We start from the raw sequence: 280,979 nt of genomic DNA on the forward strand, positions 1-280,979 counted from the left end.
GAGATGCTACTTAGATGCATTGGCCGGAACTGCAGTCCTAGAGGACATGGACATTCGGGGCATGTCCAGACCTCTTCATCCGGCCCCCGGGATGAGGATGTTGATGGAAACAAGTGTAGGGTATGTAAGTACAGTATGTCAGGAAAGCCTGCTGGATCAGGCCAATGGCCCATCTAGGCCAGCCTCCTGTTCTCACAGTGGCCAGCCACTGTGCAAGCACTATCCGAACACAAGAGCCCTCTCCCCTCCTGTGGTTTTCCAGCAGCACTTGGATTCGGAAGCATGGCTGCCTCCTCCTTCCTCTTTTAACGCATCCAAGCTGGTGGCCATCCCTGCCTCCTGTGGGAGGGAGTTCCGCAGTTTAATTCTGCGCAGAATGAAGAAGGGCTTCCTTTCATCTGTCCTAAATCTCCCAGCATTCAGCTTCAGTGGATTCTAGCATGTTTTATAAACTTCTATCATGTTGCCTCTTCCTCAACTTTTCTCCAAACTTAAAAGTCCCAAATTCTGCATTGTTTCCTCATAGGAGTGTCAATCCAACCCCTTGATCAGTCTGGTGACCCTTTTCTGAACTTTTCCCAATTCCATTTTTTTGGGGGGTTGAAGCGACCAGAACTATAGACACACAAAGTACGCGATATTCCAAATGTGGTTGCACCATAGATTTGCATAAAAGCATTGATGACCATGAGAGGCAGAGAGAGAGAAAGAGAGAGAACCCTCCCCCCCACAAAAAAAAGGTTTTGAAATTTGGGTGATATTGGACCAAGTTTTTGGGAGGGGTGTTATTTATTTATTTATTTTCCTTTACATCCCACCTTTCCCCTCCCACACGGAGTTCCAGGTGGTATACATTGTTCTCCCTGCCTCCTAATTTAACCCCCACAACAACCCTGCGAGGTAGGTTAGGTTGAGAGAAACAGCGATTGGGCCCTGAGGTCACACCCCATGAGCTTCATGACCGAGTAGGGGGATTCGAACCCTGGTCTCTCCCAGGTCCAGTACTCTAACCACTACACTGCCTCTCATGGCATCCATAGCTAAAGGTGCTGTTTTTGTTCTTCGGACCCTCCAGAAAATCCAAGTTCTGCCAGAGCTGGCATCCAGACCTTCCAGCTGTAGTGCTAGCCAAGGTCTCTGGTGGTCCCAGGCTCATTATAATATTTTATAGACCCTCGTATATCCTTCCCAGAGTGTGCTGTGTGTTTTATCGGGCCTGTAACGACACCCAGCAAATAAGCCTCTCTCTGCCTTGCCCTCTGCGGGAGACTATATCTTCGCCATCAAAGGTCTTTTGCATTCATTGTTCCCCATCACACAGGGATAAATATTATTTTTTCACCGCAGTTAATTAGAGACGTAGCTGGGCAGTAAATAATGCTGCTGCTGTGATGACGGCAAAGTTGCACTCTCGACGTGCTCTGGGGTCATAAAAGCCAGCATGCTGTCCTTGGAGAAAGCTAGTTTGGGGAGGTTTTATGCCCCCTTGTATTTCACCAGCAAATTGGAGGTTTGGAAGAAGAAGAAGAAGTTAGTGGGAAGACAAGCAGAGGAGAAACAGGGTAAGGGGTCCACATGAGAGATTCCTGCATCGAAGAGGGTTGCACTAGATGACCCTTGGGGGTCTCTTCCAACCCTACAAATCTAGGATGCTATGAGGTTAATCATTGCGTGCAGCATTACAAACGCAGAGCAGGCAGGCCCAGGATCACACCCAGCTGAGTTCTACTCCAAAATATGAATAGGTCCATTGAAATGCATGGGGGCAGGGGTCTACTTCCAATGGGTCTACTCTGAGTAGGACAAACATTTGGCACAACCCATGGCTTTGTGAAAGAACTTACCGTTTACTCGTTTTTTAATAGGGATTTGAGAAGGCCAAGATTTCTGCCTTGAGCCATCTTCGTCGCCAGCAGCGCTGCTTCCACTCTGCTGCAGCTTGCTTTCCACCAGAGACAATGTGACCTGCCTTGCTGCCCACTGATTGACCTAACTTACATTCATTTCAATGCAATGCAAAAAACGGAAAACCGAGGATGCTTCCGAATCCCAGTTGCTGGCAACCTCTGGAGGGGAGAGGGCTCTTGCACTTGGATCCTGCTCTGAGGGTTTCCCTTGGGGGCATCTGGTCAGCCACTGTGAAAACAGCCGGGCTCTTACGTCCAGGCACATCTCCATCCTTTGCACAAATCCATTACTACATTTATATCTCCTCCTCACTCCAGGTCCCTGGCTCTCCTCATCCCTATCTCATCTTCACAACAGCCCTGAAAGGCGGTAACCAGCTGACCTGAGTGGGTTTTGAACTCTGATCTCCCAGGCAACCTAGTCCAAAGATCTGAGGTCATGCCAAAACATGCAGGGTTTGTGCGCTTGGGAGTTACTTTGGTGAGAAGTTTGGAGTGGGGTGGGGTGTTTTTAAAGGGGTTCCTATTAGGTCTCCTTTCTCTTCCTCCTCCTCCGCTCCCCAGATTACATTCCTTGCCTTTATTCTTGGTCTACGTGGAACCAGAGATAACTCCATTGAGCATCAGCTTAAGACCTTCTGAGCTGTTCCGATTAAGCCTGCCGCTCCTCTCCTTTAAGCCTCCCTTTCAAGTCCCGTCTCCTTCCCCCCCCCCATCTCTTTTCAGGCCTTCCTCCTCCTCCTCCTCCAAGATTGATTTAATTGCCTCCCCATCCGCAGGCCTCTCATCACCCAGCTGCACTTTTTAATCATGATATTATTGCACAAGTTTGAGGCCCGACTAATGTATTATTTTAATCAGATCCTCTCCTTGAAGAGAGCTTTCGTTTAGAGGAGAGGGCGGGGAGGAGGGAGGAGGTCTCTGCTGTGATTTGTCAAAAACCCACAAATTTCCCTATTGCAGAATAATTCAATGGCTCTGGGGTTGTGGGGTGGAGAGAGGAAGGAAGACTTTGGAAGGAATTTGCTCATGATGGAAGAAAAGATGGACGGGTTGGGGGTTGAGCAGCTGCAGCTTGTGGAAATGTTCGGGGCTGCAGAAGAGGATTTATTGTTTGATTATATCCTATTCCAACTTGTGTTAACAAGTTCCACAATTTAGCAGAGTAACATTCCTGTCACAGTGGCTGTCCCTCACATCCCCCTTTTAAACTCACACAGCGGATGCTTGCTCAGGTTCACTAAAACCTCTATAATAATATTGTCCTGGTATTTTCCCATTTATTCCCTCCTAAAAGATAAGACACAACACAGTCTTCTATAAAAGTATAAAAAAGAGTTTCCTTACATTACACATCTGTTCACAAAAGGATCCCAGAAGGCAGACTTAGCTTGGAAAAAGTTACATACACTTGGAGACTATTCCATAGGGCAGTGATGGGCAACCTTTTGAGCTTGGTGTGTCAAAATTTGCCAAAAAAAAAAAACCGAGCATAACTCAGATGGTGTGTCACTTCGAGAAAAAACCCATAATTTCGCGATATTTGTAGTTTAAATAACAAAAATGTATAATTGTTTCCCCTTTTTAAAAAATGAAAAAGGGGAGGGCCACGTGTCCCCGGAAATGGCTATGCGTGTCAGTGCATGTCATATGTTCGCCATCACTGCCATAGGGAATAAGTTCCAGATGTTGCTTGCTTGAAGAACAAAGTCAAAAGTGGGGAGAGATGGTGGCCAGCCTATGCTTTTGTTATCTGCACAGGTGAGGCCACGCCCACCTCTAGTCACATGTAGAGGAAGTCTGTCCCAGCCCAGGAGAAACAGGAAGTTCCCACTGGCTGGTCCAGACATCCCCTTCTATGTCCACTCTAGGGATGTTGCACTTGACTGCTCTTGTGTTTCACATCCCACACAGCTAGGGTTGCCACCCATCCCTAGAAAAATGTGATTGTCCTTTTCAGAGAGAAAAGTGTCCGCTGTCCTGTTGGGACTTCAAACAAGACGTCTTTTTTCACGTATTCAAGCTCATCCTGACCTGTCCTTTATTTTGCCCAACCAAAGGTGGCAATCTTAGCTACAGTGTTATGCAAATGGAGGTGGAGTTTTTCCTTGGACACAACCATATTCGGGTAAAAATGGGGCAGCACCCATTCAACTAGCAAGCACAGATCAAGGCGCAAGGGCCAGGACCCGTATAAGAACATAAGAACAAAAGAAAAGCCTGCTGGATCAGGACAGAAGCCCATCATAGCCCAGCACCCTGTTCCCACAGTGGTCAAGTGCCCCCAAGAACCTAGGAATCTAGATAGACTACCTCTGGACCTGGAGGTTCCATAAAGACCTAAGAAGACCCTGTAGATCAGGCCATTGACCCATCATAGTCCAGCATCCTATTCCCACGGTGGTCAACTAGAGGCTTCCTTGGGAAAGCAGCAAGCAGGATCCGAGCACCAGAGCCCTCTCCCCCCCCCATGGCCTCCAGCAACTGGGATTTAGAATTGTCCAAATGTTCAAAAGCGAATTGTTAACACAGGATCAACACAGGATTCACCTGGATCATCTTCTTCCTCCCCCCAGGTAGACCCTCCCTCCAACACTACATCCAGTGCTGGATTTACGTATAAGCTAAACAAGCTATAGCTTAGGGCCCCACTCTCTTGGGGGCCCCAAAAAATGTTAAGGAAAAAACCTGGATGTATATTTCCACAATATAAAATAAAAAAACAACTAAAATAAAACCTACATACAGCAACAGTGTTTTGTATTGTGTAGGCTCCTATTTGTTATGTGCAAATGGCTTTAGATACCTATTAGGTCCATAAATTACCACATAGCATATATTCAACACAAAAAACAGCAACAATTTGTTGTTGACAAAGGACAGCTGGACATATAAAGGGCCCCATTACCTTCAGTAGGGACACAGGTGGTGCTGTGGGTTAAACCACAGAGCCTAGGGTTTGCTGATAAACGGCGTTTCTGTGCGCTGCTCTGGTTCACCAGAAGTGGCTTTGTCATGCTGGCCACATGACCTGGAAGCTGTACGCTGGCTCCCTCGGCCAATAACGCGTGATGAGCGCCGCAACCCCGGACCTAATGGTCAGGGGTCCCCTTACCTTTACCTGTACCTTCAGTAGCTTAGGGCCTCATCAAACCGAAATCCAGCCTTACAGCTTTCAACTATCGGTGATCGCCAAAGAAGAGAAAAAGAAGAATTCATTCTCTTTTTCTCACACATCTCCCAAACCCATCCCTCCATCTTCAATCTCTCCCCCCTCCTGCACACATGCACACTCACCAATGCACCCATCCTCCCCCCATTTTCTCTCTCTTTCTTGCCCCCCATCTCATCTACCTGCATGTAGACACACATCCACTTTCTCCCCCCTCCTCATCCTGTGGGTGCTAGACCCCTGCTGGCTCCCTGCCACCTCACCCACTTTCAAGGGCAGCCCCCAAAAAGCCTGCAAGTGAGAAGAAGAAGGCAGCCAGGGACTCCCACCCACCCACCCACCCACTCTGCACACACTGCTTCATCTCTGGAACAGCCAAATTATGCCTGTGTTTTGTTTAATAATTGAACACAAGTTTAGGGACAAATTACTTATTTAGAGGAAACAGCGTGTTAACAACGATGAGCACCTAATCCTTTGCGATGGCGTGACGGGCTTGTTAGCGCCCCTGTCCAAGAGCCCAACAGCCCACCGGGCAGAGAAAGACATACTTCGCAGAGAATTGGCTGCCTGCTCCGAAGATGGCAGAGTGTTTCAGGAATTGGTGAATGGGACGGTGTGTGTGTTTGTGTGTGGATGGCACCTCCGTCAAAGCAGCTCTGGCCCACAGGGCAGACAGCTTAGCTGGCGTTGGCACTTGGCAGGCCCTGGCACTCGGTCTCCCCTGTGAGTTTTGGGAGCAGGGCCAAGCAGAAGAATCTGGGAGGGGGCATTGGATGGAGAGCGCAGGAGGCAAGGCTAGGCCTACCTTGAGGCTGGTGGAGGGGGGGGGCAGATTTGGGAGGGGTGGCAAAGCAGGGTCCCAGCTCTGCTGCTCCCTCCCGCCCTGACTAGCCTTCTTTTCACTCTCCCCCACCGCAGAGGATCTCTAAAGCAGCAGCAGACTTCAGAAGCCACCCAGTCCGACCCGCTGCTCAGCGTCTGCTCGACAACCCTGAATACAGCATGATTGCCTCTGACACACGTTTAACCAGATGGCCTCCACAGATTGGAGAACTGGGCCCGCGACCTCACAAAGTGAATTTCAAGAGGGACAAATGTCAGGTTCTGCACTTAGGCAGGAAGAACCAGGTGCACAAACAAAAGATTTGAGGGGTCTTGGTGGACCATAAGCTTAACATGAGTCAATAGTGTGATGCAGCAGCAAAAAAACACTAAGGCTATTCTTGGCTGCATCAACAGAAGCCTAGTGTCCAGATCAAGGGAAGTCATAGTCCCACTCTATTCTGCCTTAGTCAGAACACACCCGGAATACTGTGTCCAGTTCTGGGCACCACAAGGATACTAACAGGCTGGAAGGTGTACAGAGGAGGGGGACCAAGATGATCAAGGGTCTCAAAACCAAGCCTTATGAGGAACAGTTGAAGGAGATGGGTATGTTTAGCCTTGGGAAAGGGGGTGAATCACCCTGCCCCCAGCTGCAGGCCACGCCCCCGCACCAGGCACCCAAGCAGGTAGCTACGCCGCTGAAAGAGCTTCTAAGGTCTTTGTCATCCTTACCAGGCAAGGCCCTCTCAGCATGGTGACTCTGGAAGCCTGGGGATGGTCACACGAAATCTTGTGGGAGCTTGGACGTCCCCGTGAGATCTTGTACATGATTTTGCGTACATGTGCCATCCCTGGAGCAAAACCCTCACGTAAGATCCGGTTGTAGTGCACATAGCAAAAGGATAAAGAGGGTGTGTGTATGGTTATATAGGGTGGCTGTTCAATGTCCTGGGCAGCAAAAGGTCTAGTGGGGCCAGCCCTGGCTGGAGCTTCCACCTTCACAGACCTCCTTGGGCTGAGCCTGCCTACCAGTCCGGGATGGGGGGAAATCCAGTTCGATCGGCATAATGAACGGACCTAACTTGCCTGTCCCAAAACAATATTTGACCCAAAACACAGCGATCCCTTGACCTCTGCCCTCGCTGAGCCCCTGCTCAGAAATGGGTCTCTCTTGCTCCCACTGCTGGCTTGAGACGGAAGTGCCTCCATGAGGGTCACATGGTTTATACAGGCACACACTTCCTGTAGTAGTAGTAGTAGTAGTAGTAGTAGTAGTAGTAGTAGTAGTACAGTAGTAATAAATAAAAATAAAAAGAGTACCCCCTCCCAGATCTCCCTAGAAGGCTAAATAGGAATTGTTTTTACACCATAGATTTTAAAAATGGGCCTTTTTCTCCTGGGTCAACGGGGGCAGTTTCTGAGTGTGCTGTTTTGCCTCTTGACCTGGTTTACTACAGTCAACTGGGGATGGAGGCTGGTCCATGAGTTTGGAAATGGACCACACTCTCCTATTCTTCTGGAAGGGACAAGTCAGTTCCACTTCCTTCCAGCAGGGAGAGAGAGAGAGAGAGAGAGAGAGAGAGAGAGAGAGAGAGAGAGAGAGAGAGAGAGAGAGAGAGAGAGAGAGAGAGAGAGAGAGAGAGAGAGAGAGAGAGAGAGAGAGTTGCTCTGCCTCCCTCCGCTGGCATAAAAATCTCACACTTGTATTGACCTCACAAATGACACTTGCTAGCCAAAGGGGCCAAACCATACTAGCCTAGTTCCCATCTTGGCTAGTTCCTCCTATAAGGTTCATGGCTTGGATTCTCCTTTGAACCCCAAGAGAAATTCTTCCCTCTTCTTTCTCCAGGTACGGGTACAGCCCTCCGTCTCCACACCCTCCTGGGGTGCCAATTCCTTCATTAGAGGGGGAGGGGGTGGGAATCTCATAAGGGGCAGAGGATCTTCTTGAGACTTCCCTCAGTTCTGCCTGAGGGGGTTCCAAGTTCCTCTCCCTGGATGGCCAGGCTGTCCCTGCGGCAGAGGGAGAGATGTTTGCCTTTAGCAAATGGTTATGGCAATGCATTTTTCAAAAATATCCTTTTATGGGGATGGCAGTTCCAGGTTGAGCCTCTAGTCAAGGGTGTACCCAGCATGGGGCAGGGGGGTGCAGCTGCCCCCTCTAGAAGGCCAAACCGCGGGCCCGACTAGGGAAGCAAATACCCTGCGCAGGCGCCCCGCTTGTTGACACGGGGGGGGGGGGGATGAAACGCTGCTGGTGCCACGGCTCCTCGCCAGCGGCTCCTCCTCTCAGCCCGCCCTGCCTACATTTGCACCAATTCCCACCCACTAAAGCCTTCACGCCTCCCAATGGAAAGCCCTGCCGGGCGGCAACCTCTCCTGCCTAAGAGTTCTGCTGGGCTGGCAAGCGAAGGAGACACAGCTCCCTGCATTGGTTGCAGCTGCTGCCGCGCTCTGTCTCCCGGTAGGCTGCACTGCGATCGTCAGTGCCACGGGCTGGGAATTGCCCCCTTCCCCCCTCTGCACCCCCCTACCCCCCCTGAGTTAGGAGTTGCTACTGAGACTCCTCCTGGGCCGGGAGAGGAAGTGCACCGACAGGAGCCAGTTCAGCCTCGGCGGGCAGAAGCCCTCAAAGGAGGAGTGGGGGGCGGCGCCCGAAGGTGTTGGTCGTGGCTGCTGCAAGGAAGCTGCGTGGGGGTGTTTGCGCCGGATTGCCGGTGGCAGGAGTAGCCCAGCAGCAGTGACCCTTCCTCGCTGCCCCCCACCCCCGGCAATAGGAAAGGAGCTGCCTTGGGGGGGGGGGCGGCATAGCTCTCCGCTCCCCCTGTGTGCATTGCCCTCTCCGGGCATTGGCTGCTGTTTCCTTCTTTGCATTGCGCCCACCCCCAGCCGCTCTCCCTTGCTGCCCCTGCCGAGAGAAGGGCGTTGAGGGCGGGGAGCCGCTGCCGCCGTCGTAGGGTCGCAGCTGGGGGGGGGCTCGCTCGCCTGTGCTGCGCCACCCCACCTTTCCCATCTTTTGCTCCCTTGCGATGGGGAGGCGGCGGTGGCAGCTTCTCCTTCTTGGCGGGGGGGGGGGTCCCCAGTATCCTCCCAGGCCATGGGGGAATGGCCCCCCAGGACTAGCAGACCTCTGAGCTCCTTCCCCATCCCAGATATATAGGGTGGGAATTGGCAAGGCTTCGGGGGGACCTGGAGGAGGGAAAGCGGGGCCCAAAGGGTTTTTTCAGGGAGGTGGCTAGCCGTAAATGGATGGGAGCGGTGTTTTCAGAGCAGGGCCGTCTTAAGCATACCTGGCGCCCTGGCATCGTGGTGTGACGGATCCCTCTGGCGCCCCCACCCCGCCCCATTTCCCGTCGCGGTGGGCGCAGCTCACTGCGCAGCTGCTGCCTGGAGGGCCGGAGCCCTGTGCAACCCAGCCTGGCCGTAGGGCCAGCCCTGGGCCAGGGGGTGCTGTCCGCCCCCTGTTGTGACGCCCCTGCGCGTGGCAGCCCTAGGCCCGCGCGCCTCCGGAAAGCAGCCTGAAGCCGTTGAACAGCTGAGAGGCGCACCTGGGGTGGCCTCCGCCGCGCCTCTCAGCAGGCGCAGCGGCGTCCCTGGTGGCCTGGCGCCCTGGCGCCCCGCGCCACCGGACCCGGGCCTAGAGACGGCCCTGCTTCAGAGCAGGGGAATTTTGTGTGAGAGAGTTTAGGGGGTTCATTTAGCGGCTGCAGCCGCCGCCGCAGAGTCGTCAGGCCCGCTGGCCCTGTAGCCCCGCCCACATTCCCACTTTGTGGCCCCGCCCCTCCCGTGCCTTGGCCCCGCCCCTGAATGACCATGGCTTTACCCCCCCCCCTAGTTTTGATCCTGGGTACGCCCCTGCCTCTAGTGGCAATTGCTTGCAGCAATGGGCTCGGTCTTCCCCCCTCCCCCAGTACCAAATGATGATGGGAGAGAAAGCAAAGAGTCGGCCCAGGAAGGCCTGCTGCTGTCATTGCAGGAAGGTTTGGATTCCATTTGGGGGCAGTGGGTGGAGAAAAGGCAATTCACAAGAAAGTTGGGGGTTCAGAGAGAAGAGGTGGGCTACTGGCTGCAAGTTCAAATCCCTCCTGGCTGACCCACACAGCTCTTTTATAGCTCCTGCCCTTAAAACCCGGACATCGCTGCCAATCAGTGTGGACAATATGAAGCCAGGTGGACCAAGCCCCCTATCTTAGAATAGCTGCTCAGTTTTGAATCATGAGGACTGGAATCTTCCTTTAAATTTAAGGGGGGTGGGGCTGCAGGTCGGTGGGTGAGCATCTGCAAAAGCCCCCTGGCTCAAGCCTCCTCAGCATCCTTTGCCCTTAAAACATGGGGTGCAGCTGCCAGTCAGAGTAGGGAACACTGGGCCTGATGGACCAGCAGCCTGGCTCTTCCGAAAGCAGCTTCCTGCGTTCCTGTTTGTGTGTGTTCGGGGCTTGCCTTTTGGGTAGGGGCTCCCGCCCGAGGCGCGCTTTCCAATGCTCCCCCATCTCCGTTCCCTCCCTTCCAGCCTTGGGGTGCCCCCAGGCCCCAACCTCATTCCCCCCCTCCTTCCATCTGCTCCTATTACCTGCCGCTCTCCTAATAAGTCTCTCCCTCCGCCGGGAAGAGCTCTACCTGGCAGCCTCCCTCTTGGCGAGCCGTTAATTGCCAGAGAATAGAGGTCACCCCGGCAGGAACGGCGAACGGGCGCCGAGGAGGGAGAGAGAGCCGGTAATTGCCTGCGAAGAAGAGAGCGCGAAAGGGGCGGGCGGGGAGCCCGAGGCCTCCAGCCCTGCCAATTATTGGTCGGGGAGCCCCGCTTCCTGCGCCACAGTCCCCAAAGCCATCGGAGGAGCTTGCAAATTATTTCCTTGCTCCCTGTTGCTCCGCGTCAGAAGCCTTTCATTTTGTTCCCTGCTTGCCTTAACGTCCCCGGGAAAAAAGGGCGGAGGGAACCCCACAAGGTGTTTGTGACGGCAGTGACGCATCTTAAACATTAAGAGGAGCCCGGATCAGGCCAAAGGGGGCCCGTCTCGTCCAGCATCCTCTGCTCACAGGGACCAAAGAGCCCCATAGAACCTGGGAATCAAGATAGACTGCCTCTGCACCTGGAGGCTCCATAAGAACACGACAAGAGCCAGGCTACTGGATCCAACCAAGGACCGATCATAGTGCAGCATCCTGTTCTCACAGTTCTATGGCCCTTCAGCCAAAAGCAAAACAAGGTTCTAGTCCTCACCATTCTGAATACAGGACCAGTTTGAATAGAAGCGCCAGAAACTGCCTGGCATTGACAGGCTTGACGGCCAAGTCGGGGGGGGGGCACATGCCACTGGTGGACAGGACCAGAAGCAAAGTGGGCGGGGCAACATATGTTAATTTACACACCCACCTCTCTATCCTCCAGCCAAGCGGGCAAGATGCATTGAGTCTGCATTCAAGGACAGATTCCAACCAGGTAAAAACACACTCAAAGAAGGGGCGGAGCAAGAGCGGTAAGGGGCGCGACCTGGATATGGGCGTGGCCTAAAGATGAGGGCCTGGTCTGGGAGAGGGGCGTGGCTTGGGGGTAAGCGCTGTGGCTAAGGGGGGCGGTGGCTTGGAGAGCATCCCGGGCACCAGACAGAGAGAGTTCTGCTTCGCATTTGTTGCACCCGCTTTGGGGCCTAAGGCTTCCCACCCGTTATTTGGATAGAAAATCCCACTTCCTGCTGAACCCTGTTTCCCCTTGTTCAGGGAGCCGGAAGGCTGTGAAAAGCACCGGTCGACCAGCGCCTGCGACGCCACTGATCCCACGAAGCTTGTCTGCCGGTGCATCGAGCCCGTGGGCCAGATTCCTCCGCGCTTTTTCTCCACCGGGGCACAAAACCTGCCGCCACTCCTCCTCCTCCAGGTTAGCTGCGTTGCAGGAGGGGGTTGGACTAGATGCCCCTTGGGGGTCCCTTCCAACTCTACCATTCTACGATCCTGTCCCCTCGGGGCAACAGTACAGAGGCCCCGGCTGCCAAGTGCAGTGTGGGGAGGGGTGGTGGGATAAGCTCTCTCTCTCCCCCGCTCCCCGCTCCGCTTGGCGAGGCAAGGAGAAGGAAGAGCTGTAATGAGCGCCTTCCTTCCTTCGCTCGCCCCCTCCTCTTCTCGGGCGCCCGGAGCGGCGAAGCGCTGCTCGTAATGAGCCGCGGGCGCCGCGCCTGCCTCGGCATGGCTTCCTCGAGGATGCTCGGAGACATTAGGCTCCGTATAAATATCGTCATGATTGTTATGATGATTGTCACAGATGGGCTTTCATCGGGCTCGGCGCGCGGCGGGGGGAGCCTGTTGTGCCCGAGGCGCTCGGGGAAGGGAGGGGAGGGGAGGGAAGGGAAGGGAAGGCAGGCAGGCAGGCAGGCGGCGAGAAGAGAGCCCAGACTGGCTTCCCGGCTTCTGGTTTGTAAGAAGAACCTGCTGGATCAGGACCCATCTAGCACAGCCTCCTGTTCTCCCGGTGGCCAACCAGGTGCGCCAAAAGGAAGACCCCGAACAGGACCTGAGCGCAACAACAGCTCTCCAGTTGTGTGGCCCCCATTCTCTGGCATCAGGGGTAGACTGCCGCTGGGCATGGAGGTTCTGCTAGCGGAGTAGATCTCCCTGTGACGAGTCTGGCTGCTGGATCAGGCCAAAGGGGAAGAAGCATAGAGCCCAGCCTCTTGTCCTCACCGTGGTCAAATGACCCTAAGAAGCCAGGAATCGGGATAGACTGTCTCTAGACCTGGAGGTTCCATCGGAACAGCATCCTGCTCTGGCAGTGGTCACCCAGGGGCCCCGAAGGGAAGCCCGAGAGCCTGAGCACAAGAGCTCTCCTCTCCTGCGGCTTCCAGCGACTGGGACGGCCTGATTTAGAGCTGCTCTTACGTTCTTGAGCCCTGGACGGTGCTCCGTTGGGGAGGGTGGCATATCAGCCGAGAGGGTAGCAAGCACTACATTCACATTATGGCCACCTCAATGCACCGGGGTGGGTGTCCTTAAAGCCCCAGAGCTGTCCAAGGTCCTAAAACATTGCACAACGGCGTTTATGCGGAGGCTGTGCTGTTAAGTGGGGTGGGGCCCGATAAAGAATTGTATGCGCAATAAATTCAAATGCGCTGTCTTTTGACCTACTGTATTTCTATCCTTCCTGGCACCCGCATCCCTGCTTTTCTTGCCCGTGTCCCAAGGTGATTCCTGCATTGCAGGGGGTTGGACTAGATGGCCCTTGGGTCCCCTTCCGGCCCTGCAATTTTATGGCTCTGTATGTGTTTTATTGTGAGGAAGCGAGAGAGCCACACTGCACAAAGCCAGGCTGCCAGTCCCAAACGAGGCCCAGTGCCGGCAAGTGGCGAGAAAGAGAATTATGGGAGCGGGGGGCCGGAGGGCCTTCTTGGCACTGCTGATGAACTCACTTCTCTCCCCCCCCCCGGTTTCCTCCGCCACCTGATGCAGTCAGCTCTGCGCAAGTGGCAGCAGGCTCCTGGCTCCCTGCACGGCGGGTTTTAATTTTGGCGCATTTCACACCGCGGGCTCCCCCGTAATTGTGCCTGGCGAGCCGGTTAATTTGATTCGCCAGCCTTCCCAAAAGAGACCCTCTTCAGAAAGCCACCTGACTGGCAACGCGATTCAGAGTTGCCTTCTGGAGGGCAACACACGCGCGCGCGCGCGGTTTCTCTCTTTGCCCATGGAATGGCAGTGTGTGCCATTGGTTAGGGAAATGCGTGTCGCTACTGCCCTCTGCAGGGTGGCTATGGAACCGCTCAGCTCTGGACCGTGAGACCGGCTCCCGGCTTCTGTCCAATCCTTTTAAAAATCTATCTAGGTTTGTGACCCCCACTGCCTCCTGCGGAAGTGAGTTCCACAGTTTAACTCTGTGCCGCTTGAAGTATTTTCTGTTATGTCTCCTGAATCTCCCAATGTTCAGCTTTCTTGGATGTCCACGAGTTCCAGTGTTAATGCCAGATGGAGGAAAACCTCTCTCTAGCCTAGAAAATCTATTTCTATCATTTTAGAATTATTTTTGGATCAGGCCAAGGGGGACCCATCCAGTCCAGCACCCCGTTCTCACAGTAGCAGCAGCCAAACAGACCCCCCCACACACACACCAGGAGCCCAAGAGGAGGGCCTGAACACAAAAGTAGCCACTCTCCCCCACTTGCAATTCTCAGCAACTGGTATTATTCAGAGTATTTGCTGAAATACAGTAGTACACACCTTTTGTGTCTAGTAGCCACTAGGGGTGCCAACTTGATTAAAATATTGGGGGCCCCAGGCAAGCCCCGCCCTGCATAATTGATGATATGATGTGGTATATGCCCACCATTTGAATGGCAATGCCCATCAACTGAGGGGCAGCCCCCTCAAATATTTTCTTGAGGGGGGGGTGAAGACCTCTCAGCTCCTAGGAGTTGGCTCTCATGGCAGCTACTGTCGCCCTTTGACCTCCAGGAATCCGCCCAATCCTCTTTTAATGCTACCCAACTTGGGGCCTTGATATAAAAGATGGAAGGAGTAAGCCCCTCCATTTCCCCAATAAATTCTGCAGATGGGGCCAAGCTCAGTGGTCAAGCACCTGGCTTGTATGCAGAAGGTCATCCCCGGTTCAATCCATCTCCAGGCTGGGCTGGGAGAGGCTCCCTGCCTGAATCCCTGAAATGCTGCTGCCAGCCCATGTTGGCAACACTGAGCTAGATGGGTGAGATGGTAGAAGGCAACCCTAACCCACACCACCTCAGAAATGTACTACACCATCAAAGCAAGGCAGTGTTGGAAAATTCAGGGCAGGCAGGAGAGAGTTAATCTATGGAACTCGCTGCCACTGGAGGCAGGGATGGCTTTAAAAGAGGATCGGACAAATTCAAAGGCAGTCCTGCTCCTGAATCCTAGTGCAATAAGACATGCACCAGCAGCTGGACTTCCAGGAGGGTGGAGAAGAGGCTGACCATCACTGCCCTCCTGCTGCCACCAGTCTCCTCTGGAGTAAGGATGAGGGAGGCAAGCTGCCTGTCATCTTTCTCTCCTCTCTCCTTTATTTAGGCCAAGCTCCTTGCAGCGCAACAAGACCAGGGCCAGAAAATGGTTAGCTCTTGTTTTGCTTTGTATTTATGTAATTAAGCTAGATTATTTCGTTACATTTAATTTATTCTCTGTGTTCACCAAATTGTTGCTTTTTGTCATTTCTGAATTTACAGAACTGCTCTGTATTTTGAATATTTTGCCATTCCAATGCTCTGCATTTCAGTGTTTTGAATGTTTGCCGCAAGCCACTTGGGGCGCAGCTCGTTTCGCAAAAGCAGCATGTAAGAAAACTCGATCCATCAATCAGTTGCTGGAAATCCCAGAAGGGGAGAGTTGCTCTTGCACTCAGTTCCTGCATGGGGGCTTCCCCTATGGCTGGCCACTGTGAGAACAAAGGCTGGGCTAGATGAGACATTGCCCGATTCAGCAGGTCCTTCTTATGCTCTTATATTCAGTCGTGGGGTGGAAGCCAGCCAATTTCTTGTCCACAGATATCTCCGAAGGGCAGAGTGGTCTCGGGACTGTCGATTTGTCATTCTCAGTCCGGCAGCAAGCCGCATGGCACGTCCCCGACACGAGGAGCCATTATTGCTTTTAATAAAACATACTTTATTTTAAGTGGCTGTTATTGCATTCATTAGTCTTGCTCGTTTCTTACCTCACTGCTCCATGACAGCTGGACCTAGCAGCTGGAGGGGAGTGGGAGGCTTCTGTGAAATGGCCAGGGGGCAAAAGCCAAAGGGCAGCTCACACAAGGACACGGGGGGAAGTGCGGACAGATGACCTCAGGGGGGCTCGGTTGTGAGCTGTTGCGGGAAAGTGTTTGTCGACTCTGAAGTGGAGCGCAAATAGGGTGTAGAATTAGGGCTTAAAACACCCAAACACTCTGCTGAGGTGGTTGGAAGATTCAGGACAGATGGAAGCATAGTCAAACTGTGGAACTCCCTGCCACTGGAGGCTGCAGTGGCCAGCGACCTGGATGGCTTTCAAAGGGGATTAGACACATTCATGGAGGAGAGGGTTATCAATGCCTACTAGCCAGGATGGCTTTGCTCTGCCTTCATGGTCAGAGGCAGCAATGTTTCTCAAATACCAGTTGCTGGAAGCCAAAGAATGCAGAAGTGCTGCTGCACTTGGGTCTAGATTCCAAGTTCCTCACCAGCATCTGGTTTGCCACCGTGAGAACTGGATGCTCCATTAAATGGGTTGCTGCTAGGACCCAGCAGGCTTGTGCTGGTCCCGGGGGTGCCCAGCCAAGTGGGGAGTCCAGGTACTCACCCGGGACCAAGCGGGGCCACAGACGGCAGTCCCTGACTACAGGGACAGGACCAGCGAGGAACAACGTCCAGTGGCAGGGTGGCAGCAGGGTCAGTAAACAGTCCGTGGGACTATCCAGGTAGCCAAAGGTCAGTAATCCGTGAGGCAGGGTCAAAGTCCAGTCCAAGGTCCAGGAGTCCTACAGGGGGTCTGTCTGTCAGGGAGCCAGGCAGGAAGCAGGGCAAGGTCCAGGTCAGGAGCAGGCATGTGGTCATGGGCAAGCACATGCTAGCAACTTGGGGCTGGGGCTGGCCGGCTTCCGGTGACCCGCCTCTCCTTCTGGCCTGGAGGCAAGCACTCCTCCTGCAGGAACTTAGTTCCCTTCACCTCTCTGCTCTGAGCCTCTGCAGCTCAGGAGAGGCTGGTGGGTTACCGGACCCAGGGGTGGCTAGTCTCAGCTTCCTGTGACGGGGTTGAGAGTGGGACACCTGCAGGCAATGGGTCCTCCATCACATCCGGGACCAGAGCAGACTCAGCTGATGCCTGCACCTGAGGATCCAGCACAGGTGAGGGCCCTTCAGGCTCCTGCCCTAGCCCTCGCTCAGCTGGATCTGGAGGCGGGGAATCCTGTGCAGGCTGGGATCCCTCAGGTTCAGCATCTGAGTCAGAATCCCAGGCCTTCACAAGGCTCCTCTTATGAGGCAATGATGTGCTCTTATCTGCTGCAGCTTGCAGAAACACCCCACATTTCCTCTACAGGTGGGCAAAGTGCCCACCACTGTCCTTGGCCTGGGAGGTTCTATAAGTACCCAAGGTGGGACTGCTGAATCTTCCCAACTGCCTGTCTAGTCCAGCCTCCTGTCCTCACAGGGGTCAAAGGCCCCTAAGGTAGACTGCCTCTGGACCTGGAGGCCCTATAAATACAGCCCAGCTGCTGAAACAGGCCAAAGGGGGTCCATCTAGTTCAGTGTCTGGTTCTTACAGTGGCCAACCAGAAGCCTCTGTTTGGGAGCCAGCATGTAAGAGCCCTTTCCCCTCTGGCCATTTCAAGCAAATGTTGCTGCCTCCGAGCGTGGTCCCGTGAGATGGTCAGCCTACCACAAACGTGGTTGTTGCCCACCCGTCTCCCATGTGGCTGTGTGAACAGGCCCTCATCTGCTGGCTCATCTTCTGTAGAGCGAACCTTTCCGTCATCTTTCCTTCCCCCCCCCATCCTTCCCTCGAGCAAATTATTCCTGCCTCACCTGTTAACTTAGTTCAACTGACACAGCTAATTGTCTAAAAATAACCCTCTGCTGGTCCAAGATCCATGTGAAGGAGGCGAGACAGGAAAGGCGAGGGAGCCTAGGATGTCCACGTTCCCCAGCGCAAGGTGCGAGAATGCGAGGATGGCATTCTGGAGCAGCTTTGCTCAAGGAGAAAACCAACAAAAAGGGTTGAGGGGTTTATGTTGCTTTTTCGGACAGCTCCTTTGCCAGGAGACAGCGTGGACCATCTGCTGCCTGCGCGAGAAGCCAGTTTCTCTGTGAAAGGGGGTGTGGGGTCTCATGAGTGTTCCTTTCTAAACTATATCAAAGGGCGACCGCCTATAACACAGGCCTTTTTTCTTTGTCATGCTTTTTAAAGTCTAGCTTATTTCATTTAATCCCAAAATTGCAGAGTTGGAAGGGATCCTCAAGGGTCATCTGGCCCAGCCATCTGCACAGCTACAGAATCCCAGCCAGGTGACCTTTCAACCTCTGTTTAAACACCTCCAACAAAGGAGGGTCCGCCACCTTCCTCACGTTTAGTTGGAATCTCCTTCCTTGCATTTTGAATCCACTTGCTTGGCTCCTACTCCCTGGAGCAGCAGAAAACAAGCTGGCTCCATCTTCTGTGATTTAGTCTGAAAGAGAAAGCTCATTTCTGGTGAGAAGGCAGCCCCCCTACTTGGCTGTTAATTGATTTACCAATGAATTAAAAAGTTAATTACATGTGCTGGGCAGTGGGAGAATGCAAGGGCCATGGCTGAACAATCTCCTCTTCCCTTCTACCTGCACTACAAAAGCCAGGAGGATAATAGGAAGGGGCCTTAAAAATATCCCAAGCCACTGGTCCCACCTAGCTCAATTTTGTCAGCACTGCCGGCAGTAGCTCTTCGGGATTTGGAGCTCAGGGGTCTCTCCCAGTCCTACTTGGAGATGTTGCCTACGATCAAACCTGTGACCTTCTGCATGCCAAGCAGATGCTCTGACCGCCAAGCTGCAGCCCTTCCCTTTATGCTGAAGTAAGATTCCAGTCCTCATGGTGAAAAGGAAAGGCTGCTTTAAACAGAAATGCAGGAAGGTGTCATCTAGTGATTTTGGCCATCCCTGGTTGGCAGAGGCTCTTCAGGATTTCAGACATTTAAAGAATCCCAAGAGTTTATCCCTTGCAGAGCTGTGGTTCCCAACATCCCGAAAAACTACACTTCTCAAGATCCTTTGCGGGGGGTGGGGAATAAGAGGAGGCAAATAACAGGAGACATGATAAAAGTTCATAGAATTGTGCCTGGCATGGAGAAAGTGGATAGAGAAAAGTTTCCCCCCCCCCTCTCTCCTAACACTTGAACTGGTGGACATCCATCGAAGCTGGATGTTGGCAGATTCAGGGTGGAGAAAAGAAAGCCCTTCTTCACGCCACACAGAGTGAAACTGTGGAACTCCCTCCCACTGGAGGCAGCGATGGCCACCAACCTGGATGGCTTTAACAAAGGATATTAGGCAAATTAATGGAGGAGGAGAGGGCTGCCACATACACAACGGCTCTCTGGTTCCCTCCAAAGAATCCCAGGAACTGTAGTCCCCGCCTCAGAGAGCCGCGACCCCCAGCATCCCTGACAAACTACACTTCCCAGGATCCTTCGGGGTGGTGGAGAGAGGGGAGCCGCCCGCGCGATCTCGGGGTGGGGCGTGTGGACACGAGCGAAGCGGTCCTTGGGTGCTGCTTCCCGCCAGAGGCCGCCATGCCCCTCTCTGGCCACCAGAGAGCAGCAGTGAGCTTCCAGAGACCCCCTGCGCTTTCCTAACTTCCAGTTCAAAGGGAAGGTCAAAGTTTCTGCCCCCTCCAGGGTGGCTTATTATCCCAATAGGCAGGCGGGGGGGTATTAATCTCCGCTCTGCTCCCCATGCCTGCCTGCCTTTTCCAAGCACCCTTCGTGGGGATTGCGGGGGGGGGGAGATGCAGCCGCGTTGCCATGGAGACCACCGCCTGGGGCAAAGCAGACTAGAGGAGAAATCCAGAATTCTCCCCGCCACCCGCCAGCCAATAGCCAGGGAAGCGAGACGAGGCGGCGAGACGGGGCAGGAGGGGGTCAGCCGCTTCAGAGAAGACGTCCCTTTGATGCTTCCTCTTGGAGGGGTGGGGTGGGGAGAGTAGCGGGTGGGAGCCCGGAGGAACGTGGCGCAGTGTTGCCTAGTGGTTAGAGGATGAAATGGGGAGAACCTTGGCTGGCACACTGACCTTCTTGGAGAAAAGGTGGGACATATGCCAAGCAGCCAGGCGGGTGGCAGGCAGAACTTTGGGATGGGTCCAAAGGGAAACATGGGGAAGGTCCAGCAGCACATGGGAGGGCAGATGCTGGAATCTAGTGGTGTGGTGAGGGTTTTTTGTGGGGAGGGGTCCTCCACTGGTGGGCAGATTCCCTGTGGGAACAGTGCTGACTGGCATGCTGGCCCTCTGCCAACATCAGGGCCTTGTTAGCATGGCTCAGATTTGTGGTAGCTTGTCGTACTGAACACCACAACATGTGTGTGGGTGTGTGCAAGGGGGCGGGTGTCTTTCAACTCGAGGCCTGACTTGGGGGCAGCACCCAACAAAAATTACTAAAAGCACACTAAAAGCTTCCCTGAACAGGGCTGCCTTCGGGTGTCTTTTAAAAATCATGTAACTCTTTATCTCCTCGACATCTGGCTGCCAAGAAGGCCCTCTGCCTGGTCCCCTGTAACTTCACTTCTTGCAGGGAAGGAACCAGTAGAAGACCCTCAAAGGAGGACCTCAGTGTCCGAGCTGGATGATGGGGGTGGAGGTGCTCCTTCAGGGACACCCACCTTTGGATGAGATTGCCCAGGTAAGGAGGTGGCCACAGGCTCTCTCGCTCTGCTGTTGCCTGTGGTGAGATGCCTTCAACGCTGCAAGGAGAGAAGGGGTGGGCCTTAAAATCTGGCCCTTTCCTCTCCCAGATGTGAGATACTCTGCACAGGCTCAATGATGCTCTCTCCATGCGCACCTCAGTCATCCTCCAGGTGCAAAGGAGAAAGTGGGCCTCCAGGAGCTGCCCAGTTCAGAGGGCATCTGGTCCCAGAACCAGGGAAGCCCCTTGGAGGTGAAAAGCCAGCAGCAAAGTACCAGGAAGGCTGTGCAGAAACTCCCCTGGAAGGAGAGAGAGAGAGAGAGAGAGAGAGAGAACTGCCTTTGCAAGGAAAGACATAAACTTTGAATTGCCTTCAGCTGGGGTGGCTTGAGGAAACCTTTGTCTTAATTCTCTGCCTCCTTGGCCTCTGGAGGTGATTCAGAGATGCCTGGAGAGTCGTCAAGAGACGCCCGTCATCACTAAACTTCTCAGATTTCGACAACCCAGATGGCGCCTGGACACCCGTCCCCGAATGATCCGGGGAACTCCTGTCTGAAAGCGACACAGGGCTCGAGAGCCAGATCCCAGGCGTCTTTTAAGCATGTAGGGGGGCGACGACTTACTCCCAGGAAGCTCAGGAATGTAACCATGGTTTCTCCTTCCCCAAAAAGCTAACGAACCTTCTGATCAAGCCACATCAAGGAGCTTTACTCTCAAGTAAATGGGCCTAGGAACCTGGACTTGAACCCCTATGTCTGGTTGCCACCCACTCCAAGCAAGACAGTGTAGTGTAGTGGTTAGGGTGTTGAGCTAAGATCTGGGAGAAACCCAGGTCCAAACGGCCATGAAGCTCACTGTGGTGACTTTGGGCCAGTCTCACCAACCTCAGAGGACTGTTGAGAGGATAAAATGGGTGAGGGGAGAAGTTTGTAGGCCGCCTTGAGCTGCTTGGAGAAACAAGGTGGAGCAGTCATGTAATAAACATCGAGAAGGTACTTTGCTCTCAAGTTCTTCTTTGGCGATCCCTCGTAGCCAAGTAAGATTGTCTTCCATAAACATGGTTTTAACAGTGAGTCCGTAAGTGACTGTGGAGGCCAATTCTGGATCCAAATGGGCGAGGAAGGCAAACCTTGACCCTTGAAATGTAGGCCTGGCTTTCCTGCTTTGCCAGGATTCCTTCCTGCCGGTCATCAGACTGGCCCTCAGCTGATCTGCACAGGGAGCGCTTTGTGCGAGAATGTGCACAGAGAATTGGACATGCCCCACACTCCCCGCTGGTGAACTTTCAGGCTTACTCAGGAGTAGCTGCCATGAGATCCATGGGATTTCCTCCCACCCAGGAAGGCAGCTTCCTAGGCTCCTGTTCAAACCAGCCCTTTACTTAGACCCATGAGGACTAGAGTTTTACTTTATTTCTTTGGAAGAAAGGGGCAACTCAGCAGGTAGAGCATCTGCTTCCCATGCAGATAAACCCCAGCTTCCAGGAAGGGAAGGACCACCAGCGCCCCCTGAAACCCAGGCCAGCGGCTGCCAGCCCAGAGGCTGAATTCATCATCCCTCAGCTCCTGACGTTCTTGCCTTTGCCATCCAACCCCATGGCATCTCCGTGAGGCTGGCCTGGATGACCCTTAGAGTCGCTTTACTTCGGTCATCCTCACATCTGGAGGGCGCCGGGTTTGAGAACGCCGCCATCCCCAACAGCCTCATCTGTAAGGCCTCCGCCTGAGGAGCCTTTGCACGGGAGCAAACCCGGATCGGAGCCCCGACGGGGGTGGGCCTCCCCGCCCTAGCCGCATCCACACGTGCCAGAACTTTGCCCAAGTTGGCTGGAGAAGCGCGTTGAGCCTCGCCGCCGCCTCCGCCTGCTCCTCCCCCAGAGGCCAATCCGGAGCGCCTCTCTCCCTTCCCCCGGCGCTGCCTGCTTCCCTCTCTCCTCCTCCTCCTCCTCCCCCCTCCATCCCAAAGTGGTTCCCGGCGCGCTCCTTCTTCCCCTCCCTCTCTCCCTTTCTGTCTCCCTCCCTCCCTCTCTCCTCCTTCCTCCGCCTCCCTCCGCCTTTTGTGTTACAAGGAGAGGCGCCGGAGCCGGAGCGGAGCGGGTCCCCCGCCGGACTTGCTGGTGGCGGCGGTGCTGCTGGGCGGACGACGGAGCCCCGAGCGAGCGAGCGACGGACCCCGGCCGGCCCTCCGGGAGCGATGCTGGTCCTGGCCGTGCTCTGGGTCTTCACGGGAGCCGACGCCGCTTTCGCCCAAGGTAAATCCGGAGCCGAATTCGGAGCGGAGAGAGACTTTTCTCTCGCTTGTTTTGCGCCTCGACGGCAGCGCCGAGAAACGCAGAACCGAGACTGGGTTGTTTCGTTCATTGCGCGAGATTTTTCGCTCCCCTCCTGGAGAAAAAAACTTGGAGGTGGGGAGAGCTTTAGGAAAAGTGTGGAGCGGATCCCAGGACACCCCCAGAAAGGAGAGAGTCGTTCCCACGGGTTGTTGTTTTTTTGGGGGGGTGTCTGGATTTGCAATGCTAATCGTTGAAAGGGGGTGCAGTCGGATTGAAAGGGGGATGAGCTTCGTTGCTTCCGAGGAGGGTAGTTTGGTGGGGGGACGGGCGGAAGGAATGAGAGTCGCTCCTGGCCCCGCTTCGGGTTTGCAACGGGTGTAAACAGGAGGGGAAACTCCGCTGAAGCTGATGGTTTTTTGGGCGGAGAGGTATTTTAAAAACGGGGGTCCCGATTTTGCGGCCGGGGCGGGAGCCAAACGAGCGTTTAAAGGATCGGGGGAAAGAGGATCGGGCCTGTTTGGAGCCCTCCGCGAGGGCGAGGTTAACTGGATGAAGCCCCCCCACTCCCCCCCCAAAGTAGGATCGGGATCAGAGCGGTGGCTCGGTCCTCTAGGCTCGTACATCGTGGCTGAGGAAGGCGGCGGATCCAGCCACGTTTTCTTCCGATTCTCCTCGCTCCCTGGCAATCTGCAGCCTTAGAAAGACCGCGTTACTCGCGAGGAAGGAGCCTTGAACTCTGTGTGATTGCGGGGTGGTGGTGGAGGAGATACTGACTCGCGAGTAACCTCCATCCAGAAAGAGAGACGAGCCAGCAGCCCTCCCAACCCACCCCCAAAACAAAGCCCACCTCCCTTCTTCCATTTAACACCCGCCCCACATTTGGTTTTGTTTGGAAGCCAAACTCCGGGTTTTTTTGGCTGATGTGGGGAAAAAGTTAAGGCCGAAAGGGTTTTAAAGGGTTTCATTTGCGGGTAGGTGGGGGGTGGCAGAGAGAGATGGAAAAAGTGAAAGTGATTCGATCAGGGCGCGCGCGTGGGGGGAGATGTTTGAGGGATCCCAGTGGGAGGAGGGAACTGTGTTTTTTTCCTCCCCTTTTCATTTTTGGAGCCTGCAGGAAAGTTAAAAACATGTAAAGGGGAGGAGAAGATGTTAAGTGGGGGGAGGAGGAGGGTGGGAGGGCGGAATAGGTTGGGATGGGGGGATTTCCCAGGCACCCAAGCCCCCCCCCGCCCCCGTCTCCGTCTCCCAATCCAGCCTGAGGGGGAGAATTCTTTCCAAGGCGCACGCCGGAAAAGATTTGGGCCTGGGGGGCGCTGTTGGTGTGGGATGGAGTGTGGCTCGTTGCAAAGGAGGATGAACCAAAACTTGGGGGCGGGTGGGGGGCCGGAGAAGAGAGCAAATGAGGGAGGGGGGATGGTGAGAGCGCCTGGTGCCGGTTTGGGGGTCGGGGTGGGGAGGGGGGCGCTGCTGGGCAGTTGAATCAGCGGCGATGGCAGTACCTCTGTCGTCGCCTCTGCAGATTCGGGGTGGGGGGGCGTAGCTGGATTCCTGAGCGCCTCCCCGCCCCCGGCCTGGTGGGATGCGGTTGCCAAGGGCTTGTGGGGGAAGCTTTGGCACTCTGTACAGCTCCTGGGGGTGGAAGGGGGGGAGTTGTAGTTCCGCAGCATTTGGGGGGCACAGGTTCCCCGCACCTTTACCAGCCTCGTCTATTGCGCTGATATCCCTCCTTTTGTTCTCTGAGGAGCTGAAGGTGGAGCATGGCTGGTTCTTGCCCCCTCCTCATTTCACCCCCACAACAACCTTGCAAGGTAGGTCAGGCTGAGAAGGATAGTGACTGGGCCCCAAGTCGCACCCAGCGAACTTCATGGCCAAGTGGGAGGATGTCTTAGAATTGTAAGGTTGGAAGGGACCCCGAGGATCATCTAGAGTTCTAGACCAACCTTGTTGGTGCAGGAATCTTTCACCCAACATGGGGCTCGAACCCAGAACACTGAGATTAAGAGTCTCATGCTCTACCAGCTGAGCTGTTATTCCTGATTCAAACCCTGTTGAGTCTCGGGCCCTAGTCTGATGCTCTAACCACTACACCACACTGCCTCTCTAGCGTGTGTGTGTGTGTGTGTGTGTGTGTTTATACCTGTGTGGTCCTCTCAGCCGCAATCAAGCCCTTTCTATGTGCTGCATGTACAAAAGCTCTGGGGCCCTGTTCTGGAGTCTGTTGTGCTTGAACTCCTGTAGGTGGACATCGGTGGGTGAAACCTTGAACAGAAAGAGGGAAGGTGCTTGGCTTGCAGAATGCCAGCAGAATAGAGCTGAGTGGGGCAGGGGATGTCTGCCTTGTGCCACATCTGCAGTGGAATGGAGGAAGATGAAGGTTCCTTGTGCCACTGCAACATGCTAATAGAGCCTCCCCTGTCAGTGGTAGTCTACCCCGGGATGCCACAAAGGCTGGCAGGATCGTGGGCAAGGTGGCTTTTGGCCTGGTGCAGATTTTTGCTTTTGGGGGGAATATGTGGTGATATCCTTGGCTGTAGGATAATGAGGACTCTCTCTGGTCCCCAGCAGCCATCTATGAGAGGATCCCATGGTGCAGGGTTAAGCTGTGGAACTCCCTGCTGCAGGAGGCAGTGATGGGCATCGGCTGGGATGGCTTTGAAAGAGGACTGGATGAATTAATGGAGGAGGAGGAGGAGGAGGCCATCTGGGGCTCCTGTTTGCCACAGTGGCTCTTGTCTGCCTAAACAACTGAATGTGCAGCAGCAGTAGTGGAAAGGAGTCATGAGTTCAGATTCTGCCTGCAGGTTTGCCAAAAGGGGCGTCTGGTTGGCCTCGAGGACTAGAGGCTGATGGGTCATTGCCCTGACCCAGCAGGCTTTCTTTATGGTCTTACCGGTATATCCTTTTACTCTGAGTAGACCCATTAGAATTAATGGACCTGATACAGCCATTTCATTGGGTGGGATTCAATGCTAGTCTTATTCCTGAGTAAAGACCATTGAATTGGAATACACAAATCACCAACTTGGATCCACTTTTTTCAGTGAGTCTACTCTTGAGTAGAACTGAGCTGTTTGGCTGTGAAAGAGACTCCCAGGGAAGGCGGTGGACTCTCCTTCACTGGAGGTTTTTAAAGAGGCTGGATGATCATCCACCCGGGATTCTTCAACTGGGATTCCTGCATTGCAGAGGGTTGTACTAGAAGACCCTTAGAGGTCCCTTCCAACTCCACAATTCTCTGAGTTGGAATACAACCTGGTAGGATAGCATTGGAGGCAGCCCAATTATTGCAATATTTCAAGCCCCTAGCTAAAGGGAAAAAAGGTGTCCTCTGATGGGGTGGGGGTCCCAAACTGTGTTTCTCTTTAAAATGCTATAATCTCTCTCTCCCCCCCATCCTCTTTTGAAGAAAGCTCTGTGTGTATGTGTTGGCGAGAGACTGTGTGTGTGTGTGTGTGTGTGTGTGTGTGTGTGTGTAGAAATCTGGGCCTTTTATTGGCTGAGATCCCACTCATTTTTTGCATGGGGGGGGAGCTGAGTTTTCAAGCTCCTCCCCTCTGTGACCACATTCCTTATAATTAAAAAGGAGGGGGAGGGGGAGGAGCAGCCTCTTTGCATAGCCTGGAGGGAAAAAGGAGAGAAATTGGGATTTTCAAAGGCGGGAGGGGGCAGGGGTGGGAATCTTGGCCCCTTAGAGTTGGAAGGGACCCCCAGGGGCCATCTAGCCCAACCTTCTGCAATGCAGGGAGAGAGGGGAACCTCTCAAAGCAGTAGATGCTCTCGCAGAGAGCCAAAATGGATTTCTGCTTCTCTCTCCCCACTCACCAACCCACTTCCCTAAGGCCTCCTCCCTTGGGTGGTTTTTCTGAGTTATTCTCTAGGGCTGAGCAGCACAGGAAAGAGAACTTTCTACAGTATTTAAGCCAACTGAAGGAGAGAAGAGGGGGGTGGAGACCAACTGGGGAGAAATTGCTCTGAAATAAAGGCACGTAGAATAAATTGTGTTAATCGTGGAGGTTCCAGAGGGATTGATGTCATTTTGTGGGTAATTCTTTTTTTGCTTCCTTGGGGTGGTCGGCCCCACCGAGGCTGATGAATCCTGGTCCTTGTTTAGGCACAGGGCATGAACCACTCTTGACCGTGCGGAAGGAGCTATGGTTTACGCCAGATATAATCCAGGGGGGAGTTCTTCCCCCTTGGCTCCCCAGATGCTGTGAGACTACAATTCCCACCTTCCTGTGTCAGTTCAGTTGTCGTGGGTGATGGGAGTTGTAGTCCAATGACGTCTGGGAACGCAAAGTTAGAAGAACTCAATCTACATTATGAGCTTAAAACACACACCCCACTCTGTTGCAGGAGGGAAGGATGTGGGGGGAGATATATGTGGGTGTGATGCAGGGCTGGGGTCTAACTCTGCGGCCGATCACCTGCCTGGCATGCAGAAGGGCAGTCCTTTCCTCCTGATCCCAAGGATTTGAGGGAAGGCCCATGGCACCTGCGCTGCATGCAGAAGGTCCCAGGTTCCACCCCAGCCCTATCTCTAGGATAGCAAAGGAGCTGTGCATGTATTGAAATTATCCTGAAGAATGAGAGAGTGTTTACTGGGGAGGGGGGCAGATACTGATGAGGGCTGAGAAAGGAGGAGGCAGGGGGTGGCTGTGTGCTCACTTGTGTGGCGAGGCTGGATGAGGCTCATCGCTCTTCATTTCTCGCTAAATAATTTTCTGTATTTTATCTAAATGAAAGTCATTCTTCTTCTCCCTCCCCCCCCCCCCGTCCCCCCACCCCACCCTCTTTCAATCTCCTGCAGGGCTTCTCCCCACAATGGTGTGTCACAAATTGAAATATTCATTCATTTTCTGAGGCCTTTTCTCTCTCTCTCTCTCTCTCTCTCTCTCTCTCTCTCTCTCTCTCTCTCTCTCTCTCTCTGTCCGCATGGATTATTTTTCATTTTCTCCTCTCTTTTTTCAGGGGGAAGGATGGGGGAAATTTAAAACGGAAAAGATTAAAGATAATTTTGTGTGTGTACCGTATGTGTGGAGAGGAGGGAGACCCTTGAAAATAGAGCAAAACTCCCTCTCTTTTTACGGGGGTTCAGTAAACACCCCCAGCTCTATCCCATGTTGCAATCAGGGGATATCAGTGGGGTTCGCTCTTCTCTTTTGGCGCTCTGCTCCTCTGCCTTTTCACAGCAGCCAGGAGCTTGGAAATTTAGGAGGCGGAAGCTTCCACCTCCTCCCCCAACATCCCTTTATCTCCTTGGCAAAGCACAGTTAGGGTGTTAACTGCAGAGGAGCAAGGGCAGAAAAAATGTTGGCAACCCTGCTATAGAGGCAAACCCTTTCCAGAATTAACAGGGTGGAGGGTTTTGGACGGAGAGGAGAAGGTTGGTTTTGATATCATGCTCTTTCTCCATAGCGTATGGAAATGTTTGCTTCTTGTCTGGTCACCTGCAATGAATTGGAATAGTTTCTAGGTGACCAAGAAGTAGTGATCACAGAAACATAGAATTCTATGATAGAATTCCGCTGCTAAGAAGGAATCTTTCACTCAAAGTGGGGCTCAACCCCACAACCCTGGCGACAAGAGTCTCGTGCTCCACCCACTGAGCTACCCCACTTGCTATAACTGCACAGAAATGGCTCGGGGGGCATTGATCTACCGTGTATATCATTTCATTCATTTATTCTGTAAAATTTAATTAATACTTGATTGTAAAACACACACACACACACACACACACAAAACCTCTGGGCAGATTTAGGTGCTTCTCAGAATTCCCAACCAGAGGATTAGGACAAATTCAAGGAGAACACGGCTATTGATGGCTCTGCTCTGCCTCCATAGTGAAGAGGAAGCCATGCTTCTGAATGCCAGTTGCTGGAAGCCACAGGAGACAAGAGGGTTGCTCTTGTGCTCGGATCCTGCTTGCAGGTTTCCCCAAAGAGGCATCTGTGGTCAGCCACTGTGAGGACAGGAGGCTGGACTAGACAGGCCCCCTTTGGCCTGACCCAGCAGCCAGGATCCTCTGTGGTTCTTATGGAACCTCCAGCTCCAGAGACAGTCTATCTGCATTCCCAAGCTCTTTGGGACATTTGGCCCCTGTGAGGACAGGAGGCTGGACCCTTTGGCCTGATCCGGCCGGCTCTTCTCATATTGGCAAGGAAGCCTCTCTCCCTGCCCGCCCCCCTGCCGCCGCTCTGAGGTTTTCCTCCCCCCCCCCCGCTGTAAGAAGCGGCGTAAATATTGTGAGTGGCACTCGTAAATATTGTGAGTGGCACTCGGGAGATAATAGCAGTCTGACTGCAAATTGATTAGTGTTGTGTGGAAACTGCCAGCCTGGGCTGCCCACGCAGACCGTGTGCCACTTACCTGCCGGGTTCGCTCAGAGGGAACAGATGGAGGTGGGGGGCTGGCATGCAGAACGCTGGGGGAATGGGTGCGGCGGAGCAGCGAAGGACTTTGGTAACATGGCGCCCGGAGCGAGGACCAAATTTTGAGCTCCTCCTCCCCAACTATTTCTTATTTTCACAATGATTGGTACAGTTGCTTTTTATGCATCTTCTCAGTAGGTATCCATATAAAACAGGTATTATTATTATTATTATTATTATTATTATTATTATTATTATTTTGCACCCAGTGGGGGGGGACCACCTGCACCGCCCTAAATCTGGAGCTGGGGGAGTCCGATTAAAACCCTCCTCCAATGGGGAGAGGGAGCAGCTCAGCTCCCTAGAGACCAGGGAATTGAGTGGAAAGACAGACATTTGTGGCTGTACTTTGTATGTTGCTGGAACCCCATTGCCGCCTCTAACCATTGGCCCTGCTGGCTAGGGCTGGCTGAAGGAACATCCCCACAGCCTCTGGAGGGTGTCATTTTTGCTGCGCCTGCTTTAGGATCCTGGTCAGGGGTGGGGAGCCCTCCCCACTCGTCCCCTCATCATCCCCGACCACCGGTCATGCTGGCTTATTTATTTATTGCAGTGATAGCCCAGCTTTTTCTCCCTGGTGGTTAAGAGGTGTCATTCATGGTTCTTCCTCCCCTTGTTTAATCCCCACAACAACAACCCTGTGAGGTAGGCTAAGAGGCAGCAACTTCCAGGGAGCTTCATGGCAGATTTGGGGGGGGGGTTCCGAAGGCTCATCTCTTCTGGGCCCTAGTCTGACGCTCTAACTGCTGCAGCACACGGTTCAAGTCTTACTTGAGATTAGTTTAGGAACATAGGGACCTGCCAAAGTTCTTTCTTTCTTCACGATCATGAGGACTTGAAACTTGCATCCTTTTAATAAAGGGATTAAAATTAATAGAAGGATGAGAAGGTGATTAAAGAAGAAGAATGAAGTGGTGACATCAGGAAGCAATGGGCATATGTTTGTAACAGGAGCTGGACAGCTAATTATTATTTTTAAATTGTATTAAATTTAAATAATTTGGATCAATTTGTTAAAATTTGGAAAACTAATAGAAAAGCAACCCCGGAGAGCTGTGGCTGCCAGTCAGTGTAGGCAACATTGCAGTTAACCCTGCACCAGCCCACCTGTTCCTGAGCTCCCTTTCTAGAGACTGCACTCTGCTCCGCAATCACACTGACATGAGGGTGGGTGGTGCCCCTGAGCTCGTGCAGAGCGCCGTTGCCTCTTCACCTTCGAGCGAGAGGAGCCCAGGGTTGGCGGTGCCTCCCCTCTGCCTGCTGACGGGAGAGGAAAGGGCAGGTGGGCAGCCTCCCCAGCCGCCCGTCTCAGCTTGTCTCGCGAATCTCCCTTTCTGCCCATCTCCGGCTGCCATGGCTGTCTATCAATCAGCCCTCGCACTCGCCTCCCACTCTTCTTCCAAGTCATAACGGATCCTGCGGAGGATGGCTCCCCCCCCGGACTCTTCTTGCACTCGTCTTCACGGCGTTTGGGCAGGCCTGCATTGGAGGGGGCAGCCCAGACTTTGGGGTGGGTGGGGGAGGCTCTCCTTCACCGGGCGGGGGAAGGGGGGAAGTGTGCAGAAACTTCCTAGAATGTGTGGAATCCCAGAACGGTCCAACTGGAAGGGACCCCAAAGGTCATCCAGCCCAACCACCTACAATGCAGCCTCGCTGGAGTTTACCAGCAGAAGCTGGTGGACAAGAGCGCCTCTGAATTAAGTGCAGAGTGCCGAGCTGGTTCCGGTCCTAGCCCCGCCCCTCTGCTGTGGGTACTGGAGGCCAGAAGCTCCGGGGCGCCTCTGCTCTGAATCCAAGTGTTGCTGCACCCTTTTCCGTCTCTGCAGGGGGTTGGGCTAGATGACCCTTGGGGGTCTCTTTCACCTCTACAGTTCCACGATTCAACATTAGGGGAAATGGCTTTGCAAACAATGTTCATGTTAGGCATAGTTACATTATTTGGGGTGGAAGAGCGGCTAATTTGATGGTGATGGTGATGATGCAATAAGCATATACTAGGATAAATTTGCAATGAGACACTGGTGCATTTTCACAGGGACAATGCTTTAGAACTCTCAAATGATGTCCAGAACTTAAGAGTGTCGAGACCAGACCCTCAAATGTCCAGATCCGCCCACCCCATCTGCAAACCAGGGCTGCTGGGTGGCTGCAGGGGTCTCCCCCCCCCCCCCGGGGCTCCAAACTGGGACACCTGAGACCCAGACGGGCTGGTGAGAAGGGCTGGTGGGTGGTGGCCAGGTGAGCGGATTCCTCTCCAAGGCACCCGGATCCTGCAGCGTTTCCTCTGATTAATCCAGCTGTGTCAACAGGTCCCCGAGGCTAGGTGACGTGTGTGGCCCCTTTGGGCGCTGGCTGCCTCGTGAGTCACTGCGCCTCTCGTCTGGCAAGCCGTCTGAGGGCGGAACGCCACCGGTGAGACTTAGCAAGCCTTGGGCCAGGCATTGTTTCTCAGTCTAACCTACTTTGCAGGGTTGTTGTGGGGAGGGGGGGAAAGCACACCCGCCACCCTGAGCTCCCTGGAGAAAAAGGTGGGATATAAATGCAACAAATAAATAAGATTGCAATAAATGAGCAGATTACTAGATGGGGGCACCAAAGCACTCTGGTGAGAGGCTGGCACCTCTGCACATGTGCAGAGGCACTATTGCTATGTGTGCCGGGCGGGAGCAGGGAGGGGTCTAGGTTCAGGGGGAATCCTGAACTGGGCTTGTGTGATGGTTGGAGCACCTCCTGCCCGATCACCGGAGGAATTCTCTGTGTGGCCATGAAAAATTTGGGGGCCATATCCCAATGGGGAGGTGAGATGGGGAGCAGAGGCTGAAGTGAGTGGAGCAACAGGGCTGGTTCTTGCCTTTGCACAACAAAGTGAGATTCCACCAGAGGTTCCTACAATCCACCCAGGCAAGCAGCAGGTTTCAGCTGTGATTGCTGCATTGCAGGCGGTTGGACTAGATGGCTCTGGGGATCCCTTCCAACTCTACAATTCTGGGCATGATTGCAGTTCAAGAATGTGAAGGGCGTGTGGGAAAGGGCCTGTGTCCCTAGGGAGGGTGTGTGGCCTGGGACTGGGCTAAGGGCCAAGGGTCAGATAGTTTGTACTGAGATAGCTCTGTGTTCTAGATTTGCTCTTGCCATACCCCTGCGAGGTAGGCCACAGGGGGGCCCTGTTTTGCAGGCAGAAGACTTGGCAAAGGCTACACTACTGTAGGGCCTCAACAGTGGAGCGTGATGGGAGTGCTCTGACTCTCTCCCAAATGGAAGCCTGGGTGTCCCTCCCCCTGCCCGTCCAATGGTGTGTTGATGGCCACCCCGGGGCTGCATCCTGTCTGTCCCCCTCCATCTCAGCGCCAGGCTGAGTGGAGCCATTGTCAGAGCTCAGCCACCCGTGGCAGCCAGCATCAAGGGGTGAGCTGGGGCTACAGGAAGAGGCAGCCTTGTGGGATGGAGGGGGCTTGCTCAGGGGGGTGAGGAAAGGGAGCCTCCTTGCATTCCATTGAGGGTGCCTTGCAAACAGTGGGGGGAGGCGGCAAAGAGCAGGAGTGTTTGTAGGATAATGGGGGGAATGGACTGCGATCGCAAGCAACAATAAAAGCATCTCCCCCTGCCAGGCCCAAGTTGAAGGCCAGCTTGGGTCTATTCATTTCAGTGGGTCTACTCTAAGTAGTTGGATATGCCTTGGAGTCATAGGGTTGCAGTGTTGGAGACGGCCCCAAGGGGCATCTCGTCAATACACCTGAGAAAGGATATTGTAGAGCTTGAAAAGTTTAAGGGCGAAGTCATCAAAGGGACAGAGCGACTCCCCAGTGACTTTTTAGTTTAGAGAAAAAAGGCAAGTAAGAAGCGACATGATAGAAGTTTATAAAACAATGCATAGCACAGTGAAGACGGGCAGAGAAAAGCTTTTCCTGCTGTCTCCTAATGCTAGAATCCATTGAAGCTGAATGCTGGGAGATTTAGGACAGATGAAAGGAAGCCCTTCATCCTGCGCAGAATTAAACTGCGGAACTCCCTCCCACAGGAGGCAGGGATGGCCACCAGCTTGGATGTGTTAAAAGAGGATAAGGCAAATTCATGGAGCAGGAGGGGGCCATCCATGGCTACCAGCCGTGATGGATCTGCTCTGCTCTCATGGAAGGAGGAGGCAGCCATGCTTCCGAATCCCAGCTGCTGGAAAACCACAGGAGGGGAGAGTTGCTCCCCTCGGGGGTCCTGCGCATAGGTTTCCCTTTGGGGCACCTGCTGTCCACTGTGAGAACAGGAGGCTGGACTGGATGAGTCCACTTTGGCCCGATCATCAGCAGACTCTAGAGTCCGCCACCTTCCGAAGGAGTCTGCTCAGGGGGCATGTCCAGGGCAGCTTGGACGTGGGTGTTTGGATGAGAAGTCTGGGCAGGTTTTGTAGATTAAGACTCATGAATTCGCCAACCTGATTCCCTTCTTTGCACTCCAATTCCCATCGACTGCAGTCAAACCCAACCCCAGTTGCAAATTCTCTTGCCTTTCATTTATGAAACGCTCTTCCACACCCCTCTCCTCCTGGCCAAGCCCAGAGCGGTTAACCAAGGAACTTCATCCTCTGTGTAACGTGGAATGAGCTGATGCAACTTGCTGGCCCCCCAACATTGGGCACCAGCCAGTGGCTTAGACAGGCTTTTGGATTCAGGCAAGAGGGGAGGCCCATTAGCTTTGATAGCTAAGCAGAGCTTCTATGTCCAGAGGCAGTCTACCTTGGAACGCCAGTCTCTGGGAAGGGGCTGTTCCCATAACCCTCCTGCCCTGTATTTTCACTTCCCAGAGGCTCCTGGTTGGTCCCCTCAGGGGTCTTCTGGGGGTGGGTCTCTGACGGAGCATGACTGTTTCTTTGGGAACCCCAAAATCCTTGCTTATGTGACTATGTAAGTGAGAGAGAAGAGGGTGCTGTTCTTTGTCAGGCTGTGTCCTGGCTGGGGGTTCATTCCAGTCACCAGCCACTGCATGACGGAGCGGGGCTCTGTGAATCCCAGCCGGCCTTTGCTCCCGGTGAGGAGGAGGCTCCTCCCCGGGAGACTTGAGCTGCCTCCTCCTCCCCATCCCTAAACCCTCCTTTAAAAGCCACTTAAGGAAATTGGGGTTGAAGCTGCCAGCAGGGCCTGCCAGGCTGCCTCGGGATTAAGGGGTTTAACTCTGGGCCTTCTGGCCACAAAGCCAGCATATGCTCCCTGCCCCGTAAGCCCAGGCAATTTCACCGCCCTCCTGAGCTGCCTGAGAGAGCATCTCTGTGGGTCTTTTCCTTGCACCCTGGGGTGGGTGGGGGTGCCTGTAGTGGAAGAGAGAACTTCTGCAGAGGGAGCTCTCGAAATCTGAACCCTGATCCACATTGTGCATCTATTATTATTGTGGTTAATAATACATAATAATACAGTAAATCATAAATAAATAATTATAATAAATTATAATATTTGTATTAAATAAAAATTAAGCCTCTGCCATGCTTTAGTTGTTTTCCTTTCCAGCTCCAGAATCCTATTATGATATCATCATCATCATCATCGTTTTCATTTTATTCCATTTTTTTGCATTTGTATGCTGGCTTTTCCTCCAAGTGATTGCCACCAACTCTCATAGCAATAGAACTCAAGGGCACCCATTGAAACTGAAGGTTGGAAGTTTCAGGACATGTAAAAGAAATTCCTTATTCATGCAGTGCAGAGTTCAACTGTGGAACTCCCTCCCACAGGAAACAGTGATGGCCATCAACCTGGGTGCCTTTGAAAGAGTATTGGACAAGTTCATGGAGGAGGACAGGGCTATCGAGGGCTAGTAGCCACAGTGGCTGCGCTCTGCCTCCATCGTGAAGAGGCAGCCATGCTTCTGAATCCCAGTTTCTGGAAACCACCGGGGAGGGGCAGGGCTCTTGTGTTCAAATCCTGATTTGTTGGTTGGTTTCCCATTGAGGCATTGCTTGGCCACTGTGAGAACAGGAGGCCGGGCTAAGCTCTTCTCCTGTTCTTATGAGCTCAAGGTGACTCTCCCCCCCTCGCCATTGATTCCTCACAACAGCCCTGTGGGGTAGGTTCGGCAGAGACTGTACTGGTGTCACCCAGTGAGAACTTCATGGCTGAGTGGAGGATTCGAATCCTAGACACTCCCAGGCCTGAGTCCAAGACTCTAACCCCTGCACGGACTCTCCGCCCCCCCACCCCCACCCCCAGATTCTTTGCCGGGGTGGAGGGTGCTACATGCATTAACTGGGCTTTCAGGGTATGCTATGGCTGTGTAGGGAAGCAGGTCCTTTTGGGGAGGGGAGGGAATTCTGGGATCTGCTCTCCCCTGCCCTCCCCGGGTCACAAATTCTCCATCCCGGAGCACACACCTACCTGAATGGATCTCCCAGCTTATTTGCATTGATCGTTTCATGTTCAATTGCATCTTGCCTTGTATTGATTCAGAAAATAAATAAATCACGAGCCTCCCTGGTTAATTGGGCTCTTTGGAAAGGCCTACGTAAATCAATTAAATGATAAACCAAATTTGATCCTCCCACCTGCCGTGGAAGGAAGGAACCTGGGATGGGTCTTGTCAGACAGACAGGGCAGAGTTGAAAGACATCGCTGGGGAAAGAAAGGGAAGAGGTTGTAGGTAAATCATTAGAGAGGGGCTGGGAATCGGCTTAATTTTCTGCTGCAGGAAGGAAAAGCCAGGCATTTGGATGTGAAGAAGCCCAAAGTGGGAGGCAGTATGGTGTAGTGGTTAGAGTGTTGGGCCAGGACCTGAGAGAGACCAGAGTTCAAATCTCCACTCAGCCATGAAGCTCAGTGGGTGACATTGCAGGCCAGTCACTGCCTCTGCCCCTAACCTACCTTGCTGGGTTGTTCTGCAGATGAGAGCATCAAACCAGAGTTTGAACCCCCACCTGACCATGAAGCTCCCTGGGTGACTCTGGGCCAGTCACTCAATCTCTGCCTAACCGACCTCGCAGGGTCGTTGGTGGGCTTGAGCCTCACTAGCTTTTTCGTGGAAGCTTTCAGGAGCGACTGTGACGCTTGCACACGCACACACGCCTACAGCTTCTTCTTCCTCATCCCTCCCATGCTGCTCTCCTCTCCTCTCCCCCCCAAACTTGGTTTTTCCTTTGGCAATAGTTACTGGGGGATTATAGCTAACTCTTCATAAAGATTCCCCTAATTGCTTGGCTTACTTCAGGTTTTATCATCAAAGCAGCTGTTATTCCCTCTCTAGCCTCCTTTTTCTTTTTATTATCTCTTAATTAATCACTCTGGCTTTCACACTTAGCAGATAATTAGAGTCCCCAGAGCCTGACTGCTCATTTTCATAACCTCTTGCTCTGGGAGGCAAGAGGAAGGAAGGAAGGAAGGAAGGAAGGAAGGAAGGAAGGAAGGAAGGAAGGAAGGAAGGAAGGAAGGAGGGAGGGAGGGAGGGAGAGAGAGAGAGAGAGAGAGAGAGAGAGAGAGAGAGAGAGAGAGAGAGAGAGAGAGAGAGAGAGAGAGAAGGTAGCAGCACTCGGACCCCCCCCCCCAATCAAAGTAGCACCTTTATTACTGTTTGTTTATTGTGATATTTGCACCCTGCCTTTTCTCCAAGGCTCTCAAGGCGGCACACATGCTCCCCCCATTGTATCCTCTCAACAACCCTGTGAGGTAGGCTGAGAGATAGTGATTGGCTTCCAAGATCCCTCAGTGAGAGCTCCACTGCCGAGCGGGAATTTGAACCCTGGCCCCTCCCAGGTCCTGCTCCAGGACTTTAACCACTATTCTGCCCTGCCTCTGTGTTGTAGGGACAAATCAGGTGGCCTGCGGGTGTCCCTTCATCTTATGCAAAGCCCCCTTGAAATTGTATGTATGTACGTAATTCATATTAAATTAAATTCATATTAAATTAAATGTAATTAAATTCATATACTGTACCGCCCTTCGTCGCAAGATCTCATGGTGGTTCACAGAACAGAATAAAAGATAAAAACACAAGTTTTAAAACAAAAGCAACAAAGCAATAACCTGCACCTTCCCACAGACACATTTAAAAGGCTGTGAAATATATTAATCAGACCAAGGCCTGGTTGGAGAGTTGGAGGAATTGCAGAGAAGGAAGGGACCCTGAGTCTCTTGTCCAACGAATGCAGGAACCTCTGTTTTAAAAACCTTCAATGAAGGAGGATCCACCACAACAAATCTATTAGTTCATTGTTTCAAACTTTTTTGGGCAGACGCAGGGAATTTATGGTTCTTTGGAAGTTTTGTTTTGGTGGGCTCTCCTTCCCTGGAGGTTTTTAAGCAGAGGCTGGATGGCATCTGGCATGGAAGCTTGAGCTGAGATTCCACCATTGCAGGGGGTGGACTAGATGTCTCTTGGGGTCCCTTCCAACTCTTAAGATTCTATGGTTCTTTTTAATGGGATTTCTTCTGGCTAGGTCTCAAAGTGGGTTCCAACAATAAAATATGCATTTATAAAACAAAATTATTTTAAAAAGCGAGAATGAATAAGTAAGCAATTAAAATGTTATAGCTACAGTATATGGAACCTACATATAATATATATCTATAAAGTGCTTGCATCTGGTTGGCCACTGTGAGAACAGGATACTGGACTAAATGGGCCATTAGCCTGATCCAACAGCCAGACTCTTCTGCTGGTCTTATAGAGCCTCCAGCGCCAGAGGCAGTCTATCTAGTCTCCTAGGTTCTTAGGGGTACTGTACTGTACTTGGCCACTGTGAGAAGAGGGTGCTGGACTGGATGGGCCCCGTTTGGCTGGATCCAGTGGCAGGGCTCTTCTGATCTCCCCTCAGCAGTCTACCGTGATCTAGGGCAGGACCCTGTTTCCCCCAGCTGGCTAGTCCAGAGGTTTTCTGGTTGCCAAAGGACAGGCCACCAAGGCTGCAACAACCGCCTCGCCTGTTGTCTTCCTGCCTTGGAGAGAGAAACGCAGAGCTGACGTCCAGAATGGCTTTCGAAAGGCCCCTGTGGGCATGCCCAAAGGTAGCAAATATTGGGGAGCGGGTGTTCAACGAGATAAGTAGAATTGCTCATCAGGAAGTCTTCCCAGCCTGCCTTGCTGAATCCCTACCATAATGAGAATCGGGACTCGGTGGATAAACCACGAATTGGATTTCTCTTAGTGGCTGCACATAGGGAGGAACTGGAGCGCTTGGTTGGAGTGTCAGCCTGACAGAAAAACCGACCCACAAATTTAGGTTGGCAAGAGGAACAAAGCACACAAACAACTTTGCGGGAGAAGGGGGGGGGAGCTTCATTTTGCCCACAAATTCTCCCGAGAACCATCAACCAGTTCCAATGGTTTATACTAATTTGTGGAGCCCTCAATGAGAAGATGTCTTACAAGTTTATGCTGGTCTAAGTGGCTGGTCATGTACAGCAACACAGGTTTTCATGATGTATTTGGGGGGGGGGATGTCTCTGGGCAAATTTAAAGAACCAAAGGGGTATGTCATCCACATTTTAAGGCAAAGTGTTTTAGCTGTGATTCCTGCATTGCAGGGGGCTAGACTAGATGGCCCTGGGAGATCCCTCCCAACCCTACAATTATATGGTTAATGGAAGTTTCTAAGCAGAGGTTGAGTGGCCGTCCTCCAGGGATTCTTAAGTTGTGATCCCTGTGTTTCAGCAGGGTTGGGCTAGATGACCCAGGGGGTTCCCTTCCAACACAGAATTATGTGATTCTAAGAAATAAAGATATTTAAAAGAGGGGAAAGGAATCTACCAGGAGACACAATGCAAGAGATGGATCCTCCCTTCTAGAGCGTCTGCGCTGGCTTTTTTAAAAAGGCAAATTCCATGCAGTCGCTTTCCGACTTTGTTATTTGGGGGAAGGAGGGCGGGCAGATAATAGACTGGAGTAGGCAAGAACTTCGGAGCTGCTCTCTTGATAATGGCAGCCAGAGACCATCCAAGCCGCTGCTGTCTGTTACTTAATTATCTCTGAATGGGTTTTTTGTTCGAGCCTTTAAACATTTACTCTGATTGGGTTGTTGCCTCCAAAACGTCACACACACAGACACACACACACACAATCCTCATCTTCCTTTCTTTGGTGTTTCTATGGAAACACCTCCAGGCATACAATTGTTCTCCTATTTTGTAATAAAAGTTGGATAGGGATAGTTCACCCCCTCTGCGCCTCCAACACACACACACACACACACACACACACACACACACACACACACACACCAAACCACAACCCTGCGCTTGCTCACAAACTCAAATTTTTGCACATGGAAACACACACAGATTGATAGTTGGGCTCCATGACCGCCCCCCCTCTTGAAAGATCAGCCACCCCATCTCTCTTAAAAGTGGGGGAGCGAGGGGTGTAAAAATGAAGTTATTAATGCAGCACACAGATAAACTGTGGAACTCCCTCCCACTGGAGGCAGGGATGGCCAGCAACTTGGATGGCTTCGAAAGAGGACTGGACAAATTCATGGAGGAGGAGAGGGCTGTCGAGAGCTACCAGTAGTAGCCCCGTGGCTATGCTCTGCCTCCATGGTCGGAAAGCGTATGGTAATGCTTCAGAGTAATACCAGTTGCTGGAAACTGCAGGGGGGAAGAGGGCTGCTGTGCTCAGGTCTTGGCACTGGCCACTGTGAGAACAGGAGGCCGGGCTAGATGGGCCACCTTTGGTCTGATCCAGCAAACTCTTCTTCTGTTCTCATGGAACCTCCAGGTCCAGAGGCAGTCTATCTCATTCCAATGTTCTTTGGGGTATTTGGCCACAGTGAAAAGAGGATGCTGCACCAGGTGGGCCATTGGCCTGATTCAGTGGCCAGGCTACAATGTACAACAGGTTACATTCCAGGCAGGCAAAAGATAGATTCCTACATGCAAACATGAGCACACATCTCTCTCTCTCTCTCTCTCTCTCTCTCTCTCTCTCTCTCTCTCTCTCTCTCTCTCTCCCTCCCTCCCTCCCTCCCTCCCTCCCTCCCTCCCTCCCTCCCTCCCTCTCTCAAGAGGCATCATCACAGCTCCATGAGGCATCCCAGCCAAACAAAGGCACTCTGGGAGGATGTGGGAACACTGGCAGAGAGGGGGGTGGCCTGTGAATAGGGGGCGTGGCCAGGGGAGTCTCCAAGGCCAGGTAAAGGAGTCCTGGAGGACTTTGTCCCGTCTGAGACCTGGAGATTCTGCTGATGCTTCAAATCTGTCTTGAGAGCCCTTTTCACAGGGTTGCTTTTGTTTATCGTCCTCTCTACCTTTTCTCATTGTTCCTTTTGACATCCACAATCCCCCCCTCCAATGAGCCTAATTTAACTCAGCTGAGTCTTGATGGCTCTGTCGGATCTGGGTTTTCCTTCCTCCATTCCTTCGCTCCTTCCTCAGTCCTAAAAGTTGGCATCTTGTCTCCTGCCTTTGCTAATGAGGGTTCTGCGAAGCAGAGGAAGAAGAGTGGTGTGTGTGTGTGTGTGTGTGTGTGTGTGTTTGCACTGGCTCCATCTCTCTCTCTCAGACTGGGGAAAGATGTTTTCCAGGTTGTCTGGGGCTGATTAGTTTGGCCGCATTTGGAATATGCTGGGTGACCAATTCCGTTCGTCTCACCACGGAAAGGAAATTGCAGAGATGGGAAAGGTTCAGAAAAGGGCAAATGATCAAGGGAACAGAGGGACTCCCCTATGTAGCATTTGGGGTGTTTGAGCTCAGAGAAAGAAGGCAGGTGAGAGGCAACATGGTAGAAATTATGCATGCTGGCATGGAGAAAAGTGTTTCTCCCTCTCTCCTGACCCTAGAATTCATTGACCTCCAATGTTGGAAGATCCAGGACAGACAAAATAAAATTCTTCTTTACACTATGCAGAGTTAAACAGTGGAACTCCCTGCCACAGGAGACTGTGATGGCCACCAGCTTGGATGGCTTTAAAAGAGGATGAGACAAATTCATGGAGGAAGAAAGGGCTCTCAATGGCTTCTGAATAGCAGTTTTTGGAAGCCGCAAGAGGTGGGGCTTGGATCTTGCTTGTGGGTTTGCTAAAAGAGGCATCTGGTTGGTCACTGTGAGGACAGGATGCTGGGTTAGATGGGCCGCCTTGGGCCTGATTCAGGAGGCTCTGCTGATGTTCTTATGCAAGAGATCAATCCTTCGGCTTGGTGGTGACTACCTGTTGGAACTCCCTGCCCACTGATATTAGGCAAGTGCCTTGGCTACACTGCTTTCGGGGCCTGGCTTTTTAATATGCAATTTCTTGTTGCTGTGTATATCTTTATAACCCCACTTGATTTGGGGGGGGGGAGGGGGAAAAATGAGGCTAACTTCGCTCCTGACGTCCAATTTTATTTTAACGCATATTTTCGGTTTCCGTGATTTCAGCAGTGTACACATATATTTATATAAACCCTTTAAAATGAAAATTAAAAAATAACTCTCTGCAGAACCCAAACACATGCTGCCTAATTTATATGAAGATTTATCTTCCAGCATTCTAGTACTTACGCGTCACTCAGGGCGACAAAACAATTAAAAAATATGAATGGGGAAATACAATTTATTCTACAAAAACTGCAGGCTCAAGAGAGGGAGGCAGGTGCAGGCAGCACACACAAAACAGAGGCATTTGATTTAAATATATATTTCCAAGGATTTTGGAGGGGATTGCCCCCCCCCAGCGCACGGACCACATTCCCTTCTCTGGGGGGGCCAAACAGCCTCGGGGGGGGGGGCAAATACCTGGCAAATATATGTCACGCAAGGAATCTCTTCGCTTTGTATGTTTCAACCACCAGAGGACTTTCCATGCATGTAATCTATCTCAATCTTCCCATCCAGGGAAGCAAGAGGCATCATGGCAGGTCAGGGCCAGGAGAAAGCACCCAGCGAAAGGCAAGACTGGGGAGAGTGCTGGGGGGCAGGTAGAATAGCCTGGAGGGCCCCCCTGGGCCTGAAATGCCAAATTTCTGTCTGTCCAAAACGCTTAGGTCAGCCTCCACCAACCCAGCCCTCTTCAGATATTTGTGAGTACAAATACCATCCTAAGAACGTAGGAAGAGCCTGGCTGCTGGATCAGGCCTAAGGGGGCCCATTCAGTCCAGAACCCTCTTCTCACAGTGGCCACCCTGGTGCCTCTTCTGGGAAACACACAAGCAGGGCCTGACCATAAGAACAGGGCTCTCCCCTCGCAGGGTTGTTGTGTGGATGATGCAGAGAGGAGGACAGCCACATTTGCCACCTTGAGATCCTTGGAGGAAAGATGAGATGTCAGTGTAATAAGGAATAAAGGGGAGGCTGCCTCAAGCCAGTCTCGCCACTGGGCCAGCTAGCAGAGCATCTCTTCGGCTTGAAAAAGGGCTGGGTTCTTCCTTTGGGATGGATGTGGCCACATATGGCTTTTTTGTTGTTGGGACGCTGGTGGCGCTGTGGTCTAAACCACTGAGCCTCTTGGGCTTGCTGATCAGAAGGTCGGTGGTTCGAATACCCACGGCGGAGTGAGCTCCCATTGCTCTGTCCCAGCTCCTACTAGCCTAGCAGTTCAAAAGCACACCAGTGCAAGTAGATAAATAGGTACCACTGCAGCGGGAAGGTAAATGGCGTTTCCGTGCGCTCTGGTCTCTCTCATGCACCAGAAGCGGTTTAGTCCTGCTGGCCACATGACCCGGAAAGCTGTCTGTGGACAAATGCCGTCTCCCTCAGCCTGAAAGCGAGATGAGTGCCATAACCCCATAGTCGCCTTTGACTGGACTTAACCGTCCGGGGGTCCTTTACCTTGACCTTACCTATATGGCTTTTTGCAGAAATTTAGGGGCTGGGTTTGCAGACCCCGCAAGAAGCGTGACATGTGAATCAGGCTGTTGGTTCCTGAGCGTCTCTTTGTGCAAGTAGTGGCTTGGCGTCTTGGCGGGGGCAGCCTGTTGTGCAAGCCAGCCTGGGATTGCAAGGCCCGGGGACCAATTGCACAACACACAAGGAACGTCGTCAGCAGATTATTTTTGCTGCAATTCGTCTGCCTGAAGGGATCCGCCCTAATCTCTCGCCCCACAGACAAATGCTGTTGAAAGCCCCAACCCCTCTGCCTGACTCTGCCCCTCTGGGGTTTCCCCTGCTGACGTCTCCTGACTCAGAAAACCTTCACCTGGAGGCACAGAGGTGAGCCAGTGCTGGCTTGCTGGCTTGCGTCCGTTGGCCGCCTGCATTGCACACAGACAGATGGGCTGGGCTTTTTTGTTGTTGTTCCTGAGCCCCAAGATTTAGAAACGAAGGAACCTAAGAAGAGCCTGCTGGATCAGGCCAATGGCCCATCTAGCCCAGCATCCTCTTCTCACAGTGACCAACCAGATGCCTAAAAGGGAAACCAGTGTTACTGGAAAATCCTTGGGCTCCCTTGGATGGCCAAACAAGGCAGGAATATAGAAGCAAAAGAGCAGCCAGTAGGCCTGGTCTTTATTCCAGAGACTGTTGCAACAGGACTTCCACCCAGCACATGGGAGAAGCAGGAGGAAGCCCAGAACAAAGGATGGCTCCCACTTTTATCAGTTTTACAAAGATACTCACAACACCCCTAAAATTACATCATGGATATATCACATGTTGGGAGGGTCTGGCAAACCGGAGCATCAGGGCTTGCCCCCCCCTCCTTTGACCTCCACCATATACCCATCAAGTGATGCAAAAGAGATATTTACATTTCCCTGTTTCCCAGCCAAGTTAATCACACTCTTTTGTCTTGATCTGGGTTTGTTACTGTTTCTGGAATGGCTACCTGTCTGGCACTCAGGTATCAGGATGCCAGAGATGATGACTCAGGCAAAGGGGCTGCTGAGTACCTTAGCTCCTGCTTTAGGGGTTATGGCTGCCGTCACTCATGTCCCTTCTTCTTTGGCGATCCCTCGTAGCTGAGTAAGATTGTCTTCAATAAACACGGTTTTAACAGTGAGTCCATAAGTGACTCTGGAGGCCAATTCTGGACCCACACGTCCTTCCACAGTGGGGACATTGGTTTCCGGGCAGGAGTTGATCACGATGTGGATTTGCCAAGCTTGCCTTCCTCTTAGCATGTTTCTCCCTTGCGTCCCTTGAGTTTGAGTGTCTTCAAAGCCTTTGGTGAAGGATGTTCTCCAACTGGAGCGCTTGCAGGCCAGTGTTTCCCAGTTGTCAGTGTTTATACTACATTTTTTTAGATCTGCCTTGAGACAGTATTTAAACCTTTTTTGTTGACCACCAGCAACTGGTATTCAGAAGCATTACTCCCTCCCACCGTAGAGGCAGAGCTGAGCCATTGATGGCCTTCTGTTGCATAACTTTGTCCTCTTTTAAAGGCATCCAAGTTGGTGGGCATCACTGCCTCCTGTGGGAGGGAGTTCCACCGTTCAGCTCTGTGCTCCAACATTCAGCTTCAGGGATATCCATGAGTTTCGGTGTTAGGAGAGAGGGAGGAAAGCTCTTCTCTGTCCTCTTTCTCCATGCCAGGAATCGTTTTATAAACTTCTATCATGCGGCCTCTTAGGGCTTATCCACAACACTGTTTGCCCTGCTGCGATCGCCCTGGAAAACCTGAGGTTTAGTGCTGAATCAGAACAAATGGCAATCAGGTTCCCAGCAGATTGCCAATTCTTTTGATTTAGCGCTAAAGAGTGGATTTTCCGAGGGAGAACGGAGGGGCAAAGGACCATTCCTAGGAAGCGTGGGAGAAGCAGAAGGCTGAAACGCTTGCGTTCTAGGCATGGAGCAACCCGCAGTGTGGCTGAGCCCTCCCTCGTCTTTTCTCCAAACTAAAAAGTACCAAGCACTGCCGTCTGTTGCTCCACCCCTTGATGATGATGATGATGATGATGATGATTTATTTATTATTTATACCCCACCCATCTGGCTGAGTTTCCCCAGCCACTCTGGGCGGCTCCCAATCGAGTGTTAAAAACAATAAAGCATTAAATATTAAAAACTTCCCTAAACAGGGCTGCCTTCAGATGTCTTTTAAAAATAGGATAGCTGCTTATTTCCTTGACATCTGATGGGAGGGCGTTCCACAGGGCGGGTGCCACTACCGAGAAGGCCCTCTGCCTGGTTGATCATTCTGGTTGCCCTTTCCTGAACCTTTTCCAACCACAATATCCTTTTTGAGACGAGGACTCCGAATGCAGCTGCATCATAGATCTGTGTGTGAGGATCTTGGCAGCTTCCTCCTGCCCAGCCTCCTGTCGTCACAGGGGCCAAGCAGATGCCCCCAAGGGAAACCCTCAAGCAGGACCTGGGCACAAGGGCACTCTGGTGGCTTCCAGCACCTGGGATTCAGAAGCATGGCTGCCTCCAACCATGGAGCCACAGCAGAACCTCAGTTGGGGCCAGTCGCTTCTGATGCTCCTATGGAACTTCCAGGTCCAGAGGCAGTCTAAAACAGTGCCTGAAACATATCTGAATTGTGGTCTTTTGCGGCCATGTTTGTAGGGACAGAGTTTTATTATGGTATGTAAACAAAAAAAGCAGGTTTGGCATCCAGCTCCTTCCATTCCCACTTCTTTCCTTTCTTTTCCTCCAGGCTTCCTTTTTAAATATGGCTTTCCCCTTTGTCAGCAAAACACCAACCCTGCGGGCTTTCTCAGCCCTCCCAAACTCCACCCTTTTCGACTTTGGTTTGGCCTCCCTGGCAAATCTGGCTCTGAACTTTTTTGTTTTTGTTTTTTCCAGGATGGAGAAAATGCAAAAAAGTGGCATGGGCTGGCATCTCCAGAGGAGAAGGAGCGCTTCCTCTCTTCTCTCTGCCTTGCTTGATTTTTCTCTCTCGGAGGCCTCTCCTCTCATCACTGGCAAAGTTAAAACGGAGTTTGCAAATGCAGACAAAGGAAGGGAGGATTTGGAAAGGCTGCTTTTTCTCTCCTCCTCCTCTCCTTTCTCCTCCTTTTCTCTTTCTGGTCTTCCAGTGACTCTGGACAGGAAATTCTTCAAATTCCTGGGCTGTGGAATCACTGCAGAGTTTGCAACCACAAGAGCTGGGAAAGGAGGGAGGGCAGGCAAGACGCAGAGGGCTGCTTCTCGTCTCCAGGCTTTTTCCTGATGGGATTTGCAAATAATATTTGGGAAATACTGAGCCTGCCCACCAGAACAAGGCAGGGATGCCTGCAGAGGACAGTGGCCTTTGCTGCCCCTCAATTAACCCCACAAAGAGACAGATCCTGGTCCGAGTGAGGGCTGGGAATGGCTTGGGGTGAGGAGGGGAGGCAGAGCTCCATATATCAAGTTCAGTTTTGCTCCCCCAAGTCTCCAAAGACCCTGGTGGACCTTCTGAATCCAGCCTCCTCTTCTCCCAGTGTGCAACGAGATCCCTCAATGGATACCGCTGGTCCATCTTGTATTGCCTTTACTGACTGGCAGCAGCCCTCCAGGATTTCAGGCAAAGGGTCCCCAGGGGTCATCTAGCCCAACCCCCTGCAATGCAGGAATCTCAGCTAAAGCATCCTTGGCAGGCTGCCACCTGAGCTCCCTTTGAAAGCCTCCCACGAAGGAGAGGCCACGCCTCCGAGGAAATCCAGGCTCTTGCCATCGGAAAGTTCTTCCTTAGCAGGCTGGAGCTGGCTAGACGAGTCTCTGGTGGGTGGTGGTAGTGGGGGACAGCGGTTAGAGCTCAGTGCTTCTCCCCCTTGATGGCAAGATAGATCATGAGCAACATACATGAAAATGCTTTCCATGGGCAGGATGTGCCCAGGTTGCAGAATGCAGCTGTTCCTGGCACACAGATGATTCTCTGAATTTAAAAATAACCAAAGAGGTGGAATTACGCATATGGGGTTACATTAAGGAGAGCCCTGCTGGATGAAGCCAGTGGCCCACGCAGCTTCCTCTTCTCACAGGGGCCAACTAGGTGAGAAACCCACAAGCAGAATTCAAGCGCAAGAGCCCTCTCCCTTGCTGTGGCTTCCAGCACCTGGCATTCAGAAGCATGGCTGCCTCCGACCGTGGAGACAGAGCGGCTAGTAGCCCTTGATAGCCCTCAATAGCCCTCTCCTCCTCTGTGAATTTGTCCAATCCTCTTTTAAAGCCATCCAGGTTGGTGGCCCTCACTGCCTCTTGTGGCAGGGAGTTCCACAGTTTAATGAGGTGCTGTGTGAAGGAGGCCTTCCCTTTATCTGCCCCGAACCTTCCAATGTTCAGTTTCATGGGATTTCCACTCATTTTAGTGCTAAAGGTTTGCATTTGGGGTGGAGACAGGACTTCTTGGCCACGCCAACACTATCTTCCATATGCTCAGCTGCCCAGAGAAAGAGTTAAAAAGAAGAAGAAAAACCATGACAGATCTCAGCTCACATCTGTTTGCCCTGATTTAGATTTGAAAGATAACTCCATTATTAAAAGACATCTCATTAAGACTTCTGTGTTTAAAAGAGAAAAAGAGGAATCAGCTTGATGGACTCGTGCCAGACTCTTTGGGAAAGATTTCTCTTGCATTAATGATTACAGATTTTTTTCCTTCTTCTATTTTCCAAAAGAGAGAGGGAGTGTGTGTGTGTGTGTGTGTGTGTGTGTGTGTGTGTCAGTGTGTGTGTCAGTGTCAGTGTCAGTTAGTGGGGGCTTGCAGAGTCTTAATTAGCCATTGTTCCTAACAGGGACATTACACAAATTAATTAAACCAAGCCAATAAAATAGTGTTGCTTGGTGTTCTTTGACAGCCTCCGAAATTTAGATTCCTGTGAACAAGACCAAAGCCGGGTTGGGGGGAGAATGAGGATGGGCAAATAGAGAAAAATAATAATATTGGTGCTGTTTGTCTCTACCCATTGAGAAATGGCATTATGAGTGAATGGTTACAGGGGGGGGGACCCCTTGGCGTAGGGTTGGGTGTGTGTATGTTTTCTGATTTACAGTGAGCTCACCTGCATGGAAGATGTGGGACCATTTTTGTCTTCCTTCTGCCTGACTCCCGATTTGAGTGCAAATTTCACCCTTGAACATGGAGCAGAGCTGAACTGTAGAATGTAGAGTCGGAAGGGACCCTGAGGGTCATCTAGTCCAACCCACCTGCAATGCAGAAATCTCAACTAGATCATACGTGACAGATGGCCATCCAGCCTCTGCTTAAAAACATCTCCAGGGAAGGAGAGTCTGCCACCTTCCAAGGGAGTCTGTTCCACTGTGGAACAGCTCTTACTGTCTGAAAGTTCTTCCTGATGTTTAGTCGGAAAGGACTTTCTCGCAACTTGAAGCCACTAGTTCAAGGAGAAAACACAATTGCTCCATCCTCCATGTGACAGCCCATGAGATATTTGAAGATGCCTATCATATCTCCTTTTTTCCAGGCAAAGTATCGCCAACTCCCTCAACCGTTCCTGATAAGGTTTGGTTCCTAGTTGCTTTCTGTTGCACTGGGGAAAAAAGCTGAGAACCGACTGGTGGGTTTTGCAGGGACAACAGGAGAGGTTTCCAAATGGTCAGGGAGGTGGGATAGACTTAAGCCAACATGAGACAGGCATCTGTTAGAGGTGTTGCAGTTTTTGAGAAGCCAGGGACAGACAGTATTCTCTCCATTCCCAGGATCGATGGGGAATTTGGCCACTGAGAACAGATTGCTGGACTGGGTGGGTCAAGGGCCTGATCCTGCAGGACTTACGGTATCTTGTGCCCTTGTGTAGCAACTTGGCTTCTTTGCCTGCAACTGCCCACTTGCTCTGCCTCTGAAGACGGAGACTCTCCATGGAGTCACCAGGAATGTCTGTTGGTCACTGATGGGAGTCTGTTCCCTCCGTGGCAGAGAGAGAGAGAGAGAGAGAGGGAGAGGGCAAGAATGGACAACTAGATTAGAATTCAAGAATTTCAGACAGTTCAAATGGCAATAACAGTGGGTGCTGCCACACTTTGAGGTTTCTCTCTCTAATCAAGTGGTGTACAAATGTTATGAATGAACCATAGAATTCTAGAGTGGGAAGGGACCCCCAAGGGTCATCTAGTCCAACCCCCTGCAATGCAGGAATCTCAACGAAAGCATCTGTGACAGATGGCCATTCAACCTCTGCTCAAACACCTCCAATGAATTAATTAAAATAAAGGATGGGTTTCTTACAAATGGAGAGCGGGGATTATTGGGCCCCCATAATGAGATTGGAGTATTTGAGTTGGGCGTATTTAGGGTGGGTCCATTCTGCTTCCCAAACTCTCTCTTGCGTTCCTGCACCCCCCTCTCCCCCCCCCACAACATCTTTGCAGCCCTGACTGCAGCTTCCAACCCCAGGATGTGCTCTGACTCTCAACGTCTCTCTGGCCTGCCGATCAAAAGGGGCTCCTGAACTTCTGAGCGCCACCAGCCCCGCCTGCCTGGCTCCGCATCTTCTTTTAGGCCTTTGATGTGAAGGAGGCAGGAGGCTGTCTCAGCCGCCCCCTCTCTTCTCCCTCCCTCCCATGCACCTTGCCACAGACGCTTCCTCTCTGAACACTTCTGGTGTTGAGACCTCAAAAGGCTGCTATGACTTCTCAAACTAGCCTACAATGCTTTGTTGACTAGGGGATTAAATCAGTCTGAGAGCTGTGATAGAATCATAGAACTGTAAAGTTGAGAGGGACCCCCAAGGTCATCCAGTCCAACCCCCTACAATGCAGATCTGAACCTCTCAGCCCCAGTGAAGGGGGACGTCTCACAGCAGTCTGCCCAAGCTGTCCCTGGCCGATGGGAGAGGGCTGTTCACAACTTAGGATACATCGCTGAAAAGGCAAGTCTTTTTTTTCAAATTTCAACTGAGGCTTGCCTCTTCAGCATATATTTTTATTCTAGAAAATATTTATATTTCACTAATTTGTTAAAGAAAAATACCCAGAGTGTTTCACTTCAATAACAGTGGGAACTTCCAATAAACCTGTTATTTTGCCTTGCAGTCTTTGGAAACTTCTGTGCTGTTTAAGTTTTGGAATTCATTGACGTAAGATAAGGCTGTGCGCACTGGCTTCGGTTGCTTGAAATTGTGTGTCTGGAGACTTCCCCTCCTGAAAATGTAGCTGTGATGCCCACATGTGTCTTCTACCCTCAGAGGGAGTCTCTGAATGCCGAGGGAAAGGGTTCTTGGCAGCAGAGCCGAGAGGTTTGGGCACGGATCTCAAGCCTTGCTTCTCGCCTGCCAACTTTTGAAATCCTGAAAGCTTTTTGAGTTAACTTCAGGAATGAGAGATGCCATGACAATGGGAAAGGCAGGTATTTAAACATTTAAGTGGAGCAGCGTGTGTGTGCACAGTGGGATAATGAAATATTAACTTTGGGGGAAATGTACTTTTATTAATAATTCTGCTGGTTTTGTCGAAACAGAAGATCTAGGCTGCTTTGTGGTGGAGTGCCTGTGGGACGCTTTTGGGGTGACTTCCTACTTGGCTGATTTTATATTTGCAAATGTTGTTGTTTAGTCATTAGTCGTGTCCGACTCTTCGTGACCCCATGGACCATAGCACGCCAGGCACTCCTGTCTTGCACTGCCTCCCGCAGTTTGGTCAAACTCATGTTCGTAGCTTCGAGAACACTGTCCAACCATCTTGTCCTCTGTCGTCCCCTTCTCCTTGTGCCCTCCATCTTTCCCAACATCAGGGTCTTTTCCAAGGATTCTTCTCTTCTCATGAGGTGGCCAAAGTATTGGAGCCTTAGCTTCATGATCTGTCCTTCCAGGGAAAGTATTTGCAAATACTTTTTTAAAAAAATTGCATTTTGACCCCACCCTTCCCTCCTGGGAGCTCAAGACAGCTGACATGGTTTACCCCACAGAACAACCCAGTGATTTAGATTAGGCTGAGTAAAAAAAAAGGATAAAGGTAAAGGACCCTCGGATGGTTAAGTCCAGTCAAAGGCGACCATGGGGTTGCAGCGCTCATTTTGCTTTCAGGCCTTTGTCCACAGACAGCTTTCCGGGTCATGTGGCTAAGCAGGACTAAACTGCTTCTGACGCAATGGAACACCGTGATGGAAGCCAGAGCACATGGAAACACCATTTACCTTCCTGCCACTGCAGTACCTATTTATCTACTTGCACTGGTGTGCTTTCGATTAGTTGGCAGGAGCTGAGACAGAGCAAAGGGAGCTCACCCCATTGCAGAGATTTGAACCACTGACATTCCGATTGGCAAGCCCAAGAGGCTCAGTGGTTTAGACCACAGCGCCACATGCGTTCCTTATTAGGCTGAGTGGCAGTGACTGTCCTCTGATAACAACACCTGGTGAGCTTCATGGCCAAGTACGGGATTTGAACCCTGGCCTCTCCCAGGTCCTAGACCTCATTTAATCCCCACAACAACCCTGTGAAGTAGGTTCAGCCAAGATGCAGTGACTGGCCAAAGTTGAGCCTCACAGCCAAGTGGGAGGATTTGAAGCCTGATCTCTCCCATGTCCTAGTCTGATACTCTAACCACTACACCACACTGGTTCTCACACCCATCTCTGTAGAGCAATCCCGCCCCCAAGTTGGCAATGTCTAGAAGTTCTGGACTACAATTCCCATCAGCCCCAGCTGTCATATGGGGATGGGGAAGAGGGGAGCAGAGCTGTTTGGGATGGAAGAAACCTCTTTCTGTAGGATTTCTCCTTGCCCTGAAGCAGCTCCACCAAACCAGCCCTCTCTCTAAGTTGGTATCTAGTGACCCTTATCTGGCTGTCTTTGAAGAAGAGGAAGACTCATCAAAGGACGGGTATCTGAGCAGACTCAGGCTTGTCCAGACCCCCTCTGGCCCAGTGACCCGTCTTGTGTGGGCGGCAAAGGGAAGGGGGAAGGCGCCTTTGAGGTGTGCCGCCCCGTCCGCCTCTCCAAGCTCTTGAAGGTCCACACAGTGTTGGAACAGAGATCTTCTTCTGCTGTTGATCTGGGCCAATGCCTCCTCTCCTGCTTGTTCGCTGCCCCCAGACTCAGGTTCAAAGTCCTGGAATCTGAGCACCTGGTTTTCACCAACTTGCCTTGAGGCAGATGAAATCATGTCAGAGAATTGCAATTCACAGGTCCTTTAGCTGCGGTTCCTGCATTGCAGGGGGTTGGACTAGGACTAGATGAGCCTTGGGGGTCCCTCCCAGCTCAACAATTCTATGCCCATACACAATTTGGCTTTGGGAAATCGTTGCCGGGTTCAGTCCTTGACAGCATCACCAGGTAGTAGTAGTAGTAGTAGTAATAATAATAATAATAATAATAATAATAATAATAATTTATTATTTATACCCCGCCCATCTGGCTGGGTTTCCCCAGCCACTCTGGGCGGCTTCCAACAAAATATTAAAATACAGTAATCTATTAAACATTTAAAAGCCTCCCTAAACTTCAGATGTCTTCTAAAAGTCTGGTAGTTGTTTTTCTCTTTGACATCAGCTGGGAGAGCTTTCCACAGGGCAGGTGCCACCACCGAGAAGGCCCTCTGCCTGGTTCCCTGCAACTTGGCTTCTCGCAATGAGGGAACCACCAGAAGGCCCTTGGGGGTGGAGACGCTCCTTCAGGTATACTGGACCGAGGCCATTTAGGGCTTTAAAGGTCAGCACCAACACTTTGAATTGTGCTCGGAAACGAACTGGGAGCCAATGGAGATCTTTCAAGACCGGTGTTATGTGGTCTCGGCGGCCGCTCCCAGTCTCCAGTCTAGCTGCTGCATTCTGGATTAGTTGTAGTTTCCGGGTCACCTTCAAACATAGCCCCACGTAGAGCGCATTGCAGTAGTCCAAGCGGGAGATAACTAGAGCATGCACCACTCTGGCGAGACAGTCTGCAGGCAGGTAGGGTACCAGATGGAGCTGATAGACAGCTGCCCTGGACACAGAATTGACCTGCGCCTCCATGGACAGCTGTGAGTCCAAAGTGACTCCCAGGCTGCGCACCTGGTCCTTCAGGGGCACAGTTACCCCATTCAGAACCTAGGAGTCCTCCACAACTGCCCGCCTCCTGTCCCCCACAAACAGTACTTCTGTCTTGTCAGGATTCAGCCTCAATCTGTTAGCCGCCACCCATCCTCCAACCGCCTCCAGCATGGGCGTACCCAGGATCAAAACTAGGGGGGGGGGCAAGGGGAGGAGCCAAGGCACGGAAGGGGAGGGGCCACAAAGTGGGCGGGAACAGCGAACTCGCACTCCGCCGGGCTGTGCCCCTCCCTAGAAGCAGGGCTGGTGGGCGGAGGCGGAGCCCAGCCCAACGGAGCGCGAGTTCAGCGTTCCCGCCCGCCGCGCCGCGCTCTCTGGTTCCCCGCCACGCTTGGCCTTGCCAGAGGGCGCGACGGGGAGCTGGAGGGAGGGTGCGGCGCGGCGGGAATGGCGAACTCGCGCTCCGCCGGGCTGTGCTCCGCCTCTGCCCACCAGCCCTGCTTCTAGAGTAGGGCAGCTGCCCTAACTTGCCCCGTGGTGGGTACGCCCTTGGCCTCCAGGCACTCACACAGGGCTTGTAATGCCCCCTAACCAAAATCCTGGAGAGCCACTGCTGCCAGTCAGCACAGACAGTACTGACCTAGATGGAGCAAAGGGCAGACTCAGTAGAAGGAAGCTTCCTATGTTCCTAGTTAGATCAGCTCTATATTCAGAACCACAAGGACTGGATTCTTACTTTTTAGCTTCTTTTGTTAAAATGTCCCATTGATTTCAGTGGGCTCACTCTAAGTCCGGCCGTTGTGTTTATTTATAGACCACTTTTCCGCCGGACCAGGACTTAAAGCGGCTTACCCTAACTGAAACAATATGGTTAAAATTGAAAAAGCAAAGAGCATATAAAAGACAATTGTTAAAATGTAATTAAACTCTAATAGAATTGAAACAATATATTAAAAAGCAAAATTCATTAAAATACAGATACAGTAATCAAAAGAGCACAGCACTATTTAAAAGCTTTTCCTTAGAAAACAGTCAGTTTCCAAAGGACTGTCAGGATAGAACAGTCTTTAGCTACTGTCTGAAGGACAGCATGGAGGGAGCCAGCCTGGCCTCTCTAGGGAGGGAGGTCCAAAGTTGTCTGGCAGAACCCACCACCGAGAAGGCCCTCTCCCTTGTCCCCACTAAGTATGGTGGGACTGAGAAAGGGGCCTCCCCCAAAGAAGGATATTGACCACCTGAAACGTGTGCAGAGGAGGGCAACCAAGAGGATCAAGGGTCTGCAAACTAGGCCTTAAGAGGAACGGTTGAAGGAGCTGGGGATGTTTAGCCTGGGAAAGAGGAGATAGGATCACCATCTTCCAATATCTCAAGGAAGAGAGGGAATGTGCTTGTTTTCTGCTGCTCTGGAGGGGAGGAACCGAACCCGTGGCTTCAAATTGCAAAAAGGAGATTCTGGCTAAACCTTACGAAGAGCTATTTCATGGTTGGTCACTTGACGGTGGAACGGCCTCCCTTAGAAGGTGGTGTCCTCTCCTTCGTTGGAGGTTTCCAAGCCGAGATTGGCTGGTCTCCCACCAGGGATTCTTGAGCTGTGGTTCCTGCATTGCAGGAGGTTGGGCTAGATGACTCCTGGAGGTCCCTTCCAGCTCTACGATTCTGTGATTCAGATCTCAGAGCCAGTGCAGCTTTGTCTGAGGGAATGGGGTCCTTCCGATCGCCTGGGCCTCTGCTAATCTAGGGCTCTCTGGGTCATAACCAGCACTCTGCATTGTGCCCAGAAACAAGCCGGCAGCTGGTGGAGCTCTTGCAACAAGGGAGTCATCTGCTCCCTCTGAGCCGCCCCTGGCTGTTGTGCAGCCAAGTTCTCCTTCCTCCCCTGCTGGGTGCTGAGCGGAGGCAGCTGGCTCCAAGGGATACCAGCTTTGCCTCTCTCTGCTGGGCTGGCTTTCAACCCCCCACCCCAAAGACGCTTCTTCCCTCCCGAGAAGACTCCTCCATCTCCCGCAAGCTCAAATCAAGGCTGTCAGCAGCACCAGAGAGGCAGGCCGGGTGAAGCCTCCCTTGTCATCCCAGATCCTCCTCAAGAGGACGGCTGTCCTCCTTTCCCCCAAAGTCAACTCTGGTTTTCCTTGGGTCTGTAGCAAAGAGCTCCCTGTTGCAAAGAGAAGCATAGAATCGTATTGGAAAGGGACCCCAAGGGTCATCTAGCCCAACCCCCCGCGTGAAAAAACAAATCTGTTACTTGTTTGCATTGAACTTTTTTTGGGGGGGTGAAGGAGTAGGGAATTGAGGCTTTGAAAGTTTAGCTTATTTATTTAATTGGTTTCCTTGCAGCTAGGTCCCAGGGTGGGTTCCTACAATAAAATATGCAGTCATAAAACAAATTATGAGAATGATTAAACAAGCAATTAAAAACTGTTCCTTATATTGAAAATCTCTCTCTCTCCCCCATATATATATTCATCACAGAATCATAGAATCTTAGAGTCAGAAGGGACCCAAAGGTCATCTAGTCCAACCCCCTACGATGCAGGAATCTAAACTAAAGCATCCATGGCAGATGACCATCCAACCTCTGCTTAAAAACGTCCAAGGAAGGAGAGTCCGCAACCTCCCGAGGGAGACCGTTCCACTGTCAAACGGCTCTTATTCTCAGAAAGTTCTTCCTGATGTTTAGTCTGAATCTCCTTTCTTGGCACTTGGATCCACAATCCATTGGCTCAGGTGTTTTCCCCAAGAGCAGCAGAAAACAAGCTGACTTGTGATGGCCCTTCAGAGAGCTGAAGATGGCTATTATGTCACCTTGTGGAGGAGAGGGCTCTCCATGGCTGCCAGCCATGATGGATCTGCCTCCACAACTGGGGGCTATCAGGGACTACTAGCCACAATGGCTAAGCTCTACAGTTGGAGGCAGCGATGCTTCTGGATACCAGTTGCTGGAAACCGCAGGAGGGGAGAGTGTTGCTCTTGTGCTTGAATCCTGCTTGCAGGTTTCTCACAAGCATTCGGTCTGCCAATGTGAAAACAGGATGCTGGAATAGAGGGGCCCCCTTTGGCCTAATCCAGGAGACTACTCTTTTATTCAATCTTCTCCTCTAGCCTCCCCCAGCTCCTTCAACTGTTCCTCATCAGGCTTGGTTTCCAGACCCTTGATCATCTTGGTCACCTTCCTCTGCATGCCTTGGTCCAGCCTGTCAGTGTCCTTGTGGCGCCCAGAACTGGACACAGTATTCCAGGTGTGGTCTGACCAAGGCAGAATAGAGTGGGACTATTATTTCCCTTGATCCGGACACTAGACGTCGGTTGATGCAGCCTAGAATAGCGTTCCCTTTTTTTTTTGCTGCTGCTGCTGCTGCTGCTGCTGCATCACACTGTTGAGTCCTGCTAAGCTTGGGGGTCTACTGAGACCCCTAGAACCTTTTCACAGAAACTGCTGGCAAGCCGGGCCCACAGAAATGCTGAGCTGTGGGGCTCTTTGCTCCTCCAACTCTCTTGCCCTCCCTTTTCTCTTGCGAAAGGCATTAGGCAGTTCCAAACAATTAGCACCTATGATGCTTTGTGCCGAGAGGCAAGTTATGAGGAAATGATAGCCTACCTTTTTATATATAAAAAAGCACAAGGAATAGGAGATGCTTTGCATTTATATAGCCTCTTCCGCCTGGAACAAAAAGCAAGGCTCTTAAAAAGAAAACAAGTGTGTGATATTATGCATGGGCAACGAGGGAAGCTTCTTGCTGGGAAAGGTGGGTGGGAGAGAGTTTTGGTGCTCATTGGAAAATGCCTTGCAGGGAGCCCGGATTCTCCCACCCACCCACCCAGATCAGGAGCTAAAATGCAAATTGTTTCAGGATCGCTTTCTTTTTAGGATCTTTAGAGGAACCAAACAAATGCCCCAGTGGACCCTCTCTATTCCTGAGGCTTCTAGCAACTGGCATTCAGAAGCACTGAAGTCTCCATTTGTGGAGGCAAAGTAGAGCCATCATAGCTCCTAACCATCAATAGTCCTCTCCTCCTCCATGAATTTTTCCAATCTTCTTTTAAAGCCATCCAGGTTGGTGGCTGTCACTGCCTCCTGTGGCAGGGAGTTCCACAGTTTAATGAGGTGCTGTGTGATGAAGGCCTTCCCTTTATCTGTCCTGAATCTTCAAACACTCAGCTTCCTTGGATGTCCACAGGACAAAATAAACTCTCTTGGAGTGGAGAAGGAAGACCCAGGGGTCCTGGCCCTCTCATCTCCTTCTAAACTTCTGACCATCATCTGCCCTCAGAAGCAAGGAAGTGAGGAAGGGTCTCTTGTGACATCCCAGCAGATGGGATGGCAACGGACTGGGTCACAGGGAGTCCCGCAGGTGCAGAGATCAGGTGGTGGCAAGGGAGGGGGCAGCTGGCATCAGGAGGCTACGGTACGTTACCAAACAAAAGGGGGGGCAGGCAAGAGAGCCAGCCGAGATCCTGGCCAATGTCCGGGGCAGCTGGGCGAGTCACCAGCACAGGAAGACGGGGGCCCTGTCAGCAGCCTATTCATGGGGAACAAAAACCGAGCCCTCCAAACCGTCATGCCCCTTAAAGAATAGGGCTTCAGCGGAGCTGGAGGAGTCAAAGCAGGCAAGGGGAGGCTGAAATAACCAGGTCCTTTCGCGATCCTTGGATTCCAAGAGTCTATGCCGCTTAAACTGTGGAACTCCATCCTGCAAGTTGATGATATTCATTTCAGAGATCCATCAGAACAGCCCATGGCAGAGATGCTAAGAGGAAGGAAGGGTCTCTCACATCAAGGGTCTGGGGAGGATTCCACACAGCAGCACCGTCCCCATTAGTTATTGTTGTTGTTTAGTCATCTTAGTCGTGTTCGACTCTCCGTGACCCCATGAACCAGAGCATGCCTTGGAAACTCTCACTTCCTTCTCAAAGCTTCTCCTTTTTTATGTCCATGGAGTTTTCTTGGCAAAATACTGGAGTGGTTTGCCAGTTCCTTCTCCAGGTGGATCACATTTAGTCTAAACTTTCAGCTATGACCTGTTCGTCTTGGGTGGCCCTGCACGGCATAGCTCATAGCTTCTTGGAGTTATTCAAGCCCCTTCGCCACTTCAAGGCATTGATCCACACAGGGGGTTGCCATTAGTAGCCCACCCCAAAACAAAAGATGGGTCCAAATGGTGCAACATTTCATCATTTTTCCTGGTAGCAAAACAACCACCTTCTGTTAGAGCTGGAGGGTCCTGGGTCCTCAGAAGCTTTTGCTCTGCTCTTCATCCATAAACTCGGGAAGTCTACAACCAGGCAAAGGATTGAACAAGGTTGTGGAGGAGGAGAGGTCTCTCAATGGCTACCGGCCATGTTGGCTCTGCTCTGCCTCTGCAATTGGAGGCAGCAATGGTTCCAAATCCCAGTTGCTGGAAATAACAGGAGAGGAGAGTTGCTCTTGTGTTCGAATCCTGCTTCGGTTGGTTTCCCATTGAGGCATCTGGTCGGCCAGGAGGCTGGACTAGGTGGGCCCCTTTGGCCTGATCCAGCAGCTCTTCTCTAGTCCTTATGAATGCTTACTGTTACTATGATGGGGGGTGGGGAGAAAATGGTTGATTTGGTTGTGACCTACTTTTCAAACAGGCCACATGGAAATGACCACATGGGATCTGTCGCCTGCCGAATAGCTGGACAAGGAGAGAAATGGGGGACACTTTGGTTGGGAAGAAGTCCAATTTTTTAAAAGGCTGACACCCTCCTGTGAGGAGAGACTGGGGGCACCATGGCAAATTGACATGTCTTATTTGCAGTTTGCACGTGCTGGGCATGGCTCTTTTACTGCAGAGTTGGGCCGCAAGTTTGGCACCCTCGTTTCTGCATGTGATTTCCATATTTTTCGGTGGCATGAGAAGAGCCTGATTAGGATCAGGCCAACGAGGGGTCTCCCTAATCCAGCCTCCTGTTCTCACAGTGGCCAAATGCCCATAAGAACCTGGAGATCCAGATAGACTGCCTCTGGACCTGGAGGCTCCACAAGGGCACAAACAGAGCCATGATGCTGGACTGAGTCAATTTAGTCCATCCTGTTCTCAGAGTGGCCATCCACAAGGAGGACCAGCGGCCTCATCCAGGAGGCACGTCTCATGTTCTCTGCATGCATGAATGTGCTGCGTTCAAGTGCAAAGAATTTTTATATCGGGCAAACTTGCCTTTTGTACACAGCGGTGAGTGTCGGTGTGTAGACATCCCCGGCTCCCCAGCCTCACTTTCTTCCCAAGACTTCCCAGCAGGCTGGGCTCCAAAATCCCTTTTACTCTTTCTGCCTGGCTGCGTCCTTTCAGGAGAATTAAACTGCCAAAAATAAGGGGAGTGGGCAAAGAAAGAGAGAAAGTGTGTGTGTGTGTGTGTGTGTGTGTGTGTGTGTGTGTGTGTGTGTGTGTGTCCGTCCTCTTTCTCACCCTGCATCCAGGGGGGCTCCTCCCCCAAAGTGACGTAGGCAGGCAGGTGGAAAGATAGTCACAATAACCTTCATAAGAAGAAGGGGGGTCCCATCCCTCTCCCTGTCCCTGACTTTTTGGGGATGGGGAAATACCCCCTCCCCTGAATTGGTGCCACATTTGAGGGGGTGTTTATGTGTCTTCTTTGCTGGCACGGTAAATGGGCAGGCCCTGCCAGGCTGGGGGGTGCTGCTGCTGCTGCCTTGGCGGAGAGGCTGCCCCCCCCCTAGGCTTGTGAGATAATTGGATTCCCCTGGCCTCCCATTTATAAAAGGAGAGAGGAGGAGGGGGTGGGGTGGAAGGAATCTCTCTGGAGCGAAAGAATGGGGTGGCAGAGAATAAGGATTCCAGCACCAGAGCAGCGCTTGGAGACAGCGGTTAACCCCCTCGTGGCTGCCCAGGCTGATCAAGAAATTGTCGAGCTGGAAGGTGCTCCCAAGGGTCATCTAGTCTAACCCCCTGCAATGCATGGATCCCAGCTAGTGAGTCCCAACCTCAAATGTCCCATCTTCCGAGGTCATCCATTCCGCTGCTAAACTGACTTTACCATCATAAAGTCCTGAATACTTAGTCGGAATCTCCTTTCTTGTAATTCTCCCTCCCCTTTTATCCTGAGGAAGGGTATCTCCTTTTCCTTTTCTGTTACTCTGCCCCAGAATATACAGCCCCTGGACATCTCCCTGGATCTTAACCATAAAGAAGAGTGCCTCTAAGCATATACAGAGTGCCTTCCCTTCTTCACTCCGTATGTGCAGCCAGCTCACATACACCTACAAGTTTTATTTGGCAGGGCAGCAGGCGGATGCACTGGCGGAGGAAGAGGAGTGGGGGGGGGAGCGCACCACTCCTGGCAGCGCGATCCCGGTGGGGTGCCATCGTGGCTGCCCCCCCGCCCACGCTGGGCACCACGCCCTCAGGCGCGCCAGCCCCACCCCCACCTGCTCTCCACCCTGCCCCGCCCCCCCCCCCCCCCGTGCCAGAGCATGAAGCTCCGCCACTTGGTGGACCAAAAGATCTGGTGCAAATTATGTGTGAGCATGTGTATGTGCTTGTAATTTAAACCTACAACAAAGGCAAGGCAGAAAACTACCAACAAGAGAGATAAGCAACAATTGTGGAACCATAGAACGGAAGATTCCCTGTGATGCCCTGGGTCAGTGCGCCTGGCTGTAATCCAGAAGGCTGGTGGTTTGAGTCCACCCAGGGACAGCTGTGGGCAGCAACCCTGCATTGCAGAGGGTTGGACTAGATGACCCTCGGCTCCCTTCCATCTCTACGATTCTGCATAGAGTTGGAAGGGACCCAAAGGGTCATGCTGTGCAACCCCTGTAATGCTCACTTTTGAAACAGACTGAAAGCAGGTTAAAACTCACACCGACTTTCTAAATTTCCGGGCAGGCTCATCTGAAGAAGGATGTTTTTTGCAGGTGCCCAAAAGAGAGTGGTGAATGTCAATAGGCAGGGAGTTCCAAAGGTGCTGGGAAGTTTCCACATTCCCATGAGCAGCAGCTGTGCTTGGGAAAGGGGATGAGCAGCGTGACCCCCCTCCCCGTGGGTCTGGGTCTGTAACTTGCCATATCTCATCATGGCCTTGGGAGAGATTCCTCCTCCTCCAGCTTATCAGCCAGCCAGCAGGAAGTCAGATAACAGGGAATCTGCTGCTGGGGTGGGGGCTGGAGGGGTTTCTTCAAACAGACAGGGGGTCAGCCACTCGACCTCTGCTCTCAGGCCCCAGACATTCTTTGCAAGCCTTGCAGAAAAAGAGAGGTGTCTATACTTTGCAACACGCCCCCCCCCAATCCTCCTTAAAATGGTGAAAGCACCAGACAAGGAAAACTGATTCCTCCCCCTAAAAAAAATGTTGAGAAGCAGAGGGGAGGCAATCTCAAGAGGGTTTTGCTGGAGAAATGTGCCCCCCCACCCAGTTTGGCCTAAAATTAAATTTCTGACAGTGGATTTGGCAGATGAAAGAGGGGCCCAGTCTTACTGGATCAAACCAGCGAGCAGTCGACAAGCATGGGATAAATGGGTCAGTTTTGGCTTCCTCTTCTCCCACCCCCATATTAAGTTCACTTTGCCGCATTTCCACATTAATAATAATAATAATAATTTATTTATGCCCCGCCCACCTCACTGCAATTATTATTATTTTCCCAGTCTGCATGACCCTGGGACCTTCTCCTTGCAAAGATGCATCGGATGATCTACGATGCTAGTCCTCATGGTTCTGAAGAGAAATGACACAAGGAAGAGCAGAGCCCATCTTTGGGGCACCTGGGGACAGGATCCCTGACCAGGGAGGCATGGATCCACATCCTCAATTTATAGCTCATGGCTTCTTCTCCCAAATAACCCGGGGGGGGGGAACGTAATTTACCCCTGACAGCTCTATAGTTCCCGAACTATGGTTCCTAGGGTTCTTTGTAGGAAGCCACATGCATTAAATGCCTGGTGCAGGGGGGAGCTTAGGTGGTCATTTGGCCTAATCCAGCCACCTGGCTCTTTGGTGCGCAGACAGCCCCATGGGGCAGGCCAGATGCAACCCACGGCTGCTCACAAGGTCCATAGGGAAGGCTCCATCCTCCGACCCCTGCCAGAAAGCAAGCGAGTCTCGTGAGGCCGCTGTGACCACCGACGTCTTCCCCATGGCGTCAGGCAAACCAGGTCCATATCCTTTGCTCATTCCTTCGCTCATTGCATTTTATTCCACCTTGTTCTCCAAGGAGCTAAGCGTGGCACTCATGGCTCTCTCTCCCCCATTTAACTCCCCAACAACAACAACCCTGCAGGGTAGTGAGGCTGGGAGGGAGGGACTGGCCCCCACAGTCACCCAGTAGAGCTTCATGGCCAAGTGGGAGATTCGAACCCACGTCTCTGCCAGGTCTAAACATTGGCCCAGTCCAGTTGAAGACCTGAGTCACAGCTGATCTCTGGGGCAGTCTTTCCCCAACCACCTCCTGAAAGTCTACCCCCCCCAACTCCTGCCCCCCCTCTCTTTCTCTCTCTCTCTCCCCCTTCGCTCTCTCTCTCCAGACAAATTGAGCTGTTTGCTATAATGCAGTAAAGCTATTTATTTATTTGAGGGCCTCTCCTCTCCCCCTCCCCTTCTCTCGCTTTCTTTTGGGCACCTTCGTGGCACTGAAAATAATGTAATTTTGGTGGCGACTGTGGTGGGATTTATATATTGCTTTCTGAGCTGGGGAGGTGTAAGAGGGGAGACTTTTAAAAATAATAATCCTAATGATAATGTTATTTATTAGGGGGGTGGAGGAGATATTTAGGACATTCTGAGCGGGAAAAACAACAGCCAATTCCACCACGTCAGCCCGTTCCTGGATTTATGCTTCCTCTTGACACAATTTTAATTGAAAAATTTTTCATATGTTTTTCCTGGGCTAATTGCAGTTTCCTCCCACACATGTTTGGACTGGGAAATCTGTCTCTCTCCCTACTCACCCCCACCCCCACCCCCATTTTATTCCCTCTTAGGATATTGCGGCAGAGAAAGACTGGGAACAGAAGGGAAATTGGGTGGTTTTTTTCTTTAAAAGAAATTGATTTGGATGATGAATACGGCAGGAGTTTTGACGTAATGCCTGCTTTGCCATCCGGGTCTCTGAATCTCTCCACGGATAATCAGATAGCTAGGGGCTCTCTGGGGATCTCTGTGAAGGGCGCCAGAGTCCCAGTTGCAATCGGTTGGGGTTGCAGAGAGAGCAGGCGTGAGTTTTGAGAACTCAGAGGGAGACCAGGGCTGGATCTGGCCCAAGGATCTAGCACAGAGCCCTGTTCTCACAGCGCTCAACCAGGTCCCTCATCTGGGAAACCCGCAAGCAGGATTTGAACACAGAACCCTCTGCCCTCCTGGGGTTTCCAGCGACTGATGTTCAGAAGCATTGCTGCCTCCGACTGGGGAGGGCAGAGTATAGCCATTGTGGCTAGTAGCCATCAATAGCCCTCCCCTCCCTGAGTTTATTCGATCCTCTTTTAGAGCCGCCCGAGTTGGTGGCCTCGCCTGCCTCCTGTGGCAGGGAGTTCCACAGTTTAAGGATGTGCTGCTTAGACAACTTCCCCGCTTAGACAAGTGGGAGAGATGCCCTCTCATATTACAAGGCAGCTAGAAAAATCGGGATCTTTGTACTTTCTATGGTTAATTTCTGCATTTTTCCCATGCCACACACTCCTCCCCAGCTGTGTGTTCTCCTCCCCCCCCAAAAAAAAACCTGGCAAAGAAGTGCAGTTTTAAACTTGTTCAGTGTAAAAGTGAGAAAACCTGACACCCCCGAGCAGGTGAGGCTCCAAAGTGCAGGTGTGCTGGGAGAAAAGTAATCCAAGCCGCCAGGTCCTCCCCCCTTGGCTCATAAGGCCTGCTGTGGTTTGAGGTGGTTCTCACGCCCTTTGCTGTCGGACTGCCCCACAGGGTTTGTGCCAGAGTAAGAGGCGGGGGGGGGGGAGCCCCTTTCCTTTACAAACTTTTTCAGGCTTCCACCCCCTTGGTTCCTTAAACTCATCCCCAGGGCCCCTGACCCTATGGAAAGCACTACTCAAAATAATAGTAGTAGTAGTAATAATATGTTGTTGTTGTTTAGTCATTTAGTCATGTCCGACTCTTCGTGACCCCATGGACCAGAGCACGCCAAGCACTCCTGTCTTGCACTGCCTCCCACAGTTTGGTCAGACTCATGTTCGTAGCTTTGAGAACACTGTCCAACCATCTCGTCCTCTGTCATCCCCTTCTCCTTGTGCCCTCCATCTTTCCCAACATCAGGGTCTTTTCCAGGGAGTCTTCTCTTGTCATGAGGTGGCCAAAGTATTGGAGCCTCAGCTTCAGGATCTGTCCTTCCAGGGAGCACTCAGGGCTGATTTCCTTCAGAATGGATAGGTTTGATCTTCCTGCAGTCCATGGGACGCTCAAGAGTCTCCTCCAGCACCATATAATATTATAATAATATCCTCCAGTAGTAATATAATATTATTATTATTATTATTATTATTTACACCCTGCCCATCGGGCTGGGTTTCCCCAGCCACTCTTGGCGGCTCCCAACAGAATATAAAAAACACGATGAAACATCAAACATTAAAAGCTTCCCTAAACCTGCCTTCAGATGTCTTCTAGAGGCCTGATAGTTGTTTATTTCCTCGACATCTGATGGGGAGGGTGTTCCCCAGGATGGGCACCACTACCGAGAAGGCCCTCTGCCTGGTTCCCTGTAATCTCACTTCTTGCAGGGAGGGAACCACCAGAAAGCCCTCGGCACTGGACTTCAGTGTCCGGGCAGAACGATGGGGGTGGAGACGCTCCTTCAGGTATATTGGGCTGAGGCCGTTTACAGCTTTAAAGGTCAGCACTAACACTTTGAATTGTGCTCCGAAAGTACTGGGAGCCAATGTAGGTCTAGCTGCTGCATTCTGGATTACAGTAATTGTAGTTTACAGGTCACCTTGAAAGGTGTCCAACCCACTAAGGAGGATAATAACACAATACAATTCAAAACAGTGGCAATTAATTGCACGTTTTTCCCAAAAGCCAATTAATTCAGCAAAATGGATGAATTTGATCCAGTGACACAGGTGTTTCCAAGTCTGATACTCATTTGCACCTCCACCTGCTCCTACCCCCAGAGGGCGCCACCACCCACTTTGGGAGCCCCTGCTTTATACGGAGAAAAATACAGTACAGTATGTAACTCAGCTTCACAAAACTTCTGGGTGAGGGGCACTGGTGAAAAGCAGGTGTGAGCATGTTTTGGGTCAAAAGGGAAGAGAAACAGAGCACACACACCCTTTTAATCATCCTGTTGTTGTTGTTGTCATTATTATTGCTGTTATTATTTATTTTTAATTTAATTTAGATCCTGCGCTCTGAAACAATTTAAACACCTGAAAACGGTCTGAGCACAGATCCAGACTAGGAAAGGTTTCTACTTAAAAGGATCGTGGGAAGAGGAAAATGCTAGGTTTGTGCAGAGGAGGGCGACCAAGAGGATCAAGGGTTTAGAAGCCAAGCCTTAAGAGGAACAGTTGAGGGAGTTGGGGATGTTTAGCTTGGAAAAGAGAGAACAGAGAGCAGGTGACAGCCATCTTCAACAACAGCCGTCACATAGAAGAGGGAGCAAGCTTGTTTTCTCCTGCTGTGGAGGGTAGGACAAGTTGCAAGAAAGGAGATTCCGACTAAACATCAGGAAGAACTTTCCCAGGGTAAGAGCTGCTCCGACAGTGGATCAGACGCCCTTGGAAGGTGGCAGACTCTCCTTCCTTTGAGGTTTTTAAGCTGTCAGGGATGATGTAGCCATGATTTCTGCACTGCAGGGGGCTGGACTAGATGAGCCTTGAGGGTGCCTTCAGACTCTGCCGTTCTCTGCTTCCTCCTGTGCCCGTCTGTGCCACCTTCCTTGCCTCCTCTCCCCTTCAGATCTCTCGCTTCCTCTCACCTCTCTGCTCTCTTCTCTTCTTCCGCCTCCCTCTTTTCCCAGGCTTGGCAGAGGAGATCCGAGAGTGAGCTAGATTGAGTCTGACATCCAGCGAAGGTGTTTTCCGCTCGTTTGGATGCGCAGGGCCCCTTCTTGGTGGCTGGGAGATAATCGAGGTGGAATATGTGATAGGGCCCGGGAAATGAGGTGCTAAATTTGTTGTGAGATTGGTGTCAAAACCAATCAAGGGGCTTTTGCTCCTGTCTGAGATGGGCAGCTAAATGAGAAATCATTTAGGTTACGTTGTCAGGAGGGGAAGGAGGTTGGCGTGAATCCGAGGGCCGCACAAGAGATCTGAAGGTGCAACAGACACCCTCAAGGAGCGCAGGTATCGCCCTCTGCAAAACGGGAAAAGAAGGGCTCTGCCCTTTCCATTCAATTCAGAACGTAAGAAGGGCCTGCCGGATCAGGCCAACGGGCCACGTCACCCAACATCTTCACTGGGGGGGGGAACCAGGTGCCAAAACAGGAAAGCCACAGGCAGCACCCGAGAGCAAATCCCAAACGCAAGCAGAAGCCATTGCTCTCTCCTCTTGTGGCTTCCAGCACCTGCTATTCAGAGCATCATTGCTGCCTGCAGCCATGGAGGACAAAGCTAGTAGCCCTCAATAGCCCTCTCCTCTTCCCCCTCCTCGATGAATGTGTCTAGCGCTCTTTCAAAGCCATCTAGGATGGCGGCCGCCACTGCCTCCTGTGGCAGGGAGTTCCGCAGTTTAACTCTGCCCTGCATGAACAAGCCCTTTCTTTTAGTTGTCCCAAATCTCCCAACATTCAGCTTCATAGGATGCTCTTCTGGTGTGTGTCTTTGTATATATTAATTAATCTTGAATACAGAAACAAGCATACAGTCAATTACAGTCATTCCCCCCCCCCATAATGACCCCATTATGTCCAGCTGCATTAGTTATTATTATTATTATTATTATTATTATTATTATTATTATTATTCATCATCATCATCATCAATAGCTGCCAATTTTAAAAAGTGTTGTTCCAAAGGTTTCCATGTGTCCTGGGTGGTTTAGAATCTTGGAACAGTAGAGTCGGAAGGGATCCCGAGTATCATCTAGTCCAACCCCCTGCAAGGCAGGAATCCCTTGACCCTGAGATTCAGAGTCTGAGCTGTCTCCCTGCTTTCTAGGCATGCTCTTCATCTGTTGCAAATGAAATAGAAGTGAGCCACCTGTTGTAGCCGTTCTAGTCTTATGCGGGTCTCTTCATGCCCTGCATCGTTTTAGAGACTTTGGTCTGTCGCCTCTTCCTGCTTCTCTAAACTGAAAACGTCCCGAGCGCTGCAACCTTTCGTCCTCGGGGAGCCACTGCCTCCCCTCTGGATCATTGCGCTTGCTCTTTTCTGAACCTTTTCCAACTCTCCCAATTCCCTTTGGGAGGTGAGGCAGGGTGTCCCACCTTGGCCCAAGCCATTAATGGGGAGTGCGGGCTCCTCTTAGGGCCCAAGAGTGCACCAGCTTTTAAGCTTACACCACACTCTTCAACAGGCACAGTTAGGGAGCAATCTATTTTTCATGGCCCTCAAGCCATCTCCCCGGACTGTTTCTCTCCTTCTTCTCCATCTTGGCAGGCAGTTGGGGGGGGTGTTGGGGGGCCAGCGGTTCCTGCATATTTAATTGCGGCACGTTTACAAGCCTGATCCCAGCGCCCTTTAATTATTTACTCTTAATATCCATACGGCCTTGCTGCTTTGCCTTTAAATTAACATTTCCTGCCCTTCGTCTCCCAGGCAAGAAGCAGCACACTTAAAATGCAGCGCTGGGGAGATCCTGGCGGCCTTTTCCCGAAGATGGGGAGAGCTGGGGATTTTTTTGGCTGGGCCTTGCCCCCACCCTTACGCAAAGGGTCATAGAACGGTAGCCCTCAAAGGGACCCAAAGGGCTCATCTAGTCCAACCCCATGCAGTGCCTTCCCTTTTGCCGCTCTCTGACCCGCAGAGGAACAGGGTGGCTAACGGAGCCTCCATGCCCAGCTGTGAATGGACCATTCCTGAAGGAGAACAAGGACAGAGGGAGAGGCCAGCTGTTGCCAAGATTTGAGAGGTGTTCCAGAGGAAAAACAGCGTAAAAGGACAAATCTTGTTCTGTGTTACTTGGGACCTTGAAAGTCATCTCCTCCCAGTGCACACACAGGCACACGCCCCACCCAGCTTGATGCAGAATCTCTAAAAAAGACACGACCCTCACATTATATGCAGTTTTTGTTCAGTTTCTCTCTGTAAGGTATTAATCAAGACTGATAAAATAAAGGACTTATTCATGCAGTGCGTAGTTAAGCTACGGAACTCCCTCCCACAAGAAACTGTGTAGGCTTTAAAAGAGGATTGGGTAAATTCATGGAGGAGGAGAGGGCTAACAAGAGATGATTATGCTATGCTTCCACTTTCAGAAATGGCAATGTTTCTGAATGCTGATTGCTGGAAACCGCAGGTGGGGAGAAGGTTCTTGTGCTCAAATTCTGATTGCTGGTTTCCTATTGGGGCACCTGGCTGTCCACTGTGAGGACAGGAAGCCGGGCCAGATGGGCCATCAGCCTGATCCAGCAGCCAGGCTCTTCTGATGTTCTGGTGGAACCTCCAGGTGCAGAGGCAGTCTATCTTGATCCCCACATTCTATGGGGCATGGAGTCACTGTGGGCTAGGAGAAGCCCTGAGCTGACCCAGCAGGCTCTTCTGATGTTCCTGTTTGGAGATGGCCAACTCTCCAAGGGCGGAGGCATGCTTGACCAAAAAAGAAGACGGGGAGGCACTTTCTTCCTTGCCTGAGACATCTTTACGTTTCCGTGGTTGGAAACCACCTGCCAGTGCTGCATAGAAATGCTTGTGAGGTGCTGTGGCTGCTCCCTTCCTGCCAAGCCACCGCAGATGCTGACTGAGGAGGTTGGGGGAAAGCCGTGCTTCTCCTGCCACAATTGCTCCCTTGAAGTTTATCTTGATTTATCTGTATATGGTTATTTATTGTTGATGGGCAGGCTTCTTTCTAGGAGGAGTTAAGCTTATAGGGAGGGAGGGAGAGGCAGAATCATAGGGTTGGAAGGGACCCCCAATGGTCATCCAGTCCAACCCCCTGCAATGTGGGAACCGCAGTGAATGCACCACTTGCCTGAGGCAGGCTGCAGCATGTTGTGTTAGCACGGAGGATGCCCCAATGAGAGTGCCGGAAGCCCCTGGTTTGAATCCTGAACACTTTGGGTGGGTTTAGACAAAACAACTCGCCTCTCTCTCCCAAACTGACCCCCACAATCCCTTTGTTCAGGAAATAATAATACTGCCCTACATTGCAGGGTTTCTTGTAAGGGTTGTTGAGGTAGTTGGAATGCTTTAAAGCACAGATTGCTGTGTACTACCTTTCCAGGTAGGGCTGCAATGCCTCTTGCCTCTTCCCCAGGAGAGAGTCATTGCTGCCAGTCAGTGTAGACCAGGCATCCCCAAACTTCGGCCCTCCAGATGTTTTGGACTACAATTCTCATCATCCCTGACCACTGGTCCTGTTAGCTAGGGATCATGGGAGTTGTAGGCCAAAACATCGGGAGGGCTGCAGTTTGGGGGTGCCTGGTGTAGACAATATTGAGCTTGAGTCAGCATAATGCACCTTCCTCTGTTGTTGTTTTAATTGGAGCCTGGCATTAATGCCCTTCTAAATGAGCAACAGACATAATTAGTTATAGTTGCCAGGTTTGCAATATCCCGCAAGAGGACAGACAGTGTGGTGTAGTGGTTAGAGTGCCAGACTAGGATCTGAGGGACCAGGCTTTGAGTCCCCGCTCAGCCATAAAGCTCACTGGGTGTGATGTTTGCGCCAGTCACTGCCTCTCAGCCTAGCCTCACTCGCAGGGTTGTTGTGGGGAATAAATGGGCGGGGGAGGAAGAGACCCACCTTGAGCTCCCTCAAGAAGAAGGTGGGAAATCAGTGCAAGAGATGGAAAAGGCTTTTGAGTTGCACAGAATTCTTTGAATCTGGCCCAATAACTCCTGAATATCTCCTCCTCCTCCTCTTTGCTCTGCAAAAGCAAAAAAAAAACTGAAGGGGATACAAAACCACTGAGATGAAAATTAACTGGGAGGGGGCAGGTTCAATGCTTCAGACCCTCCCCCCTTTTCCCAACTGAATGAATGTGTCCCCTTAACAGCAACGCACCCTCCATCCCCCCCAAAAGAGACACACACACCAATTACACTCTGGCTGAGAGGGGAGAGAATCTCACAGCCTCAGAGTTAATCCGCCTAGAAATATCTTCCATTTCCTGGGGATTTTCCTACTTTCCCTTTTGGCCTAAAGTACTCAAGTCCTTAAAATGGTCATCAATAATCCTCTCTCCTCTCAACCTCCCCCTCTCCACAGTGTCGTCCCCCCCATCCTGTCCCAGTTGCTGCCTGCCTGCTTTTTGGTGGTGGGCAATAGAGAGAGAGAGAGAGAGAGAGAGAGAGAGAGAGCGAGAGAGAGCTCTGCCTTTGGACCATTTGCCTGTCGATGCCACAGGGGCCACGCTTCAACACGCGATGCCTTAGCGTGATGCGGGCACATGTTGCTCTGTGTGTCCTAGAATCATAGAACCGTGGAGGTGGAAGGGACTCCCAGGGTCATCTAGCCCAACCCCCTGCAATGGAGGGATCTCTGCCAGATCATCCCCGACAGATGACCATCCAACCTCTGCTTAAAATTCTCCAAGGAAGGGAAGTCCGCAACCTCCCAAGGGAGTCCATTTGAAAACCTCCAACGAAATCATAGGATCATAAAATTGCAGAGTTGGCAGGGGTCCCAGTGGTCATCTAGTCCAACCCCCGTCTGAAAATTCACACACTGCATTGGAAGATTGACTTCTTACACATGCAGAGGAGGAATTATGTGGCACCCATCAGAGTGCAAGGGGACCGGAGTCCTGGCCCGGCCAAACCCCCACAGCCAGACCTTCCCGTGATTATCTCTTGTTTTATTTTTATTTAAATTTTAGTTCCAGTTGAATATGTTGCTATTTACGAAAGGCCACAGTGGGAGGCGAAGAGAGATTCATTTCTTAGTATAACCACGAGATATTTGCATCCGCATGTCATTCCTGATATTGCTCACGAGCCCTTTTTTCTTAAAGCTCGCTCTAATTTCTGTCTCTCCCCCTTGTTTGTTTTGTTTTTTGAATGCAAGGATAATTATGTGCGGACGGGGCTGCCTGTAATAACTTTGCATTAGAGGACACACACACACACACACACACACACACACACCTCTCAGCAAAGCACAGCGGATCTCAGGGCGGAGGGGATTCCAGTCCTTGAGGCTGCCTTCGAGAATCTCTCTCTGCAGTGGTCACAAGTCACTTGCTGGCTCTTGTCCTCGGCTGCCCCTAGATATGGGGGTCCCAGCTAAGATGTGGGTGCAAATATCCCTGCTGACAAGGAGAGGAAGGATCATTGGGGCTGGGGCAACAGTTGCGAGGTTAGGGGGGCCGCTTGAGTTTTTGGAAGAAGGGCAGGGGCCACCTCCCCTCCGCGTGCAAGGGGCCGCGTGCAAAATGTGGTGGGGCCTCCGTGGTTCAGAAGAAGGACCAGGTGATTCTAGGATCAATGATCAATGATCTATGAAAGCCTGTGAATGCCATTTGCTGGGAACCACAGGATGGTTGGAGGGAGAGCTGCTCTCGTGCTCAGATCCTGCCCATGGGCTTCCCAAAGGAGGCATCTGGGTGAACGGAAGAGGCTGAACTAGACAGGCCCCCCTTTGGCCTGATCCAGCAGCCCGGCTCTTCTTGTTTCCTTATGGAACCTCCACCTCCAGAGGCAGTCTATCTTGATTCCTAGGTTTTTGGGGGTATCCGGCCACTGTGAGAGCAGGAGGCTGGCTGAGATAGGAGTCATTTGGCCTGATCCAGCAGCCAGGCTCTTCTTAGATACATCAGTTCCCTCTGCTCTTTCCTACACCTGCTCACACTCCCTTCGCTATCCTCCGTTCAGACAGGCAAGAGGCACCAATTCGCTTTTCATGTTCTAGGACACATTCCAAACGGGCGAAAAAGAAAAAAACCTCTGGGTAACTGTTCCCTCATACCCTCTATTTATAACAAACACCCATTTAGATATTTGAGCTGCTAGAATTTTTATGGTTCGGCATCTGTGGAACTCCTAGCCACAATAATTCTGTCAAGGAATCTTTAGCTGTGGTTCCTGCATGGCAGGGGGTTGGACTAGATGACCCTTGGGGTCCCTTCCGACTCTACCATTCTCTGATTCTGTAACTCAGAATTCCTCAGTGAGACCCTTTCTTTCTGCTACTCGGTCCCTTAGAAGACCTTCAAAACTTTCCAGAAACCTGGGGGGGAATGAGCACAGGCCTAAGGTTGATTCCGACCCTTTAAGTATTAAACTCTTCATTTTATCCCTTCACAACAACCCTGTGAGGTAGGTCACGGTGAGAGGCAGTGACTGGCCCAAGGTCACCCAAATGAACTTCATGGTCGAGTAGGGAGACTTGAACCCTATTCTCTCAACCTGGATCCAGCCCAGTACTCTAACCACCAAGCCACTACTGGCTCTCCACAAGAGGGAGGAGCGGATCCTCCAGTTTCTGGGGCAGTCTATCTGTGTATACCAGGCTCCGCAGAGGAGAGCTGCTGTTGTTGTTTTAGGCTATTATTAAATTTACAGTACTTCCCACTCTCCACCACCAGCAGGTCCCAGGGCAGGATGCAACCCTTTTAAAAGCTGCCTCGGTTCATTTTTTAAAATGGCATTCTCACTTTCCAGCTCTGCAAAGGAGGAGTGTGAAAGGGAACGGGGACCAGCAGCGACCCGGCCATTAAAACACAAATGATCCGAGCTAAAAGCGGCTTCGGGGACAGAAAGAGCAGCTGGAGAGATCGATAGATTAAGCAGCAACAGAATCGAAAGCTTCTGCTTTCTCTCCAGGGGAATCTGGATTTCCGTTATTGGGGAAAGTCTGCTGCTGTGCTAGTTAGATCTTTGGAGCATTGAAACAGAGCTCCTGCTACTGCACTAAGCTATGCTCCATCTAGCTCCGTATCGGAGAAATGTAGAGTTGGAAGGTACCCCAAGGGTCATCTAGTCCAACCCCCTGCAATGGAGGAAGCGCAGCTAGATCGCCGACACTGACTGGTAGCAGAAGGCTCCAGTCCTCATGGTTCTGAAGCCCTGGTTGAAACAGGAAACGCAGGAAGCTGCCTCCTACTGAGTCAGACCCTTCGTCCACCTAGCTCAGTATTGTCTACACGGACTGGCAACTTCTGTCCTAGGTTTCAGGTAAGGGACAGACCGTGCTTGGAGATGCAGGTTGAACCCAGGACATTCTGCATGCAAGGCAGGTGATGTGCCGCTGAGCTAAGGCCCTTCCCTTAAAAATAAAGCAAGGTCCGTTATAAAATCCAGTAAATCAGGATAATAAAAACAGGAATATGGCCCTAAAAGGCCCCAGTCTTGTGGATCAGAGAAAACCTGTCCCCAAATATATGTCTTTGCAGGGCATTTGAAGCAACACACATGCCAGGCCCAGCAGAGGAAAAGGCCTTCCCAGGGGATCAGAGTGATCTTCCGGGTCTACACCAGGGTAGTTGTTCAAGCAGCTAGTGGGGCTCAGTGCTCAGAGCATCTCACTAAGTCCTGGGAGACCAGGGTTCAAATCCCCACTCAGCCACAAAGCTCCCTGGGCCAGTTCCTGCTTCTCAGCCCAACCTACCTCACAGGGCTGTTGTGAGAATGAAATGAGATGTGAGGAGAAGCCCATGTGCTGCCTCAAATTCCTCAAAGGAAAATATGGGACGTAAAGAAACTGTGTGCCTTCCAGAGAAACCCACATGCAGAAAGGTGGCAGTGATTTGAGGTCATGCAGAGGGTGGCTTCCTGAACAGAATTTGAGGGTCCAGGTCAAGGGAAGAACGGCCTCCCTCTATTCTGCCTTGGCCAGACCACACCTGGAAGGCTGTGTCCACAATTGAAGAAGAGAATTGGCAAGCTGGAAGGTGTGCAGAGAGACAGACCAAGAGGACCGGGGAAACCAAGCCTGAAATAGTTTGAGGGAGCTAGGTATGTTTAGAGGAGACCGAGAGGAGTTACGAGAGGCATCTTCAAATATCTTGAGGGCTGTCACATAGAAGATGGAGCAAGCTTGTTTTCTCCAGCTCCAGAGGGTAGGACTCGAACCCATGGCTTCAGGTTGCAGAATAACTTTCTGACTGTAAGAGCTGCCTCAAAAGGTGGTGGGCACTCCTTCACGGGAGGTTTTTAAAGAGAGCTTGGATGGACACCTGACAGGGATTCTTTAGTATTGTGACCCTTGCCTTGCAGGGGGTTGGACTAGATGTCCTCAGGCGTCCCTCCGCAATTCCGTGGCTCTATCTATGAACTCTCCCCAGGCAGCCAATTAGCGGTTATTTACAAGCGCTTGTGTGTGTGTGTGTGTGCTCTAGCTCTGAGGCGTCCATTTGTCAAAAGCAGCACGGGAAGCCCCTCCGGCCTCCGCCAGTCTTTCCGGGGAATTTAAACACCCCTCTCAGCTTCCTGACACGCAGAGGCTGGCAGTAACTCAGGTTTACGGTGGACCACGAGTGCCTGACCTCTTTGTCAGATTTAAGAGCCGGGCAGCAGGAGAGAGAGAGACAGCGCCAGAGCCTGACCTCCTTGCTCCAGCAGATCTTGCCCATATGAATTGGTATTTGCCCGCGAAGATCCCATGAGCCATAAACAATGGATGAGCCCGTCTTAGAAATCGTTACCCTCAGGCAGCGCTGGAGAAGCCAGGGGCGGTTTGTCCTCAGGAAAGGCACTCCATGGCCATCTTCCTTTTGAGAGAATTACAGAATCGGAGGAGTGGAAGGGTACCCCAGGGGTCATCTAGCCCAACCCCCAGCAATGCAGAAATCCCAGCATCTGGGTCCTGAGTTCAATCCCCAGCTATTTGTTTCTCTTTTTATTTACTCCTCAAATTTACATCTCACCCTTCCACTCAATGGAGTCCAGGGCTGCTTGAAACCCTAGAGAGCTGCTGCCAGTCAGTGCCCAGTTAGGATAGCCTCCATGGAAGACAGGGCTACAGCTAGCCACCTGCCACACGATGGCGATGTTCTTCCTCCACAGTCAGAGGCAGTAAATGGCTCAGTACCAGTTTCTGGAAATGGCAGCAGTAGAGAGGGCTTTTGGGTTCAAATCCTGCTTGCTGCTTTCCCCTGTGTGAGAAGAGGGTGCTGGGCTGGATGGACTGGAGAGAGTCCACAGCCTCCTTTTGATCTGCTCAAGAAATGCAACATGGGCCAAATCTGTAGGGCAGGTTTCGTATGCAGTCTGCCGGGTTGCCCACCATTTTCCAAGGAGGTCCGCTGGAACATTTCGTGAAAATTGGTGACCTGCTTAGACACCCCTCCCCCAGATACATGTTACTTGTATGTTGGGTGGGGCACATTGGGGTAAATACTCCCCATCGCAAGGATCTCTCCTGGGCGTTCCCTGGAGCTCAGCTGGACTGAAGATTTTGGAGCTTGGGAAGGTGGTGGACTCTCCTTCATTGCAAGTTTTTGTTTAAAAAATATCATTACATTTCATATGACATGCAAGAGTTACATAAAATGAGAATTAAAATAAAACAGCAGTATATGCTCCAACAAACATTTCTGACGACATTAACAAAGTTGTGTTAAAGGATGTATCTCATAATTCTTACAGATATGAAATGATGTGTAATAACGCATATGCTTAGATTGTTGACTATTAGGAAAAGGTATTTTGTGTCTGTAACCATCTTAATTATAAGGATTTCACTGGAGGTTTTTAAAGAGAGGGTGATGGATGGCCAACTGTCCTGGAGGCTTGAGCTGAGATTCCTGCATTGCAGGGGGTTGGGCTAGATGACTCTTAGGGGTCTCTTCCAACTCCACAGTCCTATGACCCTATGCCCTGCCTTCCCATGGCCTTCCAGCTCTGCCTTCCTGTGTCTCCCCCTGCCCTCCGGCCTCCTTTGGGTATTATTTTCAGCCTTTTAAAAATGCCTGCTTCCCCCCCCCCCATTCTTTTTAGAAACTGAGCTGCTTTCGCAACAAACTGCTTTCAGCAGCCTGCGCTGCCTCCTTTGGAGAGGTTGGGTGCTCTTCATAGCCCCAAGGAAGAGTTTCTTCTTCCTCTTCTTCTATTTTGTGTCTGAGTCAACGCAGCGCTCCAGGGCTCATGGCATGTTTTTAAGCTGTCACAACCAAGCAGGAAGGTGTAAAGGGCCTTGTGGATTTGGTGTGTGTGTGTGTGTGTGTGTGTGTGTGTGTATGTGTGCAGTAGCAGGTTGATAAGAACACAGGAAGTTGCCTTCCACTGAGCCCAGCTACTCCAGTTTTTCTTGCACTGACTGGCAGCAGCAGCTCTCCAAGCTTTCAGGCAAGGATCTTCTCCCATCCCTACCTGGGGATTGGGGCCTTCGGTGTACAAAGCAGGTGCTCCGCCACTGAGCAGCTGTGTCCTTTCCCCCTAAACAATAAAACAAGATGCTAGTTCTCATGGATCCGAATGCAGAACCAATGTTAGCGGAAGGTGGCTTCCTATGTCCCCCAAGCCCAGCGACTTCTACTGAATCAGGCCATGGGGGCACCTCACGCAGTCTTATGGACCCTGACCAGCAGCAACTGTGCAGAGTGTCTGACATGGGGGCTTTCTCAGCCCTGCCTGGAGATTGATTCTGCATGCAAAGGAGGTGCTCGGCCAACAGAGCTACACAGCTTTTCCTCTCAAAGCTTAAAGTAAGGTTCTAGTCCTCATGATTCTGATTCATGGGCTGATTTAAATAGGAACGCCGGAAGCTGCCTTCTCATCTCGGTCCATCTCAGGCAGCACTGACCTCTCCCAGTCTCAGACCGAGAGGCTTTCCGAACCCTACCTGGGCGTTCTGCATGCCAAGCAGGTGTTCTTCAGCTAAACCATGGCCCTCAACACTTAGCAGCCCCCACCCAGCCCCCAAAGGGTGGCAATTTGGAAATGGCAAGAACCTGGAGAGCTTCTGGACTCTTTTGCAGCAAGGCTGTTCCTGGTATATCTCAAAAACTGGGGGGGGGAACGGAACCCAGCCTACCCCACCCCCACTCCGTTGAACCACATTTAAATTCATTAATAGCCTCTTATGAAGCGCAGGCATTTTATTCTCTCCCCCCCCCCAACCTCCTTGGTTGTCTTTGAGCAAAGTGAATATTCTTCTTCTTCTTTTTCTTCTTCCCCTCTGTTCACCCTCCTCCACATCTCCCTGCCAGAGAAATAGTGTTTGCTGCTGACAGAGGCAGAGGAAGAATGGCGAGAGATAAGAAGCGAGAGGAGGATGGAGAGAGAGAGAGAGAGAGAGATGGGACATCGGAGGAGGGATGGCGAGAGCGCAGAGCTGGCGGAGAAGAGAGAGCGAGAGGGAGCAAGGAAGCTGCAGAATCTTAATAGGGTTTCAAAGGCCGGCCGGCTGCCTTGCCGCTGGCAGTGCCCCCCCATCCCCATTCCTGTTTGGGGGGGCTGGGAGGAAAAAGTGGGGCACGTCGAGGGTCAAAACGCTGGATCCCTAGCTGTCAGGGGTGGGAGGCAGCAGGGGACGCGGGGCAATTCTTTCCGCTTACTCACAGCACAGCAGATCTCCTTTCCGCTTGTCAGTGCAGTGGGGAGAGGGACACGGGGCAATTCTGTGTCCCACTTTGGCATTGCAGTGGTGAGGGGGTCGCGGGGCAATTCTTTCCTGTTAGAGCAGGGAGAGATGTGGGACAATTCTCGTTTCTTCTCTCCCCATGCTTTGTTCCTTTATTTATTTCCTTTTCCCTGAGCAGCCCAAGGTGGCATATGTGGGTCTTCCCCCTCCTCATTTAATCCCCACAACAGCCCTGCGAGGCTGAGAGGCAGTGACTGAGCCCAAGATCATGCCCAATGAGCTTCATGGCAGAGTGGGAAGATTCACACCCTGGTCTCTCTCAGGTTCTAGCCCAGCACTCTAACCACTACACCACACTGCCCCTGGTTTGTAGGTATTAAGTTGTTCCCAAAGTTTCTTCTGTGCAGAGCCGAGCCACTGACTCGGGCTTATTCATTCCAAAGGGTCTACTCTGAGTATAACTTAGTAGGATATTAGTATTTTTATTCAGAGCCGACCCCCCCCCCCCCCCGTCCACCACACCCACCCACACATCCATCGGGAGCAGCGAACGGCTTGCGGGAAAAGGCTTAAATTTAAAAGCAGCGAGAGAGGCAGGGAGGGAGTCTAGTGCAGGGAGATTTAGTTCCATCTGAAAGCTGTCTGTGTGAATAAAAGGCTTTTTTTTGAATCCTGAGTTTAATAGCGAGAAGAGAGAGAGGGAGAGAGAAGCCGGGAGCCCCGGGGTTTAATCAGACCTTCATTTGATAAATAGAGGGAGACAAGGCCTCGAGTGAGCGCCCCCCCCTCTTTCTCTTGCCATCTCCCTTTCCTCACCACCCTCCACTCACCCAGCTGGGCTCTCTCTCTCTCTCTCTCTCTCTCTCTCTCTCTCTCTCTCTCTCTCTCTCTCTCTCTCTCTCTCTCTCTCTCTCTCTCTCTCTCTCTCTCTCCACTCTCTTCCTGGTATTTTGGCCAAGGGGTAGTGATGGGTGCTCCCCCCCCCGCACCCCTCTCTGCTCAGCTCCCCCCTCTCTTGATCAGCCTCCCCTTGCACTTGTGGGCAAGGGAGCAGTCGAGGAGGAGGTCCTGGCCCAACGCAGCTGGGCATATGGCAGGGGCTGCCACCCCCAGAAGGTGGATCTTCGGAGTTCTGCAAAAGAGAGGGAAGAGAGAGAGAGAGAGAGAGAGAGAGAGAGAGAGAGAGAGAGAGAGAGAGAGAGAGAGAGAGAGAGAGAGAGAGAGAGAAAGGCATCTCCATGCACATGGGCTCAATAAGTCTTGGTTTTATTTGAGGAGCCTGGCAGGAGGAATGTTTTTTTCACAACCAGAGAGAGAGGCCTGAAAATAAGGAGGTCTTGCCAACCTAGTGTTCTGCAGCCCCTCTCCCCTCTGAATGAGGATTTCGAGAGTGAACTCCGCAAATTGCGTGGAAGGGGATTTTCCTCACTCTGCTGCGGCAACAAAACTCCCTTGGCCTTGTCAACCTATTGGACCAAAGGAGAGACCCATCTCACTCCAGTATCTTGTTCTCACAGCAGCCAACCTGATGCAACAGCAGTGACTCTCCTGACGTTGCTCCCCAGCAAATGCTGCCCAAAGGTAGACTGCCTTAGAGCCAGGAGGCTCCATTAATCTGGCACAGGCTTCAATGCCTGTGGCAATGAGCCCCACCAACACTTGTGGAGAATGAGGCTTTTTCTTTCTGCCTCCTGAAAACTGCTGCCTACCACTTCTGCTAGGTAAACCCTGTTTCCAGTAGGATGATTCATGGAATCATAGAGTTGCAAGGGACCCCAAGGGTCATCTAGTCCAACCCCCTACAATGCAGGAGTCACATGAGACAGAAGAGGAAATTTCCCCCTCCAAACTTCTCAACAAGGGTCACCCTTAGGTAGGCAGACCAGCAGAGGTCTCCTTGTAGCCTGTGACTTCACAAAAGTCCAGAAATCTGCATCTTGGGAACCTAGAATCGTAGAGTTGGAAGAGACCACAAGGGCCATGCAGTCCAACCCCCTGCTGAGCAGGAAACACCATCAAAGCATTCTTGACATATGCCTGTCAAGCCTCTGCTTAGTTCTCATTTCACCCGCCGACCCCCCACATCCTTGTGTTTGTAGTCCTTATGTTTGGAAAGTTAGGTTTGTTTGTGTGTTTGTTGGCATGCCCATCGCCAAGGCTTGGGTTTCTCCTTGACCCACAAATCGTGCTGCATGGGGGGGGGCTCCATTTGCCCTCAGAAGCCAAACCCTGCTCTGAAAGAGGGGTGGGGCACGGAAAGGGCTGGCAGAGCAAGTCTGGCACAGAAGGCTTGAATAATTTAACTCGCTGCCACTTTGCGACGTTCGGCGCTGGGCTGAGGTGAGGCCAAACACAGCATGCCTTTTAAGCAGACACACTTTTCTGGAAGGAGCACCCCCCCCGCCACCCCTTCGCTCTTTTAACATAATGCCTTCGTTCAGCGATTCAGCGACAAGGAAACACTTTTAACACACTCCACGGCCTCTGCCAAAACAGAGGACTCCCTCTCTCCCCAAAAGGTGCTGCTTGCTGGTGCTGACATCACTCTGGCTTCCTCTTGAGTCACAGGGGTAGGAAGAGGGGCAAGGGTTGGGGGGTGGCCACAGCGGCTGCACTGTGACTTCATGCAACTCCAGGATGGTGATGCAGAGCCTCCCATGGGGGGCTGCATGATGACAGCCTTCCGTTTGTATTCATATAGGAAGATAGATAGAATAGCATCAGCCCCGCCCACCCTTGGGACTGTGAGGGGGAGGGGCTTGTAGAGATGGGCAGAGCAATGGATTCTGCTCGTTTCAGTCTTACAGCAATAGGTATTTTTCTGTTCATGTGGATTCTGTCTTTGGAAATATCACATTAAAAGTCATTTATTGAGCAGGACGCATTTTGGGGTTGCACGCACTGTCCTGCTCAGAGCAGAGACAGCAAACTTTTAAAAAAATAATCAACGCAACTCCTCTTGCTTAAGATTGCTTAAGTAAGTAAAGTTGCTTAAGATTGTTTTTAATTGGGTGCTTTCATGTTGTGAATTGCCCTGGGACCTTAAGGTGAAGGGCAGGTAATCAGTCAATAATAATCTTAGATCATTGAATTTCAGTGGGTCTGCTGTTTAAGAAGGACTTAGTCGGGTGCCACCCTTTGTATGTATGTTTTATGTAAACAACGCATTTTTAAAACATAAAATTACACTTTTTGGTGCTTTTAAATGCCACCACCCGGAAAGCGCCTATTATTCCTATGCATCTCTCATGTAAAATAAGTACATTTCTGCATAGTTGCAGGATCCCAAAAAGTGTGCAAAGCATTGGGGAGTTGTGTAGTGGACCACCTGCCTTGCCAGCGGAAGGTCCTGGGTTCAATTCCTGCCTGAAATCCGGGGGAGCTGCTGCCAGCCAGTGTAGACAGTACTGAACCTGATGGGCCAATGGTCTGTCTCAGTATCTGGCAGCTTCCTGGGTGTTCCTGTGTTCCCAGTGGTGAGCAAGTCGAAGGGCTTTGGGTTGGGTTGGTCTGCTGGGGAGAGCCAATGCCGTGAATCTTCCCTCGCCCCCCCCCATTCCCTTGGGGTTGAGGATGGAGCAGCTCCTTCATTAGGTCTTCGTGAGTCTCCCTCCCTCCCTCGCTTCGCCCTTTGGGGAAGACGGAGCATTCCCAGTCCCCCCCCTTCCTCCTCCTCTTTGCTGGCCTCTGAGGCTTTGTTCAGCCTACTTCGAAATGTCTTGAGCCGCGGCAGGGCTTCCCTGCGGATCGTACGGCGTGGCCTGTCACCGTGGCACAGCTGCCAAGGCCCGGTGGTGTTTGCACAGCCGCGAGGCGCCCTGGGCGAGGCGCCAGGCTCTTTCCAGTAACCTTCAAAAGGGGGCCACTGTGGCAGGGGCTGACCCGACCCAGAATCCCATCTGCATAGCATTTGCATACATTCGGGATAACTTGCCTTCCAAAGATTGTTCTTTTAGTCCTTTGGGCCTCTTGGTGACGCCGACTAGCAGGAGGTAAGAGGGAACCAAGTTTAGCACCAAAGGAGAGTCTGCCTAGCTCAGTACTGTCAACCAGCATCAGCTCTCTGGGGCTTTTGGAAGAAGTGTTTTCCTAGCCCTGCCTGGAGGTGTCAGAGATTGAACAGGGGCTCTGTGCACTTATCTAAAGCAAGGGTAGCGTCATGGACTGGTTGGATGCAAAGGAATGGTGTGAGGCAGTAGCTGCGGAGCCCCCTAGGGAAGAAGGCTCAGAGCCCGAGGGAGAAGACAGGGAGAAGGCAGTGTCAGAAGCTGAAGGGGTGACCCGGTTTAGTGAGCAGGGAGAGTCTGTGGCAGAGAGAAGTTCAGAATCAGAAGCTGAAGCAGGAGAGAGGAGGAGGGCCAAGAGGCAGAGGGGAGTCCTTCTGGGGAAGAGGCCGGGGGTCTGCTGTAACTAACTCCCCTCCCTGCTGGTCTCCCAGGACCAGAAGAGATGTGAAGAGGGAGGAGCAAAGGCAGCCCCTGGAAGGAGTCTCAGATTCCTTGGGAAGAAGGACCAGGGTGGAAGCCATGGAGGCAGCTGTGGGAATGAGAGGACCTTAAGCCTCCCCAACTGCCTTCTAAGGGCATGACCATCCGAGAAGAGTTGCTGAGCCCATTCGTCTTGGCACTGCTGGGCAGACCTCGTTTCCTCTAATAAAGAATGAACTTCACTTATTCCATTTGATTTTCCCCCCTGACATGGTCTTAAAGTATGTTTTCAAGCAGAAGAGCAGGGTGAACCCACTGCACTTTTGGCGTAAGACGAAAGCTTTGCAGAGACAGCTGCTGCAGTCCAGCCACATCTCGAAAGCCCCACATTGGCTACGGCCTTTCTCAAGTCAGGTTCTAGTCCTCATGGTTCTGAGAAGAGCACTCATTTAGACAGGAACGTGACAAGAAGCCTTATACCAAGTCACACCCTTGGGCACAAGGCATCGGCAGGGGTATTCTGACACTGCAGACAGGATCCTATCCCCAGCTCTGCCTGAAGACACCATTGAAACCGGGACCTTCTGGATGCAAAGCAGGTGCACGCTCACACTTTCAGCCCTTCCCACATCTGAAATGTCAGGAGGTCTTAGATGAGAGTGTTCTTCCCACATAGTTGATAGGTCAGCTGGCTGCATGACTTAGGTCAGATTTTGGCCCAGAGGCTGCCCAGTTGCCGACTCCACAGCTGCCTGGGGCTCTCTTCTCTCCCCGCTCCCATGTGTGTCTCTGAGTGCCTAGTTTCTGGAGCAAGAATCGGAGTCTTTGTACATAAATGATTTCTTGCGATCTGCCTTAGCCATTATTTTCTTCTTTGGCTCGATAATCGATACGGCTGCGGTGTTTGCTCTTATCTGGGAAGAAGCGACAACAGGGCTAAATGAACTCCCTCTGCAGTGTGTTACTCATCATGTATATAACTGTTCTGTTTGCAGAGGGACCCTGATTTGTGGGCTGTTGGAAAACCAGGAGTGTTTTTCTACTTGTGTGTGTGCAAGAAGCAGGGCATGCGAAGGGAGAGGAGGCTTGGCATTTGCCATGCAGAATGCATCAAACACACTCCCTCTTGACAGTTTTGCAGGGTCCTGTGCAGTTTTTTTTTTAAAAAAAAATTCTCCTGCCTCTCACAATAGCCCTGCAAGGTAGGTCATGGCAATCATTCTATTCTGTCCAGTTTTAAAAGGACCATCACATAGTGAAGGGTAATAAAAAAATTCCTTCAGTAGCACCTTAAAGACCAACTAAGTTTATATTTTGGTATGAGCTTTCGTGTGCGTGCACACTTCTTCAGATACAGTGAAGGGTGTTGGGGGAAAGCTCTGTGAGTAAGTGCTGAAGGACCCACCTTCTGTGTGACCATGGGTGTAGCCAGGGGGGCAGGGAGGGGCAGCTGCCCCCCCAAATCAGTAAAAATTCATGACTGATTGAGGTTCTGCCCCCCCCTAACAAAAATCCTGGCTACGCCCATGTGTCTGACCCAATGGGGCTTTTCTGATGTTTGCAAGGGGGAACCAGAAGCCTTCCGAAGTTGTTTGACTCCATCTCCCATCATCACACCTGGAGCTGCTGGGAGTTGTGATCCAGCTATCTGGCAACGTCCCCCCATTTCTGCTTTAAAAACCTTGCCGGTGAGCAGCATTGGATGCCTACAGACCAGGGTTTCTCCTGGAATCAGGGGGTGGGGAGCCTTATGCCTTTCAGGCTTCAGGACTTGCAGCACCCGCCGCCCCCTGGCTGGAGTGGGGAGGTCCAGCAACATCTGCTGGGCCTGTGAGGTCCTTCACATGCTAGTTTCCTTCCTGCATATTCCTTCCGCTGGCAGGCAGGAGGAGTGTGCGCTCAGAGAGAGCGAGAGAGCGATGGCAATGTACCTAATACACACACAAACACGCTCCATATCTTTCGCCACCAGATATTAACAGGAGTTTTCCTCCTCATTGCGTTCCCATTCCGGGGACATGCTTCACCTGTTCATTTCCGCCTGCCGAAGGCCCTGCGTTTTCGCCCCATTAAAAATGGCGGCTGCTCCCCGCCTGCCTCTTCCAATGGGTTGAATCTTGATTGCCGTCCTGCTGTTCCGGGTACCAGCTTGGAAAGGCTGATATCTTTGTTCTGCAGAGTTTGGAAATTCTGGAGAATTAACAGTGTTTGAGCAGTTGAACGTGTGCTTTCCACGCTGGAAGGAAATGTGCCTTTTTTGTATTCTTATTTTATTTTATATGTTTGGAGGTTTTTAGGCGGCAGGAGATATGCGAGGGGGGAAATGCCCTCTGGCAAGCACCTTTTGAAAAAGGTTCCTCGTACCTCTTACTCTCTCTGTGCTGAGCAGATGAAGAAGCCCGCACATCTTTTCATCTGACAATTTTTTCGTTGGATGCGTATGCATTATTAAGCCCAGGAGAGGGAAGGGAGGAATAAATGGCTATTCTCTCTGCCTCCCTCTCCTCAGAAACCTTATTTCTGCCTGCTTTTTAGCTATGATTACAGTGCGGTTTATCATTTTAATCTGCTTGAAATGTCATCGGTACGAGGTGTAATTACGGCAAACCAACAATGGCTCCTCTCCCTCTCAATACACACTTGGGTACTGTACACACACACACACACACACACACACACACACACACATTCTGCAATGGAATTGAAGTCTCAAAAATGGGGGACGGGAAAGAACCCAGTTTTCCCTGTCCACATCCAAACCTAATAAGAACCTGGCTGTTGGATCGGGCCAATGGCAGCTTATCTAGTCTGACCTTCTGTTCTCACAGGGGCCAAATACCACTAAGATCTTAGGAATCCAGATAGACAGCCTCAGCACCTAGAGGTTCCATAAGGACAGAGGAAGAGCCTGGCCAAAGGGGGCCCATCTGGTCCAGCATCCTCTTCGCACCATAGCTGATCAGTTCCTCCAAAGTGGCAGACCCGCGGGCACCCTGCCTGCCCTGCCACCTCCACCACTGGCACACGAGCGGCACCCAGGATTGGCCACAGCGCAGTCTTTAGCATATGCACCACCGGGGTGCAAAGATCCGCCCAGCACCCCCAAATTTAGTTTAGCCCTCAAATTGGTAGTATATTATATTATATTATATTATATTATATTATATTATATTATATTATATTATATTATATTATATTATATTATATTACATTAATTTCATGTGCACAGTGCTGTTGAGAATGACAAGCGCCGTCATTGAGTCAAACACCGCCAGTTGTGAATGACAAGCGCAGCCACTGGCGTGGCACGTCTTTGGTAAATGAGCACACAAAGTCAAAAGTCTTTTAGTGAAACGACAGGTATACAGTTCAGCATTACCTAGGTATACAACGTATGTATTTTTCGCTCCATAAGACGCACCTGACCAAAAGCCGCACCTAATTTTTGGAGGAGGAAAGGGGAAAAGCCCTGTTTTTGGGGGGATCAGCTCAAAGTAGTGCAGCTTCTTTTGCAAAGGGGGGAAGGTCCATTTTTTTGAGGATCAGCTCAAAGTTGTTGAGCTTACCTTACAAAGGGGGAAAATCCTGTTTTCATGGGGTTCAACTCACAGTTCTGCAGCTTCTTTAGGAAAGGAAAGGGAGCCATTTCTACAGTTTCCAGACATATAATTTAATCAGCCAGTTGCATGTCGCTGGGGAAACATTCAACAATGGAGGCCTGGGCAAGGGGGTGGGGCCGGGAAGGGAGCTAGCATCCCTTATCTCCCTCCCCGATCTCTTGCAATCAGCTGCTGTGCAGCTTCCTTTCAACATCCTCTTTCCCTCTTGTTAGCCTTTAGCTCTTTCATATATATATATATATATATATATATATATATATATATATATATATAATGATCTGCCTCCTTTCGCCCCTGGGCAATTTGGCTCCAGGGACCACGCATTCACTCCATAAGACGCACAGACATTTCCTCTTACTTTTTAGGAGGGAAAAAGTGTGTCTTATGGAGCGAAAAATACGGCATGTATTTTGTTTTTCTAGCTTGATCAAAATTCTTTATTATTTCATAACAGGTAGATAGTTAAGAGCTTAGGCAGCTTCAGCGGCGGGCGCCTGGTTTCCCCCCCCCAAAAAAATGGCGCCCGGGTACCCCGCACCCCTTGCACCCCTGGTAAAGACAGCCCTGATCGTCCCGAATCATGCCCGAAATCTGGCAAGATCTGGCCTGAAATGGGTGCCGGTGCCACTTCAGCAGAGACAGAAGGGTGGATGGAGAAGCAGGACAGGGCAAGGTGGTATTCTGCCCCGGAAAACTCGCATGCAGGATCCAGGCACCAGAGCCCTCTCGCTTCCTGTTGGGTCCAGCGACTGGTATAATGTATTTGGCCAACCCCACACAGTGAGACAGAAGGCCATTGGGACTAGCCCAGTCTGAGAATGGCCAAAATGGTGGTGACACATTCACTTATAAGAAGCCCCGTTAAGGTCCATTAATTTCACTTGGTCTACTTTGAGTAGACAGCTAGCTGCTTCCTAGCCAAGGATCTGCTTCTCCTGTGATCTCCTCTCCTCGCTCTTCCTCCCTCTCTGCTCCTCCCTCCCTTGCTCTGATCTTTTCCCCTCATTGCAGCCTCCCCACCTGCTCTCTTGACGTGCCTGTCGTCACTTTGATCTCCCCTGCTCCTGTCACCTTCCTCCCTCTGAGCTCCTTCATGTCTTTCTTTCATTCTGCTTTCTCTCTCCTTTCTGTTCCTCATAGGCCTGCCTCCCCCCTTCCCCGAATGTCACTGAAGGGTCTGTCCAAGTAGAGTTGGTGAAGACACACTTGCACAAACACACACACACACACAGGATCAAAGGACTGCATAAAGTTTGTGTGAAATCCTATTGAATTCCCCTGGTTTGGAAGGCTCCTCCCAACCTCTGACTCTGTGGGAAACTAGGATGAGATTAAGGAGGCGGAGCGGTGGGAAGGGGGGAAGGAGAGGTCTTTGGGGGCCTCCTCCAGCCTCAAAGAACAACCTCCCTGCGGGGCGGAGATTGCCCAGCTGCAAAACTCCAAAAACCCAGCAATGCTCAGAGATAGAAAGGGGAAGCTCCTTCCTCCAAGGACAACTGGGCTGTGGGTGGCGGTGGCTGGAGAAGTTCATGGTTCTAACTCTGGAATATGCATCCCAGAATGAACCGTGATCAAACGTTCCAAAAAGACTGGAGTAAATTTATAGAATACTTGAAGGACAATTGCAGGCAATTAACAACAATGGCAGGACTTAATGAAGAAGACTTGTAATGATGATGATATACCTTTTTACATACTGTATTGGTTACAATTTTTGATAAATGAAGGGACATAATGTAAAGAGGAAGAAGTACAAATGCTATGATATAAAAAAGAATTAAGGTAACCATGAGATGGGAGGGAGGGAGGTCAACAGTTTATTTGAACAAATATTATGGAAAATATGAATGTGTTTTAATAGTATAAAATGGAAACTTAATAAATATTATATTTAAAAAACACAGAATGAACATAAGAACAGCCTGCTGGACCCATCTAGTCCAGCCTCCTGTTCTCACCGTGGCCAGCCAGGTGCCCCAAAGGGAGACGTGTAAGCAGGACCCGAGGGCAAGAACAACTCTCCCCTCCTGTGGTTTCAGGAGCACGGCTGCCTCTGACTGGGGAGGCAGAGCAGAGCCATCCTGGCTAGGAGCCATCGACAGCCCTCTTCTCCCCCATGAATTTGTCTTTTAAAGCCATCTAGGTTGGTGGCCGTCACTGCCTCCTGCAGAAGAGAGTTCATAGAACCGTAGAGCTGGAAGAGACCCTAAGGATCATCTAGTCCAACCCCCTGCAAAGCAGGAATGGGCAGCCGTCCCATATGAACCTGCAACCTTGGTGTTCTCAGGAACATCTCTAACCCACGGAGCCAACATCCCTGGTTTATGTGTTGGTGTGAAGAACGACTTTCTTGTATCTCTCCTGAACTTCCCCACACACATCTTCCTTGGATGCCCACCAGTTTGAGCGTTATGAGAGGGGGAAGAAAACTTTTCTCCACCTGCTTTCTCCAGGCCACATATAATTTTATCTTGCCTCACTTCTCACTTTCCTGTTTCTCGCTGGAAAACCTTGCTGTTCTAGCCCTTGAATCGGCATCCCAGGCTGGTCTCGCTGTCTCGGGCTTGCTATAGCTGGTCATTTTTTGACTTAGCAAACTGAGTGGGAGGTTTTGAGCTCTGGTCCTAACCTGACACTAACCAGTGCACCGCACTGCCCGCTTTCTTTTTTATTTTAGCTCTCTGCTTTCAGCTCAGAGGACAACACCCCACCCCACCCCTCACCCTCCCTGGGCCTTGAGGAGCTTGAGAGGCAGAGCAGAAGGAAAGTTCCTGGGCTGTTTATCACCAAGGACATTTGCATGGCAGGGGAATCTTTGTCTGCTCCTCCTCCTGCTCCCCCCTTCCCCCCTTTACATAAGAGAGAGAGAGAGAGAGAGAGAGAGAGAGAGAGAGAGAGAGAGAGAGAGAGAGAGAGAGAGAGACCCTGCTTTCTGGTTTCCCACAGGCAATGCTTGGCCACTGTGAGAACAGCATGCCAGACTAAGTAGATCCTAAGCAGAGCCAGGATCTACTTAGCCCCAAAGGCTGCCTCTGCCCTTCGCAGCTGGACAGCCGTGCTTCTGAATCCCAGTTGCTGGAAGCCGCAAGAGGGGAGAGTTGCTCTTGTGCTCGGATCCTGCCTGTGGGTTTCCCTTTTAGGCATCTGGTTGGCCTCCACGAGAGGAGGACGCTGGACTAGATGGGCCCCCTTTGGCCTGATCCAGCAGGCTCTTCTTACAGTCTTATGGCCTTCACAGCAGGAGGAGGACCAAGCCTCAGTCCCCCTTGTGGTCCCCTCGCTCAAAACTTGTCTGCATTTGCTGGTGCTGTAGCCTTTAATCGAGTTTAACTGACTAGATTAATTGATTTTTTATATAAAAAAACTTCGTCAACTCAAAAAGCATCTCCAATGAGTTGGGTGACGTGTTGGTGTGTTGTGGTTTTGTTTCTTTTTAAACCCACTGCAAATTATTTTTGATACAAGTGCTTGCTTAAAAAAAGCCAATGCCTTCTGGGCTGGGAGCCTGCAGGTGGGATGGATGAGTTGTTTGAAAGCCAGTGTGGTGTCCTGGCAAGAGTGTCAGGGTAGGCCCCGGGAGAGATCAGGGTTCAAGACCCCCACTCAGTTGTTATGGATTTAAATAGGAACATTGGCAAGATGCTGGCACTAGCAGTGATTGCAGATAATAGCTTTCCCCCAGCCCTGCCTTGAGATTCTGCCTGGGAATTGAGCTACCCAGATGGGCAGGGTATTCTCCTCCTTCTCCTTCTCCTTCTCCTTCTCCTTCTCCTTCTCCTTCTCCTTCTCCTTCTCCTTCTCCTTCTCCTTCTCCTTCTCCTTCTCCTTCTCCTTCTCCTCCTCTTCCTCATGCTGAGCAGGCGCTCTTCCCACTAAGCTACAGACCTTCCCAAACAGCAGGGTAAGAAGCTGCCATCTACTGAATTGGTCCCATGAGCTCAGTCTTGCCTGCACTGACTGGCAGCAGTGGCTCTCCAGGATTTCAGGCCGGGGGGGGGCATTCCCAGCCCAACCTGGTGATGCCTTTGGCTGATTGATTTGGGGTCTTTCTGCATGCCAAGCAAGTGATCTACAGAGGAGAGCCTTCAACAGCTGGGCCAAACCATGTTGGGAAAAGAGGGGTTTAAAACAAACAAGTGTGGGTCACTAGTTTGATGTTGGGAGGGATGGTGGCTTTGGGGTTTAATTTATTGCATTGATTCCAAAACATTTCTCCAAACCTCCAAGTACAGGCTGCCAGCCTGGGCTGCAAAGAAAAACTGCTCCTCTCCTCTCTCCAAGAATCTGCCTATTGTATTCCTATTTTCTTTCCCCTTTTTGTGACTTCGTTTGAAGTCGGTGGGCAAATGCAGCTGGTTCTCTGTCCCCGGAGCCCAGGCAGCCTCCCTCTGCCCGCCGAGAGAGGCTGACGTTGGGGAGGGGGGCCTGCTCCCCGCTGCCGATCAATCTCCCTGTAACCCCAGGGCTGGCGGTTCATTTGGGTGCCATGTGACGACCGCTGCTGCTCTAGATAAAAAGAAAGGGAAAAATCTACCGCTATCGACCTGATCTTTCTCTCTCCTCCCGGGCAGAGAGAGAGAGAGGCGGGGAGAGCGAGTTGCACTTTGCACCCACAAGCCTTCGGAGAGAGGGCGACACGGGTGCTGTCAGGCACAGGGAGGTGAGGGGGGAAGCGCCCGTGCATGCATCGACTTCTGCTGGTGTCGGGTCCCCATTAGCGCCTGCGTCTTCTGGTGGTGGAAGTAGAACAGCAAAGTGTGAAGAAGTAAAAAAAACCAAAGTGTTTAGCTCTCTGGTGCTTCCCTGTCTGCAAGCCGCAATGCCTTTACACCACTTTGTTAACAGCACACTTAAGGGATAGCGCCGCCTGATGGCGATTAGAGGAAATAACACGCACAAGGCGCTTCAGTGCACTTCGATGCTGCCCAAGTACCCCCACTTCTCCTCCAGCAAAGGCAGGAAAGCTGCTGACAATAGGTCAACTTATTTCTTATGTTTATTTATTGGTCGCCCTCCTGCCCCATCTTTTCTACTCCCAGGAGCTCCAGGTGCCAGACGTGGTTCTTCCCCATCTCTTTTAATCCCTGCAACAACAACCCTGTGAGGTAGGGCTGGGCTGAGAGGCAGTGACTGGTCCAGGGTCACACCCAGTGAGCTTCACTGCCCAATTGGGGATTTGAACCCTGGTCCCCCCCCCAGGTCCTAATCCAACTCTCTAACCATAATGCCACCACTGGATTAATAATAATTATGCTTTAATTAAAACAGTCAAACACATATTGATAGAACAATAACAGCAATGACTTCATAGGGCATAATTTGGCCTATTTGGGTTGCGTTCTCAAACTCTTGTGCCTCTTTCTCTCTCCAGTTCTGCAGACCCGCTTTGTCGAAGAGCCTGAGGACCAGACGGTGGTGGCCGGGCAGAGGATTGTGCTCTCTTGCGTGGTGCTGAACTATTCCGGGATCGTGCAGTGGACGAAGGATGGCCTCGCCCTGGGGATGGGGCAAGGCCTCAAAGGTAGGAGGCTGGCTGGGCGCATACAGAACCAGAGAATTGTGCCATCGGAAGGGACTCCTAAGGGTCACCTAGCCTGTATGTGCGTGGTGGCGCTCCTGGAGGTGGCCTGCACTGTTATTTTTGTCCTGCAAAAGAGCTTTGCTTTGCACCCTGAATTTTTCTTCTCTGGGGTTGCGAAATTGCCTTTTGGGGGGTCTTGGCTGCCAACGTTGTGCTTTCAGCTGGCTTCCCAAAGCAACGCTCGCCCCAGGACCTGAGCCTCTTTCCCTTTCAGTCTCTTCGCCTCCAGCCTGGCTGCTCCTGGCTGTAACATGGAGGACGGCTGTAGCTCAGTGGGGAGAGCATTGGCCTGGCATGCAGAAGGCAGCAGGCTCAATCCCCACTGGCAGCATCTCCAGGCAAGGCTGGGACTGTCGCCTGCCTGAAACCCGGGAGAGCGGCTGCCAGCCAGTGCAGTCAATCCTGAGCTAGAGGGACCCATGGCCTGACATACTAGAAGAAATATGATGTTCACCTTACAATCAGTCTTTTTTTTATTTTTCCAGTTCATCAATACCTGTCTTTTTTTCTGTACTTACCTTGGGCGCAGGGAGTCCATTCCTATTGTCCCTTTGTTAGCATTTCTTGGGCATATAATTCAAAAGGATATTTTCCTCTGCAAACTTTAGATTCTTCCATACAGCAGAGGAATACCAATAGAGAGCCTTGTAAGAACAGAGGTTATAAAGAAGCATTGTCTCCCGCCCCCTTTATGTGTCTCGATGTGGAACTCTGGAAGCTGTGTGGTGCCCAGGCAGGCCATTGATATCCATCTAGCTTGATATTGTCTACACGGACTGGCAGTGCCTCTCCCTGCTTGCAATGGGACCTTTATTACGCAAAGCAGACATTCTGCCACGGAGCCACACCAATTATTATTTATTTATTTATTTATTTATTTATTTATTTATACCCTGCCCATCTGGCTGGGTTTCCTCAGCCATTCTGGGCTGCTCCCAATCGAATATTAAAAACACAATACAGCATTAACATTAAAAACATCCCTAAACAGGGCTGCCTTCAAATGTCTTGTAAACGACAGATAGTTGTTTATTTCCTTGACATCTGATGGGAGGGTGTTCCACAGGGCAGGTGCCACTACCAAAAAGGCCCTCTGCCTGGTTCCCTGTAATCTCACTTCTCGCAGGGAGGGAACTGCCAGAAGGCCCTCGGCGCTGGACCTCAGTGTCCGGGCTGAGCGATGGGGGTGGAGAGGAGGCAGTTTAGAGCTTTAAAGGTCAGCACCAACACTTTGAATTGTACTCAGAAACGTACTGGGAGCCAATGCAGGTCTCTCAGGACGGGTGTTTTATGGTCCTCATTGTTCTGAAGAAAGGGCAGAGAGAGCTGCCTCAGGCAGAGTCAGGCCCTTGAGCCAGCCAGCTCAATATTGTCAGGCAGGTGGCATGGCCAGCCCTAGATTATGATGCCAAGCGGTGGAACTTGGGACCAGGGCCGTCTTAAGCATATCAGGCGCCCGAGTGCCGTGGTGCGAAGATTGCTCCAGCGCTCTCCCCGCCCCGTTTCCCACCGCGGCTGTCTGGCCACCCAGCCTTGCCACCCAGCCTTGCTTTAGAGCCGGCCCTGATTGGGACCTTCTGCATGCTGAGCAGGTGTCCACCGAGCCCTGTGGCTCATCTCCTCCCAGTACTGGGGCAGGGGTTTGTCACCTGCAGGAGGGTGGGGACCCATCTTCCCCCTGTGCATAGGAATTTTATGGTTTCAAGAAGCCTCCTTTGGTCTCTGCCTGGCAGAAGCCCCCTCTCTCCTCTTTCTGCTCTGGCTGCCCCCAATGAGTGTGCCAACAGCGCCACCTACTGGAAGAGGGGGGTGGGCATCCCACACCCTTCTGTCGGGTTTCATTATTGATTTCTTTTTCTTTTTTAATGCTCTAGCTTTAATTTTTGGACAGTTATTGTCTGGCAAAATGGATACCACAACTTTATTTTATTTCACAAAATGATCGATTAGAATTAATAACAATTTTAAGAAGACTCATAAAGTTAAAAGAGCGGCAGATCCACAAGTGGATATAGTCTACGGTAGCCTAAGCAGAAATGCTCTTCGCAGGTGCCAAAAAGGGCACAGTGCCTAATGCCAAAAGGCAGGGAGTTCCGGGGTGTAGATGCTTCCACACTGAAATATTGAGTTCTTACAGGTATTATGTAGCACCTGTAACAGGGCCGGTTCTGCAGATCGAAGGGTGTAAGGCAATCTGGCAGCAAAACGGGGGCAGGGAGGCTTGCGAAATAAAAAGACACATCACAAGAGGAAAGCAGGGAGGGAGGGAAAAGGCAGAGGTAGGAGATCAGCCCTTTGAGTCCAGAGCAAAGGGCTGGGCTGCAATGACATCCAATCCAAGGCAGGCCAGTCTTCCCTTTCTGGTGGCAGCAGTGGGGCACTGGGCGCTGAGCTGCGGGGGGCACCCAGTAAGAGAGGTGCTGTAAGAGAGGCACCCAGTAAGAGCAGGAAGGAGGAGTGAGGCTCTAACAGGGTCCTAGAGTCCTCCCGCCTCCTCCCCAAAGCCCAGTTAGCACTTTCCCAGCTTTAAGCTGGGCACCATTGGGAAGGCAGCTTGAGGGCCAGGGGGGGGGCACCAAATTTTGGCCTCACACAGAGCACGGTTGTAGCCGAGTCTGCCACAGACATGAGAAGATCCTGCCAGATCAGGCCAGTGGCCCACCTAGTCCAGCCTCCTGTTCTCACAGTGGCCAACCAAGTGCCCACTACAGGAAACCCACAAGCAGGATCCGAGCAAGAGAGCAACACTGTCTTGCGGTTTCCGGCATTGCTGCTTCCAGCCATGGAGGCAGAGCAAAGCCATCCTGGCTCATAGTCCTCTCCTCCTCCATGAATTTGTCCAGACTTCTCGTAAAGCCCTCCCTGCCTCCAGTGGCAGGGAGTTCCACGGTTCAAGCCTGCACTGTGTGGAGAAGGACTGAAGAGTGGCTGCCAGTCAGTGTAGACAATGCTGAGCTAGAGGGATCCCAAGGTATCTTCCTGTGTTCTTCATTCTGCCCAGGAGAGGGGAATGCAGGCTCCTTTTGTGGCCGGTGGGGATGGCGTGGGGGTTCAGGCTGATCCTCTTTCTAGGGGGCAGGAGGGGACAGCCACCCCTTGGACTCCACCGGCCAGAGCGGAATGCCCTTCGGTTCCCCCCCCCCGGCCTTTGTTAATTAACTCCGTGGACGGTTAGTTTGCAGACGGCTGCCTGACCTTTTCCTGTTCGTCCTGACCAAGCCATCGCCCACCTCCACAGACTAGCGTCCTGGGAGTAAAACAAATAAATGAAAATAATTAAAACCTGACGCCGAGGTCATTACGGTGGTACTCCAGAAGAAAGCTGCACTCTGCCACTTTTAACGAGGAAATTATGCGTACTGAGCTCATTTGCATATGTTGACATTCTTTCTCTTGGCACCTGCTCTTCCTGGAGGGGGGGGTGAGTTGGACTGAGCAGGGAGCCCCCTTGGCGCTTCCTCTCCAGCCCTTGCAGAGGTTGCACGGGTACAGATTTCGTAGGGGGGTTCAAGTGCACTTCTGCAGCCTTCCTAAGGGCAGAAAACGGGCTCCTTGGGAATACAAGCCGCGGTCCCCACCGCCACACAGATCTGTCACTCTGTCCCAAATTTGGCGGCTGTCTCCCATAGTGGCGAGGAAGGGAGCTCCCCGAGAACCTGCTTGCTGAATCGAAGCAAACAGCAATCGGGTTTGTCACAGGTCGCCATTTCTTCTGATTCAGCGGTAAACAACGTGTTTTCCCCGGAGAAAGAGGTGGGACCAAAAAATCTGTATAAACCACTGTCCGGATCCGTGACTCCAAAGCACGGCACAAAAGGAAGTGTGGGTGAGGCCAGGCCAGTCCCGAAATTTGAGGATGGGAGAGGAGGATCATCGTGAAGCGTGTGCAAAATGGTGCCTATGCAGACACACAAGTGCTGTTCCTACGATGAAGAAGGAACTCGGCACATGCACAGAGTTTCTCTCATCATGGCTTGTGTGACAAAGGAAGAACGCCTGTGCCTTTGCTGCTCAGCTGCAGCACAACAGCCCTGCAGTGTCGCTAGGAGGTCTTCCTCTCTGCCAGTTGCTGCCCCCCTCCGCCCAGCTTCTGCTTCAGCCCCACAGGGGAGGGAGCCTGAGACACACCCAAGCAGCTGCTCTGGAAAGGCCCCGATCCAGGGCCCCAGCACTCCGCTGCGCAATGGGGCTTTACTTGAGTGTAAAGGCAGACTGACCTGAGAGGAATGCACTGGTCGCTTGCAGCTCCCAGTAGCCTGAAGGCCAACTGGGATTCAGAAACCCCGAGGTTGGCAGACAGACATACTTGGGCAGTCAAATTAAGGAACTTTATTAGGAATAAGGGGAGGGGGAAGCAGGCAGAAGGGCCAAACAGAACCCAAAAGGCACTCAGCCCTGTGGCTCTGCCCGGGAACTCCTCCTTGTCTATTTGCTGCACTCTCAGGTTTGGTCCCAAGGGATCAGCAAGGCTGGCCGGCTCCATGGAGGATCCCACTGTGGATCCCTGGCACTGGGAAAGGGAACTGGATCCCTGGCAGTGGGAGAGGAAGGAGCTGAAAGAAGCGGCTCAGCTCCTCAAAGGCTCACTCCCCTCTCGGGGGGGGGGGGGCAGAGGAGATCTTTGCTCTTTCTCCTCAACTAGACATTTGAGGTGCCCATTTTGCATACAAAGAGGACTGGCAGGACACACCGGACAGCCTCCCTTAGAGAAATGGTGGCCAGCTCAGGGCCCAGGAGGGCAAGCCTGGCATTCTGGCTGGGCTACTGCAGTCCTCTCCCCCCGGGGCTGCCTTTGAAGACTGTTTGTCCCTGACTTCCCAATTGGTTTATTCTCCGTCTGGTTCCTTTCTTGGGAACGCTAAATGTTCAAGTGGGAGATAATTGCCCTAAATAGGGGAAGCCTGTTTTCCCTTGATAGGCCTTTGGGAACTGGCTGCTTTTCAATAAAGGGGCCTTTAAATAATGCTGCACTGTTTTAATTATTATGTTTATCACCTCTCTTTTAGTAGATGTGCTTTTTAATTTGACGGCAGCTTAATTATCTTTTCTATGTTTTTAGTTTTTCATACCCCCCCCCCAAAAAAAATTTCTTCCAGTAGCACCTTAGAGACCAACTAAGTTTGTCATAGGTATGAGCTTTCATGTGCATGCACACTTCTTCAGATACATGAAAACTCATACCTATGACAAACGTAGTTGATCTCTAAGGTGCTACTGGAAGGAATTTTTTTGTTGTTGTTTCGACTACGTCAGACCAACACGGCTACCTACCTGTATTTAGTTTTTCATGTTTTATCTGCTTTATCTGTTTCTGCATAAGCCCCCTTGTGTCGCAGTCCTGGGAAAAAGCAGGCTAATAATAATAATAATAATAATAATAATAATAATAATAGAAATTTATTGTGGCTGTTTGTTCGCCATGGCCTGACCATTGCATCTCCTTTGTTTTAAAAAAATCAATCACAGCCTGGCCCCGGTACAGGATCATTGGAGCCTCCGATTCTGGACAATACAACCTGGAGATCACAGATGCCGAACTCTCGGACGATGCCTTGTACGAGTGCCAGGCCACAGAAGCAGCGCTTCGTTCCCGGCGCGCCAAGCTGACAGTCCTCAGTAAGTGGTGTTCTGGTATTTCTCCTCGTCCATTTGGGGAATAACTGAAGGCTAGAACTCGGGGCGCCTCTTAGAGAAGTTCTACCGTAAACTGTGTTCTAAACGTGCGTATCTCTAGCTGTCCCTGCAACAACCTGGATCCTGTCCTGACTCCTCCAACATCCCACTTCTTTGGAACCCCTGTTGGGTTCTAGTATTATGAGAGAGGGAGGGGAAAAACCTCTGTCCACTTTCACACCAGACAATCTTGGACCCCTCTATCATGGCCCCTCTTATTCTCTCTCTTTTTTAAAAATAATAATTGAATTTTACATTATTATTATTATTATTATTATTATTATTATTATTTCACAATTACATCACAGAAAATAATAACAAATTGAATTCCCCGCTCCCCCCCACCCCGGCCCATGACTTCCTTCAACTCCCCCTTCTGATTTTTTACTTATAAAATTGTCCTGCTTATAATACTATATTTAAATATTATATCCTTAAATTAAATGTTGTTATATTCGTATCATTTTGACCTCATTTTTATAGCTTCTATATTTGTATTGTTAATTGTGTTTACTCAAACCCTGATAGTGAGTCCATTTCTTTACATTGATTCCGTAGATACAGCATAAATGGTTCCCAATTTTCTTCTGTTGTCTTTGTCTCTAAGTCTTTCAGTTTGCTTCGCCATTTCAGCATATTCCATCAGTTTTTCTTGCCATTGTTCTTTGGTTGGTATTTCATGACTTTTCCATCTTTGGGCTAGTAAAATCCATGAAAGAATGAATAGTTTTTTCTTCTCTTTGGACCTGAAATGCTTAGTAAAAAAGCTTCTGGTCTTTTAACAAAAGTTATCTTAAACATTCTTTTCAATTCATTGTAAATCATTTCCTTTTTTTTTTTTTACAATTCCACTACCTAAGAAAGAACGTACCTTCTTTTTCTTTGGCCCCTCTTATTCTCAAAGCTCCTCCACACTACACCACTCTTCTGGGAACCTCATTTCTTCTGGTGCTACAGATAACAATGGCAACTTAGCTAGAAGGCCCTTGGGATCCCTTCCACTTCCACGATCCTGTGATTCCCTGAGAAAACCTCCCAAGGGGCCACTTGTCCCTCCTTCTGGGAGCTCACGAAGACAAAGTGGGGCCACCAAGATGCCCCTGACTCTCCTGGGGTTTTTATGGGGGGGAAGGCGCAGATTAAGGTCAGACTGACCCCAGCTTTGGTGGCAATCTACGGTAGCTCACTTGTGGGGCGGGGGCAGAAATAACCTTCCAACAAAGATTTCCTCTCTCCATTTTTGCTTTTTCTTTATAATGCAGTTGCTGGGTGGGGGAGAATAGGGAGCAGGCAGACAGAAGGAGCACAGATTCCACCCCCCACCCCCACCCCCACCCCAGAAGTTTTACACAGGGTCTAACATTCCTCTGCAGCTTTTATGAAGCAAGTGGGGAAAAACACAAATTTACAGCCCCCCACGGCAAGTGTAACTCAAGCTGGCCATGAATATATATTAACGCATTAAGAGTGGAGGGGGAATGGGGGGGGTAGAGGTGCGATCAATGGGACGAAACGGCCTGATCCTGCGGGTGGCAGTGGGGAGGGGGAGGGGTAAGTCATAGTTAGAGCAGCTTGGGGGATCCAGGTCCCTGGACCGAGAGGAAGGGAGCGTTGTCAAAGACTGAGAGGGGGTTTGGTGGCCATTTTCAAATATCTAGGGGGCTGCTCCATAGAAACTGCACCAATCTTGTTTCCTGCTGCTCCAGAGGGCAAGATCGAAACCGACTGATTCCAATTTCAAGGACGGAGATCGCAACCAAATATTAAGAAGGGGAAAGGAGACTGGCTTTTGCCAGCACCCAATCCACATCAGGGAGCTGTGGTTGTTTGGGGAGGGGGGCAGACTCTCCCTCTCCCTCCCCACCCCAGCACCCATTGCATCCTTTCCTGCCCAAACCCCACTTGTGGCCATGAGAATGGATGGCTGGGTATCTCTCGCGGCTTGGCCCAGCTGCTGACCCCAAACAGCCAGCTGTCAGCTGCATGGAGGAGACGCGCCAATAGGAATACCAATGGCCAAGGCATGATTCTCTCCCCACCCCAGTGGCCTGGCCTGAGTCAGTCAAGGGAAGGTCAGCGAGAACAGTATCGTAGAGCTGGGAGGGACCCCAAGGGTCATCTAGCCCAACCCCCTGCAATGCAGGAATCTCAGCTAAAGAATCCCTGGCCTCTGCTTAAAAACCTTAAGTAAAGGAGAGTCGGCCACCTTCCTAGGGTGTCTGTCCTCCTGTCAAATGGCCCTTGGGTCACCATCTCCTTCCTTGTCATTCCATCAGTCTGGTCATTCCACTGGTTCAGGTCCTGCTCTTTCTGTCCGGAGCAGCAAGAAACAAACTTGTTCCATCTTCCCTGTGACAGCCCTTCCTTCAGATATTTGAAGATGACTCTCATATCTCCTCTCAGTCTCCTCTTTTCCAGGCTCAACACCCCCAACTCTCTCAGCCATTCCTCATAGGGCTCAGCTTCCAGACCCTTGGCCATCTCAGTCTCCCTCCTCTGCCCATCTTCCAGCTTGTCAATCTCCTCCTTAAATTGTGGTGCCCAGAACTAGACACAGTACACTGCTACCTCGGTTTACAAACAGTCCAGTTTACGAATTTTTCGGTTTAGAAACTCCGCAAACCCGGAAATAGTGTCCCGGTTTGCAAACTTTACCTCGGTCTGCGACCAGAATCCGAATGGTGGAAGGGCACCGGCCACAGCAAGCCTCAATGGGGAAAGCGCACCTCGGTTTACAACTGGTTTCAGTTTGACCAGACTTCTGGAACGGATTAAGTTTGTAAACTGAGGTACCATTGTATTGCAGGTGGGGTCTGACTAAGGCAGCATAGAGTGGTATTATTACTTCCCTTGATCAGGACACTAGACTTTTGTTCATGCAACCTAGAATAGCATTCACTTTTTTGCTGCTGCATCACACGGTTGGCTCATGTTGAGCTTGTGTTCTGCTCAGACCCCTCAATCCTTTTCACCTGTACATTTTGCATGCAATTGCTTTGTGATTAGTTGCAAGCAAAGAGGTGGAATGAAGCCTCCACAAATCTCTTTCCCAATAAAACGCCCCTCTGCCTCCCTCTCCGGCTGACTCCCCCCCCCAATTGCTTCATAATTAACAAGCGCCAACGAGATGCCCCATTTTCACCCCTCCTTCATCTTCATTTCTTCCTCTGAACAAGGCCTTTTTTATCAGGTTGCTGCTCCTATTATTATTTTAAATTAAAAGGGTGATCATAAATCAATAATGGACCCCTGTCTATATCTAAGGAAAATGAATCCATAAAAAAAAAAGGAGGGGGAGAGCATTTCTCTTTATCTTCCTGGGTGACAGTCAGGTTGTCAACTCTGTCTTGATTTTTCTTTCCCCAAAAAGAGAGAGAAACCGTGAGGGACCCTCTGTTTCCTTGTCACTGAAGTAGCATCAATATTTCAGAATTACGCAGTCTGGATTCTTTTATTATTTTGGGGAGGTGGAATCCTGCGAAGTTGTGCCGTGTTTTGAAGAGCTCCTGCTTTCCACCCAGCTAGCTTGCGTGGAGCAATTTTAAAACAAGACCACTCCGGAGAGAACAAGGAGGGAGAGGCCAGCCTTCAGAAATCTCCGCAGGTAGCAGGCAGAGAACTCTGCCTTGCAGAAAGAGCCTAATCACAAAGAGGGAGAGATATATATTTCATCAGAGAGGAACGGAGCGGAGGCAGCTGCTTCTTAAATCCCCCCTGTGGAACTGAACATGAGAAGAGTAGAATCGTAGAATCATAGAGTTGGAAGGGATCCCAGGGGCCATCTAGTCCAACCCCCCACATCTTTTACCCCATAGAAAACAGAGGGGTCTCAGGGAACCCCTGTGACTCCCAACTCCTGACCTCCCTGACCATTGGCCAGGCTGGCTTCTGTGGCGTCTGGGAGTTGTACTTCAGCCAGATCTGAAGGACCCTTAATGGCTTCCTGGCCGAGGGAGCAAAGTATATTCTAAGGCAGCAGCAGCATGTCGGTATTCAAAGGGATGACTGGCCCCTCTCCCTCCCTCCACAGTTCCTCCCGAAGACCCCGTGATCGATGGAGCCCCTGAGATCCTGCTGCGGGCTGGGACCCCGCACAACCTCACGTGCTGGGCACGCAACGCCAAGCCAGCCGCCACCATCGTCTGGTTCCGCGATGGGGTGCAACAGTCAGAAGCGGCCACGACCACGGTAGGGGCAGACGGGGCCTGCTTCGGATCCGGTTGGCAGGGGGCAGGGTGACAAAGGAGGCGTCTCCTTAGTTGCAGCCAAGCAGCTTTTGCACATATGCCACTCCCCTGGAGATGATGCTCTATTGCAAGCAGAGACCATTCTGCATGCATTCAGTTGCTGCATAGCTGTGGATTTGCAGGTCGTTTTGGACCCAGAAGAGGGAGTCTTGGAAGTTATATTATGAAGCCTCCTGTATTTGCTGGATCTGGGAATGGATAAAATTTAAAAAGCTGTGGGAAATCCTTGCAGGAGTTCCAGGGGAGCATAAACCCCCAGGACAGGGTGTTGCAGGTTTTCTGGCTTTGTGGAGAGTTTAGTGATGTCATTTAGTTTTGTCTCAGTTTGCACATAAGAAGAACCTGCTGGATCAGGCACATAGCCCTTCTCACGCTGGCTAACCAGATGTTCCCCATGGGAAACCCACAAGCAGGATTTGAGCGCAAGAGCCCTGTCCATTCCTGTGGTTCCAGTATTGTTGCCTCTGACAGTGGAGGGCAGAGCAAAGCCACAGTGGCTAGGAGCCCTCCATAGCCCTCTCCTCCTCCATGAATTTGTCCAATCCTCTTTTAAAGCCATCTAGGTAGGGGGCCATCACTGTCTCCTGTGGCAGGGAGTTCCACAGCTTAACGATGAGCTGCGTGGACTTTCTTGTGCCTGCCCTGAATCTCCCAACTGTCAGCTTCATTGGATGCCCACGAGTTCTAGCATTACGGAAGAGGGAGAAAAACATTTCTCCGTCTGCTTTCTCCAGGACAAGCGGAATTTTGCAAACTTGTCTCTTCTTCCTCGCCTTTTCTCTAAATTGAAAAGTGCCGCATGCTGCATTTGAGCAGGGAGTTCTGGCTGCCTTCTCAACCCCGCTGTCTCCTTTATCCAAACCTGGAGCAGAAGCTGGGACTCTGCGCCTTCAGGTTCACCAGAGGCAACACGGCCCCCCACCCACATCAGGAGGGGGCCTGGCTCTGGCTTGGTGCTGTGCTCTTGGAATGGAGAACGGAAGGAAAGGACCCAGGAGTTCCAGCTCCCCAGGATGCTCTTCCTTCCAAGGAGCTTCAGAAGCAAGCTTTTCTCCCCCCCCCCCCCGCCCCCCCCAATTTTCTTTCTTTTGTGAGTGGAGGAGAAAGAGGAATTAATGGAAGATAAGTAGCTATCTATGGCTGCCAGCCACGTTGGCTGTGCTCTGCCTCCACCATCAAAGGCAGCAATGCTTCTGAGTAAAGGATTCTGAACTAGACTGGCCTCCTTTGGCTCTTCTTCCGTTTCTATGGAACCTCCAGCTCCAGAGGCACTCTATCGAGAGTCTTAGAGGCATGTAGCCATTGTGAGAACAGGAGGCTGAGCTAGATGGGCCATGGGCCTGATCCAGCGGGGCTCTTCTTGCATCCTTACGACTAGAAGGAGCCTGGCTGCATTTTGCACGGATCGTTGCTTCCAAATTAAGGCTGGAGCCGAACCAAGTTCCTGCGTCGTTCTGCCTGTGCCCATTAAATGCCCAACGAGGTTGTAGGAATTAATGTTATCGCCCCATAAATGTCTGGGGGGATTAATGAACGGGAACGGCTTGGCTCAGGAGCGAGCGCAGGGAGGGGGCCGTCAGCGAGGAAGTTCCAGTAGTGGCGACTGTTTTGGGGGGGGGGAATCGGATTCATAATTGAGAAGGGAGAGGAAAACTCCACAGAGCAGAGAGAGGATTTTCCTGGCGAGGAAAAGCGGGAAGGAAGAGAACGCCACAATTATATATGAGGAAGGGCTGTAACCCAGTGGCAGAGCACCTGTCTGGCATGCAGAAGGTCCCAGAATCAATCCCCACTGGCAGCATCTCCAGGTTGGACTGGACAAAGACACACACCCCGAGCTGCTGCCAGTCAGTGTGGGCAATACTGAGCTGGATGGACAGAAGAATCTGACTCTGTCTATGGCAACTTCCTTTATTCTCATTTAGATCAGCCCTTGATTTGGAACCACAAAGTTTATTTTTAGAGGACTGGAATCATTATTGTTCCTGTTTTTATTATGCATTTGTTTTTATGCTGTGAACTGCCCTGAGATCTTCAGATGAAGGGCAGCATGCAAATGTAATAGATAATGGTAATAATATTATGTTATCATAGAATTGTAGAGTTGGAAAGGGATCCCAAGAGTAATCTAGTCCAACCCCTGCGATGCAGGAATCGCAGCTAAGGAATTCTTGCCAAAGAGCTCTCGCCATCAGAAAGTTCTTCCGGATGTTCAGTCAGAATCTCCTTCCCCGTCATCTGGATCCTGCCCTTCTGAGCAGGAGAAAACAATCTGCCTTCTTCTCCAGCCCCCAGTTGGCCCTTCCCCACATGGCCGCCTCCTTCTCTCGCCCCTCCAGGAAGTCTTGCCGGACGGGAAGCGAGAATCCACGCTCAGCCAGCTCCTCATCAACCCCACCGACCAGGACATTGGCCGTGTGTACGTCTGCCGCTGCACCAACGACGCCATCCCGGCGGGAAAGGAGACCTCCATCAAGCTCAACGTTCACCGTGAGTGGAGGGCGGCCTCGTTCTCAGTGCTCCCAGATATCCCAAGAGGGTACCTGAGGATGCCCAGGGGCGTGGGCACCATCTTGGAGGGCTGATCAGAGAAAAGCAAAGTCTGTGGCCCTGCTGGAAGCAGACCCAAAGAAATTAATAGCCCCCCTTTGGCCATTAATGTCGGTGGGTCTCCTTGGAGCAGAAAGCGGTTGGATGGAACTCAAAAGTTGGTTGTGCTGGCGGCAGAGGCTGGCAAAAGGGGGGAGAAGGTCTTGATGGGAGTTATCTGTATGTTGTGGATGTTTTGTGATGTGTGTGTTTAAAATCAATTAATGTTTTTTAATTATTGCTCTTCACACACACACACCTCGCTCAATGTTTTTAGCTGTTTCGATCTTATATGTGAGCCGCCTTGAGTACCTGCCAAGGAAAAAGGCAGGATATAAATCAATATTATAATACAGTTAAACCTCAGGTCCCAAATGCCTCCGTTTTGGCTCCCAAACGCTGAAAACCCAGAAGTAAATGCTATGGTTTTCAATCGTTTTTCGGAAGCTGAACGTCCAACGCGGCTTCCGCTTGAGTGCAAGAGGCTCTTGCAACCAATCGGAAGCCGTGCCTTGGTTGTTGAACATTTTGGAAGCCGAACGGGCTTCCAGAGTGGATTATGTTCGACAACTGAGGATTGACTGTAGTAATAATAATAATAAATTATTAATAATAATAATATTCTGTAGACACATGGGACTTGTTTTGTTTTCCCATCCTGAAGAGAGGTTGTTTTTCATATTACATGGTCAGCCAGGTAGAGGAATCTCAGAAACAGATTTACGGGACTGACTTTTACTTATGGCAATTGGCCAGGGAAGGGTCTCTCCTGCTTTGCACACAAATGGTGTTGCTCCCCCATCCCCAAATGCCCTTCCCGGACAGTGACCATTCCTTCTGCCTGGCAGACCCCCCCACCGTGACCCTGTCCATTCAGCCCCAGACGGTGCAGGAAGGAGAGCGAGTCACCTTCACCTGCGTGGCCACCGCCAACCCAGAGATCAAAGGCTACAGGTGAGTTGGGAGGAAGGTGGGGGAGACTGTGGGAATTAAGGGCGTCAGAAGAGCCTGCTGGATCAGGCCAAAGGGGGCCCTTCCTGTAGCTTCTGGCAACTGTTCTTCAGAAGCATCGCTGTCCCCAACTGTGCAGGTCAGAGCACAGCCACTGTGGCTCCTAGCCATCAATTTCCCTCTCCTCCTCCAGGAGTTCTCTTTTTAAAGCCAGCCAGTTTAGTGCTCCTGCAGGAGGGAGTTCCACCATTTAACTATGCCCTGTGTGAAGAAAGACTTACCTCTCCCGAATCTTCCAACACTCAGCTTCATTGGATGCCCACAGTGTCCCTTTTATCCACTCCCCCTTGTGGCAGGGAGTTCCACAGTCTAACCCTGGCAGACAGGTCCTAGGATGGGGGTGGGTGGAGGAGAGGGTTTCAGAAGCCTCCCTGCTTCTTCTGATGCCACTTCCTCTGCACCCGCCCACAGGTGGGCCAAAGGCGGCATCATCATCGAAGACGCCAAGGAGAGCAGATACGAGACGCAGGTGGACTACACCTTTTTCACGGAGCCCGTCTCGTGCGAGGTGCACAACGATGTGGGGAGCACCAATGTCAGCACCCTGGTGGATGTGCATTGTGAGTGGGGCTGGGGGCGAGGGGTGGGCGAGGAGGTGACCTGGCCGGGCTCACCTGGAGATCCTAGCTGGTCTCTTTAAGGCAGGGGGCGGGGCCAGAGGCAAAATGGGGAGAAGGGAGGGGTGCAAATGTCACCTTGATACAGACTCACAGGCAAGCGAGAGGCAGGATCAGAGTTCAAGGGCACATCTCCCGCCAGGGAGGGGTGAAGCAGCCAGGGAGGAGTGTGGCCTGGGAGAGGGGCATGGCTAAGGAGGGCATGACTTCAGAAAGGGTTCCTAATGCAGGAGAGAGAGGCCAACCCATCTTGAGCCCTGTGACCAGGTAGGTCACTGTTTGACTTCCTGGAGGAGCGGTGTTCGGTCAGATCCTAGCCGGATCCATTTACCAGCCAGCCAGCCCTTCTGTGTTCCCCTGCCCCTGGTGTCTGCCTTAAGACACGTGCATTTTTTATATAAGTTTGGCTGTCCCAGGTTTAATCAAGCACAGGAGAGAGAGAAAACTGTGGCCACAGGATCAGGCCCAAAGGGGGTCCCAGCTGAACCAGCATCCTGTTCTCACAGGGGCCAGCCAGGTGCCCCAAGAGGAGGCCCAGAAGCAGAACAGGTGTGCAAAAGCCCTCTGCAGTTGCCTTGCCTGCCGCCTGGTATTCAGAGATAGCAGAACCTCCATGGCCAGGGGCAGTCTATCACAACAGACTTCCTTATGGAGAGCCCAGCTGGGTAGACAGGGCCCAAGGCCCACCTGGTCCAGTCTCCTGAGAGGGGGGGTAGATCTCCTGACGCTTTCCTTCCCTCCCCAGTCGCCCCTCGCATCGTGGTGGAGCCCAAGCCCACGACCACCAACATCAGCCTGGACGTGACGCTTACCTGCGTGTGGGCAGGGAATCCGCCCCTCACCCTCACCTGGACCAAGAAGGAATCCAACATGGTCAGTACCATTCTCTCCCCTCTCCTCTCCTCCTGACTCCAACCCACTCTATTTGGGGCGCCTTGGTGTTGAGGGGGGTCCTGGCCTCGACAGGGGAGCAAATTAGGCCGGCCGTTGCCATTCCCAGATTGCTTGGAGAAAAACAGGCTTGTGCCTCCAGGGCTAGAATGTTTATTTGCTGGGTTATAAATGAGGGAACTGCCTGCGTTTCATCTGCTGTTTCTATCGATCCGTTTGCATGTGTGTGTGTGTGTGTGTGTGTGTGCTTTTGCAGTGAGTGCATTTGCTTTTGCAGTGTTTCTGCGGTGGTGATTTGTTGGGTATTTTAAACAAATCTCTTCTACCTACTTCTTTTCTTTTTCTTTTTCTAAAAAAGGTGTATTACATACACACTTTTGGAGTTGTTCTCAAATAGAAGTATTCTGGAAATCCGTTCAGGCTAAAATCTGTGATATGTTAGGCTATCGTATACCATTGGGACCGAAAACATTTCTGCTTAGTTATCGAGCAGACGTTATTCCAAAAAATGGTCAAGAAATAGTGTTTCACCTTATAACAACTGCTAAGTTTATAAGAACTAAACATTGTTTAGGGGAAGCATATCTCTTACAAGATCTCAGTGGATTGAAAACATTTGGCCCATAGTAACTATGATTAAGCTTATTACAAAAGAACACATACTGTATAAACCAGCCTAGCAGATTGATGGGGGGAAATGTATTTTTGCTAATGCTTTGGAACAAGTTAAATGATAATAATATTCAACCTTATGCTGCTTTCAACCTGCTAAACAGTATTTCTTTATGATCTTTTATCTTGGGTTTCTTTTGTTTATTAACAAAATGGTTTTTCTAAAATCAAATCAAATGCTGTTGACGTAACTACAAGAAAGCCCACCATCTCACAGGCCCTCACTACAATTCCCAGCATCCCTGGCCCTTGGCTAAGCTGGTTGGGGATGGGGAATGTTGTGGTTCAACATGATCTGGTGCCCCAAAGTCGAAACACTCTGAGTTTAGGCTGCGTTATCTTCCCCAACCTTGCGCCCTCTGTTTGGGGGTGCAACAGCCAACCGCCCTGGCATTCATGGGCATTGGAGTCCAGAGCACCAGGCAGGGGGAGGGCCCCTTAATCCATGCAAGGGTGCCAACAGTATAGACCAGTAAATAGAGAAAACTGATAGGGTGAGATCCAAGTAATGAGTCCTATCTGGGACCATTTCTGCTTGTTTTGTGGAACATCCCTCCTCCTGTGCCCCCAAAAGTGTTTCAATTCTACGTGCAGAAGTTGCTCTGGGTCATTTAACCCTTTTTAATAGTCCTCCTTTTCTCTCCTAGAAAAGATTGCGCAATATACGCTGTTTAAAGTTTTAAAATCACACATGACTTTTGCTTGGTATACAGAAGCATATTTACATGGATTTATACAGGAGACTGACTAATATTTACAGACTGATTCTGAGGCACACGCAGAATAAGAACAGCCCCTGCTGCTCTCACAGTTAAAGCTCCCTCTCTCGACAGTGGATCACGGACCTCACTCAAAACACTGCTGCATCCAGGGGTTCTGGGCTACAACCTGAACCCTTTGCATCATATTTGGGAGGCACCATCTGCACAGGGGTCAGCAAAGTTTTTGTGGCTTGCTCCAGTTCACGGTCTCACAGATGCCGCGGTGGACTGGAGTGTGCACCTGCGTGAGCGAATGCTATTTCCAGCGCTCCTTCCGGCGTGGAGGAGGCATGTGCAGCTTCCCACTGGCTGCAGGCCAGTGTTGCAGAAGGTAGTCCCCGCTCTGCTGCATGCCGGTTTAGCGCAGTGCACAGGAGCCGACCGAGCAGGCGGTGTGGGTCCAAGGGCCGGTTAAACAACCCCCATGGGCGGTTGCCGACCCCTGGCCTAAATCAACATGATGGGCGAGGAGGAGGAAGACTGTTCCATCTGCCAAGCTAGAATGCTTTCGCTGACTAAATGTTTCGCCGTAGCACAACGCCAAATTCCTTCCATGGTTTAATATACTGTATATGCAAGTACAGATAACTTTAATCACCCATAGCAGGCCAATGTCATTATTATTTTAAAGCTGTTTTAGCATCCCTGTGTAGGTTATAGGGATCAAATGGACATCCCAGCGGCTGTGGAGTCTCCAGATGTTTTTGGGGTCCAGGTCCCCTCAGCCCCGGCCTTCAGGGCTATCTGTCCGGGATGGTGGGGGTTGAAGTCTGGCCACCTCTGGAGGGCATCAAAGGTCCTGGGATGTTATGTTGCTGACGTCCGTGGAGCTTCACACAATCGAGAATGAGAGAGGAAGACAAAGACAGAGACAACAGAAGGAAGGTTGTGGGGAAGACCAATACGTTCAGAGAACTTTATGCTAGCTTGCGTTTAGGGGATGGGCTAGAGGTCTGCTGGGAAAGGGGAGAGGGAGAAGGTCGCCTCTTCCTCTCTCCCTCACGCTTGCATCCCGCTTGCATCCTCAGGTGCTGAGCAACAGCAACCAGCTGTACCTCAAGTCCGTCACGCAGGCGGACGCCGGGCTGTACGTCTGCAAGGCCATTGTGCCACGGATCGGAGTGGGTGAGAGAGAAGTCGCCCTCATCGTCAACGGTGAGTGAGGCCATGAAGCGCAGAGGCAGCTGCTCCACCTGTTGGACTAAAAGCCTGATGTCTGCTGAGTTGGAGGGTGGGTGGGCGAGGACTGTCTACCGGGCTCTGGCTTGAGCCCTCTCCCCTCCTGCGATTTCCAGAAACCGGCATTCAGGAACACTGCTGCCTTCGACCACAGAGGCAGAGCAGAGCCACGGGTGCCTTGGGGTCCCTTCCAACTCTACAATTCTATGGTCCTATCTGCTGGCGGTCCTGAGTATCACCCGTCCTGGGGGGGAGGGGCATTGGATTTTGCCCTGCACCACCCTACACACTTTTCAGTCTCAGAAGTTGCTGATACAGCCTGCCCTGACAGTTCCCCCTGCAAATAAGAGAGAGAGAGAGAGAGAGAGAGAGAGAGAGAGAGAGAGAGAGAGAGAGAGAGAGAGAGAGAGAGAGAGCTTGTGTTAGTCGGAGAGAGTGAGAGGAAAACCCAGGTTAACAGCAAAAAGTACTAAAGAGATGATGAATAAGAATCTGGGTTCCCTGCAGGGTCTGTTAGCAGTGGGAGCCGATCTAAGGATTTTGAATCGTAATCTCTTCCTAATGTCACCGAGCAAAATTTCCTAATCCTTCTCATTAGTGGAGCCTGTTGTTTGAGCTGATTGGTGTCTCCTGCTTTCCTTGGAAAGACGTGTCAGAGCAGAGTGCCGTTGGGGAAACTGAGGCTGGAGAAAGGAGTGCCGCCGGTGGAGCCCTGCGGGGAAGCTGTTTCCTTACGCAGTGCATGATCTATGGGACTCCCTCCCGCAGGAGGCAGGGATGGCCACCAGCTTAGATGGCTTTAAAAGAGGATTAGACAAATTCATGGAGGAGGAGGGGGCTATCAGTGACTGCTAGCCGCAATGGCTTGGCTCAGCCTCCACAGTCAGAGGCAGCAATCCTTCTGAATGCTCATTCCTGGAAACCACAGAAGGGGAGGGGGCTCTTGTGTTCGAATCCTGCCTTTGGGTTTCCCACTGAGGCATCTGGTTGGCCACTGTAGGAACAAGATGGGGGACTAGGAGGACCTGAACCAACAGCAGCAACTCTTCCCACTTGTGATTCTCAGCAACTGCTGTTATTCAGAGGCCTCCCAGCAGTGAAAGGAGCACACAGCCACTCTGGCCAGTAAGCCTCCATAGCCCTCTCCTCCATGAATTTATCTTATCCTCCTTTAAAGCCATCCAGGTTGGTGGCCATGGCTGCCTCCTGTGGCAGGGAGTTCCACAGTTTAACTCTTCTCTCTAGATGAAAAAGTTTGATTGGTCTTCTGCAACAGAAACTTTGGGGACTAACTTCTCCCATCAGCCTCTGCCAGCTTGGACCTTCATGGGAGCTGGGGGCCAAAACAGCTGGGGGTGCACCAGCTCAAAAGGAGTGGGGGGAAGTGGGGCAGAGTAAGTCTTGCTTTTCTTCAGCCGCTTGCTGACTTTCTCTCCCCCACCCCCCAACAAAAGGCAAAACCTTTTCTAACCTCAAAATCTTCTTCCTCCTATTTTTCTCTAGGTCCCCCCATCATCTCCAGCGAGTCGGTCCAATACGCCGTGCGGGGGGACCAAGGCAAGGTGGAATGCTTCATTGGAAGCACCCCTCTCCCTGACCGGATGGTGAGTCCCTCCTTTGCAGTTTGGCAGATCAGGACAATAGGCAAAATCGAGAGCTCAGTCGGTAGAGCTGGAGACTCTGGATCTCTGGGTTGTGGGTTTGAGCCCCACGTTGGGCAAAAGATCCCTGCCTTGTGAGGGGTTGGGCTAGATGACCCCTGGGGAACCCTTCCAACCCTGCCATCCTATGATTCTATAAGGCTTGGAGCTGGAAGGAGAAGTTTTTGGAGGCGGGCACCCTGGAGCGCTACACTGTGGAGAGGAGCAACACCGGGAATGGCGTCCTCTCCACCTTGACCATCAACAACGTGATGGAGAGCGACTTCCAGACCCACTACAACTGCACGGCCTGGAACGGCTTCGGGTCTCGGACGGCCATCATTCAGCTGGAGGAGAAAGGTCAGGGGGGTGGAAAGCAAGCGGGCGGGCAGGGGCAGAATCGGCAGTAAACTCAAAACAGATGGAAACTCGCATCCACAATTCTACGTGTCTGGATATAGGGTGGCCTAAGCAGAAATGCTTTCAAAAGTTGCCAAAATGAGCGCTGTTGAAGGCAGCTGCTTGCTGTCAATAGGCAGGGAGTTCCAAAGGGTGGGTGCTGCCCCACAGAAAGAGTGAGTCCTTGCCAAGGCAGGACAGGTATTATGTGACCCCCATAACGAGCCAGTGAAAGGCAGGTAAATGACAACAGCAGCAACACATGGACAGGCTGGATCTTGAGCTTGAATTCCCACAGGCATCTAGTTGGCCACCGTGAGAACAGGAGGCTGGACGAGATGGACCCCCTTTGGCCTGATCCAGCAGACTCTCCTTATGTTCTTAAAGTTAAATTAAAATGAAGGAGGAGTTGGGGGGGCAGATCTTAAGGACCCTGTGCTTGAAGACTGGGGAGAAAGAGAGAGACCTTTCCCCACCCTCCTGCCTCTGTCCCTTTGCAGAGGTTTTGCCCGTGGGAATCATCGCCGGAGCCACCATCGGAGCTGGCATCCTGGTCATCTTCTGCTTCGTGGCCCTGGCCTGCTTCCTGTACCGACGGCGCAAAGGAAGTGAGTTGGACGCACTGGCAGGTGGAGAGACGGCAGCAGGGAACCAGGAGTGCCGGGGCAAATGCACTGGGGGAGGGAGATCCAAAGGTGTCTGGGAGAAGCCACCACCAAGAAGGCCCTTTCCCACGTCCCCACCAAGCAGGCCTGGGAAGGTGGCCAGACTGAGAGAAGAGCCTCCCCTGAAGATCTCAGAGCCTGGGCAGGTTTATATGGGAGGATACGGTCTGAATGCAGGCTGGGCCGCCTAAACTGTATGGGGCTTTATAGGTCACAACCAGCAGCTGTGATTCCTGCATTGCAGGGGCTTACAGTTCTACAATTCTATGATCTGGGGGTGGGCACAGATATGCCCCACCTTTACCCTGAAAAGAATTGCGATGGATGTTAAAATTACGGCAGCTATAATTATTTATGTATGCCACTACTGCAGCCTGTGTTTTGCTAGCCCCCAAATGGAAAACGAGCGAGGTCCCAACCAAAGAAGAATGGCAACTTAAACTGATGGAATACACGCAGCTTGCAGATTTAACATATAGAATAAGAGAACAAGAAGAACGTATGTTTGAAGAAGATTGGAAAATGTTTACTGATTATTTGGGTGAAAATTGTGTACATTTAAAAACCCTGGTATCATTAAGATAAATTCAACAATGTAAATAAGTTTTGATGGTTTAACAATGGATTACGGAATGGTTTAGTTTATGTAAAATATGCAGGGATGTATGGTATGCAAAATGAACCATGGAAAGAGAAGAAGGGGCGTCATTGATTTAAGGTTGTCTAAATGAATATCTTGAAATGTAAATTAGAAAAAATTAATACAAACTATATATATATTTAAAAAATCACAGCAGCTAATTGAGATCTCCCCCATCCAGGCCGCAAGGACGTGACATTGCGCAAGCTGGACATCAAGGTGGAGACGGTCAACCGGGAGCCTCTGACACTGCACACGGACCGTGAGGGGGACACGGCCAGCGTCTCGACGGCAACACGCATCATGAAAGCCATCTACTCGGTGAGGTGCCGTTTCCTGTCTTGTGGAAGGATGTATTCTTAACTGCCTCCATAGGCCTGGCAGAATAGAACAGTTCTCAGCAGGCATTTGAAAGTTGGTACGGAAGCTGCCTGCTGGATCTCCAGTGGCAGGGAGTTCCACAGAACTGGGCTGATGACACTAAAGGCTCGGTTTCCAGTTTTTGTCAAATGAGCTTCACCAGCTCGAGGAAAGACCAGCGATGATCTTGCAGGTGCTCTCAGCAATTGAGCTGGGATAGAAGTGTCCCCAGGACTGAACATCATAATTGTAAATGAGCCATGGGTCTCGGTGTGTCCTGGGGACATGACTCTTCATCCTATCAGGTTGTGTGGCTCAGAAGTCATGCAATGCAAAAGACACCATTGTTCAAACAGCTGCCCATCTACCACTGAGCCAAGTTCAAGCTTCCTGGATCAATATACAGGGACCCCCTGAAAAGGCATTTGAGCGGCTAGAAAGGGCTGTTGGTTGTGAGTGGTGAAGTCTTCTCTCGCATTCCCCACCAAGCAGCCTCAAATTCCTTGAACCAACATTGTTCTGCCATCCTAAACCATCATTCTAGGTCAGCATCTGCCAACCTGGTGCCCTCTGGATGGTTTCAGATGATAACAAAACCCGTCAACTCCAACAATCGCAGTGGGGAAAGGGAGGAGGAAGATCTCTTAGCCTCAACTTATCTTTCTGTAAATTGCAAAACTTAGCAACTTTCTGCACGGGGTCTTGTAAAGATAACACATAACAGAGATGCAGCCGCTAGCAGTAGATGTGAAGTTGCAAGGAGCTGGTCCCTGACGTTCTTTTTCCATTACTCCAGCCGTTCAAAGATGACGTGGATCTCAAGCAAGACCTGCGCTGTGACACCATCGATACTCGGGAAGAATATGAGCTGAAGGTAGGATGAGCCTGGGAGACAGAGAATGGAGAAGCAGTTGCATAGGAACAGACTGTAACAAGGGCCTGGCTGCTGGATCAGGCCAATGGGGGCCCATCTAGTCCTGCATCCTATTCTCACACTGACCAAATAACCCCAAAAACCTAGGAATCTGGATAGACTGCCCCTGGACCTGGAGGCTCCATAGGGAAATAAGAAGAGCCTGGCTACTGGGAGAGACCAAAGTGAGCCCATCTAGTCCAGCCTTCTGCCCTCACAGTGACCAACCAGATGCCCCCAATGGGAAACCAAGCACGAGAGCCCTCTCCGCTCCTGCGGTTTCCACCAAGTGGTGTCATTCAGGTGGCTAGCAGCCATGAATAACCCTCTCCTCCTCCATGAATTTCTCTCATCAGCTGGATAGCTCAGTTGGTCAGAGTCTGGTGCTGACAATGCCAAGGTTGCAGGTCCAATCCCTGCATGGGACAGCTGCCTATTCCTCCCCTGCAGGGGGTTGGACTAGTTGATCCTCGGGGTCCCTTCCAGCTCTGCAATTCTATGATCTGAAGCCATCCAGGTCGGTGACCATCCCTGCGCAGGAGAGGTTAAAAGAGGGAACAGAATTGAGATTTGAGGTCATAGTATGAGGCACCCTGCCTCTGCTGGCTTCAGAAATGGATAACATTAGAAAATATTGGTATTTTAGATTTGGCGGTCATGATAACTGATTCAGTATGAAAAGGTAAAAGTGCATAAAGGATTTTTAACCTACTTGGTAAGGAAATCAATCTATGGTGTATGGGAGAAATATAAATATTTTATAGATAAGTAGAGAACGTTAAGCTATGCAGTGAAAAAGGACTATTAGTGGACTCCACAGAGGGGAGGAAGAAAGTCAGAAAATTCGTAGAATTCTTTATGTTTTGATTGTATTTTTTGTGTGAATGTAAAACTAAATTGTAAAATCAATAAAATAAAATAAAGAGGGAGCAGGGAGGTGGGTGCCCAACTAGAGGTTTCAGTCGAGTACCAGCCTCGACGCTCTCCAACCACTGCACGGCACTGCCTCCCAGTCGGTTCCTTGGTTTGACTCTCCCTGCTCCCCTCTCTTTCTTTTCCAGGACCCGACCAATGGCTACTACAATGTCCGTGCCCACGAGGACCGTCCGTCTTCGCGCACGGTGCTCTACGGCGACTACCGCAACCCCGGCCCTTCCCGCTACGAGACGCGGCCCTCATCCTGCCTCTCCCACTCCAGCGGCTACGCCCAGCTCAGCACCTACAGCCGGGGACCTGCCTCGGAGTACAGCGCTGAGCCCGTCCCGGGCCCCGCTGCGGGCGCCTCCACGGCCGAGACAGCCAGCCAGCTCTCCTATGAGAACTACGGGGGGCACGGGGCCTTCCCCCCCAACGCTGGCTACGCCACCTACCGCCTGGGCTACACCCAGCCCCCTCCGCCCGCCCTGGACCGAGCCCCCTATGACACCTATGACCCACTGGGCAAATACACCACGGCCACCCGCTTCTCCTACACGTCCCCGGACTACGGGCATCGCTTCCAGCAGCGGATGCAGACTCACGTCTGAAAGCGGCCGGGACTGGGGAGGGCAGGCGGAAGGTACCTCACGACTCCCCCTGATATTCAGGGGCTCTTCCCCGCCCCCGAAACCCGGTCCACTTCAGCCCCCCCCCTGCAGGCTGGACTCACAGACCTCCACCCAACCTAGGACGAGGGCGACACCCAGGGGTCCCGGCGGGGTTCGTCTTTCGAAATCTCCGAGCTTCCTTCCACCGTTTCTCGGAAATATTTTTCTTCCTCCTCGCATGGAACACTGCTGTGATGGGGAAAGGGGGGCCCCTTTCCGAGTCATGGGGGGCTGCAAGGGTGTCAAGCGAAAAAAGGGGGCGTCTTGTGAGACTGGACCCTCCTCTCTGCCTGAGGCAGCGCCTTAGTCTTGCAGTGGACACCTGCAAGGAGGTAGAAGGTTGGAAATGACCAAACCAGCGGGGGGAGCAGTGTGGCTGTGCTGGTGTTTGGCTTGGCCCCAAACAAGGATCTGGGGGTGCTTGGGGAGCCATGTGTTGCAGTCAGAGGGTGGTTCTCATCATAATGAGTGCAAGACAGAGAGTGGCTGATTTCTACATCATGTGGACTAGCGGCTTGATTACCAAATGGGGTCCCCACCCCTTCTTCTGTTCTGCACTTGATGCAACGACACCTCCTCTGTAAGAGCAGGTGGAAACACCCTTCTTTGTCACAGGGAGGTGTGCGAACGGGCCTCTCTGGCGGCACATGCTTTCACATCTCCCCACACCAGTGCAATGGAGCCCCACGTCCCTTGGGGTGCAAGCTGATCAAAGTCAGGGGCTAACCCTAACCCTAACCTGCCCGATAACATCGAGAGAGCGTCATCCTGCCCGCCTTGAGGCCATGACTGAGCTCCTTGCAGAATTTCATAGACTTGCAGAATTGTAGGGTTGAAAGGGTCCCCCAAGGATCATCTAGTCCACCCTGCTGCCATGTGGGAGTCGATTTCGTACACAAAAGGATCCTGCCTGGGGTCCTCTGCGTCTTCACCCTTGCCACCAAATTCAGAGGGCCTGGAGGAGAGAATGGGCTGAACTCCATTGCGATGCCTTGTCTGACCTGCTTCCAAGACCTCATCCCTCCCCGCCCCACCGTTGAAGGGGATGGGAGCTTGGGGAGGGGGTTCTTAAGGGAGAAACCACCGGAGGGAAAAGGCCAAGGAGCTCTCCTAGGTCCCGTCCCTGTGACCTCTGGGTGTCTTGCTCAAACACCCCCTCCCATCTGGCTTCCATTCTCTCCAGGCTCATTTCCTAGCCATGAGGACTAGCAGCTTAAGAGGTTTAGGTAGAAAAATCAAAACACCAGCCAAGACTCTCAGGAAGCTGAAGTCCACAGAGGGTGGCGACCCAATGCTGGAAGTCTGTCTTCCCACCCTCGCCCCTACGAGTGCAGGACACATCCCTGGAGGAGGGCGTTCTTTTAAGGGCTGCCCACCCTGACCACCCCCTGCTCCTGCTTCCTGCCAGTCTCCCCTCCTTGCCAGCCACACTCTTTCTCCCTTGCACTTTTAAGGGGGCAAACTGATTCGCTGGCTGTGGATGGTTGGAGGGTTTTTAAACTGTGGGGTGGAGGGAGAGTCGCGCTGAGAGTTGGGCAGCTCAAGTGTCCCAGCTGGAACTCGCCAGTCTGGAAGGGACCGCGAGGATTATCTAGTCCAACCCCATGCATTCCAGGAATCACACTCCCATCGCCGCTTCAGCAGAGGGTTTGGCCCTCTCCCTACTTTGTGCATTCCAAAAAAGGGGCTCTGCCTCCTCTTTCTTTGCCAGTCCTTGCCACCCAAAGGACCCACCTGCCTTTCACCCTTTGCTACTTCCTCCCATCCCTTGAATGCCAATCTCCTGCACTTTCAACGCAGACGGTTGGGTTAAACTTATTTCTCTCAATGTGTGTGTATGCCGTTTATTTCTGATGTTTGTGTGTATCCCCTCCCCCTTCTCTTTCATCATCATCTCCTCTTCAAGGAAACCCACTCCCCACCCCCACTTTTTAAATTTTTGTGCCTTAAAAACTCTTAGCTTGATTTGGCCACTAAGAACAGCCTTGGGCATCCTTTAGGACGACACCCCTGTCAGCCCCGAGATGGTACGGCCGTGTGGTGCTGGGGCTGATGGGAGTTGGAGTCCCATGGCACCCATTGGGGAGGCTGACCTAAAGCATTGAGCAGAGTCTCCACCAGTGGAGTCTGGGGTGGGGGAAGCAGGGGGTGGTAGGCGCAAAGGTCCAGGTGGGGGGCTTCTCCATCCAGCAGTTTTGCAGGAAGGGAAAAGCTTTGGCTTCTTGCGTGTTCCAAACACCCTACAATTTTATCCTCCCTTGTTGCTCTCCCCTCCCCCCTTCTTGGCATGCTTCATCTCTCAGGTGAGCAAACAGGGCTAAGAGATGCACAATGAGACTCCCTGCAGACCTACAAAGTGAGATTCTCACTTGCCCCCACCTTTGCATGCTACATTTCTGGTTGCAAGCTGAAAACAGGTTTTTTGACAGCGGGTGCCCCCTGCACATGACCTTGAAGCCCCTGGGCATAAGAATGTGCCCACACAGAGCGCCATCTTGTGGTTGCCTCCGGCAACTGTGGCTCTGCCTGGTCAGAGAGCAGGAGGAGGCAGTGAGCGTTCTGGCACTCTTCACCTGCCAAGGTTCGATTCCTGCTCTTGGATTTGCCTTTACAGTATTGCTTTTTCCTCCTCAGCAGAGGGGCTGAGAATATATGCTGGGGGTCTCTCATCAGGCAATGTCTGATGATGAATATTTGATTTACAAGGTCCCTCAGGCTGCTTTTTGAAGTGGTATTTTCAGTGTATTTTCTCCTTTTTTTGTAAGGAAAAGGAGCTGCCTGACCCATCAGCCATGAGCTCCCTTCCCTTTGAGGAAGCAGCTCGGGTGGTGCAATACTGCATGTGGCCACAGTGAGGTGCTCACCCACCCCTTTGAATGAAGTCTATTTGTGACGGGTATTTACACACATTCACATCCTTTTTTGCTCCAGGAGCTTAGATGAATTGCAAAAGAGAGAGAGAGAGAACGAAATGGAGAGATCTTTTGAGGAGAGAAGGGAAATGTCTCCTTCCAAAGCCTCTTCCTCTCTCACTTCCTCATCTTAGACTCACATAATTGTAGAGTTGCAATGCCGGAATCACAGCTTAGGGCCACCCAACCTCTGCTTAAAATCTCCAACAAAGGACAGGTCACCACTTTCCAAGGTGACAAATGGCTCTTACTGTCAAAAACTTATTCCTAATCTTTAGTCAAAATCATCTTTCTTCTCATTGGAATCCATTGGTTGTGGTCCTGCCCTCTGGAGTACCAGAAAACAAGCTTGCTCCGTCTTCCATGGAACAGCCCTTCAGACATTGGAAGAGGGCTCTCATATCACCTCTCAATCTTATCTTCTCCAGGCTAAGCATACCCAACTCCATCAACCATTCCTCGCAAGGCTGTTTCCAGAGCCTGATCCTCTCGGTCTCCCTCCTGTGCCCATCTTCCAGCTTGTCCATATCCTCCTTAAACTGAGGTGCCCAGAACTGGGCACAGGACTCCAGGTGGGGTCTGACCAAGGCAGAACAGAATGGGACTATGACTTCCCTAGATCTGGACACTAGACTTACTGTGGATGCAGCCTCAAATTGCATTAGCCTTTTTTGCTGCTGCATCACACAGTTGACTCGTGTTGAGCTGGTGATCTGCTAAGACCCCTAGATCCTTTTCACACAGGCATCAGATCTATCCACTGAGTAGGCAGAACCGCAAAATGTGGGGAGCCCTATCCATAGCGCATGAGGTTTCGGGGCTCAGCGTCATTTGCTGCCCAAGAGCACAAGACCCCCCTCCCTTGAGACAGTCGGGAAATTCAGCAATAATCACTCCAAAGCCTTTGAGCGGGGATGCACTCTGAGGTCAGAGCTGATAGCACTGGTTGTTCCTTCTGGGATTCCCCCGGCCAGGCTGCGTTTGGGTACTCGGGGAGTGTGTGTGTGTGTGTCTGGGAGGGAGTTACTAAGTCTCCCCACCCAGCTCATTTCTGTGTTAATTCCACCCCCCTTCTGGAGACATATATCTGTGATTTTTTTTCACTCGTCCCTCTCCCTCTACACCGACCTTCCTTTTTTTAAAAAATGGTTTTTTTCTCATTCTTAAAAAAATATTATGTACTATATTTTTAGTCTTAAACACAATATTATATATATATATTTAATTTTTTATATATATAAAGTTAAATGTTAAAAAAAGTTCAACTGGAGACCTCTGTGATCATTTCAGGGAGGGAAGAGGGCAGCATGTTGTCTTTCTCTATTTGTTGCTTTTCAAGCCCACCTTTCCTTCTCACCCTCCTCACAGCAACCCTGTGAGTTAGGTTAGGCTGATAGGCAGTGACTGGCCTCCAAGGTTGCACCCAGTGAGCTTCATGGCCGAGTGAGGATTCGAACTCAGATCTCTAACAAGTCCTAGTCCGACAAGCAAACCCCAATGCTATGAGTTGCAGGGGGAGGGTTTTTTCTTCGGGAATCCAGTTTCAGGCCAGGATCTGGAATGGATTCTTCAGCCTGGGCGAAGTGCTTTTCCAACCTGTTGCAAGGCTGAACCCCAGCACTCTGGATCCAAAGAGCAAGGCAAGGAGTGGATCCACTGTAATCTTGCAGCTGCTGAGTCTAGGGTGGTGGTGGTGGAGGAGAAGGCGGCTCCCAGATGCTCTCCGCAGGTCCTGGCATTGTGGACCCCTGATGCATCTCCTAGCAGCGGCCATGGAAGAGAAGTTCTTTGCTAACCAACTTGATTCACCAGATCTTACAGGGAGGATTGGTTTGTGCAGGTAACTGAGAATGCGCCTGTCCAAATCTTGCAGTGTAGTTTCAGTGAAACACATGCATATTTTTAATTGCTTTTTTTACAAAATAGCACTACATTACACCACCCTCTTTCCTTTCTTCGGGCATCAACAAGGAACAAAAACGTCCAAATTCAGAGAGGAGAGACCTATCAATGGCTCCTAGCCAGGCTGGCTCTGCTCTGCCTTGTCAGCGGGAGGCAGCAATGCTTCTAGATGCCAGTTGCTGGAAACCGCAGGAGGGGAGAGTAATTGTTGAGCTCCGATCCTGTTTGCAAGTTTCCCATAACGGGCCTCTGGTTGGCCTGATCCAGCAACAAGGCTCTCCATCTGTTCCAATGGAGCCTCCTGGTCCAGAAGCAGTCTATCTTGATTTCTAGGTTCTTCGGGGCATTTGGCCACCGTGAGAGCAGCAGCAGCCAGGCTCCTCTGTTCCACTCCGAGGTGTCCGCAGAGCACCGTCAGATCTTACAAGCTGGCGAGGCTTAATGATTTCATCTTCCTCTCCGTACAGAGGCAACTTTGCCTGCCTGGCTTTTATTACCCAAGAGCTGAGTAATTTGCTTCCCTGCTCTCGGGACCCTTGCGGGGAGCGGGGAGCCTTTAATAGGCTCCGTGGATGGGCAGGAGCGAGGGAGAGGGAGGTGGGAAGGTGCGCCGAGGAGAGGCCGAAGGGTGGCAGAGCTGATCCGAAGGAGGTAGATAAATAGATGTGAGCGGCTGAAAGATGAATACCGGTAGATGCTGATGGAGAAGGGGGGGTGATGGGATGCTTCAGAAAGGAGCCTTAAAATGCAAAGGAGGGAAGGAGCGAAAAGGGGGCTGCCGGCAAGGGATGGAGAGAGAGGACCCCTGAAGGATAAAAGGGAAAGCAGGAGAGAGAGGGAGAGAACGGAGCTTATTGGGGAACAAGGAGGAGATAGAAGGATGAGCAGAGGCTCCGACGGATGGATCGTGGAGCTGAGGATATTGGATTTATATCAGGCCTTTGGAAGACAAATGGACCAAATGACTTTTTATTTCATCGCAAAGGATGGCGACGAGAAGAGAATTAATTGAGGGAGGGAAAGAGGCAGCGGAGGCCTCGTGACCAGGGGAAACAGAGGCGGAAAAGCCAGAGAGGCAATGGCGCCCAGGCAAGCTCCTGTCCAAGTCACGGGTGGAAAGGCCTGGGGTCCCCCGGGTGTGGCTGGACTCTCAACTCCCAACCGCATCGTCCCTGACCGCTCGTCATGGGGGCTGCTGGGAGCTGGAGTCCAACAGCTTCTCAAGGGCGCCCCGTTGGCAACCTCTGGTCTTAATCAGCCCCGAAGTTTGTAGGCAAAAGCCAGGCTTTGTTGGGGGGGGGGCTCAATGGATAGGCCATGGGGCTTTGTGGAAATGGAGGGGTTGCTGCCTCAGAGGCACTTCCAAGAGGACTAGAAGAATGAAAGGGAGACCTCCAAGAGGACTGGAAGCATGGAAGTGGCTCTTTCTGTGTGTGTTTTGCTTGAGTATAAAGTTGCAAAATTCATGGGCGGCAGGCTGGGATGTTAAGAAGGGGGCTTCTCCCTTCATTGCCTCCCCAGGAAGGGCTTTTTTCTTGGGGGGGGGGAGTCCCTTCTACAATCCATAACATGTTGTTGTTTAGTCGCTTAGTCGTGTGTCCGACTCTTCGTGACCTCTTCCACTGCCTCCCGCAGTTTGGTCAAACTCATGTTGGTAGCATAACACACATCAACGAAAATCCACAAGACAAACCACAGGCTCTTCCATTCTCCCCCCCCCCATTCTAAGCCTTTATAATAAATGAGTTGATCCATCAGTGAGTACGCAAAGGAATCATTGACAGTTCTGTCACGGTGTGTCGGACTAGGTCGCCGGTGAGAGGCCAGGGTTCAAATCCCCCCCACTCGGCCCTGAAGCTCTCATGGGTGACCTTAAGGGCCTCTCAGCCTAATCTACCTCACAGGGTTGTTGTGAAGATTAAATGAAGGAGAGGAAGCGCCGTGATGCACGTCCCTTTGAGCTCCTTGAAGGAAAGGTGAGATAGAAATGCAATAAAATGAAGTAAATATTTGGGAGGGGAGGTCTTTTTGGATCCACGACTCTGCCAAAATCGGGGCAGCTTGCCGACTCCCCTACCCCGTCGGCCTACCTCGCAGGGCAGTGGGGATGACCACTTTGCGTCTCTTTTTGCGTCCGGGGACGAGGGGCGAGAGGGAGGGAGGCATTTTTTTTGCCTCTCCGGCCCCCGAGACAAGCGATGCCCACTTCCACCGGCAGAGACCATCCCCCTCTTTTCCGCGCCAGGTGGCGAACGTATTCCGGGAGGCAACGATGTATTCAAATTTATTCCAGGATGAAACGGGAAGGAGGGGAGCGGAGAGCCGCTCGCGGCTGTTCAGGAATCGCTCGGCGCGCTGCTCTCGCCTCCTCACTGATGTTCCCCCGCAGACTTCGACAGGGCTACAAGCCATTAGAAGCAGGGGAGGGGGCTCTCTTTTGATTCCCTACTTTTTAATACATTTTTTTAAAGAAGAGCTTCGCTTTCAACGTATTTTTGTCCTGCCTTGATTTGACAGGCCGCCTGGGGAGCGTGTAGGATGAAACGGGGAACATCTGTGAGGTCTGGTTCAGAGGCGGGAGGAAGACAAGGAGCTGCTTGGCGAGGAGCCTGACTCCGGGGTAAAGCAGTGCTGTCTTCACCGGCTGGCAGCAGCAGCAGCAGCTCTCCGGGGATCCAGGTGCTGGGAAGGGCGGGGAAGTTCCTTCGTGGCCCTACCTGGAGAGGGCGCTGGCGATCAACCTATGGAACTCCTTCCCGCAGGAGGCAGCAAGGGCCACCAGCCTGGGTGGCTTTAAGAGAGGATCGCGCAGATTCAGGGAGCGGGAGAGGGCTGGCTATTGATGCCTACTAGCCACGATGTACTTCCATGGTCGGAGGCAGGAATGCTTGCAAAGGCGCAAGAGGAGAGGGGGCCCATGGTGAGAACAGGAAGCTGCACTAGATGGGCCCCTATTGGACTCATCCACCTGGTTCTTCATTTGTTCTTATGACTGAACCCGGGAACTTCTGCATGGAAAGTGGCTGCATTGCCACGACAGCCAGCCTAGTCCCATTAAAATGAAGTAAGATTCCAGTCCTCATGATTTCTGAATGAAGTGCTGGTTTAGCCAGGAACCGATGAAACCGCCTTCAGCAGAGTCAAACCATTTGCCCATCTAGCTCCGCGCTGTCTACAGCAGACATCCCCAAACTGCCCATGATCCCTAGCTAACAGGACCAGTGGTCAGGGATGATGGGAATTGTAGTTCAAAACATCTGGAGGGCCGAAGTTTGGAGATGCCTGGTCTAGAGACTCTAGATGACCATCAACTGTTCTCTAGGTTTTCATGCAGGAGGGAGCTGTGGTTCCTAGTCGTCCCTGGAGAAGCTGTCAGGGAATGAAGCTGGGAGATACTGCATACGGGGCAGAAGAGTGAGGACCCATCTACCCCAGCTTCCTGTTCTCACCGTGGCCAAAAAGCCCCTAGGAATCGAGATCTGGACCTGGGGGCTCTTTAAGAACATAAGAAGAACCTAATGGATCAGGCCAATGGCCCACCTAGACCTAGTGCAGCCTCCTCTTCTCACAGTGGCCAACCAGATGCCGGGCGGGCTCTATGGGAAACCCACAAGCAGGAGCTGCGCGGCTCTCCCCACTTGAAATGCCCAGCAACTGGTATCATTCAGAAGCACATTGCCTCCCACCCTGGAGGCATCACTCAGCCGCAATGGCTCCTAGCCTTTGAAATAACCATCGAGGGTGTTGCAGGGCTGGTGTTACACCTTTGGAAAATCTGCAAGACTTAATCCCAGACCAAGCATGTAATCCTGCCTACTCAGAAACTAGCCTGCCTTGAGTTCAACGAGGTTTACACCCAGGTAAATCACGGGTAGAGCAGTGGCTGCCCTCTTGACTGCTGAATCAGGCCCAGGGGGGGGCCTCTCTAGTCTAGGAGCCAACCAGATGCCCATTATAGGAAGCCCAGAAGAAGAATTAATGGAGGTGGTTGCTTATTTTGGGGGGAAAGATTTCCTTCCTACGGGTAAGCATCTCAAACCACCACCACCCCATAATTCTCGCTCAAGTCCCAAAATACGACCCCATTTGCCAGCCGCTCCCAATTCCACAGAAATTGCCTTTAAACAAATTGTCTATATTAAGTTCGAGTTTATCCAGCCTGTGATAAAACGGGAGCTTGTGACTCAACGCGCCGGCGAGGGCGAGAGAGGGGTGGGAGGAAGCCCTCGGATAAATGACGAGGTGTTCTGAAAATGATTCACCGGGAGGCTGAATAATTTCGGGTGGTTATTTGTTTCACCGCGAAGACTATTGTAGGTAAGGACAGCGTCTCTCCTGGCGCTCTGCCGAACCTCGCACATCGTATGCCAGAAGAGTCCTCTGGTGATCTCTCCAGACTCCCCCCCCCCCCGTTTTTTGGAGGAAAGAAAACCTGTAACAGTACATTTTATGCTGAAGCGATACGGGCCATAAACATCTGCATTCCTGCATCACATCATTTTTATGGGAGGAGTAAAATCTATTTAGCAAACAACACAGATTAAGCCTCACTTCACGCTCCCGCTCTCTCGCCCTCCCTCCCACCTCAATGGTGATTTTTATTATTTTTTTGCTCTACATCCCTAGTGTCATAATTATGCGTGCCGGGAAGAGGAGAGGATCTGTAATTACAGAGGGAGAGAGAAATCGCTGCTCAGCTGTGGGGTCCTTGCACTTTTAGAAAGAAAGAAAGAAACAGTGCGACAAATAGGCGAGTGAGTCAAATAGCATTTGCATAAATCTGCATCTTGCCTCGTTCTACCTGCAAGGAGAGGAAAAGGACGAATCGTGTTCCTTAAGCTGTAAACTCAGGGGTGGGGAAGGGTCGCATGTGGCCCTCCAGCCCTCTCTGTCAGGCCCTTTGAACCCTCCTCAGGCCACGCCCCCTCAGGCCACGCCCCTCGTCAGCCCTGCTTCCCAGCTGCCTTGAGCGCTTTGGCTTAAGCGGGATGTGTGTCCTTGAGCTCTGATATCGCCCCCTGGTGGCCTGCTTGGAAGACATACTGCTGTGGGGGCGGGGATTGGCCTCGCATGCAGCTAAAATATGCATTCCTTGCTCCACCCACTTTTGCCTCTGGCCCCGCCCATCGCTGCCATGCAGCTCCCAGAAGATTCGGGGTGGATTTCAGCCCCCAAACCGAAAAACATCCATCACCCTTGATGTAAGCTGTTGGTATGCACGGCTTCGCCAAGGCTTGGACTGAAGTGGGGAAGCTCAGGCTCGGTTCACAAGGCAGTTTATCTCTGACGTTCTCCTGTTAATTTACGCATTGTATCTGGGCTTCTGCACGACGTTAAAACCTTCTGGAAATGCAGCGGAATCTAGAGCAAGTTTAGCTCTCGTTTCCCTGTTATTTGCAAACACGTATTCTTCTTCCTGAAAGCAAATTACATGAACTTGAACTAGGATCAGCTATATTTCCAGAAGTGGCTTTTATGAAAGCTCAAATATAATGTGGAAGTTAGCACTTAGGGAAAATAGAACAAGGTGCCGCGTGAGTGCAGCCTAACAACGGGGGTGGCACAGTTCCCAGAATCATGTGGCCGAGACCTGGAAAGGATTATACCAAAATCATGTGGCATGGACCTCCTTGGCCTGTTTCACTACAGATGATGGCAGGCGCATGTGGCAGTGGGAAGGTCAAATTTTGGACTGCCTCTCATTTTGTTTGTTCGTTTTTAAAAAGCAAAACCCTACTCTCCCCGCATGTAGACACCTAGTGCATTCGTGGGAAAGCCCCCACTGGCATGGCTTGCTTTCTCCCTGCAAGGAGCCTGCTCCAGTTTGCATTCTGGAGCAGAGTCTCGTCCCCCGGAGGCCTCTGATATACAGCGCTCATTCTTTCCACTGCCAGCGCTTTTATCGCCTGCTCACTTGAGCGAGCGGATGCTTTATTTTCCGAGCGGAGCCCTCGCTGATCGGTAACAAAATAAAACACGCAGAGAGAGGGGGGGGGAGAGAGAGAGAAGTGGGCTTTCTTGCAAAATCTCACAGTCACCTTTGCGGGGAGGGGGCGTAAAATGCAGGCATCAGGAAGCTAAAGCTTGATTAAGTCGCACGACCGGCCGAGTAATAGATCTAATGCAGGTCGAAGGCGGCTTAGTGCTCACCATTGCAAAAGAAACGTAGATAAATGCCACCATTCCAAGCAGTGTTTGGTGAGTTCAGTGCATCAGATGCTCTGCAGGGTCTGTGGCGTCATGGGCTGTGGGAGCTGGTTTGTTAGGGCAGATGGGATGTGGCTCCGCCAGCCAGTGGCAACTGGCATGTCTGACTGGGGCATTGGAGAGAGCAGGGTTCGAATCCTCCACTCAGCCATGAAGCCCACTGGGTGACCTTGGGCTGGTCATACTGGCATAAAAACACAAGGAGAGTCTGCTGGATCAGGCCAATGAGCCATCTCTTCCTGCATCCTTTTCTCACAGTGGCCAACCAGATCCCTGTGTGAAACCTGCAAGCAGGACCAGGAGCAAGAGGAATTCTCCCCTCCTGCAGTTTCCAGAAACAGGGATTCAGAAGCCTTGCAGCCTCCAACCAACTTGGATGGCTTTAGGATAAAAAGGTCCCTAGAGTTAAGGCTATGGTTTTCCCAGTAGTGATGTATGGAAGTGAGAGCTGGACCATAAAGAAGGCTGATCGCCGAAGAATTGATGCTTTTGAATTATGGTGCTGGAGGAGACTCTTGAGAGTCCCATGGACTGCTAGAACAGTGTTTTTCAACCTTTTTTGGGCAAAGGCACACTTGTTTCATGAAAAAAATCACGAGGCACACCACCATTAGAAAATGTTAAAAAATTTTTTAACTCTGTGCCTATATTGACTATATATAAAGTAATTCTCCCACGGCACACCAGGCAACATCTAGCGGCACACTAGTGTGCCGCGGAACAGTGGTTGAAAAACACTGTGCTAGAAGATCAAACCTATCCATTCTGATGGGAATCAGCCCTGAGTGCTCACTGGAAGGACAGATCGTGAAGCTGAGGCTCCAATACTTTGGCCACCTCATGAGAAGAGAAGACTCCCTGGAAAAGACCCTGATGTTGGGAAAGATGGAGGGCACAAGGAGAAGGGGACGACAGAGGACGAGATGGTTGGACAGTGTTCTCGAAGCTACGAACATGAGTTTGACCAAACTGCGGGAGGCAGTGGAAGGCAGGAGTGCCTGGCGTGCTCTGGTCCATGGGGTCACGAAGAGTCGGACACAACTAAACGACTAAACAACAACAACAAGATTTTAGAAATGGTTCTGAATGGCCACAGGAGGAGACAGGGCTCTTGGGCTCAGGTCCTGCTCATGGGTTTCTTTTTAGGCTTGGGCATGGGGGACGACGACAGGATGCTGGGCTAGTTGGTCCCCTCTTGGTCTGATCCAGCAGCCAGGCTCTCCTTAGGCTCTTAGCTGCCCCGCCAACCTCAGCCAGCACCCATCTGCTTGAATAAAATATTGGAGGAGGGAGGTAAGCCCTGCAGCACACAATCGATCACATGACACGGTGCACACACAACATTTGAATGGCAATGCCTGTAGCAAAATTAGTGTTTAGAATTAAGGGAAAAGTCACAGCTACTTGAGGAAAACAAAATATGTTTTATTGCAAGCAATAAAAGACTCAGTGGGATTTCTTTCCCAAAAGCTGAACCCCGCCTTGAGGCAAGAGGGGCTCCTGATATACAATTCTAAGGCAATGCATATGCAAAAGTTAAGCTAACATCCCTCCAATAAAAGGTTGCTGCACCCTGCTAATTAAACCATTTAATTTTTTTAAAAAAATCATTCCAGTAGCACCTTAGAGACGAACTAAGTTTGTCATTGGTATGAGCTTTCATGTGCATGCACACTGTATCTGAAGAAGTGTGCATGCACACGAAAGCTCATATCAATGACAAACTTAGTTCGTCTCTAAGGTGCTACTGGAAGGAATTTTGTTTGTTTGTTTGTTTGTTTCGACAATGTCAGACCAACACGGCTACCTACCTTGTAACTTATACTGTTTAAGGTCCTTCCTTAATTGCTATTCATGAGGTAAGCAGAGAAAGAGTTCTCTCTCTCAAGGCAGTATCAGGCAGGGGCCCCCTTAAAAACCTTGGGAGTTTACCTTGGAGAGAGTTAGAACATGAAAGGCATTTCTCACAACATAGAGCCAGGCACATCCCTCCCTTATGTTATGCAGGAGCCCTGGAATGTCTATTTGCAAGATAGAGCTACCAGTAGGTCAAGAACAAAGACTACTCTTAGAGTGTGTGCAGACCTTCTGGAATCTGTTCCATTGGAGATTAGGTGCTCCGGCTGGGGGGGGGGCAGGGGTGTCAGGACGATCTGACTTTAAGGATTCTGTGCATCATGTCCATCCATGCCCAGCCCCCTCAAATATTTCATTGGTGGGGCCGAAGTCCAGGGGGTGATATGGCTGTCTCAGGGTTGCCCCTTTTAGAACTTAGCAGGGAGGAGAATGCAGATGAAACTGGAATTACAGTATTTGTCTCCACCTGTCCTTAGCTCCAGCTGCAACTACTATTGCCCTCTTTGCAGTTACTGGGCCCAGATCAGCTCTGCTGCAAGGCAGGGTCAGCTCTCCTGGGCCAGCCGTCTGGAGTCTTGAAATCAGCTCTCCAGGAAGCATTGTAGCTGGCACCCATTGAGGCTGGTAAGGAGGAAAGGGAAGTTAATGGAGGCCGCCAGCGCCAGGCTATCTCTGGCAGGCAGAGAAAAGAAAGGGTTTGTTCACACAGAGCAGAGTTATGTGGAACTCCCTGCCACAGGAGGCAGCAATGGCCACCCACCTAGATAGATTTAAAGGAGGAGGGGACAAATTCACGGAGGGGGAGAGGGTCACTGAAGGATGCTCGCTATGGTGGCTATATTCTTTCTGCAGTTTGAGGCAGTGATGCTTCTGAATAATACCAGTTGCTGGGAACCACAGGAGGGGAGAGGGCTCATGTGCTGAGTTTCTGCTTGTGGGCTTCCCTGTTGGTGCATCTGAGGGTCCACTATGAAAACTGGAGGCTGGACTAGATGGGCCATTTGTCTAACCCTGCAGACCTCTTCTGATAGTCACATGTTCTTAAGTGTGCTGTCATGGAACAGAATCAAACCTCCCCCCACTTGTTTCTTCTGTGGTCCACGCATTTATCCCACTGAGGCTCCCTTTTCAGACTTTCCCCATTTTTGCTGATGTCTTGTTTAGTGTTGAGTGTGAATTGTTGCCTCAATATTCCTGGGCCCGCAGGGGCCCTCAAAAATTCTCTGAAATGGCAAAAATGCCAAGCACAAGGAAGACTGACGGCCACTTTGCTGGCCCCCGGGGGTTGGCTGCAAGAATTCATCACAGCAGAGCTTAGATCTTGCCCGGTTCACACAGATGAAGTCCTGACCTTTCTGCGCTCTTTGCCCATCGAGGGAGCAGCAACAGGTCTGCCTCGCTCGTAGTGTGTGGAAGAGATGCATTGATTGCAGTTCATCTATAAAATGCAAGGGCGGGGGAAGAAAATTGATCCCTTTTGCACTGGAAGATGAACCTGCCTAATCTGCACTTTCCCAAACATTATGGGAACTGAAAATGCGGCCATTGTTCATTGAGTCATAGAATCGTAGAGTCAGAAGGGACATCAAGGGTCATCTAGTCCAACCCCCTGCAATGCAGGAACCACAGCTCAGAATGCCTGGCAGGTGGCCATCTGGTTTATGCTTTAAAATGTCCACCACCTTCTGATGTAGTCTGTTCCACTGTCAAACAGCTTGTAGTGTCAGAAAATTCCCAGATGGGTGGGGTATAAATAATAAAATTATTATTATTATTATTATTATTATTATTATTATTATTATTATTATTATTCCTAATGTTTAGATGGAATCTCCTTTCTTGTAATTTGAAATAATTTTCACTTCCCCAAATTTTGCAGTGTAGTTCTCCAGGCAAGCAATGTCTATATTAATAAACAGATTAGGGCAAATTGTGGATTTAAAATTCACCCATATTAGTGAAAATAACATACGAAAAGAATGTATTGCATTCGGGGGAATTGCTTTGCAAAAAATGTGTCTATTAGGCAAAATTGTACAAGTGCATATTAGGAGAAATTTACACTAAGACATTGGTGACTTTTCATGGGGACTATAATTTAGAAAGGAAAACGATCTGTGTCACCCTATTGAGGAAGAGGAGGGTGTTCCTGCTCAGTTTGCTGTTGGAGCAGCCAGCGAACTTCAAGGTCCCTCTTCTCATCTCCCTTACATTTTTAAAAATCTGGGCTTGGGAGCTCTGCTTGGCCTCTGTGAGAAGAAGATACTGAACTGGGGGGGGGGGGGGCTTTGGCTAGAGATCAAGTACCGGTAACAGAGGTCTTGCGCTCTCAAGTGTTTTCACTTTGCACCAGGCCTGAGCTGGTTGTAAATGCACTATTGATGGGCATAGGCTGCCACCTTGTGGCTAAATGGCACATTGTGCAACAAATCATATCCAGTACCCTACGTAATAGAGAACATGGATCCCCAAAAAGGGATCCTTCCCAATTTGGGAATAGAATAATAGAATTGTAGAGTTGGAAGGGAGCCCTGCCAGCTGCAAGCCAGGAATCACAACTAAAAAATCCCCGGCAGGCATTAAACTTCTGCTTCAATACGTCCAATAAGGGAAAGCCAGATGATGATGATGCTTTTATTTGTACCCCACCCATCTGACTGGATTTCCCCAGCCACTCTGGGGAAGGAGAGATGCTTTATGATGATGATGAAGGAGAGATGCCTTATTTTTCTGAAATGAATATGTACCTTCACATCTACTGAATCCGAGACTTTGAGAAATTTGTCTTAGATTAAAAGCATAGCTGTCAACCCTCCCTTTTTTGCTGTAAATGCCCTTATTCCAGTGCCGTTTCCCGCTGCTAACCTGGATTGTTAGATATACCATAGACTGTCCCCAGGACAGGTGATGCTGCTGCTGATCCCTTATTTTCAAACCCGAAAGTTGACAGCTATGATTAAAAGTGATTGAAATATTGTAGATTTATTAGCATGTAACTGAGCTGTGTTGCAAAGGCCATTTGCAGAAGGGATCCTATTGCATTACCTGTAGTTACAATGAAAGGGATTTGGTGTTTGTGGACACATGTGTCTGTAACCACACATTTATAATGGCATTACAGCAGACTTTAGAGATGCCAAAATTATCATTCTCTTTAAAAAAGGTGACAGAACTGATTGTGGAAACTATCGAGGCATCTCTCTATTAGCTGCGGCCGGCAAAATTCTTGCAAGGATCTTAGCAAACCATCTGGTAACAATATCCGAGGTGACCCTTCCTGAATCCCAAAACGGTTTTCGGCCTTCTAGGGGGACAGTGGACATGATTTTCACTGCTCGACAGCTTCAAGAATAATGCAGAGAGCAAAACCAACCCCTGGTTTATTGACCTGACTAATGCTTTCGACACTGTAAATCGTAATGCCCTGTGGACTGTCCTTCTGAAAGTTGGCTACCCAGATAAATTTGTAAACATCATTCGCCTCCTCCATGATAATATGACAGCAACAATCGCAGATAACAATGGCTCTCAAAGTGAACCATTCACAGTGGAATCAGGTGTTAAACAGGGTTGTGTTATTGTCCCAACTCTATTCATTATTTTCATTGCCATGATCCTACACTTACTGTATGCTTGTGAAACATGGACCACTTATAAACGCCATCTCCAACTCCTCGAAAGATTCCATCAATGGTGTCTCTGAAAAAATTTACACATCTCTTGGGAAGACAGGCGAACTAATATCAGTGTACTGGAAGAAGCAAAGATCACCAGTGTTGAAGCAATGATTCTTCTACATCAGCTTCATTGGACTGGTCATTGTTGTGTATTAAAGTAATAGCACAGCCAAGTATGTATTGTAACTGTTAACGGAAAATCTGATGGCTCCCTTGGACAAAAATGAAGACTCTAGCCAATAATATCAGAGCAAAACAGCAGCCAGTAGGCTTGGTCTTTATTAAAGAAAAATACTGTTGCGACAGGGCCCCACCTGCAACAAGGTGAAGCAAGATGGAGACCCAGAACAAAAGAGAAGCTCCACTTTTATCAGTTTTCCCATCACCAAGAAACACCCCTGAAATTCATCATTCCTACATCACAGCTACGTAATCAATACCTCACAAAAAGGGAGGGTTCAAGGTAGAAATCTGAGCACCTTTGACACCTCTCCTAGTCCTCCTCTCAACCCTCCCAGGTGTGAATTGCTAAACACAAAGAGAAATTAGCAGTTTCCTAAGAGTTGATCACTGTCTTTTGTTCAGAGGAGTCTTCCATTGTGAATGACATGGCTAGCAGTGGCACCATTGATGGGGAAATGTCCAGTTGGCAGAGCCTCCTGCCTAGTGTAGTAAGGCTTAGAGGATTATGGCTCCCAAGCCCCCCTTTTGATAGTCATGTGGAAATGTGTATGTGTGATTCAGTGGGATGGGGGTGAATTCCTACAACATACTATAGAGTTTATTGTATTGTATTACAGAGTTTATTTGAATGTACAAGTTCCAGCGGGAATGTCTATCATTTGCTGGTTCAGGGTGCAGGATTTGGATCCTCTGCCGGATTGGTTTCCACGGGAGGGAATCCATGCCATTGGTTCCTAGCAAAATGTATCTTTTCCCTGCTTTGTTGTTGTTTAGTCGTTTAGTCGTGTCCGACTCTTCGTGACCCCATGGACCATAGCACGCCAGGCACTCCTGTCTTGCACTGCCTCCCGCAGTTTGGTCAAACACATGTTCGTAGCTTCGAGAACACTGTCCAACCATCTCGTCCTCTATCGCCCCCTTCTCCTAGTGCCCTCAATCTTTCCCAACACCAGGGTCTTTTCCAAGGATTCTTCTCTTCTCATGAGGTGGCCAAAGTATTGGAGCCTCAGCTTCACAATCTGTCCTTCCAGTGAGCACTCAGGGCTGATTTCCTTCAGAATGGATAGGTTTCATCTTCTTGCAGTCCATGGGACTCTCAAGAGTCCTCTGCTAGTCCTCTGTTATTATATAAGTCCCAGTTTTCCCCATTCCTGTGTTCTGGCTCTTACCTGTTCTTTGAAGTAAAGAGATGTTGTACCAGATCCTCGCCTCCAGCTTCTTATCTGCACCAGGCTGAAATCACTGAATACCCACTGGTGAACTAATATCAGTGTACTGGAAGAAGCAAAGATCACCAGTGTTGAAGCAATGATTCTTCAACATCAACTTCGTTGGACTGGTCATGTTGTGCGGATGCCTGATGACCGTCTTCCAAAGCAACTACTCTATTCCGAACTTAAAAATGGAAAGCGTGATGCTGGTGGTCAACAAAAGAGGTTTAAAGACTGTCTCAAGGCAAAACTTAAAAAATGTAGTATACCGGTAAACACTGACAACTGGAAAATACTGGCCTTCCAGCGCTCCAGTGGGAGAACAGCCTTTACCAAAGGTGTCATGGGCTTTGAAGACACTCGAACTCAGGACGCAAGGGAGAAACGTACTAAGAAGCCGCCCAGAGTGGCTGGGGGAACCCGGCCAGATGGGCGGGGTATAAATAATAAATTATTATTAAATTATTATTATTATTAAGAAGAAGGCACGCTTGGCAAATCCACACCGTGGTCAACTCCCGCCTGGAAACCAATGATCCCACTGTGGAAGGACGTGCGGATCCAGAATTGGCCTCCACAGTCACTTACGGACCCTTTGTTAAAACCGTGTTTATGGAAGACAATCTTGCTCGGCTACGAGTGATTGCCAAAGAAGAAAGAAGATAATGGTATTTCATTCCCACCCCCATAACACCATCCACAGCGCTCTTGCCCTCCATGAATCTGTCCTCTTTTAAAGCCATCCAGACTCTTGTGGGAGGGAGTTCCACAGTTTAACAATGCGTCTCCAAATAGGGACTGTCCTTTGTTTACAATGATGCTTTTGGAACGTTGTGAGCCGCCTTGAACACCGACAACATTTGGCAACAAGAAGCGGAAATTCTGGGGCCGCGTTCCCCAAACTAGGGTCTCCAGCTGCTGTTGGACTACAACTCCCATCAACCCTAGCTAGCAGGGTAAGTGGTCAGGGATGATGGGAATTGTAGTCCCCCCCCAAAAAAACCAGCTAGCGACCCAGGTTTGGGGAACGCTCCTGAGCCTCTAGCCCCGCCACGTGCAGCGCCAGCCTGCCTCCCCCTGGCGGTCAAATGGGACGACCCGACGCGTAGGAGGCTGGTTTGTGGACACGTCGTCATAGCAACTCCTGTCGTTCGCCCCGGTGTTGGGCGGGGCGAGCACCCAACCAATGGGGATTCGGTACGCCGCGCCTGCGCAGAAGCGATTGGCTATGCCAATGCGGGGGGAGCGCATGCGCTTTTTGCTTTGCCAGCCCCCCCTGTGCTAAGATTGGCCCCTTTCGGTTTCCCTTCTTCCTTCCCTTCAGGGAGAAGCGCCCCGAGAGAGACGGGAAGGCTCGCGAGAGGAGGAGGAGAGACGGAGAGGGAGGAAAGAAAGGAGCGTCGCGTGGGAGAGGAGGAGGAGGAACCCAGCCGCTGGACCGGAAGTGGAGTGGGGCTGCCCCGCCCCTGGCGGGCCTTTCCGGTTCCGGGTGAGCGGCGCTGCCCCGGTGAGCGGCGACGGAGCCCCCGGCGGCAGGTGAGGCGGGCCGGACGGGGACTTGGCGGAAGGTCCGGCGGGCCGGGAGGGAGGCGGGCGCCTGGCCTGCGGGACTTTCGCGGCCGCCGAGCTCGCTGTGGCCGCCACATTTCCGCTCCAGAGCGGAGGCCGAGCCCCCGGGGACGGAAGTCCCTCTTCTCCCAGCCCCGCTTTGGAAGCCTCCCCTCCGCCGGAGCCGCCGGCTTTAGGCGAGGAAGGCTGGGAAACAGCCGTGGAGCGTGGCGGCGGGTTGCGCTGGATGATCTTTGGGGACCCGAAATCCCCGCAGTACGGGCCTCCTTCGCGCACGTGGCCCCGAGGCTGGGGTTTGTGTTTTTTGGGGGGGCTGCCCTTCCGTTCCCCCTCCCTCGTCCAGGTGACACGGAGCCCCTCCCTGCCGAGGAGCCTGGTGAGCTCAGCCTATGTCACAAACCCCCCTCTCAAGGCCCGCGAGGCCAATCCCGGGGGCACAGTGGGGCTGAGCCTAGGGTAGGTGGGGGGAAGGGGGCGGGGAGTAGGCTGTCTCCTTGCTCCCACAGCAGGACCACCTCTTGGCCAGGCCGCCCCCTGGGGAGGCTTGGAGGGGAGAGGTTCTGCCCCAGGACCCCTGCCATCCTGCTCCCTCATGCCATCTGCCTGGAACCCGGAAGGGACCCCCAAAGGTCATTGAGTACAATCTCCTGCAGCGCAGTAGCAGCAGTGCCACACCCCTTCTCCCTTCACAGCACCCCAAGAGTGTGAGCGGGGAAGCCTTGCCCAGTGGATTTGGGAATACATTTTGTCTTCAGTTGCTGCCTGGCCACTTAGATTGTTGCAGTTGTGGGAGGAGGAGCCTTCACAGTGGGTGCCAGGCTGGGGGAGGCTGGCACTGGGTGGCATTACACTTCCTGGGTGGGTGGGTGACAGAGGCCACCTTCACAGGAACCAGGGAGGCTGCCTTGTATCAAGCCAGAGCAGCTGCTTATTTTTCTGTGCTGACTGGTAGCAGGGGCTCTCCAGGGTTTCAGGCACGAGTCCTTTTCCCCAGCCCTACCTGGAGATGACACCTAGGATTGAACCTCAGATATTCTGCATCTGAAGCAGGTACTCTGCCCATTGAGTAGATAAAATGAGAACAGCTGAAAAAAATTGGGGGGTCCCATTAAAAAAGCAATTAAACATTAAAAGAATTCAACTTTTTATGGCAAGATTCCGGTCCTCGTGGCCCTAGACTGAGTTAACTAGGACCCCTGTAGTTTGATTTTCAGTAACCTCGGGAGCAAACATCCTGAACATAGGTCAGCGTGGCTGAGAACTTTGTGAACCCTCCCCACAAATGCTGGAAATTCACCCTTTCCCTCACCTCCTCTCTCCCCAGCCTTGTTAGCATGTGGACATGTCCAGCATCGCGCCCCTCGCGGCCTCTCTAGAGCAGTGCCCGCTTGCCGGCCTCTCATCCTCGTGGTCCCCGTCCGTCCATGGAGGAGGGCACCATGTCGGATCTCATTCTCAACCTGGACACGTCCCTCCCTGCGCAGCCCAAGAAGGCCTCTGAGGGGAACCAGAAGCACCAGCGGTTCATCAGGCGCCGGCAGTTCCTGGAGCGGAAAGGCTTCCTGAAGCAGAAGCAGTTTCCAGGGCAAGCCCCCCTACCCCGGGGTGATGCCTCTCAGAAGCATGGCGGGGCAGACTGGGAGCGGGACAGGAAGAGGCCGAAAGTGGAGAGGAAGGGGGCGTCCGCGGGGCAGGACAGGAAGCCGCTGCGGGAGGACAGCTCGGCCCATAGGACCAAGACATTTCCCAAGGAGAACGCCACCCGCGTGGCTAAGGACTCTGGATCCCAGGGAGGCAATGCCTCTGGGGGCCCCCCAGCCTCAAGCAAAGCAGGGAGTGGCGCAGGTGGCGGTTCCTCCGTGAGGCACAATGGGGCGCAGGCCAATGGGGCTGCGGGCGAGATCCGGAGGGTGGCCCTGCTGAGCGAGTTTGAGAGCGGGCTGTCCCCAGTGCTGCTGCCGGCTAAGCCCAGCAAGGTGGTGGCCATCGACTGCGAGATGGTGGGCACGGGCCCCGGCGGGCGCAACAGCGACCTGGCACGCTGCAGCGTGGTCAGCTACCATGGCGACGTGATGTACGACAAGTATGTGCGGCCCCTCAGCCCCATCACCAACTACCGGACACGTTGGAGTGGGATCCAGAGGCACCACATGAAGAACGCCGTCCCCTTCAAGGTGGCCCAGAAGGAGGTGAGTGAGGGGGAAGATGATCTGCCAGCCTCTCGGGAGGAGCCTTTGGGGATCCCCCTGCCCCATACAAGGTTTTCCATGTTTTCATTAAAGCCAAGGCAGTCTGTGTTTTTATTCTGCTTTAAACAAAACCCATGGACATCTGGTTGGCCACTGTGAGGTTGCTGGACTAGATGGGCAGCTCTTCCTCTGTTCTATCTGGGTTCCTAGGTTCTATGGGGTATTTGACCTCAGGGACAGGGTGCTGGACTAAGAAGGGAGCCCTTTGGCCTCATCCAGCTGCAGGGCTCTTCTTTTATATTCTCTTACGGGTGAAGTGGGCCAGACTGCAGCTACGATGTCTTTGTGCTTGACTGGCTACAGGTTGAGTCTTCCTCTCTTGACCTATTCAGCGCTGACTGATGACATCCCTACCCCTCCCTGCCTTTCAGATCCTAAAGGTCCTCTCTGGGAAGATAGTTGTGGGCCATGCCATCCACAATGACTTCAAAGCCCTCAAGTACTTCCATCCCAAGTCACTGACCAGGGACACCTCGAAGATCCCTCTGCTCAACCGCAAGGCCGGCTTCCCGGAGAACGAGCCAGCCTCCCTGAAGCGCCTCACCAAGCAGCTCCTCCACAGGGACATCCAGGTAACACCCCCTGCCTTGTCCGTCGTCTGCTCTCCCCCCTCCACCTGGCTCAGTGTTGCCTACACTGGCTGGCAGCCAACTCTTCAGTTCTCCAAGATTTGGAGAAAGGCCCAGTGACAGTGTCTTGGCAGACCTCCTTTTCAAGAGTCCCTCTTGGCTGGCTGTAGTTATTGTTATTTATTAAATGTATTGCTTGATTTTTCTTGCCAGTTAACACAAGGTAATATCACCAAGGCAACTATCTGTAAATAAACCATAAACGTCTGTAAAAATGGCAAAAGGAGTTCCTTTCACAAATAGGTTTTATCATAAACAATAGCAAATGCAGTAAATAAAGAGTTGAAATATATCAGTGGTTCACTTGTTGGAGGAAGTTTAACAAACTGAAGGATATGGTCCCATTCCTATACTCCTCCTGATGGAAACATGCAGATGGGGACAGATACACCCCTGATTTAAGTCGTTTACATACTGTCTTCTCTTGTACAGTATATTATCTACTACAAAGCTCAATGACTAAGCTCTTTAGCAACTAAATGTCAGATTACTGGAATGACGCCTGAGCACTGAACCACTGGCATATCACAAGTGGAATCTTTATTACTGTGTTTGCAGTTGCTCAAGCTCAGGCATCCCCAAACTGCGGCCCTCCAGATGTTTTGGCCTACAACTCCCATGATCCCTAGCTAACAGAAGCAGTGGTCAGGGATGATGGGAATTGTAGTCCAAAACATCTGGAGGGCCGAAGTTTGGAGATGCCTGTTCAAGATACAACCTGTTTGGGGGGGGGCGACTACTTTTGACATTTTTATGGATGGACGTTTAGTGTTGTTTACAGATAGTTGCCATGGTGATATTATCTTGTGTCAATTGCAGTAGTCATTGTATCACCACCCTGTTCATTGTTTTGAAGGCAATTCAAAACAGTGCACAACCAAATAAACAAGCAAAAACCCACATAGATCCATTTTTCTAAAAAACAAAACAAAAACCTCATTAAAATAATGCATTAAAACAGATTTTAAAACACCTCACCCACCCTAAAAGTCTGAAGACAGAGTACAAAGGCCTGATTAAAAAGGAAAACTTTTGCCAGGCACTTAAAGATACTGTATTGTATATAATGAAGGTGCCAAGTGTGCCTCTCTGGGGAGAGCATACCATTAACTAGGAGCCACCACAGAAAAGGCCCTGCTCTTGTGTTGCCACCCTCCAGACATTGAGGAGGCACTCAAAGAAGGGCCTCAGATGACAATTGCAGGGTCCAAGGTCAGTTCATATGTGGAGAGAAAATGGTTGTGGACATTGACCAGGAGGAGCTTTCCCAAATCTGTTTGTGCCATCTGTCCATGTGGTTTTTAGAACCCCCCACCCCCTTAGAGACACAGCAAAACTAATCTCAGGAGCAGGAGTAGCCCCTGTGGTCCCTTCAGGTGGCTGCCACACTACAGTTCCCATCACCCCTGCCCATTGGGCCGTGGTGGTACCAGGGCTGATGCGAGATGGAGTCTGGCAGCATCTCAAGAGCCACTGAGGAACAGAGTCCCCTGGCCTTGGAGGAGACCCTGGATTTGATTAATATTGAACTCAGAGCGGCTCACAGTAGCAGCAGAGAATAATAGCAAATACTGCAATTGCTGTAAGCTCAAAACACAGTAGCGTATAAATAAAGCAGGCAACCAGAGGAAATCCTTTGAAACAATGCAATTCCATAAATTTATAGTGAACTGCAGTATAAAAGTAAAGGGACCCCTGACCGTTAGGTCCAGTTGCGAACGACTCTGGGGTTGCAGCGCTCATCTCGCTTTACTGGCCGAGGGAGCTGGCATACAGCTTTGGGGTGATGTGGCCAGCATGACTAAGCCGCTTCTGGCGAACCAGAGCAGCGCACGGAAACACCGTTTACCTTCCCACAGGAGCGGTACCTATTTATCTACTTGCACTAGCGTGCTTTTGAACTGCTAGGTGGGCAGGAGCTGGGACCGAACAATGGGAGCTCACCCCCGTCACAGGGATTCGAACCGCTGACCTTCTGATCGGCAAGCCTTAGGCTCTGTGTTTTAGACCACAGCACCACCCGTGTCCCTATTCTGCAGTATAAAAGGGACCGTTTAATCTTGTCCCCAAAGAGCAGAAGTTCCCTTGAGTGACTCCAGGGCCAAGCTGCTGTGCGCCTCTCTATCTGTGCGCCTTTTCCTAGTATCATAGAATTGTAGAGTTGGAAGGGACCCACAGGGGTCATCTAGCCCAAACCCCTGTAATGCAAGCATCCCTGACCAGGGGGCCACCCAGCCTCTGTTTTGAGACCTTCAAGGAAGGAGAGCCCACCACCTTCCAAGGAGGCTCTTACCCTCAGGGACTCAGTCAGAGTCTCCTTTTCTGTAACTTGAATCCCTCCGTTTGGGTCCTGCCCTCTGTCTTCCATGGGGCGGGGCGGCCCTTGAGGTATTTGAAGATGGCTGTGGGGGGGAAGGGGGTGTCCTCTCGCTTTGTGAGGAGTCAGAGAGAGAGCTCTGTTGGGCAGCTGACGTGACCCCTGCCCTCATCTTGCTCCTTCCTTCCTTCCTTCCTTCCTTCCTTCCCCCCCCCCCCCCCAGGTGGGAAACAAAGGCCACTCCTCGGTGGAAGACGCCCGGGCCACCATGGAGCTGTACAAGGTGGTCGAGGATGAGTGGGAGAGGCACCTGGCCACCACCTCTCCTCAGGACTGATCCCCAACGTCCGTCGCCACCAAGCCTTGGAACCCGGAGCCGCTGGGGGAAGCCGACACTCCCCCCGCCCCGCCCCCGGAGCTGTTTGGAGGATGATGCTCCTGGGTCCATGGGGCGGAGGGAGAGGAGGGTTGGCAGAGTGAAGGAACTGACTGGGGGCAGGGGAGGGGGGATCAGGAGGCAAGTGTGTCCATTACATCGCTTCCATTGGATGGCAGCCTTGGCGTGTTCCTCCCATTCCTCTCTGTAAAGGTTCTGGGCCTCCTTCCCTCTCGGCTTGAACCTCAGAGGGAGGGGAGACTCCTCACCCTCCCAGGCAGGGGAGCTTTCAACATGGTGCTATCCACTCCCCAGGCCCTGGTGGCTGTGGGGTTCGTGTGCTGTTGGAGTTGGGCACTGACCAGGCCAAGGTGCCCATCCTGTTGCCTTGGCCAGTGGATCTTTGGTGACCTCCCCTCCCCGCCCCTGCTTCCTGCCCCCACCCGGTTCCTCCTCACCCTGTTAAAAGGGCAGCGGGGCACTCAGTTCCTTAGCTTGATTTCTGTGGGTCTCCCCTCTCCCTTGCCAGATGACGGGAGCCCCCCCCCCTCCCGTGCACTTGGTGGTCTTGAGCTCCCCTCTGCTGCTGCCTCCTCCTCCTCGGCCCCACCCCCTCCCTTTGGGGTCAAGGAAGCCCCCCACTTTTCAGCCAAGCAGGTTTGGTCCCTTGGGTTGTCCTTGGCGGGGTGTGTGTGTCTGTCTGTCCCTTTCTCTTCCCGCTTTCTCCATATCCTTCACAATCTCTCATTATTCTCCTTAAATCTATTTCCTGCTCTCCACCAGCAGGTCCCCGGGTGGGTTACAACAATGTAAAGCTCAAAACAGTTTGCAATCCCAGGAACATCCCCCTGCCCCTCCCCACTTTGGCCGCCTAAACTTACCGTGTTTCTCCAAAAATAAGACACTGTCTTATATTTATTTTTCCTCAAAAACACCATGGCTTATTTTCAGGGGATGTCTTATTATTTTCCTCCTCCTCCTGCCGCGGCCAGCATTGCTGCTGTGCCTATCACTATGCCTTATTTTCGGGGTATGGCTTATATTCCTTGAATGCTTAAAAATCCTGCTACGTCTTATTTTATGGCTACGTCTTATTTTCGGAGAAACAGGGTAGAAGAAGAAAAACCACATAACATTTTCCGCAGGAGGAGCAGTTGCCTTCTGCCCTTATGGTCTCTTCCTGGTGAAATGTGGAGCCGGGGGAAGGAATATCTCTGTTCCCCTTGAGGGGAAGGGGGGCATTACACACACACACACACACCCCTCTCCTTATGGCACCCTGAGCCCAGAGCCTGGGAATGCCGCCCAGAGAGAGGAGAGGCCCAGTGGGTGTAGTGGGCGTTGCCCAATAGCACCCCCTGCAAAGCACCCCCTTCTCAGCTCAGCAGACGTTGGAGTCCTGGCTGGGACATCCTCAAGGCCAGGCTGGGCAGGATCCTGCCCAGACGAGCCTTGTCTGTTCTGTCTGGGCCACCCTGGACTGCAACTCCCATCAGCCGCAGCATCAGAGGCTTGTTCTGGCCCCAGAGCTGTAGCCTCCCATGCTCTGGAGGGCGCCAGGTTGGCAAAGGGCTGATCTAGGGCACAGGGCTCTCTGCAAAGGGCGAGAGGGGGAGGCTGACCAGGCAGCGCCCCCTTTAATTTGCAGAGGCTCTTCTTTCCCTCTTCCTTCCTCTTAATACCTCCAGCTGCACAATCAGAATGAATGGTGCAAGTCAGCAGAGCATTCCTGGAGCACAGAGTTCCCATCCTTGAAGAAACCACAATGGTAAACACTGGACACATTTTCTCATTCTGATGCTGAAAATTCCCCGGAACACTGTGACCCCCCCCCCCTGCCCATTGCCCCCCAGGGTCCCAAAAGTGGCTCCATGGCTGTGGCTTGGCCAGTGACTGTCTCATTCTCTGTCACACTCTGTCTTTTCTCTCTGGTGCTGTTTTCCACCAAGTGACCATGAAGCAAGAAGGTGATTTTTGTGTGTGTGAGTTTTGGGGTACTGTGCAGACCTTGCTGTTAGTTGTGACGCAACGTGTGTTTGTTTGTTTGTTTGTTTGTGTGTGTGTTTCTGGGAAGAAGAGGGAGCCACAAAGCACATTGCTTTTAATGAGATACTGAAAGAAAAGGTGTTAAGGTTTGTTTTCCCGTCTCGCCTTGGATAAAAAAAGAACAACTTTCCAAATGTCCTTCTCTCTTGCCTTTGGAGCAGCCTCCTTCTTTCCCGGGGTTTGTGTTTCTGACTGGAGAAGGCGCAGCTTGGGGTGCCCTTTTCTCCTGGGCTCTTGGGGACTCGCCACAAAGGGGCATCCGCAATCTACCAAGTGGGCCTCCAAGGACCTCCTAATTTATTTTAAACAAACTTTACTGAACATTTTAAAAATGGTTGCCAAATGTATTGTCTTTTCCCCATGGAAATCTTTGATGGGGATCCTTTGCAGCAGTTTTGGAAAGATTCCTCTCAAGCAGCTTTAAAGTGAGCAGTTTTTTAAAACAAAGACAAAAATTGAAGAATAATGTTAAAAACCACCCGCACAGGAAACACACTTCCTACACAAAAGCCCATACATACTCTGCAAAAAAAACCCCAACTTATTCCATTTGTGTTAATGCTGGTAATTATGAACGGGTGTGTCTTCTGTCTGTGCTTGGGATTGTTTTGTCTTTTTCTAAAAAAGTAAAATATTTCACTTACTGGCTGTCTTGAGACCTGTGTGCTTGCGTGGGCATGGCAGGGGGAAGGGGCCTGGTCTGAAGAGCTGCTGTATCTGAACCGCAAAGGGATCCTGTGGGCCCAAGAGGGTTTTATGCTGACACGAGAACATAAAAAGAGCTCTGCAGCTGGATCAGGCCAAAGGGGACCTGCCCATTATGGGAAGCCCACACGAAGGACCCAAGTGCAAGAGCAGCGCTCTCCCTGCCTTTTGCAGCAACTGCCTCTGACATTGGAGGCAGAACATAATCCACCAAGGTGAGTAGCCTTCGATAGCCCCCTCCTCCTCTGTGAATGTGTCCAACCCTCTTTTAAAGCCTTCCAAGTTGGGGGCCATCACTGCCTCCTGTGGCAGGGAGTTCCACATTTTGTGGGAAGAAGTCCTTTCTTTTCTCTGTCCTGAATCTTCCAAGGTTCAGTGTGATGAGAGAGGGAGGAAAACTTTTCTCCCTGCATTCTCCATGTTGTCCTTACACAGCTCCATACTACCTGAAGGATTGCCACACAAATCGTCATCATTGTTTTATTGAATTTTGTCTCGTTGGTTTTCCGCTTCCTCAGATCTTGGGAGCTTCCAGGGGGCCCTGAGGAGGTGGGGTGGGTGGCAGCCTCTTTGGGACCCTCTCCCTGGACACCCAAGCTCCTGCCATTCCAACCCCAAGCAACCCCTTACATATCTCATGCAATAGACCTGTATTTTGAACCATCGAGTCCCAAGGTGCCCCCGAACAGCTAGTGATGCGGACGGTAGCCATGAAAATAGCCAAGTTCCTTTTGCCTGCAAGTACCTCCAGGACTGGGCCCCTGATCCTTCTGGCAGGAGGAGTGGAAATCTCCCTGGAGAGATTGAACCTGCTCACCCAGAGGGATTGGCCTCCCTGGAATGCAGAGGCAAAAGGGAAAGGCTCTTTGCAAGGCCTCTGGCCACCCATCTCCCTGCATTTCCACTTCCCCCTTTTATTCAGAACCATGAGGACTAGAATCCTGCTTTGTTTTTGGCGAAGGGGCTGTCACCCTGCTCAGCCAGCAGTGGATGTGGCTCTTGCACCCTGAGGGGTGGGTGTTGTGGCTTTGGCAGAGAGGAGGGAGTTGGTGCAGACCTGGTGCCTTCCTTGCCACCAGGGGATGCTGCAGGACCTGTCTTAGTTGCATCGTTCTGCAGGCCAAGCGGGGATCCTCTGCATCCAAGGCAGGACCTGGTTGCTTGTGGCCTCCACAGGCAAGAAGGCGTGTGTGTGTGTGTGTGTGTGTGAAAGAGATGCATGCACAGCTTCCAAGTGTGGCTGGAGCTGGGGCTGACTTAAAAACAAAACAAAACCCACCTCCATACAGTTGGGGAAGGGGAGGAATGTGCTGTGGCCCACCAGGGCTGGGAGAGACGAAAGCTTTTAAAGGTGAAATATGGCTTCTGTCTTGGGATTGAGGGTGAGAGCCCAGCCAGTGGGCCTCGTGATGAATCTGTCGCTCGGGGCTCATTCGGATTTGCTCTTTGTGTGGCCTCCCCACCTCCTTTCTTTCTCTTTTTCTTTCTTCCTTTAAAAATACTTCTCGCCTGTCTTAATGTATATCAAAAAAGAGGAGAGGAGGAGGAGCCAGTTTCTAATAACATCAGAAGAACCTGGCTGCTGGATCAGGCCAGTGGCCCACCTAGGCCAGCATCCTGTCCTCACAGGGGCCAGATGCCCCAAAGAACCTAGGAATCGAGAGAGACTGCCACTGGACCTGGAGGTTCTCTAAGAACATGAGAAAAGCCTGCCTGTTGGGACAGCCGAATGGCCCATCGAGCCCAGCATCCTCTTCTCACAGTGGCCAACCAGACAGATGCCTGTGGGAAACCCACAAGCAGGACTTGAGCGCAAAAATAACTCTCCCCTCCTGTGGTTTTCAGCAACTTATTCAGAACCATTGCCGCCTCCCACTGTGCAGGCTAGTTGCCTTCGATCGCCCTCGCCATGATTCTTTCTAATCCACTTATGTCCCAAAATTTCAGTTTGCTCATCCTTTAAATCGGGGGGTGCCTTTTGCTGCGCTTGCCCCAGTGTGGAGTGTTTATACCATTTAGCTATATATAACTTTGTCATAACACGAAGCTCTCAGCTCTGTTTGCTTTTGCTCAGCTCTCTGCCTTTCGATAATTAAGGAATGGCTGTCGGAGGAATGGGTCTGTGTGTTTTTTCTTCCACTGCCTCCCTTTACACATAAATAACTTGTCAGTTCTGACAGGGCTGCTCTGGCCCAGAGACTAGCTGCAACCCCCACCCTCTCGCTCCCAGGCTCGCCAAGACGGGCCCAGATTCAGAAGGACCCCGAAGGAGCCTAGGGCAAACTCAGAGGAGGGTCAAGCAATGCCCCTAAACATAGGGCAGAAGAAATGGCTCCACGGCAGTTAAGCTCTGTCTGTCTATATCTATCTATATCTATCTATCTATCTATCTATCTATCTATCTATCTATCTATCTATCTATCTATCTATCTATTGGGCTTGACCACAGGGAAGCCTGTTCAGTGGTAGAGCACCTGCTTGGCTTTGTAGAAGGTCTCAAGTTCAATCCAGAGCAGGGGAAGAGTCGTTATCTGAAGCACCAGAGAGCCACTGCCAGGGAGTGCGGACAGTACCAAGCTAGATGGTTTGAGCTGCAGTGAGCGCTCCTACCTTTGATTCAGAACCATGAGGACTAGCGCCCTGCTTTATTTCCAGTGGCAGGACTGTGCTTCAGTGGCAGAGCATCTGCTTTGCTTGCAAAGGGAGGTCATAGGCTCAGTCCCTACTGGCACTTCCAGGTAACGGCGGCCACGTTGCCTTTTCTGAACGCCTGGAGAGTCAGCATGGGCAAGGTGGAGTCCAGCAGACCCAGGGGACCTGGCTCTCCATAGGGCACCTTCCGAGGTCCCTGCCAGTCTGGATGTGCAGGACAGCCCCGGTTTCTCATGCAAGATCCCATGGTGGGGCCTTGTCCCTAAGCACCTCTGCTTGGGGAGGCAACCAAGGGTTGGCCTTCCAGGATTCCAGTGGTCCCCCAGGATGGTCGGGAATGAGGGGCAAGGGGCCAGGTCCTCCTGGGGGCCTCGCCACAATTCTGGCACCCAAACCTTGTGACAGGTCGCATGAATTTGGGAGAGGTTGGGCTGCAGGCCTCACACCTTCGATGTGGCATTTCCCACGCTGCTCCAGGGACAGTATATGTGACGTGGAGAATCTTGGAGCCTCGGAAGAGCCTGCTGGATCAGGCCAGGGGCCCATCTAGCTCATCTTCCCAGGAGCCAACCAGATGCCCCCAAGGGAAACCCTGGAGCAGGATCCGCGCACAAGAGCAACATGCTCCTCTCCTGCAGTTCCCAGCCAAGGGCACAAAGCATAGGCCTCCTGGCTAGTGGCCAGCAGTGGCTTCTCCATTGCTTTGTTGCAGTGAGCCCCCTCTCCAGTGGAACAGGACCCTCCTCACTCAAGGAAGGACAGAGGTTTTGATGCCCCCTGTGTTGGGGAGGGGAGTCCCCCAGGCCACAACTCCGTGTGCCTGGGGGCATCATTATTTTATTGTTCTTCCTCTCTGGGCTGTGTGCTTTTTGTAGTGACAGCAGCAAGGCTGTCCCTTTGCTTTGAAAGCAACATCTGCAGGCTGCAGCCTCTGGCCATGGGCTTAAGTGCCCCATTTCTCTCCTTCCTTTCTTTCTTTCTTTCTTTCTTTCTTTCTTTCTTTCTTTCTTTCTTTCTTTCTCTCTCTCTCTCTCTCTCTCTCTCTCTCTCTCTCTCTCTCTCTCTCTCTCGCCCTGGGATGGTTGAGGCAGGGCGGGTGGGAGTACTCGTGTTTTTTTATTATTTAAAAAAAAGACATGTTTTAAGAATTTCCTGGCAAGGCGTTTTGCTGACTCAGGGCTTCCTCATCAGCACCTCATTTGTTCCAAAGCAATAATGGGATGACACGGCTGAACCCTCCTACCTAATAAATACGTGGAGTAAGGACTGCCGCGGGGGGGGGGGGAGAAGGAAGGGAATGGAGAGACAACTGCAGTGTTTTCGGTTTGGAGGAAAGGAGAGGGAGGGGAGGCAGGATGGAAGTTTGCAAAATGGTACACTGCATGGATGAAGAACTGATATCCCGCCCCCCTCCTTCCATAACACAAGTGTTGGAAGGATTAGGACAAATAAAAGGAAGTACTTCTTCCTGCAGCATAGAGTTAAGCTGTGGAACTCCCTCCCACAGGAGGCAGGGAGGGCCACCAACTTGGATGGCTTCAAAAAAGCATGAGCTGTGCTGGCTGCTGGGAGTTGCAGTTCAGCCTTGCCAAGAGGGTGCTGTGTTGGCCAACTCTGCTGTAGAGCCACTGTCTGGGGAAGGCCCTTGCAGCCCTGTGGGAGAGGCCACTGCTTTGCAAGCCAAAGGGCCCAGGTGCGGTCCCCGCAGGCAGCACCTGCAGGTAGGGCTGGGAGAGAGAACCTAGGAGGGCTACTGCCAGTCAGTGTAGGCAATACTGAGCTGGGTGGACCAATGATCCGACTCTGGATCAAACAGTCACAAAGAAAAGCACACCAGCCTTGAAAGGAAGGGAACTGCACAACATCTGGAGTTGGTTCTTTTGCTGTGATTCCTGCATTGCAGGAGGTTGGACTAGGTGACCCTAGAATTCCAGGATAATTATTATATGCTAAGCAATAAAGCCCTCCTGGCAGCAGGGGAAAGGCTGTTAGAAGAGTTGGTTGCAGTTCTGTAGCCCCTTGTTAAGCTTTCCGGTGTGATTCAAAAGGTTTTCTCCTGCCGTCTCCCAACACACAATCCTGCCTTCCCATCAGGGCAAAATGCCATCTTTGCTGAAGGCATTAATTTGGGCTGTTAGGGGTTTAAGAAGAGCGCCATGTCGCAATGCTTAATATTTTTGCGTCTGTCAGCAAGCCTTGCACTAATTCTGTGGGCTGAGCACAGAGCAGTCTGCAAGTTGCCCAGAAATCTGTGTCTGGTGGATTTAAATGCCCAGGGAAGCTTCTTGTGTTTCAATTTCATAGATTCCTTTATAACCTTGAGGACTAGAGTCCTACATGTTTACGTGGCTCAAGGGAACAGGGCCTGCCTGGCATGTAGAAGGTCCCAGCATCTCCCATTGAGGATGGGAATGCTCCCTGCATGAATCACTGGAGAGCCCTTGCTGCCAGTCAGTGCAGACAGTGCTGAGCTACGTGGGCCGCAGAGGCCTGGCAGCAACAGAGGCCACCTTTTGCCCTCGCTCCCCATGATCCTCCCATGCTCCATTGCCAAAGGGATCCGTCTCACCCTCTTTTGTGTGTTCATTGGGGGAGGTTAAAGGAAAAGAAGAAACGAGAGTAATGACTTCCTCCCTCGTTACTGAAACGGGAAGTCATTAAAACAACTGAAGAAATACTCCAGAGCATAAAAATGATGTATGGGCGTACAATGGCCAGGCACAAATCTCTCTCTCTCACTCTCTCCCGCCTGCACCCCTGGGCCCAATCCTGCTTTTTGCCATGGCTGCAGTGAACCCTCCTCTTTTCACAGTGACCAAATGCCCCAGATAGACTGCACCTGGACCTGGAGGTTCCACCAGAGCAGGAGTGCTTGCTGGATCAGGCCAAAGGGGGCCCTTCTAGTCCTGCATCCTGTTCTTATGACGGCCACCCAGATGCCTCTGTTGGGAAGCCCCCCAGCTGGATTCGAACACAAGAGCAACTCTTCCCCCCCCCCACCTGCAGCTTCCAGCACCTGCTATTCAGAAGCATTTCCTATCATCCAATAGCTCCACAAAGTCTGCAAGCCTTGGGTTGGTTAACTTTCTGTGGCCTTTAAAATGTGTGGGAGTTTTTTGGGGGGTGGTCTTGGTTTTGCTTTATTAGTTATTTTGTGTTCCCATTTTGTATTTCTGTGTTGTGAACCATTCTGCAATCTTTGGATGAAGGGCAGGATACACATTGAAGAAGTAAATAAAGCAAGTCCTCATTTGTGCTTGTTCCCCCAGCTTCTGATAGACTGCCCCTGGGGCTGGAGGCTCCACTGAGCTGTCACACCTAGTGGCATCTCCTGAAGCCCATTCCCCTACCCACAACATGTGGAAGGTGGCCAACAGGGCCTCTCTTGAACACCCCTTCCATTTCCGCCCCCGGGAATTGTCTTGAGGGCGCCAAGAGGGCGCCTGGTGGAGTCTTTGGCAGCTGAAGAGCCAGGCAGACTTTGCTCCATGCCCGTTCCTTCCTGGGCTGGGTCAGCAGCAGGTCAGAACTGGTCAGCAGGCGGCTTATCAGCCAGAGGAGAAAGAGAGCCCCTGGGGAGCTGCCAGGGCTGGGTGCTCAATGGAGGAAGCCCCCCCCCCCATGCTGGCTACTGCCCCACAGACTGCACTTTGGATGAGCTTGGAAACCAGGGGGGGGGCAGGATCACCCCTGCATCTAGGGGGGGATGGACTTCCCTTGGGGGCACCTGGATGGCCACTGTGGGAACAAGAGGCTGGTCTAGATGCCATCCCTTTGGCAGCCTTTTTATGTTCTCATGGAACCTCCAGGTCCAGAGGCAGTCTATCATGATTCCTGAGTCACAGGAGGGGAGAAAGTGTCCTGCTTGCCGGTTTCCCATTGGGGCATCTGGTCGGGCTCTGTGAGAACAGGACTGGATGGGTCCCCTTTGGCAGATTCTCCTGCTTCCGTGCACCTGAGGTGCTCAGGCCTGCTTCCCTGCCTGCCTGTGGGAACTTGCCCCTTCAAGGACCACACAGAGCACCGTGCCTTGACTCAGCTGGCCAGACGGTGCAAAGGAGGCCCTGTAATTATGCCCCCCCTCTCCCCCCTGTATACAGAGATAAATGGAAAGAGACGTAAATTAATACCAGCTGCAAACCTCACAGCTCAGCTCTTCCTTTCCCTCCCCCAGCCTCCCCACCACCAGCCCCCCCCCATTTTTGAAAGCCTTTCCCACTTTTTCCTTATTTATTTGCAGGACCAGGGGTGTGGGCTCTCACCCCACCCTCCCTCCCTGCGGTGGCTGAGACAATAGGCAGGGAAGCCAAGAACAACAGAGGCGGCATTTTTCACATCTCAATCTTTGCCTTAGAGTCTGCATTGGAAACCTCAGGACTCTCCCTGTGCACCCCATATTATCTCTGCCTGGCTGGAAAGGTGTCCTTGAGCCTCTTGCCTGCTGGGATGGAAGGCAGTGGTTGTGCATAGAAACCGGGTAATGCTACACAGGTGAAATTTGTGTCCATTGCCCTGCCCACTTTGCATCTGGCCCCACCCACCAGTGGCATGTCCCGTCCCCCTGACCGGGATGTGTGCTGCACGTGTGAACATGGAGCAAACATGGATTGGTTTATTACAGTTACAGACCACCTGTTCCTCCGAGGAGCTTAGGGTGGCCTTACAACAACCCTGTGAGGTAGGAGACTCAGAGAGGCAGCGGCCGGCCCCGGCAGCCACACACAGCCAGCTTTGTGACTGAACCACGACACGGCACTATCTTCCTGGCCTGCATACACGCCAGACATTGAAAGCAGAGCTGGGGGGGGCACATAACAAGGATGCTTTAGCTGTGATCCCTGCGGGTTGGACTAGATGACCCCCAGGGTTCCTCCCAACTTCTTCTTTGGCGATCACTCGTAGCCAAGTAAGATTGTCTTCTATAAACACTGTGTATTTAAAAAAGCTCAAGAGATCCAGCACTTAGCCGACACTCATGATGCACAGAATTTCTTTAAAGCCACACAGACCATCTTCTATGGGCCAATACCGTATATATGCCTCCCAATTAGGATTCTATGAACACACCGTTCCTGGTGCTATAGTTTGCAGCACCCTTAAGCTACAGTTCACTGGGATCTTTTTTGGTGCATGCTTTAAACTTGCTCTAAGCACCTGGTGCGTGTGAGTGCTCAGCCACGCTTCATCCAGCCAAGTGAAAGCATTTTATTTTTAAAAAAACCAGGGGTGGGAGGTGGGTCGTCTTCCTGTTTGCCTAACGTGAAGCAGGTGCCCTCTGCTCTGGGGGTCTGAAGACAGGCTGCTGGGGGTGGGGGGCGGAGCAGGACGAGGCTCCGTCCTTTGTGTAACTTAAGACCTTTCTGCCTTGCGAGAGCATCCCGCCTTCCCTGGAACTACAAAGAGGAGGAATGTCTTGCAAAGAGGAGGCGATGGGGGAGGACCCCTTTCCTGAGATTTAGGAAGCCATTAAATCTGAAGGGACAAAGGGGAGAGGAGGGGGGAGGGGGAATCAGCTTTTGTGTCTGGCTCAGAATTTGGAGGCAATTAAACCTCGGGCTTTGCGGTCCTAGTTATATAAATGGCCAGTCGTTAAATCTGTTTTTTTTTCTAAATGGAAATTGGAACCAGGAGCCCCTTTCTAATGAGGCGCAGGGATTGGCCTGGGGGGGGAGGCTGCACCCCCATGACCCTTGCGTTTTTTCTTCTCCAGAATCACCCAAAGCTGGGAGGGGTCATCCTGTGGCTGGGCGGGGGGCAGGGTCTGTTGTCGGGGAGGGGGAGGGGCTTCCATGGGGGACCAAACGTGTGTCCAGGCTCCCAGTCCTCCCATTTTTTAAAATGACCGTCATGCTTGGAAGGGAACAGTTTAAACTGTGGAACTCCCTTCCGCAGGAGTTCCTTTAAGAGAGGAGCGGAGAAATTCATGGAGGAGGAGAGGGCTTTCAAGGGCTAGTAGCCTCAGTGGCTCTGCTCTGCCTCCACAGTCGGAGGCAGCCATGCTTCTGAATGCCAGTTGCTGGAAACCATGGGAGGGGAGACAGCTCTTGTGTTCAAATCCTGCTCTCGAGTTTTCCCTTGGGATCATCGGGCGTGCCACTGTGAGAACAGGAGGCTGGACCAGGTGGGTCCAGCCAGACTTTCCTCATGTCCTTATGGAACCTCCAGGTCTAGAAGCAGTCTGTATCGATTCCTAGGATCTTTGGGGCATTTGGCCCCTGTGAGAAGAAGATGCTGGGTCCCCTTTGGCCAGATGCAGCAGAGGGGCTCTTCTTAAGTTTTTTCATGCTTAAGCACCGCCATCCTGGAATATAGGAAGTGGCCATCCACTGAGCCAGACTATTGGTCCACCTAGCTCAGTCCTGCCTGCACTGACCAGCAGCAACATTGACAACAATCCCCTGACTCAGAAGAAGGCAGCTCTCTCAATCCCTGTTTAAACCACATCTCCCCCCCCCCTTTTAAAGAACAAGAACCCTGCTTTAGCTTTTGGGGAAGCCCATATCTCAGCCCAGAAGGCCCCAGACTCAGTCCCCGCTGGCAGCATCTCCAGGCAGGGCTGAGAGAGGCCCCGGAGAGTCACTGCCAGTTGGTGTGAGCAGCACTGAGATCTGTGTCTGAATAAGGCAGTTTCTCTCGCAGGCGGGGAGCCACTTGACTCTGCTGACTGTGCTGACGCAGCCCAGCTTGGAGGAGTGGGGAGGCCATTCCCCTGCCCCACTGCTCTGCTCTTGCCCTAGACAGGGCCCCCTTGCCTCCCGCTTGCTGCTGCCTGGTGATCTCTGCCCATCTGTGCCTCATTTCCCTTCCTGGAGCAAAGATCTCAGAGCAGACCAGATGCCACTTGGTGGCCATCCAGGAAAACGTGATGCGGCAGCTGAGGGACAGGCCATGGGGCTGCGCAGCCACACCCCTTGCTTCCTGGCCCAGCTGGCCCCCTCTTGGCTTTTCCCTGGGAAAGGCTGGGACACGTGCCTTGAATGTTGAAGGTCCTGCCCCCGCAGCCAGAACCACGAGGACTGCAATCCTACTTCAGTGGCAGAGTCTATGTTTTGTATGTAGCAGGTCCCGGGTTTGGATGCTGGCATCTCCAGGTACCACTGGAAGAGACTCTCCGTCGGAGACCCTGGGGAGTCGCTGCCTGTCCGTGTTGGCATTCCTGAGCTCTATGGGCTGGTGGCCTGACTCTGCTTAGGGCAGCCTCCTGCGCTCCTCTGCCTCCAGGCAGACTGGGCCAAGCACAGGGAATTCTCTGGTTGTGATTCCTGCATTGCAGGGGGTTGGGCTGGATGACCCTCGGGGCTCCCTTTCAATTCTTCAAACTTATGATTCTGCCCCAGATGCAGAGATATGTTATGCTGCCAGCTGTCCGGACTGAACAGTGGAGTTTTCATTTAAAAAATAAAATAGAATCAGTTCTTCCTGGCAAGTCTAAACAAAGTCCAAGGGGGCACATCACAGTGCTTGGCTCTGGCAAACCCCAGGCATGGCTGCCTTGGGCAACTTGAGGAGTCCTCTTCCTTCCAGGGCTTTACCCTCCTGGCTCTGTTTCTCTCTGCAGCTGCAAGTTATAACACCAGAGGAGCTGCTGGGTCGGCTGCCAAAGGGGCCCATCTGGTCCAGCATCCTCACAGTGTCCAAATGCCCCAAAGGGCCTAGGAATTGAGATAGACTGCCTCTGGAGCTGGAGGCTACATCAGCACATAAAAAGAGCCTGGCTGCAGCTGGGTCAGGCCAAGGGGGCCGCATCTAGCCTAGTGTCCTCTTCTCACAGTAGCTGACCGGATGCCCCAATGGAAAACCAGCAAGCAGGACCTGAGGACGAGAGCCCTCTCCCTCCCTGTGGTTTCCAACAAGTGATATACAGTATGCAGAAGCATGGCTGCCTCCTGCCATGGAGGGAGAGAATATAGCAGTCATGGCTGCTGGTCCCTCCTCCAGGAATTAGCCCAATCCTCTTTTCAACCCAAGTCTGTGGCCACCCCTGATGCCTGTGGCAGTGAGTTCCACAGTTTGTGCCACATGAAGAAGGGCTTAAAGAAAAACTACCCTGAATCTTCCATCCTCCTCCTTCCCTCGATGGTCACAAGTTCTAGCATTATGAGAGAGGAAGGAAAAAATTATCTGCCCACTGTCTTCATGACACGCATGATTTTATAAACTTGGGTGACAACCTATCAGGGGTGATTTAGCTGTTAGTCCCGCATTGCAGGGGGTCAGACTAGACTATCCTTGGTGGCCCCTTTCAACTCTACAATTCTAGGATTCCAAGCTAAAAAGCCCCAAGTCTGGCTGGAGAGATGAGGACTGTGAATTTTTTTCCCCCTGGGAAGGACAGATTTAATTTGCACTGCGTTGTGTGAGCCGGTTCACACGGGCGCCTAGCCACTGCAACCCCTCAGAAAGGGGACCTGGCTTTGACTCTGGGGCACAGAAAGCCCCCCTCCCTGCCCCTCGCGTCTCCTCCTTCCTTTTCTGAAGTGCAGCTCAGGCTAATTGAAATAATCTGTTGCTGTTGCCGCCTTGTCAGGCAGACCCTGAGAAAAGGTCCCGGAGCTATTTTAATAATCGCATGAAGATGTGAAAACTCACCCACCTCCAAGGGGCCGGAGGAGTCCAGCCTCCTCCTTGCGCTCTGCCTTCCCGTTCCCTTTGGGGTCCCCTCCATCTTTCCCAGGGCGGCTCTTGATCTGATTAGGGCAGATGTTTGCTGGCCAGCAAGACCCCCCCCCCAAAGGGTGCAGGAGCCATCGGCTCTGCAACTTTAATTAATTTAGTTCTGCCTGCAAAGATATCGGGTTTGTTTGCGCAGACATTTGAAGGTCCCCTGGTCTGGAGTCTCCTGCTGCCTTTGAGCCATTTCGGTCCAGGCAAGGAACAAAGCATTGCAAACAGGGGGCAACATGAACCAGCCAGGATTAACTTGGTGCCCTCCGTGTTCCCAAAGCACATCAAGGGAGCCAAACTGCTCAGTCAGGCCAAAAGGAACCTTCTACTCCAGCACCCTATTCTCATGCCAGGAGGAATCTAGATAGACTGCCTCTGGACCTGGAGGCTCCATAAGAACATCAAGCCAATGGGAGATCTGTTGGATCAGGCCAAAGGGAGCCCACCTAGTCCAGGATCCTGTCCTCACAGGGAGCAAGCAGATGCCCCACTGGGAACCCCCCAAACAGGATCTGAGTGCAAGAGCAGCAAACCTCCCCACTTGCAATTCCCAACAACTGGCAATGGAGGGAGGACAAAGCCATTGTGGCTTGAAGTTATGTTTTTTTCTGGTCCACTATGGGTTTGTCTTTTTAGGACAAGGGCTGCAGCTGAGTCCTAGAGCACCTGCTGGGCATGCAGAAGGTCACAGTTTCAAGTCCTGGCATGGCAAGCAATATTCCCTGCCGGTCAGTGTGGATAATACTGAACCAGATTGACCAAGTCTCTGGCTTGGGAGAAGGCGCCTCCTCTTGCTTTGGCACTTCGATGGCTGACTTTCCTTTGAACCCATTTGCCGCCAGATATCCTGCAGTGCCCGCAAGCAAGCTGTCAGCGCTGCAGCTTTCCTGTGGACTCAGACAGAGAGCTGCCTGCTGGGGGATCCTACACATGCAGCCAGGCATGGATGGAGCCTTTGGCGGCTTTCCCTCCGCTCACTCAGGGTTCCTGGCTGCGAGAGAGTGAAAAATCACACCAGCCTTGGTTGCCTGTGGAGCTGAGGACGTGAGAGCCCAGAAGATGTGGCCTCTGCCCTCCTCGGACGTGGCCTCCACTGTAGGCGAGAGGGCAGGAGGTGGGTTTGCTCCATCTGCGGAGTCGCTCATCTGCCCAGATGTGGGCTAGACAGATGTACCAAAGCTTCCCCAAAGAACAGCCAATGATTAAGCCCCATTGTAAGGGGTTGGACTAGATGACAAATAGGAGCCTCCTGGATGAGGCCAGTGGTCCATCTAGTCCAGCCTCCTGTTCCTACAGTGGCCAAATACCCCATAGAACCTAGGAATCCAGATAGACTGCTTCTGGGCCTGGAGGTTCCACCAGGACGTCAGAAGAGCTCCAAAGGGGCCCATTTAGTCCGGCATCCTGTTCTCACAGTGGCCAACCCCACCCCACCCCCACCCCCAGCAAGCAGGATTTGAGCACACAATAGCCTTCTCTCCTCCTGCAAGTGCTGTGGGCTGTCTGGTCCCAGTTCTAAGATCCTGCATTCCTGACTCTCTGGGTTAGAAGTGGGAAGGTGTGCAGGAGAATCCAGAAGCAAAGCGCCCATCTGCCCAAACCCAAGTCCCACCCCCAGCCCAAAGCAGCTGTTTCCGGAGTGGTGGAAAATAGCTGATCTGGACCAGCTTGGGACCAGATGAAATGTCTTTCCCTCTCTCAACAATGTGCCCTGCGGATAGACCTCAGCTCTCCTCTCTGTGCTCTCTCTCTCTCTCCATCAGGGCAAGGCTTCCTTGAATCTGAAGATCAGCGCCAGGAATGCTCTGCTCTTGAATCAGGGGATGGGTGGCTCTCCTAAGCCCCACTGCCACTCCCCGCCCCCAAAAAACTTTCAGGGGAGACAAATGAGATGTAGAGCCATGGGGAGGGTGGGAAAATGAGGGAAGAAAGGAAAGAATTTGCAATTTTGCAAAAAGCAACTCTTGGACCCAAACAAAGGAAAGAGAGAATTTTTTCCATATGTGTCTGGATGTTCCCTCCCCTCATGGTGGGACACCTCCCCCCCCCTTGTCTCTCTGTCCCATTCTCTGAGCAGGGCAGGAGGCAGGGTGAGAGCCAAGGCAGGCAGGTCAAAAGAGGGACTCTGAAGGGCAAAAGCCAGCCAGCCAGGCCATCTCAACTGGGACTGGGCCAGGAGGAAGTGGCAGCCTCTCCAGAGCCAGGAAAATGGGCATCAGGGGTCATAGAAAAGGAGAATTGAAAGGCTCCCCCAAAGGCCATGTTGTCCAACCCCCTGCAATGCAGGAACCACCACGAAAGAAGCCCTGACAGGTGGCCACCTGACTCTAGCTGAAAAACCTCCAAGGAAGGAGAGTCCACCACCTCCCAAGGGAGTCCCTTCTGCTGTCGCACAACTCTCGGCATCAGAAAGTTCTTCCTGGTGTTTCGGCAGAATCTCCTTTCTTGATGTGTGACTGCATTGGTTCAGATTCCCGCCCCCCTTCCAGAGCAGCAGAAGACAAAAACTGGCTCCATCTTCCAGAGGCAGCCCTTGAGGCACTTGTTCTTGTTCACCCCAGGTGAAAAGGCTGGTCCCCACCAAGGTGGAGGGCTCTGTTTCCAAGAACTGGCAGACCCCCATGTGCAGGAGAAATGCCCCAATGAGGGACAGTAGCTAGGTCCCCACTGGGACCTGGGGAGCTGAAATGAATGTAGGTGCTTGGGGGACATGTCTGCCCACCTGTGGCGATGCCCACCTCTCCTTCTGTTGCAGTGCATTCCGCTGGCTGCACCCCGGCTTAGCCTTTGCCTAATGTAGCCTGCATCTGTTACCAGGGAGCCTGAGTGCAAGGACCCCCCCCCCTCCCAGCTTGTGATGCCCAAGAACTGGCATTTAGTGGCACCTTGACAGTGGAGGGGGAACAGGCCCTCAAGAATAAAAACTGAGCCTGGCAGCAAGGGGCCCAGGGGCCATCTAGCCCAACCGCAGGGGCCCAATGCCCCAAAGAACTTAGGAGTCGATATAGACTGCCTCTGGACCTGGAGGTTCTGCAAGAACATAAGTAAAGCCTGGGCTACTGAAGCAGGCCACCGGCCCATCTCACCCAATGTCCTCTTCTCACAGTGGCCAACCAGGTGCCCCTAACGGAAACTTGCAACCAGGACTTGAGCAGTTCTCCCCTTCTGCAGTTTCCAGCAGCTGGGATTCAGGAGCACCTCTGGCTCCCACGTTTGCACTTATTTATTAGTTGATTTACTGCCTTTATATCCCACCTTTCCCTCCAAGGAGCTCAAGGTGGCTGGCCTAGTTCTCCCCATTTTATCCTCACATCTCCCCAGTGGGGTAGGTCAGGCTGAGTGAAGGAAGTGACTAGTCCAAGGGCACCCAAGGAGCTTCATGGCCGAGTAGGGATTTGAACCCTGGTCTCCAGCAACCTGGTCCAGCACACTAACCATTAGGCCACACTGGCCACATGACTCGGCCGCCGTGGCTGGAAACCCTTGTGCACAGAATTGGGGGAGCAGAGCCAGCACCTCAAGGCAGCAAAAGGTCTTGGAATGCACAGTGCTCCCTCCCCTCTTCCTTCAGCTCTGGCCCTGTGGATAAAGGTCTTGCCCCCCGTCCTCCTCCCCCTATTGCCCCTGCCCTCCCCTCCCATGCCCCCCCACCTTTAACAGTGCTGCTCCTCCCCCCCCCACCAGCCAAAAGCCCCTCCATGGCCAGCTTCCCCAACTGGAATCGATTAGGGTGATGAAGTCAGTTTGTGCACACACATAATTGTTTGCACATTGAAGATCTGGAGCACTTAATGTGCAGGCTGACACACACACACACACACACACACACACACACACACACACACACAGACTTTCTTATGCAGCAGTTTTGGCCGTTCCAGGAGGAATGGATGCTTTGACACCTCCATGGCAGATTTCAGGAGGAACCGACTTGAGATCCAGCCTGCTGGAAAGTCCCCAGTGTCATAATTGCCCAGGCGTGTGGGAGGAGGGCAGGGCAGGGCCCTCTGCATGTGCTCTCGGGTGCTGCTTCTTGTGACTCCATGAGCCCTGCCTGCCGTGGATGAAAGAGCCTGGCTGCAGCTGGATCCCGCCAAAGGCATCCTGTCCTCACAGTGGCCAAATACCCTAAGAATGTAGGAATCGAGGTAGACTGCCTCTGGGCCTGGAGGCTCCATGAGAACATCAGAAGAGCCTGGCTACAGCTGGATCCAGCCAGAGGGAGCCTATCCAGCCCAGCATCCTCTTCTCACAATGCCCAGCCAGATGCCCCAACGGGAAGACCACAAGCAGAGCTCCCAGGGCAGTATCGCTCGCCCCACCTGTGGTCTCCTGCAACTGGTATTATTCAGAGGCACTTGCTGTCTCTAATGGTGGAGGCAGAATATAACCCTTGTGGCTAATAGGCACAGACAGCCTTCTCCTTCTCCACAAATTTGCCTAAGCCCCTTCAAAACCACCCAAGTTGGTGGTCCTTCCGCCTCTTGTGGGAGCAGAGTCCAGAGTTCAGGTCTGTACCGAGTGAAGAAGGACTTCTCAATAATTGCTGGGACCTCACTGGTGAGGGCAAGCGGAGCCTGGTGGGCTCTCTCTCTCTTGCTCTCTCTCTCTCTGTTTGTCTCCCTCTCTGTCTCCTCTCTCTCTCCCCCAACCAACCACCCATCTCTGGGTTTTCTTCCTGAGCTGTCAGCTTCCATTAATTAAAAGGAGAGAGTTTTCTGCAGCTGTTGCGGGACGGAGGAATCCCTGGCACAGGAAGCGTGCTGGAGCGTGCAGCTGTCTGGGAATGATGGGGAAAGGGAGCCACCTGGTCAAAGCGTCTGCAGGATTGGGGCCAAGGGAGGCTGAGGCAGCTCAGGGCAGGGTCAGGCCCACCCGCCTCTTCTGCTTAGGAAGAGGCCGCATGATAGAAGTTTATAAAATGATGTGCGTCACGGAGAAAGCAGAGAGAGAAAAGCTTTCCTCCCTCTCCCTTAAGAACTCCTTGGCATCCAATGAAGTTGAATGTTGGAAGATTCGGGACAGAAAGTCCTTCTACAGAAAGTGCAAGTTAAACTGCGGAACTCCCTCCCGCAGGAGGCGGTGAGGCCCACCAACCAGGATGGCTTTAAAGGAGGATGGGACAAAGAGGGCCATGGGGGGCAGCTAGCCAGAATGGTAATGCTCTGCCCTCTAGAGTGGGCTGTACTAGATGACCCTCAGGGTCCCTTCCACGGTGGATGGGGTGTCAAATCTCTGGTTTGGCCATGAAGATCTCTGTGGGTAGCCTTGGGCCAACTGCTCCCTCTCAGCCTCGCAAGTTTGTTGTGAGGCTGATATGGAGAGGCAGAGCCCCAGTTAGGCCACACTGAGCTCCTTGGAAGAAAGGTGGATTATACATATAATATTTTGCAGTGGGCGGGGACGACTTCTTGCATGGAAAGCCCAAACTCCCTGCAAGCAGAAATCTAGCACATCAAAGAGAATTTTTCTAGCTTGGTGCACTCCTTGGTGTACTAGCTCTTTTGCCCTTTTGTACTCACATAAAGTTTTGCAGGGTTTTATAATAATACAGTATTTATAGGAGGTTGCATCCAGTGGTGGCATATCGCTTCGGCGATCAGGCCAGGACCTGGGGAGTTCACGGGGGGGGGGGGCAGTAATATGAGTCCCTGCCACACACGACCCCTCCTTGTCTGCACCCTGCCCCTCCCGGCAGACATCCATCCATCCTCTGCTTTCTGCAGCTATGAGTGAGCAGGCAGTGCTGTAGGTAAGGTCATGTCAGCACCGTTCTAGTATAAATCCCTTTCCTCGGGGAATCAGGATTTGAATGTGTGTGTGTGTATATATATAATCTCCACTCCAGGCCAAAAAAGAACTGACTTCCAAATATCTCAGCCCAGAAAGCCTGGAGAGAGGGGATTGCAGGGCTGAGCAGAGGGGAGGGGAGAATGAATAAATGTGGAAAGAGAAATTAACCTTGAGTCCCTCCCAAAGCATTATTAAAAACTGCAAAGGCCTGCAAGAAGCAGCCTGGAGTTGAAGGAATTCTTCACAGTTGACAAATAATGGCTTTTATTGTCATTATTAAAGGCACTCCCAGACTCTGGGGCTCCAGCAGACGTAAATGGTGACGTTTGCTCCCCCCACTCCAAAGCTCCTCCTGAATTTCTTCATCATTTTTTAATCTTTGTCTGTGCCCCCCCTTAAATTAAACCCTATAAATAGTTATAAGGTACTGTGTGAAGCTGCAAACCCCAGATCTGTATAAGCCCCTTCATACCTGCCCATGAATTGTAAGATGGTGCTGAGCGATGCTTTTGGGGCTCACGGGTCCCATAGTGGCCAGCCTCTAGGGTGGTAGATCTTAGTGCCCCCCCCAGGCCAACATGCCCAAAGGGCAGAGCACTTACCTTGCATGCAGAAGACCCCCAGTTCAGTCCTCCAGCCTGGTAACGGCTCAGGAAAGTGTTGTCTGGTTCATGCCCCACAGAGAATTCCCTCTCTCTCTCTCTCTCTCTGACCTGGAGAGCCCCTGCCAGTCAGTGTTGAGAAACTAGAGCTAAAAGGACTGCCGAGATTGGCTTTTGTTTGTTTCGTGACATTTCTACATCGTTTGATCATTTGAAAAGAAAAACTCAAAGCGGTTTGCAGGAAAAACGAGAAAATAAAGAAAAAATTGCAATACTTTAAAACGTACAAAAAGTTAAAATACCAAACGTTAAAATGGAAATCAACTTTCTATGCATCTGGACAGGCCTGTCATAACAATGTTTTTAGTGAAGATGCTACCACACTAAATGACTGGGTTCTTGCAAATGCAGAAGGAGTCTTACATGGCACCTGTAGGAGTGATCAAAGCTGTCAGGTGGGCACCTGCGGGGCAAGGTGAGTAAAAGGCCTATGATCAGGGGTGCCCAAACTTTTTTCAAAGAGGGCCAGATTTGATGAAGTGAACATGTGATCTGGATTTGGACTGTTGGTTGGACTTGGGGTCTTGTGCCAATGGGATGACTCTCTTTCTTTTTATGGCTTCCACAGCCAAGGAGGTTCCTCCACTCCTGGCTGGATATTCCACTCGTAGGAAAAGAGGCCTGTAATTTATCTTGCAGGTAGGTCAGGAAATCCCCAGACTCCGGGAGGATTGAGGTCTGTCTAGACCTAGGTGCCGTGCCAAGTCTAGGCAGAGTCGCCCTCTTTAATGCAAGCTCAGCTCCTGGAGCCAAAGATGAAGAAGCCCCCAAGCAAGGATGAGGCACAGAGACGACTGCAGGGGGGCCCTGGAGCTCAAGGCTGGATGGCGCCCTGGAAGCCAGAGCAGGAAAATCCCAGTTAGGATCCCACAGCTCTTCAAAGCATCACAAGCAGGAAAGGAAGGAGCCAGAGGGCTGCAGCAGCTCCCCCAAGTGCACTGGGGTTAACTGGACAGCACTTGAGTCTCATGAAGTGCATTGCATGATTTACATACCAGTAAGGAGGTAAGGGGAAGGAGTATGACAAGGCTGTATATTGTCTCCCTGCTTATTTAACTTATACAGTATGCAGAATTCATAATGCGAAAGGCTGGACTGGATGAATCCCAAACTGGAATTAAGATTGCCAGAAGAAATATCAACAACCTCAGATATGCAGATGACACATCCTTGATGGCAGAAAGTGAGGAGGAATTAAAGAACCTTTTAATGAGGGTGAAAGAGGAGAGCGCAAAATATGGTCTGAAGCTCAACATCAAAAAAACCAAGATCATGGCCACTGGTCCCGTCACCTCCTGGCAAATAGAAGGGGAAGAAATGAAGGCAGTGAGAGATTTTACTTTCTTGGGTTCCATGATCACTGCAGATTGTGACAGGAGTCACGAAATTAAAACAAACCTGCTTCCTGGGAGAAAAGCAGTGACAAACCTAGACAGCATCTTAAAAAGCAGAGACCACCTTGCTGACAAAGGTCCGTAGAGTTAAAGCTATGGTTTTCCCAGTAGTGATGTATAGAAGTGAGAGCTGGACTATAAAGAAGGCTGATCGCCGAAGAATTGATGCTTTTGAATTATGGTGCTGGAGGAGACTCTTGAGAGTCCCATGGACTGCAAGAAGATCAAACCTATCCATTCTGAAGGAAATCAGCCCTGAGTGCTCACTGGAAGGACAGATGCTGAAGCTGAGGCTCCAATACTTTGGCCACCTCATGAGAAGAGAAGACTCCCTGGAAAAGACCCTGATGTTGGGAAAGATGGAGGGCACAAGGAGAAGGGGATGACAGAGGACGAGATGGTTGGACAGTGTTCTCAAAGCTACCAACATGAGTCTGACCAAACTGCGGGAGGCAGTGCAAGACAGGAGTGCCTGGCGTGCTCTGGTCCATGGGGTCACGAAGAGTCGGACATGACTAAACAACTAAACAACAACAATGCTCCATTGGATGTTTTAACTGATGTTGGATGGACACTTGTCAGGAATGCTTTAATTGATTCCTGCATTGCAGGGGGGTTGGACTAGATGATCCCTGAGGTCATTTTCCAGTTCTATGCAAGGCAGCTACAGACAGGGGGAAGGGTATCTTTTAAAGAAGTGGGTGGAGTCCTTGCAAGGAGTGTTGTTTGTTGGGGAGACAGGGGGTTCAGCTCCTCTGCGCAGGCCGGAGGGGGGTTGTCAGGACACTTCTGCTTGCTCCTGGCTCAGCCGCTCTCCTGGAGGGGTGGGTGGGAGGTGGCGGCTAAACATTTGAATCCTGGTGTCCATGTGAGCTACATTGAGCTGAAAACATCCACTTGGGGTTCTCAAATGACACCCTAGCAAATGGAGGGAGACTTTTGTGTGATAAGCTCTGTAAGTGATGCTTCTCGGATGGAAGCAGTATTTGTTCTGGTGTGCAGTGGCGTGTGTGTATGTAGGAATTGTGTGTCCGTCTCTCCCCCCCCCCAGCCCTTTGCAAATCTTTGGTGACAGCTCTGCTCTCAAGGCTTAAGAGGAGCAGAGAGAATCCGCATCCAGGCCCAGAGGTGTCTGCTGGGGCCCCTTCTCACCCCACACCCTCATTCCTGGGGGATTAGGCACAGTTTGCAGGGTTGTGGGGAGGGGAGAGATCCTGTGTCACAAAATTGCCCAAACATGCATGAAGGGGATTATTCTTGGAGCTGGCAGAGGTTGGGGGGGATAGGTGACACCTCCTTGCTCCTCACAAAACATCAGGACTGGAAAATCTAGATTTTCTGGAGCGAAAGAAAATATGATGCCCCCCCCTCATCCCCACCCACCCCATTTGCCATTTTCTTTGACTAGCCACCAGTTGGGTGGGTGGGGAGACAGGCCACTTCAAGGCCTGGCGAGGGACCACTCAGCCACGGTTGCCCCCTGCCCCCCCATCTTGGAGCAAAGCCCAAAAGAGCAGCAAGACTTGATCCTGCTCTGAATAGGGACCTGACCCCCCCCCAAAAAATTGCCTTCTTTCCCTTTTAACTCTAACATAAACAGTTAATTGTCTTACCTCGTCCCAAATCCGGAGCCAAAGTAAACTTTGCACAACAGGATAAAATTCTCTCCCTCTCTCCTATTTCCTCGTGAATGTCAGCTATCGCATGCAGGCGGCAAACCGTCTTGGCGAAGAGGAGGCTGCACTGCTGATCACCCTTCGGCCCGACATCTCCTGGCACCCGCTGGGCACCAAGCCGTTTGGGCTCCTAAACAAAGACGGGAAGCAGTGGATCAGTTGCCTCAGTTGTCCGTCTGTCTTTCCTTCCTTGCAAAATTGACTATGACAAAGGACTTTGCTGGGTGGTTGTTGTATCGTCAATTCCACTGCTCTCTTGAGTATTCCAGGAGCTGAGCCGGGGGGGGGGGGGTGATTCCACTGATAGGAATTGGAAAAACAGGGTCCTATAACAAAGCTTCCTCTTCCTCCTGATAGGAAGCTCTCCTAGAATCATAAAATCATAGGCTTGGAAGGCGCCCCCAAGGCTCATCTAGTCTATCCCCCTGCAGTGCAGGAATCTCAGCTACAGAATCCCTAACGGATGGCCACCTGATTCCTGCTTAAAAACCTCCAAGGCAGAAGAATCTGCCACCTTCCTCTGCTGAACAGATCTTACCATCAGAAATGTATTCCTAACTCCTTTCTTGTCATTTGAATCCAACAGTTTGGTTCATCCTCTCTGAAGCATCAGAAAGCAAGCTGGCTCCATATCCTTCAGATATTTGAAGACGGCTCTCAGGTCCCCTCTCCATCCTCTTGGCCGCTCTCTATGCACCTTCCAGTTTGTCTGACCATTGGCTCATCCAGCTTAGTATTGTCTGCGCTGACTGGCAGCAGCAGTGGATCTCCAGGATTTCAGATAAGCTGAGGATCGTGGAGGAGGAGAGGACTATCCATGGCTCCTTGCCAAGATGCCTGTGCTTTGTCCCCACAGTTGGAGCATCCATGCTTCCGAATGCCAGTTTGCTGGAAACTGCAGGGAGGGAGAATTGCTCTTGCACAGGTCCTGCTTGTGGGTTTGTCCTGATCCCCTGGCCCAAAGGAGGGCTGGTGGGAGTGGTTGGGTGCAAGGATACCAAAGAAGGGTGTCAAAAACTCCAGAGTGATCAGTTCTAGTGCTTTATTAAAATAAAGGCCTGGTCTTGCATCAAATCAGCCTGCCAGGTCTCCCGGCCTTTAGAGACGTGGGACGTACAACACAGCAAAGAGGCGGCAGGTCTGCACTCAAGCAAACATGCCCACATCTTTATACACCAAGCAGTATCTGTCACTTTGGCCAGGACTTCCCATCGCCTTCACCTGCCCAGATGAGGGCAAAGGGCAAATAGCCAAATCTTACAGATAGCTCCCCTTCCTGGGCTCAGAACACCCCAAGCCCCCATCGGAGCCAGCCCATTACCGTAGCTGATATCAAAGCAAATGAATCTAAACACATATGAGTGCATTGCTACAAAAACAACCTATTAATTGTGGGGTTATCTTGACTGCTAGAATGGCATTTGCAGAGTTTCCGGAACAGTTTGCCTTTAGTTCAACGAGGGTCTCCCACAGGGAACTGTTCGGCTGCTGTGAGAACAGGATGCTGGAGCCAATGGACCACTGGCCTGATCAGATTGCAGCCCCTTCTGGTGTCCTTGTGGAACCTCCAGGTCCAGAGGCAGTCCACTGGGAGAGCAGGATGCTAGACTAGATGACCCCTGGTTTCCCTTTCAGCTCTACAGTTGTCTGCTTCTGTGAGCTTGCCAGCAGATGGCTCCGTTCAGGGCCGGCTCTAGGTAGAGTCCCGGTGGCGCGGGGCGCTAGGGCGCTGGGCCGGTAGGCGGGGCGCTGCGCAGCGAAGCCGCACGGAAGCCATGCTGCGCCCTGCGAAGGCGGGGGCGCCGGAGCGATCTCCGCCCCTCAGCGCCAGGGCGCCCGGCCTGCTCGAGACTGCCCTGGCTCCGTTCCTGAGTTCCTGGGTGGCTTCCTTTGTCTGCTTTCCGGCCCCAGCCCTGGCCCTGCCCCAGGGCACCACCGCGGTGATGCTGCAGCCTCGATGCCAGCCTCCTCTCTCTCTCTCTCTCTCTCTCTCTCTCTCTCTCTCTCTCTCTCTCTCTCTCTGCCAGCCACTGCCAAGACGAGACTCCTTCCAAGAGCCTCTTCTCCTGCTTGATCCTCCCTTTTCCAGCCTGACAGGCCCAGCCAGCACAGCAGAGGGCAACTCCCAGAAGAGGTGGATCTGTCTCGCTCCATCTCCCTGGGGCCTCTCAGAGTCAGCTGTGTTGGGGCCAGGAGGTGCCAGGCAGAGACCCCACAGTGAGGGCTGTGGCAGCAGGGAGAGGGGCAGGGGCAGGTATGGCTGGTTCAGCTGGCATACGGCAAGCAAGCTGTCACACCCTCCTCTGGCCTCCAGGCTGTCAACATTTCGCAGGAGGGATTTCAGGGCAACTGTTGGTTTGAGCAATGGAAGTGGATTACAGCCTCCGTGGTGCAAGAAATCCACCTTTGAAAACAAACAGGCTTTTGTGGTTAGCGAAGGGATGAGGGAAATGCGCTGAAAGGCGTGGGGTGAATAATTACCTTAGCGGGAAGGCGGGTCAGCATCCTACCGTACAGTACAAGCAACTTGGAAGAAATGCTTAGTCAAGACCAGATCCACTCTGAGCTCCCCGTAAGCTTTGTACAACAAGCAGGGGGTTGGACTAGATGACCCTTGGTGTACCATCCACCTTTACAATTCAGTGGTTATGCAGAAGAGGAATAAACAGGCTGCCTGGAGGACCCCAGAGTTTTCCTCTGCAGCCTGGCCCTTGGGACCTCAGTCCCTCCAAGTGTCCCTCTTCCAGGGACAGTCCTGGATTTACAGAAGCCGTCCCAGTTTCTGATTTCATCCCCCGAGTGCCCTGCTTTTCCTTAGGACGTCCCTGTTTTCATTGGAGAAATGTTGAAGAGTATGGAGTTATGCAACCCCCGAGCCAAGGAAATAAGTAACCATACAACCTTTAGATGACATTTGAAGGCAACCCTGTATAGGGATGTTTTTAAATGTTTAATGGCTGGCGTATACAGTATGTTGTTGTTGTTGTTGAATAGGAAGTCCCTTTTTTCATCAGAGAAATGTGGGGCATGCCCACAGAGGGGGCAAAAAAATGTGTGGAGGAGATGATTGCCTGGGTGATGCAATCTCTTGAGGAAGATTCCTGCATTGTAGGGGGTTTAATTAATTAATTTGATCCTGCAGCCTCTTCTTAGCTTATTAAGTTCTTAAGAGAGCCAGAGGGTGGGTCCAGCCAGCTCAGTATTGACTGCACTGACTGGCAGTGTCTCCCTGGGGATTTTCCCCAGCTCTGCTTGGAGATGTCCAGGGTTGAACCAGGGGCATTTTGCATGCCAAGCTGAGCTCTGGCCCTCCCTCTTGAAATAAAGTAAGAAGAGTCCAGTCCTCATGGTTCTGGTTAAAGACCTGGTTTAAGGAGGAATGTGGGAAGCTTCTTGAATCAGAGTCAGACCACGGATCCATCTAGCTTCCTTGCTGCCGCCCACCCCCCACCCTCGGACTGGCAGCAGTGGGACCGCAGGGATCCAGGGCATTAATCCCAGGTCGAAAGCCAGATGGCATATATCCTTTTTAATGTGCTGCTTCTCTGTCAACTTAATGTAGCAACATCATCACGGATAGTGCAGGCTCCGTCACCCTTGTTTAGCTGTTTGATTGTTCCTAACTGTGCGCAACTCTTCCAAATTCAGATTTAATAGCAATTTGAAAGGAGGCAATGAGGAAGTTGCTGGATTCATCACAGGTCTGCTTCAGGGTGAAAATGGGAGAGAGGGAGAGAAAAGAAGAAACTGGAGGGAGGACAAAGAGTTGAAAAAACAAAAACAAAACCACCCTTCCTGGCAGTCTGTCATCTGTCAGGGATTCTTGAGTTGTGATACATGTATTGCAGAGGGCTGGACTAGATGGCACTTGGGGGTCCCTTCCAACTCTACAATCCAAGGATTATTCAGAGGAAGCAAGGCGTGTGTGCGTGTCATGAGTCTCTGGGTGCCAAATGGATCTCGGGTTGCACCCGGGGCCATAGGGACAGCTGTGATTTGATGGCTCTCTGCCTCCTGAAGTGCAGCCCGTGTCGCCTGCGCTGGGCTGTGGAAGCTCTGATGTCATTGCAGATTCTTGTACCCTTTCCAGGATGCTCCTCCATCTGCTTTTGTGGAGATGATCCCCGATGACTCTGGAGAAAGCAGCAAAATCCCTGCCAGCATTACTCAGACACCCTTGTGGTCAACCCTGCATTCTCTCCTCTGTATATTATTCCTATTATTATTCTTATTATTACAGTATTATTAACTCCTTCAGACTCCGTCATCCCCCTGGGAAAGTCAGAGAGAGAAAATGGCTTATCTCCCTGCCTAGCCCAAGGCGGGATTATTAAATCCACCAGACAGACTCACCTGGTGATCTACTTGGGCATGTGGAAACAGGCTGCCCTCTGGGAGGAAGCTGAACAGCCCAGGCAGGCAGCCAGGCTGAGAGAGGAGGAGGAACCTGGCTGCTTCAAAGGTTTCCTAAAGGGCAGGTGAGTTTACCCTTAAAATCAAAGCCACCGGCCTTGTCCAAGTCTCCTTCTCCTGTGGCAGAGGGCCCCGGCTGGCTCTTGCTGCCTCCCTTTATGAGTGACAAGGGGACATGGCATGGAGAAGGCGGGTAGAGAAAAGTTTCCCCTCCCTCTACATGCATGCATACATACATACCTTTATTTGTATGCCGCCTGCCATAATTCAAACCATGCTCAAGGCTGCTTACATACATAATAAAGGTAGACATAAACAATAAACGAAACATCAAACGTGCACAATTAAAAAACAATTTCCACATAAATCATAAGAAGATCTAAGATAAAGATAGAAGAATTAAGATTGATAATGGCAATGTGTCTGTTCAGCAGCCTCAGCATTTGCAGCTGGAGTCAGTCAGGCCTGGCCCCGTCCTACCAAGCCAGGTGAGAAAAGGCATGCAAGGAAGGGAGAGGGCCTTCCAAACTCCACGAAGGCCAAGATGGTCACTAGAACTGGTGGACATCCAATGATGCTGAATGTTGGCAAATTCAGGATGGATAAAAGGAAATCCTCCTTCATGCAGTGCATCCTTAAACTCTGGAACTCCCTCCCACTGGAGGCAGTGAGAGCCACCAACTTGGGTGACTGTGAAAGAGGGTTGGACAAATTCATGGAGGCGAAGGATGTCAGAGGCAGCAATACATCTGAATACCAGTTGCTGAAACACGCAGGAGGGAAGAGTTGCTCCTGTGCTCGATTCCTGCTTGCAGGTTTCCATGAGCATTTGGTTCCCTTTGGCCTGATCCAGCAGCCGGGTTCTGCTTATGTCCTTGTGGAACCTCCAGGCCCAGAGGCAGTCTTTCTCAAACCTAGATTCTTAGGGGCATTTAACCACTGTGAGACGAGGATGCTGGGCTCAATGGGCTCCCTTTGGCCTGATCTAGCAGCAGCCAGACTCTTCTCAGTGTGGGAGAAGCACCCTTTCAGGGCTTGATGAGGTTCATCTTCCTGGCAGCACAAAGTGTTTCCATTGTGCTGGAAAATTGCCTTGGGACTCAATATCCAGAACTGGTGTGTGCTAAATTTTGGGACTTGGCAGTGTAACGGAGAAACTGACACACTCCCCTTAAGGCAGTGAGGAAACCCGGTCGTGGCAGGCTCCTTGTCAGCAACTTGGAGTGAATGTACCTCTTTTATTAATTATGAAGATGATGAGACACACATAGCAACCAGGTGTGCCCAAGTAGGAGACCTATAAAAGTTTCCTTCCAAGACATCACAACATTCGCCTAGAGTTGGGGGGCCATGACTTTAAACAGAAAGTGTCTAGATCAGGGGAAGTCATAGTCCCGCTCTGTTCTGCCTTGGTCAGACCCCAGCTGGAGTCCTGGGTCCAGTTCTAGGTAGGTAAGAAGGGCATGGACAAGCTGGAAGGTGGGCAGAGGAGGGAAACGGAGATGATCAAGGGTCTGGAAGCCAAGAGTGACAAGGAGTGGGAGTTGTGGATGTTTAGCCTGGAGAAGAGAAGTGACATGATAGCTGTTTTCAGATATCTAAAGGGCTGCCCCAAGGAAGATGGAAGAAGCTTATTTTCTGCTGCTCCAAAGGGGATGACCCAAACCAATAGAATCAAATGACAAGGAAGGTGATTCCAACCAAACATCAGGAAGAACTTTCTGATGGTAGGAGCAGTTCGGAAGGGGAATGTGGACTCTCCTTCCTTGGAGGTTTTTAAGCTGAGGTTGGATGGCTATCTGTCATGGATGATCTAGTTGAGATTCTTACAATTGCAGGGGGTTGGACTAAATGACCCTCGGTGTCCCTTCCAACTCTACAATTCTTTTATTCTAGAGGACATTCCCCACACTGAGTGACCTAAATGGCAGCGGCCCCAAACAGAAACCCGTTCCTCCTCACCTGTCCCTGAAATTTAGCACCATTCTGTACCATAATGCATAATGTGTCTGGTTCTATCAATGCTGTATATGTCATTTTGGAAGATTATTTCTTGCTTTTCTTATGATAAAGGTTATTTTTAAGGGGGGGGGAGGCCTGATTTCACACTGGTCTCATATCCACCCTGTGACTTACTCAGATTTTTCATCCCAGGTGTGACCAAACCTGAAGCTAAGATAATTCCCATTCCTTATAATGTGGAAATGTCCCATTCCTAAAAAGAAGCCCCTCCCACCATTGTGTCTGGGAGTTTAGCATGGAGTTCCTGGGCGTCAGGCAGAGTCCAGGAGTCAACCCTTCTGCAACCTTAATTTTGTAGTCTCAGCAAGTCTGCTTTCTGATTCATTGCTTGGGTTAATTTGACTTCCCTTAATGTAATGTTCAACGTTCGGTAATTGCTTTAAATTTGGGGCGGGGGCCCTTTGCTGAATGAGCAACAGTTAGATTAATTGTTGTATCTAAATTAATTCCTCACTCCTGGCACAGAAATCTCCCCCCCCCAGTTCTGCAGTTTGCTTGTGTGTGTAATCGATAGATGGCACAGCTTTGGTGAAAGCGACACATCGTCACCTCCACTGAACATTCGGGATTTCAAGATCTATCAACGGAAGGGGGGGGGGAGTATGAAAACCAGTTTTTTTTTTCTTTCCTCCATTTTTCTCCTGTTTCCCATTGGAAGGACCCTCCACAGGTTGCGCAAATATGTGGATTGATGCCAGATGTTCCCTTTCACAAAATCACTTTTATCATGTGCAAAGCAACTGAGAAGAAGTCTTCTCTTTCTGAAATGGGGAGGGGGAACTGCCCCTTATAGATTTTGATTTTAATTGCTCTTGCACATATATTCTACCGTTCTCGCCCACAAGTTCATGGTTTCCCACCTCCTAATTTAATTCATCGCAACAACCCTGTGAGGTTAGTTAGTCCGAGAGGCAGGGACCGTGGTGCTCAAGGTCACACCAAGTGAGTTTCATGGCCAAGTGGAGATTTGAACCCATGTCTCCCAGGTCTTAGTCTGACCCTCTGCCATTGCACCACCCTGGGTCTCCCTGTCGATGGGCTTCTTGAAGAGGAAGTGCATCTGAGCCCAAATCTGATATGTATATCCCAGAGCAGCTGACAAATGTTGTTGGTAAGACAATTGCTGCCCCATGGGCTTACATTCTAAGAAGACATGGCAGAAAAGGAAAAGGAAACGGGCACTATTCGCTTTCTTTGGCTGCGTATGCACCATACAGTTTAATCCACATACTACCATACTGTAGTTTAATCCACAAAGAGATACAATTTCAGCACCTTGATCTGTGATCACTGCACTTCAGGGGGGGTGGACTAGATGACTCATGAGGTACCTTCCAATCCTACAATTCTATGGTGCCCCCTGAGGACCTGCTCCAGATTTACAGCCACGTGGACCCCCACCCCTTTGTCCTGGCATCATGCCGTGGTCTTACCCTCTCCACCCACAAGACTAGATCCAGTTTGCCAGCAGAGGCTGGCACCAACCTAGCCATGGTCATAGAATCATAGAACTGCAGAGTTGGCAGGGACCCCCAAGGGCCATCTAGTCCAACCCCTTGCCGTGGAGAAATCACAGCCATCTTCCTTTTCCAGAAACAGGCCCCGTCAAAACAGATGGCTTAGACGCTTTTTATTCTGGAAGCAGATGCAGAGGGTGTGGGAGCCCAGAGAGTTCGTTAAAGTTCAGAAGGCGGAGGAAGAAGGATAGTCCTAGGTCCAGCCTCTCCCTCTAGCTTCCTAGGGAGAGAACTCACAGGCAGCCAGGTAGCAGCCCAGCAGCCCCGAGGCGAGGGGTTCTGCAGTCCAAGCCAAAGAGAAGGGGGGAAACAAGGCTTTGGGGAGGGCTGTTCCCCTCCTGCTTTGGGGCAGGGTCAGTCAGCGGGGACCCAGGTGGGTCTGGGAAGAGGCGGGGCAGTTGAGGGGGTGGGATCATGTTGCTCTGGCTCCCCCTCCCCTAGGCATGGTTGGGGCAGAGAGGGAGGGACCAAGCAGAGGAGAGGAGGCAGAAAAGGCTCCGAAGGGGAAGCGAGAGAGACGGAGCAGGAGAGGAGGACCCCCATCGCTTTCGCTCTCTTTCATTCGCTCCATCACTCCATCCCTTCTCTGCGGAAGCAAAACTCCGCACCGGAGGGCCCCGATCCGCAGGAGAGGCGACGCAGCAGCGCCCTTGCTTTTTGCTCCGGAGGTTGCTCGCTTCCTCCGAGGGAGGCGAGAGGTCCCACCTGCGCGCAGCGCCTGCGTCTCCGCCTGCCGGCCGGTCTCCCACCACCGCCAGACAAACGCCCGCCCCAAAATGCCCAACTTCTCCGGCATCTGGAAGATGAAGAGCTCGGAGAACTTCGAGGAGCTGCTGAAGGCTTACGGTGAGTCTCACGCCCGAGGCGGAGGCTTATTTCTGGGAAGGGCTGAGTCAAGCGCCCAAGAAATAGCCGATGACGCAGCGCTGCTGCTGCTGCTGCCCTCCTGCGAAAGCGGGTCTCTTTCCCTCTATATTTAGACCCCTCTCTGGATGCGTCCACCCCGGCAGGGGCGCATGCAGAAGCCACTCTGGGAGGAGGGCTCCCCCCTCCTTGAACAGAGTGGGGCTTTCCGGATGGCTCCAGTATTTGGATCCGGGCATATCTGGAGAGGGAGCCGCCTTCTGGATTCCTGCATCTCAGCGGGCTGGACTAGATGACCCTAGGGGTCCCTTCCAGCTCTGCAATCTTAAAACATGCTGTTTTTGGATAACCTGGGGGGCGGGAACATAAGCTGGAGAGATAGAAGAGGTCTGGCGCACCCGTGGCTCCTGCTTTCTGAAGGATGTGGGGCTGTCTGGGGTGGGGCGCCTGAGGTTCCCAATGTGCAGCCTTGGAGGATATTGTTGGAGTGGGGAAGAGAAGGGGGTGCAGTTGGGAGCCTTAATTTGCTTGGATTGGGGTTGAGAACCTGCAGACCTGCGTCTTGCCATTTCGGAGTTTCAACGTGTTCACGCGTGTTTAGAAGAACGCACCCGCCTCCGTCTCCGTGTTCCCCGCCGTCACCCCAAAAGCAAAGTTTGCGGCTGGAGCGATCGCCCTGCAGGAGTGTCTGGGGTTCCGCTGCTTGCGGGGAGGAGAAGCCACCGGATTTTGTAACGTGTGAGCAGCTGTAAGGACCACCCTGCTGGGTCAGGCGGAGGGCGGCTCCTCTCCTGGCAGCCTGGGCGGATGGAGCGGGGAGCGCTGGTGGGCTTCGACCCAGTGGAGTTGAACCCCACTTAGCGGAGGCGGGAGCGGAGGCAGAACTGGAGGTCCCCTCCTCGACTGTGTCTCACACAGTGACGGCAACCCCGGTTTATCTTCAGAACAGCTCCGCGAGGGAGACAGGCGCAGCTGAGAATTTGCATTGCCACTCCAGAGGAGTTTGCCATTTGGGGAGGGGGCTTTGGGGACCTATGAGACACCAGGCTAGAAAGCGCTTCCCCAGCCCTCTGGGCAATTCTATTAGAGAAAGGGCTGGTTTTTAGAGCTGCTGCCCCCCTCCCACTGTGTAACCATTGTAGGTCTTTCTGTTTCGACAATGGCTCTGCAGGAGACCCATATATTACCCTTTTGTATAGAGAATTGAGGGGAGAGGTATCCATCCACTGCCATTTGTCTTGACAGTGCTGGTGGAGCCCCCATGGTCAGGAGCAGTCTACCTCAGACTGCTAATCCAAAGTGCAGACGGGGCAAGCAGGATGCTGGGCTAAATGAGCCCCCCCCCCCGTTTTTAGCATGGCTCCTCTTCTTACCTGGCAGAGATCCCCCTCCCCCACCATATTAGCACTTGTTTAAGTTTTGCAGCAGGAATTTCACTATCCATGTTTGTTTGTTCTTAAGGCTGATCAGCCATTTGTTTTATTTAAAAATGAGATTTTAACTTGGGGGTTCAGGCGAACTGACCGTCTGGGCCTTTCCTAGGATTCCACCCCTGCCCCCCAATAAAATCATCATAATCCCATTTTGCCTGTCCTCTGACGTGGCCGGCTGAGTCACCACCTGGATGCCTCTGGAAGGGTTTGGAAGCCGGATCCAGAACCAGGAGGGAAACTCAGGATTCAGATGAAAAAATGGCTGGTCCCTCAGATTGCAACCTTGCAGAAGAGAGGATCCATAGTGGGGCAGGGCAGTTCTGGTCAATGCACTTTCTCATGGGTGACTTCCCCCTGCCCCCCACCCCCACAAAAGGCACCTCGTATCCCCTTTTGAGTGCGGCTCCTGCAAACACCAGTTTGCTGTGAACGTAAGAACAGCCTGCCGGATCAGTCCGCTGGTCCCTCTAGCCCAGAATGCTGCCCTCACAGGGGCTGAACAGTTGCCTGTGGGAAATTGGCAAGCAGGAGGAGTTAAGTACCAGACCAGCTCTCCCCTCCTGCCGTCCCCTGCAACTGGGATTATTCAGAAGCATAGCCATCCTATGGAGAACATAGACATCCTATGGAGAGGGCAAGGACCTGCTTTTGGCATGAGGGACAGTTGGGGAGCACAGAGTCTCTACACATCAGCAGGAGCTTGAGCTGCGCCCAAATCCCTCCGGAGAGCACATAGGTCCCTGGAAGCCAGCGCTCTGAGGCCAGAAGCAAGGAAGCCAAGATCATCATGAGAAATGTGAGTTGGATAGGAAAGAATCCCTAGTTCTGTCCCAGTGAGTTGGGGATTCAAAGATCCACTTTGTCTCTGCAGAAGAAACAAAGGAGAGGGATCCTTTGGAGCTGGGTATGTTTAGCCTGGAGAAGAGAAGGTTAAGGGGTGATATGATAGCCATGTTCAAATATATAAAAGGATGTCATATAGAGGAGGGAGAAAGGTTGTTTTCTGCTGCTCCAGAGAAGTGGAAATGGAGCAATGGATTCAAACTACAAGAAAGAAGATTCCACCTAAACATTAGGCAGAACTTCCTGACAATAAGAGCTGTTCGACAGTGGAATTTGCTGCCAAGAAGTGTGGTGGAGTCTCCTTCTTTGGAGGCCTTTAAGCAGAGGCTTGACAGCCATATGTCAAGAATGCTTTGAAGGTGTTTCCTGCTTGGCAGGGGGTTGGACTGGATGGCCCTTGTGGTCTCTTCCAACTCTAGGATTCTATGATTTTATCGCCTCTCCCAGGATGGGATCAGGAGGGTGGCAGCCCCAGGTGTGTCTGTCTAGTGTTTGAGGACAGGTCAGTGCAGGTCAGGTCATATCAGAAAGATAGTCTCAGAAGCTTGGAGGTTCTTTCTCTCTCTCTCCCTCCCCATGTCTCCTTTACAGGGGTTGGGCTGGATGACCCTTGGGGGTCCCTCCAGCTCCATAATTCTATGGTTCTTTCTTCCTATGGCTTAGTGTAAGCCAGGGGTAGGCAACCTAAGGCCCAGGGGCCAGATGCGGCCCTATCGCCTTCTCAATCTGGCCTGCAGACTGTGTGTTTTTACATGAGTAGAATGTGTGCTTTTATTTAAAATGCATCTCTGGGTTATTTTGGGGGATAGGAATTCGTTCATTCCCCCCCCCCCCAAAAAAATATAGTCTGGCCCACCACATGGTCTGAGGGACGGTGGACCAGCCCATGGCTGGAAAAGGTGGCTGACCCCTGGTGTAAGCTGAGCGGCACCCCAGCATTTCCAACAGAAGGAGGTCCTGGGTGCAACCTTCGGTGGCAGCATCTCCAGGTAGGGCTGGGAAGGGACTCCCTGCCTGAGAACCTGCAGAGAAGGCACTGCTGCCAATCTGTGCAGGCAATAGTGGCCTAGATGGTGTGACTTCAATATACTGTAGCTTCTTATGCCCCCATTTAAACTGGAACATACAGGTAATTATCTGGAACCATAAGAACAAGTATCTTCATTTCTTAGTTGCAGGGCACCCGCTTTCTGTGCAGACGGCCCCGGGTTCAACCTCAGAAAGGCCTGGGGAGAATAAACTCTTCCTGAAACCCTGGACACCCGCTGCTGCCAGCCAGTGTAGAAAGTGCTGAGCTGGATGGGCTGATTTCATACGACTGTTTCCTTTGCTCCTGCGACCGGATCGGTTTGCTGCTGAGGAGTTGGCGGAGGGCCTCATCCAGGCCACGTGCCAAGAGTGGCCTGTGCTCTGAGCTCGCCCTGGGGCAGGCTGGTCTTGCATCCCGCCTGCGATGGAGGCCTGCACACTGCTGGGTGCCACGGCCTTTGGCTCTGGGTGCCGCAATGACAAATTCCTCCTGAAATAACCTCTCCCCACCCCAACAGAGGAGGAGGAGCGGGGCAGGCTTGGCCTCCCCTCCTGCCGCTCTCCTAATAATAATGCCCAATGGGGGCCAGGCTGACCCCTGGTGCTCCCTGCCATCTGCCGGGCAGGAGGCTTCACACACTGCTGGCGTGTAGGGAGATGGCGGCAGGCGAGCCGGAGGAGCCTGGGTGTGTTTGTCTTTTAAAGCAGCCCCCTGGGATCCAGCCCCAAAGGCCAGCACCACCGACACAGTCAGGGAGGCAACTTAAGGAGGGGGGGCTGGGGGCTGGAGGGGCTCCTACCTGGCCACCAACTCCGCAGGACAGCAGATCCAAAGCCTTCCCTGCCCCCCTCCCCTTCTGCCTCTCTGCAACTTTCTCCCAACTGAGCCAAGGCAGCCCAGCTAGGAACAGGGAAGGGCTCTCGTGATGCAGCAGTGGGGCGGCTGCTTGGCATGCAGAAGGTCCTTGGTTCAATCCCCTCCATTTTCCTTCCCTGCCCAAGACCCTGAATAGTTGCTGCCAGTCAGTGTAGACAGACCTGAGCTAGAGAGACCCCCGTGGGTCTGGCTCTGTTTAGGGCAGGCAGCTTCCTTTTGGGAGAAGACTGGGGAAACCCAGGCAGAGCCCCCTCTCCTTGTGGGGGGAAGGGGTGGGGTGGGGTCTGTGAGCCCCTTGACCCTTCGCTCTGCCTTAGCCTCACAGGAGACACTTGAAGAGGGTGGAGGGGAGGCACAGGCTGCGATGGGGATGCTCAGCTGTGCGAGGGGCTCCTGGGAGCCCTGGGTAGCAATACATAGAATCATAGAAGGGTTGAGTTGGAAGGGACCCCATGGGGTCATCCAGCCCAGCCCCCTGCAATGCAGGAATCACAACTGAAGCATCCCTGCCCGATGGCCATCCAACCTCGGCTTCAAAGCCTAGTTTGGGTGTGTATCCCTTGCATCCACGAGGCCTAGAAACCTTTAGAAACGAGAGCATGTGTGTGCGTGTGCCAACAACTGACCTGAATTGCATCTGAAGCGTGGGCTTCAATCTTGGCAGGCATGAATGAGTGAAAAGTTTAAATGTTTCCATCTCGCTCTGGTTGATGCCATCCTACCTCTGTTGAAAAATCCCTCCTGGCTGCATTAGCGGCAGAGATTCCCTTTCCACCCCTAGCCTTCTTTCTCGGGGAACAATAGAGAGAGAGAATGAATCTCCCTCCCTCCCTCTTTTCAAAACTCCAGAGACCACCTTGAGGCCCCGTAACTGAAACCCGCTGACTTGGGGGGAGGACTAGGCCCTCAAAATCGAGGGGAAGAAAATGGGGCAACACCTCTCCCCACCCCCCACCCCGTGAGGGAGGCAAATTCCAACCCACCAATTTATTAGTATTTTTCATTTTTTCATTTTCTTGCCAGGAAAATCTCCTTTCCCTCCCCTCCAATCTCCCTGCGCTGGTCACAGCAAATACTTTCCAGGTTAGGGGGCTTGTGCAACATACTTTGGGATAATTATCACATGCTTATATTTCACTCCTCAGCCCCCCCCCCCCCCGCACTCAGCCGCCCCTTTCCCCCATATCTGAATTATTCGGGCAGAAAGGCTCAGATGTTGGGGAGGGGGAAGCGGGAATAAGCCGGCATGGGGAGGGGGCTGGAATGAGGAAACCGATTTGAGGAGGGGGAGACCTTGGCTGCCAAAGCATTGTTAAATCTCACTCTCTTTTTCCCCATGGAGTAATGGGGCCTGGTTCTCCACCTCCGAGCTGTGTTTTATGGGCATTTTAGCAGCGCAAAGAGGGGGGCTGCTCTCTCTTCCCCCCTCTCATTCTCTTTCTCACTGCTTTGAGAGGGCCATAGAATTGTAGAGTTGGAAGGGACCCCAAGGGTCATGCAGTCCAACCCCCTGCAATGCAAGAATCACAACTAAAACATCCCTGCAGATGGCCGTCCTGGAACCCTCAGTCATATGAGGGTCACGGAGAGGCAGGGCTCCAGGTCCTTTAAAGGAGCTGGGCAAAGGTTTCTCTTCCCTACCAACCTCACCAGTTGCACAATGGCCTGCCAGTGGCTGTAAGAACGCAAGAGACCAGCTGCTTTATCAGGAGAAAGGGGACCCTTCTATTCTTGCCTCCTCTTCTCACGGTGGCCAACCAGATGCCTCTCCTGGGAAACCCACAAGCAGGATTCGAGGACAAGAGCAACTCTCCCCTTCTGTGGCTTCCAGCAACTGGGGTTGAGAAGCATTGCTGCTCCTACTGTGGAGGTTAGAACATAGCCATCAATTGCCTTATTCTCCACAGATTTGTCTAACCGTCCCATCTATGCCTCCTGCGGGAGGGAGTTCCATAGATCAACTCTGCAATGTATGACAAAGGACTTTCTTTTCTCTGTCTGGTGCCTCCCAACATTCAGCATGACTGCATGTTCACCAGTTCTAGCATTAGGAGAGAGGGCGGAAAACTTTTATTCCTCCACTCTCTCCGTGAGAAAACTTTCCTCTATGTACTCCAGGCCTGGCAACCCCACATGCCAATTTATTTTCCTTTTAAAAAAAATCCTTTCTAACGTCAGGCAATCTCTCTCTCTCTCTCTCTCTCTCTCTCTCTCTCTCTCTCTCTCTCTCTCTCTCTCTCTCTCCATGAGGGCCTTACCCTTGCCACTCCCCTAATAAAATTACAATCTCTGTTCACATCTTGTAATCAGTCTTCGAAAAGGGAAATTTGGCACCGCCTGGACCCTGGAACGCCTCTGGACTGTGCAATAATATTTCCCTTGCAATAATTGTTCCCAGAGGCAGGCAGGGAGATGGCTCCCATTTCTCTTTCTCTCTTTCCCTGAAAGGGTGAGTTTTCCTACAGCTGCGCCACCTCTGCAGGCAGAAGCAGGAAAACAAAGGACTGACTTTGGCTCATTCTGCCCCCCCCCCCCAAGAGGCTGAATTTGACAATCGGAGCAAAACTCTGAATGACCCATTAATTCAGACATGCGCCCTCATCTGCCTGTTTTTCACCAATTGCAGATGCGGTCCCGTGGGTGGAGTAGCCCCATGGGGTTTCAGTGGGGCTACGCCAGTGTAAGCCGATGGGTCCTCTTTTTCCCACGGCGCTTACACTGCTGAGCCATCTCCTCCCTCGCCCGTCTGTTGCACAATTGCACATTTGTGCAAGGTTGTTGTGTCAACACTGCCTCTGCATGTATCTCTCTCTCTCTGGAAAGCTGTTGCGATGAGACATGGCTGTGGGTGCAAGACTGACTTCCCAGTGACTCAATCTGATCCAGGAAGGTCACGGAAGAAACAGGCGCACCCGAAATACCCTAAATGTCAGCTGAGTCTGCCTTCCCCAGACATGGCCAATTGTATGTGTGTCAGGAGTTCCTGTCTACCTCCTTCTGATTCTGCACCCACAAGGCCCTGAGTGCTGCTCTTTCCCATAGCCCCCCAAGGAGGGGTTCCCCCCTGAAATTCAATGGGGAGAAAGGAAGAACAGAAAGCAAGGGGGTAGGTGAGGTCCCTTTCTGTCCATCCTGTTGAGTTTCCAACTCTCCTGTCTTGGGTGCTGCCCCCCCCCACCTTGATCCAGCTGCAGGGCTCTTCTGATGTTCTTATGGAACCTCCAAGTGCAGAGGCAGTCTATCTGAGTTCCTAGGGGCATTTGGCCACTGATGAGAAGAGCAGGCTGGGCCAGGTGGGCCCCCTTTGGCCTGATCCATCTGTCAGGCTCTCCTTATGTTCTGCCGCCACCTGCAGGGAAGTATTTTGGAGCCTTCTCCTCACTCCCTGTTGCCGTGTCTCGTTCCAGGCGTCAATGTCATGCTCCGCAAGATCGCTGTGGCTGCTGCCTCAAAGCCAGCCGTGGAGATCAAGCAGGACGGGGAGTCCTTCTACATCAAGACCTCGACCACCGTCCGCACCACTGAGATCAGCTTCAAGATTGGGGAAGAGTTCGAGGAGCAGACGGTGGACGGGAGACCCTGCAAGGTGAGGGGCAGGGAGGGGAGGGGGGTCCAGGGGGGGGGGTCTAGCAATCCTGCACTCCAGGCCTGCAGGCCACCCTCTGTCGCCCAAGGGAGAAACGGAACTTAAGACAGAGATCTCAAGGACCAAGAAAAGTGGAGCGGGGGAGGTGAGCATCAATTCTTTTCCTTGGTGGGTCAAAACTGGGCTGGATTTGCTTCTCTCCAGCTGCTTTGCATGACGTCGGCCTTTGGGCCTCAACAGCCTATATCAGAAGTGCAGGAAGCTCCCTTTTGCCACATCACTTTGGGTGCATTCAGCTCAGTGTTGTCTACACTGGCGGGCAGCAGCTGTCCAGGGTTTGAGGAAGAGGCTCCCCCCCCCCAAACCTCTCTGGAGATACTGTCGGTGGAGAAGGAACCTGGGACCTGGCTCATGCAAAGCAGGGTCTCTCCAAATGAGCTACAGCATGTTGTCTACAAATAAAACCAGATTTCAGTCCTCCTGGTTCAGGATGGATCTGAGGCTATGAGCTGTTTGACACGGGAACAGACTCACTAGGAGGTGGTGGGCTCTCCATCCTTGAAGGTTTTTAAGTTGGATGCCACCTGTCAATGATCTTTTAGCCGTAACTGCAGGGGGCTGGACCATCAGATGACCCTTGGGGTCCCTCCCAACTCTATAATCCCACGAGTCTCTGAAACTGCATTGCACCATTGGCTCACGTAGCTCAGCACTGGCTGGCAGCAGCTGTCTTTGGTTTCAGTCTCAGGATATTCCCCCCTCCCCCGCCCTACCTGCAAACGGCGTCAGGGATCTTCTGCCAGCAAAGTGGGGTCTCTGTCCCTGAGCTGTAACCCTCTTCCTTTGCCTCTTGGGTGCCCACATCCCCATCCTGCCCCTCTCTTGGATGGATCCTGGCTTTGCAAGGGGGTCCTTTGGGGCTCCCCTAACTCCCATGTCCAATATTTCTTGGCAAACCTTTTCTTCCCAGCTGGGCTTTGGCCTGGGAATGGAGGAAGGAAAACCTTGAACGTTGCTACACAAAGCAAGGGGGAGGAGCCCTCCCAGCCCCCTCCCCCAGTTGCTGCATTTCCCCCCTGGGGGGTCGGGTTGGGTCCTTTGTGGTCCTGTCCTCTGGCCCCTTTGAGCAATGCCCTTGGAGATTGCTTAGGGATCCTTACGGGAGGAACTGAAAGCAAAACGGTCAGCATCGTAATGCCATTATACCAATCTCCGGTGTGACCACATTTGGAAAGCTGTACTGGTCACCTCAAAAAGGATATTGCACTATTGGAAAAGGTGCAGAAAAGGGCAAGTGAAACGTTCAAGGGAATGGAGACACTCCCCTGTGAAGAAAGGCTGTAGCGTTTGAGACTTTCTTGTTTGGAGAACCTTTTGAGTTTAGTGAAAAGGTGTGAGAGCCAGCCTGATAGAAATTGATAACATTACTAGCTGGCCTTGCCACGCGTTGCTGTGGCTTTTTGTGTTAATTGGACCTTTTCCTGTGAAATGGACCTTCAGAGTCCCCCTTCATTTTGCACACAATCATTCCTCCCAATACGCGTGTTCTGTTAGATTTTGCCCTGTCCCAACCCTGACTCCCCTACCCACGTGTTTTATGTGAAATCACCCCACCCCGCCCCGACACATTTATCCTACCCAAAGGCACGGCCCTGTAATAGGCCCATATTCAGTTGATTCTTGCCTGTGGCGTAGTCAGCTATCCTGGCTGGGCTATGCTGTAGCCTAGTCAGTCGGCTGCGCAATGCTGGGCCTGTTTTCAGTTGGTTGCCATGGAATTCTGTGCTGTCACCAACTGTCTGCAGCCAATGGAGACGCAGATTCTCCATTCTATTTCCCAGCATGCACTTTTATCTGATCTGTGTCTCCTGAAACACGGGGTTTTGGGGTTTTTACTTGGCCCAGGTGTGACATCTGTCTTAGGTAACTTTCTAAGGTCCTTCGGACATTCGCATGTGATGTTGTGTCAAAATTTCACCTCAATCGGTCAAGCGGTTTCGGTGAAAAGTGGACACCCACCCACATGCCCTTTTTACATTTTTATATATATAGATGCCTGGCATTGAGAAGGGGGGGGGGAGAGGAGGTTTCCCCCACTCTCTCTCCTAAGACTGCTCTGCAGATGTTAGTCACAATCCACATCCATCCCATAATTCCTTACGAAATACTACAAAGAATCACAGAATGGTAGGGCTAAGCATCAGCTGAAGCATCCCTGGCAGGCGGCCATCTGACCTCTGCTTCAAAGCCTCCAGCGAAGGAGAGGCTGCCACCTTCCCAGGTAGACCATCCCACAGTCAAGCAGCTCTTACCCAAAAAAGTTATCCGTGTTCTTTAGTTGGAATCGCCTTTCTTGCTATTTGAAGCCACGGGTTCGAGTCCTCCCTTCTGGAGCAGCAGAAAACAAACATGATGGCCTTTTATATATTTGAAGATGGCTGTGAGGTCCCCTCTTCCTCTCCTGTTCGTCTAGCCAGGCACTCCAAACTCCCTCAACTGCCAGGCATGTTGATGCGTTTCTTCCCTCAAACCAGCTTCAGTCTGACAAGCCTTGCTGTGCTCTGAACTGGTCAGGTCTCCTCTGCACTTCTGGCCTAGTTGCCTTGGAGCAAACTTGTTTTCTGCTGCTCTGGTGGGCTGGACCTGAAGCAACAGATTCAAATAGCAAGAAAGGAGATTCCGACTAAAACCTCGTGCTAAGATCCATTTGGCAGCGGAATGGATATAACCTCAGAAGGTGGCAGACTCTCCTTTGTCTGAGGTTTTTAAGCAGATGTTGGGCGGTGCCTGTCCCAGGTGCTTTAGCTGAGACTCCTGCATTGCTGGGGGTTGGGTTAGATGACCCCTGGTGGTCCCTCCCAACCCTACAAACAGGCAGCCCTGTTTAGGGAAGCTTTTAATGTTTGATGGATTTCTGTATTTTAATGTTTTGTTGGAAGCTGCCCAGAGTGGCTGGGGGAACCCGGCCAGATGGGCGGGGTATAAATAATAATAATAATAATAAATTATTATTATTATTATTATTATTATTATTATTATTATTCTGTGATTTCTCTAACCAGTATGTCATGTTCTCCTTGGCAACAGCTCTTACATGCATCCCTCCATTTATTTATTTGCAAGAGGGAAGGAGGATGATATTCTGTCCTGAGCAATTGCATCTTGAGCCCCCACTCATTTTCATCAGGGCTCCCAAGGCAGCAGGTCGGATCCCCTTTATCGATAATAAATGCTGAGGACCATGACGGAGATGATTTAGATCCCCAAAGGACCTGGGGGCTGCCGGCTCCCTTTTTCCACCAGCTGCCCCCCTTCCCCTTCCTGGCCAGCCCTTTGGAGATGATGGATGGAGCGGTCAGCCTAAATTGGGTGGGGGGAGCCAGTTGCCCTCGTCCAGCTCCGGCTGCCTGCCGAGTGACAAATGAGCGCCTTTTGGGGGCAGAGGTGGGGGTTTTGATGGGGAGGGGGTCAGCCTTTTGTTGGCTGCTGGCAGGCTCCTCATCTCACTGGTGGGGGGGCTCTGCCCCCCCTTTGTTCTCTCCACAGAGTTTGGCCAAGTGGGAAAGCAACAACAAGATGGTCTGTGAGCAGCGGTTGCTGAAAGGCGACGGCCCCAAGACAGGCTGGTCCAGGGAGTTGACCAACGATGGGGAGCTCATTCTGGTAAGGGAGCCTCCCCACTCCCCCAGGTCCACACACACCCCTTGCAGATTAGGACACTTGAGCAGGGATGCAGGAAAGTGCAGTGGCTCCATTTTCTTGACACTTCCTGGCAAGATTTCAGGCAAGTGATATTCTTAATCTTTATTTGGAGGTGCTGTTGGTGAGGATGGAGCCAGGGGCCATTTGCATGCCAACTGGGCTAGACCCCCTTGCACCTCCTTTGACTTAGAAGCAGGAGCAGACTTACTCTTAGAAATTAGGAAATGAGGAATGAGGCAAGTCTTCCTCAGCCCAGGAATTTGGTTTCCAGAACTGAGAACCGGGTGTGCTGCCTCCCCTCCCCACCCAGAGTGGGGCACACAGTCTGTTTCAGGTGGGATGGAGAGGTCAGGATGGGGGCTGAACACCTTCCCCCCGTTTTGCCATCTCCCCGCCAACACCTTAAGGAGGACCGTTGGCGGGATACACCCCCTCCCTTCTCTCCGGTGTGCCCATTTTTGCTCTCCTTCATCTTTCTTTGTTTTTTCCAGACCATGACAGCCGACGATGTCGTCTGCACAAGGATTTACGTCCGGGAGTGAGCGAGGCCTGCTTGTGGGGTGGCGGTTGGATTTGGGGAGACAGGGGCAGTAGGGTCCAATGGGCAGGGATCTTCCACTCTGGGTCATGGCAGCCCGCCCACCCCCCTGTGCCTGCCCTCCCCATCACCCTCTCACTCTCTGCCCGTACTCAAAGGGCGCTACATGCAGAAAGACATAAGCAGAGCAGCTGGCTCTTCATCACATTCCCTCCGGCCTGGCAGGGGGCGGATAAAGCAGGCTCTGTCCTTGTGATGCCCCCTCCCGCCCCATCAGAGCAGCCTTTTCCCCCTTCCTCCATTCTTTTCTGGGGTCCAGCCACCCTTTTGTCTGCTAAGGGTCCATGACCCCCCACCCCTTCCACCCTCGGGATTGCAAACAGAGAATCCCCTTGTTTCAGAGTCTGGTTGTGGGATTTGGACTCAGACTGGAGGGAGGTGTGTGTGTACCAGAGTCCCCCTAGCACCGACCTCTCTTTTCCTCCCTCTTGTGGGCACAAGATGGGATAGGGTGGCCACAACCCAGTCTCCCTACCCCTGCACCTCCCAAGTAAATCCCTGCATTGCTGGGGGTTGGACTGGATGACCCTCGGAGCCCCCTTCCAACTCTACTCATTTTCCAAGGCTGCCATTTTCCTGGGTCCCCTGACATAACCCCTGCATTCTGAGCCCCCTCTTGCTCAGCATCTTGGGAAAGGAAACTAAAACCAAACAGGCTGTCCAGGTTTTCATTTCATTTCAAGCAGAGCACCTTGACGGCCAGCCCTGCCCCACTGGGCCACCGGATCTCAGTTGGCGTAAAAGGTGTAATTTAGCTGAGTTTCACCCACCAAACTGAGATGCCTTCTTACCTCTGGACCTTCTGTGTTAATTGCTAGGATTATTAAAAAGTATTTATTTGCTACCCTTGTACTAACAAAAGAAGAAGGAAAAGGATATAACCACTTCCTCCCTCCCCAAAAACGAACCCCACCACCACCACCACTTCCCTGTGTGAGCACTGGGTCTCTTGTTCAAAAGCCACCTCTTTGATGTTTGTCTTCCTAATAAATGTATCATTAAAAAAGTGTCTACATTTTTGTCTGCCTTGCCCTTTTTTCTTCCTCTTGATTGTTTGCTTCCAAAGATATCCCCCCCCTCAAAAAAAAGGCCATGCACATAAACGGTTCAGTTGCACCCTCAAAATCTAGGAAAGAGTCGGACCTCTGGGATGTTTCACTCAGAAAGTGTTGGAAAAAGAGACCCTTGTTTTTGAAACAAATCTGCTAGTGGCGTTTCTGAGCCCTGTATGTTATCCAGGGGCTACTAGCCAGGGTGTCTGTGTTCTGCCCACACTATGGGAGGCAGTGATGCTTCTGAATCCCAGTTGCTGGGAATCACAAACTGGGAGAGTGTTGCTGTTGCTGCTGGGATCAGAGTCTGCTTGTGGTGTCTGGTTGCTCACTGTGAAAAGAGGAGGCTGGACCTGCTGGGCCCCCTTTGGCCTGATCTAGCAGCAGCCAGGTTCTTCTGCTGCTCTTGGGGAGCCTCCAGGTCCAGAGGCAGTCTATCCTAGGTATATGTGAACACTGAAAGAAGAGGAGGCTGGACTAGACCCTTTGGTCTAATCCAGCAGAGGGACTCTTCTTATGTGATTTATTTTTTTTATCTCTGATCTGCCATAGACACACACCCCCATTCTCAAGGTTTAAGTGATCCAAAACAAACCTCACCCCAAAATAAGCCTTTTGTCAATCTATTTAAGAACAATTTCTTGCTTAACCGGCTTGGATTATTTGCTTCTACCTAGGAATTTTCCAGGATTTACCAGTACCTGTGCATTGAAACACTGAAAAGTAAAATATGTCAGGCAGGTTAATTTCAGGCAGCAGATTCCCTTTCTCTGTGTGTGCAAGAGAATATTCCGCTTTCTCATATGTCCTGCTTTCTCGCCCCCTCCCCCCATGACTGTTTGCAGAGGTACAAGGAGGGCGGGTGGGGGGGCTGCTTGCCTGCCTGCCTGCTTGGGTACATTTCCACCTGAAAAAGTGGTTTGGGCCCAGGAGGCACCCAGAGGCCACTGTCACAGCTGATAATAGGGAGATGGATGAGCCGCTAGCTTTGCTTAATGCAAGGTCAGGGCAGAAGGGGGTGGGCTCCTGAGACACACACAGCCAGAGCCGCCGCCCCCCAGCAAGGAATGGGTTTGATCCTCTTAATGGGGGAAATCTCAACTCTAAGAGCCCTGAACAAACTACAATTCCCAAAAATCGGGTGGAGGGGCGAAAGAGACATGCCTGTTGAAAGTGGGACCAGAGCGCTTTAAATGGATGGCACAGGAGAAAACTTTCCCCAACCCCCAACCCCCAATTAATAATTCTGTTATCCTGCCTCTTTTGAGCAAGTCCAGGCCGGCAGAGAAAGCGAGGGTCTTGGCAAGCCCCCTCCCCTCCCCTCCCCAGGTGCCCTTTCATCCCCCAAGACAAAGAGCGACCTCCCTCAGCCCCTTTTGTCTCAGTGCGGTGGGAATGCCAACCCCCCCCTGCCCCTTTTAGGCCCCCGGGCAGGTCAGAGGCCACTGAAGAGGGTTGCCCAGGCTCTGAATACCCAGCTCGTCTCCCACCGCGCATGCCCCTGACTCGGGGGCTGTGAGGCAGAGCAGCTGCGACACCCGCCCGCCCCCCACTTCTGAAAGAGATGGATGGCCTGTCAGGGAGGTAGGCAGCAAGAGGCATTCAGGTGTGCTCCCCCCCACAAAAAAAAAATTAAGGGGGCTGCAGCTTTCCTTTGCGCAGGCACACCGATCTCCCACCTCTCCGGGGTTTCCAACGTGGTGTTCACAGGATCGTTCCCTCCTGGGGTCGTGGGCTCCCTGGAGGCACGTAGTCGGGCCCTCGCAAGGCTGCACGACCTTCCAATTATGTCCGAATGAGGAGACAGCAGCGCCCTCTTCCCAAGCGGCCCCGATGCAAAATGACAGTCAGCCTGCAGAAGCCACAACGGGTTGGGGAAGCTCACTAGCGGCTGAGCAGCCTGAAATTCTCCTGGGGCAGCTACGGCTTCTCTCCCCACCCCGATGCCAACGCCCCCAGGACCTCTGCAGCCCCAGGCCAGGCGCCCCCACTCCCGCACTTCTCGGAACAGGGCTGCTGGCCCAGGCTTGTCCCAGGTTACCTGCCGGGTGCCTCCATTGTTAACCCCTCTCCCCTCCCCGGCCGCTAGTTGCCATCACTTGGCAAGGATCATAGAACCGACCCCCGACGTTCCCTCGCCCCACCTGCGCATAGCAGCAAAGGTTCAGTCCTGTGGCACCTTGAAGATGACGCCGTTTATTGTGAAAGGAGCTGCCGCGGCCTCAAACAGCACCCGAATAGCGAGTCTCTCCCTGGGAGTTCACAGAATGGAAGAGCTTGGGATCCGGGGGTCATCTAGCTCAACCCCCCTCAATGCAACCTTCTTCGTCAACGGTGGAGGAAAAGAACAGATGAGAAGGAAAGGAAACGGGGAAAAACAGAACAAAAAAGTGGCCACTGCCTTAGTAGCAGCAACAATTTACAGGGGGGGGGTGAAGAGTCCAGCGGTGGTTGATAACACAGAATTCTTGGCATTGGTAAGCCCATCCATGCACACGGCAGGATTTTTTTTAAAAAAAATCTCCCTGCAATTCAAGGACTCACCGCTTTTCTCCGATGGGCCACCTCAAGGTCGGCTGCAGAGACCAGGTAGGCAACGGGACTCAAATGCGCCCCCCTCGCAGAGACTTTTTTGTCTCATTTCTCCTGTCCTCAGCTCCGAGGGCGTGATGGGCTCACTGCCGTTTTTGCTGCACGGGGGCGCTAACCGAGCAGGCCCCCTCCTCTCCATCTGGTAACAATTCGCCTCTGCGCATGCAAAGAGTGCTCGCCAGCAAGTGGCGCTCTGGCGCAACCGTAGGCCAGCCAAGATGTTTCGGAACATTTGCCCCATGGCGCCAGGTCTGCTGCTGGGTATTTAGACCCGGAATATCTGTAAGCTGCTGGAAGAAGGGTTAAACCCCGCTTGCTCCCAGAGCCTCGCCCTGCCCTGCCTTGTGGCTCAGACCAGAAACTGCCTTCCACCTCGCCTCCCCCCCCCCCGCCCAGTGCAAATGGGCTCCTTCCTGCTGGGTGTTGGCCAGCTAGAGAATTAGCAGCTCAGGCAGTTCCCAAGAAAGGGTCGCCCCCCCCTCTGCCCGCCAAACCCATGTTCTAGAATGCGAATGCGGGCAAAGCGGCCTTCCCCATCCCAGTGCCCTCCGGATGCTGCTGGACTTCAGGTGCCACCCACCCACGCCCCAACCATCCACCCTGCTGGCTGTTGGAGCCGCAGCCCAGCAACTTCCAGAAGGCACCAGGTTGGGAAATCATAGGAATTGGGAGGAACCACCAAAGGTCATCCAGTTCAACCCCCTGCAATGCAGGAAACGCAGCTGAAGCATCTTTTAAAGCCCTCCGAGGAAGGAGACCACCACCTTGAGAGAGAGCATAGCTCCTGCTCTCAGAAAACCCTCCCTAGTGTTCAGTCGGAACTGCCTTTCTGCTCAATGGAACCCATCAGTTGGGACCGTCTCCTCTGGGGTAGCAGAAAAGTCTCCTCCATCTTCCCTGGAGCAGAAGCTAAGCCGGCCCAGCATCCTCTTCCTTTCCAAAGCACCTGCAAGAGGACCAGGATCTTTGCTGAGCCAACACTGTCCTCTGGAGGCCACGGCTGGCACTGCAGGGCCATCGCAGGCAGGCAGGGGTCGCTGGGCTTCCTTGGGATCCACCCCCCCCCCCCCCAAGCTGCCTTTGTGCTTCCCAGGGCTGCCCTGTTTTTCTGAGCATGCCTCAAGGCGGGACTGTGGCTCCATTTTCCGAGGCTGGCCTGTATCCCGAGAGATGTCGGGTTCCTTGCCCTTCGACGCCTCTCTCTGCTCCCTAGAAGTCCTACAGCTATTGCATGGGGCAAGCCCCCACCCCAAGGATTAGGGGGCTATGCAAGTCCTGCCTCTGGCCATATTGCTTCTCCTGGCATCTGCTGCCACACAGAAGCTTTTCCCAGGGAAAGGGAACGTGAGATCCCTGCTGGATCTAGTCCAGCACCCTCAAAATCTGCAAGCAGGACCCGAGCACAAGATCCCTCTCCCCTCCTGTGGTTTCTAGCAACTGGCATTCTTGAGAAGCATCGCTGCCTCCAGCTTTGATGGCAGAGCACCGCTAGTAGCCATTTTTCAACTAACGTGTTTAAAAATTACACCGAAAGTGAGTGGTGGGGCGGTCCGAGAGTTAGGAGAACCAAGGTGGGGGAGAAGAATCACAGAATTGTAGAGCTGGAGGGAACCCTAGGGGACATCCAGTCCAACCCTCTTCTGCAGGAAGAGTAAGAACATAAAGCTTTTCATCCCTTTTCAACCAAAACTGTCCCTTCAGAGCTGCTCTGTCCCAGTTTTTGGGGGGTGGGGGGTGGGATCCCCCTGCCCAGCTTGGCCAAACCCAGCTTTCTGAAAGTCTCCTCACTCACCACACTGTAATATCAATCTTGCCTCTTTATTCTACAACAGGACACAGAAAGAAAGACCGAGTTACAGACCTAACTTGTTTTCAGGTAGTTCCAATTTCCTGATGAGCTGCTTGCCTACGGATTTAGACCCTCAGTACCCAATCTACGCTCTATCGTTCACCATTCAGCGAGATAGTCCAGAAGCCCTGCATGATCCCCACCCCCTTGCCCCCAGCCTCTTACAAACATGGGGGCACAGACCCCCAAATCCGCCTTTCCCCTCACATACATACATACAGCCTAATCCTTCTGCAGAGACCTTCCCATGAGCCTTTTCTCACCGGCCTCAGTTACCCGCCTGTAAAATGGAGTCTCTTGCCTCTCAGGACAGTGGCAAGGATGAGCTGTCACCGTGAGACCTTTCGGGTGCTTGAAATTACACACACGTTATTCGGAGTAAGGAAACCCACAAAATTATCCCACAGGGAATAGTCACTTCTCCCCAAAAGGGGGGGGGGTCCGCTCCAGCCAGTCCAGGAGCCAGTGGGGGGGGGGCAAGGTTTGGGGGCTGGAGCACCCTCAGTAAGGAGTCCCAGCCCAGGGGGGATGTGGGGCTTGGCCACTGCCAAACTGACCCTCTCCTGCTTCTGTTTGGTGACGGGGCAGGGAGGTACCAACCCTCTGCAGGACGGCAGCAGGTGGAAGGAGGAGGGCATGACTGTTTCGAGGGCCCAGAAATGGCCAGAGTGGGACCCCGCCACCTTCAGGGAAGCCCAGCCCTGCGATGAAAATGGGAGCGCCAAATCCCCAGAGAAGGGTGCAAATGGTGTCTCCAAACAGGTTCAGAAAGCAAAGGAGACCCACAAGGCCTGCTACCCACTCCACCCCCACCCCCCACTGCAGACGCCCTTCATTCTACACACCAAGGCCAAGCACCAAAAGAAGAAGAGTCAGCCGGGATTCTGAATTTCAGGTGCCCGGGAAGGGAGGGAGCTATGTGGCCGCACTAATTGGGGAAAAACAGGAGGTATTTCTGGCCTCCTAGCCCAGCATCCCAGGAAAGACCGCCACCCCCAGGTTACTCTACCACCCCACACCCCCTATGGGCTGCTGGAGTGCTCTGGGGCTCATCAACCACTTTGAAAAACTGTCCAGACTTTGCCCCTTCCAGAATGGGGGAAACAAGGCAACGGGGTCAGGAATGATGGCGAATTCCATGGCAGAAGAGGCCAGGGAGGTGCCCTTGCCCCCCCCCTCAACTCAGGCTGAAGGCACATCCAGCAGGGCAAAAGGAGGGTTGGGAGTGGGGCTGTGCTGTCCCTAGCCGGCAGGCAGAGTGACGTTGGCTCCTCCAGGCCTCTCGCCAGCCCCCAGCGCCCCCACCCCCCGGCCAGAAGGCCCCATGGGGCTCAGTCTGCAGCGCTATGACGTATGGCATTGGACGTTGTGGCGCATGGGGTCCTCGAAGTCGTCCTCGTGGTGGAAGCCCCTCTCCTGGAAGTGGGGCTGTGTGTAGAGCTCCCGCAGCTCCACCTCCTCTGTGTCTTCGGTGGCCATCACCTCTTCGCGGGGAGGGAAGAAGGACTGCAGCTGGCGCAGCTGGTGAGGAGGCAGCCAGCCGGGATCCGGGAACTTCACCTGGGCAAGAGGGGGGGGGAAATCACGGAACTGTAGAGCTGGAAGGAACCCCAAGGGCCATCTATTCCAACACACACACACCAGTGATGCAGGAATCACAGCAAAGGCATCCCTGACAGACAGCCATCCAACCTCTGCTTAAAAACCTCCAACGAAAGAGGGCCCACCTCCTTTCCAGGGAATCCGTCCCCTTGTCTTTCCCTCAGAAAGCTCTTCCTTAGAGAATATGGAATGATAAGCTGGGAAGAGCATGAGACTCTTAATCTGAGGGTCGTGGGTTCGAGCCCCATGTTGGGCAAAAGATCCCTGCATTGCAAAGGTGTTGGAATAAATCCATCCCAACTACAATTCTATGATTCTATGAAGAATGGCAGGTGACTGGTTTGCAGCAAGCCCCCCCCCAGCCCCCTCTTCCCCTCTCTCTGGATTAAGCCAGAATGCCCCCCATGCCCCCCTCGTGGCTCGTTCCCTGGCATCCCCAGTACCTGGAACTGAATGATCAGCTTCCCCCTCTGCGTTGGATTTCGGTAGATGGGCATCCCTTCATTGGGGATGCACTTAGCCTCCCCAGGCTTAATGATGGTCCCTGAGGGGCAGAGAGAGGGCAGAGTTGGGAAAAGGTGCAGGAAAGGGCCGCCAAAATGATCAAGGGGGTGGAGAGGCTCCCCCAAGCAGAAGGTTTGCTGCCCCTGGGGCTTTTTCATTCACAGGAAAGGCGAAGAAGAGGGGGCAGGAGAGAAGCTTCTGAAAGTACACATTTGTGGACAGAAAAAAGGTTCCCTCCCTCTCCCATGACACTGGAAGTGTTGGGCATGCATTGAAGCTCAGCACAGAATCCTATGATGCCTCAACCACAGGCGGAAGTGTTTTCAGTGAGGTCCGCCATCAATTCTCGAGAGAGGGACCTTTAACTGTGAGAGCAGCAGGTGTTGTGTTGTGCTGCTCTGTGCCTCAGAATCTGTCTGTAAATGTTAGTCAGTCTCATTCACATATATTTTAAACTCTATCTTGCACAGTCTTTTCTAGGAGAGAAAGAGGGAACTATTAAAAAGGGTCAAACGACCCGGGGCAACGTCTGCACTACTCTGACAAGTATAATTACTACACTTCACACGACTCTGGAACTCCCTGCCACAGGAGGCAGCAACGGCCACCAACCTGGATGGCTTTTAAAATTCACAGAGGAGGAGAGGGCCCTTGGTGACGCCTAGCCATGATGGCTAGGCTCTGCCTCCACAGTCAGAGGCAGCAATGCTTCTGGAAAGCAGTTCCTGGAAATGGCAGGAGGGGAGAGTTGTTCTTGTGCTCCAATCCTCCCCCGAGGCTTTCCCATAAGGGGCATCTGGTCAGCTCCTGTGCAAACAGGATGCTGGACCAGGTGGGGCCCCCTGGGCCTGATCCAGCAGGCTCCTCCTCCTTTCTTATGTTCCCAGACCTGGAGGAGGAGGAGAAGCCAGATGCAAACTTCTCCACCTCTCAGAGCATCACTTGGGTGCATGCAGAGGGCCAAGGCCAGGGCAGGAAAATCCGCAGGCTTGGCAGGCAGGTGCCAAACACCTCCCTCCTAAAGCCTGGCAGCCCTTTTGTGACTCAGAGGCCCTCTCCCAGCATTTCAGGCCCTGCTTAAAGCAAAGGGGTGTTTCTCCATTTCACTCTCATGGGCAAACATGGCTCCTTCTCCGCGCACTGGCCCAAATCCCCTCTTCCCACCTGCACTTACCTGGCCGTGAGGAGACCAGCAGCTTCCTGTTGTCCAGGGTGTGGATGATCTGCCGACAGCCACACAGAGCGTCCACCAGGCTCACCTCCCTCTTGATGATGAGGTCACTGCCCTGGCGCTGGAAGATGGGGTGCATCTTCTGGTCCAGGATGATGACGACGTCGCCAGGCTCAAAGCCGGGCATCTGGTCGCCTTCCTGGTGGAAGGTGATCTTCTGCCGGTCGGCCATCCCTGCAGGAGGGAGGAGAGAGCTGCAGGGATGCCAGAAAACCTCAACTACCCCCATGAGCACCGCTGACCCGGCTGCCTTCTATCTCTCAGTCTCCTTCTGCGCTGGCTTGCTGGGCTCTTAGCATTGTTACAAAGCAGACACTTAAATGATTATTTTATGTGCTTTTACACTGTACTGCGAACTTGGTGCAGAATTCAGCGGCCAGTTGCTCACGGAGGCAAGGCGGTTTGAGCATACGGTAGAATGCCAATCCTGGCCCAGCTTCATTAGCTGCCAATTAGCTTCCAGGCCCAATTCAAAGTGCTGGTTTTGACCTATAAAGCCTTAAATGGCTCAGGACTGCAATACCCCAGGGATCGCCTCTCCCCATATGAAACAGCCCGGACCCAGCAATTGTTATCTGAGGCCCGTCTCTGTGTGCCTCCTCCATGAGAAGTCCGGAGGGCGGCAACACGAGAACAGGGCCTTTTCTGCAGTGGCTCCGTTTGTGGAATGCTCTCCCCAGGGAGGCTCCCCTGGCACCTTCCTTATAAACCTTTAGGCGCCAGGCGAAAATGTTCCTCTTCAGCTGATTAAACCATCTATGGCCTTTTGAAAGTGTTGGCAGGAAGGTATTCTTTAATTATTATGTTATGCATTTTGTGTTTCAATGCTATGATCTCCAGGTGAAGGTATGCCAGGCATATAAAAATAATAATCAATAAATAATTGGGGCTTCGGTTTGTGTTTTATAAAGGCCGGGGGTCGATCTGTGGCGCACGGCCCCTTCCCATAAATGAAAATGACAAATGAAGCTTCCCCGTTTAAGTGTGCTTTTGAGGCCACTCTCTGAACAGCATTTCAGCGCTGGGTGACAAGTCAGTCTTCCATTTCTCAGAGACGGTTTTATGCCAGGAGTGGGTGTCACTAGATGGAGACTCTTCGTCCCCAGGCAGAGGCAACCAGGCTTCTGCAGGGTTTGGGAGGGACTGATTCGGCCGGCCAGCCGCCCCCTATCTTGGAGCCAAGCCTACACAAAAATCCAGCCTAATCTCTGTCTTTCCATGGGCTCCTATGTTCTCCCCTCCCCACCCCCTAATTCTGCCTGACAAAGAGTTCTGGAGAACAAAATTCAATTAAAACATCAATTTAAAAACAAAAACAAAACTTCAGAAGCTTGCTGCAGTTTTGTGACACTTTGGTTGGTGAAGCCATTTTGAGAGAAAAAGTGGTGGCAGTGACTAGAGCTCAGACCAGGACCTGGGAGAGACCAGGGTTCGAATCCCGACCCGGCCACAAAGGTTCCACTGGCTGCCTTTGGGCCAGTCACCTTCTCTCAGCCGAGCCTGCCTTGCAGGGCTGTTGTGGGGATTAACTGAGGAGAGGGAGACTCCTTGGAGGAAAGGTGCAACAGAAACCCAACAAACAAACAAAGTTTTGGAGGCGTCGCTTTTCTGATGGGCCAAATGTGGCTACGTTTTCTGCTAAAAAAGGAAAAGTGGGTTTTTCTTGTAACCAAATCTCTTCAGACCCTATGAATTCTGCTCCCTTTCCATTCTGGCAGACGATGCACCGGATACAATCCAAAAAGGTGCAGGCCAGCTTCTAACTTCCTGGCATCAAGAAAGATACAACAAAACCCCAAGGAACAAGCTGACCCCCCCCCCATTTGCTGGCAAGGGGGTGGGGGGGGGAGTCCTGGGCGGAGCTCACTCACCTTTGTCCAGGTGGACGTTGAGGATCTTCTTTTCTCGGATGACCTTCCTGCCGTTGCAGGCCAGGCAGCGGTCCAGCGCCCTCAGCCACTCCCCCTGGCCCTTGCACTGCGAGCACATCGTCTGGATGTGGTGGACCATGTTGGGCCCCAGCTGGTGGACGATGACCTCCACGCCAGAGCCATGGCACTTGGGGCACCTCGTGTCCAGCCCTTCCCGGCTTCCACGGCCTGGGAAGGAAACAGAAATGGCTTGGCGGGAGGCCGTTGGCGTGGGAGGAAACCGTCCCTGATCTGACAGTCTTAAGAACATCAGGAGAGCCCCGCAGCTGGATCAGGCCCAAGGGAGCCCTTCTAGTCCAGCCTCCTCTTCTCAGCAGCCAAATGCCCCTAAGAAGCTAGGAATCCAGAAAGACTGCCTCTGGACCTGGAGGCTCTACAAAAACCTAAGAAGAGCCCGGCTGCGGGATCAAGCCAAGGGGGACCCGACTAACCCAACATCCTGTCCTTACCAGGTGCCCTAATGGGAAACTCCTAAGAAGGGCCCGAGCACTGCGGTTCCCACACCTGGGATCCAGAAGCATTGCTGCCTCTGACTGTGGAGGCAGAGCAGAGCCATCACAACTAGCAGCCATGGACAGCCCTCTCCTCTTCCATGAATTTGTCTTCTCATCCACTTTTAAAGCCATCCCTGTTGACGATCCTCACCGCCTCCTGTGGGAGGGAGTTCCATCACCCAAAGGAGCCCCCGCCACACACTTCTGCCCCCTCCTCGCTCACCGTTGCAGCTCTTGCAGATGACAGACTTCTGCAGGGAGAGTTTCCGCGTGGCACCATTGTACAGGTCCTCCAAGGTCACCGACAGCTGGTGGACAGCCGTCTTCCCTGAGAAGAGGAGGTCAAAGCATCAGAAACCTCTTGCTGTTCACCAAGGAGCTACTGTTTGTTTATTTGGGGCTTTTGCATCCTGCTCTCCAGCCCAAAAGCCTCCCAGAGCGGCTGCCATACGATCAAAGCAAGACCGTTCCTCCTTGCAGGCTTAAAGTCTTTTTTGGAAAGTAAACCCACCACGACACGCAAGGGAAAAGGGACAGGGAGGGAGGAGGAAAACTCAAAACCCAGGCACTAATTTATAAACGGTTGTTCCTAGAATGAAAGTTGAGTTAATTTTATTCTGATTTAGTATTTTAACTTTTGTCTGTTTTAAAGTAGGGTGGTAATTTCTTCTTGATTTTACTGTTTTAAGTCACTTAACAATCAGTGTAAATCAGTGTAAATTTTATGAAATAAAATAAACAAACTTAAGAATCACTGACAGGTGGCCACCTAACCTCTGCTTAAAAACCTGCAAGGTAGAAGAGTCCACCACCTCCTTAGAAAGTCCTTCCTACTGTGGAACAGCTTGCACTCTCAGAAAGTTATTCCTGGTGATTAGTCGGAATCTCTTTTCTTGTCATTTGAATCCACTGCTTTCGGTCCTTCCCTCTAAAGAATTTCATTTATTGGCATGTGTATCCCACTTTTTGCTCCCAGGAGCTCAAGGTGGCATGTATACTTTTATTGTAATGATCCGTATGTTTTAATAGATCAGGTATTTTATTTATATGTCTAAATGTTTGTCTTTTTTAATTATTGCTTCCCACCCCTCAATGCTTTTAGCTGTTTCTATTTTAGCTATAAGCAGTCTTGAGTCACCCTTAGTGGGATATAAATAAATCTTGTAACAATATGGCTCTGCCCCTCCTCATTTAATCTCCACAGCAACAACCCTGTGAGGGAGGCTAGGGCTGAGAAAGAGGTGGGGACTATCCCAAGGTTACACCCAGCAAGAACTTCATGGGGAGGACTTGAACCCAGGTCCCTCCCAGGCCCAAGTCTGACACTCTCAGCAATACACCCCCCTGGCTCTCACAGAGTGGCCTGTATGGATCAGCAGAGGGGCCTCTGCGATATCACCCCGTCTTTGCTCATCCAACGCTGGTAGGAAGTCCCCAGGGCCACATGGCAGCAGTCTTGAAGCTGCAAAGCTCCCTGTTGGCAGGAAGGCAGCATTTCTGAGAGGGTTACTCAGCGCAATTAGGCAGCTGGCACAGCCTTCTCAGAGATCTAAAGGGAACAGGATGCAATTACTGGGAGCTTGGATTGGGGGGGGGAGAGTCACACCCTTGACCCTGGAAGGAAGAGGAGGACCAGAAGGACAGCCTCACCGGCTGCTGTTGAAGGAAGGCCATCAGCACTGCCCCCCACCCTCCAGGTTACATCCAGCCACCAAGTCCTATTCAGAGGAGACCCACTGAAAGCAATGGACTCGTGTTTATCCTCATTATTACTATTGTGGAATTCCCTCCAGAGAAAGGTGATACTGGCTCCCTCTATGTTATTCTGCCGCCAGAGGCTGTGCCCTTCCTGTCCAGACAGGCCTTTGGGGCAGGCGATGCAGATCCACTGGGCTGCTGTCAGGGCAAATCGCTGCACCTTAATGACGGGTTCTATATATGTGTTCTAACTATTGCTTGCTTTTATTACTCTGTATTCTAGAATGATGTTGTTAAATGTCAGAAGCTACCTTCAATCCCAGCTTGGGAGAAAGGCAGGATATGAATACATTTGGTAATGATACAAAGGCGTTTCTAAACATCTTTTCAGATCTTTGAGAACCTCTCTCCAGCAGCATACGCCATGTGGGTACTGAGTTGTGATTCCTGCACTGCAAGGGGTTGGGCTGGATGGCCTTTGGGTAACCCTCCCAACTCTACCATTCTAATTCTACGCACCATGCAAAAACATCCATCCATTACAACAACAACAATTCAATCCGAAACAAGCACAGCAACACATCCCTCCTTGCTTTGTGATGGCAGGTGTCCAGCTCAGTTGCACTCTGTGCTGACCCCTTGGAATCAATGGGCCTCAGGGAGCCTATCCGTGTCAATGGACCTCAGAAAGGCCAGACCAGATCATCAGCTCTCAGGGATTTGTTTTGGCCAGGGATGGGGAATCTGCGGAACTCCAAGACGTTGTTGGAGCCCAACTGCCACCAGCCCAAGCAGCTAGTGGGGACCAGGGGCAGGCATTTCGTCTATTTCACAAAAAAATTCACACAAAGAAAAGCCTCAAGAGGTTTTCAAAGAGAAGAAAGGAATAAAATTTATCAGCAAAAACAACCATTTGAAACATTTAAAACTAAAATCAGGAATAAACTAAAAACAAGCACACACCAACATTCTACATGCCTGGATACAGGTTTCTCTAAACAGGCAGGGAGTTCCACAGAGTAGGGGCTGCCACACTAAAATATTGATGTGGTCAGTGATGAAGGGGTGGGAACCGTACCTTGGGGGATTCCCCATGCCTGGCTTAGAAAGATTCCCCTCCCTCCGAACTACCAAGCAGCCAAGTTTCAGGGTGATGCTGCCATCGCTCAGTGGGGGCCCTGTTCCCTGGCCCCGCTTCTCCCTTATGGCCCATGAACCACAAACTGCCTTCCCAAAGGGCAGGTGGCCACAGGATTCTTTTCTGTTTTTCCCATTTTCATGATTCATTCTATACAACCGTCTCAAGGCGACACCAAAGATTATTCAAAACGCTTAAAAACAGCAAATAAATTTAGGACTCAGAGAAGGTGGGTGGGTAACAGCTTCCTGAGCAGGAAAGTGGAAGATTCAATCAATAAATGGAAATGGAGCCTGACTCTACTCCTCCAAGCACAGTTTTCTCAGCAAGAGCCTGTCTCCCAGAGGAAGCAAAGCCAGCCCCCTCTCCCTCTCCCCTTGCCCCCAAGTACCTCTCCTCTCCACACGGGGACCGTGGGTGCGGGCCCCGCCTCCAAAAAACAGGTCAAAGATGTCCATGGGGGGTCCAAAGCCGCCCCTGCCGCCTTCCTTCATGGCCCGCTCCCCGCCACGGTCGTACATCGACCTCTTGTGGGGGTCTGACAGCACCTCATAGGCCTGGGAAATCTGCTTGAACTGGGGAGGGAGAGAAGGTGTCGAGTCAGAGGACGGGGGAGCCGGAAGGGACCCCCAAGGGTCATGTAGTCCAACCCGCCCAGCCCACCTCAGCCCCCCCAGCACCTACCCTGTCCCCCTCACTGGGGTTCTTGTCTGGGTGGTACCTCAGCGCCAGGCGCCGGTAAGCGCGCTTGATCTCCTCCATCGTGGCGCAGGGCTTGACTCCCAGCACATCGTAGTACCCGGTTTCCTTCACCATCTCAGCGGTCAACGTCCCGCAGCGTCAAGTCCAAGCCCAGAGAGAGCCCTTGCCCTAGAGAGAGGACCTTGGGGTCATTCAGGAAAACAAAAGCAGGCAAATGCTCTCTGCAGCTCTTAGGAAAAACCCCAGGATGCTGGCTACCAAAAGATCAAAGAGCATAAGCAGCTGAAAAAGGGAAGGGAAAAGGACAATAAAAAGGAGAAGCGGCCCCTTTAATCGCTGGGCTCGCTCCCAGAGAGTCTCGGCTGGCCTTCTTCCCCCAGACACCTGTCAGGCAGGTGGGGCACCCAATGCCCTGCTGCTGCAGCTTCCCAATTAAGAGTGCCTCCTCCTCCTCTCTCTTCCCGATGCGGACAGACCGGTTGGAGGAAGCCGGCAGGAGGGCGTGGCGGGGCTGGGTGCGTGTGCGTCAGATCCCAAAGGTGCTGATTACCTGGCCCGCCTCACAGGGTGAGCGTGAATGCCTCCCGAGCCCCGGAGGGCATGGGGTGGGAAGAAGCGACGGGAGCTGTGGCAGTGGCACACACAAAAAAGCCCAGACCAAGCAAGATTCCCCTGCCCTACTTTCCTCTCCGTCCACTGCGCAACCCAGCGCACCAAACCCTCCTTTAAGGCCTTAATTGCCACTTGCTAACAAAGCAGCCTGGCCCCACCCGCCTGTTGCACACTTTGGCCAGGGCCGCCTGTCACTCTCTTCCCCTTGAAATAAAGTAAGATTCTAGTCCTCAATTGGGAACACGGGCATCTTCCTCAGGCAGAGTCAGGCCGATTGGTCCACCTAGGAACAGAGGATGCTACCTTCTACTGACCAACTGGCCCATCTAGCTCAGCAGGGTGGATCTGATTTAAATCAAATTGATTTAAATCACGATTTAAATCACTAGTCAGTAAGACTTGATTTAAATCATTATTATTTTTCCAGAAAGACTCATTCTTGCTGGTATAATCTTAATATTTACAACCAGAGGAAGGTTTCATTTTTTGAATAATAATTTTTAGAGTAGTTTTTACAGTTATACAAAAATTACTGATTTGGTTATACTATTAGAAATACTTTGACAGATAATTATGAAATAATTTGAGGTTTAATAAGTTAACTGTTTATATTTGGACAACTTTTCTGCTGTACTTTATTGGAAGTAGAAAAATAATCATTTCCCTAATAACAATTTAAACAATTTATTTAACTACTTAACAATAACATTATAGCATATGTATCCATGTTTGTTAACTGATGTGGTTAAACAATTTTTTTATTAAAAAAACACACAACTTAAGACTGAGTTTAGCACACATGAAAAACTTAAAACAAATCCTCATTTCCTGGGATAGCCTTGGGACTATAATGTAACTTGAATAGAAAACTATCTTTAGAAAGAAGAGTTTGGATTTGGTATCCCGCTTTATCACTACCCGAAGGAGTCTCAAAGCGGCTAACATTCTCCTTTCCCTTCCTCCCCCACAACAAACCCTCTGTGAGGTGAGTGGGGTAAGAGACTTCAAAGAAGTGTGGCTAGCCCAAGGTCACCCAGCAGCTGCATGTGGAGAAGCGGAGACACGAACCCATTTCCCCAGATTACGAGTCTACCACTACACCACACTGGCTCTCAGATTTTCCCTCCAAAAGCATTTTGTTTTAAAAATCCAATTTAAATTTTAAAAAAATCTGATATATATAAAAATAACCCAATTTAACTTTTAAAAAATCATTTTTATCCACCCTGTAGCTCAGTATAGCTTGCACTGATTAGCAGCAGCAGCTCACCAGGATTTCAAGCAGGAGTCTTCTCTCTCAGCCCTAACTGCATGCGCCCTTGGGGATCGAACCTGGGACCTTCCGCTTGCGAGGCAGATGCTCTTCCATTGAGCTATGGCCCTTCCTGACAGCTGGCCACCTCTCCAGGTCTCATCCTGACCCCAGCCCTGGAGAGGCCCACCAGTTGAGCAAGACGCCTTTGCCAAGACCTCTTGCTTGATCTCCAGGGAGGGGCTGACTGGAGACACAGAGGATTTAGAAGACATCCACACTGGGCACAAACCCCCCAGGCTTCCCCTTCCACCAGGCACTGGCAATGATCCTCCGCAAAGAACGCGCAGGAGGGGGGCACCGAAGGGCCTGCCCCCTTGGAAGCACACACAGGCAATGGATTTTAGAAATGCCTTGTCTTCTAAAAGAGTTCATGTGCACAAAGCTCCTCAAAACAGCTGGAGGAAGGTCTGTGGGTGCCCTGCTTCCCTCAGCTGTTTTGGCAGCACAGAGTCAGCAGAATAACTCCCTTGTGAAGGCCTTGCCCAAGAGGAGCCAAGCAGCCACAGGTTGCAAGAGGAGAAGAGCCTGATTCTGCAAAGCCCTCTGAGGGGTTGCTGGACTCCCAACTCTTAGCAGCCAGGCTCAGCCATGACAGTGTCGGCCCAACAAGTCCTGGAGGGCCACAGATGCTGTCCAGCCCTGATGGAAGCATAGAGCTGTACAGCTGGGAGGCACCCCAAGGGCCATCTAGTCCAACCCCCACTGCACTGCAGGAACCGCAGCTAAAGGATCCCTGATTAATCTTGATTTTAAAAGCCTCCAAAAGAGGAGAGCCCACCCTCTTCCGAGGTAGGCTGTTCCATTGCTGAAAGAATGCTAAACATCAACTCAGCTGACAGAAGCAGGGGCTGGGTATCATCCAGCACAGAGGAAGCTGCCTTCTGTTACCCAGTCAGACCACTGGTCCATTCAGCTGGGTATTGTCCGCCCTGGCTAGCAGCAGCTCTCCAGGGTTTCAGGCTCAGGGGCTACTAGCCACAATGGCTATGGATGGTCTGCCTCTATTGCTGGAGGCAGCAAGGCTTCTGAGCACCAGTTGCTGGAAACTACAAACGGGGAGAGGGGTCTTGTTCTCAAATCCTGCTTGTGGAACTGTTCAGCCACTGTGAGAACAGGATGCTGGAATAGATAGGCCAGTGGCCTGATCCAGAAGGCTCTTTTTAGGTTTCTAGGGTACTCAGATGCTGAGCCCCTCTTGCCCTTTTGCATGGTGGAAGACGGAAGCAGCTTTTGTGCCAAGCAACAGGGGCATGGTCCTGCCGGAGGGCAGATATCTGGGCAAGTAAGTTGGGGGACCCTCTTGGTCATCCGATCAGCTGCAGGAGTGGAGGGAATGATGGTCGGGGGGCCTTCTCTGTTGCTGCCCCTAAGCAGTGACCCTCTCACCCCACAGAGGTGCATCTGGCACCACCCTGAGTCAGGTCCCGCCATGGGTGGCAGACATGCCTGTGCACCCTGCCCTCAGACATCACTTCTGTGTGGGGCTCAGCCCTCCTTCTTTGTTGTTTTTGCTCAGAGTCCTTGCATTTCTTTCCACGAACTGCCCTACCTCTCTTGTTTTTAGTGGAATGATTATGTCACTGCAACCCGTCCTGGGACCTTGCAGTGAAGGGCGGGTAAGAAATCTCTTAAATAAATATGTGAATGGGGCTGCAAGCCTACGGTATTCATTTATCCTGACCTGCCTGGCTGAGATTGGGGGAAGGGGAACCACAGCTCAATGGGCAGAGCACCTGCTTGGCATGAGGAAGGCTTCAGGCAATAGGGCTGGGAGCGCCCTGCTTCTGAAACTCTGGAGAGCCACTGCTGCCAGCCAGTGTAAGATGATTTGGTCTAAGGGAGCTTCCTGAGATTCCAGGTGAGCAAATGCAGAGGTTGGACTAGATGACCCATGGGACCCCTTCCAACACTACAAGTCTATGATTCTATGAATGGGAGGGCTGCCAGGAGTCCACATGTAACACTTAGCAAGAAAAGCCAAGCCGCATCCCAGACGAGAGTCTCGGGGAGGGAGCCTGGGAAAAACTCTTCTTCCCAGGACAACTTTCCAGATTACCCTGAACAAGCAAGAAACCATGAACTCAGAGAGCCACTTCTGAGGCGCACAGAGGCTGTGCTGGGCCTTTGATCTCCCAGGCAAAGCTGGGTGTGAAGGGCTGCCCCACCTGGCTGGCCTCAGGCTCCTGCTCAAGGGCAGAGAAGCTCCTCCGTGGGCAAAAGACGCTGCCCCACACTGGAAGCAGCACACAGGGGAGTCGGCAAGGCGTTTCACAAAGGAAAAGCTTCGGGACGGCAGATTTCAGGGTCTGATCCTGCCCCACAACAAAGCCAACGCAAATGCAAGACAGGGACTTGTTTGTTCCTTAAAGCTTTTCAACTTCAGCACTTTAAAGCCTTGTTCCTTAAAGCCTTTCAACCAGACGCAACACCCTGTCCGACTTCCACGCTCCACTCATGAATGATCTAAAACAAATCCAACAGGACAGGCAACATGGTGTAAGTTTATAAGATTATGCACGGCCTGAAGAAAGCAGAGAGAGAAAAGCAGGCAAAGGCAAACTCGGCCCTATGCCTGGAGAAAAGGTTTTCTTCCGCTCTCATGACACCAGAACTGGTGGGCACCCAATGAAGCTGAATGTTGGAGGATAAAGGACAGAGAAAACTGTGGAACTCCCTCCTGTAGGAGGCAGCCAGGGCCACCAACCTGGAAGATTGGAGGAGAGGGCTATCGAGGGTTGCTAGTCACCATGCCCTTGCTCTGCCTCCATAGTGGAGAGGCAGCCATGCTCCTGAATCCCAGTTGCTCTTGCACTTGGACCCTGCTTGCAGATTTCCCATAGTGGGCATCTGGTCGGGAACTGTGAGAACAGGAGGCTGGACTAGAGCGCCCCCCCCCCCCGGCCTGATCCAGCAGCAGCCAGGCTCTTACATTCAAAGTGCAAAGGACTTCTCTACATGTTCACAGCCTGGTTCAAAGCAGGCCTCAAAGGAAACGTGTGAGGAGCTCTCCTGGCCTTGAACAGCACAGCTTAGCACTCTCGGCCAGGCTATCTCACTCTGGGAAAACCCAAGGACTGTACAGGGGAGCCAGGCATCCGCTCCACATCTGAACTCCACCCACCCTCCAATTGGGAGAAAAGGTCATAGGCAGCCAGGCAGCTTCAGTCCCAAACGGCGTCTCCATGGGGGGCTGATTCCTGGTCTGAAACCCTGGAGAGCCGCTGCTGCCAGTCAGGGCAGACAATCCTAAGTTAGATGGACCAATGGCCTGGCTCAATAGGAGGCCGCCTCCTATGTCCCCATCCACCCGAGGACATACAAAGCTGCCCTTGGATCACCAACCTCAGTATCGTCTACCCTGACTGGCAGCAGCTCTCCAAGGTTTCAGACCAGGAATCAGCCCTGCCTGGAGAGGCTGCTGGGGGCTGACCCCGGGACCTTCTGCATGCCAAGCAGGTGCCCTACCACTCAGCCAGCATTAGAAACTCAAACATATAATTTAATCACCAAATGGCACCTTAAACCTGGGTTACGGTCGCCAGAATGGAATGTCTTGTGCCTTTCCCCCCAAGGAAATTTGTTGTTGTTATTTCTATACCCCTTTATATTTTGAAGAACAAACCTCAACGCGGTTTACAGCACATTAAAACATCAAATAAAGCAATCCAGAATAAAGACAAATTCCACCTTCAAGGAAAGTATTTCAGATCCTTCTCTAAGTGACATTTTGCTTTCCCCAGTCGCCAGCCTGGCATCCAGAGATCTCCACAGGATTGCCTGCCATTGGACCCGTGACAAAATGCACCTGGCTAATTTCTAACACTGCACTCAGCTATAGTCCTCTCCTTTAAAATAAAGCAAGATTCCAGTCCTCGTGATTCTGAATAAGTGGTCCATTTAAATAGGAATGCAGAGAGCAGGAGCCTCTCAGCTGCTGGGTGCAGAAACAGCTTTCTTGGGCAGGTTTGTGGAGCTTCCACAGCCCACGGACTGACTTCCCCTCCGCTCCTTCCCTCCTTGGCCTACCCCGGCCGGCATCCAGCCAAACAGGTTCTCTCGGCACTTTCAGCTGCACCCGGGAAAAGCCCAGGTGCCACCACAGGCTCCCACAAGCGTGACTAGCATGGCACGCAGAGACTGTGGCTGCGGTGTGAGCCTCTGAAGTGCCAGCAGTACCTCCCTCTATCCCTGGAACAAGCTCTCAGCACAGCTGTGCGATGGAGGCACAGGTAGGGGGGCCTGTGGTTGCTTTTCATTGCACGACCGCTTGCTGGGTGGCCACTTGCCAGATGAATCTTCATCCGCAATTTCTGCATTGGGTTGGACTAGATGACTCTTAAGGTCCCTTCGGACTTCTTCTACAATTCTAGGAAACGTGCCTTGGGCTGCCCTATTTTTTTTAAAGGAGCAGGGTGCAGTAATTTTCTCAGAACTTCGATCAGCTGCAGCAATCCAGTGCAGTCAGCTTCAGTTCTTGCTCAAGTCGAGACAGACTGAGCAAGCAGGGGAGCAAGACTCCCAGGACAATCCTCCCCCTCCCAGCCAGGCTGCATCCTGTTTGCTCAGTCAGCACCCTAAAGCAACAGGATCAGGGCCGGCAAGTGACACCCCAGCTGCACCCCAAGAAATAAGGAAGCTGACTTATACTGAGTCAGACCACTGGTTCATCCAGATCAGGACTGTCTACACTAGCTGGCAGCAGTGGCTCCTTCCAAGGCTGCTTTCAGAGCCCCACCTGGAGACGCCAGCAGGAACTGAACCCCAGACTCTCAGATGCTCTGCCACAAAGCTGCGTCCCTTCCTTAAATACTGCATCTGCACAGAGGCTGGGGCAAGTTTACAGAGGACAAGAGCACTCAAAGAGCCTTCTGGATCAGGCCAATGACCCATTTAGTCCAGCCTCCTGTTCTCACAGTGGCCAAATAGTCCTAAGAATCTAGGAACCAAGATAGACTGCCTCTGGAACTGGAAGTTCCCTAAGAACATAAGGAGAGCCTGGCTGCTGGATCAGGCCAAGGGAGGGGGCTAACCAGCACTCTGTTCTCAGAGTGGCCAACCAGATGCTTATTGTGGGAACTCCACAAGTAGGACCCCCCCACTCCTGCAGTTCCCAGCAGCTCTTATTCGGGAGGCACAGCATGCCCATCACAGCCAGTAGCCATAAATACCTGCTCTTGTGAATTTGTATCTCTTTCAAAGCCATCCAAGTTGGTAGTCCTTACTGCCTCCTGCGGGAGCCAGTTCTATAGCTTAACTACCGTACATGCTGTGTGAATAAGGGCTTCCTTTCATCTGTCCTGAATCTTCCAACATGCAGCTTCATGGGATGCCCACCAGTTGTGTGGGAAACCAGCAAGCAGGATCCGAGCACAAGAGCCCGCTTCCCTCCTGTGGTTTCCAGCAACTGGGATTCAGAAGCATTGCTCCCATCTGATTTTGGATCTGGGTGTCAGTCTTTTTTGGCCTGCCATGGAGAGGGTCAAGGCTGAAAAGAAACCTAAATCATCATTGGATAACTGGTGTAAAAAGAGTGACGGTGTGTTAAGGTTACTTCAGCAACAGAATCATAGAATTGGAAGGGAGGCCAAGGGTCATCTAGTCCAAGCCCAAGAAAGAGGTATGGAGGAACAACACAATTAAAGCAGAGACAGGAAGTTGTACGCTGCCCAAGGGCAGAGCCTATTTTGCTTCAGCTTCATCTGCAACAAGTCATTTTAAAAATAGGCTGCTGAAACATCATGGCTCGTAGCCCTATACTGAGAATACTCCCCCAGGAAGGACCCAGGCTGCAATCCTGTGCGCACTGAGCTGGGAGCAAATCCCCCTGAGGTGAGCTGGGCTCTCTTCCAGAGGCATGTGAGGAGGAGCCTGGGAGAGAAAAAGGAAGACTCTTAGCCAGGGACAACAACAAGACGTCTTGTTTGCTTTCTCTATGTGTGACCTTCTCTCTCCAACTAGGACTTGCTCAAAAGTAGCCAAAGTTGCAGCGGAAATCAAGGCAAGATTTTTGCAGCTCCAGCTTAAACACCGAACAAAGTTTATTATGGCATTCGTAGATTTCCTGGGCCCTGGTTCTCAACAAGTGCAAAAGGAATTTTGCACTCTACTGATGAAGGAACAACCACACGAGTGGGAGCCTCCAAGGGGCCACCACCAGAAGAGCCTCGCCTCCATTTTTGCAGCCTAAGTCCTCAACCTCCCCCAGGGAAATATTTAAACACACAAAGTAAACTTCACAAAGATGAAACAGCAATAACACATAATGAAGGTAATCAAAACCAAAAGCTAAAAAACAAAAAACCCTTTCTTTAAAAACACATTTGTTAAAATGTGAAATACATTTTTTAGATAAATCCACCCAGATACTTATAATCTGTTTTAATATTTTGACTTTTCGTATGTTTTAAAGTACCATTGTATATTTTTCTTGATTTATTTATCTTTCTGTAATCCGATTTGAGGGTTGTTGTTTTACACTCAAGCGGTGTATACATTTTATGAAATAAATAGAGAAAGAGACTTCAAAATAGCCAGCAAGGGCCTTAGAAAGGAGTTTTTCACAAGAACGGCTGCTGGGTGAGGACGGGAGGGGAACCCAGGTATCCGAGGAGCCCCCACCCCACCCACCAGAGGACCCAGGCGTCCGGGGAAGGAGGGGGCGTGGCGTGGGATAAGAGCGGAAAGGACCCAGGCGTCCGAGAAGCTCCCCCCGCCTCCGGCTCACTCACCCTCCGACGCTCCGACCGCTTCCTTCCTCGCTAGGAACTCTCTGGAAGCACCGCCCTGCCCCGCGCCGCGCCGCGCCCATTGGCCAGCAGATGCAGCCATGGCTCCGCCCTCCCGAGGAAGCCCCGCCCCTTCCCTCTAAGGAAGAGGGAGAGAAACCCTTCGGGGTTTTGTTGTTTTCCTTCCCTCGCGCACGGAGGAGAGGCCACGCCTCCGAGCCCCGCGATTGGGCGGCGGCGAGAGCGGCCGTGCCTTCTCCGCGGCTCTGAATTAGCCGCGCTCAACGCTCGTCAGCCGCACGGCGGCCACTGAACGGGCAAGCTTCGGTTTGAGTGAGAAGAGCGGGAACTTGTCGCCGGTTTCGGGGAGGCGGCGGTTGGCCGCGCGGGGGGGGGGCCCGCGCCAAAACTCCCGCCTTTTTCTCCCGCGCACGCGCCTCAGCGCCGCCGCCCCGCCCTCAGGCAGTGCGGAGGCCTACACGGCAGGGTTGTCGTGAGAAGCGCCATCTGGCCAAACCTGGAGGAATTCTAACTTTTCCTGAATCCAAAAATTCAGGGAGACTTGCACCCACCAATTCTGGCACCCAGAAGCTATATACAGTATGTGTATGTATACACATACATACATACATACATTCACACACACACACACACACATATATTGTATTAATTATTATTATTTTGGTAAATATTTCTTTTTTGGAAGGGACCCCGAGGGTCATCCAGTCCAACCCCCTGCAATGTAGGAATCTCAAGTAGTGCATTCATGGCATTTTATAATGTATGTTAAAGCAGAGAGAATGGCTAGAACAGCGGGTGGCCAGTCAAAAATGAAAAATGAAGCCCTTAAATGAAACAGACGGGTTGAAGTCATGCGCCCCAAACCCCACCCCCACCCCAGCAGCAGCAACCCTGCAGAGGAGGCCGGGCCAAGGCTAGACAAGCACTGGAGCTCTGGAGCCTCTTTCCCTCCCGAAAGCAGCCTCTCTGCAGGACTGAAGCCAGGCAGCCAGCGCCATTGTGGGTTTCCTTCCTTGGTGAGGATGCCGCGGGTCCTGGGGCCTTTTTGCTGTGCAACGTACTGCAATGGCTGCAGGGAAATGAGGGGCCGGTAGGGCTCATCCACCTTGGAAGGGAGCTCACCCAGGAGAAGAAAAAGTCCCATCTTAAACCTCCACTGCCTTGCAGCTCAACTCATTCATGAGGAAGCCTTCGGAAGCAAACCCAGAGGAAAAATCCAGGCCTGCCAGTGCTTTTTTTCTGGAGCTCCTTGAGAGGATGCAGTACTGGCACCTTTTTCAGATGTTAAAAGTGTGGCACTTACTGTAACAACTCCATGGTGAGTACCAGCAGCGTTTTTTTCTTTTTAAAAAAGTATGATTGTATTCCATGAACATGGTTTTAACAGTGAGTCCGTAAGTGCCTGTGGAGGCCAATTCTGGACCCACACGTCCTTCCACAGTGGGGACATTGGTTTCCGGGCGGGAATTGATCACCGTGTGGATTTGCCAAGCGTCCCTTCCTCTTAGCATGTTTCTCCCTTGTGTCCTGAGTTTGAGTGTCTTCAAAGCCCATGACACCTTTGGTCAAGGCTGTTCTCCAACTGGAGCGCTCGCAGGCCAGTGTTTCCCAATTGTCAGTGTTTATTACAGTACTACATTTTTTTAGATTTGCCTTGAGAGAGTCTTTAAACCTCTTTTGTTCACCGCCAGCATTACACTTTTTCATTTTTTAAGTTTGGAATAGAGTAGTTGCTTTGGAAGACGATCATCAGGCATCCGCACAACACGACCAGTCCAACGAAGTTGATGTTGAAGAACCATTGCTTCAACACTGGTGATGTTTGCTTCTTCTTTGTTGTTGTTTAGTCATTTAGTCGTGTCCGACTCTTCGTGACCCCATGGACCATAGCACGCCAGGCACTCCTGTCTTGCACTGCCTCCCGTAGTTTGGTCAAACTCATGTTCGTAGCTTCGAGAACACTGTCCAACCATCTTGTCCTCTGTCGTCCCCTTCTCCTAGTGCCCTCAATCTTTCCCAACATCAGGGTCTTTTCCAAGGATTCTTCTCTTCTCATGAGGTGGCCAAAGTATTGGAGCCTCAGCTTCATGATCTGTCCTTCCAGTGAGCACTCAGGGCTGATTTCCTTAAGAATGGATAGGTTTGATCTTCTAGCAGTCCATGGGACTCTCAAGAGTCTCCTCCAGCACCATAATTCAAAATGCTTCTTCTAGTACACTGGTATTAGTTTGCCTGTCTTCCCAAGTGATGTGAAAAATGTTTTGGAGACACGGTTGATGGAACCTTTCAAAGAGTTGGAGATGGCATTTATAAGTGGTCCATGTTTTCCTTGAATCACTGTGACTGAATCTATATCCACTGCCCATGTGCTGGTTCATGACTTCCAGATTTCAAGGTCCTGCCCCCGTTACCATTTGCAATCACCATGGAACTGTTTTTGGGTTTGGGGTGGGTTTTTGGAAGACACCAGTGTGTGAATTTGTTTTATGTGTGTAGATCAGTGCATGCTGACTGATGCACAGTCTTCGCAGTAAAGCTCTATTCCGATGGCTATCATGACGACCGACCGGTAGATTCTTATTTGCTGCAGCTTTCATCCGCCTTCACAGCCATAACATGCAGCCAAGCTGATGCCCAATGTTTTGCTCTGCTTTGCTTTGGAGCACATCAGTGAGCCGAGAGAGGGAGTCCTGTTGTCTGGGCAGCCAAGGACCTCCATACACACAGCCCAGGCTTGCACCCCAGAGAGGTCACTTCAGTGCTGCCCACGCAGCAAAAGCAATGCAGGAGGCAGCAGATACAAGTCTCTGCAGCCAAAGCAGGTGCTGTGATTCTCCAGAGGTTTGACTTCACCCCCGGAGGTGCACTCCAGTATCTCTGAGACAGATAGGTGCCAACAACAACAATACATCAGCAATCAATATATTTCGTCCATTTGCTTTTTTAAAAAAATAAATCTTTATTATTTAAAATGAGAAAAACAAAGAGAACAAATTGAAATAACAAGCGCACTATTGTTATATTGACAGACATCTTCACAACTTCCATTTACAAACATAAAAGCACACCATATTAACACTTAACTAATTCATACATATCTACACAACTAACTCATACATACCTGCATACCTACATAATTCCCACACCTGAACACACGACTCAACACAAAGACACACAAATAAACCCACACTAATCTTAAAAATCACGTTATTCTATTACTTTCATCTTTACAATTTCTTCACCAGATTCTGAACAGACTTCCAATTAAACTTGCTGGTATTTAGGTTATTTCCTTTATATTTTGCACAGTAATATATATGTTGTTTATTTTAATTCCAACTAATATCTAATAATTTATTTTACAAGGTACAGTCTATTTCTGCCAACGGGGTTTCTTTTAATTTATTCTTTTTCAAATACTCTTCAAAAATTTCCCATTCCTTGTTGACTTTTTGTTTAGTTTGACCTTTTATTCTACCGGTTGTTTTTGCCAATTGCATATATTCTATCATTAGGGCTTGCCAGTCTGTTATGTTTGGTACTGCCTTGTTCTTCCAGTTTCTCGCTATTAATACTCTACCCGCTGTTGTTCCATACATAAGTAATGTTACTTTTGTTTTTTCCATTTCTTTTGGCATTATACTCAATAGGAGTGTTTCTGGTCTTTTAGTAAATGTACACTTTAATAATTTTTTTAATTCTTCATATATATTATTCCAAAACGCACCAACCTCTGTACAGCTCCACCACATGTGCATGTATGTACCCCTTTCTTTTCCACACCTCCAGCACATGTGAGACCTATTTTTGTAAATTTTAGCCAATTTATCCAGTGTTCGGTGCCATCTATACATCATCTTGAGGATGTTTTCTCTTAATGTATAACATGATGTAAATTTTATATCTTTTTGCCAGAGTTTTTCCTATTGTTCTATTGAAATATTATGACCCAAGTCTTGGGCCCATCTTATAATTGTTGATTTTGTTTGCTCTTCGAATAATTCCCATTCCATATAATTGTGAGATATACTTTCCTTTCTGCGTTATTATTTTTTCAAATTTTGATGTTTCTTCTGCAATTCCTAGTTTTTTATCTTCCATAAACCTCTGCCTTATCTGGAAATACTGGAACCAATCTGTTATGATTTCTTTAATTTCTTCATATTTTTTCAGATTTAATTTTTCCTTTGTCCCTTCCAATACTTCTCTATATGTTATCCATTTCATTTCCATATTTAATTTTTTCACTGCTGTAGCTTCTGCTGGTGAAGCCCACAGTGGTATCTTTGGTTCCAGTATTCCTCTAATATTTCGTCCATTTGCAGTTTGGATTTATTTTAGATTATCCAGGAGCGGAAGGTGGGATGCTGTGCTGCTTACGTGGCATCCATTTAAGGTGCACTTCCTCACCACCCCCAAAAACAAAGAACCCTGGAAACTGTAGCTTGTTTAAGGGTGCCAGGAATTACAGCTTTGTGAGGGGCAAAATACAGCTACCAGGTTTCTTTGGTCGGGGGGAAAGCACGCTAAATGTAGGGTGTTGTTGCTTCTTTAATTTAGGGAATTTGGGCGTGGGTGTTGTTCTGAATGTGGCCACTGTGGGGCAGCAGCTGCCTTCTTCAGGACCAGCCAGCCTTTGCTGGAGGAGCCCAGATCGGATCAGGTGCTGTTGGGGGCCTGAACCCCACTACTGTTGCCATGGATTACCTAATTTTTAAAAAGAGAGAGTTTTTATTTTAGCAAAGAAGGTTTTCCTTTACAGGGTAACTGGCAGCACCCAGCCACTGTTGCCTTAGGAACACAGGAAGCTACGATACCTTTTGCAGAGTCTGACACTTGGGTCCCGTCAGGAATGCCAGCTTGGCCCCGGGACCATGGGTGCCTGGGGCCTTGTGTGCCATGCAGCATGCATGGCCCTGGCACTGAAATTTGTGGGTGCCCAGCCCCTTCATGGGGAATTTTCTGGGTGCTCAGGAACCCAGGGCCCCAGGGAGTTGGCACCTATGGGTCCCATCCAGCCCAGGACTGTCCACACTGACTGGCAGCAGCTGCTCTCCAGGATTTCAGGCAGGGAGTCTCTCCCAGCCCTACCAGGAGATGCTGCCAGGGATTTGTTTATTTATTATTTGCTTCATAAAATTTATATGCTGCTTGATTGCAAAACAACAACAGCAACCTCAATCCAGTTTGCAAAAACTTAACAAGAAAATCAAGAAAAAATTACAGCAATACAAAATGTTAAAATTGAACCTGCGACTTTCTGCATGTTGTACCACTGAGCTACCGCCCTGTCCCAATCTTAATTTTCCCCAGCCGTCGGTGTATATAGATTAGCATATATGTAAATTGCATGCAAATATGTGTGGTGCCCTGTTACCTTTAAGGACCTGGAAACCAACCCTGGGTGTGTCTAACCCAGGCATCCCCAGACTTCGGCCCTCCAGATGTTTTGGACTACAATTCCCATCATCCCTGACCACTGGTCCTGTTAGCTAGGGATCATGGGAGTTGTAGGCCAAAACATCTGGAGGGCCACAGTTTGGGGGTGCCTGGTCTAACCAATTTTGAAGAAAGCAGTTTTTTTGTAGCAGACGGCAAAGAGAGCAAGGTGAACTCAGAGGGTGGTAACCAAGTTGTTGGGGAGAAAGAGCCCTTGGGAAAGTGGGTGTAGCCCAGGGACTGAGTGGGGAGGTGGTGCAAGATGGTGGCAGCTTGGGTCGCTCTCGACAAGCAACAACCAGGCGTGAGAGAGCTGCTTCTCCCCCAGCAAATAAGACCACGGCAACTGGGGTCAGGGAGGGCAGGTGCTAGGCGGGCAGCGAAGGATGAGGCCTGTCATTTTGCAAACAGCTTCTGTGCAGACCCAGACAGATGCCTTTCTGATTGCGTCCTGGCAGCCCTCGCTGGGTGGAAAAGCCCCCTGGAGCCACCTGGAAGCCAACGGCTGAGAAGATTCACCACACAATGGGGTGTCAAGAAGATGGGTCACCTTCAGGCTGGCCGCCCTTACCTGGGATCCCGAAGGGGCTTCTTGCCTCAAACAAACACTCCATCTCCACTGCAGCCCTTATGGGAAGAGCTGTAAGCTCTCAGCAGCAGAACACTTCCTTTGCATTCAGAAGGTCCCAGGTTCAATCAGCAACATGTGGTGTTCAGAGGCCAAACAGTTGCCTGTAGGAAGTCAGCAAGCAGGATTCAAGACCAGATTGTTCCTTCCTGTGGTTTCCACCAACTAGCATTCAGAAGCATGGCTGCCTCTGACTGTGGAGGCAGAGCCGAGCCATAATGGCTAGTAGCCATGGATGGCACTCTCCTCCTCCATGAATTTGTCCAATACTCTTTCAAAGGCACCCAATATCTGCTTGTGCACAAAAGCTCACTCGCAAGCACTTTGGTTTCAGAGTAACAGCCAGGATATCTTCTTCAGTTGGCAATGGTGGAAATTGTCACCCAGGAAAATTTGTTGGGGCCTTTTCTCTGTTGTAAACCCCACAACCCTCATTTCTGGAACTAAATTCCAGGGGAAGTTAAGCCTTTTTGCTGACTTGTTTAAATACAACTCTGAAGACATACTTTTTAAAGTGTGCCTTTTGGGGGTTTAAAGTGTGATGTTAGCTGTTGGGTTAGACGGGTTCAGCTATGTGCCCAATGCTGTTTTCAGCCCATTTTAGTCTACATTTACTTGTCTGGTGTGATGGGATTTCACTGTTGTATCTTATTCGTCATTATTGATGTATTTTAAGGTTTGTAAGATGCTTCATGCAACAGTTCTGGAAAGCCTTTAAACTCACTTTTTATAGAATTGTAGAGCTAGAAGGGACCCTGGGGGCCATCTAGTCTAATCCCTTGCAATGCAGGGATCACAGCTAAAGCATCTCTGAGAGTTGGCCAATCCAACTTCAGTTTAAACACCGCAAATGAAGGAGAGTCCATCAGAATATCCCAGTAGCAGGTCCAAGCACTCCTGGTGAACATTTATATGTCATCATTTAAATTTTTTTGCTCCAAAATCTTGAGCTCAGGGAAGAAGATTTTTAAGCTTTCCAACCATGCAGTGGCCCAAATTAAAAAGCCCTTCTGCATTCAACTAGTTGGAGTTTGCCAGTAGGCGGCACCCTCCTCCCTTCCTCACCTCTAAATCAGTTGTCAGCTTTGCATCACTCAGACAGCTGTGCCAAATTGGCAGAGATGCTTAAAATACTTTGCTGACAGATAAGGGCTGTGGCCGAAGAATCTGGATTGAACCACCTCAAAGAAGAATCTAGAATCATAGAGTTGGAAGAGACCACAAGGACCATCCAGTCCATTGTTTGCAGGAGGAAGAATACATTAGGACTCCCCTGGGACCACGTCGTACAAAACGGTAACTAAAGGGGCTGAGTGTCCGAGTTGTTGGAAAGCAGAAGTCTTTCTCACCATTGGGGAGCCCTGGGACACTCTGAAATGCCTGCCTTTAAATAGGATGTGTTAGCCTGTGCCATGCCGAAAGCTCTTTAGAGCCTGAGTTAAGTTAAGAGTTAGGGGGCTGAATGTTGTCCAGAGAACCACAAGATAAATAAGAAGAGCCCTTCAGCTGGATCAGGCCAAAAGGTCTCCCATCCAGTCCAGCATCTTTTTCTCACAGTGAAAATGATGCTTCAGTGGAAAACCCACAAGCAGGATCTGAGCACAAGAGCGTGCTCCCCTCCTGTGGTTTCCAGCAACTGATATTCATAGCATAAGAGCCTGGCTGCTGGATCAGGCCAACGGCCAGCACCCTGTTCTTAAAGTGGCCAGATACCCCAAAGATTCTAGGAATCTGCACGGCTTCCCAGACACTAGTTTGGTTTTAAGGGAGAAAAATAAGAACACCATAAGAGTATGCTGGATCGGGCCAAAGAAACTGATGTTCCACACACTATGAACTTCTCTGAGTTGCTCTGAGCAACTTGAGAAATTGAATAATAATGTACCTTTTTAAAATAAAAATAAATAAACCTTCTATTTAGGGTTATGTTGTTTCCACCTGCAACCAAAAAGTGGAAAACAGGAAAGGGTCCAAATTAAACCAGAAGTTGCCTTTTCTTTCTTTGCCGCTTCTCAGGATAAAGGCATTTCCAGACCTTTGAGAGAGCATTACTTTTTGTTGAACATGATAAGGAACGATGATGGTGTTAAAGGAATTACAGTGGGTACAAAACAATATAAGTTAAAAGCCTTTGCAGACGATTTAGTACTGACCTTGCAGAACCCTGAACAGAGTGCAGTGAGAGTACTGCAGATAATTCAAGAGTTTGGCAGTGTGGCAGGCTTTAAGTTAAATAAAGGGAAAACTAAAGTACTAGAAAAGAACTTGACATTGCAAGAGAGACAGAATATAGAGGATTGCACAGGACTGAAGTGTGTAAAAAAGGTGAAATACCTAGGAGTTAATATGACGTCAAAAAATTTGAACTTGTATAAAGACAATTATGAGAAACTTTGGAAAGAAATCCAAAGAGATTTGGAAGTATGGTCAAGGTTGAAATTGTCCTTAATGGGAAGAATTGCAACTGTTAAAATGAATGTATTGCCGAGAATGTTGTTTTTATTTCAGGCCCTACCGATAGTTGACAAAATGAAATGTTTTCAAGAGTGGCAGAAGACACTGTCTAAATTTGTCTGGCAGGGGAAGAAACCCAGGATTAAATACAAACTTTTGACTGATGTAAAAGAAAGAGGAGGATTCTCCTTGCCAGACTTAAAGATTTATTTTGAAGCCGCAGCTTTTTGTTGGTTGAAGGAATGGTTTTTGTTAGACAATGATGACTTGTTGGATTTAGAGGGCCATGATAATGCGTTTGGTTGGCATGCATATTTATGGTATGATAAAGTAAAATTACACAAAGGTTTTAAAAGCCATATAATTAGGAAATCATTGTTTAATGTTTGGATTAGATACAAAGATCTATTGGAAAGAAAAACTCCTAGGTGGATCTCACCACTTGAGGCAAAGAAACCTAAAAGGACAAATATGGATGAGAATAGGTTGAAATACAAAGATATCCTGATGGAGGTGGGAAACCACTTTAAGTTAAGGCCATATGAACAACTGAAAGATAGGTTGAGTGACTGGTTTCAGTATGTGCAGATAAATGAAGCATTCAAGCTAGATAAAAAAATAGGATTCCAGACAGAAAAGTCGAAATTAGAAACGGAGTTATTAGAGACAGACTACAAGAATTTGTCTAGAATGTATAATTTGTTGCTAGAATGGCATTTGAAAGATGAGCAAACAAAATCAGTGATGATTGAATGGGCCAAGGACTTGGGTCATAATGTGATGATGTCGGAGTGGGAAAAATTGTGGAAGAAGGGTATGAAATTTACGGCTTGTACTGTGTTGAAGGAAAATTTGATGAAAATGATGTATAGATGGTATTTGACGCCGGTCAAGCTGGCTAAAATGTATCACAAAAGCGACAATAAATGTTGGAAATGTAAGCAGGATGTTGGCTCATTCTACCATATGTGGTGGACATGCCCTAAGATAAAAGGCTTCTGGGAAATGATTTATAATGAGTTGAAAAAGATGTTTAAAAACACATTTTTGAAAAAACCGGAAGCCTTTTTGCTTGGAATAATTGGGGAAGAAATCCCCAAGGACGATGTTAATTTGTTTATGTATGCCACCACAGCCGCTAGGATCTTAATAGCACAATATTGGAAAAAAGAGGAACTGCCTTCGAGGCAGGAATGGCAAATGAAAATGATGGATTATATGGAATTGGCAGAATTGACAGGAAGACTCCGGGACCAAACAAATGACAAAGTTTTAAAAGATTGGAAGAAATTTAAACTATACATAGGGTATGAATTTGAAAACTAGATTTTGAACATCCAGGAAAATAAAGAAGTTAAGGCAATAGGGAAATAATAGAAGATTGAAAGGGAGAAAATATGATAGATGATATAAAGATGAAATTTTTGAAGTGTTAAAGAGACTATATGATGGGTAAGAAGGATGATTTAGAAACTGCTACAGAAGTTTATAAAAAAGAAAATCAGATAGTAGGGAATTGGGGAAGCCAGAGGACAATGAATATTAAAATGGATTAGAGATGATATATATTTTTTTTTGTTGTATTTTTGTATTTTTGTATTTCTGTATTTTGATGTTTATTTTTTGTATTTGTGTTCTGTATGTGTGTTGATAAAATGTTTAATAAAAAATATAATTAAAAAAAAAAAGAGAGAGAGCATTACTCAGTCTTATGTCATCCCATTATCTGAAAAGGGCTAAAAGCGGGGGGGGGGGGGGGGGAGAGCGTTCCTGAGGAGAGATCAAGTCTTGGCTTCACACTGGTGATACATTTCCTCTTTGGGGTTTGGTCCTTGCCAGCTGCTTTTGCCCTTGCTGCTGGAACTTAACTCTTGAGTTAAGCATAAACTCTCCTAGGCAGGACTGACTACTTGGGACTGTTGTGACAACATACAAATCTTCAGAGCAATTGCACTTGTAGACTGTGTCCAGTTCTGCCCTCCTCACCTCATAAAGGGCATTGCAGAGCTGGAAAAGTTTTAGAAAAGGGCAACCTGCACAATCAAGGGGAAGGAATGACTCCCCTAGGAGGAAAGGCTGAAATATCTTGGGCTTTTCAGTTTAGAGAAAAGGCAGTTAAGAGGGGACACAGTACAGATTGAACTTCCCAGAAAAGGAATCTGGTTAGCCACTGTGGGAAGAGAACACTGACCTAGTTGGCCCCCCTTTAGCCTGGTTCAGCAAGGCAGGGCTCTTCTGGTTTTCTTTATGGGGCTTAAGTCAAAACCACCATGAATGACTCCTGGAATCCAGTTTACAGCCTGAAGGACCACTGGAACCCCGCAAGGAAGGGCTGCAGCTCAGTGGTAGAGCTTGGCATGCAGAAGGTCCCAGCCTCAATCCCCATTGGCAGCATCTCCCAGTAGGGCTCAGAGGGACTCCTTGCCTGAAACTCTGGAGAGCTGCTGCCCATCAGTGTAGGTGGTACTGTACTGAGCTGGATGGCCCAATGTTCTGACTCGGTAGAAGACAGAATCTATGTTCCCTAAACACTGATGTACAAGGGTCCCTGTGTGTGTGTGTGTGTGTGTGTGTGTGTGTGTGTGTCTGCCATCAGGCAGCAACACAGAGTGCCTAGACTGAGCTCCCTGGTCATGAGGACACAATGGCATAAAGAAGGGGTCCACTTCCGAGGGAAAGGACCACAAATCCTGCTAAAGACACAGAGCAGATCAAGGGGACTCTGACCAGCCCCACAAGGCACAAAATAAAGGGGATGTCCCGCCCCATTTTCTGTCAACTGACTGTAGTGCAAACCGCTCTCTGGCATGGAGAAAGTGGAGAGAGAATAGTTTTCCTCTCTCCTAACATAGGAACTTGTGGACTTCCAGTGAAGCTGAATGTTGGAAGACACAGGAAAGATAGAAGATAGTCCTTCTTCACACAACACATAGTTAAACTATGGAACTCTCTGCAACAAGAGGCGGCGAGGTCTACCAACCTAGATGGCTTTAAAAGAGGACTGGGCAAATTCATGGAGAAGGAGAGGACTCTCAAGGGCTACAAGGCCTGGTGATTATTGGATGCGTAATGCTTCTGAGTAATACCTGGCATACTGCTGGAAACTGCAGGAAGAGTGAAAGTGCTCTTGTACTCAGAATCTGCTTACTGATTTCCCACAGGCAACTGTTCAACCACAGTGAGGAAAGGAAGCTGCACTAGATAGGCCAAATACCTGTAGCTTCATCCAACAGGCTCTTCTTAGGTTCCAATGATGAAGAAAACAGAATTGCCATCCAGAATGCATCCATGTAATTGGGAAGCTGGTAACTGGGAAAAATGTCTTCTGATTGCCATCACAGTCATTTTATAGACTGCCCTTCATCAAGGAACACTCTGCGGTTAGCACTACACAAAAACACTATAATTACTGCCCAACAGTAAAACTTGAAATCAACATTCACAATCCTTTACAGTTCAATGTTGCAGCAAATATCTCCTTCTAGCAAATCCCCAACAAATCTTCATTATTGGCATTTTCTAGCTACCACTACAGAGGGATCCTGCGCCACATGCAGAGGGATGCCCCCTTCCTGCCGGGGGAAGCAGGTGGGGCCGAGCCCTGACCCCTTCCCAAATACCCCCAGCGATCTCTGGAGATGCAAAACCATCTCGCTGCAGGAAAGGAGCCCAACTGCTCTGAGCCTGACCGCGGCTTCCACCCTGCTCAAAAGAAGCTTATCCATCTCTGCTTCTTGACAAGCCCAGAACTGAAACCCTACCCAGCCAGACAGTTGGCAGCCAACTGGTGTGAAAATAACCCTGTCTCTCCTCAGTGGAGCTGACCAGCTGGAAGTCTCACTCATGTGTCTTTTGCGGTGGGGGGGGGGGAAGCTTCTGTGATTTGTGATACTTTGGAAGGAGGCTTCTTGGCTTTCTCTCTGGACTCTCCTTCACTGCATGTTTTTAACAGAGGCTGGATGGCCACCTGTCAGGGATTCTTTAGCTGTGATTCCTGCATTGCAACAATGGGTTGGGCTAGATGACCCTTGGGGTCCCTTCCAATGCAATTCTACGATCTGCGGCTGGGCTAGCCAACCTTGTCAATGACAAGGGATATGATCAGACCAAGCTGCCCCAGTTAGCTTCTCAAAGCAAGTGGCTTTGGGGTTGCTGTTTTGGCTGAGTTAGGGGTCGGCTAACTAACCCAGAAAACATCTGAACCCTAACCCAGCCATTAGGAGCTAACCATCGTGGCAAGTAGCCACTGGTAGCGACTTATCTCCCATTAATTTGTCTAATCTTTTAAAGCCATCATTGCCTCCTGCAGGACCCCCACAGTCCCCCCACCTAAAATGTGGACCTCACTTTCTGTCATCCCCTCTGCTGCCACTTGTGCAAGTATGGCTTCCTCCTTGTCCTGCTTTTGGATGAATGGGGCAGCCAAGCTTTTCCTGCTACTGGTTCCCATGTACAATGAGGGCCCTCCAGGTCTCCTCTTCTATTGTGCATTCAAGATTATTTGTGCCCAAAATGCTATCGGGGCGATCACCCATGATCTCGCTTCCAAAGCTTGTTTACACCTGCGAAAGGTTTGAGATGAACATCCTGCTTCATTGTCTATCAGGGCACGTCCTGTTGCTTTCCGCTGAAATCCTGGAACTTTTCATCCCACAAATGTCCTGTGCTGCTTACCGTGCTTTCTTGTGCTGCTGCACCTTCAGGCAGCAATAATGTGGAAGAATAAGGGAAAGCTGAACCACTAACAAAGCAAAGTGATGTGTGGATAGTCCAGTACAAATACACCACTAATGCACATTTATTTACTAATGCGCAAGTGGCCGAGTACAGTGCCCCCCCAAAAAACCATACACACACACATACACACAAATCTGGAGGAGACCTTAACAAAATCTCATCCAGGAAGGCTGCCCTGAAATCCCAGAATCTTAGAATTGGAAAGGACCACAAGGAACATCTAGTCCAACCCCTACAATGCAAGAAAGCTGTCCCAGTTTTCTCCCCTCCCTCCTCCTTTTTGGGTAAAAAAGGAGAAATGCTTAACTGAGCAAATTTTAAATCACAGGACCACTTTCCACATTTTCAGAGGCAGGGAACACTAGATTTCCCTTCCCACAAAGCGAGGAGGGCCTGTTGTCATGGTATGTGTCTGGCCCCATATGTGTGGGGGTCTTCCCCTCCTCCTGCTGACTTGCAGCTTCACTGGGGACTAGCTCAGCTGATGTGATGCAGTCAGCCCATCCCTGGCCCCCAAGCAGAGTCAAGCGCCGGCAGGCAAATGCTCCACAAGACCCCTGGCACCTGCTGGCTGGGGCAAAGGCCTCCCTGCAGTCCAGTCTCTTCTCTACCCTCCATGAGGTGGGGGGTCATGTGTGCTGCTGGTGCAGCTGAGCAGCCCACCCCAGAGTCCAGGCATTCTGGGACGGGATGCCATTCCAGACTAATCTCTGCTCCGCAGCAGAGAGCCAGCTGCTTTCTGCCCTCCTGGCCTCCCCAAACTCACTCCCCGACAGAAATAGAATTTGGGGGCAGGGGTGCTGGTGTTGGGATAGGAGTGCTCCTCTCTCACCACTAGGGGCTCTGAGGGGCAAATCCCCTGGGGGGGGGTCATTGGGCCTGGCTCTTTCCCTGGGACCTCAAACATTCCTGGGTGAGTGATGAATTGGGGAATTGGATCCTAGGCAGGAGATGAACAGTTGGAGGCAACTGAAAGGAAGTGGGTTGATCTGGAGCAGGCTCTGTTGAGGAAAGGGTTAAAGGACCCAGTTTGGAAGGAACTGAATCAGTTTAAGAAGGGATGCTTTAGTTGTGATTCCTGCCTAGCAGGAGTTTGGACTAGATGACCCTTGGTGTCCCTCCCAACTCTACAATTCTATGATTCTATGATTTAGCCAGAGCAATGCAAATGGGGAATTGGTTGGCTTGCCTTCTCTGGCATTTGAGTTAGAGAGGCCGTGTTGCTTAGTGGTTAGACAAGGACCTGGCGGAGACCAGGGTTCAAATCCCCCCACTTGCCAGAAAGTTCGCTGGGTGTTACCTTGAGGGCCAGTCACAATTTCTCAGCCTAGCCTACCTCACAGGGTTGTTGTGGGGATTAAATGCCACCTTGAGCTCCTTGAAGGAAAATGTGGGAAATAAATGCAGTAAATAAATTGAAGCCAAAGTTTGGGTCTGTAAATTTACATTTGCAATTCTGTGGCCTTGAGCCCTTGTCCTGAATCTTAAGAGCCTAGAGACACACAAGCCTCCATCCACCCACAGCAGAGGCCTTCTTCTCACTGGGGGCAGCCTCTGGGCATCCCGGTGGACCTTTGAGGAGCCCACTGCCTCGAAGGGACCTTTGTTGCCCTCTGGCCCCTTCCTCCTCCTCCTCCTCCTCCTCCTCCTCCTCCTCCTCCTCCTCTGTCACCTTTCCCTTGGGAGGACTTCAGTCCCAGAGCCCAACTATTACAGGGAAACCATTGTGGACTCCCCTTCCCTGAAAGTTTTTAAAGAAAGGCCGGGTCGCCATTTTGGCCACCTGTCTGGGGTGCTTTAGCTTTGATTCCTACATTGAAGGGGATCCCTGGGGATCCCTCCAAACTCTACCATTCTAAGATTCTGTGTGTTGTTTACTATTGTTCAAGAAATTGCTGTTTCCTGATGCCAACTAAGGAACTTAGGGAAAATGTTTAGGCACACAGAAAGGTCTTTTAATCTTGCCCTCTTGTTTTACATTTGCCGAAATCCACCAGTCTCTCTCTCTCTCTCTCTCTCCCTCTCCCTCTCTCGCTCCTCCTCCCTCCCCCCCTCTCCCCATGCAAGGTGCACCCAAGATAACGGGGGCTGGACTAGATGGCCCTTAGGGTCCCTTCCAACTCTACAGTTCTAGGAACAGTTAGACAGTGGAACGGGCTCCCTCGGGAGACTGAGGACTCTCCTTCCGTGGAGACTTTTAAGCAGAGGTCAGATGTCCACCTGTCAGGGATGCTTTAGCAGCTGAGATTCCTGCATTGCTGGGGGTTGGACTACTGGACCATCCTGGATTCTGCAAACTCTCCACTGTGAGCCATTTTGCTACCTCTGAGCAACTGGAGCAGCTGAAGCAGCAGGACCCGCCATCGTGCCCCCCTCCCCAATTCCTCCCCCTGCCTGATCTGTAGTGCAAGAGAGGGCACTGGGTCTCCAAACAGAGGAGCAACATCTGCTGCCTGGTCCATCTCCCCCCCCCCCAGTTTCCATGAAACTGGAGAGCTCTGTCAGTCTCCATTGCTCCCCTTCCTTCGACCCCCTTCTCCCCCCCCACCCCTGGAGGGCTGCTGAAGGATGTCTCTGAAAGCACATTCCAGAAAGCGTCCCCCTCCCCACAGCTGAGGGACTTTAATCTGTCTCCATGGAGTCCAGTCAAAGGTGAGGGGGCCTCTTGTGATCTTTTGCTTTCTGGGGTTTAGACACTTAATTTTTTAAAAAAAAATTAAAACAAAAAATATACCCCCCCTCCTGCTGGAACTTTTCTGGGGCCTTGGGCTGGCAACAGCTGCAGATAGGGAGGGGCTGCCATGGGAGCAACTGGAGGATGGGAAGCCCCCCTGCTCCGAAGGAGGCCCTATTTTAGGAGAGAGGGGGGAGAGCAAAGGCTGAGCTAACCTGCCTTTTCTGGCTTTGGCCAGAATCTCCATCGCTGCCTCCTGATTTATCACTCCTCACTGTTGCTCAGACCCAAGTGGGCTGCCTGGAAACTGCCTGAGAGATCCTTCACCTCTGGAAAGTCCACACGGCAGGGGTGGGATTCACACAGCCACCCTCCCTTGCCTCATCATCATGATCAGTCCCTGAAAAGAAACACCTGTTCATGAGAAGCATAGAACACTAGAATGGTAGAGTTGGAAGGGACCCTGATGGTCATCTAGTCCAACCCCCTGTGATGCAGGAATTGCAGCCATGACATCCTTGATAGATGGTTACCTAAGGTCTGCTTAAAAACCTCCAATGAATGAGAGATGCTGAGGAAATGGTAAACAAAAGCTCTAGTCCAGTGGTTCCTGAACTTTTTTCAGGACCACTGTCCCTTGGTCCTGCAAACTCATTCCCGGTGCCCCCTAAAAAAACCAAAAACAACGTTACCCAGACGTTGCACAATCTACTTAAGAAGATAATAGCAGAATAAAATTCAAAATGGTAAACATTAATTGCTGTTTTCTAGGCTATCACATTTTGCAAAGTCATAATTTGAGTCAGGGAAAGTGCAATACTGTAGGTTTCCCCCAGATAGCTCATTCATTGTCACTGCTCTCCTGCTGAGTCTCTCATTCTCATATATATATATGAGTGATATATATATCACTCTGAATTTGCAAAATGCTTATGATCTTTTTTTATCCCGGTGTGCTCTTTCTTTAGGGATGAGACATGACTGGGCTGTGGCTCCTCATTCTCCTGGCTCCATTAAGAGCCTGGCATCACTCCGGCTCCTGGGACTGAAATCCCCACATGCTCAGTAGCTCCCATGCAATACATGTCCCCTGCTGCAGCCCAGGCTGCGCTCTGAATTGTTGTTCACCAATATGCAGCAAACAGCCAGTTATGGGGTTGAGAGGAGGAGGAGGCAGCTAGGAGAAGAGAAAAACAAACCAGCCACCTAGACAACGTTGTCCTTTACCATTTTTCATTTCCCTTCATTTTTTTCTCCTCCTCCTCCTTCTCCTTCTCAACATTCCTCAGGGGCCGAAGGGAATCCGCCCAGGAAGCTTCCTCACATCTCTGCCCCCACTGCCCCATCCCTTGAAACAAAGGCTCCTCCATTGTTGAGTCCCTCTTTGGGAATGAGGGGGGGAGGCTTTTTCAAGGAATTGGGGCAGGGGAAAAGAAAGAAGAAAGAAAGAAAGAAAGAAAGAAAGAAAGAAAGAAAGAAAGAAAGAAAGAAAGAAAGAAAGAAAGAAAGAAAGAAAGAAAGAAAAAGACCTGGCTAATAAACAGAACATCTCACGCAGACAGACGACTTGGACGAAATAGCAGAATGTTAAACTCATTCCACACAAAAGAAAAAGAAAATACTTTTATATTTAGAAGCCCCAAAGGATGGGGGTTGTGGTGGTGTGTGTGTGTGAATCTTTTTCTTCCCTCCTTGCCCCTCCTCCAAATCTAGCCTTATAAGGCCTGCAGATTTGGGGAGTTGTGCTGAGTGAGGTCATTGCAATGAGGTCATCGCCCCCCCCCACCCGCAATCCCCATCCCATCCTCCCCCTGCAGAGCTTCTTTGTGTAGGCCTCCCATTGAAGCAGCCATCACAGGAAACAAAGCTCTTAATTGTCTGGATTGGGGCCAAGAGGGGGGGGGGCATCAGTCGCCTGCCTGCTGGAAAGGGAGGCTTCCCTCCATTTTCCATGGTGATGTGGCCTTGTCCTTGGGTGGGATGATGGAGGGGGTGTGGATGGTTCGGTTGGAAGGGAGGCCACAGCCAAGGATCCCCTGGAAGTACAGAAGGGCATTTTGCTTTCTCTCATTTCCCCACATCTCCACATCAGACTAAGGGTTTATTAAAAGGATGAGCCCTCATGAAAATTCAGCATCACTTTTGTGCAAATTCCTCCCTATGCCCACCACAATCTTGCCTTTCCCATACCCATCTATGCAGGGCTATTCTGCCTGATATCATGTATCTTTGTATATCATTCTTCATTCTTCACATGTGCATATGCACTTTTTCACACATTACATGACTGGAGAACTGCACGCAAATTTTGAAGGGTGTCTGTGTTTCGGTCTTGTGTTGTTTCAGGAAGTGCAAATCAGGCAGTTTCTCCCATCAAGGTCCACTCCCGCAGGTGACTGTTCTGGGTTAGATATCTCCCTCCTTTCAGTATTACTTGATGTGAGCAGCAATGAAAACAAAAAGGAAGTTGTGTTAGCGAGAAGCAGCTACACAGTGAATTAATACTCCTTGGACCGCACTCCATTTTACTCCTGCCGCTTCAGGTTTGTGTGCTTATTGTTCTTGCTTTGTAGATTTTGTGCATCTAAGCTAAAATAAGGAAATTAAAAACTTGGGAGTCACCCCATTAGAATCTCTCAGGCTGCTTGGGCAAAGGATTTTGGGCATAATATTGAATACGACGCGTGGTTGAAATTATGGAACCAAACTTTGAGATTTACAGCATGTACTGCCTTGAAAGAAAATGTATATAAGATGATGTATAGATGGTATTTAACACCAGTAAAACTGGCTAAAATGTGTAGGATGAGAGGTAAAGCATGCTGGAAGTGTAAAGAGAAGGATGGGGAATTTTATCATATGTGGTGGACATGCGACAAAGTTAAAAGATTTTGGGAGATGTTATATAATTAATTGAAAAAGATTTTTAAATATACTTTTCCCAAAAAACCGGAGGCATTTTTTTAGGGATTATGGGAGGAGAGATTATGAAAGAAGATCAAGTATTGTTTATGTATGCGACAACCGCGGCTAGGACATTGTTAGCCCAAAAATGGAAACTTCAGGAACTACCAACAATTGAAGAGTGGCAGATGAAAATGATAGACTATGCTGAACTAGCTAGACTGACCTGCAAAATCCGAGACCAAGGAGAGACAAGGTTCCAAAAAGACTGGAGTAAATATGTGGACTATATGGAGAAAAACTGTAGAAGTTTAAAAACACTTGCAGGATTGAAATAAATCCTATGAATTGACTGAAAAAAGACAATAAGGAACTGCAAAAAAGGAGTTAATAAGAAACCCGCATGAAGGGAGGGAGGGAAGTCACAGCTCGGCAGAGCAAGGTGAAAGAGGGGAACATAAGATGTATTGTATAAAAGATTGATTTTTATTTTATTTCGTTGTTAATTGGAAAATTTAATAAAAACTATTTGGAAAAAAAATAGAATCTCTCAGGCTGCAAAGCACATTTTTCTCTGTGACGGTCAAAACTGGAAATGCCAAATTGAGGGTTAGAAATGGCCCATTTGTACCTTGAACTTCAGGATCACAGAGTTCTCATTCCCCTGGGTTGAAACGGCACAGATTCATTGATGGTGCATTGAGGGTGGTTTTATGCCATTTTAAAACTCCCTCCTGTTTTCAAAACCACTTTTGTAGATGCGGAGAAGGACTGCCAGGTGCGGCACTTCTTAAGTGTGGTTGTGTTGTGGTCCCGCACCCTGTGCACAATTGCACAGTGCTGTGTTTGCTGTTTCCTCAAGCATCCCACAATCCTGTTGCAGACACATGCACACCCACCAGCACCACTTGCAAATTAGATTAAGTGTGCCCCAACGGCTTCATTTAACAATCCCCAACCGTCTGTCCTGGCCCATGAAAGAGGCTTACATTTGCTCCAGTGGCTCCTTGTGACCAAAAAAGGTGGGGGGGGGCTTGGGGCGCATTGTTTCCAGGAAACCTCATCCTCAGTACAGTACATTTTGGGTCTGGGTCCAGGTACAGAAAGCTCCTCCTGCTGCCATCTAGCCTCCTCCTCTCAGACCAGCGGGAGTTCCCTTGTGATATCCTAGCACAGAGGAGCAGGCAGACTTCAGGCAGGCAGACTATTTTTATTTATTCAGAGCATTTGCGCCCTGTTCTTCAGCCAAAGAAACTCCTCACCCATTAAGCCACAATGGCTCTCAGGGAGACCCATTGGAAAAATCATTTCCAAGACAATCCCTGCCCCTCAGCTCAAAAAGACATGACACGCAAGGAAGAAGGGACTGGGAAGAGGGAGGAAAAAACCAAGCTCCTACTCAAGTTTTTTAAGTCACAGCCAATGACTGGGCTCTGCCCCTCACTGCTGGAGGCAGCAATGTTTCTGAATGCTAGTTGCTGGAAACCACAGCAGGTGAGAATACGCTCTTTTGCTCGGATCCTGCTTGTGGGCTTTCCTAAGTGGCATCTGGTCTTCCACTGTGAGAACAGGAAGCTGGACTAGATGGGCCATTGGCCTGATCCAGCAGGCTCTTCTGATGTTCTTCTGGATCCTCCAGTTCCAAAGGCAGCCTGTCTAGATTCCATTGTGAGGGCAAGAGGCTGAACTAGATGGGCCCCCCTAGGCCTGATCCAGGAGGCTCTTCTTAGGTACTCACAATGAGGGTTGTTCTTGCCCTTTCTCTGGCCCCAGCTTACATCCAGGAGCAGAGATAGTGGCAACAGGGTCCAGGCCAGGAGGTCAGGGTGACTCCTGCCACACAGCCCCCTCCTGCCAATCCGGCCTTGCTGAGTAAGCCCTGCCTGCTGTGCAGCTCCATGGCAAACGCCTTCCTGCCCCATGGAAAACGCCTTCCTGCCCCTGAGTCCTCTCCCCCCCCTCCCATTTTCCCCAACCCATCAGCTTCCATGGTGCCCTTTCGCTCCCCTTCTCTCCTTCCCTGGGGAACAAAGTTTGCCAGCAACAGCCATCTCTATCTCTCTAGCCCTCGTCTGTCAGCATTCAAAGTGCTAAATGATGTGCTTCAGTTTCACCAGCTGGTATGTGGCCTCCTCCTGCCCCCCCCCCCCCTTTGTATGCCTCCCTCTCTTCATTCTTCACTCCCCCAAGATGGGGGGAGGCAGCTCAGCTCTAGCTGCTCAGCATCCTCCTCAAGGCTCCCTGGCCAGCCTCTTGCTGCAAAAGCTGCTCACTGGGGCAGGAGGTCCCCACCAGAGTACTATCCTGTTGCTGAAATTGTTACATTGGCTGACAGTTTGCTATGGGGCTAAGTTCAAGGTGCTAGTCCTGGTGAACATTCACTCACTCACTGGGCTTATCCACATTTCCTCTTGTCCTGCTGCTTTTCCCCAGGGAAATCCTTTTTTCCTCTGGATTGACATTTGTTCTGATTAAGCACTAAACAGAGGGTTTTCCATGGGAAAGGAGCAGGGCAAAGGGTGGATGAGCCCAGGGACGCTGGGAGATTGTCTCACCCCTTATATCCCTGACTGATCACAGGACGGGGCCTCTGGTGGGATGTCTTCTTCCATAAACTGGGCCCACCCTGTGTGCCTTCTAAGCTCATGCCTTCCTGAACTTCCGTTAGATGTGATTCCTGCCTTGCAGGGGGTTCGACTAGATGACCCTTTCAACTCTACAGTTCTATGAGTCTTGTGATTTATATTTTATCCATCACTTTGATGTGTTTTCATGGGAAGTGAGTCTTTTTTATTTATTTACCTTTATATCCCACTTTTTTTCTCCATGGAGCTCAAGACTGCTCCCATGGTTCTCCCCCCACATCATTTAATCCCCAAAACAGCAACCCTGTGAAGTAGGTCAGGCTGAGAGAGGCAGTGACTGGCCCCCAGTGAGCTCCCCGGGTAAGTGAGGGTTTGAACCCTGGTCTCTCCCAGGTCCTAGTCCAACACTCTAACCACATCATAAGTGAAAGAAACAAACGGGTAGTTTTATATGCTCCCACAAGTTTGTTCCTTTGGTCTCTCTTCGTCCCTTAACAGTCTATCCCCAATAAGCTGGAGGGATAAACGAACCGCAAGAATGGAAATAGTTTATTGAATATTTACAAACAAATTGTAAAGAAATTAAGACATTAACAGGATTCCTGTAAAAACTTGCAGTTTCTAAAACATATGAAATAGATGAGGAAAAGAATGAATAGAGTTAATTGGGATATGCGAAAGGGGAAAGGGTAAACTCATTGAACTTTTGAAAGAGGAGGGAAGTCGAAGTTTGATTTGTGAGAATTGTTTTAATTTCTTTGTTCAAATGTTTATTGTTATAAATTAAAATTATGAATAAACTTTAAAAAAAAGAGAGAGAGAGAGAGAGCTGCACGTGAAAGTCCGGCCACATTCACCCAGGGAGAGGTGGCGTCTGAAAGGGCTGGCTGGCCACCACATGCCCACCAAGGCATAGCTACCAAGTTATCCCTTTTTTTAAGGGATTTTACCTTATGCTGAATAGGCTTCCTCGCAAGAAAAGGGAAAACTTGGCAGCTATGCACCAAGGCTGCCAACACTCCTAAGGAACCCAGACTAACCCTCAGTCATAACCTGTTCCCTACCCTAAAGAGATCCCAACTCAATGCGTCTAGGGTGTCCATATTTTGCCAGAAGGACCATGTGCAAACATGTGGCCTCTGCAAGAGATTAGCTGCTTGAATAGGCTCTTGCTGGAGCTCAGGCGCCCTTCAGGTGAAGTTGCACAGCATCTTTAACTTAAGCAAGGTGAACATTGCAGGACGCCCCCGGAATGCCTTGCAAAGCCAAGACTCACAGAGGTGGAGAGGGCAGGCTGTGATCTGCACCCTCAACCAGTGCCCCAATGGACAGAGAAAATACAGCTGTGCTTGGCACAGGCCAGGGAACACGGAGACCTTGGGGTCAGGTCTCACTCCTGAGTCAAGAGCGGGACTTTGCTTTCTTCTCTGGTGTTGCAGTTTGCCCTTAAAAGGAGCTCAGTGTCTGCCGGGCAGCTGCTTATCAGGCCTGGTCAGGGCAGCTGGAAGGGGCCTGTTAGCTTAGGCTCCTTCCCCACCAGCTCTGTCCAGCACGGCTGAGCACAGGAGAGGGAGATCCCTGCCAGGCAAGGCTGGCCTCTGGATGCAAAGCCTCTGGGATCAGGAAAGCCCCAGCCTCCCATTTGGGGCACAGGAATCAGCATAACTGTCAACTTTCGGATTTGAAAATAAGGGATCAGCAGCCTCACCTGTCCCGGGGACAGTCTACGGTATATCTAACAATCCAGGATAGCAGCGGGAAACGGCGCTGGAATAAGAGAATTTCCAGCCAAAAAAAGGGAAGGTTGACAGCTGTGGCTTGGAATAAGGGAGTTTCCCACAAAAAAGGGAGGGTTGACAGCTATGGGAATCAGCCTTGTAGGGTCAGGACCTTGACACACACACACACACACACACACAGCCCTCAAAGACCTACAGCCCTCCAAGGCAAGAAAGGAGCAATGCCTGCCTCAAACCCTGGGAGCTGCTGCCAGCCAGAGTTGACAGCACTGATCTGTGGTAATTATACTTAAAACAGTAGTGCAGAAGTTGCCCTGGGTCGTTTTTAATAGTTCCTCTTTTTTTCTCTCCTAGAAAAGACTGCGCAAGATACGTACGTTGTTTAAAGTTTAAAAACCACACATGACTTTTGCTTGGTATACTGGAGCACATTGACATAGATTTATACATGGGACTGACTAATATTTACAAACTGTTTTAGAGGCACACGTAGCATAAAAACAGCCCCTGCTGCTTTCACGGTCCTCACTGAAAAAACTGCCGCCTGCAGTGTGGCATCATGGGATTCTGGTATTCAGAAGCATTGCTGCCTCCAGGGGTTTATGGTGTGTTAGGAGAGAGGCGGTACCTCTGGCAGGGACACATCTTGCTCCTTCTGGGGCCATTTGTCCACCATTGGTCCCCACCCTGCACTCTGCTCTCACCTGCGGCTCCTGGAAGCTGTCAGCAGCCACACCCCAGGAATGGCTTCGAATGGCCAGCTAAACCAGGGCAACCGATGGGTCTCTAACCCTCAGTGTGTTAAGGACTTCGCCTGTATTTGAAGACAGGCTCTGGCATATCGAACGGACAAAACAAAGAGGGTGGTCCAATGGTCAAGAAGGTGATTTCTACATGTGCTGTAGAGGGAAGTGAGGGGCAGATGGGGCTCGTCCACCTGGAAAGGGAACCCATCTAGGAGAAGGAAGACTCTGCTCCTAAACCTCTGTCTTGCAGAATATATTTAGGAGAAGAAAAGGTTCAGGAGTAAACCCTACAAGATCCAGAGTGGAGTCCCTAAGGCAGTTGGATGGCACTTTGTACGCCTCCTTCTGGCAACTCTGGCAGCCAAGCTGGTGCCAAACATCTTTCTCTGCTTTCCTTTGGGCCACATCAGTGAGGCCAAGAGGGGGGTCTTGTCGTCTGGGCAGCCTCCAGACCCACTGCCCAGGCTTGTGTCCTTGGGAGGTCCCTTTGGTGCTGCTAACCCAGAGGTTTGACTTCACCCCCAGAGGCCCACTCTCGAGACAGACAGATGCCAACAACAGCTGCTTCCAAGCATACCTGTATACCTGTAGGAGCGTCTCCTCCCCCATCATTCTGCCCGGACACTGAGGCCCAGCGCCGAGGGCCTTCTGACGGTTCCCTCGCTACGAGAAGCCAAGTTACAGGGAACCAGGCAGAGGGCCTTCTTGGTAGTGGCACCCACCCTGTGGAATGCCCTCCCATCAGAGGTCAAAGAGAATAACAATTACCAGACCTTTAGAAGGCATCTCAAGGCAGCCCTGTTTAAGGAAGCTTTTAATGTTTGATGGATTTCTGTATTTTAATATTTTGTTGGAAGCCGCCCAGAGTGGCTGGGGGAACCCGGCCAGATGGGCGGGGTATAAATATTATTATTATTATTATTATTATTATTATTATTATTATTATTATATATGGAGGCAGAGCATAGTCATCTTGGCTAGTAGCCATCAATAGCCCTCTTCGCTATGGATTTGTCTAATCCTCTTTTAAAGCCATCCAGGTTGGTGGCCATTGCTGCCTCTTGCAAGAGGAAGTTTCATAGTTTAACCATGTGCTTCATGAAAGAGGACTTCCTTTTATGTGTCCCGATTCTTCCAATGTTCAGCTTCATTGGGAAGTCCACAGGTTCTAACATTAGGAGAAAAGGAAGAGAAACCTCTCTCTTATCCTCTGTTTGTTTGTTTGTTTCAAATTTTATTGGATTTTTTTAAAAAAAAATATTTTCCATAGTGTTTGTGCTGGAAATGACCAAACACATTATGGATTAAGCTCACACCCACAGTGAATACTTTGAAGTAAAGTGTTAAAAGATAATTTCTCCAGCAAGGGTGCCCACTATCCCTTCTTTTATTTATTTCAGTCCTGGAAGTTTTATTGAATATGATTAGGAAGAATGAGGAGGTGAAAGGAATTACAGTAGGCGCAAAGCAATATAAGTTAAAAGCCTTTGCTGATGATTTAGTATTGACATTACAGGAGCCAGAGACTAGCGCTGTAAAAGCGCTGGAATTGATTCAGGAGTTCGGACAGCTGGCAGGATTTAAACTAAATAAAACAAAGACAAAGGTTTTAGGAAAAAATTTGACAATAGATGAAATTAAAAATTTACAAGATATCATGGGATTGACTTTTGTGAAAAAGGTGAAATACCTAGGGGTGAATATGACAGCTAAAAATACCAATCTGTTCAAAAATAATTATGAAAAAGTTTGGAAAGAGATAAAACATGACCTAGAAGGATGGTCTAATCTAAAGTTGTCAATGATGGGCCGTATTGCTGTTATAAAGATGAATGTATTGCCAAAAATGTTATTTTTGTTCCAAGCATTACCAATTGTCGATAATGTTGCATGTTTTAAATAATGGCAAAAGGTTCTATCAAAATTCATCTGGCAAGGGAAAAAACCTAGAATTAAATATAAACTTTTAACAGATGTGAAAGAAAGAGGAGGTTTTTCCCTACCAGATTTGAAGATATATTTTGAAGCAGCAGCCTTTTGCTGGTTAAGAGAATGGTTCGCCTTAGAAAATGATGATGTTTTAGACTTGGAAGGTCATGATAATGCTTTTGGATGGCATGCATATTTATGGTATGACAAGGTCAAATTTCATAGAGGCTTTAAAAATCATCTTATCAGGAAAACACTCTTTAATGTTTGGAATAGGTATAAAGCTTTGTTAGAACCAAAAACACCCAGATGGATTTCACCGGCGGAAGCCAAAACTCAAAAAAGATTGAATATGTCAACAAATTGGTTGAGATATAGGGATATTTTAATGCAAGATGGTGAGCAGATAAAGTTTAAATCATATGAGGAGTTGAAGAGCAAAGTAACGGATTGGTTTCAATATCATCAGATCAATGAAATGTTTAAAATGGATAAGAAAGTTGGTTTTCAAATGCAAAAGTCGAAAATAGAAACAGAATTGTTAGATTCTAAAAGTAAAAATCTATCAAAAATGTATAATGTATTGTTGGAATGGCATACAAAAGACGAGCAAACAAAAAGTGTTATGATCAAATGGGCAAATGATGTGGGGCACAACATCATGGTGGAAGATTGGGAAAGGTTATGGAAGCACAATATGAAATTTACCGCGAGTACAGTTTTAAAAGAAAATTTAATGAAAATGATGTATAGATGGTATCTGACTCCGGTAAAGTTAGCTAAGATTTACCATAAAAAAGACAATAAGTGCTGGAAATGCAAAAAGCAGGAAGGTACCTTCTTCCACATGTGGTGGACGTGCCTGCAAGTGAGAGACTTCTGGGAAAAGATTTATAATGAATTGAAAAAAGTGCTGAAATGCACTTTTGTTAAGAAACCAGAGGCCTTTCTACTTGGGATCACAGGGGATGATATCCCCAAGAAAGATGTTGTTTTCTTTCTGTATGCCACAACAGCAGCAAGAATACTACTGGCAAAGAACTGGAAGAATGAAGAATTACCAACTGTGGATGAATGGCAGAATAAAGTGATAGAATATATGGAACTGGCTGAGTTGACGGGGAGACTCCGGGATCGGAGTGAAGAAGCAGCGGAGGAGGATTGGAAGAAATTTAAAAGCTATTTGAAAAATAAACACGTAATAGATTAATAATAATAATAATAATAATAATAATAATAATAATAATAATAATTTATTTATACCCCGCCCATCTGGCCAGGTTCCCCCAGCCACTCTGGGCGGCTTCCAACCAAACAGAAATTCTAAAATACAGAAATCCATCAAACATTAAAAGCTTCCCTAAACAGGGCTGCCTTGAGATGCCTTCTAAAGGTCTGGTAATTGTTGTTCTCTTTGACCTCTAGTGGGAGGGCATTCCACAGGGTGGGTGCCACTACCGAGAAGGCCCTCTGCCTGGTTCCCTGTAACTTGGCTTCTCGTAGTGAGGGAACCGCCAGAAGGCCCTCGGAGCTGGACCTCAGTGTCCGGGCAGAACGATGGGGGTGGAGACGCTCCTTCAGGTATACCGGACCGAGGCCGTTTAGGGCTTTAAAGGTCAACACCAACACTTTGAATTGTGCTCGGAAACGTACTGGGAGCCAATGTAGGTCTTTCAGGACCAGTGTTATGTGGTCTCGGCGGCCGCTCCCAGTCACCAGTCTAGCTGCCGCATTCTGGATTAGTTGTAGTTTCCGGGTCACCTTCAAAGGTAGCCCCACGTAGAGCACATTGCAGTAGTCCAAGCGAGAGATAACTAGAGCATGCACCACTCTGGAGAGACAGTCAGTGGGCAGGTAGGGACTCAGCCTGCATACCAGATGGAGCTGATAAACAGCTGCCTTGGACACAGAGTTGACCTGTGCCTCCATGGACAGCTGTGAGTCTAAAATGACTCCCAGACTGCGCACCTGGTCTTTCAGGGGCACAGTTACCCCATTCAGGACCAGGGAGTCCTCCACACCCGCCCGCCTCCTGTCCCCCACAAACAGTACTTCTGTCTTGTCAGGATTCAATCTCAATATGTTAGCCGCCATCCATCCTCCAACCGCCTCCAAGCACTCACACAGGACCTTCACCGCCTTCACTGGTTCTGATTTAAAAGAGAGGTAGAGCTGGGTATCATCAGCATACTGATGGACACCCAGCCCAAACCCCCTGATGATCTCTCCCAGCGGCTGCATATAGATGTTAAAAAGCATGGGGGAGAGGACAGAACCCTGAGGCACCCCACAAGCGAGAGCCCAGTGGTATGACCACTCATCCCCCACCACCACTTTCTGAACACGGCCCAGGAGGAAGGAGCGGAACCACTGCATGACAGTGCCCCCAGCTCCCAAGCCCTCTAGACGGTCCAGAAGGATGTTATGGTCGATGGTGTCAAAAGCCGCTGAGAGATCCAGCAGAACAAGGAAACAGCTCTTACCTTTGTCCCTAGCCCGCCGGAGATCATTGACCAGTGCGACCAAGGCAGTTTCAGTCCGAATGATGAGGCCTGAATCCTGACTGGAAGGGATCCAAATGGTCCGCTTCTTCCAGGCGTGCCTGGAGTTGTTCAGCAACCACTCGCTCAATCACCTTGCCCAAGAATGGAAGATTTGAGACTGGGCGATAGTTGGCCATATTGGCCGGATCTAAAGATGGTTTTTTAAGAAGCGGTTTAATAACTGCCTCTTTCAGCGGGTCTGGGAAGGCTCCCTCATGGAGAGAAGCATTTACCAACCCGCAAAGCCCATCGCCCAGCCCTTCCCGGCTAGCTTTTATAAGCCAGGATGGGCAAGGATCAAGGAGACAGGTGGTTGGTTTCACTCGTCCAAGCAGCCTGTCCACATCCTCGGAGGTAACAGATTGAAATTGATCCCACAAAACTTGACTAGACAGGACTCTAGCACTCCCCCGCCCCGGCCCTGCTCCCACGGTGGAGTCTACCTCTTCCCGAATCTGAGCGACTTTATCTGCAAAAAACTTTGCAAAATCATTGCAGGAGATCATGTGGCCCGTACTGGGCCCGGATGGAGCAGGTGGTTCCGCTAAATTGCGAACCACCTGGAAGAGTCTCCTGCTGCTGTTTTCTGCAGATGCGATGGAGACGGTGAAGAAGGTCCTCTTCGCCGTTGCCATTGCCACTTGGTAGGCTCGAAGTTGAGCTCTAGCCAGTGTCCGGTCTGATTCAAAATGAGTTTTCCGCCACGGGCGCTCTAGCCATCTCAACGACTGTTTCATCGCCCTCAGCGCCGGGGAAAACCACGGGGCTGTCCGGGCTCCATGCAATCTGAGAGGGCGCTTCGGAGCCAGACAGTCAATAGCGCTGGTTAACTCCGCATTCCAGCGGGCCACCAGGGAATCAGCTGAAAGGCCATTGACATGGGATAAAACATCCCCTACCACTCTCTGGAAGCCAATTGGATCCATTAAGTAGCGGGGGCGGACCATCCGAATCGGTCCCACCTCCCTGCAGAGGGGAAGGGTTGCGGAGAAGTCCAGTTGCACCAGAAAGTGATCTGACCATGGCACTTCTTTTGTTTCGCTTTTACTTAATGTCAGATCACCAACATCCATAGAGGTAAACACCAAGTCCAAGGCATGTCCGCGGCTATGAGTTGGGCCAGACTTATTCAGGGACAGCCCCATGGTGGCCATGCTTTCCACGAAGTCCCGAGCGGCTCCTTATAGGGTCGTGTCGTCATGGATGTTAAAATCCCCTAAGACAACCAAGCTAGGTGTCTCCAGGAGCACATCCGACACGACCTGAAGCAGCTCGGGCAGGGAATCCTTGGTGCAGCGGGGAGGTCGGTACACCAAAAGGAATCCTGTACTGCCCCTATTGCCCAACTTCCAGGACATGCACTCAGAAAACTCAGTCTCACCAATAGGACGCCTGGTGCAAACTAATGACTTCCTAAAAATCACTGCAACCCCCCCTCCCCGCCCAGATGGCCTGGGTTGCTGTGCATAAGAGAAACCTGGTGGACAAGCAGCGCCAAGAACGGGCCCATCGGCTTCATCCAACCAGGTCTCTGTCACACATGCCAGGTCAAATCCTCCATCCACAATCAGGTCGTGAATGGCAGTGGTCTTATTCATCATCGACCTGGCATTGCACAGCAGCACCTTCAGGTCATGTGGGTATCCCTTGCTGATTCCAATATCCGTCCGGTCAGGACCTATCCCGGAGGCAGGGATAGTCCTCAGACAACGACTAAGTCTGCCTCCTCGGTAATGACATGGTCTGGTCTTAGCGTAACTCCTCCTACCTGTGACCACTGAGATCGGTTGTCCCAGTGCATCACCCCCTGTGGAATCTGCCCCAGCCATTTTGCTTGCTGGGACCCCCTCCCGGGCAGCCCTGACCCCTCCCCTTAAAAACAAAATAAAACCTCTGTAAAAAAACAGCAAAGAACAGAACAAAAGAAAAACACAAAAACACAATAAAACAATAAAACCAAAAACAATAAAAATTACAAATACACTAAAATTTAACAGATTCCCACACCCAACTAAAAATCCCTCCCTAAAACCTATGTAAATCAAAAAATACAATAAAACAATACAAAGACAGAAAATTACAAACTAATATTGACCCCTCCCCTTAAAATCGAATTTAAAACCAATACAGAAAACAAACTAACAAACTAAACGATAAACAACAAAAACCAAAAACAATAAAAGTTACAAACACATCAGAATTACAAGAGCAGCAGCAGCGGCACTGTTTCAGGCCTCCTAGGAGCCTTAAAGCTGTGGTAGAGTATGGGTCCCGCCCCCGGGCCCAAGGTGGAAGTGGGCTTCAGGGGGAGCAGTCCTTCCAGTACTCACAGCAGCAGTGATGTTCCAGGCCTCCCAGGAGCCATAGCTGCCAAGTTATTCCTTTTTTAAAGGGATTTTCCCTTATGCTGAATAGGCTTCCTCGCGAGAAAAGGGAAAACTTGGCAGCTATGCCAGGAGCCTCAAAAGCTGTGGAGGAGTGGGGGACCCGCCCCAAGCCCCAGGTGGAAGTGGGCTTCAGGGGGAGCAGTCCTCCCAAACACTCCCTGGCAGATTGATCTAGTGGTGGTGAGGGAGATACAAGGATGTTGTAGATTATACAAGGGTTTGAAAATAAATATCGTTAGAAGATAGGGATATTAGAATTAAGATGAAAGATATAGTTTGAGTGTTTTAAAGATAAGGAAAAATAGATATAATATTATGGTAATATTGATGCTACCGGTAATTTAGAATTCATGTAAGATATAGAATTTACTAAATATGAATTGTAAGGAAGCACAGCAGGAGGAGGAAGAGGAAGTCATTAGATTAGAAATAAGGTTTTAAAAATAAGAAGCTTTTGAATTTTGTAAATTTTTTCTATTTTTTTGTGTTTTGTATTTTGTATTCTTTTTGTATTTTTGTTTGTGCTTATTGTGTCTAGTATTTTTGTATGTATAAAATCCTTAATAAATATATTTTTTTAAAAAAGATAATTTCTCCATAGTGGCTGCTGTGACTGAGAATGCAAGGGACCTCAGGGCACTCTTGTTAACAAATGCTATAAAGCAAGACCGCACTGAGTCAAACCCATCTTTCTTTTCTCTATCCACTGTCTCCAAACTGCACATATTCATGCTGTTCGTAACTTGACCATTAGTCTACATTGTGTTCCTCTGTCTTGGTCATCTAAACAGAAAAGCCATATATATAGGGTGTGATAAACATACACACACACACACACACACACACACACATACATCCTCATGACACACAGAGAGAAAGAGGCCTGTTTTTATTCTCCAGCCCACCCAGCCACCTCCAAGCCAGGCTTTGGGTCACTCAGACCCTTTCCCCTCCAGGGAGCACAAAGGCAGCCCTTTCTCTGCCTCCCGTGACTCAGCGGCACCATCACAAAAGGCCCAATTGAGGCATGCCATCTAATGCGCTTTTTGGAATGGCATGCTGTGGCCGTGCCAAGGGTGGGCAAAGCATGCCATGCCTCAAAACAGCCTCGTCATTTATTTATTTAAAGCATTTTAATTTATTTATTTTGAAGCCAATTACTTTTGGCCAGCCACCCCCTAAGGCAGTTCCAAATACAATATAAAAAGACAAAGCACAAAAAGAAAAGGGATTGGGGAGGGAGGAGGAAAATTTGTGAGCTTGGACAGTGGCTCTCAGATGCAGCTTCCTTCTTAGCAACCAGGTGGGGTAGAAAGAGTTAAAGGAGGAGACAAAATCCCTCATGCTCAGATCCTGCTTGTAGGTCTCCCACAGGCTACTGTTCAGAGGAGGCTGGACTAGATGGGCCATTGGCCTCATCCACAGGTTCTGCTTATGTAGGTTCTCAGGGACATTTGGCCACTGAGAGATCAGGAGGCTGGAATAAATGCAGCAGTCCCTTCAAAAGGATGGCAAAACCTCTCTTTCTCTCGCCTTTTGCCCAACAGAATGGCTGCCATCCTAAAAGTTTTTTATATGTTACTAGCTGACCTGGCCACGCGTTGCTGTGGTTCTTTCCTGTGATTCCCCCCCACCCCACCCTGTCACAATCCATGACGTATCCTGCCCCTCCTCCCTCCACCCCAGCTCATCCCTGTGTTTCCGTAGGATACCCTTCCCTCTGTTCCTGGGGAGTGTTGGCCCCTACCCCTGGTATCTTCCTACATTGGCCCCCATCTTTGGAGAAGGAGCTGTCAGTTTCTGGGTTCCATTTCCCAGTATTTACTTTTGTCTGAGCCCTCTGTTGTCCCCTCCCCCCTGTATCTCCATACATTGGCCCCTGCACACGCATCGTGAACATTTCTATATGTTTAGATTAAGGATCAGGGGTGATGATGTGCCCTGGGACCCAGAGAACTACTTAAAGAATCCCAACCCGGGGATGGGGGGCAAATACCAAAGCCCCACAGCCCTGTAGCAACAGACAGGCCCAGACAGAAGGAGGGGGATCATATGGGCCACTTGGCGCGAGCCTCCGAATCCAAAGCGGGCCTCGGTCAGCATATTCACAATCAGTAAAATGAAAAACGTAACAAAAGGGTTAAAAACAGGGACACATTATCTTATCTACCTGGGCAGGGCCTCTGTCTGGCCCTGCAAGGGCCTGGCAACAGAAGGTGCGTTCTGAATTACCCGAGTTGTTCAGTTCCATAAAAAAACCCAGGAAGTGGCAAGGGGAAGGTAGGGCATTGTAAATGGGGTGGGGGGTGTGCACTGCAAATATCTGAGGACTTAAACTGGGGAGAGAAAGTGAATGGTTGTTAAAAAAAAAAGACACAGAGGCTTACAATTAGTTGTTTCTCCTAAAATAAGACATACCCATAAAATAAGTCATATTTATTTTTGTCTTGTGGATTTTTGGGGGGTAGTGGTGCTAAATTGTAAAGTAAAAACCCCTTGCAGTGTAGGGGCCTACATATATCAAAGGCCGTGCTGCGGTCTGTGGCAACCCCCCCCCCCCAGGCAGGCCCCGACCTCCACTTGGCAATGTTGGTTCTTTGGTGGGGTTTTTTGGGGGGGTAGTGGTGCTAAATGGTAAAGTAAAACCCCTTGCCGTGCCCCCAAGTGTGTTGCTGTGGGTTATCCCCCTCCCCGGGCCTAATGGAGGCCTGGCAGCCTGTCAGGGGCCTAAAACAAAGGCCTAGATAAAATGGCTGCCTTGGTGTATTTCAGTTGCTTGGTTGATGATGATGTCATTTGGTTTGTGGGTGTGGCTTAGATTTCTCAGGAAGGGAGGTACTACGCCACTTGAGGGCGCTGTTTGACTTGGTGGAAAAGCAGGTCTGCACCTGGGCAGGTGTGCAATTTGAGGGATTTTTGCCCCCAACAACGCTCTAGGAGTGGCCTGGATCATTGTGTCAAAATTTCAGGATGATCGGTCAAGCGGTTACGGAGAAAAGTGTCGAACGGAATTTCACGATTTTTACATTTATATATATATATATATATATATATATATATATATATATATATATATATATATGTACTGGGGAAGTGGGTGGCGCTGTGGTCTAAACCACAGAGCCTAGCGCTTGCTGATCAGAAGGTTGGCAGTTCGAATCCCTGCGACGGGGTGAGCTCCCGTTGCTCAGTCCCTGCTCCTGCCAACCTAGCAGTTCGAAAGCACATCAAAGTGCAAGTCAAGTAGATAAATAGGTACCGCTCCTGCAGGAAGGTAAACGGCGTTTCCATGTGCTGCTCTGGTTCGCCAGAAGCGGCTTAGTCATGCTGGCCACATGACCTGGAAGCTGTCTGTGGACAAACGCCGGCTCCCTTGGCCAGTAAAGCGAGATGAGCACCGTAATGCCAGAGTTGTCCACGACTGGACTTAACAGTCAGGGGTCCCTTTACCTTTACCTTTTAATTGAATGTACTGAATATGTGGTAAACCCCCAGGCGTCTAAACTGGTAAAGGATGGCTGAGGAATCAATAAGAAAATGAATGATTGATCACATTAACAGGCTGGTACAATTTACAATTTGAATTCTGGTGCTGGAGGAGACTCTTGAGAGTCCCATGGACTGCAAGAAGATCAAACCTATCCATTCTTAAGGAAATCAGCCCTGAGTGCTCACTGGAAGGACAGATCCTAAAGCTGAGGCTCCAATACTTTGGCCACCTCATGAGAAGAGAAGACTCCTTGGAAAAGACCCTGATGCTGGGAAAGATTGAGGGCACTAGGAGAAGGGGACCACAGAGGATGAGATGGTTGGACAGTGTTCTCGAAGCTACGAACATGAGTTTGACCAAACTGCGGGAGGCAGTGGAAGACAGGAGTGCCTGGCGTGCTCTAGTCCATGGGGTCACGAAGAGTCAGACACGACTACAGGACTAAACAACAACAACAACAGTTTATCCCCTAGGGCTAGTCCTTGGGGCTGAGTGACACACACACACACACACACACACACACACACACACACACACACACAGTCTTCCTTTGTGCCCTCCTTGAGTGTTTGACAAGGCCTCTTGCTGGCCTGGATGGAGAAGTGGGGAGCAGAGAAACCTAGTAGTAGTAGTAGTAATAATAATAATAATAATAATAATAATAATAATAATAATAATAACTATTATTATTATTTTTTACTTATACCCCGCCCATCTGGTTAGGTTTCCCAGTCTGGGCAGCTTCCAACAGGAGATTAAAAATACATCAAAGGCACATGGTTCCGTCCACTTCAGCCTCTGGCCACACCCACCACTGGCAGACAGCCTCCAGCAGGTTCCACATGAAGGAATGCAGCCCTTGGATTGGGAAAGATCCTGCTCCCCCCTTGGATTTCTAGGTGGTGGTGGTGGTGGTGGGAGCCAGAGCCATAGCTGAGCAAATCAGGTCACTGTGTCTTTGCCAACTCTAGCCACCAACCTGCCCATCCCCTCTGACCCACGGACTGGGCCATGGGCAGAGAGACTCGCCCCCTTTTGGAAGGATCCCGAACCACTATTCCCTATGGCGACAAGTCACCTGTACAGGCCCATCTTGTTAGTTTGTAGAGAACCCTCCTCCCAACAAAAGGGTGATGGATCACACTGTTTACTTAATTAAATGAAATGATCTGTGATTCTCCTCTTATGTAGACTCCAATCATACAGCTATACAATTCACAAGGCTGAAAGGGACCCTGAGAGGACATCCATTCCAACTGATCATTCTGGTCATTTTGCCCTGCACCTTCATGGGCTCTCTGCTTTTTTCCAATCCAGTCGCCACTTCATAAACCTGCTGGATTTCTTTCCTTCTTTCTAGAACATCAGAAACCACCTTCTGCTAGGTTAGAATCGACTCTTGGATCCACCCAGATCCACCATTGCCAACTTTTCTTTTATTCATTTATTTTCTCTCTCTAAGGATTTATCGGTTTGTCAGTTTGTTTTTGAAGTGTATAATATTGTGTCACCAGCTGTAATCCCCCCCATGATTTTTAAATTAATTAAAGGAGAAGAAGAGAAGAAATGGGGACCCACCACCTCAAAGGCAGCATCACCAGCAGTCGGCAGAAAAACCCTTCTGCCTGCCCCCATGGGATGGAGGAATCCTCTCCTCCTCTTAGTGCCAGCAGGGGGAGGAAAGTTTGAAACATTTAACTCCGTTCCCTGCTTCCCAAAATATTCCTGCCCTCCAGGGAGATGAGCGGGAGGTTGCATCAGCCACCTGCATATCTGAGTCCCTCCATCAGTCCTGCTTTCTGGCCCTGGCTATAAAAGGACGCAACCATCTCCCCCCCCCCCGCCTGCCACCCCTTCCACAAAGGATGCCTGCCAGGGAACATCCCCACCAGGGCAGGGGAGATTTCTCCTCTAGGAATCCCCCTTTGCTCCTTCTCCTTGGCTCAGAAACTTTAGAAGGCTTTCTCATGGTGAGTCAAGTTTTGCAGAAATTTACTGTGCTCCCAGGGGGTCCTCTGGAAGCCAGCCAGATGTACATACACCCCAGGTCTGCAACTGGCCAGTGCCAGGATCGGTGGCCAGTTTCCATTCAGGTCCATGTGAACGAATACTGAATGAGCACGACTATGGAGTTCTAGGGTGGATGAAGAAGCAGGAGCTAAACTGTAGGGGTGGATTGATTGATTTAATATACCACCTTTATCTTCCAACAATCTCATGGTGGTGTACATGGTGATCCCCCTCCCCATTTCACCCTCTCACCAACCCTGTGAAGAGGTAGGTTAGGCTAAGAGATGGTGACTGGCCCAACGTCACCCAGTGAGCTTCATGGCTGAGTGGGAATTCGAACCCTGCTCCCCCTGGCCCTAGTCCAATACTCTAACCTCCATGCCACACTGGCTCTCACATTCTGCCTTTTTCTCCAAGGAACTCAATGTGGAATACAGTACATGTTCTTACCCCCGACCCCACATTTCATTCCCCCAAGGTAGGGTAGGCTGAGAGGCCACACCCAGTGAGCTTCATGGTCTCCCAGGTCTTATTCTGTCATATGACCCACTGTGCCACAGTCATGAAGGTCATGAAGTCCTGCAGCGAAGCCGAACACTGGAGGACTCAGGACATTTTCATAGGCAGTTAAACATGTGGAAGTCGCTGCTCTCAGGTGCAGTGGTGGCTTTCAAAGGGAACCAGACAAATTCACAGCAGAGGAGAACAAAGTTGCTTAATGGCTCATGCTAGTCACGATGGCTAGGTACAATCCTCCAGGCAGGAAGTGGAGTCATGCAAGAAGGATCAGGCAACAACTGGGCTGACCTCTGGCATATCGGCTTCCCTCTGGGAACAGCTGGCCTCAGTAGGCCCTTGGCCTGATCGTCTTATGTCTGAGTTCAAGGAAGGCGTCTCTTTGTGGCAGGGAGGGTGGACTCTACTATGTCCAATTCTAGGCATCGCAAGTTAAGAAGGATGTAGACAAGGTGGAAGGTGTGCAGAAGAGGGAAGCCAAGATGATCAAGGGCCTGAAAACCAAGCCTTATGAGGAATGGTTGAGGGGGTTGGAGAAGAGGAGACATGACGGCCATTTTCAGATAGCTGAAGGGCTGTCACATAGAAGAGGGAGCAAGCTTGTTTCCGCCTGCTCTGGAAGGTAGGACTCAAACCAATGGATTCAAATGGCAAGAAAAGAAGAACTTTTCTTAGGAAGAACTTTCTGAGGGCAAGAGCCATTTGACAGTGGAATGGACTCCCTTGGAAGGTGGGGGACTCTCCTTCCTTGATGGTTTTTAACCAGATGCTGGGTAGTCACCTGTCAGAAATTCTTTAGCTGTGGTTCCTGCATTGCAGGGGGTTGGACTAGATGACCCTTAGGGACTCCTTCCAACTTAACAATGCTATGATTCCATGACATCTGTGCCCCTCCAGATGTTGGCCTCCATATCCTACCAGCCCCAGCAGCCAGCATGGTCAATGGAAAAGGGTGGGGACAAGGGTCATTCAGCAACCCCTGAAGAACCACAGCTCCCCCCCCCCATTTGGAAATGAAGGCTTGCATTCAAAGATCACCAGCCTATTTTCTTTGGCAAGCCCATGTGCCCTGTGTTCTCTGTCTCTCTCCCACACCCACCCACCCTTCTTCCCCACCCAAAGAGAAAGTCACATCAAAATATAACGCTTTGCAAATCACACATTCTTTGTAAAAGTCCAGTTTTAAAAACAAGACGCTATGAGTGCAAGTGGTGGGAAACAAATTGCTTTTATTAGCTTATCAAGGAGGCTCAGTTGGAGGAAGCAGGGGGTCCATCTTGCTGGCTCCGTCTCTGAAGGCAACAAAGCAGCAGAATTCTTAAGTCCTGCACCTCAAGGCCAGGGAGCAGCTGCATCTCTCCACCAGTCAGCCTTTCTCTGCAACTAACAGGGTCCACACCAAACAACCAGCCTTTCCACACCTCAAGACCTGCTGCCTGCCCTTGGGGTGGCTCTGCCCCAGTCCTGCTGCAAACACCCCTGTTGCTGGCTTGCTGGGTTGTTTATAGAGTGAACTTCAAAGCAGCACCTGAAGATACCCCCCCTCAAATTTGCACTTGGGAGACATTGGCCTGACTTGCACAGAAACCAACATTTTTGCAGCTTAAAACCCACTTTTCAATCTCCATTAACTATCAGGCCCCAAAGAAGCAGGAGGGGGTCAGACAGTGAGGAGGGTGGGACCCAGCTCAGCGATACTTTGATCTGTGGGTCGAGGATCTTAAGAATTGCTGTGCCAGTCACAAAATCCTGAAAAGGGGATGTGCCAAGGTGCGTTTGGGGTTTGTTTTTTGCAGCGTAACTTGGGGGAAGCTGACAGTTCAAGGATTGAGGGTGCCAAGGTCCAAAGGGCTTGAGTGTTGGCACTCAGGTGTTAGATCCAGCCGCTTCCCCACAGAAGTAGCCAGCCCCACAGGTGTCACAAGGCTTCGGACTGCCCCCTCTCCCAAACAACCAGGCCCACTTTAAGGGGAAGGGGAGGCCTATTGTGATGAAAACCCTGGCCCTATATCCTGCCACCCTATAAGGCACTGGGCTCAAATGCTCACTCCAACAAATAGGAGGTTTTTTAACAAATCTCTACCATAAAGTCTCAAAGGAGGTTTTTTTAAAAAAGAAAAGTTCTATCTAATCAAAGCTTTTGATTGTCAATTTGACGGCCTATTTTTTATTTTATTTTTTAAATGAAAAATGGTAGGATGGCATCTAGAAAAACAAAATTAAAAAAGGTTGTGGAGGTTGTGGGGCATGGGAAGAGAGTGACCTCATGGTCCCCTAGAGATCTTGCTTTGCCTCTGGCAGGAGTCAGCTGCTGGGAGGTACGAAGGCAGGGTTTCAGTTGTCTTCTGAGGACCATCTCTGCTCCTCCTCCTCCGTCCGGAAGTTCAGGTGCTGGTTGGGCTCCAGGCGGAGAACCTCATCCCCAAAGTGTGGTGGGACGGAGACGGCCCCTGGATCAGCACCCTTCCCCCCTTTGACACAGGCAGCCTGCAAGATGTCAACAAAGAGGCTCTCATCGGGATCCATGGCCTCCAGGCCTTTGCCGAGTCCCAGCAGAACCTTCTCATGAACTTCCGGCTCCACATCTTCGATCCTTGGTGTCTCTTCATGGGACGGCACTTGAGGCAATCTCTGGTCTGTTGTCTCCTCCACCGCGGAGGGCTCGTCCAGCTCCTCCCTGAGGAACTGCTGGGTGATGGTAGCCTTCATTGGTTCTTCCTCAGAGATGCCTCCATTGCACTCTGTCTCACCAGGCTGGAGGACCCCAATCCCATTCAGGATCTCCTCTGTGAAATCGGCAACGCTGGGGTCTTGCTGCAACCCATTAGCATTGCTGTCAGCCCACAGAGGACCAGATCCTGTTGGGTCTTTGGCATTGGGGAAGGAGATTTCTGGGGCCTCTGTGGGGACCTGAGAGTCACTGACATTGGGCAAGGTAATTGGTGCAGTCCGGTTCTCCTCTTCCTCATTCTCCAGGGATGGACCTTCCTCCCCTCCTGTCACTGTTGGTTCAGCCTCAACACACGGCTCAGCTGCCTTGATCAGCTCCTGGTTGAACTCCAGAGCTTGTTCCACGATCTCCAAGATGTCAGCATCTTTCATGCTCTCTCTTGAGATGCTCGCAACTGCCTCACCTGGGAGATCCTTGCCACTTGGGTCCCCCTCAGCCTCATCTTCCTGTAGGACCTGGTCTTCTCTTCTGCAGATTTCAAGGTCTGTTGTCTCCTGGGCACAGGGCAAATCTTCATCCCTTCCACATGCTGGAGCCTCTGGCCCTATGAGGTCTCCTCCCTGCACATCCAAAGACCCTTCTTCCCCCTCCAGCACGATTTCACCCAAGTCAGCCACACTGGTCAGGGGAGAAACCTTGTGGCCACCTTCAGCCTCTGTGTCCCCCTGGTCACCCAGTTCCAATGGACCGTCCCCTTCCACAAAGGCATTTTCCTCCATGTTGCTGGGATCCAGCCGTTCTACTTGGGAAGTGCTGTCCTCCTCTGGTCCCCAAGCAAAATCCTGGCCAAGTTCTTCCTCACAGAACTGTTCTACAAACTGGGCGTCTTCTTCCACCTCGCCCCCTTTCTGGGGGACTTCCCCAACAGCCAGCTCTTTCTCAGATTCTGCGTCCAACTGTGCAGAGTCCTTTGCAACCTCCTTCCCTATGAGCACTTCGGAGTCTTCTTTAAGTAGGTTTCCATCACTTCCAATGAGTTCCAGAGCATCTGTCGTAGGTTTTTCTGAAACTTTGGGATCGTCTGTGCCTTGGATGGGAGCAGCTTCTATGACACATCCCCCTTCCTCTTCTGCACCTTCTTGTTTGTTGATGTTCTCCTCTGCTGGCGGATGCTGCACCTCCTCTAAAGATGTGGATCCATCTTGGGTCACAAGAAGCACTTCTGCAGCCTCTTGGCTCTCTGGGGGCATTTGTTGGGGCTCTCCAGAGGCAGCCAACATCTGCCCCTCGTACAGATGCAAGGGGGTGTGATCCAGCAGAGTCTCCTCCAGCATAATCGCCTTGCCACTTTCCAGGCCCTTCTCAATCCCCTCGGTCTCATGGCTGGCATTTGGGGAGTTGTCCCAAGATTCAAGGGAGTCCTCAGACCCCAAAGACTCACTTTGCGACTGACAGTAGCTGGTGTCAGCCTGGTCCTTGCCCTCAAACCCATCAGTGGGGCTGCCCTGCACTTCTGGGGGAACCGCCACCTCTTTGTCAGCAGGGGCGGGCAGGCTTTCGCCCAGGTGGGTGGCCAGCTGACTTTGGAGAACCTCTTCTACTCTGGCCACTGCTTGCCCTTCTTCCTCTGCCTGCGCATTGGCCTCATCCTGTTCAGCTTCCAGGCACCATGGCAGGTTCTTTGTCTCCAAGGGGCCTGCTATTTCTTCCATCTCTAGAATGCCTGCCTCCTCCTCCTCTTCCCTTTCAGCCTTGGAGGCTTCTGGGCCCACCACCAAGCTTCCCTCCTGGATGTCTCCGTCAGCACCAGGAGCAGCTGCTGGGATCTCTTCTCCTTCTTCTCCTGCTCCCTCCTGCTTCTCTGCCAGTTGTTGCTGCTCCTCAGAAGCATCTCCTGCCACATCCTGCTCCTCTGCCTTGGAGATCTCTCCTTGCCCTGGGACATCCTCGCCTTGCAAGGCAACCTCTTGGGAGCAGACAGGCTCCATGTCTGAGAAGCCCTGCTTCTCCATGGCATCTTCATTCCCCAACCCATCCTCTCTCGGGGGCCTGGTGATGTCCTCCTCCTCCCCCTCTTTGCCCCCCTCAGCATCCCTTGCACTTTCCACCATTCTGGGCTCCCCTTCCAAGTTCTCTCCTTCCTCCCTTGCTGAGTTTTCTTCTGCCAAGGGGGTCTCCTCCACAGGAAAGGTGTCCGGTTCCTGGGATGCCTCTCCCTCCAGCAGGGCCAAATCCATTTCTTCCAGAGGGGCTCCTGGCGCCTGAAGCTGTGCCTGCTCCAGCTGAAGAAAGGGTTGCTCTGAGCAACTCTCTGCCACCACGTGGCTCAATGGTGCCACGTTCTCACGAGCAACAAACTCTTCTGCCTGCAGGAGCTCACCCTCCAGCGCCTGCAAGTCCTCCTCCTCATTCTCCTTGCAGGGGCTCCACAGCTCCCTCCTCTCCTCATCCTCCGACAGGTGCAGGGCTTCTGTGCTCACCACCTCCAGGTCTTCCGCTTCCTCCAGGTACCCTCCCATGGCATTCGCCTGCTCCTCTGGGTGGCTGCTGGCACCAGGGTCCCAGCTCTCCTCCCCCACCCTCACCGCAACAGCCACATCTTTGCCCAGGGCACCTGCCACTTCTGGGCACTCGGGCCCCTCCTCATTGCCATGCCTCCCCTGCTCTGTGCTACATGATGTCAGGGGCTCCTCGCCTTCCTTTCCCGGAGGCATCACTTCCTGGCAGGCCTCGATCCTCCCGGTGACCGGAACGCCGTCTGCAATTTCCCTGGCCTCCCCTTCTACCTCCAGCAATCTCATTTCTTGTAGAGTTGGGGGGTCTGTTGCCAAAGCCCCCTGAGTCTCTCCTTCGTGCTGCTCTGTGCAGGCCTCACCAGGGCTGCTGTTTGCCTCTGTGGGATCTTCAGAGCCTTGGATGCCCCCCATAAGGTCTGCTGCTGGCAGAGTGCCCCCTGTATGCTTTTTCAGCGCTTTCTCTGCAGCTTCTTTCACCAACTTTGTACTGGGAGGAGGGTCCACTCTGCCTTCATCTTCTAAGGGAGGGGAGCCGTCCAGAGGGAGGCTGTTTGGGGAGTCAGAGCCCTCAAGGAAACCGGTATCTGGCCGGACATCCGCTGCATTGACTACTTTGAGTGCGATTTCCAATGCTTCTGTAACCAGCCGGCCAGGGTAAGGACCGTTCTGGATCATGGCCTCCCCTGCTGGCTCATTGCTGAGACACTCCTCTTCTTGTTGTTCTTCCTCCTCCTCCTCTTCCTCCTCCTCCTCACAAAGTCCTTCCTTCTCTCCTGCTTCAGTCCCTCTGTCACCCCTCATGTCTCCGTCCGCCTGGAGTCTCTGCTCAGTGCCCAAGCTGGATTCTTCCAAGGCGTCAGGAGCTGCAGCGTCAAAAGGCAGAAGGGACTTTTGCAAGAGTGACTGGGAGACAGCTGTGATTTGGGTGGCCGTCCAGACCTCAGTCTGCTCGAAAGCGGGCAAGTCAACGGGTGCCAGGACGTCTTTGGCTGGCAGGGGGTCCTCAAAACTTATGGCAGAGGGGTCTGGGAGGATGGTGCTGTCCTTCTGGAAATCCCTGGCCAAGGGGCTCCTGCTCTTGGGGGGCGCAGAGGAAGTGAAGCTCCCTGCCAAGGACTCGTTCTGGCCCCTGGGAGGTCGGGGCTTTGTGCTGGCCTTCAGGAAGGTGGCTGGACTCAGCCAGGGGTCTCGGGGGCCCAGGTGGCCTCTGTCCAGGGACAGGCCGTTGCTCAACTCCAGCTTCCCATCTGTAGAGAGAACAGAGAAGCAAAACATTTCTTTAGCTTGTGATCCCTGCATTCCAGTGGGGTTGGAATAGATGACCCTTTGGGTTCCCTTCCAGCTCTACAGTCCTAAGAAGCTTCTTTTCTCCCATGGGATCATCGCCATTCTGGTCATTCATTCTCCCCTTGTCTCCCACTTACACGTACCTCTGAGGCCACTGGCCAGTTTGAAGTCGGCAGCTGGGATCTGCAGCCTGGTACTCTCAGCCTCCAGGAGGGTCCTGGAAAGAAACGTGGGAGAGGGGCTGGTTGGTTTGTAGGGGTCTCTTGGGAGAAGACAGGGCATTTGCCTGCAATGGGGGCAAGCTTCTTTAATATCCCAGGCCCATCTAGCTTACTTCCATTGGCCCTGACGGGCAGCAGCCGCTCTGCAGGGTTTCAGGCAGGGAAGCCTCTCCCCAGCCCTGTCGGGAGATGCGGCCCATGGTGCATTGAACGTAGGACCTTTGGCCTGCAAGAGGTGGCCTTTCTCACCACACAGCCATGCCACTCCTTCCCCCTCCATTGAACCGAATCCTTCAAGATTTGTTCTCACACAGAACCCTTTTTAGAGGGGGCAGAGGAAACCCATCAAAACCTAGGAAGAGGCTGCTGGATCCAGCCCCTGGCCCTGCCAGCCCAGCCTCCTGCTCCCATAGTGGTCAAGCAGATGCCTCCATGGGAAATCCACAGCCCGGACACTGAGGTCCAGCACCGAGAGCCTTCTGGCAGTTCCCTCGTTGCGAGAAGCCAAGTGGAACGCCCTCCCATCAGATGTCAAAGAGAAAAACAGCTACCAGATTTTTAGAAGACATCTGAAGGCAGCCCTGTTTAGGGAGGCTTTTAATGATTAATAAATCATTGTATTTTATTTTTCTGTTGGAAGCCGCCCAGAGTGGCTGGGGAAACCCAGCCAGATGGGTGGGGTATAAACAATAAATTATTATTATTATTATTATTATTATTATTATTATTATTATTATCAGGATCCCAGCACAAGAGCATTTTCTCCCCTCCTGCCATTTCCAGCAACTGGGATTCAGAAGCGTTTTTGCCTCCAGCTGTGGAGGCAGAGCTTAGACATCAAGGCTGGTGGCGGTCAATAGCCCTCTCCTCCTCCATGAACTTGTCCAACCCGCTTTTCAAGCCACCCAAGCTGACGGCCACCCCTGCCTCTTGTGGAAGGGAGTTCCACAGTTAATACAGTGTGGGGAAGCCCTTTCTTTTATCTGACCTGTATCTTCCAGCAAAACAAGCCACCGACTGCTGCAGTGCCTGTGGAGGCATGGAGCCTGCAAAGCCCCCACCTCATCACTTAAAACACACCAGGAGATTTCTGAGCACGTTAAGAGAGTTGTTCCCAGCCACACAGAGCAAACAGCACCAGAGGGGTGTGAAACCTTGCTCTGGTATCCTTTGCAACTGCATTTGGGGCCCATTGGGGTGATGTCATGGGCAGCCTCTGCCTCCTCCTCCTCCTCCCAGGCAGGGCCCCCCATTCTCATGCTAATGGCAGTGCTGAACCCCCTCAGCGGCCAGCCCACTTTTGTCCTGGAGGAGCCACCCAGGGAGGGGGGCTTGTGAACCAGAGTCCAGTTCCCAGAAGGAGGATGAGGGTCTCTGGGGGTAGAAGGAGAAGAGAAAACAGGTCACAGGAATGAAGGGGGCTGTGGGTGTTTTTGGGGGGTCCTTCTTCCTTCCCCTTTGGTGGTGGTGGGGGGACCCAGAACACAGCCTGGGAAGCAGGGTGCCAAAGCCCAAATGCTTCACCCAACTGGGGAGAGTTAGAGGGGACGCCTGGAAGAGGCCTTTTATAGAGTGTGCTTTTGCTTTTCCAGAAACAAGTGATGAAGAAAGGGGGGGGGGGTTTAGTTGCTGTTTAGTTAATATTGCTTTTTGGATCATAAATGCCTTTTTTGGTTATTTGTTAATCATATAATGTGACTTAAGTTGTGATTGGGATGCTTGCCTTTCTTGTTGTTGTTAATTGAGTTGCTGACATTTTAGTGCAGTTTTTTAGATCAAAAATCTTTTACTGATTATTTGTACTGATTATTTGGCCTTTTCAGTACTGGCCCCAACTTGGTGGAACGCTCTTTCCCAGGAGACCAGGGCCCTGCAGGATTTGTCATCTTTCCGCAAGGCCTGCAAGACAGAGCTGTTCCGCCTGGCCTTTGGGTTAGACTCAGCTTGACCCCTGTGTTTTTCCTCCCTCATGGCTTGGATTTATGGAATACTTGAATTGAGGCTGCACTTTAAATTTTAATACGGTATTTTAATCTGTATTTTAATTAATTGTTTTTATGTTTTATTGTAATTCTGTTGGTGTCAGCCGCCCTGAGCCCGGTTTTTGACTGGGGAAGGCGGGGTATAAATAAAAATTTATTATTATTATTATTATTATTATTATTATTATTATTATTATTATTTATGTTGTACCGGTACATGTGATGTCCTGTTTCGTTACTGTTGTTTATAAGCTACTTTGGGATTCATTTGAATGGAAAGTGGTGTAGAAATAAACCATAGAATCACAGAGCTGTAGAAATCAAATCAATCAAAATGGGGAAGGGTCTCTGGAAGGGTGGAGGGGAGAGTTGCTGCTGCTCCCTTCTTTTTCTTTTTTAAAAAAGAGCTGTATTGCTTTTTTAGCAGGGGTAAGTCAGTCTAGCAGCCACATGTGGCAAATGTCAGACTCCTGGGCCAGATCCTGTTCCCTATTTGCCCTTCCCTGAAGGAGACAGTGGCTGAGATCCAAGGGACACCCCCCACCTCCTCTGGGCCTCTAAGATCAGGAACAGATAAGCTTTATCAGACCAAGGGCCGCCTCTTCATGTGAGAAGCCTTCCAGGGGCCGCATGCCAGCAATGGGCGGGGCCAGGGGCAAAAGGCGGGCAGAGCAACTGAGATGCCTCTCCACATCCCAGCCATGCAAAAGCCAGAGGTTTCCACACTCAGCTCTCTCTCACACACCTCTCTCTCCTCCTGCTGCACCTTCCCGGAGGCAAGCAAGAGGCAAGATTCACCACTTGAAGACACTTTCCTGGCAGGCCACCAACTTGGATGACTTTTAAAGAGGATTGGGGAAATTTGAGGAGGAGGAGGAGGCTATCATGGCTACCAGCCGTGATGGCTCTGCTCTGCCTGCATGGTGAAGGGCAGCAATGCATCTGAATCCCAGTTGCTGGAAGCCACAGGAGGGGAAAGGGTTGCTCTTGTGCTTGGATCCTACTTGCGGGTTTCCCCAAAAAGGCACCTGGTTGTCCACTGCGAGGACAGAAGGCTGGACTAGATGGGCTTCCTTTGGCCTGACCCAGAAGCCAGGATCTTCTGTGGTCCTTATGGAACCTCCAACTTCAGATGCAGTCTGTCTAACTTCCCAAGCTCTTTGGGACATTTGGCCCCTGTGAGGACAGGAGGCTGGACGAGATGGTCCACCTTTGGCTGGATCCAGCTACAGGGCTCTTTTGAAGTTCACTCAAGGAGCAAAGCCAGGGCGGGAAGAGGCCAGAGGGCCAGGCTGCTCCTGTCGCACACCCATGCAGCACGTGGCCCCACCCTCCCCCAAAGTTGCCACTGGGGCAATGAGTTCGCTCACCGGTAGGTGGCCACTTCCAGGCTGAGGGACATCTTGAGGTGCATCAGCTGCTGGCGCTCCTCCAGGACCTGGGCGATCTGGACCCGCAGAGACTGCTTCTCCTCCTCCAGGGACTCGATGGCCAGCTGTTGAGGCAGAGGAGAGACAGGGGCATCTGTGAGCCAAGGGACAGCTCACGGAAGGGCCACCGCAGCAGGTGGGCTGGAGGGGAGGACACAGCTCCTGGCCCTGGCCTAGGAATTGCTAGAGGAACCTCCACCTCCCATAAAACTACAGAGGTGGGAGCTACCAAGGGTCCAACCACCCTGCAATGCAGGAAGCACAGATAATCTCACGGTGCCCACTAAGATGATGGGCATGACAACAGGGAGAGAGTTTCCTCTGGGTGTTTTGGCTCAGGAGAAACCCTTCGCCAGGCAGGCACATCAGCCAGGGGGTTGGACTAAATGACCCTTGAGGTCCCTTTCAACCCTACAATTCTAGGATTCTATGATCCTTCCAGGGTCTGCCTTGTGACAACCTGACACTATGCCTTGCAGCACAGCATCGCTTGGGCCTGCTGAAGGGGGAATGGAGAAAGGCTTCCCCAAAGAGCTTACATGGGGGACCTTTAGCCCCCCCAATGTGGTCAACTGAAGCTTCCTCTCCCCCCAGCATGGCCCATTGTCAAGGCTGAAGGAAGTGGGAGGCCATCAATATCTGAGGACCAGAAGTTCCACACTGCCACTTCCTGGCTGTCTCCAAAACCACCTCTCTCTCTTTCCAAGTGAGCGAGAATTTGCACAACTCCCTGCCTGCCCCCACACTTGCAATCCTGCTTCTGAACCACAACCTCCCTGCCCTCCTGTCCCCACACCCCTCCTTGCCCCAAATCTCCCCCTGCTTCCACACCTGAGTGGAAGCCCACGGTGGCACACAAACCACAAAAGAGCCACAAATCATAGAATGGTAAAGTCAGAAGTGACACAAAGGGTCATTCAGTTCAGCTCAGGAATAATGGGCAGCTGGGCAGCCACTCTGAAGACAGGAGGCTGGACGAGGTAGAGGCCCTCCCCACGAACAGCATACAAACTGGAGTAGAAGTGAAACCCACCCTAGGGCAGGCCGGAGGTCCAGCACAAATGAGAATATTTTTAAAAGCAGCAGCAGTCTAAAAAACTGGTGCAGATATTCTTATTCCCCCCAGCCCAGGCCAGGCATGTGTAAAAGGGTTCAAGATAAAACGGGAGTTTTCTTGTCCTAGGAAAAGCCAAAGCTTTGCCCCTCCCACCCCCCTGGCACAGATACAGACTCTTGGGATCCCCCCCCTTCCTGCATGCTCAGAGTAGGGAGTCTGGCATGGAGACCCCCACCCAGGCAGGCCCAGGCACAATGTTCTGCATGTGCAACAGACCCCCTTGGAAGGTGACAGGCTCTCCTACCAGTATGTTGGATGTTTTTAAGCAGAGCCGAGATGGCCACCTGTTGGAGTTTCTCTGCGCGGGATTCCTGCATTGCAGGGGGCTGGACCTGATGACACTTGAGGTCCCAACTATTGTTCTATTAATCCCCTTCCCTCGGTGCCCAGGCTTGGCTTCAACCCTCTTTGACTCATGGGTAGATAAAAACCCACAGGCCACCCCATCTTCCAAACATCTCCACTCTGTTCCCTAGTGGGCGGATCACTTGGACGCCAGAGGAGCCACCTGGCAACTCTCTCGCTGCTGCTGACGCTCCACGGGTCCTTTCCAAGCAGAGGGTGCCTCTTCCCCCAGCCCCCAAATCGCACAAGCTGCACTTGGAACCATAGGGTCGGAAGGGACCCCCAAGGGTCATGTAGCCCAACTCGCTGCAGTGCACTGGAGTGGCCCGGAAGCGCCGCCCCGCCCCACCCCCGCCCTCCTGCTGACCCACCTGGAGCTGCCCGGCCTCGCCGTGCTGCTGCTGCCACTGCTGCGCCAGACTCTCCTCCAGGACCTCCTTGCGGATCTTCAGGCCGGCCAGCTCCTTCTCCAGCTGCTGGAGGCGCAGCTGGCCCTGCCGGTTGCCCTCGGTGGCTCTCCAGAGATTCTCCTTGGCCTCGCCCAGGGCGGCCTCCAGCTGCCAGACCTCCGCCTTGTACGTCTCGGCGGCCCCCTTCCAGATGCTGGAGAGGCGCTGCGCATAGTCCTCCACCTCGGCAGGCTGGAAGCAGCCCTCGGCCGTCGGGGCGGCGCGCCGGCCGCTCTGCAGACTCCCCACGCCGCCGCCGCCTACCGCCTCCTGGCCCAGCGCCGCCTTCTCATCCCGGTGCGCCTCGTCCAGCGCCCGCACCTCCTGTTCCAGCTGCGCCGCCTTCTCGCGGAGCCACAGCTGCGCCCGGCGCTCCTCCTCCAGCTCCTTCCTGCTCCGCGACAGCATCCTCTTGGCCTCGTCGCGGGCCGCCCTCTCCCGCTGGCACCGGCCCGTCGCCTGCTGCACCTCGTCGCGCAGCGCGTCCCGGGCCAGCTCGGCCGACGCCTTGTCGCGGAAAGCCTGCTCCAGGGTAGCCCTCAGCGCCGCCACCTCGCCCTCGTAGCGCGCCCGCCACGAGCCCTCGACGGGGCTCAGGCGCAAGCCCTGCACCTCGGCGCGCAGCCCCTCGTTCTCCTCCTCCAGGTGCTTCACGCGGGACAGGTAAGCCTCCAGCCGCTTGTTGAGGTCCCACATCTGCAGGGACTCCTCGCTTAAGGCGCGAGAGCCCACGAACGCCTCCATGGCCGCCGGGGAGCCTGGTTGGATGGCAGCGAGATCGAGACGAGACAGAGAAGCAGGCGGTGTCCCGGAGCTAGGCGGACGGTCCAGGGCAGCGAACAAGCGCCCAGGCGCAACAGCACCGCTATTCATACTGGCCGGGAGGAGGAGGAGGGCTCCGAGGGGAGGGGGCTGGCCTTAATCCCTCCCACCCCCCTCACTCGAGGGAAGGCGAACGAAGGAGCAGCCCGGAGCCCAGGAGCAAATGCCAGAGGGGCTGCCCCATGGAAGACAAGCCAGCTGGTTTTCTGCTGCTCCAGAGGGCAGGGCCCCGACTCCAATGCCAAGGAAGGAGATCCCGACATTAGGAAGACCTTTCCGATAGGTAGTAAGAGCAGTTATACACGCGAAGGGGCTCCCACATTCCTCTGAAGTTTTTAAGCAGAGCTTGGATGGCCACCTGTCATGGGCACGTCAGCGCTGCTTCCTGGGTTGCACGGGGTTGGACTGGACTTCTAAACCTAAGGTTCTAGGATTCTAAGGCCAAGAGAAGGGAAGAGCCCACCCCGCGATAAATTTCTGGATCTGCGCCGCAGTTCCTTCCCCCTCTGCCTCCTCGCCATTCATTCACCACGTGACGAAAACGGGACTAAATTTGGAGAGGAGAATACAGGTTCCTATCTAAATTCAAAGCCCTTGGCTTCCTGCAGAGAATCCTGGGAACGGTGCGGAAAGCTAGTTCCCAGAAACCCCATTTTTAAAAAACCTACAGTTCCCAGGGCACAAGGAGAAGGACGAGGGCACAGAGGACAAGATGGTTGGACAGTGTTCTCGAAGCCACCAACATGAGTGGGAGGCAGTGGAAGACAGGAGCCTGGCGTGCTCTGGTCCATGGGGTCACGAAGAGGCGGACACGACTACACGACTAAACAACACAGTTCCCATAATTCATTTTTTTGTGGGGGGGCATGTGCTTTCAATGTACAGTATGGTGTCGAGGTAGCTAGAGAGACTGAAGGGGGAAGTAATGCAAAGCAGGCACAGAAGACCACCGAAAGAACCCAGAGGCTGAATCAGGCTCAAGGAGGGAGGGGGCATCACAGTGGCCAACCGGATTATGCCTATTCTGGGAAGCCCGCAAGCAGAGCCCGAGGGCAACGGCAGCTCTCCCTTGCAGCTGCTCTCCAGCACATGGGGTGCAAAGGTAGACTGCTCCTGAATGTGGAGCTTGTGCTCAGCCGTCACAATGCGTGGCCACTTCGGGCTGCCATATTTCAACGAGTGAAAATTGTTTTTAAACTATTTTTTCGAAATTCTCAAAAAAACAAAACAACCCCCAACTTTCAGACATGGGTTGCCATACGCCCTACCCCGCCCTCTGCGTGATCCCGCTTTGATGCTGCCTTGAAACCTTGTGGCCTCGAGTTCCATAGTTTACGCTGCGGAGTGGTGGAGCCCCCCCCCCCATCTGCCCCTTGAGATTTAAGCCGAACTTGGAGGGAAAACCCGTCCCTGGAAACCAAACCCCAAGGCCCAGGAGGACCGTCCACACCTGTCCTGTTCAAGGCAGCTTTTGCGCAGCAGGGGCAACGGCAGGCGGATCAGAGGGGAAAGAGGGGTGCGTGGGTTGCAAACAGGGGTTGACATCCTGTCCCGCCGCCTCCCCCCACCTTTTCCCGGTAAAATGTGAGTGAATAAATTTGGAGGAGTCCTCCCTCCCACCAGGAACCCCATAAACGAGGCACGTTTTTTGGACCTGCTCCCCAAACCATAGGCAATGGCGCCCCCTAGTGGACAGTGCGCCAACAGCCGCTGCTCATAAATCCACCTGCCTGGGGGTTCCCAGGGGGGACGAGTCCGCCCCATGCAGAACTGACCAGGACAGCAGCCTTGCACTCACCCTGACTGGCAGCAACAGCTCTCCAGGGCTTCAGGAAGGCATGTGCAGCCACCTGTCTGGGGCTCATGAGGCCTAGCACCCTTTGTAAACCCTGGGGGTGCTGGTGCCCTTCTGTCACAGTAAGTTTTTGAGAAAATCTGCTGCTGCTCCCCCACCCACCCCATTTCAGCACCTCCATGAGTGGATCCGTGTCTGTGGCTTTTCCCTCCAAGTCAGCAAAAAGGTGATTAGTTTGAAGGGGCCTCTGGCCAGCATCCGTTCAGTCAGGAGGGAATGTCCTTCTGCCAAGTGGGGCTTTCCAGGTGGGAGCACCATATGGCCACAATGGAACACACTCCATTATCACAGATGTGCTGGCAGCAATGGAATAACTTCAGTGGGTCCCCCCAGGAAGGTCCAAGAGGGAAACTCGGCAGGTGGTGGGTGTTATGTGAATAAAACATGGAGGGACCTGGTTTGAACAGAGATATCGGATTCTTATCTCATTATACATGATAAGCGATCTTCAGCCATCTCAACCCTTGCTTTTTCATGCAAAACCATTTGCAGTCGTTTTCGGTCATCAACAGCTATCAGTCAGTCAATCACCCACTTCCACCACCCTTCTGAGTGATCCCCCCTCCCCTCCCCATCCCCACCCCTCCCCACCCCTTCTCTACATAAGTGCCTGGGGACTTCTATTTCACTGTATCTGAAGAAGTGTGCATGCACACGAAAGCTCATACCAAAATAAAAACTTAGTTGGTCTTTAAGGTGCTACTGAAGGATTTTTTTTATTTTTTTTAATGATATGCAAAGTGATTTATAGCTTCTTAGTAAAGACTATACCATATCCAGACTCTTTATATTCAAAATAACTTTGCTTTCAAAAACATATAACTCAGAAGAATATTTTTACAATCTCATGCTTATTCAAACGTGGGTACATTCTCAGTTGAATTGTAATTGAAGTCTTAGTTAGACTTATAAGCGAAACTGTCTTGAGACTTGCACCCGGGTTTTACCTCCCTCAGGCCTTACAGCTTCTTCTGAAAGGTTTTCACTTTTACCTCAGCAATATTCAGTTTGTTCCTTATAGAGAGATCCTGCACAGGATTCCCCGTGCATTCCCCGTTAACATTTCGGGACCTTCCTGACAGGCACTCAGGAGCCTGAAGAAACCACTTTCTAGCAGCCATTCTCCCACACACACAGAGAGAGGAGAGCAGAAAAAGCAGTTTATAAAATTGCTGGAATAACAGTCACAACAGAAAGGAATGCCTTTCCCATGTGACTTACAGTCAGCCAATCACATGAGAGAGCTATGGCCAAAGGAAAAACCCCATGTTAAAAAATACACAGCAAATCCACCTAAGCAAACATTCCCATTTCAGGAAATTAAACCATTATCCTTAACAATGGAGCCATTTCAGGGATTGATTCCTCTTGGATAGACCCATTTCTCAGGAGTAGGGCCCCTAGATGCAGACTGTGCTGTTGCTCTTCAGCCTGGGCTCCAGTTTAAGGCTTTTAATGGTCAAAATTTACATCACACTGTTGTGACACTTTGGGGATGCTGTGGGGTTAGTGGCAGAGCAGCTGCTTAGCATGCAGAAGGTCCCACCAGCAGCATCTACAGGAAGGGCTGGGAGTGAGTTTCCTTACCCTGGAGAGCTGCTGCCAGTCAGTGCAAGCAATATGGAGTGAGATGGACCAGCAGTCTAACTCAGCCTAAGGTGGTTTCAGAGGTTCCTCCCCCAAGAATAACCAGGACAACTTTTCTGAGTTTCCACTAAACAAGAGTGGAAAACCCAGTATGTTTATTGACTATAAAACTTGCTAACAAATTTATTTAAAAACAAAACAAAACTATTCCCCTGCCTACTTGCAAAGGATATGCAGTCATATTACATATTCAGCACTGTTTCTTTTCTGTATAAATTTGAATTTAAATGGTCTGTAAAAAAAACCCAAGCAGACGTCTGCGATGTCAACTGATCCAAAGGAGACCGTTGCCTGTGCTTCCAACTGATCTGAGGATCCTAGCAAACAGCTCACCTGGTCTCTTGGGAAATAGACATTCCTGATTCTGCAGTCAATTGTGAGGTCAGAGCCTGACCAAGGTCTGGCCCTGCAGACTCTGGGCCCTGGTGGAAACTCTCTTTCCCTGCCCTGTGGCCCCACTTGGCATGTTGCCAAGCTCTTGGCCCACCCCTTAATTTACCCCCACCAAGGGGGGTAGGCAGCTGGATCTAGGCTAGTTCCCCCAAACACCCCCAGCCTTGCAGGAAGTAAGGGGGCCTCGACTGTGGTCCAGTTTCTGATGCCTCCTTAAAACTCACCTGTCCACTCAGGTGGTTCTCCATGTGCTCCTTGTGGATTGTTGGTTCCAGAAGTTTGAATGTTCTTGCCTTTTGATTTTAGTGTGGAGGCTGAACTGTCTTATGGAGCCACCTTCTCTCTCTGCTTGGGTGCACACCCACATTCACCACCTCTGGGCATCTTTCAAAAAACATGTTTGTGCTCCCACATTTATGTATTTTATTACGTATCTCCAAGTTCCACCTTTCCATATTCCACCTTTCCTCTGGGGAACTCAAGGGGGTGCTCTCCCCCTCTACAAATTATCTTCACAACCCTGTGAGGTAGGCTAGGCAGAGAGCCTGAGACCAGGCCCAAGGTCGCCCAGGGAGCTTCGTGGCCGAGTGGGAATTTTAAGCCTGGGCTCTCAGGGATGGAACTAACCACTGCACACCAGTGAATTCAATTTTTAACTGCCCTGATTTTTCCATTTCCGTTTTCTTCCTGTATTTCAGTGCCCATCTAGTCCAGCCTTGTGTCTTTGCAGATGCCTCTTATGAGAAGCCCACAAGCAGGGCTGCCCCCACTTGCAATGGGTCCCAGCAGCTTGTGTTCAGGGGAATTTACTGCCTCCTGTACTGGACACAGCAGCACACAGCTATGGGGGAACCAGCAGCCACCTAAACCCTTTAAAGTCCTCCAAATTGGAGGCCACTGCAATCCTTCACAGAGCATTGTACAGTTTAATATGTTTAGATACATGCTACCGTATTTGAATGACGTTCTTTCACCTGTCCAGAGTCCTCAAACATTCAGATTCCTTGGATGACCCCACTACAGTCTAGCATCAGGGGACAGCTACACGTTTCCTGCATTGCAGGGGGTTGGACTAGAATCCTCAGGGTTCCTTCTGACTCTACAGCTGTAGGATTCTATGATTACAAGGTAGACAAACCTCTCTCCATCCCCACAAACATTTGGGCTGCCCTTGGCTGAACGCCTCCCTGCTCTACGAGATGCCTTTGAGATGCAGGAAGCAGAACCAGAACTAGTGCTTTGCAGGATTGTTCATGGGGTCCTTCTGGATTAACAAAATGTCTGTCGGGGGTGGAATCTGAGACAGGTTTGCCCCCCCCTCCATGGATGCCCACCTCACCCTGTCAAGTGCCACTCAGCTTGGCTCAGTTAGCAGCGACTGAAGAGCACAGGACACGCCCAATAGCTTCCGCTTCAATCGTCTTCCCCCTTTAGGTGATTTTCAAACATAAGGAGGGCCTGACTGCTGGATCAGGCCAAAAGGGACCCATCTAGACCAGCATCCTGTTCTCACAGGGGCCAAGCCTATTCTGGGGAAACCACAAGCAGGATCCAAGCACAAGAGCAATTCTCCCCTCCTGTGGCTTCCAGCAACCGGCATTCAGAAGCACGGCGGCCTCTGATCGTGAAGAGCAGAGCACAGCCATCATTGCTAGTAGCCATCGATATCCCTCTCCTCCTCCATGAATTTGCCCAACCCTCTTTTAAAACCATTCAGGTTGGCGGCCATCGGAGCCTCCTGTGGGAAGGAGGTCCAAAGTTTTATCTAGGCCTGACTTTTGACTGTCCTATCTCCCAACATCCATCTTTTCTCTGTCCCCTTTCTCTGTGCCACATGCAATTTTATAAACTTCTATCATGTCGCCTCTTCGCCTTTTCTCTAAACCAGGCATGTCCAAAGTCTGTTTTGGGGGCCTAATCCAGCCCGCCAGCTGGTTTAATCCGGCCCCTGTGGCAGTTTATTTCCTGGGGTAAAATCCTAAAAAAAACTCAACAACCTCAACCCTAATAAAAACTCCACAACTTCAATCCTAATAAAAGCTCAACAACTTCGGCGTAAAATCCGAAAAAAGCTCAACAACTATGGTTGGCCCTTTGTTTGGCCCTTACGGCCCTTCACTTCATCAAATCTGGCCCTCTTTGAAAAAAGTCTGGACACCACTGTAACTAAAAAGTCCCAAAGGGTGCAACCTTTCCTCATGGAAGTCACTCCACCCCCTTGATCCTTTCGGGTGCCCTTGGCTGAATCTTCCCCACCTTCCTTTTCCTTGCAGGGGGATGGCTCCAAAGCACCACAAAACAAGGTATTTGAAAGAAAAAAAGGCCAGCCAGCAATTGCTGCACTTGCCTAGAGCCTCCCAGGAGCCCCTTTTGGCCAGTGGGGGTGTGTCCTCTGGGGGACGTTGGCAGGCAGTCCCTGCGAAGCAGACGTCAGCCACCTGTGTTGAGGCAACCTGGGGAGGGGGATGCAGATGGCAACATCGGAGGCTCATTTCATGGGGTTGAGGGTGAGGCCTTTCACGCCCAAATGCCCTTTATTCCACCCCCACCCTGTTTTGAGAAGGTGCAAAGGACCAGCCCCCCCCCAATTTCACCACAGAGCGCCAGGAAGCAAATCCAAAACCATGGTTGTTTTTTTAAAAAGGCATTCAACTGCTTTTATTTCAAAGTGGCTGACCAGCATTTCCCAACCCCCTAGAAAGGACTAACTCAAAGCGCGGGACCCGCAAAATGGCGGGGCCAGGAGAGGAGAGGAGAGGGAGAGAGAGAGATGGAGGGAGGGAGAGAGAGAGATGGAGGGAGGCAGCTGGGCAGAGCAATTTCCTTCCGCTTCCTTCCGCTGAAATGTGGCTCCTGACCCCCCTCCCCACGAGTGGCACAGGCAGCGGGTCGGAGTCTGGTTCTGAGCACCCAGGGAAACCGCCAGCAGGCCGGGATCGGGTCCGGAGAAGGAGAAGAGCAGGTCGGGTCGGCCGGCTACAGGCTACGAGAGAGCAGAGGGGGAACATTGCAGTGGGCTGGGCTGGGTGACCCCTGGGGGTCCCTCCCCCCTCTAGGATCCTTCCTTCTCCTGACCCCTGGGCACTAGCAGAAGCCAGGCTGCCTCCGGGTCAGGGAGCCCTCCCCCCTCCTGTTCCCCTGCCCTCACCTCTCCTTGTGGTCTCTGCTGGCCTCCTCCTCTTCCTCGTCCTCATCCTCTTCCTCCTCGTCCTCTTCCTCGGAGGCTTCCTCCTTCCCCTCGCCTCCTGCCGGCGCGACAGCACCTCGGCTGCTGTTCTCCTCCTTTTCCCCGCCGTCCGGGAGGAGGCTGCTGGGCTGCTGCTTCTTGGGCTTCTCCGGCTCCTTGGGGGCGTCTCCCTCACAGCCCTTGGGCTTCTCCCCCCCAGCGCCCTCCTGGTCCTCGCTCTCCTTGGCACGCTTTGGGGAAGAGTCCTGCAAGGCAGACAGAGGGGTCAGGGAGGTTCAGCCCCCCCAACACCCACACGTCTCCCCCAGCACTTCTGTGCAGCTCAAGAGCTGTGCTGCTTCTTGCGCTGCAAGGGTTGGGCTAGATGGCCCCAGGGGTCCCTTCCGACACTACGGTGCCCTCACTTGTAACCCTTTGCACCCCAGCCGGCCGCTGTGAGAGGGCTATGTGTTGGAGGGGTGGGCTCGTCCCCCTGTCTGCCTACCTCCAGGAGGGCCCCCTCTGCTTTCCTCTTGCTCCCAGCCTTCTCGTTCTTCTCCTTGGACTGCTCGTCAATCACCAGGTTCCCCTCCTCATCGCTGCTCCCTTCGGGGGTCTCCTTCTTCTGCCCTGCTTCCGGCTCCCGCTCGGCCCCCGCGTCCTCCGTGGGGCCCTTTTTCTGGGTCGGCTGCGGAGGAAGCGGCAGAAAGCACACACTCAGCCTTAGTTTCCCCACTGGGACTGGAACCACGGAACGAGGCCTCCCATCTCTGGGGCCTCAGAGGCCGGGAAGCCAGCCCCACAGAAGGAGCAGCAGGCCCTGGCTACACCCCACACTTAAGGCACATGGGAATCCCAGGCACTGTCATGTGTTTGGGCCACTGGGAATTTCAGCTCTGTTGGGCGGAGGAACTAATCTTGAGGGTTTTTTGAGGCGTGGCTCCCCACAGCGCACCTGATAGCCGGATGCCTTGACGGTGGGGTTGTTCTCTATCTCCCAGAGGCCTTCGCTGAAGCCTTTCCGCTTGTTGGCCTTCCCAAATTTCCCCTTGCACTCTTCATACGGGAAGAGGTCTTTGGGTCCCAGAAACGCCCTAGGTGGAGAGATAGAGAAGCCGCAAGTCATACACACAAACAAGGGCCGTAGGCTGGTCCAGACTGGCCCCTGAAAACCCCACTGGAGAAGCCTATATGCATGCTAGGCCCCGCTCTAAGTTTCTTTAATTTATGTGTTTCTTTGAAGCATCTGTATGGCCTGCTCCGCAGCCAAAAAATACTCCCAGAGCGGAACAAGGCAGTCCCTGCCTGAACAGGCTTACAGTAAAAGAAAAGGACATGACACACAAGGGAAATGGGATAGGGAGGGAGGAGGAAAACTCAAAACACACGCAGCAATTTTTAAACAGTTGTTTCTTTGATGTGGTTAGGTCTGTTCAGACTGGAAAAGAGCAGAACAAGAGGTGACATGATGGTCAGCTAATATCTGAAGGGCCATCCCATGAAGCCAGCCTGTTTTCTGCTGCTCCAGAGGGCAGAACCTGAATCCGTGGCCCTTGGGGTCCCTTCCAACTCTACAATTCTGATAGGCTTTCAACCTTTTGTCTTACAGCCCTGGCCAGGGGGTGGTGGTGGTGGAATGCCTAAAAAAACAAACTTAAATATCAAGTATTAGCACGCTGGCTCAATATTCAGAATTTCCCAGTGGCAATCATATGCAGCCATTCTCCCATGACACCCCCATGCTGGACCCCAGCCCCAAATCACACAGGAAGGAGCAGCTCCCAAGTCTGATATCCACACACACACACATGCAGCTCTGTTCAGGTGCAGAAGCAAATCCCCCTCGCAAAGGAAAAACTGGCTCCTTCCTTCTACTCACGTTTCATGGGTCCCGAAGAAAAAGACCTGGTACTTGTTGGAAGCCGATTTCACAGCGGACTCTGGCATCTCATCAATCTGGACAGAGAGGAAAAGGAACAAGAAGTTTTTTGGAGTCACAGAATCGTGGAGTCGGAAGGGACCCACAGTTCCCCCTTCCTGCATGGCAGGAATCAGGTTATCCTCTAGTTCCAGATGGGCCAGGCTTGTCCCATCCAGATGGGCCAGGCTTGTCCCAGGAAAACAATGCTTCCACTTTATATGTAACAAAATCATACAAAAGGGTTCTGCAGGTTCTAGTCTGCATTGAAATCTCAAAGTATTTCCTAATTTTATCCACGATAGCTCTGCAATGGGGCTATGCGCCCAATGTCAGATTTTGGGACTAAGGTTGCAATGACTATTTGAGCTGCTGAGATCACAGGTAAGGCCACTTCTTTTGGCAATATACCTCTGCTGCTATCATCAAAAAGATGGAGGCGCATTAAGTCCAGAGGGGAGTCAGAGCTCAACTGTATCGGGTGTGGGGGGGTGGGAAAAGCTGGGCAGACGTAGCATCCCATGAACTGCAAGAGATTTGGAGAGGACAGGTGCCTGGTGTGCAGAAGGTGGGATTATCTCCCAACTGGGAGGCAGCTCTAAATGGGGGCAAAGCCACAGAGAGCTACAGACCGCGATAGAGCCTTTGGGCTCAGAGGCAGTCTATCACAGAGGACCACTGGAAAAAGAAAGGAAAGCAGCAAGCGGGTGGGGAGGGGACTTTGCATCCTCCATGAGGGCTCTGAATTAAGCCGACTGGCCACTGGGGGCACCAGGACATTCTCCACCCCCCCAGGTCTGATCCAGAGGGGTGGGGGAAATAAATATATTTTGGGGATTTAAAAAAATAAGTTATGTTGCTCCGTGTGATCCTTTTGCATTTTTTAATGTATTCCGGCATTTTATGTATTGCAACTTGCTGTTATTTTTTATCAGCTATAGTTTTATTAATGATTTGTTCCAACTCTTCTCTATTATTAATCACTGATCTTTTTGAGTTAATCTGATTGTGTATTACTATATTTCAAATGGATTATTGGACATTAATTCAAAGGACCACATAACTGCAGAGCTGGAAGGGACCCCACAGGTCATCTACTCCAACCTCCTGCAAGGCCGGAATCTCAACTGTTTAAGTTGCTTAAAGTCATATTTTCATATTATGACTTTTTGACATTGGATTGGATCATTGTAAGATATGTGACTTTTATTGCATGTGCTGTTGTTTCTTCGGATTGCAAACCGCCTCAGGTGTGGCAATAGAGGAAGATGGTAGACAAGGTAACACTGAATGTTGAAAGGAAAAGCCCAGCAGTTGGGTTCTGTTTAAAAGGCCCCGTCTTACAGGTTGCTTTTGGGGCAGGGGGATGGTGGTGAGGGCCAGCCTCCCGGGTGCTAGGGAACACACACAGGGAGGGGGGGGCACTGATCTGGCAGGCAGCCACTCTTATTTTCGGCACAGGGCCAGGATTGCAAGGGGACAAGGGCTCCCTGCCCCTGCCCCCTTCTGGCCAATGGTAAGCTCCTGTCTAGACTGCCTCACCAATTTAGCTCAGCAGATTCTGCAGCTGGGGGGGGGGAGACAGGGATTGGGGGGGCGGCAGGGAGGAACAATGGCCAGGCGGCAACCAGTCCCTGCAGATGGGAGGAGAGGAGTACTTCCAAATTCCCGCTGGATTTTCTTCTCTGCCTAACAAAGGCCATCCAACTCCCTCTCTCCCATGTGATTTTGGCCCTGCAAAGCCACCTGCTGGCCTGGGGCCGCTCTGATCTCCACAGCTGGCCCCCAGGGGCTCCTTTTGCCACCTCCAAATGGACAGGATTTGCACCCAACCATCCCATCACCCCCAGCCAACAGCCAGGGACTTCTGCAAGCAAAGCAGCTGCCCTACAGGCTCTCACCCTAAACACAAAAGCAATATTCTAGTCCTCATTATCCCAAGTGAATGACCGGCTTCTGCACAGGAGGGCAGGGGAAGAGGATGCTGGACTTAGTGGGCCATTGATCTGATCCTGAAGGTTCTTTTTTTAAAAAAATAATTTTTATTGGTTTTACAAAATAAACATAGGAGACACAAATCAAATTCATTCCACCCTCTTCCACCCCCCCACGAGCCCCCTCCTGCCACGAGAAGGTCCCATGCCGGGCGGATAGTTGGAGGTGTTCCATTTTTGTAGTTGGGGTTTATCCCCCTCCCCCTCCTCCAGAGTCCTCTTCTGCCACCAGTGGGCCCCGAGTTACGAGGCAAGACGGAAAAGAGTATCCACCCCCCCTATCTATCCATACGTCTCTACTAGAAAAAAAGAAAACAGAAAAAAGCCCTCCCATCCCTCCCTCCCCCACCCTAAAAAAGAAAAATAATCCCCCCTGCCAAAAAAGCAAAAATAAAAACTAAAAAAGAAGAAGAAAAAGCATAGATAAATAGATAGATAGATAGATATAGATATATCTATTCATTCTTCATAAACATTTTTATATATTGGCCTCCCCTACCTCCCCCCTTCCAGATTTGCATTTTAAAATCTCAATTAGGCAGTTTTCTATTCATATTCCCCCTTCTATTTCCCTATTTCCCAATCTTATTTTTAACATGTTATCCATTTTTTCCTTACTGAGTTCTCTTTTAATATTATTTCATCCCGATGGGTCTCTAGGGGCAAGGGAGGTTCCGAAACAATTCTTTTTCCAATTGTGCTCCCTCCCCCCCACCCCAGGGACACCCCCCCCATCCTGAAGGTTCTTATGTTTGTAGGGAACCTCCAGGTCCAGAGGCAGTCTATCTTGACTCGTAGGTTCTTAGGGGTACTGGAAATCAGGATGGTTGGCTCAATGGGCCCCTATGATGGCCTGCCTGAGGCCTCACAGGGGCATTTGGCCGACCCGCATCTGAAGGAGGGGAGGCAGGAGTCTTCCTCTGACCCAGATGGGTGCTTCTTAAAGGGGGGGGGGTCATGATGCTTAAAAGCAAACATTAACTAAAGCAGGGGTGAATGGGCAGATCCCCAAAGGCCAACAAAGCACTTGGGAGAAACACACACACACACACAGTGCATGATTTGTGGCCTCTGTCTGCCCCTCTCAGGTCCTCAATGCTCCCTCCAGGCACCTGTCATGGATGCTTCAGCTGCCATCCCTGCACTGCAGGGGGTTGGACTAGATGATCCTTTGGGGTCCCTCCCAACCCTACAGTTATGCTGGCAGCCCGGCTTGAGAAATGCCCCTCCCCTCCATATGGGCCTCTCTCTTGCCCAGAGAACAGGCTCCTCCCCCCTTGCTTCTTCCTCATGGACACCCCCTACCCCAATCTGGTGATTGTTAAAAAGAAAAAAGGTTGGAGAGAGACAAAAGGCTTAATCCTGCTCCCAGGTCCCCTGAGCTGTTTCTGAGCTGCAGGAAGAGGCAGGTGCTGCTTCTCCTGGGGGAGGAGGAAGGTGTGGAGGGAAACCCAATACCCCCCCCAACCACAAAGGGGAACAAAGGAGGCTCTCAGAGGGAAGGAGGCAGGTGGGCTGCCAAGAGGAGGAAGAGGAAGAGGCCCAGTGCCTCCAAAGGGCAGGGGGGGTGCAGCCCCCATCCTCAGAATCCAGCAAGAGCCCTGCAGCAGGATCTGGCCAAAGGGGGCCCATCTCTCCCACTGGCCCAATGCCCATAAGAACCTAGGAGTCTAGATCAGGGGTGCCCAAACTAAGGCCCGGGGCCCGGATGCGGCCCAATCGGCTTCTCAATCCGGCCTGCGGATGGTCTGGGAATCAGCATGTTTTTACATGAGTAGAATGTGTCCTTTTATTTAAAATGCATCTCTGGGTTATTTGTGGGGCACAGAAATTCGTTCATATTTTTTTCCAAAATACAGTCTGGCCCCCCTGCTGAAAAAGTTTGCTGACCCCTGGTCTAGATAGACTGCCTCTGGATCTGGAGGCTCCATCAGAACAGGCTGCAGTTGTGTCAGGCCAATGTCTCCTGCAAGAGGCAGCAGTGATGGCTGCCAACCTGGATGGCTTTAAAAGAGGATGAGAAAAATTCACGGGCTCTTGCGGGGGGGGGGCTTCCCTTTAGACCCTCTGGTCAGTCTCTGTGAGGAGAAGAGGCTGTGCCAGACGGGCCGGGTCCTCTTAGGGCTGATCCAGCAGCCAGGCTCCCCTTCTGTTCCTATGGACCTTCCAAGTCCAGAGGCAGTCTATCTGGATTCCTTGGTTCGGAGGGGTGTTTGACCATTGGGAGAAGAGGAGGCTGGAGCAGAGGGGCCTCTGGCCTGATCCAGCAGGCTCTCCTATTGGCCCTGCCCTGCCAGCCTGACTCATGGTGGTGGAGGAGGAGGAGGGGCCGCCGCCACCCTTGCTGAGTCACCGCCAGGAGGCCCCTTCCTGCCTCTCAGCCTCGCTTGGGTTTCCTCAGAGGGAGGGAGGTGGCCACAAGGACCCCAGAGAGTGCCCTTTGTCCCACCTGGGGATCTGGCCAATGGGGCTGGCCTCATTCACCCTTCAGCCATTATCACTAGGGTGGGAGGAGAGGGAGAGGCTGCCACTGAAGGTCAACAATGCCTCCTTCTGCCCCAGAGCAGCTGTTTGGCATGCAGAAGGTTGCAGGTTCCCTCTCCGCAGGCAACATCTCCAGGTAGGGCTGGGAATGCCTCCCCCAACCCAAATCCCTCTAGTGAGCAGCTGCTGCCGGCCAGTGCCGACAATACTGAGCGAGACAGACCCGGAGGCAGCTCCCGGTGTTTGGAACCATGAGGACTGGGACCTTAACTGTGTTTCCAGAGGGAAGGCCACAGATCAGCGGGGGAGCAGACTGCGTGCCCTGGGAAGGGTCCCGGGTTCAATCCCTGATGCCTCCAAATGGAGATGGGGAAAGGCACCCCCTGTCCCACACAGACAGATGAGCAAAGGGGCTTCTGGACCCTCAAGAGCAGTCATGGAGGGCTGAAGATCCCCAGCAGGGCCTATGCAAAGGGACTGGGCACCCACAGCGCCAGCACCTGCCAAGGCCTGGGAAGCCTCACCCACCCCTGAGAGCAAAGGAGCAGGTGCAAAGGTTGGCTGGAATCTGCGGCTGGGTGCAAAGACGGACCTCGCCCAGGCAGGAGTCCTTTCTAAGAAGAGCCTGCTGGAGCAGCCCAAAGGGGGCCCATCTAGTCCAGCCTCCCAAACCAGCCAGAACCTAGGGATCCAGAAAGACTGTCTCTGGACCCGGAGGCTCCATATAAAATGAAGAAGAACCTGGTTCCTCTTCTCACAGGGGCTGACAAGCAGGATCTGAGCACAAAAACCTAGCCTTCAATAGCCCTCTCCTCCTCCCAGAATTTGTCCAGTCCTCTTATAAAACCACCCATGTGGGTGACCATCCCTGCCTCCTGTGGGACGGAGTTCCAAAGTTTAACTCTTTGTGTGAAGGACTTTCTCTTCTCGGCCTCTCTTTGGCTTGACAGGGGAGGGAGGGGAGCCCAGCCAGAGGGCAGAGGGCCAGAGCAAAGCAAAGCAGGCCTCTGCCCTCTGCCCCCCTGGCACTGGCCCCACATTAACACACGCATGCAAGCACACACAGGCCAGGCACCTCTGCCAGGAGGCTGCGCCAGAGGCAGACTCAGCCTGGCAGCAGCAGAAGGAGGCCCATCTTCCAGCACAAATCCAGCTCGGTCCCCCAGGCCTGGCTTTGCCCTGCCAGCCCCATGCCTCTCCACCTGGGGCTTGCCCACTGTGGGGCAACAATGCAGCCAGGCAGAAGGGGGGGTTCCCCCTCCCAAACACTCTTTTCCACCTGAGGTTTTTTGGGGAGCGTGATCAGCATTATCTGGAAAGGGATGGTGTGTGTGTGAGAGAGAGCGAGAGAGAGAGACAGTCTAACAAATCTGTGCAGGTGAGAGGACACCCAAAGGAACACCTGTAACCCGCCCCCCCGGTCTCTGGTGGGTGGCGGGCAATGGAGATGACCATCTGGGCCAACAGGAAAGGCCGGCTAGGAAACAGGTTTCCCTGGCTGGGGGGGGGGGGCAGAGCCTGATTGCAACAGGGCAGGTCAGCAGGCAGGGGCCTTCAAGATGGCCAGCGTGGGGGTGTGGAATGGGTACCGCAGCAGAAAGGGGTGGGTGGGCAAATTGGGGGCCGGAGAAGGCCCTTTCCCCACTCCCTGGTTGATCCCAAATGCAACCAGACCGGACCCTGGATTAACCCAAATAGTAGAGTTGAAAGGGACCTCAAAGGGTCAACTGGTCCAACCCCCTGCAAAGATGAAGCCCGTGTCACTCCTCAAGCATAGAGCCTGGGCACAGGGGAGAGGGAGTTGCTTTCCTTTGCTCTTTGCAAAGGGAGCAGCCTGGAACAGAGGGACTAGTTCTGCCTACTGCTCCAGCTGGGAGCCAAGCCTGGAAACCAAGCCTGGGAACTGGGGTGGGGGGTGGGGGGAGAGCCAGCCTGGCAAGGCGGGTGCCAGGAGGCCCAGGCCATCTCCAGAAACCACTAGCCACCTTTCCAAGTCACAAGAGGGGAAAACAAGCCCTATTTGTTTTCCACCATCTCATAGGAACCTAAGAGCCCGTTTGCTGGATCAGGCCCAAGGGTGCCCATTTACTCCAGTATCCAACCAGATGCCTATTTCAGAAAACCCACAAGCAGGACCTAAGCACCGGAACCCCCCCCCCTTCCCACGTCTTCCAGCCACTGGCATTCAGCAGCATTGCTGCTTCCGATTGTGGAGGCAGAGCACAGCCATCCTGGCTAGTAGCCCTCCATGGCCCTCTCCCTCCTGCATAAATTTGTCCAACTCTCTATTAAAGCCACCCAGGTTGGTGGCCATCTACACCTCCTGTGGGAGGGAGTTCCATAGTTTAACTCTGCACTGCAGCAGTCCTGAATCTTCCAGCATTCAGCTTCAGTGAACTGCCCCTGCCCTCAAACAAACCCACCCAAGGCTGTTATTTTATTCATTTTAATAATCAAGCTACTTACAAACTACCCTTTATCAACGGATATCAGAACAGTGAGCAATAAGTATCACCAGAAGTGACCCTATAATAGAAAACAGTCCCAAAACTTCATTAAATGGGTAAATGGATCCATTTACAATGCCTGGGCAATGAGAAATGGGTTTTGCCCTGATGCCCAAAGCCTTGCAAGGTTTCCCTGGCCCTGCATGGTTGGATCCTGCCCCTGATGTGGCACCAGTTCCAATCCTGCCCCCCCCTGCAGACCCACATGTAACTTCTTCCTTCCACTGAATAAATCCTTTTTATTTCAACATGGTTTAACATTCACTGCATTTATATCACTAGGTTGTTCTGCTTCATTTCTTATTAAACTTTGCTTGATTTTGACCGCCTTGTTTATTCCCTTCTTAACCCAACTTTGGGTATTTTAACAAGACATAAAATAATAGCAGTAACATCCATTTTATTTCCTCTCAATCTCTCCAGGTCTTCTGCATTTTCTGCTTTGGATTGTAAGCCATTTGAGGACAGGGACCTGCCCAGTTTTGAAACTCTGCAAATTGTAAACTGAACAGCTCTAATATAGGTGAAATAGGGAAGGCGATGTTAGGTCATCTCCCCATGGAGTTCAGCTCTATAAATTGCATCCTTTTGCTAAGAAACCCTCCAAACAGGTTGATTCGCTCAGCATTGAAACAATGAACATTTTTGAGCTGCCTAAATGGAGACAGTTAAATCAGGTCTGCTGGGTCAAGCTTCTGTGCTCATTTAAAACTTCTGATGGGTTTTTAAATAGACTGTAATTGTTTGGGCTGGTAATGTAAGATGGCCAAGTGTTATAAATGAACAAAATGTATCAAGCACATAGAAAATAGCAGATACAATTGCATCAGGAGGATGCACACGCTAAGTGGGGGCCAGGGAGATCCTCCAGGCCCTGTGGGGCATGAAGCCAAGCCAGGCCAGGGGTCCTGCTCTGCTGGCCTCCATGGGGTGGGGGCCCAGAGGACCCTTTGATGTGCTGAAACAGGAGCACCTCTTGCAGAGACAGCAGGGACCATCTGTGCGGTGGAGGTGGAGGACAGAGCCACCCATCCCCTGATCCCTCCCCTCCCCTCCCCCCAAACCGCAAGGCTTTCCTGGCTCCCTCTTGGGAGAGGAGAGGAGAGGCCTCCTTCCCCCTCCCGCTCCCCTTCTCCTCCAACCGCCAGGCCACAGCAAGGAAGGAAGAAAAGAGGCGGCAGCAGAAGAGAGCCAGGCTGCTTCTGTTTTGTTTTGCAAGAGCGGCAGTGACAAAAGGCAGCCATTCCCAGGCCCTGTGGCAGCAGGGTTTCGAGCAAACGCGGCTGCCGGGTGCAGGCAGAGGCAAAAATGGCTGCACACCAAGGGAAGCCAGCCTGGAGGAGGAAGTTTTCGCTAGGTGCCCATAACTCCCTTGCTTCCACGCCTGGCCCGTCGCAGCAAATCAAGCCATGAGCCTGAGAAGGTTCCCTGGCAAATTAAAAGGCCTGGCAGACGCTGCCATGGGGCATGCCACACTTGTGGCAGCTCCCAGCTCCCTTTGGAGCAGAGGGAGCTGGGTGTCTGATGTGGGGAAACCCAGGCCCCATGGAACGAAACATGGGGGAAAGCACCACCCCAGGAATGGGGGGGGGGGCTCAGGACCCCCATGGCCAGCTGCAGCAGCCCCATGGAATGGTGCATTAAAAAAACCAAACCAGGCTTTTCTGAAGTTTAAGCCAGATTATTTTAGAAGTGGAGCTACATTAGCACAAACCTATTATGCATGTCTACTTAAAAGAAGTCTCTCTTAATTCAGTGGGGCTTACCCCCAGGTAAGTGGCTTTGGGTATAGGATTGCAACCTCAATGCTCCTTAACAACCTGGTTTGAAATACCTGAACGCAAAAGAAACACATTTAGGTCATAGCTCATTTCACCTCTCTTGCGTTTCCCGACTAGCTCATTTACTGTTTATCTTTATGTAATGTTTAATCGGTATAACATATAAAAGGAACAGGAGCTTGTCAGTGTAGCCAGAATCTGTGGCCACCTTTCAAGCACAGTGCAGACCCTTTTTCCTCTGTAAGAGAGTGAATCAGCAGCAAAGATGAGACTCTTGAGGTCTAGCATCATCAATATGACACAAGTGGCCGTCTATTATTCTATTTGTTCATATCGCCTTATGCCAAACTAACAGCATGACCATCTACTTTCCTTATCGTGGAGAAACACTCCTCTGCCCAGGACCTACCAGCCACCGTCACTTTTGGAAAGTTCTTGGCACTTCGCCTTCAAGGAAGTGATCTTGCTTAGAATCATAGAATGGAAGAGTTGGAAGGGGCCCCTGAGGGTTATCTAGCCCAACCTCCTGCAACATGCAGTTTCCCATCCAATGTGAAACCATATTGGACCTTCCTTAGTGTCCTTGTATGCAGCAGCTCCCCTAAGCAGATACAAGTTCTGTGATCATATGGGGTTGGACTAGATGATCCTCGGGGTCCCTTTCAACCCTACGATTCTATTAAATTTTGCAGTGCAAAACCTTTGTTGGCTCCGATGCTGGAGAGGTTCTAGAATAGATTATGCTCCTGGGTAGCATTCAAGGTTCAGTTGGGTTGCAAACAAGATACCCAGTTGATGTGCATGCTTCCATTCCAGAACATATACCTATATTAGAGTGGAAAACTGGAAAGTTTATTTGATCCAGGGATTTAAAAAGTGATGCCTTTGGAAGATGGAGAAACACTGAATTAAAATTCAAGGTTCAGTTGGGTTGCAAACAAGATACCCAGTTGATGTGCATGCTTCCATTCCAGAACATATACCTATATTAGAATGGAAAACTGGAAAGTTTATTTGATCCAGGGATTTAAAAAGTGATGCCTTTGGAAGATGGAGAAACACTGAATTAAAATTGCAAACAGCCCTGATGTAAAACATCCCACCCTGATCATTGGAATTAAACACCTATGAAAATGAAAATAAGTTCCTGGGGGAAAGCTCAGCACTGGGGCATATACCCTGCAGGCAAAGGGTGCCAGCTGCGACTCCTGGCATCACCAGGAAGGGCTGGGGAAGCCTGCCACTCAAAGACCCCAAAGAACATCTGCCAGTCAGTCAGATGAATGGCCCAAGTCAGTATAAGGCAGCTTCTCATGCTCCTCCCTAAATTGGCCCTTTATCCGAACACCCCCAGATGATGCTGAACTCCAACTCCCGTGGGACCCAGTCAGGATTGGCCCAAATGCTGAGGGACTGTGAGTATTGGAACCCGTTGTGCAATATCTAGAGAGCTCCAGGACAGCCACCCCCATCACAAAGTTTTAGGCTAGAAAGGTCTATTCCACTCTCTGTATAGGAAGCTACCTTATACAGGCTGCTGGTCCATCTAACTCAGTACTGCTTATACTGACTGGCAGCAGCTCACCAGGGCTTCAGGCATGGGTCTCTCCCAGTCCTCCCTGGAGATGCTTAGGATTGAACCAGGACTGCTTGGCATGCAAAGTAGGTGCTCCAAGCATCGAGCTGCGACAACTCAGATATATAAGCGAGGAGGCAAACGGCTCCTTAAACCAGGTTTACAGTCGCCAAAATGGAATGTCTAGTTGCCATTTTGGGGCCAGATGGCTGGTTTCCAAAATTTGTTCCTATTGTGCAGATAAAATATAACAGACAGAATTCTACAGGATGTGTTGTTAGTGTGTGAAAACAGGAAAGGCCCAAGGATCCTCAGATGGTGAGAGTGTCAGGTGCCATCCTGATATCCAGGCATCTTCACTTGGTCACAAGTGGCCAACAGCCAGGTGCAAAAGGTGCCTGGCGAATTCTGAATGCTGAGCTGTATCCCTTCTGCAAGAGGAAGATTCTAGTCCTCATGATTTCCCACAAAAGTCTGGTTTAGTCAGGCATTGGGGCATCTAGTTCAGTCCTGTCCACATCAGGGACAGTGCTCCCATCATCCCTGATGACTGGGCATATGGCACTGGCTGACAGTAGCTCCCTGCGGGATTTGGGCCAGGACATAATGTAATTAACAGCCAACAGCAGAGAAGTTTTGGAGGGGTATACATGGAGGGGTGGGTGTGACAAGGTTTTGGCAACGTTGCTGGAGCTGGAATATTTAATTGATTAAAGGCAGGCACCCCCTATAGCCTCTTAGATGCAGGAGGGGGATCCTAGATTCACAGGCAAAACACACAAAGTTGATGGGCTGTATCCAACTTTAGCCACACAAATATTTACGAAAATATATGCAGATTTCACTGCTCACACCAATGGTCATTCAAGGGCCATGGAGCCTAGTTATAGGCAGGTTTACTCAGAGATAAATACAAAAGTGTTTCTCTCACAGCAATAGACCCATAGAATTGTTTAGTTCAGGGGTAGGCAACCTAAGACCTGGGGGCCGGATGCGGCCCAATCGCCTTCTCAATCCGACATGTTTTTACATGAGTAGAATGTGCCCTTTTATTTAAAATGCATCTCTGGGTTATTTGTGGGACATAGGAATTCGTTCATTTTTTTATTAAAAATATATTCCGGCCCACCACGTGCTCTGAGGGGCGGTGGACCGGCCCATGGCTGAAAAAGGTTGCTGACCCCTGGTTTAGTTGGAAGAGACATGACACAATTAGAAACTCAGATATATAAGCTAGGCAACAAATGGCAACTTAAATCCAGATTGCGTTTGTTGCAATGGAATATCTATTCGCCAGGGGGCTGGACTAAATGACCCTTGGGGTCCCTTCCAATGCTACAATTCTATGAGCTCAACTACATCACTTGATTGTAGCTTCCTCTTACAACAATTCATTGTCCCAGTGTGCAAGGAGGAGGAACGCACACGGTGGAAATGGAAATAACTATTGAGTAAGGCAGAGGTTTTTAAACCTGTCGCCCGGAAATCTCCACATGGGCACAACTGGATCCACACCAGTAGTAAAACGTGCCTGGCTAATTTTGAGCACTGCCTGAGGATCATCTAGTCCAACCCTTTGCAATACAGGAATATGCAGCTATCCCGTACGGGATCCAAACCTGAAACCTTGGCATTATCAGCACCACACCCGAATTTCCCTTTTTCTCATTTTGAGAAAAAAACCAAGCTTGCAGCCCTCATGGTTACAGGAATAAACAGAAATAATTAAACAACTACAGGCGCAACAGGTAAAAACAAGAAGACACACATGTACTTATACAGAGCTTTTTAAAAGGGCTTGACAGACTAAAACCAAACATTATGTCAATAATTCTCTTAACATTCCTGTAAGGTAGGCTGGTATAACTCTGCACTATTACAGATGGAGGGAATGAGAGGTTTAGCTTTTGGCTAATGCTCTTGACCAGCGTTCGAAACTCCCGTTGTTCTAGGTGCCTTCTGTGACAGGGAACTTCATTAACGTGCAGTACCGCGCCTAAGATTTCAGATTAAAACTGCCACGGCTGGAACGAAAGGAGGACCTTTTTCTGCCTCCCCACTTCCAACCACTCCGAGGATTGGAGAAGGGACCCTCATAAGAATATTAGGGGAGGCGGGCAGGGGAGGTATGGCTTTGTTTTTTTGCAGTCTTCAGATGAGGACTAGACCATGTGAAAAATGAACATAATATTTTAGCTGCAGTTCATTCATGGATATAAATTCCACTGTTGCGCCCATAACCTAGGTTTAAGGTGCCATTTAGCTCCTAGCTTTCATATCTCAGTTTCTAATGCTGCTCTTGACCCAATAAACACTACTCTCTCTCTCTCTCTCTCTCTCTCTCTCACACACACACACCCTAGCGTAGGTACTGTATTCTCATTCAAAATGGGGTGACACCCTAGCCAAATCCAACTGCCATAAGCAAAGGGAGTAAAAGGGTCTTTAGAGGCCAATGCAGCAGCTCATATGCTTTTTCTAAAATCATGCAGGGGAACTCTGCAGCAGCACAGGAGGTCTGTGTGAGAGTAAAGTGCTACCCAAAGCAACACAACATCCAACATGGAACAACAGTATTTCTTCTAAAAAGCAACTAACAACTATTATTTTCATAAATAAATAAATAAATAAATAAATAAATAAATAAACAATAAAACACAATGGGAAGGTAGTGTATACAGTACTCTCCTTCCTTGGAGGTTTTTAAATAATAATAATAATAATAATAATAATAATAATAATAATAATAATTATTATTATTAATACTCCACCCATCTGGCTGGGTTTCCCCAGCCACTCTGGGCGGCTTCCAACCGAATATTAAAAACAGTACAGCATCAAACAGTGGGGGTGGGTCCAATGACCCCTAGGGGGCCCTTCCAACTCTACCATTCTATGATCTAACTCAACAAAAAAGGGGGTGCGGGGTTGAAACAAACAACAAGGCCAGCAAAGAAAGTTGTTCAAAGAAAGTCAACTGAAACAAAATGCTCCATGATCTGTTTTCGAGAAGTCTGCAGAGAAGAGGCCCGGTGGACCTCTCTCGAGGGGGATTTCCACAGCCTTGGGGCCATGCCAGAGAAGACCCTGGCTCTGAGTAGAAGCCAGCTCCGCACCAATATAGGATGGAATTTTGGAACAGGGAGATCTGATGTAAATAGTGCGGGTAGAAACTTGGTTCTTTTGGCTGCTGGTGGGAGGAAGCATCTGACCTCTGAAACTGCATTCCTGCGACAGACACATCAGTGTCACCTCTTGCATGCTAGCCTTCCTCATTCACAGCCCAGGGTGGCTAAGAACACCCATAAAAAGAAAAGAAACACCACAGCTTGTAGTAAACGTAGCCTATGACAAATCAGTGGGAATTCAACAGAAAGGGTTGGAATCATAGAACGGTCTGGTTGGAAGGAACCCCAAGGATCATGTAGTTCAGGCATCCCCAAACTGCGGCCCTCCGGATATTTTGGCCTACAACCCCCATGATCCCTAGCTAAGAGGACCAGTAGTCAGGGATGTTGGGAATTGTAGTCCAAAACATCTGGAGGGCTGAAGTTTGGGGATGCCTGATGTAGTTCAACCCCTTCCAATGCAGGAATCTCAACTAAAGCACCCCTGACAGATGGCCGTCCAACCTCGGCTTAGAAACCTCCAAGGAAGAAGATCTCACCACCTCCAGAGGGGGTCTGTCAAACTGTATCCAGTGTTAGTCCTACTCAGAGTTCAACTCACTGAAATGAATGATAGCGACTTAACTTGGGGCTGTTACGGTATTTTCAGAGGGTTTGGACTTAGTTGGGTACAGCCCACCCAACAACGTTCTGGATCAGGAATGGCCAACATGGTGCCCTCCAGACAATGCTGGACTCCAATTCCTATCAGCCCCTGTCTGCCACCACTGAAAATGGTGAGAGATGATGGGAATTGTAGCCCAACAACACCTGGAGGGCATTATGACCAGTGTTTCTCATACTTGGGTCTCCAGATCCTTTTGGACTACAACTCCCACCATCCCTAGCTAGCAGGACCAGTGGTCAGGGATGATGGGAATTGTAGTCCAAAAAACACCTGGAGCCCAAACTCTGGGAAACACTGTTTTAGGTTGAATGTACTAGGCAGCAGCCAGGATTTAGCAAGTGCTGCAGCCACTTGGGTTTCTAAGCAAATAACTGGACGCTTTTCAATCCCAAAGAATTCAGCTCCTCAGTATGCATATTGCTCTAATTGCAAGCAATTACAGTAATTCTACCGAATGAATGACGACAACTAAAGGAAGGGCCTCCCGTTCTCCCCAGAGCAGAAACCGG

The 280,979-nt window shown here is 51.1% G+C and overlaps 6 protein-coding genes across 8 annotated transcripts in view; 3 read left to right on the forward strand and 3 right to left on the reverse strand.

Moving 5' to 3' along the window:
* The first annotated feature begins 22,338 nt into the window (after positions 1 to 22,338).
* On the forward strand, positions 22,339 to 118,538 carry KIRREL1 (kirre like nephrin family adhesion molecule 1). The gene is made up of 15 exons (XM_035098433.2): positions 22,339 to 22,508; positions 90,650 to 90,799; positions 96,326 to 96,475; positions 100,563 to 100,720; positions 103,119 to 103,269; positions 104,217 to 104,322; positions 104,791 to 104,939; positions 105,742 to 105,869; positions 108,349 to 108,475; positions 110,003 to 110,103; positions 110,301 to 110,499; positions 111,039 to 111,146; positions 112,025 to 112,164; positions 113,000 to 113,077; positions 114,178 to 118,538. Exons 1-15 carry the CDS (start codon positions 22,451 to 22,453, stop codon positions 114,640 to 114,642), a joined length of 2,268 nt encoding a protein of 755 aa, XP_034954324.1. The 5' UTR covers positions 22,339 to 22,450; the 3' UTR covers positions 114,643 to 118,538.
* Positions 118,539 to 134,069: 15,531 nt separating this feature from the next.
* ISG20L2 (interferon stimulated exonuclease gene 20 like 2) lies at positions 134,070 to 149,352 on the forward strand. Of its 2 annotated transcripts, none has more exons than XM_060269352.1 (4): positions 134,070 to 134,187; positions 135,545 to 136,409; positions 136,841 to 137,041; positions 148,007 to 149,352. In XM_060269352.1, exons 2-4 carry the CDS (start codon positions 135,645 to 135,647, stop codon positions 148,007 to 148,009), a joined length of 969 nt encoding a protein of 322 aa, XP_060125335.1. In that variant the 5' UTR covers positions 134,070 to 134,187; positions 135,545 to 135,644; the 3' UTR covers positions 148,010 to 149,352. The 2 variants fall into 2 exon arrangements, with proteins under 2 accessions (XP_060125335.1, XP_034992065.1); XM_035136174.2 differs by lacking the exon at positions 148,007 to 149,352 and adding an exon at positions 139,639 to 142,480 and having other exon boundaries at positions 134,075 to 134,187.
* Positions 149,353 to 171,783: 22,431 nt separating this feature from the next.
* CRABP2 (cellular retinoic acid binding protein 2) lies at positions 171,784 to 185,743 on the forward strand. Its single transcript, XM_035136470.2, has 4 exons — positions 171,784 to 172,181; positions 179,789 to 179,967; positions 183,514 to 183,630; positions 184,161 to 185,743. The coding sequence occupies exons 1-4, from the start codon at positions 172,112 to 172,114 to the stop codon at positions 184,209 to 184,211; spliced, it is 417 nt and encodes a 138-aa protein (XP_034992361.1). The 5' UTR covers positions 171,784 to 172,111; the 3' UTR covers positions 184,212 to 185,743.
* Positions 185,744 to 189,715: 3,972 nt separating this feature from the next.
* On the reverse strand, positions 189,716 to 207,759 carry LOC118095053 (dnaJ homolog subfamily A member 1). 2 transcript variants are annotated; one of them, XM_035135937.2, is made up of 8 exons: positions 207,716 to 207,759; positions 199,043 to 199,228; positions 198,750 to 198,933; positions 195,746 to 195,850; positions 194,969 to 195,196; positions 193,041 to 193,271; positions 191,806 to 191,906; positions 189,716 to 191,320 (listed from the first exon to the last, which is right to left on the reverse strand). In XM_035135937.2, the coding sequence occupies exons 2-8, from the start codon at positions 199,172 to 199,174 to the stop codon at positions 191,105 to 191,107; spliced, it is 1,197 nt and encodes a 398-aa protein (XP_034991828.1). In that variant the 5' UTR covers positions 199,175 to 199,228; positions 207,716 to 207,759; the 3' UTR covers positions 189,716 to 191,104. The 2 variants fall into 2 exon arrangements, with proteins under 2 accessions (XP_034991828.1, XP_034991827.1); XM_035135936.2 differs by lacking the exon at positions 207,716 to 207,759 and having other exon boundaries at positions 199,043 to 207,705.
* Positions 207,760 to 245,731: 37,972 nt separating this feature from the next.
* On the reverse strand, positions 245,732 to 257,355 carry NES (nestin). Its single transcript, XM_060269565.1, has 4 exons — positions 256,455 to 257,355; positions 254,562 to 254,686; positions 251,132 to 251,205; positions 245,732 to 250,948 (listed from the first exon to the last, which is right to left on the reverse strand). Exons 1-4 carry the CDS (start codon positions 257,274 to 257,276, stop codon positions 246,849 to 246,851), a joined length of 5,121 nt encoding a protein of 1,706 aa, XP_060125548.1. The 5' UTR covers positions 257,277 to 257,355; the 3' UTR covers positions 245,732 to 246,848.
* A 6,522-nt stretch (positions 257,356 to 263,877) lies between these two features.
* The window catches only part of HDGF (heparin binding growth factor), an 18,106-nt gene continuing 1,004 nt past the window's right edge, over positions 263,878 to 280,979 (reverse strand). The window contains exons 2-6 of the mRNA XM_035135912.2: positions 266,295 to 266,371; positions 265,371 to 265,509; positions 264,921 to 265,103; positions 264,398 to 264,681; positions 263,878 to 264,232 (exon numbers count right to left, since the gene is read on the reverse strand). Coding sequence (XP_034991803.1) covers positions 264,226 to 264,232; positions 264,398 to 264,681; positions 264,921 to 265,103; positions 265,371 to 265,509; positions 266,295 to 266,371 — 690 coding nt within the window. The 3' untranslated portion in view covers positions 263,878 to 264,225. The remainder of the gene's footprint in view (positions 264,233 to 264,397; positions 264,682 to 264,920; positions 265,104 to 265,370; positions 265,510 to 266,294; positions 266,372 to 280,979) is intronic.

This window comes from Zootoca vivipara, chromosome 17, assembly GCF_963506605.1.
Source record: "Zootoca vivipara chromosome 17, rZooViv1.1, whole genome shotgun sequence".
Lineage (NCBI taxonomy): Eukaryota > Metazoa > Chordata > Lepidosauria > Squamata > Lacertidae > Zootoca > Zootoca vivipara.

Bases quoted from the DNA above. Each gene is read 5' to 3' on its own strand.
- NES (XM_060269565.1), bottom strand. From the start codon at position 257,276: ATGGAGGCGTTCGTGGGCTCTCGCGCCTTAAGCGAGGAGTCCCTGCAG. The intron at 251,206-254,561 runs GTGAGCGAACTC...GTTTCTTTCCAG, and splicing joins CTGGAAGTGGCCACCTACCG to GACCCTCCTGGAGGCTGAGA. The intron at 250,949-251,131 runs GTACGTGTAAGT...TTCTCTCTACAG, and splicing joins ACTGGCCAGTGGCCTCAGAG to ATGGGAAGCTGGAGTTGAGC.
- LOC118095053 (XM_035135937.2), bottom strand. From the start codon at position 199,174: ATGGTGAAGGAAACCGGGTACTACGATGTGCTGGGAGTCAAGCCCTGC. The intron at 195,851-198,749 runs GTACTTGGGGGC...TCCTCTTCTCAG, and splicing joins TCCCCGTGTGGAGAGGAGAG to GGAAGACGGCTGTCCACCAG. The intron at 193,272-194,968 runs GTGAGTGAGCTC...TCCCTCCTGCAG, and splicing joins CAACGTCCACCTGGACAAAG to GGATGGCCGACCGGCAGAAG.
- ISG20L2 (XM_035136174.2), top strand. From the start codon at position 135,645: ATGGAGGAGGGCACCATGTCGGATCTCATTCTCAACCTGGACACGTCC. The intron at 136,410-136,840 runs GTGAGTGAGGGG...CCTGCCTTTCAG, and splicing joins TCAAGGTGGCCCAGAAGGAG to ATCCTAAAGGTCCTCTCTGG. The intron at 137,042-139,638 runs GTAACACCCCCT...CCCCCCCCCCAG, and splicing joins TCCTCCACAGGGACATCCAG to GTGGGAAACAAAGGCCACTC.
- KIRREL1 (XM_035098433.2), top strand. From the start codon at position 22,451: ATGCTGGTCCTGGCCGTGCTCTGGGTCTTCACGGGAGCCGACGCCGCT. The intron at 103,270-104,216 runs GTGAGTGGAGGG...TCTGCCTGGCAG, and splicing joins CATCAAGCTCAACGTTCACC to ACCCCCCCACCGTGACCCTG. The intron at 110,500-111,038 runs GTCAGGGGGGTG...GTCCCTTTGCAG, and splicing joins CATTCAGCTGGAGGAGAAAG to AGGTTTTGCCCGTGGGAATC.
- CRABP2 (XM_035136470.2), top strand. From the start codon at position 172,112: ATGCCCAACTTCTCCGGCATCTGGAAGATGAAGAGCTCGGAGAACTTC. The intron at 179,968-183,513 runs GTGAGGGGCAGG...TTCTCTCCACAG, and splicing joins TGGACGGGAGACCCTGCAAG to AGTTTGGCCAAGTGGGAAAG. The intron at 183,631-184,160 runs GTAAGGGAGCCT...TGTTTTTTCCAG, and splicing joins ACGATGGGGAGCTCATTCTG to ACCATGACAGCCGACGATGT.